Below are 288,358 nucleotides of genomic sequence, written 5' to 3'. Positions count from 1 at the left end.
AAAGAGATAATAAAACATACTCTTATGGAATAATAGTCTGGTCTTTGGAGTACCCTGGAAAAGCCAGCTGATGAATTTTTAAATGTTAATCTTTGAAGAAGCAGCAGGAGTGCACTCGTCAGTAAAATGAGGGCCTGCCAGGAATCTGCGGCAGGATAATTAATTGTTGAGTCTTTACTGCGGGGATGCATCTACCGAGACCCATCGCACATATTATACAGCTGTTAGCTTTTCAGCCAATTCAATGTGTTTTTTTCTATCCCTCTACCCCCTTGTGTGTGTGTGTGTGTGTGTGTGTGTGTGTGTGTGTGTGATGATGTGTACATATGTGCATACTTTCATGCATGTGTTTAAGCACCCCCTGAAGCCCTTGTGTATGTGAGCCAGATGTTACAGCTTGAATATACAACCTTGTTGACAAAGAGCAATGTGGAGCCCTATTGACTTGTGAGAAAGTTTGTTGTTATTATTCATGAGCTGCACTCCATTTGATTAAGTCCTTAGCCCAAAGACGCGTATAACACTTTGTGAACTTGTGACCCATTCGATATAATCCTCAGTACTATTAACACATTACGATAAACACCTCTGTAGCATGCATTTTGCTTGTGCTAAACATCTTTTGTATGCTTTATCTATGAATTAGTGGTTTAGCTTTTTAGCCGGCTCTGGATTTAATCTTTGCGTTGCAATTAGGGCAATGTTGACAGATACTGTGAAATGGCTTTGAAATTATAATGTCTTTAATTTAGTGGGAAGTAATTCATTTGTGTAACTTCTTGATTTTAGCATGCATACTATTTCTATATCTATAAGTCAAATGTGACCTTTCATATTTGTGCTGAATATTTCCTGTGACACTATCACATGCAGTTTTTGGTTGCACTGAACAAAATCTTTCCATTTTTATTTTAGTAATTAACCCCAGTTGAGGCCTAGAGCTGCCCAAGTTAATGAAGTTTAGATTTCTGTGCAGGATTAATTAGAGCTCAAACAGGAATAAGGGGGGATGGGGATGGCTAAATAAACAATGTAATAAATGACGCATTGCATGGTCTTTAATGCACAATTAAATTGGGATTGTCTTGGGATCAGGCAAAGCACACTCAAGTATCTCTCTTAAGCTTGCTTCATACATCATGCTTTCACTCCTAATGGTTAGAGCCCAGCCAAGCAAGCCCCATGGTGGTTTTTAAAATACACAGACATACACACAGACATGTTCAATGATGTCTCATTACCAGTTACCTAAATAAACCAGAAACATTATTCAAATTCTCCCAGGGAATTCAAAATACCTGGCACTAAATGAACGTGGAAATCCAATGTTAAAAGATCATGCAAGGCACCAGGTGCTGCAAAATATATTTTCCTGAAGAGGAATAGAGTTAGAAAAATAGATAGCTATATAGCACTACAAGCATTCCTGTTTTTTGGATTTCTGTTTGTGATCAGTATCACAGGCAGATAGTGGTTTCAGTTTTTGTATCTGAGATCACATGGTTCACTTATATAACCACCATTATGGGACCACTTAAATTCTAGTGTCCTGCAGATAAAGTCTGCTCTAGCCCACTTAACCTCCAGGCAATCGATCAAATATTTTAGTTAGGACACGACCATTAGCTGTGACACAGCCTTTGCCTTTAAAGTCATCAGTTTTGGTCAATAATCATTTCTGCATGCTTTAATGAAGTAAAACAAACATACAGCATATGAGGCATTCGAACGCAGTCTTGATTAAGCCACATATTGCCTTTTTGTAATCTTTAGTTCAATGTCTCAACTATATATTCGTTTTTGCCACACATCAAACCACACTATTGAATGTTTTCTTTTAAGCTTAATTCCCTAAATATTTTGCCCAAATCATTGCCATGTTTGTCGTGTTTCCAACCAGAAGTACAAGTATAATGGCAACTTCTTTGTCAAAAAAGTACCATAGCAAAAATTATCTTAGTGGACTGTATCATCTAACAATATTAACATTCACTGATAGTCAAGTCTTATCCGAGATAGTTTATTGATTGGCCGGTGCTTGAGATGGGAGGACTTGCAGTACATGATGTTAAAGAGGTGCTATATTAAGGGTTACATAATGATACTACATGATCTCAGGATAGTACAGCTGGCAACTACACTAAGTCTGTCAGTTATTACAACTGACAGACTCATTCATTCCCATCCTTTCTATGATGACAAGTGGCTCAAAAATGCAAAAAGACTGGCCAAGTGTCAGTATGTCTGATGGGAGTTGCCTACTTGGCAGCAAATATTTTTGGCTCGCCAACTGTTGTCCATCCGAGGCACCAAGAAGGAGAATGTAGCTCCTGGTCGGCAGAATTTACAAAAAGATAAAATATTTGCAAATGCTCTGAGAGCCATCCAGTGGATTACACCAACAACGTCTGTGGTAGGTGAGCAGTGATAATTGGCAGCCCTTTTTCTATTCATCATTTTACTATTTTGTTAAAATATGTGTCAGGCTTAATAGAGTGAAGGAGGACTCATTTGCGTTTTACCAAATCTAAAATATTCATTTTATAATGTGAGATTGACATGATGCTGTACTTTATTTTGTGTCATTTAAACTCTTGAGGAAAGTGATAGGCTTTACGTTGTGGTAAAACTCAGTGAAACACTTTTGTTTGTGTGAGTTGAAGCACAGCAGACGGCCAAGACCATGCTGTGTAACATGTTCATTTTTTCCATATTTCTTATGGAGCTCCCACGGGACCCTAACTCCTTCTGTTGCCTCATTCTTTTATGTGTGAGGGGGTCGTTTTGGAAAGAATTCTCTATCAGAGAAAAATCAGTTTGCAACAGTTCACTTGGCAGCACTTCGCTCAAGAATAGAGACAGAAAACCTCTGCAAGGGAAGGTTCCCGAAAGCTGTGTATATTGCCAAATTTTCTGCACAAAAAGTTACTGCAGCATCAGATAATGGCTGATGAGTTTATTTGGTACAAATTAGAACAGCTTCAGAATATTAACACTAATATGTCAAAGAATGTCGACAAAATTGTACAAAAAATGTGTTTTTCTTGTACTTTCTGTTATTCCCCAGCCGCTAGTAATGAACACAAATCACCTGTCACAAGAACAAAGGCTGGGTTTTGACACTTTCATCTTTTTATTTCATTTACATTGTTACATTTTTTGTTCAGTTGCAATACAAATGAATATACATACATTTGTGACAATCTTGAAATCATGATATCAAGTGCCAAAATGATGATGTGGGAGTACCCACACACACACACACACACACACACACACACACACACACACACACACACACACACACACACACACACACACACACACCTACACACACACACACACACACTAAAAGGCAGTGTGTTCACTGAAACATCAGTAATAGAAATGGGACACAACTTGTTAACGACAGTACACTGACTGTTGGCTCTCAGTACACCAACACTGAGATTAGATGCCAGGTGAATAATGTTGCCTGGCTGTATCAGTTACTGTATTACAACATCTGAATTTGTTTTTTGCCCCTGACATGTATTATGGCAAACCTTATTTACAAAATGAATTTGTATTCATTGTATATTGTCAGCCATTTTTTGCCAAATTAGCTAAACCGGTGATAAGTCGCCACACCATTTTTAACTATAGATAAGACGTGCTTTGATCAAAACTGCCCTGAAGCTTTTCCGCTGTTTCTTTTGGGTTGCATTGTGCAGAAAGTCAATGTTGTGCTTCCTGTTGGATCACACTGTGGTGGACTTCCTCCAGTTATAGGATATGTGTTATTCATTAGATATCCTGTCCTCTGGCTAGTGAATGCAGAATATTTGAGCTTAGGCCATGAACCGATCAATGTACCCTGCTGGCAAACACACAAAGAAACTCCTTCTTTGGATATTCGCTTGTCTTTATACTGTATGTTGTTCTTAGCCAAATAATAATATCATGAAATTATCCTTTACAAAGATTGGCATACATCATAATGACAATATAGTGATTTACAGAGAATGGGAATATTTTCCATTTCTTGGATTTACTGCTTCGTCCAACCTTTTTTCAAACTCCAACATTAAATCAGGAAACATTCCAACAATCAACACCAATCAAAACAACCAGAACTATTAGTATCAAAATGTTATTCAAGCATATCAACACTTGAAATGCCAGACTCTTGTTTTCTGTCATTTACCTTCTTTTATTTATTTTTGTTACAACCTATATGTTGACTTTTTAAAAAGGAACTGCCTGTATGAATGTATAATCATTATTAAAGTATTATAATTATTAGTTAGAAGGATTTTAATCCTGCTGGAAGACAGATTGAACTAGTGTGTGAACACCTGACTGAGCTTACATTTACAGAGCGCCAGTTGTCCATAATCTTATGGAAGAAAAGCAGATCAAAGAGCAAAGATGGCACTTATCCACTTTATCCTAGCCTAATGCCAGTTCTCATGTATGCTCTCTCAAGTCCCTCATTAAGCCAATGCAAGGTGGCAAAGAAATTGACTCAGCTTACTCTTCTTTCCATTAAGTCCTTTTCATTCAACCATAAAAAAAACTTTTCTCTCTCTATTGGCCCATTTACCCATGCAAGTTTAAAGCAAAACGTGTGTATGTGCCTGTGATCCCAAAGCACCCAAAATTGTCTATCCTTAAAACTGCCTTTCACACACATATGGTAATCCTAGTTTCCTTACTCTTCTGGAAAATGTCACAAAAACAGTAGTGAATACTCTTCATTTAACGATCTTGTAGGAACAAACACATGAACACCTTAAGTCTAACGTATTCATATCATGCAATACAATAACCCCACATACTTCCCTTGTGGCACTTACAGTGTGATGTTTAACAATTGTTATTTTCTCAAATAGATGGTAATAATACATTGATAAAATAAATCCATGGGTATCCATGTCAAATACAGCAGGGACAAGGGTTTTCAAACGGGCATACATTGACAAAAATAAAGACAATGCAAAGCCTTTTGTTTTTAAAACTGAGTTGTTAATGTGCCTACTCCACATGAACAAAGGCTCACACGGATCAAAAAGATCAATATCAAAGACACTGGGATAATAAATGCAGCTATAATGGCAACATTTAGACCTCAGTGCTCTTCTTCAGGCGTCAAACACCCAAAAAGTGACAGCCAGGTTGGAAAAGATAAAGAAGAAAAGTGTTGGGGGATGAATATAAGTGGGCTCTCATACACAAAACAAAAAACAATTGTTTTGCTCTGCTATGTTACACCCTAAGGTCCCTTTCAAAACGCTGTCATGTTTTGCAGAAAACCCCATTGTGGCTGTTAAACAGGACACCAATTTAATATGACAACACTGTGGGACCTCCCTCTTGTGGACACCAACCTTGTGGACAATGCTCTATCTGCCCTTTGTCCCTAACTCGAGCAGTTCTCAAATCCCCACAGTGGAACGATGGTACATGGTAAATCAATATGACTCAAAATGTTGTAATACATCTATACTGCATTGAGGTTAAACCAAGTGAACATACAGTAAGAGCTGCATCAGTACCATCTTTCTCCCATTGCAAATAGCAGCACACCGGGTCACTGATATCAAATTCAGGGCCATGCATTTGTTAAAACTCCAACTAAAGGTGGAAACCAGATTCAGCTTCAGGCAGAATTCAAATGGATGTTTGGGCTAGATGCCTTATCTCCAGAGGGAATTGCTATATCTATTTTGTTGTGGAATTTTGTAATTCTGCTTGGGGTTTGCCTTGTGTGGATTTAGTGATTTTTTAGTGTTGTCGGCTTGCCCTCTTCAGTTAGTCCTCATATTATCATTGTTATTGTTTCAATGACCCTTTGGCTGCCAGGGGAGGAGCACTGAGTTCTAAACGTGTTGCTGTAACTTGCAACAAAGATGAGGGAGCATTTATGGCAGCATAGGTGAAGTTGTTTCACCTCATTGTTAATGGTATGCAGTGAAAAGGTTGTCAAGTATCTGTGAATGTGAATAAATCAATCCCTCAACTGATGACTTTAGATGGCATTGACACTGTCAACTGCGAAATGCAAACTAACAAACCCCAATCAACATGTCATTGGCAGAGTATGGAGTGCATCCTCTTCAACTTCAGTACATTTAAATTTCTTTAATGTTTTTCCACAGAAACTCTAAAGCAGCTGATGAAGGCTTTGGAAAAAGAAAGGAGAGGAGAAAAACAATTAAAATCACATGTTCATTATCATTCAAGCAGATTTGTTTATTAAACACTTGACATGATTAACAAGTGGAAGCGGTCTTCCAAATTTCTCCCTTTTTCACAGCGTGCATAATGATTTGTGATCACTCAAATCATAGTTAGAACATCAGTTACATGTGAATTGATGTTCTAGCTACATATATAAACTGTGTGTATATAGAGTATACATATTTAAATACTGTATATCAATGTGCAAGAACTTAAGGAAATGAATTGATACTTATTTGGGGGTGTATTATCCTGATCAAAGTAATGTTTTTTTTCCCTCTGATTAGGCCCTATATATCTAATCATGTAACATCCAACCGCAGTCTATTTTATGTTTGCATTAAGAAAGCATGCAACCTATATAACAAATGGTAAAATGGTCTCCCCAAACACTTTTTTACCAACAGGCAGCTTTACCAGGAGGACATGGTGGGGAAAGATAGCAGCAAAGTAACGCTACTACATCCTACAAGGAGACAGTGAGACTGACCAGTTGGAGCCTCCGGTGCTACAAGAAGAACAATTTCCCCCGTCTGCATTTAACCGACAAGCAACTGTGGAACACGCAACCATGTAATAGATATCACTCTACCATCAACCACGCGTATGCATGTGAGTCTCATTTTGAAATGCAAAGTGCTATCACACTAGGGAGAGAGTTTAAAACTGACTTCTTCCAGATGTATACACACGTGTGGCATCTTTAGACTTGAAGGCTGGAGCATTATATTTCAAATGTAGTGCAGCAAAAATGCATTGCCAACACTTACAACAGAGAAGACGACCTTCCTGAAAGCGCAAGCACCAGCCTTGTTGTGGTCACAGCAGTCTGCTGTGTTTTTCCTCCTCCTGGGTTTGCCACTCCCCCTGTCGGTCTCACTTCACACCTGGCCGTCATCTGCAATCATGCTCACCTGGTCGTCATCTCCAATCAACTCCCCTTCATAAACCCTTGGATTCCCTGCTGTCGGTGCCAGATCGTACTTCGCTCTACAGTGGTAATGATACGTACCCGGCTCCAGTTTACCTTGTTACCTTGTTACCTTGTTACCTCGCTACCGAACTCTCGTCTCTTGTTGCCTTTGACCACAACCTAACTCTGTTTCCCTCTGCCTGCAGTTATCCGGATCACGCACTCCAGCTCGCCTGCCTCACCCTCCCCCCGGTTTCCGCGTCCTCTACCTGCTCCTCCACCTCACTCAATAAACCCCCTTGCATCAATTCAACACCGTCTCTTGTCTGCTCTTGGGTTCAGAATCGTTATCATAACAGAACGATCTGGCCAAGATGGACCCAGCGGACATGGACAGCATCCGCGGAGCTCTCGCCGCCCAAGGCACTCAGGTTGCTGAGCACAGCCAAGCCCTCCGGGAAGCTATGGAAGCCGTTAAGAATCTCGCTACCCGAGTCACTCAGATGGGTGCGCAATTGGACTTACTAGCCCCCCTTACCACAGCGCCTCCACCGTCAGCTTCACCTCCGCCGGCCCCCACTCTCCCAACACACCTGCCACGAGCTCGTGAGCCTCTCATTCCTGCGCCTGAGCGCTACGCTGGGGACATGGGTATGTGCAGAGCCTTTTTGATCCAGTGTTCACTAGTTTTCAGTCAGCAGCCCCTCACCTATCCCACTGAAAAGGCTAAGATCGCCTACATTATGGGGTCACTTAAGGGTAACGCATTAGAGTGGGCTTCAGCATTATGGGACAGTGATTCCCCAGTCAACGATAATTTTGAGCTTTTTGTAGCCGAAATGAGGAAGGTTTTTGATCATCCAGTAGAGGGAGGGGACGCCGCCAAGCGGCTTATTTCCCTTCGTCAGAGCTCCCGCAGTGTAGCTGAGTTCTCCGTCGAGTTCCGGACCCATGCAGCCAGGTCGGGCTGGAACGACAGGTCACTATGTGGGCTTTTTCTTTCCGCTCTCAGCGAGTCAATTAAGGATGAGCTGGCTACTAGGGAGGAGTCTAACACTCTCGATGAACTGATCTCCCTTTCCATCCGGCTGGATAATCGTCTACGCGAGCGGCGTAGGGAGAGGACAGGCAGTTCCGTACCCCCGGCACTCGCTGCTTCCTATTCTCCTCACTTCCCGAGAGCTGCTCTCTCTGCCCCCGTGACACATGCAGTCACTGAAGAGGAGCCCATGCAGCTGGGGCGCACTCGTCTTACCCAAGCGGAGCGGCTTCATCGGATCAAGACCGGAGTGTGTCTGTACTGTGCGCTGCCCGGGCATCTCATCTCCACCTGTCCGTCACGACCAAAAGACAGGGCTCGGCAGTGAGACTCGGGGCCCTGCTGAGCCACGCCCCCTCCGTCCCCGTTCCTCACTATGCACGCTCACCGCTGGATGCCACTCTGCTGTCCCTCGGTCATCCCTTTCCGGTATCGGCCCTTGTGGATTCGGGAGCGGATGAGAACTTCATCGACGCCGGCTTCGCGTCTCAGGTTGGCATTCAGTTGGAACAATTACCCTCTCCATTAAACGCTAATGCCTTAGATGGCCGCCACCTGGCCCTTGTTACTCACTGTACTAAGCCCCTGGAGTTAATTGTTTCTGGTAATCACCACGAGATGCTTCAGTTTCACGTCATCCGGTCTCCCCTTATTCCCCTGGTTCTGGGCCACCCCTGGCTCAAGCGGCACAATCCCCAATTTGACTGGTCTTCTGGCAAGGTGGTGAGTTGGAGCACCTTTTGTCACTCCACCTGCTTACAGTCTGCCCTGTTTCCAACAGAGGGAGGTGTCCCCTTGCCCCAGGAAACCCCCGACCTCTCCTTGGTCCCCCCCATCTACCATGACCTGGGAGAGGTGTTTAGTAAGTGTCGTGCACTCACCCTGCCTCCCCATCGCCCCTATGACTGTGCCATTGATCTCCTCCCCGGCGCCCCTTTGCCCAGTAGTCGCCTGTATAACTTGTCCCGTCCTGAGAGGGAGGCCATGGAGAAGTATATTAAGGATTCTCTTTCGGCTGGCCTCATGAGACCCTCCTCTTCTCCTGTTGGTGCAGGATTGTTTTTTGTTGCCAAGAAGGACAAGTCTCTTCGTCCATGTATTGATTTCAGGGGACTCAATAACATTACAGTCAAAAACAAGTATGCCTTGCCCCTCATCAGTTCCGCATTTGAGCCGCTGCAGGGTGCTACAGTCTTCTCCAAGTTGGATCTACGCAATGCCTACCACCTGGTGCGTATCCGGGAGGGCGATGAGTGGAAGACTGCTTTTAACACCCCCCTCGGCCACTTTGAGTACCTGGTCATGCCCTTCGGCCTCACTAACGCCCCTGCCGTGTTCCAGAACCTGGTAAACGATGTCCTCCGGGATTTTCTCAACCGCTCAGTTTTTGTCTATTTAGACGACATCCTTATTTTCTCTCGCAACAAGGAGGAACACTTCCAGCATGTCAGGCAAGTTCTTCAGCGGCTGTTGGAGAACAAATTATATGTGAAGGCCGAGAAGTGTGAGTTCAGTGTCACCTCTGTATCCTTCCTTGGGTTCATCATTGAGAGCGGGCAAGTGAGGACCTGTCCCGAGAAGGTCAGTGCAGTGACAGACTGGCCCATTCCCGATTCCCGCAAGAAACTGCAGCAGTTCCTGGGATTTGCCAATTTCTACCGGAGGTTCATCCGTGATTACAGTAGGGTTGCAGCACCTCTCACCCGTCTCACCTCTCCTGCCCGCCCATTTGCCTGGACGCCTGAGGCGGAGACTGCCTTCTCTGGTCTTAAAAGACTTTTCTCGTCTGCCCCCATTCTTATCCAACCTGACCCCTCCAGGCAGTTCATCGTGGAGGTCGATGCGTCTGACACGGGGGTGGGGGCGGTCCTGTCCCAGCGCTCAGCTTCTGATGAGAAGATTCACCCCTGCGCCTTTTTCTCTCGCCGGCTGGTACCTGCTGAACGTAACTATGATGTTGGTAACCGCGAGCTGCTGGCTGTGAAACTGGCATTGGAGGAATGGCGGCACTGGCTTGAGGGGGCAGAACAGCCGTTCGTGGTTTGGACCGACCACAAGAATTTGTCATACATCCAGACAGCTAAGCGCTTGAATTCCCGCCAAGCCCGGTGGTCCCTGTTTTTTGGGCGGTTTAATTTCTCCCTCACCTACCGTCCCGGATCCCGTAACGTCAAACCTGACGCCCTCTCCCGTCAGTTTAACACTATGAACACACCGGCCTCCCCTGACACTATCCTCTCTCCTTCCTGCCTCAAGGTTGCTGCTGTCACCTGGGAGATAGAGTCCCTCATCCGGAAGGCCCAAGTCACCGAACCAGATCCGGGCAACGGCCCTCCTAACCGTTTCTTTGTCCCCAGTTCGGTTCGCTCTCAAGTTCTGGTGTGGGGCCACACATCGCGCTTTGCCTGTCACCCTGGCGTGGGCCGCACCCTGTCCCTCCTGAAGAGGCACTTTTGGTGGCCAGCGATGGACGCTGACACCCGGGCATTCGTGCTTGCCTGCACGGTGTGTGCTCGGGCCAAGTCCTCCCATCAACCTCCTGCTGGTCTGTTACGCCCTCTCCCTGTTCCTGGTCGGCCCTGGTCCCACATTGGCCTGGATTTTGTGACTGGTCTTCCCCCCTCTAAGGGCCACACTGTAATACTCACCGTTGTGGACAGATTTTCGAAGGCGGTTCACTTCATTGCGCTTCCTAAGCTCCCCACTGCCACAGAGACTGCCCAGCTGCTTGTGCAGCATGTCGTTCGCCTCCACGGGATTCCCGCTGACCTCGTCTCCGACCGTGGTCCCCAGTTCGTTTCCCAAGTGTGGAAGGCCTTCTGCCGAGCGCTGGGGGCCTCTGTCAGCCTGTCATCAGGGTACCAGCCGCAGACTAATGGGCAGGCTGAGAGAGCCAATCAGGACCTCGGAACCGCGCTGCGTTGTGTGGCTGCGCGCAACCCCTCGGCTTGGAGTGACCATCTCTCTTGGATCGAGTATGCCCACAATTCCATGTCCTGTGCTGCCACCGGCATGTCCCCGTTCGAATGCTCCCTGGGATACCAGCCACCCTTGTTTCCTGCTCAGGAGGATTACATCTCCGTCCCCTCGGTCCAGCACCATCTCCGCCGTTGTCGCAGGACGTGGAGGGACGCACGCACCGCTCTGCTGCGCTCCGCAGAGCAGAACCGGCGCATTGCTGATCGCCACCGGGCTCCCGCTCCTGCCTATCGGGTGGGTCAACAGGTGTGGTTGTCCTCTAGGGATCTCCCCTTACGAACTGGCTCCAAGAAGTTAACCCCTCGTTTTGTTGGCCCTTTCCCTATTATTTCCGTCATCAATCCCTCAGCGGTCACACTCAAGCTGCCTCCAGCCATGCACGTCCACCCCACCTTCCATGTCTCTCGTTTAAAGCCAGTCTCCACCAGTCCCCTCTCCCCCCCGGACGTTCCCCCCCCACCTCCCCGTTTGACTGACAACCACCCAGATTACACCGTCCGGCAGTTGCTGGACATTCGTCGTCGGGGCAGGGGGTATCAGTACCTCGTGGATTGGGAGGGTTATGGGCCAGAGGAAAGGAGCTGGGTTTCGCGGGGCCTCATCCTCGACCCCTCCCTCATCCGGGATTTTCATCGGGCTCACCCAGAGAGGCCTAGGCCGCCTGGAGGCGTCCATTGAGGGGAGGGTACTGTTGTGGTCACAGCAGTCTGCTGTGTTTTTCCTCCTCCTGGGTTTGCCACTCCCCCTGTCGGTCTCACTTCACACCTGGCCGTCATCTGCAATCATGCTCACCTGGTCGTCATCTCCAATCAACTCCCCTTCATAAACCCTTGGATTCCCTGCTGTCGGTGCCAGATCGTACTTCGCTCTACAGTGGTAATGATACGTACCCGGCTCCAGTTTACCTTGTTACCTTGTTACCTTGTTACCTCGCTACCGAACTCTCGTCTCTTGTTGCCTTTGACCACAACCTAACTCTGTTTCCCTCTGCCTGCAGTTATCCGGATCACGCACTCCAGCTCGCCTGCCTCACCCTCCCCCCGGTTTCCGCGTCCTCTACCTGCTCCTCCACCTCACTCAATAAACCCCCTTGCATCAATTCAACACCGTCTCTTGTCTGCTCTTGGGTTCAGAATCGTTATCATAACAAGCCTAAGATTATCTCAGCTAGATAAAACACTTGGTAAGTATATGCATTTTAATGTAACGATCGACAATAATCCTGATCCTCCAGTGATGCACTAATGTATACCCTGAGGCAACACTATTAACAATGGGAGCAAACATGTTTTTGACCCACACATAGTAAACATTATTGGAAAAATGATTTCCAAATGAACAGTTAAATAATCATATTTAACCAATTTAAATGCAAATTCCTCTCATGTGATGATGATATAAACATGCATACATACATAAAGTACATTAAAACAACAATAACCACACTGGTTCATGATAATGACAGCAATACTGAAGTACACAACTTGCATTTGACCCTGTAATGCTACCTTAGCTGTTCATGTTTATTATTGCTTTTTTGCCTGTGTATTTGCTTCTCCAATCACAAGCCTCATTAGATGGCTCATGTAGCATGACCAATATCCTCACTTCCTTCACCGTGTAAACACAGAATAAAGGTCCCGTCGATGTAACTCAGCAGTCGAAATAAATGGAGAATAATGTTTTACGTTTTTTGTTTGACTATAAAATGAATCCTTGCACTTGAAAAAACAGACACTTTCTCGTAAAAATAAATGTATTTTTAGACCAATAATGACAAAATGTTTCCTATGTGTGTATTGTGAAACGACTTAAAGCATTATTCAGGGAAAACTTGCATTGCCACATATAATTGAGTCATGAATGTTAGAATAATCTTACATTTTGAAAACATTTGAACATGCATTCATTCTATATTGTGCGTTCTATACATTACATTGTATGTGTTAATATCTGCTTATAGATTATAATCAAAACTAAAATACTTCAATCTTGTTGATATAACTACAAAATTAATACATATAAGACATACAATTCACTGTCACTCTTGTATCTAATCATGTACTCTATGTCAGGAGATTTAAAAAAAAAACCACTGTCATAAAATAGTATTCTCCTCAAAGTTGCTGTAAATGATTTCAGTCTGTTCATGGCAATGTAAGCCTGTAGCACTGCGTCTGTGTACAGCAAGTGTAAAGCCAGCCTTTACATCTGCTTGGACTTATTGCTGATGTACTGTATAACACCCTGAGGAATAACCAGTGGTGCAGTGCTGATTGAGCTGCCTGGCTGCAGACGCTTCCTGACAGGGAAAGCAGCGCTGGATGAAGCTCTTTGATGAGGCAAGAAAAACCCATAGTGCAGGCAAAGCGGCATTCACAACACCCCCCCCCCCCCCCCCCCCCACCATCTCCCTGGGAGTTTGCCCACACTCTTTAGGGGGATAGTATACAGAGTTACCTGAGGCCTGGGGGTTTATGGGGATGTTGAAAGTATCCCTTCCCCCACGCCCCCTAACTGTTTCTCAGTTGCTTGTACAGTAATCTTGGTGACAACATGAAACCTTGTGACCCACTTGTTCGGATAATGATAACAGTATCAGGCTCTGGGCATTATCCATACAGTAAGTGATACTGAAAAAGTGAAGGAACAGGCTAAAGGCACATACACACAAACACACACACACACACACACACACACACACACACACACACACACACACACACACACACACACACACACACACACACTAGCACACACACACAAGCACTCGCACAAACGCTCTTATACAGTTGAGGTTGGTTTTCCTCAGATCCACTCAGCTGCAGTAACTAAAGCAGTGTGAGCTGAATATGGACCAACATATCAAATATATTTGTAAAGAAGTAGAAATAAAGTGAGATAAAGCTCTTGGGTGTTAATTCAAAGTTAACTCACAGAAAAAGACATGTTAGAATAGCAGTAGCTACATGTTTTTAAGTGCTTTTCATCAGAATAATAGGCATGCACTAAATCACACATTAGATAAGTAATTGTTCTCCAGGTATTATTGTCTTTAGTTTTTAATTGGCTTCAACACTCTAAATATCTGACGTGTATATTTTTCAAATAAGATTACTGCCCACCTTGAATACAATAGTTTGAATTCTTAGTCACGCTTCACAAAAACATAATATTTCTACTGAACAAGTTGCCTTAATTTCTGCAGAAATATTCCCCAGCAGATCCACTGGAACTGTGTGTGTGTGAGTGGGTGTGTGTGTGTGTGTGTGTGTGTGTGTGTGTGTGTGTGTGTGTGTGTGTGTGTGTGTGTGTGTGTGTGTGTGTGTGTGTGTGTGTGTGTGTGTGTGTGTGTGTGTGTGTGTGTGTGTGTGTGTGTGTGTGTGTGCGCTGGTGTGCGTGTGTGTGTATGTGTGTGTGTGTGGCAGTGGTGCAGTATTACAGTATCAAGAGCCTTGATTTCTGAGTGTGCATTGGTCAGCACTGAGCTTTAAGTCAAAGATCACATGACAATTTCAGCATAAAATCAAGACAGTGCGTGCTTCTCTTAGACAATGGGCTGTGTTCATCTGAGATGAAATGCCGCACAGACTTCATTAGTAATAATGTCTGTTCAAGTGATATTGGGAAGTGTTTGTTGGATTACTATCTTGGCTTATTTTATTAGAAATGGACATTATATTGTGTTATCATACCAATAGTGTTTGTTGACTTGTGGATAAAGCAAACTAAACACACAACACAGATTTTCCCTCTACCGTTCTGTGATACCAGCTGCAAACATGTTTTTAGTTTCAGTTGCTATGTGTGACAGTACACGGTTACACCTTTCAACCCAGGAGCTTATCTGAAGTTACAGGCAAAAAAAGGCTGCTTCTGCACTTTGTGCTACCAGCCTGATGGAGAAATTACAATAATTGACTTAATCTTTCATTTAAACAATGTCGTGCAATGGGTCCTTTTTTTTGCCTTCCTGTAGAGGTGTAGTGCACAAGGAAAATGGATATATCTTACTGACTGACTGACACCTTTGATGAAATGCACATATAACAATATCAACATAACCTTTTGTTGACTCAGAATTTAACAATTGCTGGAGCAGATTATATTCACTTTCCCTTTAAGAGCTTTCTCCCACTGCCTGACAGTTTGTTACAGTCTAATAAAGTTATCCCACACAGCTTTCAAATAATCTTACAAGCATAAAGAAATGTACAAATTAAAGTTCAGTCCAGGACAGATGTGTGTTTCTGTAACATGTGTTAATATCATGTTGTAGACAACATTTCCGAGCAGAAGTAACTAGCCCAGATGTTTTTTCTGTAGTTATGTCATAGTAAGCACTCACACTCCATCAGATCTGTGTCTGTGTAAAGCATGAATAAGCTGTCAGGGAGTTCAACTTAAAACCAGGTTATTTGAACCCAATCAGCTAAAAGCCAACTGCTGATCTGACTGCTCACATTAATACCTGTCGTAGCTGCCAACCTTTCTCCCGACATACTGCATGTGCAAGCATTCTCATGCATACACAACAGGCAAACTAGACACAGAGACATTGGTTTCAACAAGCTGGGGATGTTTGCTGTTGTTGTTCTCTGGTATTATCTTGAATCTCCAGTTAAACCATTACATCCAGAAACCTTTAACCTTTAAGACAATTAAAGGTTGTTTGCCCTTGAGGCATGAATAAAGTAGATATTAATAAAGTATAGTGAGCCAATTAATTTGCGTTCAGTCAACCTTTTCACAACCAGAGCAATATTGGCTCCTTTACCTCCAGTCGAGAAGCTTAATTAAATGAAATGTTAAAAAAAGATGTATTTTTTGTTTGTTTTGGTTCATCATTACTGAGCCAGACTACATAAGACAGTTATTCATAGAGAACATTTCTTTCTCCTGATGCATTCAACAATAACCTATTTCAGACGTTAAACAGATCCACTTTTAAACATTTGCATATCAGATGATATACTTAAAAGCAACTTTCAACATTTTGTGCCTCAGATATAAAGGAAGCCAAAGCTGACTTGTTCACTGATTCTAATATTAACGGCATCCTGTTCATTTGAGTGTGTGATGCGTGAACCAATATGAATCAACGTCACTGAAATAGCTCTATATTTATGGCCATACAGAGTATGTTTATTTCAATCTGTTTGTAATACCAATATTATTATATTAGTGTCAGTGAAGTAATCAAAAAGGAAAATGCAGAACTGATTTTCCCATCCTGTTCTATGCTTGTGCAAACCTACATATACAGAAAACGTCTCTAAGTAATAATTTCAGAGGAAATACACAATTTTGTTTGCAGCAATATCCTACTTCACATTTATAGTATACAGTTATTCACAGAGTAGACCCACAAACTGCACTTTTCTGCTGTTGGCCACTGAGTTGCATCACTGCAGCAGGTGGGAGTGAAAGTGCCCTATGTTGACTTTATGCTCTACGATTTTCTCAGACTGCAAATGAATTAATGACTTCAGTTCAGGTCCTACTGCTCCTAGCACCCCCACATTGACTGTGTAAGACCGTTTGCACACATCTAATTATGTCCATCTTTCCAGCCATATTTATTTGTAATTTAAAAAGTCACATATTAAGCTTTTCCTACATGAATTTTACATTTGCCTTGCCACTTTATAGTAGCAGATACTAGCAGTCCACAACATGCTGTAAAAGCAGCGCTAATGGTGGCCCATGCTACATAAAGTATGCTGGCATTCCATAACAATCAGTTGGGTTGAAGTGGTTGATTAAATGAAGAATGACAATCAGCAGAGTTTTTTTCAAATGTGCATATAGATTTAATTGTTTTATATCAAATCTGTAATCACCCCGAACAGAAAGTAATGCGCACACATTGCTACACAGATTGTTCAATATGTGACAATGTCCTTCCTCAAGAGAGAACATGAGCTTATAACAGGCCCTGAATCAGTGAAGTGAGGATGTCGGGCTCTGTGAATTACACTGGCCTTGTTGTTTCTGGATCGGCTGAAGCCTGTAGGGACTGACTTAGAGTAATGCCTTGCCCCATATCTCCCTCAGCACTCAACCAAATGCAGCCACGCAACAGCAACCCCTCTTAATGTGATCTTCGTTGGCTTTCTGAGGTGGAAGTGGCAGAGAGACGAAGGGCAAAGAAAGAGTCAGTTGACTCATTCATGCACACAAACACACACACACTCAACAATGCGCAACCACACTACAAAAAAATAGTTGGTGGGTTTATGTGTGTGTGGGTGCATTTAAGTGTGCATGCAGCTCACATGTGAGTCTCTGCAGGCTCAAGCATCTTGTATCTCAACATTTCTCTCCCTCTCTTCAGTTCCTAAATAAAGCCTGCTCTGTGAAGTGGAAGAACAACACAAGAGAATCAATCATACAATTATCCAGATTTTGTCTGTCACTTCAAACAGAGAAGAACTCAGAGTCTGACCGTTGTATTGGTGTGGGGGCGGGTGAGCGTGACTGTTTTTTATCAGCACAAAGTTTGTTTTAATAGAGAGTCAACGCTGTCAATCCTCTTGGCTGGCAGTCGTGTTCAATGGAAAAAGTGTAAGGCTGAAGCAAAGGGAAAAGGCAACGTGATGCAGAAGGGTGGAGGACAGAAAATTAAAAAAGTTGCTTTCAGACATAAAACTTGTGAAACTATTACGTAGCATCTTACACAGTGTTTTGGCTTATAAAACTAGAACTTTGTCAACATAACCATCCCCCAGTTTCTAAACCAACATGTACAGTAATCTGAAATCAACAGTTTGATGCTGAGTCTCATTAGACTGCACTGGAACAAACCTATGCTTTACTAACCAAATCAAACTGAGGGAATACTTTGATCTGGCCTGGCACCTGTTAACATAAAAGAGATAAAAAGCATCACTTAATACATCCAGCCTGATACATCCACACGCATATAGTTACTGTATGCGCTGTATGCAGTGAGAGTGAGAAAAGTTTCTTTGGTATGAAGCTTCTTAAAATGGTGCCCTTGGGTGAAAGACATGTTGTGCTACTGATCACATCTTTAATGAAAGGAGAGTCCAAAAACCTTCGTCCACCCATCCTCCTCTCTCAGACGACGCCCAGGTTGTACATCATTAACCAGCCAGCCTCCTGGTATTGATCACCTCATGATCCTGAAATATTCACAACATTCCCACAATAACAAACCGCATAGGGGACTTGTTTTTTCTCTATACCTGTGCCTCAGAAAAGGCTTTATAGAGTCTAGTGGACTTACAAGGTGTCCAGAGGCCGAGACCAAAAGTGATTCACATTCATCAGATGGTGGTGTGGTGTAGATTTTAGCAGAGCACTGCCTTGAACTTTAGCTGTGTTGGAGTTAACTCTGTGTTAACAGAGAGACCGCATCAAGCTTTAGCCTTGAAATTTGAGTGCTTAGACTATGATAGCTGCGTAAGGTATAGAGAAACACAACATATTTACATATATTATGTAATTTTAAATAACTTATAGAGATAATGAATTTACATAATATAAATAGTTAAATGGCAAAGATCATTATATAAAGCTTGAATAAGTATTACAGCTATGAGCTTTAGCTGGTGAATATTGAGCAGCTAAATAGACAATTATTTCCCTAAGGAGTTGGTGTAGACCAGATAAACAAAATTCAAAACACAACTGCAAACCAATACTGCTGATGTTGCTTCACAACTGCTTGATGTGTAAATAGAAACGTCTTTGCTAACAAGCTAATCATCATGACAATATGTCCAGGTTGTGTCCAACGCTTGTTTCTACTGTCCCCAAGTGGCCAAACAAAATCGGTCATTGTAGGTTTTTCACTATATTAAACGGTTTTTTTTTCATTTTTGCCTTTACAGTTTAGTGAATAATAATAAATGGGGAGATAGAAGTCTCCCTTCATGTGACAGAGCTGTGTTAAGTTACTGCTAATGTAAACCAAACACTTTCTGCTGGTGCAGTTTCACATTGAGCAGTAAACTGGTAAACTGCAGGGTGTCATCTCGTATGAAGCAGCCTGAGGAAATGCAAAGTATTTGTCGGTTTAGTGTTTTGGTGATGCATCTTCTTAACAAGGAATTGGCATTTTTGGCAATTATTGTCAGTGAATCATGTATTCATTTCAAGGGATTATCGTAATAAGAAGAAACTGTCAGCTGTTAAATGATGAGCTCTAGGCAAAAGGCTGCTTCTGCGCTTTTTGCTACCAGCCTGATGGAGAAATTACAATAATTGACTTAATCTTTCATTTAAACAATGTCGTGCAATGGGTCCTCCTAACTCATTGTTCATTTAGCTGTCTCTTAAACAGATACACAAGTTGATATTGTGTTGTATTTCTAACGCCAATGCACATGGACAGGATTTTGCAGCACCAAAACTCCTTGGCTGTTCCCACCAGTAAACGCAGGTGTCGCCAAGGTCTTCAATATAAAAGAGTAAAACTTTTTAGGTTGGTATGGATATGAGCGGATTGAGATGGCAGGGAAACTAACTGTGTATTATCTTTTGAATTTAGGTGTTGGATACAACATTCAGCATTTAGTGTTTCACCACCTTGTGCTCCCTCTCAATGTCAGAGTTGCCTTATTTCTGTAGAGATCTGAGCAGATTGATATCTTTTCAGGCAATGCAGAACATTAACTGTATGTTTTGTTAAAGGCCTGTTTTGTGTTTGTGCAGGGAATGATTGATCACATTCGGCGAGGGGACAGAGGAGTAGGGACAGCCTAGTGATATAAATCACATCTGATAGAGGGCACATAGATAATTGGTTGTCTGGCCCCATAGTCACGAGAAGCAGGCCACTATCTTCTAGAGGGAGATAAACTAGAGGGCAGCAAACAATGATAACAACATGCTTGACTGTCAACAGATGAGATGCAAAATTACTCCCTCCTATCCCCCCCTCCCATCGGTTGTTCCTCCGTCCCTGCCTCTGCCCTCTTATTGTTCGGATGAGGAGTGGCGAGGTTAAGTGGATTGAAAATCAGTTGGCAGAATGTTCTGTTTATTCTCTTGGTGCCCTATTTCCAAAAGCATTTGAGCCACAGCGGTCATCTGTGAATAGATTTACTGTGGGTGACCATGGTACAGCCTGATCAATACAAAGGCATCACCAAGGACTTTGAACAGACGCACTAGTGACGCTCTATTAGATTCTGACTCTCACTTTCTCCTCTCAAAAACAAATCTCGTCCCCTTCTCTGTCCCTTGCACTTTTCGGGAGGGGTGTCGACGCACAGTTTTAGAGATAAAAGGAATGTCCATGTTCATCTGACACACATTGAGCCAGTTTTGATTAAATAGCCTGACAATGCGCCAAATGTATTGCACTGTTGCCAGGGAGACCAAACTGACCTTGGGTGTATGCATTGTGCGTCAAGAGTTGCCAAGAGATACTCAGTACGTGTCCCAGGGAGAGAAAGGACAAAATATGTAACACTTCAAAGGAGAGGATGACTATGTGTTTGAAAGTGTGAAGTTAGAGACGAAAATGTATAACAACTCTGTGACAAGAACGAAAGGGTAAAAAGAAGAGAATTCATTTGAGTTATCATCGTGTTTATTGTTGCTGTGCTCTGTGTCTCTAACCACCAGCAACCAAAGGCTAAGCTGCATGTGGAAGAGCTTTTTTGTTCCTTGACTAAAATAATATCATAGTTCCATATCCAAATTCAAACAAGGTCTAATACCGTGGCTTACTACTGCACTGCCTTTACTTTTATTACTATCCTGTTGCTACCTGATGATATAGCCTCCACTTTCAGCATAAGGTGAACAATAGCACAAGGATTAACAGAGCAACACTACAGCATGAAATGCAATCTTTTCATACTTGCTGCATGAAAAAATATGTCACAAACCTACAGTATGTATCGGATTAAATATTTCCGAGGCCAATGTGCAATAATAGAGAGAAGATGCAAGCAACAAAAGATGTCTTGCACTTTTGCTGTGGGCTTTGCACTTTCTGCATTTTGTGTCTTTAAGCTATTTGTTTGCATTTGACTGAATTCAGATTTGCATGACATTAACAGAATACTTTTTAAAGCAGCTAAGCATGAGGCAAAACATTTGATACATGCAAAAAATAAGTATTTGGGTGCCACAAAGAACTTACTACTCATGTCAGATCCATTGCCTTAAAGTAATGCAACAGATTAGCATAAACATATTCATTTGCATGAGATCTTTGTTGAAACTCATCCGTCAGAGTGCACACTGCATAATGTGTTTGTCACAAAACACATTATACAGTTTATTTTTTTACCAGTGTTTGTGAAAAAGCTAAAAGACTAATGTGGCATTAGGGGAGCTCTGTATGTTTTCTATTTCCTTCCAATTTCTCGCACTGGAAAAAATACAGTTAGAGCCTCATGTTGTGTGGAATTAGAACAAACAGGGAAAACAGATGCAGCAGTCTTCTCTTTAAATGAGAGCTGCGTCTTCTCTCTCAGGGGTCCTTTGTGCAGCTGAGGTTTTGTTGTGCCAGGGGCTTTTGATAAGGCCTTCTGCTCTTTCTTAGCCAAATCTGGAACCTTACCGCAGGGTCCTCAGGTGGGAGTAGACTCACCTGCTGCTCTGTGCCTATTTTATCATTTTGATACACAAACACAGAGAGAGAGAGAGAAACACACACAGTGAAATTACATATTTCCATGCATCGATCCCCAGGCCCCCCGCTGAACTCAAGTGTTGTATTTCACTGATTGCTCCAGTATAAGCATCAAACAATGTTTTTGAATCTTTAATATCATTACAATCAAGCGTTGGACAAACAAGTTGCATTTATACTCACACATTAACAAACACACATGCACACACACACACACAACACACACACACACACACACACACACACACACACACACACACACACACACACACCACACACACACACACACACACACACACACACACACACACACACACTTCATCCACAAGGGAGAACTAAGAAAATATATATTTCCACAATTATTAGTAAGCATTTCCTTACTGTGTGAGGGGGAATGCATGCTCGGTGGGCACAGATTGCTTTACTTTCTGGATGCTTGACGTCGGCTGGAGTAGAAGACGAGGAAGACAAGGACGTGATTATTGTCATTCGCATCACTCCGTGCCTCTGTGTGTGCCTGCTAATTGATGAGGTTTTTCCTCTTGATTTCTTTTGGGGAAACAATCCAGCAGTTGTGCACTTATTTACGATGAGGAGATTGCTTCTATTGCTATCATTGTCCATCCATTACCATTCTACCGGCAGCAGAGAAACAAGCACAAAATCATCCAGTAGCTATTGTTTGTGCTTCTATTGTGTTGTTGTTTCATTAACATGTCAGGTTGTTATTTTTGTCAATGACGAATAGAATGGGAGCCTGGTTTGAGCTATTTGGCGTATTTCTGTCTACAGAAATGTGATGGTGCTCCTCAGTTTGTTAATTGCAAGCTTACTTGCAAGCTTCCTGCTGCTGTTTTGACATGTTTTCGGTCTACTGAGAACAAGATTGCATACTCTGGAGTTGCAAAACAAACTGATGCAATAAACTACTTAATTCATTAACAATACTTAATAAATTGCAAACCAAATTATTTTTATAAACTGACTATACTTTTTCATTTATATCTCACAAAATGTGTGATCAGAGAATCTAAACAGAAGACGATTAATTTACTCAATGAAAAATCTGGCAACTCATAAATCATTAAATACTAAAATATGATCAATTGCCATGGTCTGGTTCTTCTCTGTGCGCCCGCCTGTGTGTGCACGCTTCCATCGACACATACGAGCATGTGAACAGTTCCCATCCTCGGGGCCTTATCGATCGCGCACAGGTAAGTCCTCACATGAATAATCAAACCCAGCTACCACCGACCCTTCCTAATCAATAGCTAATTCGACAGCAGGGCTCCAGAGCAACAATTCATAATAAATGGAAAGCCACAATATATACATCTGACCTCTTTGTTATGACAATACCCATCTGAACATGATCATAACAATAGGGAGAATCGATCTTGGCCAAGTTCATGAGGAGGTGAGTTGGGTTATGTCAATTAACTGTATTAGGATAACAGCCCCTTTATTTTGTATTGCCAATGGAGCATGATCTATGTCAGTAGAAAGCATTGCACAACCTTGGCTGTACCTTAAGCTGTAGATCGCCAGCCCCCAGTGTTTAATGGTCACACTGAGGTTAATGTGTGTCTGTGTAGGTCTGTGTGTGTGTGTGTGTTTGTGTGTGTGTGTGTGTGTGTGTGTGTGTGTGTGTGTGTGTGTGTGTGTGTCTGTGTGTGTGTGTGTGTGTGTGTGTGTGTGTGTGTTGTGTGTGTGTGTGTGTGTGTGTGTGTGTGTGTGTGTGTGTGTGTGTGTGTGTGTGTGTGTGTGTGTGTGTACATCAAGCTGACATCTCCTTTTTTTGGGACTAGAGCTAATTTGCCTACTCTCCGCACCAGTACAGCCCTGTACTGCTACAGTTTTTAAGGTTTCCCAGAGTTTCATCATCATTGTTACCACCACTTAAACAATTGCAGGGAGTTTAACAACCTGGCTGTGTATGGATATTTAGTGGGGCAAGACCTTTAGTCAACAAACTGATAACCAGCATAGATGCGGCATTCTGTGAATACACAATCTACATTCATCTTTTTATGAAAGGAAATGTTTCTCACATTGCACATGGTTAGTGGCTGCAGTGGAGACTGAACAATTTGCCGCCTTACACTGCGTGATATGTACAGATATGTATGTGTATGCATTATGATGCATATAGTTAAGAACAAAATACCGTGCGTTTACACAAGACCAAGCCCCACATCTTAACCCCATGACAAAATTCAAAACACAAATCCTTAATAATGTGTGTCTGACAATCTGACAAAGTATTAAATGATACAAAATAGTTTGTTTAGCAGATCAGATATGAAATCAGAAATATACTAATTCACTACTGTCTGTATTGTACATCACCCTCTGGTAGTTGTGCCTGTGGCCCTCTCGCTACCGTGTTTCTGCGTAATGAACTGAATCAGTGTGGGAGGTAAAAACCATGTAAAACTTTAAAGAGGAGGCAAGCACATGCAAAATGTTCAACAACCATAATTAACTAACATGCATCACAAGCTTAGATGAGATCACCTTCTGAGTAGTGCAACAGAACAAAAGAATAACCTGACAAAGAATAATTTACAAGTAAGGCTATAAAGTGATTTTATCTGTTTAATATCAACATTAAAGCAAACATGCAGGTTCAGCCACAGAATACGTTAAGGTTTAATTACTTGTTTGCTCTTTATTAATCCATATGGAATGCAGAAGAGTAACAAGTACCATCATTTTTCTAAAGCTTCACTCAATGTGCATGCTGCTCACTGACTTAAGTTTATCTTTAAGGTAGGGTCAGGTGAAATGTATTAATAACAGTGAAACAATAGTGGAAAATATGCAGTTGGAATCCATTTGCAAAGAAAATATGATCCAATCTGTCTTTTTCACAGCAGGCATGTTGACATGTCATAACAAGAGAAAACATTCTGTAAAAATAAATATACAGTTTCATTCAGGCGTGCACGTTTCAGAGCATTGGCTTGTGCTGCTTGCTTACTGCCATGGTTTACACTTGAGGTGAACAGAGCCATCATTAATGATTTTAGAAAGGCCTGTTTTTTATACATTAAGTCTGTAGAAATAGATGAATGGGGCCCTTTGTATTAGAACATTACAAGGATTTCTTCATGGGATTCGTAAGATTTGATCATGAAATGTATTCAGGTCAATAAGAAAGCAGTACATGTAATTCTTCATCGAGGCCTACTGGTGACAGAGAATTAAGTCTCTATCTTCGGAGTACTTTCCTGTCGAAGTTATGTCCCCTGCGGGCTGCCATTACTTTTCCACTCTAATGCATCGACGATCTTTAATAGTTCTCTTCAATTAAATGGCCTGCAGAATGTGAATTTATTCCACAACACTTTATTGGAGCAGTCAGCTGGCATTTAAATGTATAAACGGGCATGTATAGTAACTGCATGATAATAAAGCATTTCAGATTCAGAGTGACTCTATATATACATTTGAACTTGAGCCAGCTTCCTGATGATAGCCTGTATGTTTGTAATTTCATCATTTTTCATTTATTTAACCTGAAACAAAGTATTTTATTGAGGATATTTTTTCCTTTAGATGTGAGTGCTGGAAACTGTTGACACTTGTCCTGTCCTGTCCTTAATGGTCCATTAGCCCCCCAAAAACCCAGGGAAGGTCACTCGATAGACTGGTATAATTTTCTCCAACATTACCACTTTGACACGTCTGACAACATAAAAAGTTTTAATATCTGAGAAGCTCTTCTTAAACTGTTGACAGCTCTGCACAGACTGACGGATCAAGGAGTTTCACTGCCCCAAATCAAAGGGTGACCACTATCAACTTTAAAGTGATTATCTCAAAACAATGTTAGGATGTTCTCACAAGTTTAACTGTATTTTAAAAGTTAGCTCACCTTTTAGAGCATGGCAAGACAGCATTATTCATTTATTTTTTAGACAAATTCAACCATGCCTTTTGCAGGTGGAAGATTTTGATTTACAAGAAGCAATGAAATGCTCCGCATCAACCGTATACGTAAGGAGTTTCCTGTTTTTGTAAAAATGTAATTAAAATGTACATATGTTGTTGTTAAAGGTCCGTTAGTATATATACTTTATAATCAGGCTTGGGGTATAAGATGCTATATAGATTTAAGGCACTAGATTTGTGATCCCTCAGCTCCTTGTAAAGGCATAATATTTTAACCTTATACACCCTACGCCTTTCCGAGAACCAGCACCTTATCGTGGTGGAGAGGTTTGTGTGCCCCGATGAACCTGGGGGCTGTGTTGTCTGGAACCTGTGTTCCTGGTAGGGTCTCTCATGGCAAATTGGTCTCAGGTAAGGGGCCAGACTAAGATTGGTTCAAAAAGACTCCATGAATAACACAATTGGAAGCGAGGATAACCGGCCCGGAGGAAGCCCGGGGTCCCCTTCTGGAGCCATGCCTAGAAGGAGGACTCGTCAGCGAGCGTCTGGTGGCCGGGCTTGCCACGGAGCCCAGCCGGGCACAGCCCGAAAAAGCAACATGGGCAACACCTCCGCTTCTCCTTCCCGCGGGCCCACTACCTACGGGAAACAACGATGGGGTCGGGTGCGCTGCCAGAAGGGTGGCAGTGAAAGCAGGGGGTCTTGACGGACCAGACTCAGGCAACAGAAGCTGGCTTTGGGGACGTGGAATGTCACCTCTCTGGGGGGGAAGGAGCCGGAGCTTGTGCGGGAGGTGGAGCGTTACCAGTTGGATCTGGTGGGGCTCACCTCTACGCACAGCGTCGGCTCTGGAACCTTACTTCTTGATAAGGGTTGGACTCTATTCTTCTCCGGAGTTGCCCAAGGTGTGAGGCGCCGAGCGGGCGTGGGGATACTCACAAGCCCCCGGTTGAGTGCTGCTTTGTTGGAGTTTACCCCAGTGGACGAGAGGGTCGCCTCCCTACGTCTGCGGGTCATGGGGGGGGAAAACTCTGACTGTTGTGTGTGCTTATGCACCAAACAGCAGTTCAGAGTATTCGGCCTTCTTGGAGACCCTGAAAGAAGTCCTGTATGGGGCTCCTGAAGGGGACTCCTTAGTCTTGCTGGGAGACTTCAACGCACACGTGGGCAATGATGGAGACACTTGGAGGGGCGTGATTGGGAGGAACGGCCCCCCTGATCTGAACCGGAGTGGTGGTTTGCTACTGGACTTCTCTGCTAGTCATGGATTGGCCATAACAAACACCATGTTCAAACATAAGGATGCTCATAAGTGTATGTGGTACCAGAGCACCCTAGGCAGAAGGTCCATGATCAATTTTGTTATCGTATCATCGGACCTGAGGCCGCATGTTTTGGATACTCGGGTGAAGAGAGCGGCGGAGTTGTCAACTGATCACCATCTGGTGGTGAGTTGGGTCGAGTGGCGGGGGGAAGCCTCTGGACAGACCTGCTAAGCCCAAACGTGTAGTGCGGGTGAACTGGGAACGTCTGGAGGAGTCCCATGTCTAGGAGGCCTTCAACTCACACCTCCGGCGGAGCTTTTCAGGCATCCCTGTGGAGGCTGGGGACATTGAACCAGAGTGGGCGGTGTTCAAAGCCTCTATTGCCGAAGCTGCGGCGGGGAGCTGTGGTCTCAAGGTCTTAGGTGCCTCAAGGGGCGGTAACCCTCGAACCTCGTGGTGGACACCGGTGGTCAGGGAAGCCGTCCGACTGGAGAAGGAGGCCTTCCGGGATATGTTATCCCTGGGTACTCCTGACGCAGTTGGAAGGTATCGACAGGCCCGAAGGGCAGCAGCCTCAGCCGTGGCCAGGGCAAAGCAGTGGGTGTGGGAGAAGTTCGGAGAAGCCATGGAGAAGGACTTTCGGTCGGCACCAAAGTTGTTCTGGAAAACAGTCCGACACCTCAGGAGGGGGAAGCAGGGTACCATCCAAGCTGTGTACAGTAAGGATAGGGCGCTGTTGACCTCAACTGATAGTGTGTTAGGGCGGTGAAAGGAACACTTTGAGGAACTCCTGAATCCGACAACTCCGCACTCTATGTTAGAGGCGTAGCTGGAGTATGAAGGGGGATCAATTCCAATCTCACGGGGGGAAGTCACTGAGGTAGATAAACAGCTCCACAGTGGCAAACCCCCTCGGGTGGATGAGATCCGCCCAGAAATGCTGAAGGCTCTGGGTGTTGAGGGACTGTCATGGTTGACACGTCTCATCAACATTGCGTGGAAGTCGGAAACAGTACCGAAGGAGTGGCAGACCGGGGGTGGTGGTTCCTCTCTTTAAAAAGCACGTCGGACCGATTTCCGGTGAGGGTTGGCCTCCGCCAGGGCTGCGCATTGTCACCAATCCTGTTTGTGATATTCATGGACAGGATTTTGAGGCGTAGTCGTGGGGGAGGGGGTTTGCAGTTCGGTGGGCTAAGGATTGCACCACTGCTTTTTGCAGATGATGTGGTCCTAATGGCTTCATTGGTCTGTGACCTTCAGCACTCACTGGATCGGTTCGCGGCCGAGTGTGAAGCGGCTGGGATGAGGATCAGCACCTCCAAATCTGAGGCCATGGTTCTCAGCAGGAAACCGATGGACTGTCCACTCCAGGTAGGGAATGAAGCCTTACCCCAAGTGAAGGAGTTCAAGTATCTCGGGGTCTTGTTCTCGAGTGAGGGAACAAGAGCGGTCGCATTACCGCACCGTTGTGACGAAAAGAGAGCTGAGCCAGAAGGCAAAGCTCTCTGTCTACCGGGCCATCTTCGTTCCTACCCTCACCTATGGTCATGAAGGATGGGTCATGACCGAAAGAACGAGATCGCGGATACAAGCGGCCGAAATGGGATTTCTCCGCAGGGTGGCTGGCATCTCCCTTATGGGTAAGGTGAGAAGTTCAGTCATCCGGGAGGGACTTGGAGTAGAACCGCTGCTCCTTCACGTTGAAAGGAGCCAGTTGAGGTGGTTCGGGCACCTAGTGAGGATGCCACCTGGGCGCCTCCCTAGGGAGGTGTTCCAGGCACGTCCAGCTGGGAAGAGACCGAGGGGTAGACCTAGGACCAGGTGGAGGGATTATATCTCTTCGCTGGCCTGGGAGCGCCTTGGAATCCCCCAGTCAGTGCTGGTTGATGTGGCCAGGGAAAGGAAAGTTTGGGGCTCTCTGCTGGAGCTGTTACCTCCGCGACCCTGACGGAAAAGCGGAGAAGATGGATGGATGGATGGACCTTACACTTATCATCAAATACCCTTTTACAGGTGTTTCAGACTTGCACATCATTAATGAATGGTTATGTTAATCCGAAGGAAGTGATACAAACATATTCAGTTTCAAATTGACTGCCTGTTTTTTTTTAATGACAAATCCAGCAGGTTGTAAAACACTGTTATATAAAAATGTGCTATCACTAATAAATCAGTATTCTTTGTGCTGAAGATTTTCCAAATTAAAACCCGCAATTGGAGGGGAAACTGTAATGTGTAATATTTGCGAGACACACACTATAATTCCCAAGTGTTGTGCTCTTTATGCAAACAGTATAATTTACCAAAATAACAAGACATTGTAATTCCACTCAAATAACTTCTCAGAAAATGATTTCCTGTTTTTGTTGTTTGCCTTCTCCAATTTCCCCCTTGGTTGCTCACCATCACATTTAAGACACATCCAAAAAGGCACTGCCACACACAAATAGTCTTGTGCCCAAGATAATTATTTTCTATATTTGACTAAGTAATATTTGTGAGCTCAATGATGCTTTGAGTGAACAAAAGTCAAACGTGTCAGAAAAAGTGGGTTTAACATAAAGTATACTTGCAGAAGGAATTATTAAATATTTGAGTTTATTCAAGGTCAAAAACCTGCAAAAGTCAAAACAGGACACGTAGATGAGATTATGCAAGGTGAGCAGTGTTTAAAAAAAGCGACAGAGTGAAAATGTCTGCTAGGCTGGAGCAGAAGAAAAATAGACAATCTTGCTGGAAATTAATGGAAAATGGGACGATATAAATGATCAGTGGGGTGGATCTGCATGGATTGGGGAAATCGAAGACAGACTGCAGCTGGTTGATAGCTTTGCAAATGTGAAAAGAAGTGGAAGAAAAGTGAAAGGAATGATCCAGATTCTTCAACCCCACTTTAGAGGTCCCACGTAGCCAGCCCAGACCCTATGGACATAGATATCGGCAGGAATGTGCCGCCATGTTGGAGTTTTTCTGGTAGCTCTCCTGGACGTAGAAGTGTGTAGACCAGACCTTCATATACTTTAGGTGCAGTGAGAGCGGGGGTCCTATGTGCAGAACACACATGTGCCGCCAATGTTATTGTACTGCAAACAGGGCATTCCCTTGATGGGTCATCAACACTGAATTGGAAAATGGTTATTAGAAACTGGAGTAATGACCTAGATGCTTTTCAAAATTGCCATGTTTGAATTGGAGGAGAGGGGAAACTGTTGTCCCCTTGTTTAAAATTCCTAATGACTGGCTTGCCTGTGAGCATTGGTAAGCTGGGACAGAAAGGTGATTAGCAGTCAAAGGGACAATGGGGAAGCAGAGAGGTGACTCAAGCTTTATTGTGTACACCTTTCATATCCAGGTATTAGGAGGAACTCCCAAGAGATGTAGACACTCTGAAGCTCATACCCACACACGCCAGTGTGACAGTGACAATGTCAGCCTAAAAATAACTCCCAAAGACCAGTCAATGTGTGGACCATGTCTGACAAGCCATGGAAACCCCGGAATGACAGGCAGTAGAGGTATGTTTCATGATGATTACCTGACATTCGACAGACAGGGATACTTCAGGGAGGCTCTGAGCAGAGGAAGTGTTCAATGAGAGAGCGACCCTCCATGGGCTCAGCTAGGGCCACCCAGCTATTGCTCATCTGAGAGGTGGGCATGCTGTCCTGAAAGAGTCAATGGGTCTGGTTCAGCTCACTAGTGTCATCCCAAATACTGGCAAATTGACATTTACTAAAAAAAATGTGCTATGTAATTTTTTGCCTCAGATGTTTTGCAACAGAGGATCATAATGATGAAAAAGTGTGTTGTGGTAGAAGAATGGAATATTGCTTTTCTATGCTATGCTTACTATTCTTTATTTTGAACTCAACAGAATGCAAAGCAACCAATTGTATTGAGTGAATTGTAAAAGGACTGTCACAAATCTGAAAGTAAAACGTTACAACTAATTCTCAGAATTTAGCTTTTTCGCTACAAATCCTCCACAATCCAGTTGATGTGCTGAATGCCTTCTGAAGTAAGTGGCATGAAAGAGAAATATCTCCTTCCACCACTGCTCACAAGCACCTCAAGTGAGAACCATAAAGTGTTTGTGAGTGAGGGATTTGAGTCTGCTCTTTTGACAGGTTTAAACCCAGCCATCCAATCTTAATCCTTTGGGCAAAATGCTCTCTTGCAAAGGATTCAGTCATCTGCTTTCAACCTCTGACACTGACAGAAAAAACACATTTCCTAACATCACATCCCTATTGTGTTATGTTTCTGCATCTGTATCCCTGTAACACACATTTTAGATATTCAAAATTGTAATACCTTAAATTCCATTTTCTCCAATGTAAATATTACTGTTTTTATGTAAATCTAACTAAATGTGTTCATTTTCTTTCAAGCAATTCTCTGAGAGAACAATATATCCAAATCCAAACCAATAAATGTGAAGCTGTTTGACAGAGTAATTTAATAAATAATGAAACTCTACAAGTTTGCATTATTCACAATGCTTATGTAATTGGTAGTAGGTAGAAAATGTAAGCACTGTCACACATTATCCAGATGTATTTTTGTAAATATTTACTACAGTTCTCCCTCTGCAAGCTCACTATCAATTTTTATGGAGTAAAAGTCCAACAACAATATGTATACATGACTTTATTGTAAATATTTTTAATTTATTCATTTATATTGTATAAAATAGGTATGTTTTTATATAAAGAATCTAGCCTGATCGTGCATCTGTGCATGACTTACTAATACAAATAATTGTATACAAATAAACAGTTTGTACACATCCTCATAGCCCTAGGAAGGACTAATCATGAACAATAAGTGTAAGCCCCCCTAATTTGAACTCTTTCTTATTCTGATGAAGGCCTCTCTGTGCCGAAACGTTAATGATTTTTCAACTATTCTATCAATACCTATATAATTTGAGCTAAAGAAGCATAAGTTCTTACTTCGTTCTGTTTTTGTGTTGCACTTTCTCTCTCACTGGCACATGAGCTGCCTTGGGCCTGTCTAATTTGCACTATTGCTGTAGACACCAGGGAGAGTAAATGCTAAATAGATCAATACATTAGAAAAAAAACTTCCACTAAAACTTTTGTAGTGCTTTGGACGCTTTCCAGAGAGTGTTCTTAACATTGTAAGACTTTCCCCTCCATGGATTCAGATGAAGTCTGGTGTTTTTCTTCCCCTGGTTCCTTAATAGGTCTCATGGGCCTTCCAACCAATATGTGGCAAAACGAAAAATAAAAACATTGATAATTTGTAAGTTATGCATAGAAGAGGGGATACACACCTCCTTAATGCTGTTCTTTTTTCCATCTATCCCCAAGACACTAGTGCTCATTTTCTTTTTCCAGTGCAGGAAGCTTCCTCTCTGCTAAAGCCATGTGCACTTCTTCTTTAGCTGTAAAAGGACAGTAATATAATTGATATGAAATCTGTTTCCTGCTTTTAGGAAAGCTATCCCCTCTAGGCATTTTTAAAGCCACTTGATGCTGGCTTTCACTTTCAGATAACTGTGCTATTGCTTAATATAATGCAAAAACAAATCTTATTTATTGCAGACATAAAAATTAAGGCAATTCTACTGTCAAAGACCAGACATCAAAACATTATCATAAAACCATCAAAATCACTGTAAGCACAGTTGGGCATACAATGTAAACAAGACGAGGCATGGCCGCCTTGTATTAGTCTTTGTTTTTTTCTTTACTAATGACAATCAATCAATCCTTTTTTATCCAATGTCAGTGTTTTTGGCCTGTTCTTGCTACTGGTCGGCCTTATTTATCTGAATGTGCTCCTGTACGGTTTATGTTTCTCATATTCAACCACACAATGTTGTTTGTTTTGTTGTTCTGTTAATATTGTATCTTCACCAACCCACATCTACATTTACAGTGAAAAATCTTCTTCTTTACTTTTTAAGGTGGAGGGTAAATTGTCACATCTACAGAAACTGCAACTTGCCCCATGAAATGAATTTTTAATGAGTGTTATATTGCCTGATAGTAACACTAGTCTCACAGTTTTCCAGAACTCATCCAAATAACTCCAGTTTCCCACTATGGATGTCTAACTAAAAACGAAAACACTCTCATACGGCAATTGTGCATTAGGTCCAGATATATAAATGCTCAACTTATCATGTTGAATTCACATAATCACTGCAGGGAACCAGTTGGCATATAAGAAGCAGGTACATCGTTTTTTACATGCGTGCCCTCCTGTGGGGAGGAAACAATGACTCCACAGATGTTTGTCATATTACTGTCAGACAAACAAAGCCACCTTTTCATCATAATTTCCCTGATGTTTTCTGATGCAACATAGTGGGACCATAACATTACATTCAATTACCAGACATAACCTTGGGTAAGTGTTACGTATGAAATCTATTCACCCATGTCCCCATAGTTTACAAGTGAGAAAAACCATCAACAGGACTTTCATTCAAATGTTTCCTTCTGATAGTGCATGTACTCGACCTCCCTTAAGTCTGGTTCTTTCATGCCTGAACCAATTTTATGAGGAATGAAATTACAGACAAAGGAGTTTTTGAAAATCTAATACATAGACATTAGGTGAAAATTGTGTCAGCTTAAAAGCTTGATAGACAACATAGTATGCCTTTTTTTAATAGCTTAATAATATGATTTCACTTTATCAAGGAGAGAAAATCAAAGTCACTTTTCTTCGAGGATGATTGTTTGGCATTCCTGGCTCTGGAGGTCTAAGGCCCGGGCTGTGTCGCTCATCTCTCAGTACCCATAAGGCCAGAGAAGCATTGTCCTGGTCTCACTACAATGTGATCTACCTTCAATAGACAAAGGATTCCAGCTGGGCTTATTCCATCTTTCTTTCAACCTCCTCCCAGTGACAGATGGGACCAAAAGTAGAAAAAAATCCTTGAAGACAAAGAAATTAGTGCCTTTTATATGGATCCAGAACAGCTAGACACCAGGGACGTTTGGCAGGGGTAGTAGAGGAGTTGCAGCCTTTCAGTATCATTTTACCCCTCATTGTTGCAGAAAACATTACACTACAGTGGAAGAGCCATACAAAGCTCCAATATAATAGAAACCTGTCTGACACATTGTTTGTATTGTTTTACTGAACACAAGAGCTGTACACCTCAATATAAATAGAATGATGCACACAGTGACACACATGCTCACGTATACTCATTCTCTTTCTATTATTACCAAACATACATACTTGCATGCACACACACACACTCTCGCACACCTCTGTGAGCTGGTGATAACTGCTTAGCAGTGTGTGCTCCAACAATTGTCAGACAGCCAGGGCAGAGCGAGCCAGGAAAGGAAGAAGGGGGGGGTGAAGGAGCAAGCTATGAGTGGCACCACAGAGTGGGTACAAGGAGAATTAGACAGGTGCCACGGGGAGAGGTTGGCAGAATGAGGAAAAGGTAGATGTTGGTAAAAAGGTGGTGGTATAGATAACAGCATTGGAAAAGGCAGCGATGGAAAAGTCTTCAAGATTTCAGCAAATGACAAGACCAACACAGAAGACTGGAGAGAGACAGGGAACTGGAAGGACAAAGGCATAGAAGGAGGGAGGGGAGGGAGGGGGCACACAGCCAAAGAAAGGATATGAAAAAAGGGGAGAGGGAAAAATAGAAGACAAAGTGTGAAAAGGGAAAAAGAACAAAACAAACCATAGTGGGTGAATGATAATGTGTTGTGCAGGCACCTCCACCTCCACTGGATGCAACACTCCCACTTCTTTCATGGTCTACAGCCTGTCATCAGCACACGCACTGCTCCGTCAGCTGTGCAATAAAAATCACCCACGACATAGGTGAGTAGAGCCGTTCTCTTGTCTTAATTTTACTTAATTTGCCATAACACTTCACCTCATCTCACATTATGTTAAGGAGCGGGAGTGAGTGAGAAATAGACGTGAAAAGTCAAAGCGGGAGGTAGTGAGAAAGAAGAGGAGTGTGCAAAAGACAAACAGTTAATGGCCTACAGTCAGAAGTCCACCAGCACCACCATGTGGCTGAAACATCAGGGCAATGATTCACAGAGTGGAGGTCGTTTCTTTATATACTGTACGTCTCACACACTTGAGAAACAATTGCCTACACCACAGTTTTTTGTCATCAGTCTGTCATTGTTGAGTTACATTGAAATAACATGCATATAAGAGGACGTTTGCAAGTGGTTGTACATCAGGACACATTTACAAACACTGTGTACACACACACACACACACACACACACACACACACACACACACACACACACACACACACACACACACACACACACATACAAAATAAACACTTTTATTTTTATTTTTATATCACTTAACTTGAACAACTAATGTAGATATAGGCATTTGTATAATATCATATTCCCATGCACATTAAAGCTTTGGCCCTTGTCCTATCTGGGTCACTACAGTGATATGCTGCTCTGCTTTATTCCCATTCGTCCATGTCAACAACTGACCTGCTTTTCCTCCCTCCTTGCTTTTCCCTTCTCTGCTGTGTAAAACCATTTAGCTTCGGATGAGACAACCATTCAGTTTGTGGAAAAAAGATTGCTGCCCAAGTTTAAAATCAATCACATCGACCTTTCGAAATGTCCATTTCTAATGTGCTACTGTGGTGCTTTGCTCATTTTGTCTGTAAAGCAAGATACTCTGATGCTCATCACAATGTCAGCTGGAAGCTTTTATATTTTTAAATGAAAACGAATGAATACTTGCATCAATGCATTCTGCAACAACTGTTCATTGTTAGGAAGGTGTGTCGGCTTTCTCAGCTTTAGCCACCAAAAATGTGAGCAACAGCTTTATTCCACACCTCACCCAAGGGTTTTTTAGGGAAAGGATAAATCTATGGGAACAACTCAATCACATTACCTTATGTAAATACTCAAGTCTGCCCCCCTCGACTCTCTTTACTACGATGTTAGCTCCCGGCCCTATGGCTCCTCTGGCACAGAGATGCACATGGGGCAAATTAACATTTGCTCTCATAGTCTGCAAATGGCAGCTCGTGCTTGCCATAGAAATGAAACACAGGTCCATGCAGGAGAGAGAATGAGAAAATATTTGAGCTGGGAGCGATTAATATTTCGTCAGGGAGAGCAGTAACATTTGCTCTTAGGGGCAGTGGATCGACAGAATGGGCTTCCTCAGGAACCTTTGGATCAAAGCTTGTTTTACTATTGGCATCTTCCTCTATATTCAGAAGCATCACTAGGCACTTTTCATTGATCTGCAATAGAATTAGAGGCATTTCTGTCAGTACAATATTTTTTACGAGAGCAGTCCAATCTTAAAATCGTTTTTTTGAGAAAAAAAACCCAAAAACCAAGATGTTAAACAGAAGAGGAAAAGCGCCCTATATCACTCACTATAACCAGCCCTTTACAATAGAAGGAATATTTGTCCTAATTAAAACAAGAGCAAAAAGACTTCTTGATGCTATGCTTCATTATGCAAACATTGCGGTTCATCCACAGTACTGAAATGTATATCATTATCTGCCAGTTCAACTGTGTACATTTAAAAGTAAAGAAATTGATTTTTTCATAGCAGATATGCAATAAATTGTTTGCAGGGGGAAGGGGTAAATGCAGGTCCAGAGTTTGTCTGAGATATTGCTCAAACACTACTCAGTCCATTAAGGCTGAGAACTGAAAAGGCTAAATGGGACAGAGTTATTATAGAAGAGTGTAAGGACCAGATCTCCCGCTGAAACTCCACAGGCACCACAGGAGGAGCACCTTCCCATTTGCTACTCAAGATGTTTGACTCAAGGCAAAGCTCGTGCATATGGCATTTTTCTACTCTGCTGTAGTTTGATCCTGCTGTGGAAATAAGCTGTCTTTTGGTAATGCTTGAAATAGAAATTTAAAAGGAAAAAAAGACACATCTGTAAGTTACAGTTAGAAAGCAGACAAAGTCCGTCTTTAAGTGCCTCTCTGAAAGCACATTTCAATCTGAGCAACTACTTTTCCAGAAAAGAGGCCCAGTAGATCGATATGTTGTGCAGTTGAGATTTGTTATTTCCTAAAGGTGAGATGTTTAAAGGTCTTGGCAAGAATTTAAACTAGAAACACTTTAGTTAAGTGACTTCATATGCTCCTTTTCCATTACACTTCAATAATTCTCCGTTGGATATATGTTTCATTAGCATCTGCTATATGGTACAATTACCTCTAAGCCTCAGGACTTGGAGTTACCCTGAGGCATCTTAAATCCAACACATGGCCAAACACCTTGGAGGGAAGATGATCATTTTGCAACAGTGTGAGGCGAGGAAAGAATCATCTGTCTTTTCTTTTAGTTCTGTTTTAGAGTTTACTTTCTTACTTTTCTTATATGTTATTCTCTGATGGCATATCAAGACTAATAATACACAACACTTTCATATGGTTAAATGTTTTGATCGTATAGTTCTTCACCTTAACTTAGTGGCTTTGGTTACCCCCCTAAATACTAAAGACAATGCTTTGATATCAAAGTTATGATTTATTGTTTGCATGTATAACATTTGTCAACTAAAGTGTTGAATGTATAAAAAGATAAATCTAAATGTGTCTGACCTAACCAATAAGCCTTTGTTAAAACTATTGTGGCAGTTTTAAATCATACTACGAGCTTGGGTTTCAAGAGTGAACTAATTTGTCAGTTATTAGGAGACATGCAAGCTAAACATAATTATTTACTGACACATTTTTTCCACCACTGCTTTAGTGAGTGAGTATGGTCAAAGTTTGCCTGTTGACTTGCTTTTCTATTACTGCATTAAATTAAATTAAATATGAACTACAGGGCTGGGATTAAGAATTGTTGTTTCTCCAAAATTCAATCCAATCCACTATTTGGTTTTACATTTGAATGATTAAAGTCAAATAAAGATGTGCGTGACGATATTACTTTATATAAATAATAATATATATTACTTTTTTATCAGGCTAGCACTTGCAAACTCAAGTTATTTTTTACCATACCAAGCACTGAGATTCCTTTCATAAATCATACTAATAAACCTGACAACTAAATATAATAGTTTTTAAAATGTGTTGAAGGATATCACTTAAAATAGTGCTGATTTTACATTTAAGCCAGAGAAAACGTAATCTTAGTTTGGGATTAATAAAGTACATCATATTTTATTTTATACATCTTAGTTGTATTCGTAGCACCATTTAGCCCTTTAGCGGCAGGAAAAGGAACGATGTTTGATTGAAAGTAGCAGGGTGAATTGATGGGTGAATGACTCTCTATGTATGTAACTATAAAAATTAGATTTGATAAAGTTAAAACTTTTCTACATAATAATCACTGCTCACAGGAATCATTTTGAAAGATACTAGTACCCTGCAGTGCTAAGAGAAGGATTTTCTCACTCACACATTCCAGTTTTATTAAACCAGGTTTATGAAACACACTGTCATGTTCTCCTGTAGACTGTGACAGAGCTTAATGAGCCATTTCAAAAGCAACTTAACAGTGGTCAATTTCCTGTTGTTGTTGTTGTCGTAGGATTACCTGGTTGTCATTCACCTCAGCAGCTAGTCAAGCATACTCAACTTCAAGGAGAAGGAGCTCCTTTGATGTGTCGGCCCAGTGTTGATACTGATTAAAAAGAGAAAAGTATACAAGAGCATATGTGCACACACCCACCACCAAACACAAGGTGCCATACAAATCATTCATAGCAAAGATGTATAACTTTGGTTTACCTGTGTGAAGAGTGTCTTGATCAGAGTATCTGTCAGAGAGGTCCTCCAACATAACATGCTCTATTTCTTTAAAAATATCACAGTCGTCTTCATTAGACTAAAGATGTTTCAGGAGTTCAGCCTTGAGCGGAGCAATAACAGACACAGTCGGCTGCTTCTCCTCACACATTACGGTGGTGGTGTCATGACGGGAGTCGAAAGTCACACTTAATCCTCTGTGTTACTCATGTCACAGTCTTTTCAAGTGTTCTTCCTTGAGGAAATCTTTGGCCAGCATTGTCACTTGTTTCTTTCAGGAACACATTTATTTAGAACAAACTGTTAGAAATCAGAAGGCAAGATAATGGCATAACCTGTCAGATATGAAGCATTTGAAAAGTAAATGATGGCCTAAAATTGCTCGTTTTCCTTTTACGCACTATTCACAGAGCCCTCTTCTGCCTACAACTGTAAAATGACAACATGAAAGAAGAATAACGTTGACGGTGCTGCGAGGTGAACAGTAACGTTGGTTTCTTACAACTCCTTCCTTTTCCCCTATACCGTATGCAGGTTGTATATGACTACAAGCTATGTTTGGTCAAGGACAAAAAACAGGCAGATTGCCCATTAATTAGTATGATGCCAAAGATAAGGCCTCAAGTAGAAGAACTTCCGTAGTAGTGAAGTTGAGGTCACCTAAGAGCAGTTTGTAAGCCATTCAGGGGTTATCAAAATAAGGATCAATTGACCATTAGCATTTCTGTAGCCAAAATGTAAATCCAACCACCAGAATTTCTGTAAAACATACAGTTATATACATTTCATATTCATGGCTTCTCGAATGTAAAACACTTCTGTTCATATGTTGTTAAAGGGGCTGTCGACCACTCATAATATTTTCTCTTACCTGAGCAAAGATATATTTTGGTGAATCCTGGAATTCAATGAATGAGCAATAACAACAAATCATGGCTATCACAATAATGAAATTAGTATATCACCTGCATGTAATCATGGCAAAACACAACCGTATTATGAAGTCCGGTCTACTGGTCATGGCATCAACCTCTGGTATATTAAAGACATAACAAAGGAGGAAAGCAACATTTTGTGATGTCTTTAAAAAACATACTTTGTTTCCCATTTATAGTAATTATATTAATATTTGTGAAATTATTAAACATCCCTTCCTTATAGCAAAAACACCCCAAATACTCCACATTTAATTCCAAGACACAAAACACACCCAAGGGCACAGCGCAGACACATCTTAAAGAAACCTAGTTTTGAAAATGATGCAGTGGTATTTCCTATCAATATATCACTTTAGATGAATCATTTCACTGTTGGACTTCTCGCTATTGAATCATTTCCATTGACCTGCTTAAAAGAAAGCATCATTGCAGGCTACATGCTCAAGGTCTTGTTTCATTTTATTCATTGTTTTGTTGTTCGGCACTCAAATGAAGCCTCCAATCTCCCTTGTTTCTTCTCTTCCTGTCTATCATCATCTGCTTTGTTTTTCGATTCAAATAATAATAAAAAATAACAGCAGATGAGTGCTTGAAATATCCTACAGAGACTAAAGCCTCATTTCCGATGGTGTCCTAGAAACATAAATCTCATTATAATTTCCAACATCAAGACAATCTACTTTGGAATAACACAAAATTATGAGTAAAGCTAAAAAAAGATTTAAAAATAAACATATTAAGAAAGCCAAACAACTTCAAACCATACATATGCATAGAGTGCCTTCAACATCAGGGGAAGAAACAAATAAATACATATTGAAATCTGCGGAAACTTTGCAACAATAATTAAGAATGTTGTTTTACTGTCACAATTTGGAACCCAACAGGAGGACATTCTTTTTGTGTTCAGACAGTGCTTCAAAATGTACACATGTATTGAAGCAAATACATAACAAACAAGTGATAGAACACTAATGTGTGGCTCATAAATCGGTCTGCTGAGTCCAAAGAAAACCAACACACAAGAAAAACCATTATTTATCTTTGCTCTACAATCACAATGACAAGGGTAGTATAATTTCCTTTATACACCTTCCTCTATAATTATGCTTTTTAAATAATGGGTACTCATTACAACTAAAAAATATTTGTTTATTGTCCAACCAATTTCTTATTATCAAGTTGTCAGGCCCTTAATTTCATTTCCTGCACTGATGAATGTGGAGTCATTGAGGGTGGGAGGAACGGAAGCTATTTTGATTTCTCATCCAATGATAATTCCTCTGGGAAGCTAAGACTGCAAAGTGATAATGCTAATAACATTATGTTCAGCTGATCACACAAAATGAAAATAGGAGCCTTTGTAATTTATTATGATGTAGTCATTGGCTGCTGTTGGCGGAGACAAATACAGTTTTAAGTACAATTGGATGTATCCATTTTGTGGCGCTTGCATTTGACTCTTTCACTATGTTGTGAAGTTAAGATAAGGTTTAATGATGTTGATAAATACATCCTCTTGTTCTTTATACATAATTCCACAGTGAGGCCCACGATACATCAATACAAATTAAATGAAAGGAGAGAAAGGGAGAGCAATATTTAATGTTGTGTCCAATATTGCTGTTGATGAATGGTAAATCTCCAACTGAGTTGCATGGTGTTGTAGAATATTGCATTTTTAAATTATGTTGTAGTCTATGTTAACACAATTGACTGGGTGTAAAATGTTTTCTGTTGACTGAAAGGCATTTACACTGCATACAATAATGGTGTAGCAGTAAACCTTTACTCAATACTTAGTTGACAAAGACATTTACAAATTAGGGTTGCAATCTGAAATCCTAACTTAATAAGGTTGCATATTGCAACTAACTCAATACCCTCTGCTGACTCGTCTTTTCCTTAGCATGTCCGAACATCTGTGTCCTTAAGAAAATGAAACTGCGTACGTTTCTTGAAGACCTTGAAGACTCCATGAAGAGTACTTGCTCCCAGATAGGAAAATAACAGAAAAATAAATGTTCTAAGTTTCAGTTGATTTAAAACTCAAAGATAGTTATGAATACTAAAGTAGATGTATGCTAATAGATCCCCCTAAATCCTTCACACTGGACCGTTAAAGTGAAAATACAGGGGCAGACTTAGGGAGCGTGCTCATGGGAGCGGGTGAGATTTCACCAAGTTCACCTGCAGGCCTCTGGCACCAGTGTGAGAAAGTTACCTCGGACAGCAGACGCAACTCCTGTGTTCAGTGAATTTAGAGAGCTTCTCCTGGAGGCGAGAGGATTAATCAGCATTGTGTGAACTTGGTAAGGGATTAAAATGAATGGACATTCATTAATAAATAAAAGGCACACACTCCAGGGTTTTCTTATCTTTTATAGATATACATTTTTGTTTATATATATATATATATATATATATATATATTAGTTCACATACAGTATAAAACACAATCCACAATTTGTTGATTTTTTTCCAACATCTATTTCCTGTTTGCATTACATTATGTTACTACAGTGTCCATCAACAGCATTTAGAGCAGTCCAGTATATGCATAATGCAGGCATTCATTACTTTGAGTGTAGTTAATGTATTTTTTTTCTCCATATAAAAAAACATTTTATCAAAACTGGGTTAGGACATGTAGTATGTATTTGGGACACAGCAATGGTGTTGCCTGGGAAACTGTGACTAACACATTTTTCCTTTTCTTGAATATATAATTTCCAAGTACAAACACAATCAGTGATTACAGCTGATCCAACAGAGCCTTTGGTTGGGATTTTCCCTTCAGTGTTTTTAGAGCACAAATCTGGAGCAAATCTGCCCAATAATACTTTAGTGTGTCTCCAACTGGAGAGTTGGCAACTACAAGCACAGCCAATCCAATAAGCAAATGTTGGCCACACAATGACAGTTGATGAAAACCTGTGAGGATTGGCAGACTGCGTATTTAATTGTAAGTCAAACTGGACAAATAGATTAATGATTTGCTATTTTGAGACAGCCTTTGGAATTGAAGCAATCCTTTTGTGTTTTTGTTTCCTGAGCCTCTTTTTTTTGTTAAAATCCATACAATTATTTATCAGTCCTTTTAGTACAAGCAGATGTCAGCCAGACATAATAGCAGTAGTGTACTTTTTGAAGTATCCTGTCTATTTCATCTTATTTCAGTCTCATGTCGACATCTGCTCGTGTCTGTTTAATTTAAGGTTTTATGTTATGCATTGCTTTTGAAATGTGCTACACTGAATGCAACATGAATTGGAAATGGCATTATTTAATATAGTAGCACGTTGCAGTGTGAACAGTACAACTGAGGACTGCAGCAACTTCATAACAGTCAAGTTTAATGTTTCCACGACCGCCATGTCATCTTGACATGCAGTACCACTTTTTCCCTTGACTGTAACATCTTTCTTTTCTTTTTTTGTAAAGATTAGATTTCCCACCAAAAATACTGGTGACTGGTGGTTTGAGTTTAATAATTGAACATAAACAAAATGTGGACAAAACAAAAATCTTAAACAGATAATGTTCAAGTTCAATACAAACATGCTTTGAATACAAGTAAAGAAAATGTAAGCTGCTTAAACAAAGTGTTTCTGAAAAATAAGGTTCTCCTGTGATAACTATGACAACTGAGATAATGTTTCTTGCAGCTGTTTTGCCTCAGGACAATGTCCTGTTTACTGCACCGTCTTTACTCTGTCCTTAAAAGTGTAATGTGTGTACAATAAGCCCTGAGGTTAAAATGAACCTTACTTCCATGGAGCCTGAACAATTATTTATTAATAAACAGTTAGACAATTATTTGTGTGCTTTAACGTGTTATGTTGGCAGTGGTTTCCAATGGTCAGCATGACACTAATGACAATATCCACCACATTATTTTGTTACCCTACATACAGTACTACAATATCATAATGAGAGGGATTAAATAAAATCTCTGTAACCTTTGAGTGTATTAAATTAGTTTTGAGCAACATAATGGTTTATTTATTTATTCAATCATAATATATTATCCATGGGAGTAATTGGGCTCCATCAGTTCGTGCCAGCCCCTAGGGCAACAGATGTTTCACAGCCCAGATGGTGTCTGAATTTCTTTCATGGTCTCTCTCTGTCTTTCTCTGTAATCTCAACCTTTGTTGCTTTCCTGCTTTTACATAGAATAATGGTATTTAATCCTCTGAACACATGTACGGTCAATGGATTTCATAGCCCAAAATGAGAACCACAAATGATCTCTGAGGTTAAGGGGGAGACCATGGTCAAGCAACTGACTCAAATTAAGATGGTTGATGCAGCTTTTACAAGAGAACGTAGGAAGGTACCTTCCTGCAAAAGAACATTTTTGTTTAAGCTCAATGAATGTTAAGCTCAGTGGGAAAAAAGGACAGATGTTGTTGCAGTTGTTCATTGGGTTGAAAGTTAGAATGGGCTCTTCAGCAAAACAAATGGCTCTGGTGTGGCAGTATGCAGGTTACAGGTTCTTACTAAGCTACACTACTGAACATCCTTCCCAAACCTGAAGCAAAAATTTCAGCAACAATTTGATGGACTGTTTTTGAAATCTTATTCAAACATTCACGATCCTCCGAAGAACAAATGGTCCTTCTGTCCTCAATCTTCATAATCTTATGAATCTTACAACATATCATTGCATTCAATCCCAGTAGCAGTTATTTGCAGCACTTGCTTGAAAACATACGTCTGACCTGGACATGTCATTCATCTCCTAGCTTAGCAATTTAGTGTTTGGTTGCTGTCAACACTGAACATCCTCTTCTATAGAATACCTCTGGATCTTGTCAAAACTGCCTTCTTACACTAGTAATGTCCCATTTCTGTCATCCTATAATATTAGCCACCATAGTTATGTTGATGACACTCAACCTAACCTTTTCTTTCCCTGGGCAGAACACAGTGTGAATCATGAATTTGTGGATGCAGCATTAACATCTTTATATAGATACCTGCCAACAACCTCAAACTCAGCATTGACAAGTGAGATTCTTTTGAAGCCATGTCTGCCCTCTGCAAGATCTTTCCATCATCACTAACAACATACAGTAACCCCTGCTGTCTGTCAACAGTTTCAATGGAATTCCTGACAACCTGCTGTTGCCACTATCACAACTACAACTCACACCTCTACATTCTTTCTCCACGTCAGCCAATTCAGAGCCTCACTAACTTATCTCCTAGCTCTTTGTCTAGACCTGTGCTCTAAAGAGCTGGGTTTCATATCTTGGCCAATATTTCAGTGGACCCAGTTCAAGAATAAATTAAAAGCCTACTGGAGGAATACATTTCATCCTGCGCACTATCTATTAAAAGTATGTTCTTATTTCTCTGAGGTTACTTTATTAATTGCAGACATCTAATTGCATGATTGCTTCCCCTTTGAGAACCGATTTCCTTAGTTAAGTGAGCAGCTCTTTATGAAGAAATGACTTACAGAGCTGCCAGGATTTGAATTAGCTGCGATAGGTGATGAACCTCTGCTGAGTTCATGTGTGCATTTGTGCATGCAAGCCCCCTGTCAGCTGATGTTTTTCAAAGAACCATGGTGATTGATGAAAGACTGACGCAGAATTATTCCCTGAAACAAATTTCGATGAAGTACGCCGTAGAGAAAACCTTCTTAAACAAGTCTGCGTTTTTCTTTTTACTTTTGTTTTGCATTTTTCTATGTGTTTTTAAGGATCATGTTCCATTTAGGCTTTGCTTCCAGCATGGCTTTAACCTCATTCCTTTTCTGTCATTGCCTGAGGGCAAAAGGTAAATGGAGGATTCTATCAGACCAAACCCCAATACTGCAAAAGGCTTTCAACTCCACCATTTGAACTCACAGGGAGCGAAGCTGTCAAGCTAAGCTGCTGAGCCATGTGAAGGACCAGTGAGGGGGAAGGAAAATGCAGACGCCATTACTGTCTGTTTATGCCAACAGAAGAGGGTAGAGGGGGAAAAAACAGGGTCATTGAACAGAAGAGAAAAGCAATTGTGCTATGATGCGAACCACGAAAGCTTAAGCCAAGACTGCTATCATCTAAACCTTATCTGGTGCAGTAATTTCAGTCTGATTTGTTGAAGTCTTTTTAAATATGTTATTAAAGACCTGCAAATTTATAAAGGTTTGCATAATGTGAGTGTGCCTACACGAACACTGTGTTCAACTTGAAGTATAGCTCCTTATTTTTTGTCAAAATGTATGTTATTGTCTTTTAGTGTTCAAGAATGGTTAATCGTCTCCTCTGGACCAAAAGGACCCTGGTGAAATCATGATGATTTATTTGAGTCCAGTAGAAATGGAAGATCTAACTGTTTGCAAGTAATGGCAATGCAGCATGGCAGTATTAGGCTCAGCATGCTTAGTTGCATCTGTAATTAGTTCTTAAAAGCCAGTGTACAAAAGACTACTGAGAACAAGAAACTGTACTTTTGAGTCAGATAAAATGTGATTTTTCTTCTTTCTCTTCAGCCAACCACACACTATTCTCCTCTGGAGAGGTCACATTGTTTAACCGTATTTTGTTGCATGATGAAAACATACGTTTTTAAAATATACCTTCAACCTTAAAAAATTCAATTTCACAATGATATGCCCGCCATTGTTTTTGTTGAATGTCTTTTTTTTTTAGACACACATACATTTTTTTGGGCAAAAGTCATTGTTCCAGTTACTCTCTACCTTTTAGTTTGGGCATTCAAATTTGTCACATTGCCTCAGGGCATCTAAGAAAACAAGGCCTGTTAAGAGACTGTGTCCAGACGGCCTTCTGACTGCAGGAAAGCAGATGGTTTTTAATAATGCCCCAGCCTACACTCAGCTTCAGGGCCCCCGGACACAAATGCACACACATACACACACACACACACGCACACACACACACACACACACACACACACACACACACACACACACACACCACACACACACACACACACACACACACACACACACACACACACACACACACACACACACACACACACACACACACACACACACACACACAAACCCATAGTTTTGCCAGATTTAGAGCGTTTCAGCCAGATATGGCTTTTGTAAAAATTCATTCACGGATAAAAGTCATAAAGTTGATGTCATGATACTTGGTTGCAAAAATGGTTTTACTGATATAGAGAAACAACATTAAAAAAAAAATCTTAAGATTTCACTCTGGAGTTAAAGATCTGGCAACCGAACACAGCCAACAGCAAATCCAGCGCATGAGTGAGAGCACAGTGCTGGTGCTGCCTGCAGCCACTACATGCCATTATATATATATATATATATATATATATATATATATATATATATATATATATATCCATCGTACGAAAGAGAAAACACGAGAGAGAGAAATAACTCTTTTAGACCAAACTAACTGGTATCAAACTGTCTGTTAAGTTTGGTCAAGTTCTCAGGACATCAGCAAAACACCTGCCTCCATCACATCTCTGAGCATTGGCTTTCCTGTACGTGCAAATAGCATTAAGCAGTGTAGAATGTCTTTCAGCTACCATGAATTCATCTTCACGTAGACCAAGGGTCAGCTTCACTCCTTGCAGTAATATCAAGTAGGGCTGAACGATTAATTGCATTTGCGATAATATCGCGATATGACAAAACGAGATTTTCCAACCGCAAAGGCTACGATTTGACTGGTCACGTGATCTGGTCACGTGACTTGCGAGCGAACCGAGCGGAGCCGAGCAAAGTCGAGCAGGCAGGGAAAGAAGTCAACGCTGCGCTTGAACCTGTTGGACAATGGCCTCAGGCTCGTCAGAAGAGTGCATGGCTGGAAGTTTGGTACCAAAGAGGGGCGGCACGTCAGTTGTGTGGAATTATTTTGGCTTTAAAAAGGAAGATGCTGCGCAACGTCAGGTATTGTGCAGAACGTGCCTCGCTACTGTTGCTACTGTAAGAAATGTTCGTTTATTTGAAGCCCAGGAGTCGGTTTAAAATAAAGAAAGCAAAACTCCCTTAAAAGTTATAAAAGGAGTGTTTAATAAAAGGATGCAGTAGTAGGTTTTACAAAAGTTTCACAGCTGTGGCACCTCACAAGGTTCACGATTCTAATCACGATTGATTTATTGCTTGTGTCTGTTGAAAAATAATATCAAGCATGTTGGCAAGAAAGCATTTAAAAACACCCTGCTCGGATGTGCTGTAGGTCATTAGGTGGAGCTGCTGATTCTTAATCACTGGCAGGTGCGTATGTAGTTCGGACAGTCCGCCTCACACTTGGGCGGATGTGAAAATAACATTATGAGGGCCAAGTGGAAACCATGCATTGGCCTTTGCATGTGTCATACTAAGAAAACACAGTTTTTTGGTGATGCATAGTTTTCAAGTGTGTGTCAAGTAAAAAGAGTGTGTTTACTGTATGCTCTGCACACCTTGAATAATCAGTCCAAAGAAATAAGTAGCCTAATGTTTGCAAGAGAAAGGAAATGCTTGCAGCATATCTACTCGTATAAAAATCTACACATTATTATGTTGTAATATTTTCTAAAACTTATTTTTTAAAGGTTACAAAGTGCTTAAGTATGAATCGTGCGTTAGTTGTATTCATTTTTCATGTATGCCTCTTTTGCTATTTTATTTTAAAAGGGAAGTACAGAGGTATTTCTTGCCAGTGTTTGTTCACCAAGGACAATATCGAGTATCCAAAGGCCAAACAAACAAAAAGAACGTAAGGTTAAATTGGAATATAGCTTTGAAAATGTCTCACACCCACATTTACTTACAGAACCTTGCTTGTGACTACCTAGTAAGGCTGCCAAAAACTGGAGAATGACATTTCAACATGTTCTTGAAGTGACTTCTTTCTCGTTTTAAAATGATTTGACTATTAATTATTATACTTCACTGGGAGGACATTTAGACTTAGAAGGACATGCTGCTCATTCATGTGAGAGAAAACCCTTTATTAAAGATTTAAATCAAGGCAACATATAAAAGAGAACCATTCTTTTACAAAATCTGCCTCAAGCTTTTTGTCCTGAGGGGAGGGGGATGAATATGTCATGAATAAAGTCCTGTCATACTGTGAAACCTTTTATCTTAAATGCCTCCAGCTGAAAAAACAAAATCAGAGTGAGTGATGGCTCTAACATTTTTGGCTTCACGAGTCTGGTCATGGATGCCAACCTATTGTAACAACTGGAATAATTCATAAATAAATGTTTTTCAGGCCAGACATTTTCAAAAGCACAGGTGTAATTAATAACAATTTGCATTTCTGCACTTAATTTAGATGGTCCAGTTCCCATGCCCTTATACTGTGCAAGCTGGCTCACTAGCACCGCTTACCGGGACACTTTTATTGAACAGAGCCATCTTTTCAGTTACACCTGGGCTTTTCCTGCAGAGTCAAAATGTCTGCTTTGAAATAGACCTATCGTACGGTGATAAATAAGGGACGGTACCTGCTAAAATAAAACAAACCAGGACAAAAAGTATTGAAATTATTTACTGAACCATCACAACCGATACAGTCTATGCTGATGGAAAATATTTATTATTATTTTTCTCATGAGGAGATTCTGTCCAACAGTCGCAGATACAAAACAGAGAGAGGCTATGGCCATTTACGAGTTTAAAAGTATATTTTAGTTTGTGACGACAACAGTGACCTTTCCACACTAACTGTGGTTCCATCTCTTCATGCAGCATTTAATTGCTCGACTAAAAAGAATGCACTATTCAAAAAGTGACCTTATCATCTGAACATTAGTAGAGTTAAAGGGAAAAGCACAGAAAAGCATTTTAACCACAGGTTTTAAATGTTTAATAAATGCAAGTGATGCTTCTTTACAGAACCATGCCAAGATATAAATCATTGATTACATATCTGTGTTACCGCTGAATTAATTAGAGTTAATTTAGTGTACTATACTTTCCGTACATCAAAATTGGTGTTACATTGTCAAAGCAGAAAACAGCATAATCACTAACTAAGAAATAAACAAAACAAAACAAAACATTACATATTCACACAAGACACTGCACATACAAGAGGGGTAAATATGAAATTGCACAAATGGGAAATTGCTGAAATTAGTCATAGAGCTTTGTGATTATTCATGCAGGAAGACATCTCCATGTTTACGAGTGAATGGCAGAACCCCCACACAAAGAGCTACTGTACAAAGCAAGCAATCAGCTCCTCTGTTGTGGGTATAGTGTCGTTCTGCACATAGCGATGCCAGTAACCAGAACATCATCTACATGGGAGAGCCATTAGAGGTATGAGCTGTGAAATAGTGAACATCATAACCTCAGGTGGTAAACCATTGAAATACATTTCTTAAGCAAGCAAAGAACAAATTACCACATCTGCCTTTCTGGGTTTGCCACTTCATTTTGACTTGTTAAGATACAAGATCTATAGAGCTGGCGGTATGAACTGTTATAACAAATTGATGCTTCTTAAGCAGGGTTTCTTTGATTCTTGGGCAAGAACATTTTTTCTTCTGCCACGGCAACTCTGCATCTAACTGGAATTTGGCAAAACCTGTATATTATTTCCTCCTTGCATCTCATGCAATGTTTGTTGTCAGACAGCCAATCACACAAAACAGGGCAGTCAAAAGATGAAAAGTCCCTGCCCCTGAAATTTCAAAATTCCAATTGACTACACTGTGGAAGCTGTATTGCTTGGGTGGCAACAATTGTTGCCTCTCTGAACATGTCTTTCTACATTTTTTCCAGCTGGAGTTGACTGACAATACTCACCACCCACTCTGCACTGTTTCAGCACATAATGATGTGACTGATGTGTGTGGATGAGCAGAGAACATGGTGTGGTGCAATGCTGTCAATCATGCACAAATGAGCTAAACCAAGAATGGTTTGGGCAGTTCTTGGTCTCTTCGGTTCAATCACATTAATAATCTTTTTAGTGTTTGACATGTACACATTGTGTTTTCCACATATTAAAATACCAAAATGAAGTTTGTGAAATCAAGACTAGATGATCAAATACATTGATGGAATTGTGTGGAGTATTGAAACAGCCGCACTTGTTATGCACGATGAAGCTGAATGTTACTGCTGATACATACTGTAATGACAAACCCTGCAAATTGGATCTTGAAGTCTGATGGGATTCAGTTTTACCAATAGTTATACCTGCAAAAAAGCTGATGAGCAGTGAAAAGGATGGTGTTTTAAAGTGCTCTGCTCCAGTTTGTAGCTAATACTGTACAAATTAAACATTTCCCAACAAATATCAGTGGAAATGTATAATAAAATTAGATTTTTCCTTTTTGCACGATGAATGTCCAGGTTTTCACTAAACTATCTGCTATAGTTGAATAAACTCCCCTCTGGAAGGGTTATCCGGACAAGTACGGCGGATACAACTCGAGTCACTTTACGAAGTTTTATTGCGCACACATACACAATAAATTCACCCACTGATTAGCCCAACTGTTTCAGCTACACTAGCCCGTTGGTAACGTTAGTTACTTAGTGACATTTAGTTAGGTTGTAAACCTGCAATGCAAACACAAAACAAAACCTGAATTAACCAATGAAATTATACACTTGTTCATATTAACATTAATTCCTGATTTAACCTTGCTTAGTTTATAGTCACTCACCGACAAGGCGTACCAGTCCTGACCATCAATTGAATGAAAACAACAAAAGGGGGAGGCACCTTGTGGCGAGTCGTGCATATACACACACACAGGTCGACAAGTATGATAACAAAATAAACCTTAATATAACATGAAAGATATTACAGCAATCAGTTACAGTAACCTGGTTTGATTACAATATAAATATAAACATAACTCTTCCTATCACTTATAAATATATATATATATATATACATATATATATTTATATATATATATCAATAATATATATATATATATATTATATATATATATATATTTATTGATATATATATATATATATATATATATATATATATCAATATATATATATTATATATTATATATATATTTATTGATATATATATATATATATATATATATCAATTGTATATATGTATAATTGTATATATATATATATATATATAATATATATATATATATATATAAAGCAATAGTTTCCTCTGCTGGAAAGTTCTACAATGAAGATTTATAAATGTTTATGACATAAAGTGACTGACTCACAATTAAGATTGATCAAGTCAGTAAGTGTTTAACAGGAGTGATGGCTGGAATAAGCCAAAGGAATATGTATTAGAGGAATGATTTATCGTTGTGCTTGAAGGTGTGGTGACAGAGGATTTGATGAAGGCTGCAGAAAGACAAGTACAGAGAAATTTAAAAAAGGAGGCGGAAACTGAAAAAGAGACGAAGGAGGAAGAACACTTTAAACCCATCTGCTGTCTGCTGGCTTGTCATTTCTGACCATTCAACCAATACCCAAGGTGGATTACAGAGGAGTGTTGCATTTTAGCATCCACCAGGAAGCCTAAACATAACCCACCATTTGTTTTAAAATCCATCAACTTAGCAGAACCCCCTGATGCAAAACTATTTAGAACAATCAGAAGGGAAAGTGGAAAGATTTGCATCATGTTTTAACACTAGCTTAACCTTAATCCCTCGCGAGAGAGCTGAAGTATAATATTTAAAATGAACTATTACATGAAATAGCCCCTCAACACCTTCAATATCAAGAGTTGTAAACAAAACATTACTGTAACTCCAAATGGCCTATGGTCCTTTTTAAATCTCCTTGATAAGAGATATGGTACTCATACACAGCAGTTGTGTTTCTTTTGTTATCAAGTGGATTGCTACTTATCTCACTTGTAGTGAATGCACTTGAATTACAGTGGCCAGTGGCCATGTGGAAACAGAGACAGTCTGTTAATCAGATCATCTTGGTTCAAGCCCCCTTGTGTTGGCAGGTAGACTCCTGGCGCATGGCTGGGCCAGATAGGCCACGTTTCACTGATGCCCACTTCCACAAGTGTCTTGTCTGTTGGTATAAGCTGTTACTGTGCAGTTCTACATCCAAATCTACATACTGGGGCTTGCCAGAGACTAGTGGAAGTTGTACTCTGTAGTATTTGTATGATTCTTACTGAAACAAAAGAGCCACATCTTGTCTGTGGGAGCCACAGAGATGTCAATGTAAGCATCTTTTTAATCAATGGTGGCAAACCATTTGTCCTGAGAGCGTTTTCCCCTGGGCGGGCTGTGGCTCAGGAGGTAGAGTGGATGTCCACCAACTGGAAGGTGGGTGATTTGATCTCTGGCCTTTCCGGTCAATACCGAACACAAAATTGCTTAGAAATGGAGGAGTGAGAGTTCCCTGCCATGTCCCTGTAGAGACAGGAATACAAACGTCAGTGAGTAATCATGTCCCATGTAAGAGTAAACCAGTAAAAATAAAGAAGGAAAAATGCTAAACAATTGAGTCCACACTCAAACCAGCCCAACACATTTAGCTGCGTCATCCTATGTGACTTCTTGGGACATCAACGATTCTAGGGACTTGTTAAGATTGAAAGTAGTGCAAGTCCAAACAAGCACAATAGTTTTTTTTATTTGTGGGTTAAATGGGTGGGTTTGAAAGTAGGGAATACCACAATTAACACTATGCTGCTACACAAACTATCAATGTAAGTGTTGCTTTTATGCGTTGTTTCGAAACAAGGCTAACAGTTTCTATGCCAACAATTAAGTCTGCAAATTATGCCCGATTGAATGAAACATACTGTAAAGGCAAAACAAGTGCAGGAAAAGAAGAAACATTGACGATGATATCACTTTTGGAATTACTCACGCGGAAGTTAATAAAGCTGAATTTTAAATTCATGAAGTCAGATAAAAAAGAAGTTCATTCAGTTTATTCAATATTCAATATTATTGGCACAGTATAAAGACCCCACAAAGGCCGTTTGATTCAGCAGTATTGTCAACATCAATGAAGCATGACATTTCAACAAGATCATCAGATTCCTGGATTCGGTGAGAGGAAGTTCAATATGAGGATAAGTACGGGCCATCTGTGAGGACAAGGAGGAGCATTGTGTCCTCTAAAGTGTTCGTAGCTGCAGCTGTAAGACAAAGGGAGGGGGTAACAGGGCTGTGGGGGAGCAGCACCTTGGTGCCCTGCCCAACTGGCCAACACAGCTTGAGTGCTGGCCACAGACCTTCACCATGTGACCTTTAACCAGGTTGCCTCCACTCTACCCACCATTACCATAACATGACATGTAGCAAAGCAAGAACAATGACATAAAGGAACAAGAATACAGCATAAGGCAATGGTATGATAATATTGTACACTGCAAAAAGATGTCAAAAAATCAAGCACTTTGCCTTCAGAAATGACCTATCTTCACATCACAGGCTATATATATTTTTAATACAATTTGAAAAGGTTGAAAAAGAGACCTGAAGAGAAAGTATGAGGGCACAGTCATAATAGTCCTGCATTAGCCACATCTTGTGGGAATAGGCCTGCAGAGAGGCTACTTGCTCAGTGAAGTGTAATCTTCAGTGGCCTGGCCCCTGTGACAGCCAGCATAGTAAGTGGTTTGGGTGGGGCCAATGGGGCCTTACACAAAGCAATGAGTTACACTATGGCAGGTAGGGGATACAAATAACACACATGCAGCATAAACACAGGGGGAGGCATCAGAGCGTGTAGAAGCCCAGCATGAAAGGTAGATCAGCGGTGATATAGAGAGAAAACTAGATGTTGGAAAGGGGACTGTGGGGAAATTGGCTGGAGGGCGTGAAGGGATGAGAGAAAGAAGATAGGAACTAGGCAGCGATAGTAAATAGAACAGAGCTGTATATGTGGAAATGCAATGAGAGGAGAAAGGTTGAATGGAATGATAAAGAGGATAACTATGGTATAAAGAAGGAAAGCTGAAAGGATAAAACAAAAACATACAAGGTCAAAGTGGAGATGGTAAAAGAACAGATAAGAATAGAAAGATACTAGAATATGATCACATGATCTCAAAGGGAATGCATAGCATTACCTGGTAGAGAGGAACCAAATCAAACGCCTGTAAATGGGCAAAACATATAACAGCTCTAAATGGTAAAAGCTTAGTCACAATTGAAATGTGTGTCAGTGACAAGATACAAGAATACATTTCCCCAGTTTACAATGTAATTCAATCCAGATATGACAAATAGCTAGGTTACAGTATGGTCTCTGCACCCTGGCGTTATATTTGTATTATTGTTCTATACTACTATTATCAAAGGGATGGGAGAAACTATCTAAATATGCTTTCAATTCAAACGTACGATGCTTTTTAAAGCTGATGTTTCTGGTATGACTGTCTCAGTTTTGCATTAATTTGCTGTTCACATGTACGTTTCAGCAACCACATAGTATGTGACGAATACAATGGAAACACTTTCTCAATAAAATACAGTTCAACACAATAGCACCTTAAATCAAGCATATCATTTAGTCAGCAGTGCACCAAGAACCGAAAGGAAAGGAATTGTGTGAAAAAAGACCCCAACATGTTGCATAAAGTGGTATTAACTGGAGGCTGTTACATTGCCTTGCTTGGCATTGTACAGATGTATCTATTTTCTGGCCACACATTGCGCTTTCTTCAGTGGCTTCAACAATAACGGCTCTCAGAATAATATCATTCACACTTGCACGCATGCACACAATGCAATGTTTAAGCAAAAGTGCACTCACTACACCACAAATCACATCACACTGGTTCCTTTTGGTAAAGCCACCTTGCATTTTTTGTTGGTTTGTGTTGTCAAGAGGATTCAGTCTCATTGACTTGACCATTATAACATCTATCTTTCTGGTTGTGATTGGGCTGTTTACGAGTTAAATGTACAACTTTATCCCCTCTTCCACGTCCTCTGCCCTATACATCCCTGTAGGTACCTGACCTTTAAGAAAGTGTCTGGTGAAACGAAACAGGGAGAGAAATAGAGGAAGGCTCAGGAGAAGCGCATACCCCCCAGGGAGATGGACAGACTCGCAGACATGGGAAGTGGTGGCACTTGAAAGCAAATGGGAATCGGAATGGAAATAGAGGCACATCAGCAACTGTTGCCTGCAGGGTGGAGAGAAGTTGTTTGGCGTGCACCACTGAGGTGGAAATGTGTGGATGGCCTGCCATGGTGGGTGGGCAATAGACTTTTTAAAAGGAAAAAATGAGAAGTATTTTATGGATATGGAGATGCACTGTAATTCTTTGACTCACTGTATTTTATGTCCTTCTATTAGAAACTACTGATCAAGAAAAAAACATTCATCAATTGGAAGAGAGGTGTTTTGGCCCCACATCCACCTTATGTTTATGTAAATGTCATGTGCTGTGGTATATGAGGGCCCAGTTTATTTCCTAATTTCTCTTTTTATCAATATATTGAGGACATGGATGTGCTTTATTCCAGTTTTAAATGAACTTTAATCAATTATGTCACTAGACATAATTGGATTTTTCAGTTAAATTACCCGTTTCTGTCAGTTGAAAATGCATCTGCAAAATAAATATTAGCTCAAAGTTAGATATTTCATTTAAAGGAATAATAATTACAATATTTCTTAATCAAATCACATTTAGGTTTTATGTTAAAGGGGTGCCAGAAAACTTGCTAGAAAGGCATGTATTGTACAGCTGCTTTTTATTCAAACCAGTGCATCGTTTAATTCGTCATTTAATTTAAAGATTTGAAAAATGATTTCTCACAAGCTTGTACAGCAATGCTCACTGTTAACTAGCAACACCATTTACTATGCAATGCTTCTTAACATCTGATTAGTACTGCTTGGCCCAAATGCAAACACTATTATATACATATTCACATACACAAACACATGTATAAGAAATAATCCTTCATATTGAAGGCTGTGAACAATGAACAGCTGCTGTACTAGATAATAGAATTGGGAAGGTGACAGCTGAAAAGGCACTCTAAGTATACACATTGCCAGATAAACAGAATAGAGGTGTATACATCCCCATCAGCAAATGACACACACATTAATACAAACATACATTCTCTGTTTTCACATTGTCATTTGCAGGACAGTATATACCTCAGTCTGTCAGGGAAACACACACTTTAACAGCCACGTAATGACAAACGTTGACAGCGGATTTTAAGTGAAGGTGATGTTCTTTCTGTTGCGGAAATCCGAAGTTGTCATTATTAAATTCTATTTTGAGAGTCGTCTGTTTCCATCATCAACATTTTTCCTTCATCTTAAAAGAAGTTATTGATTTGGGTCCTAATCTGCAAGTAAATATATTGTCTGACTTTATTATTTTCCATGCTCTCAGCAATGTTAAAAGGACACAGCTCATCTGGCTGATGGATGGGAGCAAATGTAGCCCAGGGCCTAAGGGTGGACTGCAAGAGAAATGTACCTTATAACAAACAAACAAACACACACACACACACACACACACACACACACACACACACACACACACACACACACACACACACACACATAAACATCCCTTCCAGATGGGTCCCCCCTTGTGAGCAGAGTGTAGGATCCAATTATGTGTGTGTGTCTGGGGGGGGGGGGTGTATGCAGGAACAATGTGAATCTTAACAATTGTTTTTGCTTTTTACTGCTTTATTTTTTTCAGTTCCAATCTCAAAAATTGGTTTAAAGTTATTTGTTTTTAAAGCTTTAAGTGCAACATGTGTGTTAATCATGCACCTAATTAAGGAATCTACCAATCAAAGTTCTTATTATTAAGAAACAGATCATGTATGACTGTATTTCACAACATATAGCAGCCAAGGCCAGTGAGGCATGATGCTGTAGGTCAAGGCTGTAGGTTGTTATTGCTGATCATAAAATAACCTAATGTACTGTACAGCCTTATGATACCAGGTTATGGTTATTTTATATTGTAAATGTATCTTGTATGGTGTTCGGGGTCTTGCATGTAAACACCAGCTTTATAGCGAGGTGGATAAAGACGGAGAATGAGATGCAGGCTGCTATAAATGAATGCCATAAAGCACAACCACTGAATATGTCACCCCCATTATTTGCAGGGGCTTTTAGTGTTGTTCCTGCCTCACAGAGGACACAACTGCATTTATGTGTACTAGTGCTGGCTAATAGTTTGCAGGCTTTTGATGTAAACCGTTTAAGCCTGTGATGTGAAAGCTGTAATGACAAGGCTGACTGAATGACCAAGGCCAGTAACGAGCCGTTAGACTCTCAGGTTTGTGTTTCAGTATGCAGATGATTAAGATCAAAGGAGGAAACACCAAACATTTTTGAAAGTAATATGAATGTTGATACCAGAATAATTAGGAACACAAGAATCCTTACTATTCCATAATTGTCTGATGGGACATCTTCATCAAATGATAAAGAGATGTTGCTTTGACCATGCTGAGCACTTTCACAGCCCCCTCTCCCTGCCACCAGACAGCCACAGAGCAGAGGGAGGTCAAAGCTGAGCAGGAGTCCCTGTGGGAGCGCTCATGCCCTTCAACCTTTAGGTGCTCATCCCTGATGCTCATTCCCTAGAGGTGTCAGATGAAGACGCACCAAGTGCTGCTGTATGCAAAGGCGAGAAAGAAAAGTGTGGGGAGGCAGGGACAAGGAACTTGAGAAGGTGAAAGAAAAAGAAAAGTGTTTGGAATGAGTGCAGTAAAGAGGGAGTCAAGGGGAAGAAAAGGGAGAGTGAGGAGGGCGAAGATGGAGAGTGAGGCTGGAATTAGGGTGTATGGGGTTAACAGACAGGAGAGAAGGAGGAAAGTAGGGCTTGAAGAAGGAATACAATGAAGATGGGGCTCTGTAAGCAGCACATCTTAGGCCAATTACTCTGCTGCTGCCCCTCTCTTCTATCTCTCCCCTGCTTTCCTTCCCTCTGTGTCCTCTCCTCTCACTTTCCTCCTCTCCCTCTCGCTCACTTTCTCTATCTCTGCTCTAACTATCCATGTGCTGTCAGCAGCAACAGATCCCTAAACGATACCGGTCTGCACTGGCAGGTTTTATCTTCCCGTGCTACAATAGCAAAGAGGGATCTGAGAACAGATAAGATAGGACCAACCAACAGTGACAACAGCAAACACATAATGGCGAGGCAACATGTTTGATACAGTGCTTCACTGCCATCTAGCGGTGGGTAGCTCAGCAGGGGCTCCATCAGAGGCTGCTGATCATTAGTTACAGGCAGTTGCGTTGCACCTAAGTGATCAAAAAGCACATCTGAGAAGATGAGTGCAAGGGAAGACTTATGGTCCTGAAATACGTAGTGCAGCTGTGCTCTCCGGGAGTTGCAGTACATCTGAGCGTCACCCGCTTCGAATGTTATCAGCCATTGGATATGTGGTGTGTGTGTGTGTGTGTGTGTGTGTGTGTAGTCAGGCTTTGTATTCTTACATATATCAATCCTTCTCTCCTGGCAAACTGAATGAAGCAAATGGAGATGCATTTTAAAGAATGCATTACTGAATACGTTTGAATAATAACAAAAGGAAACATACCTACTTTCTATATAGACCATTTGATGTTATGCTTTTCAATAGATGACATTTAAGAATAGGGCTACTCTTCTAAATGTATTACACAAATCTCCTGCTGACAAAAATTATGAAATTATTTTTATATTTCTTATATTGAAGTCAAATGGATCAATTTCTTTTGACATGAACGTTTACATCCACCCCTACAAAAGAATACCATACTTACATTTACAACACTTATGGGTAAGTTTTTTAGGTCTGCACAAAACTTAAGAGTTGTGACCTTTTACTGCAGGATGCTTCCACATACTTCAACCTTTTGACTGTCCTGTCAAATATTGACACAGTTGAACTGAATTGCATATTATAAACCTTAGGAAAATTACACCAAGAACATGGATTTGCTATATCAGTTGTGACTACAGTTTTTGTTATGTACCTGAAAAGACATCCCAACAATATCTGATGTAAAAAAAAAAGCTTCTCAATAAAAACAATTAAATTATTGCTTTAAATTCTAATGTAACTACTGTTTTACCTTGATCACAAATTGTAGGCTCTGCACCAGCGTTTGTCTTCCCACAATAAGAGCATGGCATGCCCTAGACAATGTGTCAATTTGTTTTAGTGTAGGTAGACTCATTTATATTCCCAAAGACCAACACAGAAGTTTATAAAATAACATATGTGGAATAAGGTTGGTGAATAACATTCACAGAGCTTTTACTTGTTAACTTTTAATTAGGAGCTGTTTTGAAAAATGTTTAACAAGGGGCTAATCTCCCAGAATGTTTGGGCAGTGACTCTATTTGCATACGTATGCTTGTGTCCAGCAGTCCATTGTTGTAAGTGTTTGTGAGTGTATGTGTTTGTGTGTGCATGGGAGCAGAGGTTAGTAAAGGTGCAAAGAGCTGGAAACAGATAAAAATAAAATCACAGGACCACTGCAGAAATAATGGGACATCTGGTCCAGACATCTGGAGCCAGAGGACTTTTAGGAGCTTCCAGCATCCTCTCACCTTGCGGGTAAATTAGCAAAGTGAGAAAATATGGCAGGGGTAAACGATGCTGACAATCACACAGAGGGAGGACAGTTACTGGGGAATTTGTTATTTTGGAGGGCTCTTTTGTTTCACATAAACAAACGGTGATAAAGGATGGACAATGTGATGATTGAAATTAGAATTTGTGTGTGAGTGTTTCTTTGGCAAGAATTTTGTTTGGTTTTCTACATTGATCTAATGAAAACAAATACAGTATGTTTCTCAATAAAAATGAAATGCAAGTAGATTTTCCTAATTCAAACAAATTACTGTATGCAATCAGTAAATCACATTAATAAATCCATTATGTCGACGTTATCTATGATGGCAACAGAGGTTAAACAGGTTTGAGAAATGTATAGGTCAGTGAGACTGATCTTCACCATCCCAGAAATGAAACAGACAGCCATTTTGCGAATGGCCGTTTGCGTGAGATGAACATTACTCTCCTATGTCCTACAATAGACAATTGCCAACTATCTTATCTCAGATGTCAATATAAATCTTCTCACTGAAAGTATTATACAGCTTTTACTGATTTAATGACAGCTATTTTCTGAATGTCAATTTTCACATATAAATAGAATGAATGTTATATTTGCTAAAAATAAAATAATGTTCACAGCAAATTTGTCTAATGCATATGCAGTTTTCCAATAAGTTCATGAGGTTTTGATTTATAGAATCCCATCCTCCAGAAAAAGAAAGATATATTGGTATATATATATACTATAACCAAGTCTAAAAGATGCAGCGTAGCTATGTGAGAGCACGGCATGGACTGATGGGTTGGCATGTGTCTGTTTGACAAAGACAGAGACAGAGAGATGGTGTCAGATGTGATATTGATGACAAGTCAGCATGATGTCTCTTGTTTCCCCTTGGCTTAATGTAAGGTCACAGTGGAAAGGTGGGACAACAAATGCCACCAAGACGCTCTGACAGCCTGACCCCTGGGAAAGAAAATAATCTTTTATCCAGACACCCCTCCTCCCCACATCTCCATTCCTTCTCAAACTCTCTTCCAAATCTTTTGTGCCTTCTTTCTTCTCCTCATTTCCGATTCATCTTTACTTAACCTTTGCTTTTTTCTCTACCGTCTTCAATGCCACCAAGTGTTTTGCCCTCTTTGTGGTTTTTCCCCTTTTTTGCTCTTCAAACACATACACATAAACACACAATTACAGACACACAAGCAGACACACAGCCTTCCCTTCACTGCCAGTTTCCTTGGGCTCTGGATGTAATGTCACAAATAGGTAATAAAGATGCCATCAAAAGGACACCAGAGGATCCGCATTCTGCCTCCGTTCCATCCCGCTCGTAACTCTCTAGAGGGCAGAAGGACATACATCACCTGCCGAGCCTGCTGGCATAGAATTATGTTGTTTAGTGCAGGCTGTTCCCATTCTCATCCAAATGCGTGGCACCCATGTGCACAGAGAAAGAACAGGAAGCATACTGTGCAAATACAGCTGCCTGCATACCAAGGCATAAATGTTTGCCAGTAAGTGCAGGCCATTAAGTAATCTAAAATATAGAGTAAAATGTATCTTAGGGCCCTGCACAGCATGCTAACCACAGAGGAGATGCGGGGAAAGGACAGGAAGCACATACTGTATTTATTCCCTTCTGTGCCTCCTCCAAACCCACCTCAGACATTCAGATGGGCTCTGACCGGAAAATCTAGTCAGGTATGACCTTGAGCGAGTCCATTGTCTCCCAGGATCTTCACTCACACTGTCACATCAGACCACTTCAGTGTTCTCAATAAAAACAACACAACAACAGCATCCTAATGATGAATCGCTGCACATCAGCTGCATTAGCAAACAGCTGGGGCAGGTTTGTCATTTCCAATTACTGAGCCGTACAGTACAGTGGCGTCAAATTTCTTCATAGTGAAATCTTTAGGATTCAGCCTGCATGTCTGTGTGTCTGGTTTTCCTGGGAATTACATTACATATCAACTGTCTTTATATTATCTAAACAAACCGGGAAGAATCCTTGAGTCAATCTAGGCAGATAACAATGGTTATAGACATATTATTGTGTGGAAGCTTTTTGTATCCATCTGTATTAACTAACAGGGACAAAGAATTACAAGTATTCATCGTCTAATAGATGTTTTTTGAATGCAGAACATGCATGAATTTAGATTTTGTATTCAGCAGGTGCAGGTTTCTCTATCTAGGTTATATTTCCGACAGCAACACAATGTGAGGAATTGAAGTGATGGATGTGCAGGTTAAGTATGTTGTTTTTAACCGTCACATTTAGTGCCCTGCCTTCAGGAATTATCTCACACAGTTAGTTCCCCTCTTTGCCCTTTTGGTATTTGGCTGACTCACACATGATGATTCACTTGACGGCACCTCTTAAGAGAGGCTCAATTGGGGTGTGAAACAGTTCAAACTCTCATAATCCAAACACTCGTTTTTTTTATGTGTGCAGCATTAGGTAAAGTTATTCAGAGTAAAGCTGTTTACAATGTAATGAGTGCTTGTGGCAAAATGTCCTTCTGTTCATGGGGCGTCACAACTTCAAACTCCGGCCTCCAAACTATGTCACAGCACTGCAACTGGACAATCAAAAACCCATGCGGCGGAGTGGTGGGGGATAATAGCACATAAATGTTGTTTATCCACCCTTTTGAAATCTAAAATGCCACTCATGCAGATCCCCTAGGGTCTAATGCATTTAGTCAACATGGGTTGTTAGTGCACTCATACTCACTTTTTTCACACACATCTCTTGGGATCTCACATTTTGTCCTTCCTTGGATATGTTCACATGAGTGCAGGGCTCCAATTAACTTACTGTCCTCTAATGCTTTAGTAGGAAGAGATCAAAAGCATTAAACCCATCTTTGCACTGAAGCCAGCCACAGTAGACCAGTGAAGGTTGTGGCTGTCTTTGTCGAAAAGGTTGGACAAAAAATATCTTAATTTAAATTTCAAAGTATAATACTTAAAGGGCTTTGCATACAAGCATTTGCACACTCTAATTGCTGCACTGTTACAAGCATAAAGGTGAACAGAAGGGAATAACTTTTATGGTAGTATAGTACAAGTAGTACTACATTCATTTTTGCAATATCGACCAAATCCTTTTTTTTTTGTGATTATTGTTTTTTTCCTTTGTTTATTTTTTGGTTATATTTACTAAAAAACGTTCAGTTTTTGTTTGCATATAACAATAGTGTATTTTTCTATTGAATCTGTTTTATTTACTTTAGTGTCAAACATCTACCTTTTCTGTATCGACTGCCTTCCTTCCTACTAGGATTGGATCTTTCAGTTAAATGTTGGTCCTCCTGTTTTCCATTAACGTGTACTTAACCAGCAGATGATGTTCAGCACTGATGAACTCTTAAGGACCAGAGACAGCAATATTATCAGACTCGAGGAGAAAGTTTCCTTTAATGAATCTGTAGAGACAAAAACTTTCCAAAGTAGTTTTATATTTCGCAGCCATTCATATGTTCATGACAACATCAAGTGGGAAACAGAGGCGAACTATGTAAAGTCACCTTTCGTGTCAATTTTCCTGAATTTGCCTCAAACTGATGCTCTCAGCTAAACTCCATGTCCAATAATTATCTGTGTGAGAGCTGACAAAGAGAAATATCCTTCTAAGGTTCACCTGATTACAAATCAGGGGCCCACTTTATCATGCATTCTTTTATGCATGAACAAAAGTAATTAGACCCCAAACTGAAAAGTTTAAGTATTTAAATAATGGGTACATTTCAACGTCTACTTTAATTACAAAGGTTCAATTTAATCTTAAGAGTCTCATTTAATGCAGTGTTTTGTTTTTCATCTTGAGACTCAATTAAATTACTCAAATTTGATCAAAAAATGCACATGTCTTTTTACCTTTACTGCATTTGGGATCTATTAAAATTACTTGCTTATTTGCTAGGGTTGTTTACATTGAGTTACTACCTACAATGTGGATGTAACAATTAATTACTAAACAGTTATTCAACCTTTGATTTCATATACTTCACTTCTATTGTACTGAACAAATATTAAACCTGCTGCCGTAAAAAATCTGACATTGGATAATTTAGTGGTTTTAAAGTCAAGTCAAGTCAGTTTAATTTTTTCAGCATAGCCCAAATACCACACGTAAAAAATGAGCCTCAAGAGGCTTGATGATGTGTACAGCATATAACACCCTCTATGCTTTTTGACCATCGTGTGGGATAAGGCAAAACTGAACTGAAGGTCAGAAGCGCTTCTGTTTATTTAAAGAATGAGAACATGTTTTTTTTTTTTTTAAGGATAGAACTTCTTTCAAACTAAGACTGAACCCTAATTGCATGGAACTCATTTTGTATCTCTAAAACTGCATTACTTACTCGTTAGGGATCTGGTCACATTCAATGACAATGAAGTTAAACAATTGAGGATTAACTTTTACAATATTTAGACAATAAATAAACTAAAACAGGCTGTGTTCTCAGTCTCACCATTATGGTTGTTGCTCTACAATGTAAAAGATACACTTGTGTGATGTTTCCTGTGCCTCCTCTTAGCAGGGCATTCATGGACGCTCCTCTGCATTGCACTGTTTTAATGCAGGTTATTATGGTTATTTCCTGCCTTCCTGTCAGCTTAGACCAGTCTGAACATTCTCCTCTGACCTCGCTCATTAACAAGGCCTTCGCCCACAGAACTGCCCTTGTTCTTCCCACCAAACTCTAGAGGTTTTGTGCAAGATCTCAGAAGCTCAACAATGTCTAAGATATATGAAATGCAGTTTCGAAAAAAGCATACATCAAGTGTATGTTTTGTATTAGGCACCAAAAGAGAAGAATGTTTTATGTTCCTGTTTGACTCTGGAGTGATGTGTGTTTTGAGTGTCATGTTTATGTACTTACTTATGCCACTTTCTCAGTACATGTCAGGTCAGAAATCATGTTCAGTGCAGTTTGTAAGCATATGAACAGTATTGCATTAGGAACACACCATTCTTGAAGGTAACACCCTAATTGAGTAGGGTCAACCTGGCTCAACACCGATCATAAATGTAGATATACATCAGAGATAATAAAATCAATCCATTGTGTTCTTGTCTATATAATCCTATCTTAGCCGTTGTAGAAATCCCACCAGACCAAGACTTCAGTCACTGGAGCAGAATGCATTGAATTTCAATTATTATTTTAACACAACAGATTTCAGCCTTCTTCCTATTTCCCTTTGCCATTCCCCATTTCCCTCTTATTGTATAGACCATGCTCAGTAATCCTACTGCATGATCATAGGGGAAATTAATATAATTACTACCACACTAATTAATATTAAATATGAAAATACTTAAATATATAGCATGTGTGTGTGTGTGTGTGTGTGTGTGTGTGTGTGTGTGTGTGTGTGTGTGTGTGTGTGTGTGTGTGTGTGTGTGTGTGTGTGTGTGTGTGTGTGTGTGTGTGTGTGTGTGTGTGTGATCACAACATGCACCACTGTTTCTATCGGAGAGGATACTGTATGGCCATTTTATTCCTATAGGAATGTAATTGAATATTGCAAGTGGTTTGCCCTCATGACAATAGTGCTATGGCAAACATTGCTGGAAGTAAGTCAAATAATTATTTCAGCAGTCAAATGTGCTGGTTTTTACATCTTGAACTAATTGTGTGTCTTCACAAGGTGTTGTCACATTCCTCCACACTGAGACATAAAAACAAGAGTGAGAGTGTTTTTGAGTTCCAAAGCAAAAATGGATAATTTTAACATTGATGAAGAAAAAAATAACTTCATTATTTTTGGGTTATGGAAGAATGAGAAGTGACTAAGTGATTTTTTGTTCCATCAGCAAATTGTTCCCTTCTTGAAACTCTATTTTATACCCTAATTGATGTACTCAAAAACCTCAAATTGAGGCTCTGAAATAGTTACACTGTTAGCAGGCAGAAACAAGAACCTGTGGTAGGCCAATCGATAGAAACTTCATTACTGTGAAGCTTGGCTAGTAATCTTCTTGGCTGCAGCTGTGAGGGGCATACATTGTAGCACAGCACCTGTTCTCAATGATATATCCAGCCCGCACCTGCAGAGGCACAAAGCCACACTCACACCACTCCGAGGTTTAACGGTCTCCTGCTATCTCACCATCTTTCTCTCGCTCTGTCTGCCTATCAAACACAAGCTCACAAGGTTTTCTTGTTATTTTTTTACTTTTTCTCTGTTTCTGTCTCACTCCTCCAGATGATCTTTCTCACATTCATGCCAGGATGCATCTATATCAGCGGGAAGCGAGAAAAGTAGTGGGAGAGAACAGTGGAGTAGAGATGCAGCCGCGAAGCTGCAAGGAGGGGGAAAAAAGGCAGAGCAGTTCCGTATATTTTCAGTTTACAGAAATAGACCTTTGGGGTTTAGTAATTGTGTGGTATAATATTACAGACAGCTCCATTTTGCACAAAAATCAGTTTCATGACGGCAAGCCACACAGACAGTTTAAACCATGTTTCCTTTGTACCTTTCCAAAGATAAAAAATAAAAAATATTTACTTTTGAGGAATAAGTACTTCTACAGTTTTCAGCCCTTGACTCAACTCTCACATTTACACTAATCTAATTCTGCCGTAGAACAACATAAACACCAACAAAGGTGTAGATTAGTCCCATTTTTTACTTTAGATCCAACTCGAAACACGAAATAAATCTTTATGGATCTGGACTTGCAATATTACACTCTGAGGTCCGTGTGACCTTTTATGTCAATTCAACCAGTAGATGGCAGTGATGGAGCAAGTACACATGTGGCTGACTTTACTTAAAGAAGTAATCCTGTGAACACATTTATACATAGACAATTTCATTGTATCTCTAGAGGTGTAAAACAAAGCTGTCGTGGTTGTGAACATGCAGGGGGAAAAGTGAAGTTCATTCCCTTGAAACAGGAGGATGCAGCTGCAGTGTGTAAATGTTGCTCTAAGTTTTGAAAAAGAAAGAGGGGGGTTTATTTATTGTCTTCTACTCTTTTGTATCCGTCTGTCTTGGTGCTAAAAGTTATTAGTGTTAGTACTTAGTAAGGAGAGATTATCTTTATGCTGATAGCACCCATTACGCATCCAGTTATAGCAAAGTAAAGCAGAACTGTGAAGACTACCTCCGCTGGCATACCTCAACTCTGACATAATCTGACATAATAAATGATCACTGAATGATTTTTTCTGCCCTGTGGAATAGGCCGTCTTTATAAACATTGTGTGGTACTCCATTAAACTGAAATCTGTGTTCAAGTTGCAGCAATTATTGTTTTGCGATAAACACGAGAAATGTGGGTTTGATTAATTAGATGTTATAGAGAAATTATGTCTGACTGCAGTGTATTGATTCTAGAGACATTTCATTATAAATAACACAAAGCTGTGATTCAGATTTCTTCAACTGTATAATACTGAAGAAACAGCGATTCCAGCTGCCTCAAAAACTCTAAATTTACTGGCTGTGGCATTTTTCAAAACTGACACTTTGGTTAATTTGTATTTTGTGAATGTCACATACATTATAAATTACACAAATGAGCCCGAAGCGAGACTGACCCAGGCAGGTCAAAAAATGTGACAGATTATCAATACAGTATTGTTTGGCTGTAAAGGAAATGTAATGAATCAGTATTGATTTCTACATTTTGATTTCGTTTTTCGCTCAGATAAACGCAAGATCTTTAGGAAGCTAAAAGTAAAACATATATTGCACAGTTTTGAAAATAACAAAATGAAAACGTGTAAGATATTTTGGTTGACTGTTATTGGACTGATAATGTTTAATGATCCTACACAGATTCAACAGTTTATCAACCTACTGTATCTCTTGCCATAAATACTTTTGTGTGGTCATATCCATCTTACTCAACAGCCATGAGGCTGTCTCTTAGCTATCAAGATAGCTTAGCAGAATTTTGATTAAAAGAAAAGACTAAGGTTAACGGGACATCTGTTGGTGAATCTGGCCAGAGATTACGCAACTCATCTCACACAGACTCAGAGCAGGAAATTACATAATTAAGACCAAAGTTACTGCCTCTTGGCCTTACTCAACCTTTGTAGTACTTTTTATGTCTGGACACCAAGATTGAGAGATGCTGTCACCATGACTGACATTTACAAATGCACTAAAGATCAAGAAAATAAACAAAGTTCAAATGATATAACACACATCAGAAGATTTAGAGCTGTTCAAATATGAGTTCAAAATTTAAAAAAAAAACGGAATATAACATTTTTAATAATATTAATGGAGGTTAACAGAAACAAAGAAAATACATTGGTTGGATTTGAAAAAAGATTGCAGTCATATGAAACTATTTGCACTTCAACTAAGATGAATTTGTAACGTTATGTATTCTATACCACTTTTACTAATTGTTCTCTGTCTGTCAGCGTGTTGACAAGTTCATAAAAAGTTGTTGTGAAAGGGGACTTACATTCACAGATGTCACAGTATCAGGTTGACAGACACAAAGCATCCCTGGCCTTTGTGTCACAGCTCCTGGTATTGCAACTGCTACAGTGTAAATAATGTAAAGCACAGCCTGTAACCTACAGCTTGTTTGAGATGGTATGATGTCTCAAACCTGCTGTTTTCTAATCCTCTAAATGTGCAATATGAAAGGTGTGATTTGCAACACAAGATAGTTTTGTCTCCGGAACATTCTGACACATTTAATGAACCACAATAAAGACTTTCGTTCAAGCCCTGAGGAAATCACACATTTTCTGCATTTGTACGCATTGGTATTATTGTATAATCGAACTGATGGGAAATACATTGTATCACTTTAGATAACATAGTCACAACTTGTATTGATCAAATATATTGTACACATTTTATCCTTTATATGCATTTATATATAGTAGAGAAATAAGACGATATGGGATGCCTTGAGGACACCATGGAGCAGAGACTATAAAACCCGCTTTATTGCTGTATATTTAACCAAAATGTGAGTACATTAAACAATTGAATTGATCTTACAAACATAAATAGTTATGATATTGTTTCTGTGTAACTTTGAGGTAACTGCTCTGTACTGACTCCTCAGTGATGTTCAACAGCTGAACACCTCAGATCCTGTGCACCTCGAGGCAGCTTTCAAATTACTCTCATTTTCCTGATCTGCTGTGTTCCACGCTCTAAAGCCTCCAAGCCCACCGTGCTTGCAGCCTGTATTTACAGAATGTTGATGAGCTCATCACATGGACCAATAAAAACTGTGGATGCTGGATGCAACATGGATTTGTAGATGATCCATGTTAGTCTACTATCTATCTACATCACTGAAATGTACTGTATGCAACCTGCCAAATGAAAGTATTGGGTCTCTGGTCTATTTCTAGAAGTCTGACCAAATAAATAAGAGAATGCATGAATGTTAGGCTGCAGTATTTTCCACCCACCAGACACTTATGATGAGTAATGATTGCAAAGACCTAACGCAGTATGAAAAAGTATGAGTGTGTGACTGTCTCAATCCGCCCTTTTCCACAGAACTTCAATCACTCAATTTCTCTGAGCAGTATGCTTCCAATCCCAGCAAACAGCTGGCCCAGCATTTAGAACACATGAGGATTAGGGGGGTTGATTTAGTTAAAGGCTCAATCCAGAATCAGACCATAGCTCCACTTATGATGCCAAGATCACCTCTCTGCTGGCTTTGTTTATTATGTTTTTTATATATTTTGATCTATGTATCTGTCTGTCTGTCTGTCTGTCTGTCTGTCTGTCTGTCTGTCTGTCTGTCTGTCTGTCTGTCTGTCTGTCTGTCTGTCTGTCTGTCTGTCTGTCTGTCTGTCTGTCTGTCTGTCTGTCTGTCTGTCTGTCTGTCGTTACATTTGGAAACTCAATTGTCAAAGATCTGTCATTGGTTGGTTGTGAAAAACATTATGCACGGTCATGATATCATTACATATTTGTCTTAATTCATTCTGTGCAATGATTTTCATCGGTGGTGTGTTTTAACTAAGGCTTAAAGTAATCTCTAGGCTGTGGATATTTTACATCTCTGCCCAGTCTTCCGTGTCATGATAAGCTCACTTGTAATCATATGCTTTCTATCTGCCACAGGAATGCAAGGTTTGCAGCTGCTTGTGACAACATGGGTGTGTAGAAAGTGCAGGTGCGTGTCGATGTGCTTTGAAAGCAGCATGAAAGTGGAATTTGTGAACTCAAGTAGATTTCCCAGTGGCCATTGGCTCTCATTGGTTAGTATGCCGAGCTGATTTGCATATGGTGGGAGTGTCCTGAACCAGCACTGGGATGAATGACATTTTCAAGTCAGATAGCAATAAGGCGTAGCACTCAGCTGAGGTCTGCACTGCTTAATGCTCAAAATGCCTAGGTCACTGACGCTGTCACACTTGCTGCCATAAGTGGAAGGTACTGGACTAGGACATAAACATGTTCAACAGAAGACACCCCAGACTTAGCAAAAGAGGAGTTATATGGGTAAGTTTCATAATAATTCATTTGACTCTTTGACACTGATTATTTAATTGACTTTAACACAACTATAAGTTGCTTTTATAATACTGTGAACACTATTTTTGCCTTATTATTAATGCTGATACATGACTAGCTCCTCTTACAATATACAGTTGTTATTCTCATGTTCTATTTTATGGCTAAATTATGGAAATAAACCTTATACTCTCAACAATGAAATGTTATGGATTTATTTGCTTAAATTATAGTCCTAATTAGTGCAGTGTAATAATTACAATTCAAATCATTGTTGCAGCTCTGCAACCGCTAGCTTTATAAACATGTTCCCACTGAATAAAGATACACTGGAATATCTTATTTTGGCTATTAATTTGTTACTTTCATTAAACTGTATTACCTTTAATAATCTTTTATTACAGGGATTGTGCATGATCATGCTTTACACCAGCCCTCCTTCCTGTTTTGCAAATTTCAGCCAAGCAAAACAGCTGATCTATAAGATAAAGGAGGGATTACCAGGAGGAACCTTCATAGGTGCCATTGGACAAGATTTACATTTGGATTTCGCTGTGGACCCCCCCTTTTTATTCAATCTTCCACAAAAGAAGGTCAATGGGCAGTATGTGAACCTAAATAATACGACCGGGGAGCTCTACACATCTGCTACAGAGATTGACAGGGAGACCCTCTGTCCTGATAACTCAGAGGGAAGGGGATGTGTCCTCTCACTGGATGTGTTTGTGTTGCCTCAGCAGCACTTCCAGCTTGTCAAAGTAAAGATCTTCATAGAGGATGTGAATGACAACAGGCCTAAGTTTCCTGTGGATGAGATCTCTCTGTCTGTCCCAGAAAACACTCACATAAATGCTCGCTATGCGGTGGAGCATTCTGCAGTTGACCCGGACCTAGGTCTTTATGGAGTGCAGACCTACTGGCTCGTTAATGACTTTGGAATGTTTACGCTTGATGTTGAGCAGAATGAGGGAGGTGAGCTGACTCCCTTTCTCATTGTGACAGAGGCTTTGGACAGAGAGACCCAGGCTGAATATATAACAGATATCATAGCAGAGGACGGTGGGACCCCTCCTCTTCTTGGAGCAGCTACATTGAAAATTGTCATTACAGATGTAAATGATAACTGCCCGAAATTCAAAGAGTCACAAATTAATGTCACTCTGCATGGGAATACCACCAAAGGGGGACATTTAGCACGTCTGCATGCTTTTGACCCTGACCTTGGTGCTAATGCTCAGATCAGCTATGCTTACAGTGAACGTGTGCCAAGGGACACCAGGAGCTTGTTCCATTTGGACAGGATCACAGGAGTGATCAAGCTAGCTGGGAAGATAGACACCGGTACAGCCACATTTTACAAACTTACCATTCTTGCCAATGGACCTGGTTGTATCCCTGCAGTTGCCACTGTCTCTGTCCATATCATCAAAGTTGTTACAGGACCACCTGCAGTCGTTCCCCGATATATTGCACCAGAAAATGACGGGGAGTTAACAATAAAGGAGTCTGAGCCAGCTTTTTCTCCAATTGCTTTTTTTACTGTCAAAAATATTGGTAGGAACCAAAGGGTGGACTGTCATTTAGAAGGGACTGGTCCCTTCAGGCTTGGACCCTATAAAAAATTGAAGAATGAGTACCTGTTGGAGACTACAGAGCCTTTGGATTATGAGAAGACACAGGAGTATGAACTAATTGTGCTTGCTAAGAGTGCTCAAGGGCTTGTCATCAAAACCTTCCTCAAGGTGCAGGTATTGGATGAGAATGACAATGCACCAGTCTTTCAGCAGGCTTTGGTGGAAGTATCTGTAGAAGAGAACAATCCGCCCAATACCTTTCTGACCCAGCTCCAAGCCACAGACCAGGACAGTGAAAGCCGTGGGGAAGTCATTTACCTTCTTGGAGGAGACGCCCCAGGGATCTTTGTGATAGATCATGTGACAGGTGTCCTGACTGTTACCACATCACTGGACCGTGAGGAGAAAGAGACATACCGGTTCATAGTGAGAGCTGTTGACCAGGGGACACCCAGGAGGGAGTCACTTGCAACTGTGGTGGTGACTGTGCAAGACCGCAATGACAACAGTCCACGCTTCATCGATAAGGACTTCACGTTCTTTGTGCCAGAGAACTTCCCAGGGTATGGTGAGATCGGTGTCCTCTCTGTGACGGATGCCGATGCTGAGGAAAACGGTTGGGTGGCCCTGTCCATCCTCAATGGCAGCGACATCTTCATGATAGACACAGGCAGAGGGGCACTGAGGGCCAAGACCTCCCTGGACCGTGAGCAACAAGGGACATATCAGTTGTGGATAGAAGCTGTTGATGGAGGAGAGCCTGCTCTGTCCTGCATTACTATGGTCACAGTACTGTTGTTGGATGTAAATGACAACCCACCTATCGTCCTCTTCCCCCAGTCCAATCAGTCTTACTTGCTGGTCCTACCAAATACACTACCAGGAACATCAATAACAGAAGTCTACGCTGTGGATAAGGATACCGGAATGAATGCTGTGATCGCCTATAGTATCATTAAAAGGAAAGGGGGAGAACCAGGGTCATTTGCCATTGACCCAGAAACAGGAAATATCACATTAAAGAGGGAGCTTAGCAATCGGGGCCTCTACAGCCTTCTGGTGAAGGTCACTGATCATGGTCAGCCTGAACCGCTTTACTCAACAGTCATGGTTAACTTCTTTGTCAATGAAACAGTGAGCAACGAGAGCTACATCCAGAGCCTGCTGACCAGGGAGGCTGAAATTGAGGTAGAGGAGAGGCCCTGGTTTAAAGGCCAGATGACACAGGGGCCTGAGAGGTATGAGTTGTTTCCCTGTCAGCCTGTCCTTATTGCTCTTTCTGTGACATGTCTTGGACTGTTCTTCTCAGTTGTTACTCTGACGTCTTACATATGCTGTAAAAGTTTTAAAAAGCAGCGAAAGAAAAGATCAGAAGTGGAGAGACCTTTAAAAAAGACGAATGACTCAATGCAGCTGTAAACAGGAAGCTCAGGCCGATATCTAATATCTGATTCCAAGTTTTCCACAAATCCAAAACCACCACTGTTTACATGAATGTTTACAAATCTCACAGTGAGAAGTGTAGTTCTAACATGAAGTTGCTCTTTTTGCTTTTGTTATAATATTGTTATTACTGCAGTGTAGTGAAATTCAATGTGTATGCTATGGGTTCCTCTCATGTTTTATAATATCTATAAAACATGACACTGAACAAGACGTGTAGTGTCAAAAAAGCAGAGCAAGGTATAATAACTATTAGCATCAAAGTAATAATAGTTTTATTACTAATTCAAAAGAGCAACTCATTGAAGATTACTGAATATAAGGTCCTATGTAAATATTGTAAAAACTGTTTAAGATTTTATATCAAACTTTTGCATTGCACGAGAAAGACAAAGAACAGTTTATGGCACAACGCTTTTTTTATTCTCTGCTGTTGTTGTTGATAAATCATATTTTTAATCTGGAATTGGTACTGAAAAGGCTAGTCATATGTATGACTTTATTCAATGCATTGTATTTTGTTATATTTAAAGAGTTCACCATGTCAGTATACAGTACATCCAGCTCTATAACTCTAAGAATGCACAAATGCTAAAACCATTCATTTTTTTAACTAAAAACTGTAGATTGGAAAAAGAAATTCTAACTTAATTCCCATTTAATAGTTTTGCAATAGATTGATATGAGTTCAAAGATGTAATGTATAGAATAATATATGACATATTTTCCATGATTTTGAAAGCTTCAGAGAAATTGGCCTTGAGTTATGATTTCTCTCATCTCTAAAGTTGTGTGAGATTCATGGTTAGTAACCAGATGCCCTACTTTCCGTGAAGGCGCACAGTAGTTACTGACCATGCATGTAAAACCTTCAATGTTTGGGCCTGCAAAAAATCTCATATTTTTACGAGGCTGAACCATTTATAATGTCCAAACTTCTCTGTCACAAATCTGTTTCAAGTTTGATACATTCTGTTCTTTATACAATCATGCAATTCTCAATGTGTCTGTGAATACATGCTTGTGTTTGTGAAGGAAAAGTAATTCTATGTAATTATTAAAGATACTCTATTTTTTTAGAACGCACTGGATCTTATATGGTATTGATATCACTTACTCTTACATATTTCCATATGTATGTGTATGGGATCTCTGTGTGATATTAAGGAAAGATTAAAAGCTTTGCATAAGGCTAAGTTTAATAATGTTGATTACATGTGACACCACAGCAAAGAACCAAATACAAAATGGGGATTTTCAAGCTTTGGTTCAAAGTCTATAATTATGTATGTGAATAAACATAGGATGTACAGTATATGGTCAAAGTAAGACTGATTGGTTAACATTATATAATGAAAAATATCAGTGATAACCTCTTTTAGGAGAATATGAATAATTAAATCATGTTTAGATTGCATCCTCTTCGGACAAGACTACATCTGGTGTATGAATTAACTTCTACATTGTAGCTTAGAGCAAGATGAAACATATAAAGATCAATAGCCTGAGAGCCTTTGTTGTTGCTCTCATCACCTGCATAGGTCAGAGCTGCTAGGTAACAACCAGAGTCACAGAGACACTGTGCTGCCTGTTGGCTACATATGCTTTTGTCTGGTACATTTCAGGATAAATTCAATTTAGCCAAAGCAACATTTTTCACCTGTCTTGAGTGGTATTGGCCATCACTGTACTATCAATACAACCACAGCATGTGTTGAATATTACACAAGACATTGTTTTAATAAAACAAATTAATTGATAGTGCCTTGAGCTCCACGAAGCTCATGCTACTCCGCCCCCAGCATGTGTGTTTGCGATGAAAGCTGTGTGGACAGAAAAGCTTAAGCACGTTTTGTATTCCTGTTAATCACGCACACTCCCAGGTAAGGAACTTGGTTGTATTATGTTTCCATAAAACCTGTTTGACTCAGGTTTGACTTACTTAGTAGGAAACATGCCAACAAACCTGTGCTGAGAATGTATTCACACAAGCAGTTTCTGAAGTTATAATCATCATTTCAGGACAGAAGCATGTCATGTAAGCACAGGGAGCACATCAGGAGCTAGAAGCAGCTCAGCCTAATCCTCAGTAATCACCTCTGGCGGAACTGTGCATTACACAAATAGGATGAAAGATAATCATACATATGCACACAGTTACGTCCCTTGTGGCAGGTAAAAACAAAATGTAGCACTGCAATAATAACAAAAATGATGTAAAATCCATGATGCATTTCATAGAATGGGTAACTTGTGTAACTGGCTTATGTTGTTTTTCATAATGACACACATTTCTTGGAAAATAAGTTTGTCACACAACATGATTAACATCTTTAACAGGTCCAACAGGGCCCTTATTTTTATGTCACAATGTTGGAGATTAATAGATCAAGCGTGTTTATACCAACAATATGTGTGTTTGTGTGTGTGACAAAGAGAAACAGAAAGAGAGAGAGAGAGAGAGAGAGAGAGAAGAGAGAGAGAGATGCATTTTTCTAGCAAACACTGTGAGCAGAAAGTTCAATTCATGAGTGCTGCTGCGTTGTGTTGGAATTGAGCATCTGTCGGTGTAAGATACTTTTGTTTTAGAAACAAATAATGTAGCAGCTCAATTCAGTGATAGTTTTGGATCAAAGATGCAGGTGAATAGTCTTGCTTTGCCTTCAAGGTTAATGAAAATATCTGAACATTTTGGTGAATATGTCACACAAGTATTTTGGTTTTTTTGGGTACTTTGGGGCCAGGTCCCCAAACCACCATTGTTTCGCGTGGTGCTATGTCACGATAAACTTTCCCTTTTATTGAGCGAAATCGATATTGAATACAGACCTTGGTGGTGCATTCCATTTCGGCCTACGAGAAAAAAGTCAGCTGCCCAGGCAATGTTTTTTTGCCGCCAAGTGACACAAAACCCAAGATGGTTTCTGTACAATTCTACACTTAATTTGTACACTGAGCAAACAATTACAGCATATGATTAATTGCAATGATAACAATGGAGGTTTAATTATACAGTATCACCTTTCTCTTTTACCCATTCTGACTCTTTCCACTAGTCATTTTCCAACAGTATGCTGAGACAGGAAACACATAACACTCACATGAAACCTTTAGGCCTATTATGGCTTCCCCACAGCTGTTATGATGATAGAGTATGCTCCTGTGTGAAATAACATACAATGTTTCTGGTTAAGAAATATAGAGATTTGATCATGACGTCACATTTCATGTGCACAGATGCACATATTTTACATTCACATAATAAGCCCTATTTCAACAATGAATTATATGTCATTTGTGCTGTTACTAGTAATTGGAGCTCTGAATTTTGGGATATATAATTATGGTTAAATGTTTAGTTGTTGACATTGCACTGCTAGCAGTGCTGTGACACTGTACTTGAGCTAAAGGTTAGCAACATCGAGCTAACATATAGACAATAATAATGTCAACATTCTGTTGTAGTTATGTTTACCATGTTTACCATCCTAGTTTAGCATGTTAGCAAGCATCATAGCATCCAGGCAATTTAGCACTAAACACACAGTACAGCCGAAAAAAATGTCCTTTGATTTGCAAGAACTATTTTTAAACAAGTTAGGGAAATTAATTGTTTTACCATATAATGACAAAAGAAAAAAGGCATTACCACATTTTAAGTCCATTTATCCAATAGTTCTGATATTTCAGTCTGGTCCAAATATTATTAAAATTTGTCAAATATATATTTTTTTATAATTGATAGTTCAACTATACCCACGTGGTTTATCTGTTTGGACTGCTGAAATACAAATCTGCTGAAATATAAATCTGCTGCTTTCGTCAGCAACTCTAGTGATTTGCGCTGCAGTCAGTAAGTCCAGAACCTACTGTACAGTATCAAAAAGCAATTTGATCTATATGTTCCACTTTCCAACATGATCCTCCGAATTAACCCAACAGTAATTGTTTTTAACCTTCAAGGGTGTCATTTAGATATCTGTCTCATTACATAAACCCTGCTCTGATTTTCACGTGGCTTGTAGCAGCTGCAAGGGGGGTCACCCAGACAGAGACCCTTCACAGCTTTTCTACATGGCTGATCACCTCCTTTTGCAGTAATCCTGCTGACAGCCAGACTTCAGACCACTGCAGAATGGACAGTGGAGGGGTTACTTGGCTTCAATCTGCTTATTGAACCCTTTGTAAGTGCAGGGATTAGCGTCCTTCACTTCCTACAACTTCTGGGTTTTTAAAAAGACATAATTAAGACTTAACGACATCATACATTGTGGGCTGCACAATGCATTGCTGGATTCCAAATATGTCTTGAATTTTGTCTTTTGTCAGATGTTCTTGTTAAACATGTACAGATAGAAATGGCCTGCAGTTAGCTCAACCGTTGCAGCCTCTCTCTTCCCCATCTCTCCCTCTACACCCCCAACCCCACCCCCCTCTCTAGGAAAGTCTATGTGAAATTACATTAAATTCTTAATGGTGTAGACAGCAAGTAATTACCATCAGTCACAGCCCGATCCCATTTCCAGATTGGCTTTATTGTAATGTCCCAGCCTTGAAATCAAACAAATAAAGACACAATAAGAGGCCCAGGTTGGGTTACACAGGTCTGCAGAATAGGAGAGGGTACATTTCCCAAGTTATGACATCAAATACAACACCCATCTGACCCCTTCCTCCTGGTCCCACGCACACACATTGTTCACCATCTTCAATAATGCATCTCCATATACTCCTGCTGAAAATCACTGCCTTTGATCTAAAACATCTTTCATTTTCTCTAATGAAACAAAATATAATCCAATCTCATTCTTTTGATCCTGCTGTGGATTACGTTACTAATTTCTTTTTTTCCTCTGTCCCTATGTTTCTCTGAGTTTCATCTCAGCTAAACACAGAGGGGCTTCCAGGGAATTAGCTGCAGCAATGTTTTTCTGAGCAATTTATTTTTCCCCACAATGACGAACGATTTAATACCATCAGGTCATACAGTACCACTGCACTTATTTTCATATCCTAACCCTGAGGCAGCTTTCAGGACAATGTTTGTTTCAACAATCTCTGTATCAATAATAATTATGCCTCAAAATAAGTGTTTCTGAAATTCTTAAATTATGCAAATCTAAAGATTTTAATGAATTCACAATTTTACAAAAACATTTTTTGGTTAATAATAATGGATGCAGCACAACAATACAGATACTTTCACTAAACAGAAAGAGAACAAGCAAAAACATATAACTTTTTATATGTTCAGGTCTTTTCTGGTAGTGACCTTGTTCCACTGATAAACAATACAGCGCTGTATTGTCTTCATTTTCATATATTCATTGAGTCAATCGAGTCTTGTATTTCGATCACATACACCTTTTCTGAAGTGTTGTATCACATCCAAATCCACTGGCTCCATTTTTGGATGTTATGTGATCCACAAATGATGATAATGCTTCCCTACTGAACTGAAGTGTCAATTCATCAGGGCAATTTTATTGAGGAAGGTTTGCAAGTGTTTAAGGTCACCACAGTTGCTATATATTTACATATCCCATAATGCTTTAAATCAAAGCTTTAATAAACGTCCTGAGTTATTAATTAATTTAGCATTTTTCCTTGTTTTGAACAGTGTTACAATATTTTGCACCGACTGGAAATGCTGCAAACATGTAGCGCTTTTCTTCCCTTGATGTCACTGTTGGTGTGTAGTTGACAGATCATTGGCTTAATTAATCTAGACAGAGTTAAGAATTACAGTTTTCTTGACGTTCGTGTAGTCATGAACAATAGAAGCTCTACTCCAGAGTAACAGGTTTAGACTGACGTGTTATGAATATGAAAATGCGGCACCTTTTTGAAATAGTTTTTATTATTGTGTTAAAGACTATTGTATCATCAGCATTCTGGATAATGTCCTTCCACACCCTCACATGTACAATATAAACACAACAAATACTGATGTGGCTGGACCGAATGCCTTGCCAGTTATACTGTACATGTCAGAACCTTTTTCACAACATGTCATTAAAACCCTCGTTCCTTCCTTCCTTGAAATATTCCTTAGAGGCTAAATCCAAAGTTTATCGCAGGAAGTTTTGCCATCTTTACAGCAAACACCATCTATGGTTAGACCTCAGAGGAAAAAGTTAAAACACCCAATGAAACCCTCACATTATTTTACAAAAGTCTTTGTGAATCCATAGATAGTGAACATGTGCCCAGCCGTATTAGGATGATTAATACGGATTCAAAATGTTCCCGCTGTGGGACTAATAAAGGATTTCTGATTCTGATAAAAATGTGAGTCAATCGGCCTTGGGGCACTAATGTTCCCTCATTCTTACTTTTAAACTGGTTTGCTTTCAGTATAATGTAAATTATGCTAATTATGAAGGCTTTTGTAAGATTGGAGAGCAAAATAGATTTCTAAAAGGAATCCAAATAACAAGTAGGAAATTGTTAATGAAGTGATATTCTCTGGTTAGTTAACTACAAGGCCAGCTGGAACATCAGTATTTCTGTTTTCAAAGATTTCTGGATCTGAGCCATCCTCTCACTCAACTGATTGTATTCCTATGTTGGCTCTCTCCAGGCTGATACTGAACAGAGCTACATGGACCCTCAAAGAAACACAAGTAGACCTCGTAAAGCCAAACTTTGTGATCAATTTTAGTCGCAGATTTGTGGAAAGGTTTCAAAACCATTTTTTTTTTAACTCCACACTGATACATTTATTTCAGAAACTGCACTTTTTAAGTGTTTATTTTCTTTTTTTTCACGAGGGATGGTTTGTTGAACATGTCTTGCTCCCTAAAGGTCATGATGACTACGCTCTATTTTTTTTAGTATTTATCAGTTATTTTTACGTCATGATACATTAAGGACTAGCCATATCTCCAAATTGTTAAATGTAAAAGCAGAGATTCTCAAATGCCCTTATCAGGAACGATTTCAATTCTTAAAATGTAATATGAGCTATTTTTCGAGTACACCTCCGATGTTCAGAACTACCAGAGTACATAAACCAACCCTCATGGGATCCTGGGTGTGACTGTTAACAAGCCTCCAATCCAATACACCTTCCATCTGGTTTGTTTACATACAATAATCAGTTATTTATGACTGCTTCTCTGACACTAAAGATGTGAACTCTGTGTATTTTGATGGAATCATGTGACGGGTGTGTAGTCTTTGTAGTTTTCACCATTCTAGTCTGTCATAGGCTTTAAGAGACTTCATAATGAAAACCTTGAAATATCCTGTTGAAATGTTTGTTCTGTAACACGTTATGTCTGGAAATGTATTTAAACAAACACATCGGAATTTACTTGCTATTCCTTTATTATATTCCAAAACATTTCAACTAAATATTAGTTTTCTTAATTTTGCTGTAAATGTTAGCAGGACTCGGGCTGAATGTGTATGTACATGTAGTAGTAAGTGTTCTTCTGTCTTCTCCTAGAAAAGACATGTGAGATCTTTAGAGGGAGGTTCCTTATATGGTCTGGCTGTCTGCCTGTCTGACCTCGCTGTATCATCAGAGTGGGTAAATGAAGTGCCAGATGAGTGCTGCTTGTTAATATAAGCCGCTCGAGCATTACAGGAACCCGTATCTTCTGTCAAGGGGAACTAAGTCTGCTAACCTAATTTGGTGAAGAAATTGTGCAGCAGTTTTTTAAGGAGGAAAAAACTGTGTATCATTATTTCTCTCATTTGCCCCCTGTGGTTGATGCTGATCACTGATCTGCTATAGCGTAATTGAAAAAGCATGCGATGTTGAGGTGTGGGTAGAGTGGAGGCAGAATAATGCTTCCATACTTTACACAAACACATGCTCTGCTATACACCATCACTGAGCTAAGTTGAAAAATCTTATATAGCATGGCAATTATCTAACATTTCAGTAGTAGGCAATAAGAGATGTTAGTAAGAATAAATTCACCTAAGAGAAGAGGGCAAACCCATGCTATAGAGTGAATGTGAAGAATAGGGCAATGAAAAAAGAGAGACCACATTAATCCCTGAGCTCTCTGCTTGTGGTGTCCAACCAGACAGCTGTAGGCAAAGGGACTAAGGAAAAGTCAGAGATAGAGACAGAAAGACAGCTAAAGGCAAGTGAATTTAGAGGGAAGGTTGATTAAAGGACATGGAGATACCAATATGAACAGGTGGGCAGAGAGATAAGTGCTCATGACGTGGCTCGTTTGGTCTCAGGTTTTCCTATTAGTGAGAGCCAACGTTCATCAGCCATATGGCTGCAGTTCAGCCCCTTCAAAGTTCACTCCTGGAACCTAAAGGGATGTACAACAACGTTCATATCTGAGCTAAATTTACTGTTTCAAGTCAAACAAAAACCTTGTTAAGTAAAAAAACGTTGTTCGATGGTATTTTATCAAATCCCTGAGCTTAAAGTCAGTTCTACTCTGCATCAATACAAGCTCTTAGATATATTTGTGGGTATGCATGAACTAAAATAAGAAATAACTTACTATTTCATTAAACCCAGAGCTGGCTATAGTCTATACAATCTAATGGATTTTTACATCAACAACTAGAAAACAAATTACTTAAGCAAGATTAGCTGTACTCAATTTGTATTGATGTTCGATATAATTTACTTCAATCCATCCACCCCAAACTCCTCCCTGTCCTTTTTTATGGTAGTGTTTAACAGGTTGGCAAAATTTAAGCCATGGCCACAAAAAAAAGAACAACCATAACTAACACCACTAAAATGGGTGCTTTGTCAGGAATACATCAAAATAATTTATTTTAGTTATTTATTAAAATTGCCAACTGTCTTTTCTTAAGTTAGGACTGTTTACTGATGCAAGTCTATCTTTAGAACAGTATCTTCCAAATACTCACGCACAGCCAACACTTGCATGATTTAAAAAAAAGTATTTCTATATCTGAATGCTTGTACAACATGGTTCCACGAGCCATATCTAAAGCTCATGTGGAAATGAGTTTTATTTTCTAAACCACTTTGCAAAGTATCATATCATGTTCTTTTTTTGTGGAAAGGCAATAATGAGTATGTGGCATTTCACTGATATTGCCTTGTCTCTGTTTCTGCAGTACGACACATGTCTGGTTAGGAAAGTGTGCCAATTAACTCTTGAGTATAAATACATTTAAAAGGTCTGAATGATTTTTTAAATTTGATTTATATAGATACTGCTTTGGATAATAAAGTACCATTAGTGTTTTTGATAAGAAGATTTTAGATCCGTCAGATACTTCTAAAGTGACACTTTAACATTCAATGACTTAAAAATGTGTTATATCTCTACACCATTAGTGGATCCTGCCAAAGAAAATGTACAGTTAGATCCTATTTTCATTATTGATATTATATTGTTTTTTCTACTATGTTTCTCTTAAAAAGAGAAACATTTGCCCTTGGCCAAATGCTTCTTAATTATAATTTAAAATTCATATAACCAGACAATAAATAACCTTCCATGATTCATAAGCCTCTTAGGAGAAGAGAAGCCATATGGCACTCATCATCTCTGTTGATCATGGGATTGTTGCGGCAAAGCAAATCTCTATTGTCCACAGGTTAATCCTAGGATTTAGGGTATTGTATCAAACTTTATCAAACAAATTTAGCTGCGATAATCATAGATCACACATTGGAACCTAATTTGGTGATTGTACAGAGCAGAGCATTTATGCTGGGGAGGTGGTATTTTCTTGAGCTTCACAGTTTTAACTTTTTGTTATATATGCAATTAGTAGGTGTTTAGGTGACCATCTTTTAATTACACCACACTGGGAAGAGGAGGCAGGGGCTGAATGGATTTATAAGCTGTCAACGACCTTGCAAGCACCATCCACCTGCTGACATTGAACAAAACAGCTGTGCTATTTAAGTGAGATTAATACCTCAGGTCTCTCACAAAAACCTTCATAACATTAATGTGACTTTAATGCATGTCTTGCTTGTCATTTTTAATTTGATATAAACTTACTGACCACAAAATACAAAACATATTTGCATTTACATTTCTTGAAAGTATTGAGTTTGAGTGTTATTTTTTGTTCTGGGGACTTTCTTTTTTGTGGGATAGCATGGGGTTTATAATCTTTTCATCTCCTCTACACCTTTGAAGAAGAAATATTTTCAGATTTAATTAAAAATGCAATAAATACCACAATATGAAGCCTATAGTTACAATGCTATTGAATCAACCCCTTAATGGCACAACATATGTACGGCAATTCATATTTATTATAAGACATTACAATTAGTGTACATATTCCTACAGTCCTTACTGCTCACAGGATCTGACTCCATATTCTGTTTATCAATTAAAAAATGATTTATAATCAAGCACAAGCTTAGTTTCAAGATCTCTAAACCTTACTGTACAGGCATGAATGATCTTAATTAATTGGCTCAGTTTCAAAAGGTAAGACCAACAATCCCAATTTTGAAGTGCACCATTTGGAAATGTCTTAAATCCTATCCTAAGGTACTACGTAAATAAAATTTACCACAACACAAATAAAACTTGATTGATTATTCCCCTGGGACTTATTAAAGAACTCTAAGAAAGACAAAACAACATTGTTTATTTAAAAGGGACATGTCATCACTACACTTGCAAACTGCCTGTAGAATCAAGACATATTGTTTGTTCGTTTTTAAAACTGTTGAGTGTGATTCCGTAAAAGTTCTCTCTGTTCTAAGTCTGGGCCGACAACCACGAACAGTCCACGTGCCCTTTGGGGTCAAGAGGAGAACTGTGCTTCACAATTCAGTAGCTCCACAACAGACAGTAATCGCCTAATTAGAGAAGTCTTGGAACTAGAGGCTCCAGACACAACCTGAGCCAAGTATCTGTTTTATTATCCAACCAGCCCGACATACTGGAAAGTCTTTTCCATCCTTTTCTGCTACACCGTAAGTATTGCAGTTTTTCACATCCTCTCATTTGTTTTAATAATAAATACCATGGTGTTTTGATTTCATCCTTGGTATTTGGCAAGACCTTCCTTCATTTCTTATTCATTTGCATTGTTGCGTATCAAATTATACATATAGCTGTATAATATTTATAGCAGAATATTGACTGATATGATTGTGCAGACTTTTGTTCTTGTTCTTTTATTAATCGCAATGTAAATGAAGAAAGAATAGGGTTGTAGAAGGGACTTTACTATGCTATTCACAGAAAAGATAAAGGCTCATAAATCTTTGCACCTCTTGAAGATTGATCTGGAGACCATGCTTTGATGGATTTTATTTTCTTACTCAAACTAGCATTTAGAAAATTAAATAAAGTTTCTGTGATTTATGTGTGTAGTTAAGGAGCTGTGTCCCATGGTGTATCAATTATATAACTCGCACAACAAGAAGAAGCAATGAAGATTAGTCTTTATGTTCAGTTTTGAAGTGATTCAAAACCGGTGCAAGTGGATTTGTTTGCATTTAGTTGTGTTGCAATAAGGCATTTCAATGTACACACGCAACAGAAGATATCATTTTGAAATGTTCTTCTGTTATCTACAGCATATACATGGACTTATACCTCATTTTGTGAACCCAAACATTTTGCCCAGCTGAACCTTCCACATCTAATGAGGAAAACATTCTCCGCGGACCTCTGACACCAGACTTCTCTCTAGGCTATAATGCGGATGTTGCTTTGGATACTCAGATGCCTTTGATCAGGGAATTCAGGGCTGGAGCGGTCAGTCATGTCTTATCTGTTGTTAGCAATCTTCTCACCAGGTCTCACCAGATGCTCAGACTGGCAGCTCTACTCTTTGAAGACTGTTTATGTCTTTTGGAGGATTGGAGTCAGAACCAAGGACAGCGTAACTAACTGTATTACCTACAGACGATGTGATCTTCGACCTGTGACCCCTGGTGTGATTCTAAAACTCATGAAAGAAAACAATGTGTGAGAATATGCACACAGGTAGCATCAGTTCAATTGTTTGCGCCTGAAGATACAATTTCATCCTGGCTTCATAGAAACAACACCAACAAAATATTCATGACCAAAGTACGAGTAGTTTTGTTCTGAAAATGTTTAGGTTTGGTGACATACAGATGAAACAATGACAATATGATACTGCAGGTCTTGTTTTTAAGTGGCAATTGAAAGAAAATGAAAACAAAACAAAGGCACCCGCTCTAGCTGGACTCAATAGTTCTTCTTCTTCATGTGGCATGTAGCCATTAGGTGCAACTGGACAGGGTCTATAAAAGTGACTGAGAGGTGCTTTACTCCATGTTTGCTCCACTGCGTAGATCCATATGTGGTAATAGTAAAGATCAATACATAGCTGCTGATTCATCATTCACCCTTAGTTCACACTGTCTTTGGGTCCAGCAAACTGGCCCCATTTGACCATTATATTGTCATATCTTATGAGTAACGCAAGGGGTGCTTGGCAACAAATGTTGGCAGGATGTTTGAAGAATGAACCGTGTAGGCCACGGTCTGCTGCACGCTGAAAACAGCCATTACCTCTGACAAGCAGCACCTATCTTGCTCATTAAGTGTTGAGCCTTTCAACTGCAGTTCAAGTAATGGCACTGAAGTTTGAGACATGGCTAATGTTCTTTTTTTGTGTTTGGTATTGTTGCATGAATGCGTCACTTAAGCTGATCAAATGAGCAGTGTGATGGGTCTAATGTTGTATGCTTGGTAACATTTGTGGAATAGGAAAAAGGAAGAAATAGAAATAAAAGCTAGACTTCCAGATGGTATCTCTCACTCACATTCATCACACACAACTGAATACATTGTATTCTATAACTGTTATTTCATGTGTCATTGCAAAGTAAAAAAAACAAATTCTGTTTTCTATGGCCAATAAAACACAAAGCCTATCATGCCCAACCAATTGTAAATCAAATACACTACCCTGTTCTGTATGCACCAACAGGGTGGCATACTGTATGCAAAGGCTGGACATGTTTTTCCCAACTCTAGGGCTGTTATAATTTCACCCATGTGAGTAAGTGTTACGATTTGCAAGACAAATAACATCTGCCTGCAGACTCCAGGCAAATGTAATGTTATGAAATGCATTCATGTGAATGCTATGTATCTCCAGGCCCTATCCAAGCAAAGCATGGTTTGCATGTTAGTGGTGTAGCCATCTACCATGTGGTGGTTGGACTTTAAAGGATTTGATTTACATGCAAACAACAACCTTAGAGCCTTCCAGTAATGACAAAAAGAGAATAGCACATAAATGAGCAGACAATTCAAGTCATGAAAGTCTTCAATATCCAGTGTTGATCATTTCATGCGATTGTAATCTTTTTTAGGGTACTTGAGCTGCCATTACCTCATTTGTTTCTTCTTTGTTCAAGGAACACAACTACTAGAACCAAGACTGTTTTTCTTTAAATCTGACTTTCAAGGCGAAATGCTTTTTATGTAACTATGATGCTGAAATGTACTCATGCAGACACTCAAGGTTTTCAAGGATGACATTGTCTTTGCTCAATGCTGTTTCCTTTTAAAAAACAATCACATTTGCTGTTCTTCCATCTATTAAATATGTTAAGTGCTAGAATACAGAGTATTAAACCTGTAATTGTACTTAAGTGACTGTATGATAAGTGGAGCAGATCAATCCAATACAAAAAGCCTTTAATATAAAGGTAGTGCACAAAGTCTCATTTCAGTTGCGCCCCACGTCTCTAGTCTCAACAGGTACTCAATATGCTAACAGGAAAATGTGCTCCCTGGGACGGTCATGTTAATGTAACTGCCTTTCAGGTCTCCCTTTTCCCATCAACAACGGAGAAGAAGGATTGTGTTGTTGAACCCAAAGTAAAAATGGAGAAATGTAGAAAGGACACATTTAACAGGATCACAGGGTTCAGATGTCATTGCCACAAAGGTACCATGGTGGAGAGATGGAGGGTGGGGGTCAGGTAAGAAAAAAGATAATGGCCAACAGCTGTGAACGGGGATATGAGGAAAGGCAAGCAGGTGGGAAACGAAGGGGCAGAGCAAAGTGGATGTTAATGTGGGAAAGAAGGTTGTTCCCTCCCTTGTGCTGAGAAAATAATTCCTCCTGTAGCTGAAGGTTATCAGATTGCAGGTTGAGAGAGGCCTGGAAAAGGCATGGCTTCAGGAACAATAGTTTTATACCATGCTAGCGTGCTCTAGGGATGTCTGCTGGTCTGGCACCCCTTTGGTCCAGCTATTGGATGCCATAAACTTTCATTCATGTTCCCCAGACGATTCATTCTAGTGACTTTGGTTTTCCCCTCATTTCTCCTTTAGCTCCAGCACATGTGGGAGTCCAAAACTTAGAAAACTATTGGATTGACTTTAAATTTGAACAATAAACTGATATATCAGTATGTATATATATGTTTGATAGGCACAGAGGGCAAATAAGGAGATGTGTACAAGCTGATTGGCATTGTAGAACTCACTCCTGGTACAGATTATCAAAATAAAGCTTTACTTGCCATATTTATGCATACAGCACAATTTAAACATCTGTATGTCAGTAACCCTTGACATACAGACATACCCTATTATTTAAGGTAAATATCATTCCGAATGGGGGCAAAATTGCACAGTCCCACCAAAAAGGCAATTTCACCAGGTCCCATTAGACTGTAGGAAGAACGGGCCTCGCTGAGTGTATAGCTCTCATGTGTGTCACCGTCTGTTTGTTTTTTTTGTGTTATGATTTGTTGTTTGTATATAGTATGTATAGTGTGGACAGTGCTGTGAAAATGAATTTCCCCCTGGGGACAATAACTATACATCTAAATCTAACATCCTAGCCAGATTTTAATCCATGAGCTTCTTGGTGTGATGGGACAATGCTTACCACTGACCAACCGTGCCACCGTCCAATAATCCAATTTAAATGGTAATTCAATCAAACTGAAGCTGTCTTTAAACCTATCAAGCCCAAACATTACAGTTTACTTACTGCCCCAACACATTTGATTCCCACTATGAATCCTTTCCTAGAAAAACATCTTATCATACTCTAAGATTGTTTATAACATATTGGATAATTGTGATCATCTAAGTATTTGACGCCTAAGATTTAATCTCATCACAGCATCAACAAGATTGCATAAACTATACTGTTACATAAACATAAAAAAAAATGCAAATCTGCCGGCTTTAAACCATTTTTTTTGGTCTTTCACTTCCTATATAGAGAACAAGGTACATTGGATCACTTTTTCAGCATTAATTGAAGCTTCATAACTATATCATGACCTGCAGTGTGTATCCATTGACACCTTTAACACAGTTTTGGAAATCCAGCAAGGAAACAGGTTAACAAAGCTGAAAAATTCCAGATTGTACAAAATGAGTTCCAAAGCCTGTATAAGTCTTACGGTAATTTATGTGTATCTTACTCGCAACAGCCAACTGAGGGTTCTCTTTTGGATAATAATCTGTTTACATTTGTTAAGTAACAATTGTAGGGGAACAACTGACCAGACAATCAACAGCATCAGGATTGGCACACATTATAACCTGGCATTTATTGAGAGTAATGACTCAAGGGATGACAGCGCTCCTGCCTAATTTTTGTCTTGTGTGACATTTAACAGGGCCAGAGAGAAATATTCAATATGAAATGTGCTTAACTGCTCTACCAAAAATATCACTGCTTATCTGATTGACAATCAATCCTGATGATGATTATCTGGCCAGTGTGTCATGATCAGTCCCCAGGAACTTTTTCAAGAGCTTCACTTTCAGCTCCTCTCCAACAGATAGGTTTCCATATTACCGGGCGTTAATTATTCATCCATGCTCGCTTGGTGCCTCATTGGAAAATAAAGCAAATCCTTTGGGCCAATGATACAGAATAGTGCCGCGACCTCTCCAATGAACCCACTTGCTTTGTCCATTTGTCTCCTACTGCTGGTCGAGTGAAATGGGAGCTGAGGTGGAGATTATTTCTTGATGTGTAAAACTTGACTCTTGCACAGCACACTATAAACAGCAGGCTCAGTGGTGTGTGTGCAATGCTGGATGAGCTAGGTACAGTCCCTTTGTATTGTGCAAAATGATATCTCTGCAGTGTAACGTCTCTATTACAGCAGGAAGAGATTGTCTTACCCTTTGGATTTGCTTCACAGAACACAACAAATGAGCTTGAGCTGCTTGGTATGGACTCCAAGTGTCTATGCCAATCGACAAGAGGACACATTAGGTAAGACATAAAACAACTAATTGAGTTATAATCTAAATCCAACTGATAATCATTGGACTGACACACTTTTGTAAATCCAACAAGGGACCCCAGAGAGGTTTCTGTAACTGCTCTGGAAAAGTTTATTCAGAATTTCAAATTGATAAGACAAATAAAACACAAATCTGCTACATACTATAATAATTGTTTATTTATATGCATCCATTTCACAAGTCTTCACAAAATATACAGAAGATATGTCTAACAAAATCAACAGGTGCCCATGTCAGTTTTCTTTTTGCATTTTGTCTAAGCCCTTTGAAAAATGCAGTATGCCCTGTGGAGGTGGACAATTAAAAAGTGAAGGAAGCTCTCTGGATTGTTTTGAAAGTGACTTGGTCTGTGTCGTGGAACAAGCACACAAACGAGTGAGGGAAAAGACTTTTATCAAAATGAATCATGTTTGCTTTTCGGGATAATTTTGGGTTCGCAACTGCTGCAGACATTGTGAAACAGTTTGTACAGAATGAGAAGTAACAACAGAAGCAGGGAACGTTGAAGTTATACAATTGTATAAATCAATTTCTACATAAGAGCAGGAGGGTGTGTTTAATTATTGTTGGCAATCATTTTATACATTATATACAGGTAATTATGCAACAGGCAAGGTTACAGTGATGCCTTCAAATTACTTTCCTACAGTCCAAACTTTCACATGTATTTTATAATTCAAGACTCCCACCAAAATGAAGGAAATATTATGAATAAAAAGTCTCCTTTCAAAAATAGGAACTCATTCACACATTGTACACACAATGTTTTATTATTAATGGAAAAGAACCACTATTTCCTTTTCATTTACCTGCCAGTGTAAACGCAGACACATCAATCTCGTGCCCTAGGTGGCTGGTAATACTGCTGAGTGGGTCTTGTGCGGCGAGGCTGTCCGTCTCCCCCTGGGCGATATTCGAGTGAACTGTCGTAGTAACCATCATCTTCCTCCTGCCATTGGACATTTGATATGGTTGTGATGTTACTGTGGGTAATCAGATTAAGATGTCATTCATATTTCATCTTTCCTCAACTCACTTGAGTACAGTTTCATTTGTTGCTTCCATTTAGTATTAAGCAACACATCTTAATGATAATTGATTCAATCTATAATTTGTTTTCCTTCTCCTTACCAATGCATCAGCAGGAAGAGGTTTGATGTTATGCAGCAGGATCTCTTCCCAGTTTCCATAATCACTAAACACAACCACAGCCGTGGAGCCTGATGGATGCACAGCATCTATTCTGGCATGATAGAACTTCAAGGCCATGCACAGAGAGAAACAGACAGAGATATTATTAGTGGAACACAGACAACTTGACAAAAAAACACAGTGAATGAGGGGAAACAATCAAACACATGTTTTTTATTGACACTTGTGAACTGTCAAACATCTCTCACTTGTCACGAACACATACAGTTACTTATCACTTATAGTATTACTGCTGACAGTTAACATGCAAGATCAGGGTTATCTGTGTATGTATTTAACTGGTTTTAATTCCAGTGTTGTCTAACATGACATACAGTAAGTTGAATTGTTTCCACAATAAGCTGCTATTATTTTGTTAACAAAATGACATACCTTGCCATCCTCCCAGTACAGAGCCAGGCACTGGTCTCCAGCTTTCCAAGCTTGATCCACAAAATGACTTTTCTCTGATCCGCGAGGACATTGACCTTTGCCCTGTCCTTGCCTTTTTTTGTTCGGTCCTGGGTTATTAGCAATGTTTTTCTTGGGAGGCGGCTCCCTGTCGGGGGGGCACAATGAATTTATTGGCTTTATTGGCCCAGTTCTTTTGTGTTCCATATCTCCATTTTGGAAAGGAGAAGGATCCCCGGTCGCGATTGGACAATCCTGCTTCAAGCCCACTTCTTGGGACGACCCTGAGCTTCCTCCCCTCAGATTAAGGTTTGGCGGCCCACTGTCCCTCTGTCGGTCAAGGTGGTCTGACTTTGGCCGCTCAGTCTTGCCCTTCCTCCTGTTGTTGTTTTGTTCTTCCGTTCTGTCTGTACGTTTATTATTTCCCCTTCCCTCTGGCTCGCTGGCTGCAGATTCAGGCAGTTTAGATGTGGGTGCGTTGTCTCTCACCCCTCTCCCTCTAGGCGGTCCAGACATGTTCCCACCGCCACTACCATCTCCATTCCTGGATCGTTGCTGGGAAGATCCACTAAAATCCATCTGCTGCTGAGGTTCTTTTGGAGGTGGGCAAGTAGTCGTGAAATAGGAAGGAAACGTTTTCTCATCTCTCATCTCCCTCCTGCCGTTTTGCGATCTGTCTGATGTGCCTCGTGACCATCTCTCCTGGCCCTTCCACTGCTGGGCTTGAGTCGATGTTTGCGAGGTTGTACTAGAGATAGGCTCCTGTCCGGGTTTTGGAAAATCAAAGTCCCTGTGGAAGCGAGGCGGTCTGTCATTCCTTTGTTGCCGGTGTTCATTATGCGAGGAGAACTTGTTCTGAGATGTGTCTTTGGAGTAATAGTCTGAGTTGGAGAAACTTGCTCTACCATCATACTGTCTCTGAGGTGCCTGGCTCTTTGATTCTGAGAAAAAAACACAAAATTAAGTCATTAAAAACAATGGCAAGACAATAATGGAATAAATCGGGTCATTGACACATTACCATGAGTCACACACAGTTAAAGCAGTAGCCAGATGCATGACTTCCAATAGTGACTTTGCCCACGGTGGGGGACTGTTGTTATGAGTACATTTCTACTGAAGAAATGGCTTGACAACTATGTTTTTAAATGTTAATGAAATGTGTGTGTGTTTTTTGTACAAGAGAAGTACCAAAGCAGTTAAATCCAGACTATTAAACTTACCATCAATGGAGAAAACTCCCATTTTGGATTCAAGAAAGTCAAAAAGAGTGCTTGGACCAGATGGCCTTCCCCCTGCTCCCTCCTCTTCATCTTCATTTCTAGACCTGCCTCTTCCCCTTCCTCTGGCTGAGAAGAACACAAAAAGAAGAACAGGCGAACCCAATAAAGAACAGTTGGAGCGATGAACCTGGACACTTAAATGTGAATACCTTCTGGTCTGAAGTGTTTACATTTAAAGTAGTTATAGCGAGCTCTGTCTGCATACATGTGTGTGTCTGAAGAAAACCTACAGGATCCCATGAACACTCCTACAAGTTTCTCTAGAGGGAATTCAGAACATATCCATATTTGAGGGATTTGCTCCAGCGGCTAGCAGCTAACAGTGCGAACAATGCAATGGCAACCAAGCTGACAGTTAAACAAGGAGCCAAATTAATAATGTTACATTTTTCTGCGACAATGCTGTGTATCAGTATTGGTGTTTTTAGGGGTAAACAGTGTATGCAGAAGGCAGAAACAGCGATAAGCCAGCCAGTGTTGCAAACCAATAGTGAATCAACTGAAACACAGAGGGAGAGCGCCTTTATTGTCTGCTTAGGATGACATTACTCCTTAATGTCTTTACAGAGCAAACCGTAGTTTCCTGCTTGATTCATTCTCTGAATGCTGTATATAAAATAAAGAGTTCATGAGTGTGGAAAAGCTAATGTTCTGTAGCTGACTCAAATAGTTGATGTATAAAACAACAATGAAAAACGTCCCTGTTCACAGTTCTTGTCCTAAATGAGGGTAGGGGGGGTGGGAGCAGTAGTTCAGTGTGACATAATATGTTCCAAATTAGCGCAAGTTGATTTTCAGAACTAAAACCAAAACAAACACTGCCAGTTTAGTAAAATATCCATCTTAAATCTTACAGTTTGGGAACTGGGGAAAGTGTTTTTTGCAATTTGCTCACGCTTCCTCTTTAGAAATGAGTGTTTTAGGCTATGAGGCATATTCTCAAAGCAAGATTTAAAAACACAGCAGGTGTGTATATGTGTGTGTGTGTGTGCCAGTTGTGAGTACCTCTGGGTTGGGGCCTGATAGGTTCATCTACCACTGGGCTAGATCTGGTCCCAGACGTTCCTGTCAGTAGGCTGTTTAGTGCCACTTCGAGGTTGTTGTTATTATCCATTAGTGCCAGCCGAGCATCCTCCCTGTTGAAGCCCATCTCCATGATGTCTCTCAGAGCACGTTCATCCACCTACACAAAAGGTGGATAACATTACATCAGGAAGATGAAAAACAAAAACATTAAATTGCACAGAGAGAGAAAAAGTCCTGTGGGTGGAACCTGGTTTGGTGAGTAATATTAGACACATTATGGAAGGTTTGTGTTTAGCCCAAAGTTGGAGTTCTACACACAAAGCTAGACGAATGGACGGCCTCATATTCATTTAGTTTTCTACTATTCTATAATCAATGCTTCACTTAGTCTATGAGCCATGAAATAAGACTTTAATCCAGACAAAAGAAACCAAAGAGAAATGCAGTACAAGTTCCCTGCTTTAAATGGCTGTTTTGCAATGAATAGAGGCTTCAGAAATATGAGGTGCAATCATCATTTGAACATTTCATAATGACTTTATATTAAACAGACTTTTGTAACAGTTTTAAAAAAGTTTGTCTTCTCACCAGCTCTCGATAGTTTCCATCTTGTTTGCTTTCAGGTCTTTCAAAGCGCTCCTCTCGTCTCCTCTGCTGGTATGAGTCTCGGCCTCGGAAAGAGGAAGCCGCAGTGGATAAATTATTGCCCGCGTTTCCTCCACCACCAAATGTTCGTGGACCCTAACAAGTGAAACAATGGAGATCAATACTGCTTCAGCGGTGCACACAACAATAAAGCCAACACAGGAAACCAAACTTTCCAGTCGACAGTGTCGGTAGGAAGTTACTGTCTAAAGCAGACCATTTTGAGACGTCAATAAGGGCATTCATTATCGAACGGGAGCCCGATCAAACAGTATGTGCAGAAATGGTAATCATTAAGAGAATGTTAACAGAATGTTATCATTTTTTGTCAAACAAATGATCATTTGATATATACGTAGATTCATGTCTAAAACCGCTGCTGAGGCACCAGTTAGCAAATTGTACGCAGAGCAAGGATGCAAGTCCAGACAAGAATCTCCGTTTTGTAGATTTTTTTTCCATGATCAATATACAATGAACACAAATTCCTATCGATTCCCTTTGGCTTTCCTTTCTTGCCCCAATAACCCTGGTAAAAAACCATGTGCCTACTGGTGCCCTCTTCCCACCACCACCTGTCTCTAATATATACAATTACACCAGGTGCCCTAATCACCCAGTGCCCAAACGTGCCTTCAAAATAAAAGCCTGGAAACTACTAAAATAAATGTTTGACGATAACATAATTCAAAATATAGCTCCAACAATGTCCATAAAAGCAAATATATTGAGACAAAGCTAACTCATGCGGGTAACGACATGTTGCTATAGCTCTCTAAAATAAAAAAGTAGCTTGTAGTCACCATTTCCAAGATTAAATATTGCCCACGATATGGGTCTACATACCTCTTTAGTCTTGGCCACTTCAGCAATCGCTGCTGTCCGTTGCTTTTCAAACTCATCATTCTCGTCAGGACTTTTAGCTACACTTTGAGACTGCAGGGTCTTCCTCTGATCCAGGTCTCTGGTGTCCGGGTCCTCCTTCCTCTCACACCTCTACGGAGAGCAAATAGAGAGAGTAAGAACAAGAGCTCAAAGATCCTCCTCCATCATTTATAGCTCATTACACAAAGGATCAGTGCTCTTGACATTGTCCACACTTTGTTGGATTAGAAGCAGAACAATGTCGCTTATGGTGTTTAAGGTATTGTTGTAGCAACCAAATGTTTCCCAAATCTCAAGGGGGCCACTCAGCTCATGGTTAATGTTTTGAATCTCAACTTTGAACTGTATTGTTTTATCAAGTGGAAGAATTTAGATGAAACTGAACCCTTCCTGCAGATGTGTTATGTTAGTTTCTCCATTTTTTTGTTGCATTAGCCATCCCAGCAGGACAAGTGATACGAGGCACGATTATAAAGCCAGGGTAGACGAAACGAGGAAAACGTTTTAATGACTTGCAATTCAGGACAGGCCAAATGTATTAGGTGTACAATTTACATTTTTGGAGTAGTTTAACCACCAGAAAAATCTGTACTTCGACCAGTGAGGGTTCTTTTTCCAAAAAGGCAGTGCAAAGCAAGCTATGCAGCAAGTTTATAATCTCCCAAGGTTCTGAGCTCTCCCCCACTAAGGCTATATTTGAGGTCCAAAAATCTTTAAAAGTCTTGAAGATGGAAAAAATTCCTCTATTACTTTGGGTATTCACAGACCTTGGACCTTTAACGTATTTTATGTTCGATAGAAAACACTTCCCAAAGATAAATGTCTGTGAGCTCCATGGGGATGCCCTGGGCGAATTGGTTCTTGTGGGGAAGACAGATAAAACCCAACCTATCTGCATGCAGCGATCATTAAGGTTAAGTGCTGATTGATAATTTAATGACTCAAACTTGCATGCTACTTTCTTTTGATTATCTCAAGCATGCCTATCAAAATGTAAGGGAATCAGAATGAGGTAAAATAGTATATTGTCTGATGAGGTATAAAATAAATTGAACTCATCTGAGGGAACAAAATGTCCAGCGAAAGATACAGCCGAGGAAATATATATATTTATATTTTAATCTGCTTTAGAGCACCAATTACCTTGGAATAGGATATTATTTATATATAACGACCCTAAGGAGACATCCAATCAACACAGAGTTCTTGAGTGGCTCAGCGCTAGAAATACATTTACACTGTGAATCCAGAGGGTGCTGGATGATAATACGCGAGTGCTCTTAATGTAAGTTTATAAAGCTTGAGCAAGTCTGTAGTTTAGACTGGGGGGAAATCCACAAACCCAAGTGTCAAGCTGATACAGTGATCCTTGGCAAGGGAGCATTGGCTCAGTTTTTCTTCAAATGAGAAGTTATGTTTTAATGGGCAAAACCCAGAGAAGAATTTAAGGTGGTTTAGTAGTTTTTGAGGGCGCTAGAAAAAGAGTAGACTTCATCACACATCTAAAACTATGCATGAATATTAATTGTTTGACAATGTGATGGAGGTGTATATTACTCAGAACGGTTAACTTTATTCTGTCATCTGCACTATCCTTACCTGACCAAACGGCACAAAGGGAGGGGGTCCACCTTCTGCTCCGATGTTACTCCTGCTGTGTTTGGCCAGACTCTGCAAAAATGTTCAAAACAGATTAAAGTGTGCCTTTAAAGCAGATTTTAAATGATGACTATCATATGAATTCAACATTTATTATCAAAAGTAGCTGAGTCATCATAACAAAACCGTCTCTCACCCTTTGTAGTTCCCATTTCTCCACCATGTGATCAACCTCTCCTCCAAGGACAGAGATTTTTGAGTCATCGAGCAGCAAAAGACCATTTTTAACCTGGACTGCACCAAGGAGCTTTACCTTTGTTCCAGGGGGGGTATTAAGACTGAAAATACAGACAAAAAATCTAAGAATATGTATGAACGTGAAAATGCTCTGTTGATAAATTGTTTAACTGACTGTTAAATGGCAAAACATTCAAGGGTTTAGGACATTAGGGCTGCTTATGCCAGGTCCCAGACCCTATTGCCTTGCCCATACCACTTTATAAATGACATGGGAGTCGTGCCAGGGGATGGGTGGTGAGGCTAGGAGAGACTATTAATAATCCCAGCTGCTCACCCATCCTCATGGTAAATTAAAAGCCCCCTCTATCTCATCAGGCCCGATAAGGCCTCTGCCTCTCTCATTAAGAAAGCGCAGAGACTTAGAGGGATTTCCAGCTACTGATGCCGGATGCCAAAGCAACAATTAGGGATTTCACTCCAAACCTCTGGGATGGATGCTGTTCTCGTGATAGCGGCCAATGCACAAGTGAGGCTCTCTCTATCCGCGATTCAATCACATTCAAGCAAGTATACACACACCATTTACACTTCAGTCAATGTAGCAATTCACTGCCTAATCGTCATGCCTCTATATCACACACTGAACAGTCCTGTAATCCATCTCATCCTTCTTTGCCCTGTACTTATGGCCTCACGCACACTAAAGCGGACACTTTCATAAGACACACCAGACACCGCTGTTGGCAGCCAGTGTGCGTGTGCCGCTCATAAAGAGGGGATTTGTTCTGTTCTCTCCTCGCTTCCCATCAGGAAGTCAAGGCCCACATTCTGGCCACTCCACCTGTACAGACTGGCTAGTCACCATGGCAGCAGTCACCAAGGCCACCGTTGCTGGGATGGAGATGTAATTAAGGCTGGAAATTGTTAGATAGCTGCCACCATGTGGAAAGTGCAGATAGATGGAAAAATGAGCATGTGGTGGGGTGAGTGTTAACAACGAGGCGAAAAGGAAGGGTGAAGGCAAAGTCTTAGCCATTTGCTTTGAAATATATGATGAAGTGGCTTAATGACAGCCTCCTTTGCATTATAAAACTGCTAGTAATGCATTTTTTTAATATGTTGAACTTCCTCAGGAATGGCAATATACCTAATGCCAGCTTTTGCACTAGACTTAACATATTCCTAAATACAACACGACTCTTATATGGGTACCTGATTTTAGACAGGTGTTTAAACTCCAATCCAACACAGGTGGTGTGCCCATCTGTCATTTGCAGACGCAGCATTCGCGGCGCGCCCTGGGACTCCTCGTGGTCTTTAGGAGCCGAGACATTCCTCACCTTCTGCACCTGAAGAACACATGGACCTTCCAACTGGCCATGTGCAAGAGACAGCAAATTAGTTAAGGCTTAAAAAGGCGAAACAGCAGCCTGTGAGGGAGGATGGCGCCAGCAAAAAAACTCTGAAGTTTTTAAGATCTTTGTCTAACAGGAGACATCAAATTATTTAGCATATTACTTAGCATACCTGTATCAGAAAAGGTTTATATATTCCTACTAAACTCATAGCTTAATTTTAGATTCAGTGACAATTTTTTGAAATCAGATTCTCTCAAAAACTGTGAACATATCTATAACACCAGTAAATGCAATCTACAGGCTTTACTAGAATCTGTATGTGTGATGTAATTATGATTCCTTCGATGGCATTCTGTTAAGCCATACAATGTACAAGTACATGTGTATGACCAGAGTGACATGCATCATGATGCCTGAATGGAGCAGGGGTTATGCTCACATATTATGATTTAATCTTCGGACAATATTCTGTAATATTTTTCTTCAGTTGCTCAACCCCCATTTTATAGTTGAAGAAGCAGTTTTTTTGGATCTTTCTTTGGAAGTGTGTCAGGGCCATCTAGAGGCTCTCATGAGAACTGCATATCAGCAGAAAATTCCAGCCTGCCTGACTAAGCTGAAAAGAAAACCAGGGACCAAAGTAACACTTAATTTCCCTTCAACTTATCATACATATCACATTGCACTGGCTGTATAATAGTTTGTGAAGCACTCACCTTCTCAATTCTTCCACTATTGATGTCTGGTGGTAGAAATTTCCTCCCAATAGGCCTGAGGTCACTCTGTGAATGAGACACGGCTTAATTGAAAAAAAAACAGATATTGTGCCAACAGTAAAACAATGGAATAATGGTATTGATATATGCATTCCAAAAATGTGATAACCTACACTGTAGTGTGCTTCAAATAAAAACACATTTTATTAATTTTAGGAAGGAAGCCTTTCACCTACACTCAGTCCCAGAAACAAGGCAAATATGCAGTTCCCAAACTAAGCAGTTTGTATTATATGGTGTAATATATGATGTCATTTTGATTTACATAGTATATTAAGCACAATCAAATTTAAATAATTTGAACATCAAAATGTTTGGTTAAGATTTCATACAGTTATACATTTTAAAACAATCTCATAACTCTTTGGATACGAACATAAAGGTCAGCTGTTTGCTAATGATCTCCTTACTGCAAACATCTGTTGAATTAGAGCTTCTGGCTGCATCGAGGCAGCAATCCCAAGTGGGTCTGTGACCTACTCCGGTTTTACTGCAGGAACAATATCTCTAAGCATAGGGCTTTTATATCCCCGGTACACCTAAAAAAGGAATTTATTCTTTATATTGAAGTATACATTTTATAATTATTTCAAGGCTCCCAACAGGATAGAGAAAATGGGGCTATCAGGGTTTTGTGTTAAAAGGGTAAACTGAGTAAAGCAGCTAATGCTCCCAATTAATTGTAAAACAACTAAAGATTGAAGAGTTCACTGCAGTACAAGATCCATACTTAAGTTGCTAAATGTTGTTTGGTTTAGGTGTGCTGTGATAAGTAAAAACTGTTTTTGCAGCATCTGGCCAAGACATAAAGGTCATCACTTTCGTAGTAAATTAAACCATTGTGTGTTCAGGAACTGTCTGCCGTTGCAAGTCACGTAAGAGGTTTCACTGGGTATCTTACAGAAAGGCTGTTTGTGGTTTTTCAGGAGCTATTACCGGTTTACATGTATTGTTTAGTGTATTTTATGTTTACTTTTTCAATTTAAAGCATATGTTTCAAATAAAAATATTGAAAAAGTTCTAAGGAATTAAAAAATATATAATTCTTATTTATGTTTATTATTTAGTATGTTCATTATCATCATTGTGAACATCAGCTTATCATAATGGCTGCAACATATCATCATTGAATACAGTATTGCCTACTTTTTAAATATATACTAGGCAATAATTGCAGTTACATTTAGTTGGGAAAATGCATGTAAAACTTGCAAAATGGAACTTACATTAAGTGCAATACGAATAATGTCATTGTGAGTTATTTTCTCAGCAGATCCTTTCAGTTCTGCTATGCCTTCATCACTGAGGTACCTGTAAGATAACAGACAAGGTGGAGAAAAAAAATATTAAAGTTGGCAGAGTTTCCACCATTAGATGAGTTTGCCTATCCACAATATGATTGTACAAAACAAAAATACCATGGCCATCATAATCACAAATGTTCTGCTTTGTAACGTTGGACATATTCAAGACTTTACAAAATGTGTTTCACCACGTGGTAAGGTTTAGTAATGTGGCTATAGTTGTTTTGTTTAAAGGCGGGAACCAAGTCCTCAACATCTCACATCGGAATATATAATTTGATAAACTGTACCCCCACTAACAAATATTTAAATATCCTTTCATTTCGAAGGCACATCTAATAAATATGGAATGTCTAACTGGGAAAACACTAACACATCAGTGGGGACCATACCATTTACTAAACCAAAGCATTGTAGGAGGGTTAATATTAATATGATGCTGTTTAAAGACTGAGAAACTCAAATAACCAGCTGTCAAGTTACAGCAACCAGACGTGTTCTGACTTTCGAAATCGATTTAAGTGTTTTAATTTAGCAGCATCTGGCGCTCTTTGACCACTGTAACTTATCACTGCTTATCGGTTAACACAAAGTGTAGAGTCACAGGTTTACTATAATGGCAAGCTAAGTGTGTATTAGCTGTAATGGTATCTAGCTAACGTCATTCATCTCGCTAGCTCGAAGTGAGTTAGCCTTAAAACTAATAGCGTTGCCACGATCCACACATACTGAATTTGTCGTGTTTACTTTGGAAACCTTTGTGCTGTCGATAAATTAGGAAGTAAATGTATAGCTAATGATTAGTGTTGCAAGCCAACACCAATCTGGCACCTCATTGACTAAGCTAGCTCACTGACGTTAGCTATAATGCTACCTACCAGCCCTCTTTGGTCAGGGACTCTGTGACATCAGTCATTTTCGTCCACACTGTAGATGTGTAAATACCGACACCAATAAGTTACAAGTGAGCACACTGGAATAACTATCTGATTCGGTAATACATGGTCTGCTGCTAACAATGATAACGCTTGCTAATGTGAACGACTACGTAACTTGCGTCACACAGTGTTCACGTATGGAGTGCCGTGGGGGTCAAAATACGTTTTCCATTTTTTTCCCCCTTCTCTTATGGATAGTTTGTTGTTGTTGTTTATATCCTTACATCAAACATTACATAACACTAATGACAAATTGAGTGAGTTAGGTAACTGTCCTTATAAGATGCCGTTTTATACAATGCAGAAGGGGTAGTATATTGACAGCCTGCCAAAATAAAAATACTTGTATTATTCAATAAATAAGTTTAAAAATAGCAACATAATATCTTAAATAAGTATAGACAGGCTTGAATTGGCTTCTATATTTCCCCTTGTTAATAAATCATGGGAATATTGAAAATTACCTGCTTCATTTTCATCCTGAACTTGGTTAAAAACGGCTCTAAATAGCTGCATACACATGGAACTAGCTCCAACATTTGACATTTGTCTTTATCTTAATCACATTTCAAATGCACTCAGTAATTGTGAAAAAGTGTAATATATTAAAAGACAGTCTTAAATCTTTATCACTACATGTATGGCAACCATTCCAGTGACTGTTGAATTACAACACAGAGACATGTTGTCAGTAGTTTTGTAGAATACAAATATTAAAAAGCATTTCACTCTTTGAAGATATACCTATAAATAGTAAAACCGGAGAAACAGATACTGTTGCAGTGGTCTCTTAATTTTTTTTGTGTAGCTGTATGTCTCAACTATCTCTCTGTCTCTCTATTTTGCACACAAGTCTCTCTTACAAAGAAATATAATCTCAATGAGACTACTAAAATTATGGATTAAATAAAATATCAAACATCACGTTTCTGCCTTAAGGAACATTTAACACATTAGCTAAAATATTTGAAAGCATAATCATGCATCCATTTCAGAATGGTTAGTCATTCTGAAAGCATTACTGTGTCACAGGTATTAGGGACAAATTGCAGTATTAATAGTTTTAAAGAAAGCAAAATGCCTGTCATAGTATTTACACAAGTCAAATAAAACCCAGAATTCTGATGAAGTGATACAATTCTAATTGCGACCACTGGACGGCAGTATGTGCACACTGAATTGTTGAAACAGACTATTTTCCATATATTACCTTATATGTATTCTGTCATAAGGATCAGCTGATTAATAATTGCTCTATACCAAACAGAGTATTCAATGTTCTTTCATTTCATCCATTGCATACAACTATAGCGACTTTCACTTAAGATTGAATAATGTTGTTGCTGGTAGAACTACTGAAGTAAAATGACATTTTAGTTGGAAAACAAACGGACTAATGACTGGTGCCACAAATACATAAACAAGGTCAGTTCTTTAAAAACCTGTGCACAAAAGAAACATACAAAATGTGATGTTGTCTTTTAGTTGAGTTACTTTATTTTAACAATACTTACTCAACAATTTATTCCTTTTGTGTTTGTATTTTTGTTTGTTATGAAAATATTTTCTTGAAATACTCACTCTGATAAAGCACACATTAATCAGTATGAGAAAATCATTCAAGCCCAAGGCGATGGATTTTCTGTCAGTTCAAATAGCTAAGATCAATTGTATTATCAATACACAAACATTTACATTTCTTTTATTTGGCCTTTGGATTTGTTTTATTTTTTTTTATCCCCATGGCATTTCTTTGAGCGATTTGGAAGGGTAAATCTCTTATTGTCTGGAAGGATTAGCAAGGCAAGATGCCACAAGGCTGGATCAAGAGCGTTAACACTGCTGGCAGCCATACAGGCAGCCTTTCAGGGACTCAAGGAATAAAAGTCTTTAAAGATAAAAAGATTTCAATAGGTTGAATTAAAAGAAAGTTAAATTTGATTTTATAGCTGAATGTTTATTTCAAAGTGACATTTGACTTCAAATAAAGAAATAACAAAGCATATGTTTTTTTCTATTCAAAATGTACATGCCAATCCTTTATTCAGCCATTCACACATCACTTTTCTCTGTTATGTTAGTTTAACCAATGGTGAAATGTGACCATTTGCATATTTACAGATTGACATGCTAATGAGGAAAAATTGAACTGAATCACAGCTCCACATATAAACAATGAATGCTCACTATATAACAGCACGGCGAATAACAGCTCAAAGGTATCTGCAACCTGTCTGTTAAGTAGCCTAGATACTGTGGACTTGTTTTTTGCTAGTGGCAAAGATATGTTCTTTTAAGAGAATTTCAATCAAACTGTAGGTACAAGTGTGAATGTCCGGGAGTACACGTGTCTAATTTGAATCCACTGCTGAGGTCTTAAGAAGGATTGGCCAGCTTCTCTCTGTCTTGAAGCACAAAGGCAGTGTGAAGGTTAATACTTCTTGGGTCATTTTATCCTATTAATATCATTAGGTTATTATTGTCTTTGACATTTCTGCATGATCAATGCAGAACTGCTTAATGATCACATCAATTGAAGATAAGCTTACAAAAAACCTCCACCAAGAGCAATCACTTATGTCATGTGGTTAACTGTCTATTTTCCACCCAATTAATATTTTTCTCTAATATTTTCTAGAATTTATGAGCTGTAATAGCAGATACACATATTGAAACGGATGTTCCTTATCTGCTTTACATTGAAAAACGCTCAGATACTGTATGTGTTGAGCGAGATTATCATTGTGTGAGTAGAGCACATGATAAGGATCCTACAAAAGTGTCTGATGGTTGCATCAGATCACATCATTGCTGTTTGCATCAGTCAATGTATTTGGGATATAGCTTGAGGCTAACTTTAAAATGGCCAAACAAAGCTAAAACAACAACAACATCAGCACAACGTTTTTTCAGCTCAACAGCCTGTTTAAAAAATAATTAAACAGTTCCAAGCCGAACTTCGCATAATTGCCTGCATTATAAGTTAGGGTTTTTGAGCACTGCACAAAACAGGTTAGGATGGTTAGAAGGGCAAAGCGTTTTCTAAAAGTAAGCAATGCTGTATGATCAACCAATTTCTTTCTCATGATTTGATGTGCAACCATGCATAATAGCGGCCCTTTTATGACTTCCACACAATTGAAGCTTTCAAGGAAATACATGTTTTGACATGATGGAACCACATGCAACACTGTATTGAGCTTTCCACTCCAAAGAAAATGATATTAATACTTTTAAGAATTGCTTTTAAAAATATGAACATTCTGGCGTCTCTTAGGGTGCCTTTGTGTTTTATTTTAAAACATTTACAGAAGACTCTTCAATTAATATATCTTTAAAATGTGTAGGCTACTTGGATATTGTTCTAGCGTAATGTCATTGGCAGCCTCCGTTAATGAAATTGAATCCTAAAATATTAACCAAAACTGATCAATTGTACTGCAAGTTTAATTTGTTAAAATTGTATTCGGCACAACAAGAATGACTGCTAATAAGGTAGACCCAGACTACATAAACCATCATATCTACGGGAGACCCAGGTGTATAAAGCGAACAACCCTTGTACATAGTGTGACTGATTGACAGCTCCTCATGGCCAATCAAACGTCGTTTCAACCGTACTCAGAGGGGGCTGTACCAATGACGATATCATTTGTGTGTTTTAGTGGATGCTATTGGTTAGATCAAACACGCTCAGCTGACTTTCCCATTGCGCGGGTCTGTCAAATATCTGCACCATAAACGTTCTCAGCCAAGGCTTCAGTTACTGTTTGTAATGTGTTTATAGCTTTGAATTAAAATCCGGATAATTATTTCCAGAGGAGACAAACGGTATGTTGGATGCAACAGTGTTACTGTTCACGGAAACTCACGCATTACGTGACAGTCCTTAAATTGGATTAGCGCTAAGTAAAGCAGCCAGTGAATGATAGTTTAGCAAAGGTGCTAGCTAGTTGGCTAATCGGAGAGATATTTTACACAGTCTATGGTTGAGAGTGAAAATATCCATATGGACGTCTCTGGCTTTGACAAACGAATGTGATTTGAACCCAGAGTTTCCAACGTCAGTGGTAATGTAAGCAATTTCGTGGGTAACGTCCTTTACAAGTTTAGGGTGTGTGCGAGCATTGGAAACACAACAAGGCTGGCCTCTTCATTTGCTGTATCTGGTGGACAGCTCACTAACGTAAAGTCGAAATCATGGATAGTTATAGTCAGCGGTTTGAATCCAGTACCGGACGAGAAAGTAAACCTCACAAGAAGAAAGGCTCTACCAACCAGAACACATTTCAAGATGATGGAGACCGCAAACCAAAGTTTGTAAGTATGGCAGACTAAACTGTAATGTATGTTTTGTTTTATTTTATTGTAACTGAACGCTGTAGTGAAGTGTAGTACAACTACAGTGGGATGGGGGTGGGTGGGGGATCAATTCATTTTTTCCAAATGATGTCATTACAGAACATGTCAACAATTCTACGTCATTTCTACGACCTGTGGAATGAACAGTCGCACACGCACGCGCAATATTATTGCTTACAGTTCAGTACAGCTCATACTCAACGCAATATAATTGTAAAAAAACAATTACTGTGTTGAATTTGCATTCAGGATATCAAAAGGTTAAATTTAGCACAGGGTTTAGCCTACTAATCCATGTCCTTCCTACTATCACCAACCAACATTTTGTCTGACTGGTAAATGTCTGCTTTATTCTTCTGGTCGAGACATGGTGGTTTTGGTGGCTATTTAGACGTAACAACCGTTATTCTATAGCAGTCTCTTTACCAACACATTCAGACTTCCTTTGCCAACACACATATCCACCTGTCAGACAGGAGACATGTGTATGACACAGATCTACTTAACGTACGCTCAACCTGCTTTTGACCCCATTCTTAGGAGAGAGCTCACACAAGTTAATACCCTGTTGACGGCAGTCAGAGATTTTATCTACAATCATAGTAAAAGGTCTGAGCAGCAATGGTTCTGCAACCCAGCCTGTTGTCATTCTCTCCGACTGATGAGCTGTTTGCTCAAAGCCTATCATTTGGTATCGCTAACAGAAACACCATGCCCTCTGCAATAAGAGTTAAGTGCTGCTTGAAAGTCTGGTTGGTTTTGGTTCATATCAGATCAATAATTGTCATTATTATATAGCTCCAAATCATAATAGAGGTTATTTCATTTTTTCCCCCTATAGAGCAGGTGTAGTGTGTGAAACCATTTAGATTGACTGGAAATGTGTATGTATCCTATGTCTGCGTTGTATTTAAAAGTACAAACGCTATTGTTTACCTGTTCAGAATGAATGCACAAAACCTTTTACTAGAAAAGTGTTTTTAAATAGTATAATTATAAATCAGTTTTTTATTTTATGCAAGACACTAAAAATAAGCTACAGATAGATACAAAAATGGACAATATAAATATTTGCTTTTGGATATAGTATTTAGCCAGTTGAACCTTGACACTTTGGAATTTAACTGATGTAGGCCTTATTAGTCCTTGAGGTCATAGTTTGAAAATGGGAGTAAGCACATGCAGAGTTCTACCTAACCACGTTCCTCTTTACCAGTCCTAGAGTGTGAATGTTATTTCATGACCTTAGAAATATTATTCAATATTAAAACAATCTCGATAACCACTTCATACATTTGGTTGAGCTTTCAATAGAAGCTCATATTTGTGTGCTGTTGTCATGGAGTTTGATTGTCATCATGTGACGAGGTGGCCATTCATCCTCATCTTTACACAGTTCAACATCCCAATTAACCACCTTTTATCTTTGAATATGATAATGAATGAAGCCATCTCCATGACAACTGTGCAAACTCAATCGGAGTTGAGATTATTTGGTCATAAATCGAACCTTTTGAAACGTAATTAATGTAGGATAAGACACTGCGGGCAGAACACACTAAAGACAGTGTGGTTACCTCAGAGGAAAAACAACACCAGCTGGAAAACACACAGAGATTTCTTTTCGTACTGACAGCTTACTCTAGCCAGATTGTTTTCACCATTGTCAACAAGAGAGAAAAGCTAAGCATCCTCACAAGAGCTGAAATACACATTTTAACGCTTTTAGTTATTGTTCTGGTTCTCCTTGTATATAGCAGACAAAAAGAAGTGCACTGAGCTGAGACCATGTTACCTCCCAGAGAGCCTTGGATGTCTAACTAGTGCTCTAACTGTCAGAAATACACAACCATAGGACATCTTGTTATTTATTCTCACTAAATAATACATATATCTGTTGAGGTACAGCATAGCCTTAGTCAGTCTCTGTCTTCAGATTGATCTGTCCTACAACATTTATGATTTATAACCATTATTGTTTTAGAATTTACTAAAAAACAAATAACACATTTATAGTTACGAGCATTCCTTATTTTAGCCATATCAATAGGGGGCACTGCAATACCACAACATTTACTGCCATTGGTGGAAAGTAGATGAGCTATTAAAGGCCACTTTTTATGTTCAGCTGCTATTTTTAAGCAGAGCATAATCAAAATAAAGAGAAATAGAACAGAGGACGTGTAAAGGCACAGTGTTAATGTTCTTCTGATATGCTGTTTTGACCTTTTTAATTACAGGTTAAACGGGGTCAGAAGGACTGTTCATTTGTCAACAGTTGTCTTCAGTGTAAGCTCTAACATTTTACTATAATGGCCGTTAAGTATCATGGTTCTATATAACTAACGTTTGGGGAGAATGTTAATGGGCAATCTTACTTAATTTACATGCTCAAATAATGAAAAAGTGATTAAGTATATGGGACACACTCTATTAACATGTTCTATTAACCTTGAACCTTTTTACCGGACAGTAAACATGAAAAAATATATAGTTTTTCATCTCCATTTAAGATTAAAAAAACAATGTTGGCCATTTTGCAATTTTGATGATATTTATATAACATTTTTAGCACTAGAAGATACCCAACCATGGGGGAAAAAGGAACCCCTTATGTTAAGTATATGGGGATTTCTACAGGAAACATTTGTTTAAATCTTTATTTTAAGTAAAAACATTTTTGCTGGTGTTTAGGATGAGGAAGCACTATTGTTTCATCCGTTGGGGAGCCCTTTGTAGTATTCAATTTTGCCTTGTCATGAGGGTTGTGAATTGCTCATATCTTCACGAGCAATTCCACAAGCATTTCAATAAATTAAAAACAGAATAATACTAATAATGCTATAAAAAAATAAACCATTGTCAGTGGTGTTAATGAAGTTTCCAAAGAAATACGTTTTAAAAATGAGCTGTCTCGTTTTGGGTTTGATCTGGAGTTCTTTAATGGTGTTTTACCTAACCTCCATGAAGAACCCCCCTCTCTGTGTTTGCATCTATTTCAGTTGTGGAAAGCATGCGCAATGTTTTATAAATCAGCATTTTCTCTTGAAGTACTTTTCCCAGTTAATTGAAAAAGATGTTATCAGAGTTTAATTAAATGAACACAGTGATAGCTGAAAGTAAATGAATTTACTGATATTGACAAATTACTGTGGTCAGGACATCCTATTTTGTCTGTTAAAGAAAAGGAGTTGCAATAGTGAGATCTTGATAATCTGAACAAACACTAAAGCATGCTGGGTGATTAACTGGCTCTAAAGCTCACTTTGGGGCACCCACAATGTTATTTGTTCTGTTTTTATCTGTTAACAGGTACAGATTTACCTGGGGTTAGACTGTTTAATACAATCAGCAAGATTTGTGAAAATAATGAGCATTAGCTGCCATGATGTCCTCATCATACATCATTGCATTAATCCTGGATCATACGGGAGGACTGAGATACTGCTGCGGTTTATCGGACTGTCCAGGCTACGGCATCACTTGTTTGTGTTAGCAGAGAGGGACAGAGACAACAAGTAATCAACAGTTGTTGAAGGATGCCGTTGGGAGAGGTTTCCTCCAGCTGTCAGCTTCTGTTTTTCCTTCCAGCATTACGTTCCCTCCTGCTCTTACGGCATATTTCCTCAGGATCCGGGGTTGGAGGGAGTTTCAGTGCTTCTATTCAAAATAGAAAAAGCTTTTCTTTCCATTTTCCCATGGAGTGCAGGAGAAGCAGTTGTGCATTGTATGGTTGTAGTGTTGCAGTGATCTGGATCTGTTTTTGCTGAAATGTAAACAATCTTAACCACCTTCAAATGAGTTTGACACTTTGACCAAGCTGTCAAACCAGGAGATGTAGTTCTCAAATGAAACGAGTATGAGCAGCGGGATAGCCTTTGACTCGCCTCCAAAGTTTTCAGAAGTTTACTCTTGAAAGAGATGTGCATTTAAATCTCTCTAGGTCGCTGTTGAGTTTCCCTTAAATCCAATGGCGATCGATGGCTGTTTCCATGAGGTTGAAAAGCTGAATTATGATGACGTTCGGCAAAGTGTTAAGAAAGCAGTGGTGTAAAGTAACTTTAGCATTGTTTATTTCTTCTTTTGATTTCTAATTATTTTCTATGCCTTGTATTGTATTATGCTGCTGCAACACAAACATTTCCCAGTTTGGGATTAATAAAGTCATTCTTATCTTCTCTTTCTGGACTTCAGTACAATTTTGAGGTGTTACTTGAGTATTTCAATTTTCTTCTATACTTTGTACTTCTACTCCACTACAGTTCAGAGGTAAATCATGTACTTTTATTCTACTACATTTATTTAATACTGTTAGTTACTTTAGAGATTTGGATTAATGATGTGAAATATGATCAACCCTTAAATCAGACTTTAGTTCCACCTGGAGTAAATTCACAATCTACCCTGCAGTATACAAAGTCATTAGAACTAGCTGCACCTTTACCAGCTTTGATAACACTTTAATGATCAATAATTATAATCAAAACATATGATATATATGATTCTGAAATGGACCAATCTGCATAATGAGTACTTTTACTTTAGGTACTTTAAGTATATTTTGAAGCTAATACTTTTGTACTTTTACTTGAGTAACCTTTGGATTGCAGGATCTTACTTGTAGCAGAGTATTCCAACACTCTGGTACTTATACTTTTACTCAAGTACAAGATCCATCTCTGTAAGAAAGTCAGCATGTCCTTTTAGGACTCACAAAGTGTAGGGGAAAGTATTATTAACTCGGGAAGTAAAGATATATGAAATCAAATGTCCTAATAGTGATTTTTTTTCCTCCTCTATATGCTTAATGTAAACCTTACGCTAGTTTTTTATTTTCATGTACTGGTTTTTAACTTCATTATGTCTTGGTTAATTTACTTTTGAGCATACACTCACTATATGATGCCAACTATATGACAGTATAACTTCAGAACAGTCAACGTTTAAATTGTTCCTTATACAGTGCTCTACACTGTGGTTTGTCAAGCTGTGGGCATTGGATGGTAGAAGTTTGACAGCTGTGTCCAATTAGTTTGAACAATTGTGAAGCTGATCTGTGGAGACAAATAATTCCTATGGTGGGTCATTTTATTAATATTCTCCCATGTCAACTTTCTGTCTGCTTTCAAGCACATTTTGAACAGAATTGTAGGACGTTAATCTGGAAACACTCATTACGGGGATGGCTTATTGACAGGCTGACACATTTTATTCCAGGCCATTTTATATTAATTAAACACGGGTGTGTATTGATTTATTTCTCTGAGGCTCTGTACCGTCTGCTGTTATGCTTGAAGGAAACTTAACCTTTCTATTTCAGTTTTTCATTCAGCATTTCATTATGTGACAACATTTTGAAATTCAATATTTTCTGTATTGATTTACCGTTCCTTATTACGGTTATTCCTTTGGCCTTTCGACTCTGTTACACCTGTTTGAAATACGGATGGAAACTTGAACGTTAACTCGGTCATGATGGTAAAGGCCCCTGGGGAACGTTCGGTACTTTAAGCTTTATTTAGCTGGAAAACATCAGGTCCATTAAAAGCCGCGTTTGAAAGCCTAGGTAGCCACTGCATACCTTAACATCATATCTAGTTTTTTTATTAGTCAACATGTAAACAAAGGCTTGACAAGGTATAGCAATACATAATCAAGTAGTTTTCCTTCATGGATACTATGAGGCAATTGTTGACATTACATCATATCTAGTTAAACCATAGATGGCAATTTAAAGGATATCTGTCTCTTTGACGTTCAAAATGAGTTTAAAGGAGTGGGATTGATTAGTCCTTATCCTTTCAGTCTTTATTGTGTCCTTCCATCCTAAAGCTACAGCACCACAACATTACCTTGTTAATTCCCTAATGCAGAATCTGAAGAACTGACACTTTTCTGTAAGTGAGCAATCAAAGATGTCTCTTTATAAATAATAACAGTCATTTGCTGTAGGCTGCTGTAGGGTGAACATTTCATGCAGGTTCTTTTTGTTTCCTGAATTTGTTTTTTTTCTGTTCCCCACCTTTAGCACTTACCCTTTAGAAACATCACAGACGATGTGGTAAGATTTGAGAAGTTGATGCTTTCTATTCTCTTTGTTGTCAGTCTCTGCAGCGTCTAACATCACTAAAAGGCATCTAATCTGCTTGAAATAATTGGTCTTTTTTTGCCTGACTTTGGATGTATTAATATCACAGAAGAACACTGACAGCCTTTCTCACTTACTAATGTTACTGTTTACTCTACATACTTTCTAGGTAGTGCTTAACATATGTTCTGTGTACTGTCATTTCTTTGTTTACACTAATATACAGCTCCGGATTAAGACTCCCCTCCAAATTTTTCTTAAATCTTTATCTCTATATGTATATAATTTTTATATTTATATTTTTGTTGTTTATGCATAGGGTGGACTAGCAGAGCAAGATTTTCATTGTTCAGTGTAACTGTCTGTTTTACTGTGCATATGGCAATAAATATCTTGAATCTGAATCTATGGCAGCCATTCCAGTGTCTGTTGAATTTCCAACACAGAGAAAAAAATGTAGGTATTGTAAAAATACATTTTTTTTTACTAATTTAAATTAAAAAATAATTTAACTCAACGACCCGTCTATAAAAATAAATAAGAGAAAATGATAATGCTGAAGTCTGTTATTTTTTTCCGCGGCTGTTTATATAAGGTTGTCTCTAACTCATTATCAGGGATGTCATAAGAAATGGTATTACCGGAACTAGGTGAAGGTGAAATAAAAAACTAGGGGTGGTTCTCCTTGTTTTTACTGTGCCATAGCTACATCAGGGCTTCAGATTAATTCTGACTATAGAGCTAGGGTTTGTGACACATAAAACTCACTATTAATGCCACCAGGGGACTCCCTACTTTTCATTTAAAATGCTAGATTTCCTCAACAAATCTTGGTTAAAATCAGCAGGAGCTGCCGGTGAATAGAGGTACCATTGGCAAACATTAGGTTGTGTTCAAGCTCTATTCATTGAACATTTATATAAGGCTAATTAAATTATTAGGTTATCTTGATGAATATTCAATAAAAAGTTATGTAAAGTACAGTGGTTAATAGAGAGGGAATTATGAGCTGTTTAACTTCTTTTTTACAAGCAGTAATAAAGAAGTGTATGTTAGTAAGTACATGGAATGTAATTACCGTGTTTTAAATGGGTATACTGCATTTTTACTTGTATTAATAAACTCATTTCCTAATCTGTTCTGAATATTTAACCATTTCTACACGCTTTGCATCTTCTGTGTATTTCAACTTACCACTGACATTTGTTTTGTGCTGCTCATGTTTTTGAAATGTGTTTTCATTGTCTGTTTGTTCAGCTGGACAGATTCGCCAGTATTCGGATTCCGGGGAGTAAAAAGGAGCGGCCTCCGTTATCCAACTCTAAACACAATGCCAATGATTGGACCACGGCTTCATCATCCAACTCCCATCACTTTGAGGATCTTTCATCAAAGATCACCTCAGAAAAGGAGATCCTGGCTCTGTTTGAAAAAATGATGGTGTGTTTTTTTGTTATTGTATAATATCTTCTCCACAAAGTCCTCTAAAGGCATTAAATACAATGATATGTAAATAAGGCCTTTATTGATATTACAATCTCTTGAATCAGTCCTATAAAGGCTAAAGCTTGGGAAGGCAAGGCAAGTTTATTCCTATAGCGCCTTTCAACACAAGGCAATTCAAGTGCTTTACAAGAATGAGTGACATTAAGAGCTTTAAGAAGCAGAAACACATTATAAAATTGCATTTAAAAACGGACATTAAAAAGCAAGATAATACAGCAAACATAACAGGTTTAATATACACCAATAACAGTTACAATGCAGTGTGACATATGAATCTCTACTAATCCCCCATTCCAAAATGTCCCCTTCATCTTCTCAGTTTACAGAGGTATTGTCAGAGCTGACTTCTGTCATCTCCGGATAAAACAGCCTTTTCTGTTTTACTGCTCCTCTTTTTACTTCAACCTGATCCCATGGTACTTTTAATTCCAGTTTCACATTAGTGAAGTTTACCCTGTCTTTCTATGACTTTTTAGGATTCCTCCACGAACGGTAGGAGGATGTTCAACTTTGGTCTGACAATGGAATGTCAAATCTTAAAATATTCAGGCTTTAATGTCATTGGCATTAAAGTGAAGTCTAAAAAAGTGTTCTATCTAATTTGCCTTAAGCCGTAGTAACCTTCTTAAAAAAAGAGTAGTTGTTTGATGGAAATCCAACATTTGAAGAAACAGGAAGCCACAGTGACTTTTTTTGGTTTGTTTCATTTGAATAGAAATAATAATAATAATAGGTAATCATATTTTTTTCACTTTTTAAAATGTTGTTATTTGATAAAATAGAAAAAAATCTTTCAGCAGCATGATGGTTCTAGTAATAGACACTCTTCAACCCTGTTTTTAGTCAAATGCTTTTTCTCTGATTGTTGGTATTTCAAATCATTTTTAGGCTATCTATTTTACAAAAGAGTGTTGCTGAAGGAACTGCTGTAGAGATGTAGGGAGATGTATTTCCTCATCGGTAATGCACTGTAAATGTGCTGCATGCAGCAAAAATCACTCGTCATTGGAAAGTAGATCACTTATGGATGTTAAATTATTTGAGACGTTTGGGCCTGACTTCCTCCAGACATGCTTTTTTGTAGATGAACAGGTGGAGACTCCCAAAACAACATTAAGGCTACTCCCATTAATGCAACACTTATACTTACTTTTTTCTGCTGTTGTGCACGCATGCAATAATGTCCAACCCTCTAATATGGTATCACAATCAATTGAACAAATACAATTTCAGGAATTAAAACACTGTCTAATGTTTTTTCCAATATTGCTATTCAATTAACTACATAAAAGTTAATGGCAAAAAATTAATTTGCTAGGTAAGGATCAGCTGTCACATTGGCCCTGAGCATTTGTTTCCAGAGTACTCCATAATGAATACCCTTTTGGATAAAACAAATCAAGTCCTGTTGCCAGAGGTTTGCTGATATAAAAAAAAAACAACCTGAAAGAACATTGCATTTTAAATTATGAGCTTAAAATGTCAACACGATTATACCATCGTCCTGTTTTCCTTTTTGTTTCAGGAGGACATGAACTTGAATGAGGAAAAAAAGACCCCTCTGAGAGACAAGGACCTCAGCACGAAGAGAGAAATGGTCATCCAGTATGTTTTTACAGCCTCCAAAACTGTAAGTTGTTTTTAAAACTATTCAAAAAATGTTTACTTCCTTATGTTTTGCTGCCTTACTTACTATGGATTTGCTGTTTAAATATCATGAATCTCGTAGACCAATATATCGTTTCGCCCGTACCAATGGCACCTATTATATCATTCTGTGTATTTTTCAATCAAAGATTACGTCTCACATGGGACTCTGCCCGAGAGAGACTGAGGGGGATAGAATTTGCTCATTCAATATCAAAACAAATTTGATTTCATTCAATCTCATTTTCTTGTGATGTCTATCTGGAGATGTAGTAACACCTAAAAACTGCGTTGAGGACAAGAATATTTCACAGATTAAATAATAAAAAGCGAAATAAATCTAACCATATTGTATAAATCGGTACTTAAAAGGATATTTCAAAATATAGCGCCTGTGCAACAAATAAGTGAGGATTTTCTCTTGTCGTGGAAAGATAGAGCCCACTTTCCAAAAGAGCTGCGGGCCTTAAAGTTCAAGGGTAAGGGCTGCTTCAGATGCAAAAGTAGATAGTGAATATGACTATGGAAAACCATTATTGCACGTATTCATAAACTTTGAGTAGAATATGGTTTTCTATATGTTTGTACACAGCCATAAGGAACCCTTTATTTTGCATTCATAAGGTAAACCTCTTTACCTTCCTCTCTGTGTTAGCTCCCCCCGTCCAAAAATAGATTTGAATCTTTAATCATTTCTGTTCCTTTTGGCTGTGCATCACAACATTAATTGTTGATACCTTTGAGTAAAAGTGCTTCACAACAGGAATGGATTAAGTTTGCTATTCCTTCTTAACAACACGTTTGAGTGCTGGAAGATAATTGATGATGTGTTGTGAGTTTGCCTTCATGGTTGAGCGGGCTTCCTTCAAAGTTTCTGCTTTGAGCCTAAAGCTTTTCCTTTACCCTCCCTTAAAACATACCGACGGTTCTTGATAGAGGGTGATAAAACTTTTAGAGCTCAGAGAAAAAGGATTCAATCTCCAAAGAGATGGAAACTATGGACCATTGTTTTCTCTCCCAGACCAACATAGGCCATTCTTTACATTGATTTCCTCCAACCAGTAACACTTCCTGGTGATATATGTGGTATCCATATCTACCCCCCGAGTGTGTATAGTTATATGGGTATGATACTTGGTTTGAATAATAATGGACATTTAGTCTGCATGAGTAGTTTATTGTATTGATTTTATATCAACAGAACCATTTTTAAGAAAGCTTCTCTTAATTTAAGTGAACTGTTGTAAACAAATGTCACAGAACTCAACCAATGCTGAATTAATCTCCCCTTGCATCGCAGACAACATAAATGATCTTATTATTGTTATCTTGCATGTTTAAAAACATATTAATGTTAGCAGGTTTGCACAATGACTTGAATTTATTATATTTGCTATAATCAGACATCCCTCCAAAGTTGCCTGAGGCTGTCCATCTCTAGTTTCCGTGGGGACCAGTCTGTTTACATGCCGGCATGTGTTTACCTGCTTGGTGAAATCATGTTGCCACTGGCCAAAAGGCAACACATTAACACCCTTCAGAACATTATTTTTTCATAATGCTGCACTTACAGGTCAAGATAAATTGCATGCTTAATAGGGAAGTTACGAATATAAACATGTTGACACACGGCATCTTTCTCATTGGGGTAATTACTGAGTAAACATATTGTGGCAGTAGGCGCTATTTACTCGTCCGGCCGGATGTAATTTGGCTTTCTATTCTTAAATCACTCCAGACCATGGTAGACTTATGAGCATTCTTTTATGAGGCTGGCCCTGCTCTCATGTTATAATCAGACTAATGCCAGGTCCTTAAGCAATAATACGCTCAAGGTTAAGCTATTGTAATGGGCACACAAAGCCTTTTGGAGCCAGGGGGCTTTCTCTGTATCTTTGCAAAGAATATTCAAGGCTTGGGGGTTTGAATCACAGCAAGCATAGCAACAACTGGCAGCTTTTATACTTACAGCAGCCCGCCAAGACATACCACGCTGATTCAAATTGTTTTAGCCTCCTCTGCAATAAAAGTCCAAGAAGATTGGTGCTATTATTACAGTTATTCAAGTTATTTTCTGTACAAATTGTAAAGTCCCCTTTAGACAAATGTAAAATGTGTGATATTGGGTTTTATATAGCTCCGGAAAAAACCACTGCAGCATTATCAGTTTCTCCGGTTTTACTATTTATAGGTTTATCTTTGAGTTCAATTAATTTTTTCATATAGTTTATTCTATAAACTACTGACAACATTTCTCTGTGTTGGAATTCAACAAACACTGGAATGGCTGCCATACAAAAAGAATTAAGAACAATTTGGAGTGGTCTCTTAATATTTCCCAGGGCTGTAAATACACTTTGATTGACTGAATGATTGATTGTGATGCATTATGCAGATCTTGTTTTAACAAATAAACCTAAACAGGAAATATTTTTCCTGAAACTACGTTCACTGTGTGTTCATGCATTTTTAACTTTGAGAATGATTAAGATTAAATGCTCATAATATTTAACACATAACTTTGTATCAGGTTATTATACTTATCATTATGTTTTTCTAATCTAAAAGCTAGAATCCTCAATTATTCTCCTCCTCTTTTCTTACCAAAAGTCCTTTCACAAAGGCTAGCTGCAAAACAAAAATAACTGTCAAACTGCATCAAGTGTCGTGTTCTCCATGTGATACAAGGTCTGGCTCATTGTTCTGAGACGGTGACCTTCACAGGAGGGAAGCAAGCTCCGGTACCATCAGTCCATCTCCACCAGACTGAGTTGCATTGTATTTTGCAATATCTGGCAGACCGTTTTCTTAGACTGCCTCGCCATGAGAAACACGTGTCCTATATTGGGTTGCACCACATGATTGTTGACCTTTGCCGCTGTTTTGGGTAGCAGTAGTTGTCTTTAAAGAACCTCAATGATTCTACTTCTTTTAGAGAGCCCACTGTGTAACGATGTCTACAGTTCTCCTGCTGTGTACATTTTTTAAAAATGTCTCTGCTCCTCTTTGTGATACACCATGTCACTACGACGATGTCACCACGACGACGGGGTGAGGTATAGATAATACGGTACCACTTTACAATTACACTACCCTTATAAAGGGTTTACCAATATTTTGTAATTCATTAATTAGGTTGTGAATACTTTAAATCATTAATACGTTTTTATAAGACAAGAGATAAACAAGGCAACTGTGACCGGTTGCTTGCCAAATAGTGAGCCCACATTTATCTGTACTGCTAAGCCTTATATTGGCTACTCGGCGTAAGAGATGCCAAGAAACATCAAGATAGATGGGAGTGGGTGGGGGGTCTCAACTCAACTCAGTGAACAACAGATACTCAGTATGTTGGCTGATGAAGACAAAGTAAGCTAAGTAGCCAATATAAGGCTTAGTCACCTTGCCAATTAGTGAGCCTGTGTTGACGTATGAACAATATGTCAGAAGTGATTTATAAGTGGTTCTAAATGATTAATAAAGTGTTTACAACCTAATTAATAACCTAATTATAAACCCTTTATGAATCCTTTATAAGGGTAGTCTTAAAGTGGTACTGATAATACAAAGAAATTCATTGTTCTGAACCACTGTTAAAAATTATACACAGATACACTTTTTCTAGTCTACTGTGCACAATATTTACCAGCCTATATGTACATCTAAAGAGCTTATGGTCGCTGTAAATTGTCTCCTGAACAGTTGTTTAATGATTTCGCCAAAGCCGTTATGAGGCTTCAGCCATTTTGTGTTGCCCAATCATGTGGGTATCTTACACATTTTCTATTTAGAACCCTCAGGAGATCAGTTGAGCCTGACTTTCTGATTGCTACCAAGCCTCAGAGACTTTTAATCAAATAGTATAATAGAATATGACGCAGGTGCTGGCTGTCTCTATTTAAACATTGATCAAGCATAAATTATTATCCAAGGCTTCCCAAATTCCAAGTGTGGCTTAGCCCTTAATTAAAGTAATTGATTGTTAAAGGAGCTGGTTATTGGAAGATAAACAATGCCCAAGTGCAAATACTGTGTAAGCATGTTATACAGCTTAAACAAAGCATGTTAAACCCTGAGTACTTGAACAAATGATATAGAAGATATTGTTATATGAAAACCCTTTTTTATTGAAGTTTTAGAACTTCAGATTTTTGAAGATGGATGTTTCTACGCATTATATTGATGAGGTGTCAGGGGAGAGACAGACTGGGTATGGTTCCATTGTTTTTGCTGCAGGGAAAGTGCTTATTATTTCCTGCTAGTTGTGATACAGGTTGTTTTCTGAGGTATATTTTTAAATCAAAAACCGTCCCGACGATTGTAAAGTTTTGGCATTAGTGCAGCCTAATTGTTATTCTGAATAATTATAGCTTTCTCTCAACACCATCTTCCAAAACAAACAAACAAGCTTCAGCTTTAATTGTCTTGCAAGTGTTTTCCCAGACCTATAAAAAAAACAAGCTTTGTGCAGTTATATCCCCCAGTGTGAGAGATGCCTGTAATTTGCTGTCAGTTATATGACATGCATACATTTTGATTGGAGAGCGGTGCATTTATAAACACCCTCTCTTAAGGGTTCTTAGGGACCTTGACTTCATTTAATTACAATAAAATAAAAATAGATAGCAAAATAATCTGTGTTTTCCACATATGATCCTTTGCAAGAATATAGAACCCTGCAGTGTGATAAATGATGGCTGTCACAGTTAATTGCTGTGAATTCCGTTCATGACAACAATTTGAAACACCATTAAAAAATGTTGAATTATGTGCTAATTTGGAAAATTTGCTCGTTGGAAAAGTGCCATTTTTGTTGTGAGATATTTCTACCTTTGGAAACTATTTAGGAGATTTGACTTACTGTCAAAAAAGAGACAGAACAGAGTCGAGCGTCTGGGTTCATCCATAACCCCGGGCTTTCTTAAGGAGGTAATGCTGCTGGCTTTGATCAAAAAGCCTTGAATAATTATCCGTTCGAAAACATGTTGCTAAAACATGAAACATAAAACATGATGCTAAACTAAATTAAATTCTCTGTTTTGGATGTTTGGACTGGTACATGATAATTATGGAAATACTTCACAGGTACAGATATGATCAAAATACTGAAAATAAACCTAAGGTTGTCATAAAACTATGTGGTTATAAACATATGAACATGAACTGAGAAACATGTAGTCAAACGTATTACCATTATTTATAGAATTGGCAGTTTTTGCTTGTTTCATATTGCGGTTATTGGTCTTAATTGAACACTGACAGTGAATTATGCCGTGCAGACACACCCAAGAAAACAACACCATATAGTAAGGGTACAATAGTTGTGAGTCTGTGTTTTAATCAGTGGTTAGCAGCTGCCTTCAAACTAACACCTACCTAAATGGCGGCGCGTGGGGACGCAGCGGCCCCTCGTTTTCCAGATTTTTATTTATTTATGCCTTTTAATGTGTGCATATGTTTATGTGTCTAGGTTGATTATGCATGTGTATATACATATTTTTATATATATTTGTATTTTTTTAAAGCTTTTTTATTCCTCGGGATTGTAGGGAACAGTATTTGAATCTCTCTCTGTCTGTACACACACACTGAAGATTGACTATAGAGTTGACTTTGACTAATGGCCAGATTCCACTAACTGTAAAAAAGCCAATAACCTCACTCTGATATGCCCATGGTAGACTTATCTTATTGTTTGTCTTGTTTAGATGCTGATTAGACTATAATTCCATATAAGTAAAGCTACTTTCTTTATTGCACAAAATGTAAACCTTGACAATCACTTGATTCGATCTATGTCTCATCCTTATCCAACAAATGTGTAAACCTGATGAGCTACCTCCAAGAAAGGACAATTGCTAAACAATTGGAATTCATTTGAGAATTATCGGATATTTTGTGATTTCCTACTCCTACTTACTACAACCTTTGTTCATATTATTACATTTATAGATTTCTTGTTCTGAAGTTATCTATCACAGCCCAAGGTGATGTCTGTTTTGTAATAATTGAACTAATGCTGCTCTTATCCTTTTATCCAGCTCATTCAAACTGGTTTCAATTATAAAAACATAACAAGATTAAAACTGGAAAAAAATACTTTACCCGAACCCTAATTTTTAGGATTCTAAAGGAAACAATGTTTTTTTTCTGCTCCTTTGTAAATATTTCACACTGAAGTGTTGGCAGAGGTATCTGCTCTTCTGAGGGCCATTTTGTTACAACATTAATGCTGAAGCTCCAATGAAAAAAAAAAAAAAAATACACATTCTTCTGACGAGGATTATTAGAATGAACATTTTTCAAGTAAACAACTAGACTTTAATAGATTCTGTGGGTTATAAAGACACAAATGCACAGTACTAGGAAAAAAGTCCTACATTTGTGCTTTTGTTATCCACTTATAAAAACTGTCAACATAGAGTCTTTCTGCATGTGTACTAACTATTCATTTTTCTAAATTTGGCTTCATCTTGTCTCTAAACATTTTTTCCACGACTACACCTAAGAGATTTCTTCTTCCTCTATCTTCCAGGGTAGCTTGAGAAGCAGCCATCAGATATCTCCCCAGGAGTTTCTGGGAGAGCTGAAGTCTGGGGTGATGGATGAACGCCTGTTTGCCTGTCTGGACTCATTGAGAGTTTCCCTCACCAGCAATCCTGTCAGGTACAGAATGTCCTCACTCTTATCTCTTCTGTCATTTCTTTTATTAATAAGTACATGCATAGTATAAAGACTTTTCAATGCAATCAACTCTGCATATTTTATTCCCTTAAAAAGAAAAATGCAATTTTGGTTGTAGAAAATAAATCCAATTTTCTACATTTCAACATTTGTATTATTTATAACATTTTAATATTTCTTTAGAACATTTTACGCATCACACAAAATAAAATCCCCCTCTTCCAACCTACTTCCCTATTTCCTCCCAACAATTGCAAGGCCCTATTAGTCTGTTACCAGGGCAACGCCAGACACAGACTCTCAGAAGAGATGTTTTGCATCTTCCATCACAGATGTCTGTGTCCAGGTGAACTTGGAGAGGGTTTTGCTGCTGCTTTGCTGCTGACAAGAGTCCCTTCACTTTTGCAAGCTTGTAAGGAGTTATGCAATCAATTTTGTCATCAGGAAACAAATACACACACACACACACACACACACACACACACACACACACACACACACACACACACACACACACACACACACACATACATACACACACACTCTTAACTTCATACTTACTGCACAACACACTCACAAAGAAAAAAGTACTTTTTTCCACCTGGGTGAAGAGAAGAGAAAGAGCAGCAAACGCTAGCATGGAAACTTTTGTGCTCTTGAGAAATCATGAATATGCTGAGAAAGATGACGCAACAAGCAAACTGACCTTCATCACCAAATCCAACAGTTTATGCAAAAGAAAAGAAAGCATCTCTGCTAGAGATTAATAAGCAGATGGATGAGAAGCTTCCTGAAATGAAGAACCGTGTGGATGGTTTTTAATATAAATAAATACAGAAAGCTCTCTGATCTGTTACTGTTCCATTAAGCCAAGTTCACACTTTCACAGCAGTCAGAAAGCTGTACCGTTAACACTAATAATAGTAATAATAACAACATTTTTCACATTTATAATAATAATAATAATAATAATGTTTTAGTCTTTTTGAGAACTGGTATTATCAATATATATCTATATCTATCTATCTATATACAGCCCATGAAAAAAATAAGAGACCACTGCAGCATTATCAGTTTCCCATGTTTTATTACTCATAGGTTTGTCTTTGAGTTCATTATTATTCTTTTTTACATTTTATTCTATAAACTACTGACAATTTTTTCCATGGAATGGCTGCCATACATGTAGAGATACAGATTCAAGACAAATGTAAGTGGTCTCTTAATCCGGAGCTGTATATAGATAGATATATATTGATTATAATACATTTTAGGCAATCAAAAGACACTTTTGCCTAGCTACAGGTTAAATTTAATACAAAAATAATATAAAACAACACACTTATATTATATTATACAGAACAGTAATTTACCCATTAAAAGCAGCTTTGAAGAGGTGAGATTTGATCTATGAAGATGAATTGGTGATTTTCGATTGTGTTTGGGAAGAGAGTTTATTGGGGGGGGGCAGCTATGGAGAAGGCCCTGGCCCCCCAGGTCTGGTGCTTGGTCCTTTGTGTTGGAGACAGGAAGTCGACAGGAATGGACACGCTGACGTGGTCACGAGGGGAGGTGTTGGTAAGCAGACGAGCAGCAGAGTTCTTAAAGTACTGGAGTTTATTTAGGGTTGGGAGATGTGCCTTGAAGGATGTTGTCACATTACTGTATTCTACATGTGATAAAGGCATGGATCAGAGTTTCGGCCGCCAAACAAAGAGAGTGATGGGTTGAAACGAGCTATGTCTTGTCATCGTGAGTCTTGAAGTCGTTGGGGTTATAATAATATATGAATGACCAGTGACATGAAATTACAGGATGCCCAGATGTCCCATCAACCCGTGCCTTGCACTCTCATTTGCTGTCGCTCCACAGTTTTCTAGATATCCACACTATCACTACATGCTTGTTGACAGTGTCATTTTCACACATGTTTACTAAAGAGCCTTGAGTTTACTAGATTCATTTATAGCCTGTTTCCTCAAGATCAATCACGTTGAAAATGCCACACACACAAATGACCCCTGTGCCTGGCTTCCCCTCAGCTCTCCCATGGTCTCCCCAACTAGCCTGTTTATTTAGTATGTTAGGAACAGTGATCGGCAAGTTATTTCCAAAATGTAATACAGTACATATGACATATTACTGTCTTTTTAAAGTAATAAGTTACATTACATTATTACTGTCTCTGAAATGTAATGCGTTACACTAGTTTTGCGTTACTTTGAGTTACTTTCACCGAAATAACTGCAAAAGTAGGGCTTTAAATGCTAAGATGTAGTTTATTGCAGCTCAATAATTAAAGCTATCTATCTATCTGGCAGTACATGCTGACAATTAGGAAAAGAGGTAGAAAATAAACTCATGCTCCGTCTAAGTGTGCTAAATAATATTTGATACCGGTAACATTACGTCGCTGTTTGTTAATAACATGTTAGTGGAGCCTCTGCACGGCCCTGTGACCTGCTGTATATGAACGAGTCTCTATGGCAACGTTAGCTCACCTTGGTCATTGGTGTGTTAACAGAGATTTGGCTGACAAGCTTTCTAAAAGCCGGCGATTCCACAGAGGACAGAGGCTGCATATCTTCAACACTCTGCCACGAGTCTCTTAACTTCTCGGGGTTCAAGAGGCATGCGGCCTGCGCGCACTCCTGTCTTTTTCTTGCCTTTTCTCCGAGCCTGCAGCTCTGCATTGCAAATCTGTTTCTTCAGCCGTCTTAACCAATAGTAAACAGACTTACTGAGTTACTATTCTACCTGCACAATTATTTCTTTGGTGTCGTAATGTCTCGCAATGTTTGTAAATTCTTAGAAACAAAACATTCGGGTTAAAATGTGTTGTAACTGCGTTACTGAGAATCGTAACGGGTATTATATTACCCAAATTTCAGAAGTAATGCGTTATATTACTGCGTTACAGCCACACGTAATACATTACTGTAACTGTGTTACTTTTGTAACGCGTTACACCCAACACTCGTTAGGAACATGACGTGTCTGCAATACCATGTATTTGCACAGTGCATGTACAGCGCTCAAGAGCAGATTTGCTAGCCAACTTGCTGATGGTTGGGGCTTTTTCGGTCTGTGAGCAGAAAATCAGAGTTGAATACAATGTTTACTTTTCTGTGGTGACTCTGCAGTCTTTAGGTTTAACATATTGTTCTGTTTTTATTTATACACAGAAGCCTCACAGAATTTATACTCCTAAAATTGCCTGAAAGTGATGGAAATGTATTGGTAAAATGTGCATGAACCCTGATGCATTCTTCACAATGCCTATCTCGTTAAATTGGCATGCTGTTCATAGCTGATGTAGGATGACCATGGCCTTGCATCATCTGGTGGAATCTCACATTGTGTTTTATCCCTCATTTTGGTTTGTTTGCGGTGTGGTGTTCTTTGAAACCAGAGGGTTTTATTTATAGCAGTAGTATACCACAATTGGCCATTTTTATACAAGGTTGAGATCAATTAAAGGGTTAACTTTAGGCAGATGACAGAGGTTTAAAATTCTCACAAAGTAACATTTGTGTCCACAGACACACACACACACAAACGCCCACACAGAATACAACAATAGAAAATAATAATATTGAGCACCATTGCAAAGCAAGTATGCATCGTTGGGCACCCAAGACTCAACTCTCTCTTTGAAAGTGTTTATTTATATCTAACTAAATAGTTTTATACTGCTCAAATATAGTCATAACCTTTGTATCTTTATTTGCAAAACAGCTCCTCAATCCAATCGTCAAACCCTCCATGGTTATGGCTTCTCCCTCTTCCTTTGCGTATAACCTCTCCAGCATCAGGGAGTAAGCCTTGGTTAATTTATATTTTGTAAACACAGCTTGAATCCCTCATTTCATTTATTTATCTTTTTACTAGGACTAAGCCTTCTCATGGCTATAAAAAGCCTTGCTACTTTCAGGCTCAGCTTTTTGAGTTCACATGTAAATAGCACTCGCGCCCACTGCTGCTCTCTCCTAACTACTAATATTGTGATGCATGGGTGATGAGACATGAGTGTAGGAGTTAAAGAACAGACAGGTCATTTTTTTCTTTCTAGAACCTCTGAAGCAGTGCAGCTTTTTCAAGATAGCCAAGATAAAATTAGAGCCAAGAGTCTATCTTTGTTTTGGATTAGAATCAATGACATGAGCCAAGCAGGGATGTGTTTCAAAACATAGTCAATCATTAATGGTGTTTGTCAAAAAGACAAATATAAAATAAAAAGAAAGCTGAACGTAGAAACATTGGAGGTGAAGCAAATGGCTCCAAACAGGCAGGTTTTGAGCCGGCACTGCCTAGTAATGTGCTAATAGTGGATATGAGAGCTGGTTTGATTGGTTTTTGATAACATTTTAACTTTAAGCAACCATCTATTCATATGCACTGCTGTTTGTGGGAACCTCACCCTTGTGATCCTTGAGTGAAACTTGGCCCATAGGCCCACACTCTTGATTAAGTCCCCTTTAATACAGTGGACAGTCCGGCTCATGTATAATGACCATAAATATGCCTTGGCAAGAAACAGCGTGCTGACAGCGGTAACCCCTGGCTATCTAATCGCACCATTACAATCCTTTTGTGTGGGATTTATTTGGCAGTGAAGGTATTTTGCCTGCCACTGTTTGTGGATTCTTATCACTGTCACGTTCTTGGCATTGTTGTAGCCAATGTCCTACTCACTGCCTCCATTCACTATCAGGTTTTTGCATTCTGCTAGTACATGCTGACAGACTGATGTGCACCCTCATCAGGTTTCTTCTAGCGGGGGAAAGCAGTCCCCATTGCTGGTAATTTTGTACAGTACTTCCTGCAGCTGCAGAGTGTTCTGTGAGCGCTCGCCTCTGACCCCTGTATACTTTAACACCTCAGCTATTCCAGCTCTCCCTCTATGTGAAAAGAGGCCACAGTGCTGCACACAGGATCAGCAAGGCTAGAAGATGTAATTGTATTAAATGGATTTGATAAATGGATCTGACAAACAAGTGGAAATTGTTTTTTGATTTTATATTAAACCTGACCTTCAGGTTTAAGGCCACAAATGTGTTTTATTTTTTATTTCCGTTTAGCTATAGAGTAAAGTCTAGCATCCTTCTTTCTTATACCTCTTATTATACATCTTATGTATTTTATGAAGCCTAGATGGTTTTTCTCATAGACTTGCCACCCAAGTAGTATTTTTATCAGTCTAACTTATAGAAATAAATTCCTTCATATAAATACGGGATGTTAACACTAATTGGCTACGTTATTAATACTATCCCATGCAACCCCAGCCACACATTCTACATTTTCCAAAGATAATGACAGGTATTGTTTTAAAAATATGTTCATTATTTGCAAATTGCTTAGACAGTACTTTGCAGTGGTTTAAAACAACACTGCATTATATTCAGAGGTGTTCTCAAGCCTTTCCACACCCCACTTACAAACTGAATTCAAACTATACTTTTTCTTTCATCAGTAAAATACAGATGAAGCAGCCTTTGATAAGACTGTCCGGCTAAACAATGTCTTTTTACCTCAATTAAAGGTGTATTAGCTGGTGGTAAATCTTTTGGATTGTCTGCTAAATGTGTTCATGGTATACACCCACTATATGTAGGTATAGTGTGGATATTGTTTTAAAATGATATTGAAACAAACAAAACGACTCCGAGTAATTTCTGCTATCCGGTCAAGATCCCCTGCCTTGGGTACTCAATAACCAGAATGCCCTGGGTAATGGCCCAGAGAGAAGGGTAGGCTAAATAGATTTTTTTCTCCAACACAAGAGCCACATTATTTGTCTTCATCAGAATCCGAGTGACAGTTTTTGTCAGCTTTTCTTATTTTCTTGACCCTGTCACAAATGAACACACATTTAAGTTTTTACTCATGCTGCTTTTTTTGATTGAAAATATTGAATGTAAATGTCTGAAGAAATCCAAATACGAACTTGTAAATAATTAATGCTCTATAAATCTGCAACATTTTAGAAAGTTCTTGGTTAGTTTTAACAAGATTGTCACTGTTGTTAGTGGCCGTCTGCTAGAGTAGCATCAATTGGGCCTCACTGAATGAAATTACCTGTATTTTTATTTAAAATGCTCCACATTGCTGTGACTTCTCTGCCATCCCTGGAGAGCCATCCTGTAGTTGGTAACCTTGCTATACTTGCGACAAGATTTTAATGTTATTTTTTTATTTCTGGTTCATAATCGCTTTAACGGAGTGCAACACTGTGCTGCGCTGACTGGAACCTTGGAGGCATTCTCCTGAGGCTCCGTTAGAAGTCAAGCTATACCTTAGCTGTGATAAGGTGCCCTGTTCTTCTCTTTGATTTATGACTGTTTTTGTTTTCCCAGGGAATGGGATGATGAATTTGTTTACCTTATTTTTTTATGCTCTTTCTCTTGCTCTGTTTCTTGGTGTCTCTCTGAGATGATACCCCTCAGTCGAATGTTTCTTTGCTTCTTTTTGCATCTGTTGACGGTGTGGTGTGAGTACCCTCTGATCCCAGAGTGAGCATTATAATGAATGTTTGTGTTGCATTGCACAAATATCAAATAGTTTACAGTATGTCATACACATGTTGGGAGACTGACCACAAACATGTATTACAAGGTATGTTGAAACTTGAGGATTTGCACTATACTGTAAGTAGCCAGATTTCTTTGCAAGTTACAGATGGATAGCTGAAAATCATATCTCTATACACTGAACATACAATCATTGCTTCAGAACTGCTATTTTTTTCAGTAATTTAGCCCAATCTAGGAGTCCTTGGTTGGAAAAACAACAGAGCTAATTCAACTTTTGAAGGAAGGGTGATATATGATGAATTAGTCTTTAAGTGTGGGTGCAGGTCGATGTAAGCCAAGTTAATGATTACAATAAAAATGTGATTTTCTGATCTGAGATCACACAGGGCAGTTCAATCAACAATGAGATTTAAAACAAAACAAATTATTCATACAATTGACTTAAAACATATGTCTCATGGTTAGCTTTGTAGCTCATTTGCACCAATAGGGTCATATGTTTCTGAAATGTGAACACTGCTGGAGGAGGAAATGGATCACTAAAACTTTAGTATCGACTTTGAAAGTAGCATATGTAGTTCAGTCACTAATGTTAAAATTGAAGCGACCCAGACCATGCTGCACAATGACACTGTACATGTCTGTTCTTAGTCATATCTGTATGACTAATGACTTACGATATAAGGTAGCAGTCGGATATAAATCAGTGCTGCAGTTTTTACTCGCCAGAACAACTAAGGACAGGGTTTTCAGATAATTTTTCCACGACACGGCTCCAAACACTGAGGACATTCAGGCAGAGAATGTGATTAAAGTTTCTCATTTGGGATGTGGGAGGGGTGCCAGATGTTAGGAACTAATGAAACCCAAGGGCTGCCAAAGCATGTTAGATTAGCAAACAGAATTTAAAATACTAATTACTTTAGAGTCGAGACAGACGGCATTGTCAAATACAAACCACTTAGCTGCACAACATAAAGAAACGGGTCAATAAATAAATATAAATATGCGTTCATCAAGTTATTAATTTCAACATTTGTATTGATATTATCTGAATACAACTTTTACTATTTTATGACTTACCACAAATGTACTACTGCTATTACTATGAAAACAGTAACCCTATTTCCTGTATAGCTTTTTTGAGAATACAACAGATCTTTCTTGCTCACAGGTCACATTTGTAAAACACACACGCCCAATGCCATGATGTGCTCCATTGGTGGCTTCAAGACAGACGAACACTGTAAAGATTTGACCCGGAGGTCACTTATTAGAGACCAGAATTAACTACCCTGTCAATATTTAATATCTTAAGACTATACTGTAGTCTTGAGACTGCTTTGATAAAACTACACTTTATGGCAGTCCAGACCAATGTCCACACATTCCTGACATCTGCGGCTTTCTGTCTTTTATTTGTTGTTTAATGTTGCGTTAAAAGAATTATCACATGAATGCCTTTTTCTTTCTCTTTCAACAACCTGTCTCTTGGGTGGCCATCTTCTTAGAACTAACGTTATGCCATTGTCATTGGCCAAACCAATAATGCAGTGTAAGCCCCAATGTCGTTGCCAGCCAAGTGATCTGCACAGTGCGAGAACAGAATCTGGCGAGCACAAAGGCCGATTCAAAAGTGTCTTCTGCGTTAGCACAAAGCACCAGATCGATAGAGATGTGCAGTGTCTGTCTATCTTTATCTGCCTTATCCGAGCTCTTCCTGACCTTCTGCTAAGACACAATGACATATTTTCTGTATGTATTATTGCATCAGCCTGGTTGTTCTTGCTCTAGAAGATGAGACTTATCTCCAGTTGTGGACAGCTATTATATTGTTGATTTCTGGGCACTCCCAGTCCCAGTGTGTCAGGCACTTTACAAGAAGCCTTGGGTAGGCAACTCATGTCACCTCCATCTCCACTTCCACTTTTCACTTCTGGATTTCAAGGCCGATATCTTTCACGAGTTGCAGGACACCCTGACAGTAGGGGCTTGTGTGTTTCCTGTGCAATCATTCCTTCTATAGATCAACTGATTATGTTCCCTTACTTTCTGCCTCAGCTATTGATGATGAAAAACTAGCATGTAGTTGCCACTGAGTTATGCATTTCAATGAAGCTCATGTCAAGACCCCTGCCTTGGGTACTCTATAACCAGAATGCCCTGGGTCATGGCCCAGAGAGAAGTGTAGGCTAAATAGATTTTTTTCTCCATCAACCACATTATTTATCTACCTTGGCAACAGCCTTCCCTGTCTTCATCAGAATCCGAGTGACAGTTTTTGTCAGCCTTTCTTATTTTCTTGACCCTGTCACAAATGAACACACATATTCATACACCATGTTGATGCGGAGGTCCTCTGCTCTCCTGCATCTTGTCTTCCTTTTTTCAGCATAGGACAGGTAATGAAAGCCTGGATAATTTAAAAGAAACCATTCACTACTGTTTTACTTGCTTAGATCCCACAGTTACATGTGTATACTCTTTACTGCTGTATACTTGAGACATTTTAGATCTAGTTTGTTTTGAAACATTACATGGACCTCTATGTAGAGCATGTCAACAGTCCTTGTGTTATGGTGCAAGTCTGGATTAGGGTTATCCTAAATAACATGCAAAAACAGCAGTCAAAACTAACATTCTTTAACCTTATTTTAATTTACCATCCAACCTCAAACTTGCACTGCTACCTTTCTTTGAACTACCTGTTACATATTTATTAAGTTGCAGCACTCAACACAAACACATTTAAGTTTTTACTCATGCTGCTTTTTTTGATTGAAAATATTGAATGTAAATGTGTGAAGAAATCCAAATATGAAGTCAAATCAGACATAGTTTTTTGGTCAGGGTTTGTACTTTGAGAGCAGATCTTATACAGTAGATCTATGAAGAACTTGTAAATAATATAACCCTTTGGAAGTATAGATACAAATGGTAATGACGAGGCAAAAAGGGAAGAGGGCACGTTGCGCATTTGGTCCATGTCCCTGGGTAAGTGGCAAAGTCTGGGCAAGACGTGCTGTGAAGCTCAAGGCCAACACCACAACCAACCTTCTCTCTGGGCCTTTCCATGCTGACCTAGAGCTGCTCGTTGTACTGCCATGCCACAACGACAGAAGGAAGGAGTAGTCATATTCTTAAATCGAGCAGCCAAACTCCATTTAAGTCAAACAATTGTGATTTGGGTTCAGCCCTAAGAATAAGCATCAACCATCCGACACAATAATGTGACAAAACATGAATAAGTTAATGGACAAGCATCAACCTGAAATCTTAAATTCCTATTCAAGAATTATATTTGGATAGCAGCTTCCCTTTTTATGTTGTCACCTTGAGAGTTTCTGTAGGTTTCATGCTGGGATGCATGCTGCTTGTTGATTAGAATAGTACAAACACTGAATGCTGATGTTCGGAAATGTAATTTAAGTTTCAATCAGGAGGGAGGTACAGTCACTCACAATCTTACTCGTGCTGTTTTTTGCGTACCCTAAAAGTTTTCACCTGAACTCACAATATGATATCAATTCCTATTTGTGCTGCTTATTTGAATTTTCTGACATTCCCTGCTGTGACTTTTGTGAGGGAAAACCTTGGATCTCCAAAATTTGATTTCTGTTAACAAGGAAAAAGTGAAACTGCTATTTCTTTTCTTGATTGCCATTCTGTTTGGATTGTAGTCTTAAAGGTGCTGTAGAATGGTAAACTGTATTTACCTCTGCAATACATTTTATTTAGGGGCGCGTTTCAAATCACCCAAGGACACCTTACATGGCATAGGGTAACATAAATTAAAACAGTGGACATCCGGGGTAAAACCAGACACAACAGGAAGTGGTAGTACAGTTTATAGTGAGAATGCCAGTTTGAATAGGTGGGTTTTGAGTTGAGTTTTGAATGTTGTTATGGAATCTGACTGTCGGATATGTAGTGGCAGGGAGTTCCAAAGTCTGGGTGCCGAGCAGCTGAAAGCTTGAGCACCCATGGTGCTGAGGCGAGAGCTGGGGATGGAGAGTAGTCCAACGGAGGAAGAGCGGAGGGTGCGGGAGGGGTTGTACTCCTGAAGGAGGTCAGTTATGTATATGGGGGCTTGGTTGTGGAGCGCTTTATAAGCGAATGTAACAAATTAGTGAACCAGGATTTCAGTGCTGGGTTGGGACAGAGATGAGCGGAGTCTAGAGATGTTCCGAAGATGGAAGAAGGCAATGCAGGTGATGTTTTTAATGTGTGGTGCGAATGAGAGGGAGCCATCCAGAATGACACCGAGGCTTTTCACTTGGGCAGAGAATGGTATGGGGAAGCCGTCGATGGTGATGTTTTGAGCTGGGGTGTTTTTTGATTTGGTTAGGGTGGATTTGGAGTCGATGAGCAGGGCCTCAGTTTTGCTACCACTGAGCTAAAGGACATTCCTGCTCATCCAACTCCTGATGTCCTCAAGGCAGGTGGTGAGGGAGGGGGGGGGACAGGGCAGTGGTGGGTTTGGAGGAAATGTAGACCTGTGTGTCGTCGGCATAGCAGTGAAAGTGAACCTCATGGTGAAGGAGGATTGTGCCCAGGGGGAGGAGATATATGATGAAAAGGAGGGGACCCAGTACTAACCCCTGGGGGACACCCAGTGAAACAGAACACCCTGACTTGCGTTTGCCGAGTTGTACAAACTGTTGTCTGTCAGTGAAGTATGATGTGAACCAGGGGAGTGCAACACCAGTGATCCCAATGCCAGCTAGGCGGTCCAGGAGTAGTGGGTGAGAAATGGTGTCGAATGCTGCGCTGAGGTCAAGGAGGATGAGGACGGTGAGAAGTCCGGAGTCAGCTGCACGGAGGAGGTCGTTGGTGATCGGTTTCCTCCTCCGATAAAGGCTCACACATGTATGGTTGGATGCCAATAGCCTCCATGGTTCATCTCTCACAGTTTCACAAACTTCACTTACTTCTGTGGGCTCTGAGGCAGCCATGGATTGCTTATTGTAAACCAGCCAATCAGAGCAGAGCTCGTCTTAATTATTTAAATGAGCCCCAAATAAGGCAATTCAGCTTGTTTCATACCACTAGGACCAAATCATAGGGTTGTAAATGGGCCTGTAAAACCGCATCTGGACATTTTTAGGATCAACTAAAGTTATATACCTTCTTTGTAGACATCAGAGAACAATTTAAAATACCAGATAGATTCTTTCTATGGCCACTTTAAAATTAGATTTTTCTTTTCATGAAGCAAAAGTGTATTGTTATGCATCACTATCACATACAATCTTGTTCTTTAATATGCTTTTAAGTTGAAGTTGATTATAGTTTATACAAACAAATGGTAATAAAACAATATATAAACTCACCAAGTGTTTAAAAAGGAAGAACTGCTTTACCTAAAGAAGTTACTTTAAATATGTTCCAAAATAATAATAAAAGAAGGTAATACAATTGTTATCAGTGTAACATATCTGAGGCGTTGTTGCTGTCAGTGCAAGTCTTGTGAGCCAATAGCATAACCAAACTGGTGTCACAAGGTGTTGACTCGTCAGCGATCATGAGCATCAGTCGTTTTTATTTGGTGTCGGAAAAATTGCTTTTTTTGGCGATATGCGCCTAGTTTCACACCAGTTCCTATCCGTAGTGCTCAGTGATAAAAAAAAAAAAGAGGAGAAAGACTGGGCTTAACATGGCCAATGTGGACATTCTCTTTTAACCAGTAAGTTAAAAAAGGTTCTACATGTCATGAAACATGCAGGTTGTGTATGGAACAGGCAACCATGTCATCCAGAATAACAACATCTAAAGGAATTATGTGGTTTATGTGAAGACATGCCCTGTACTTTTGGAATCATTCTAACAGTTCTCAAATAAAATGTACATCCAGAGAGATCTAAGTATAACAGACCAACGTTTTGGAAAGTACTCCCTTTAATCTTAGGCAACTGTCCCTTGGATCCTTCAAAGGCATCCGAGATGTCTTAAAGAACAACCCTCATATATCATATTTGATGTAGCAGTGTCCTCGCTAACCTATTCTGGATAAAGTAAACGTCATTCCCATCATACAAGTCTAACCCCCATACAAATCTAATTATGTAGCCCAAACACTGCCCTGTGTTTCTTGCTGTTGTTGCCATTTAGTTGTTTTCTCTCATGATATTAATCCAGTCCTTTAACAAGTATGTAGTTTGGATAGCTATAATTGTTTCTGTGCACTAATCACACTATTCTTGCTAACAAGTTGGTTTTGATTTACATTCATTGCCTTCTTTGTGGACAGATTGGTCTTATTTAATCATTTTTGAGAGTCAGGGTCGTGCAGGATAATGAAGTGTCTGGATGTGCTCTCCATTTGCTGCTTCCCTCTGGCTACAATATTTGAGTGTGCGTTTTCTTATCATGCATGCCATCTTTATATGCACTTCTACTGCCTTTCTTCCTGAGCACAAAGTACTGAGTTGTACATGTGTTGTTCTGTCTCAAAGCTTTTCACAGTGGCTGATGAGTCTGAAAGTGTTGCTGTCAGTTGTCAGTCTTGCACTGTTGTGATATCGATTTGATGTTTGTTATTTCAGTTGGGTGCAGAGCTTTGGACATGAGGGTCTTGGATTGCTGCTGGACATTTTGGAAAGGTTGCTGTCCAAGAAACAGTAAGTTAATGCATCCAGTCATGCATATTTATGTAAAGTTTCATACCTGTCTCAGTATAATTGTTTATTTAAAATGCTTTGTCCGCATATAACAATGTACAATAACCTTTAAAAACTTTGGAGTCTTTTTGTTGAACATTACGGACCATCAGTTCCTCCTCATTACTCTCTTGTTTCCCCAGGCAAGAGAAACTTGAAAAAAAGAATCAACATAAAGTTGTCCAGTGTCTCAAAGCCATCATGAACAATAAGGTAATGACAATAGTTTTTTTCCCCACAATATACTCTATAAATAATGTTTCTTAATTTTGGTTGCAAAATTAATAGTCCTATTTGTCTTTGTTCCCCTAAAAACTGGATTTGTAGCTTTTTTACAATCATTACTTTGAATGAAACAATTATTAAGGAGATTTTTTTAGTGAGTGAACATGTTTATGGTCTGTCTTTTACAGTCAGCAAAACAATCAAATTTAAACTTTTCAGTGTTTTTTTTTGTGATTTGATAAACCTTCATAGACTGATTTAAGAGACAGCTGATTTGGAAAAAGTTAAAATTTTCCTTATCCTACATAAATGTTATAAGAAATCTGTCCTCAAATTACTATGTCAGTTTTGTCCTTTTACCCTTCGGGATAATCCATCTTGAATAACTTCTCATATTTAGAGTACTCTGTGGTCTCTGAGGGTAATTTTAATCTCTTCCACTTCGACATCTGGTGTTTTCATGCAATTACCAAATTAGGCACCTGGGATTACAAAGGGTTTATAACCAGTGGAGGAGAAGAGCAGCATTACTACAATATGAACCCAACTGAAGGGAGGCGTACTAATGTCCTGATACAATCTGGATGACACAGTGAGGCACATTTGCACAGGTCCTGGGTAGGTGTCCTGCATAAAAAGTCCTTGATTTGGAGTTAGGCTTATACAGAGTGCGTGTATGAACAGGAGGGAAAGAGATGTGAGTAATGCAGTCAAAGCAGTCATTTTTTGACATCTTCTCGGGGTGTAATGTGTCTTATTTGAATAGTTCCTCGTATTCGTTGGAATGCAACATATTATTTTCCGAAATAGCCTTTAGTTATGGATTTAGTTCCTGAAGTTTAGTGTAGTTACAGTAGAAGCTACAGTAGTAGACAGATGGACGTAGACAGTCACTAAGTTGCAGTGAACATTACCTATAGAAGATACAAAACATCAAGAAAAGACATAAAAAGGCGGGCAATAAACAAAAAAGGAACTGATGCTGAAATTCGGCATCTGTAACAGACCTGATTTAGGTCGTGTAATTATGTGTCATTATGCTCCATAATGCACCTGAATTTGCAACCTATCACTGTCAGTCACTGAGGAAGCATTTCATTTTCCCAAACTTTTAAAACTGATTTTGTAATTATCAAGTTACAGCTTGGTGAGGCAACAGAATGACAGAAACTATACATGTTGCTCCAATTGTAAAAAATGTGCTTCATAAATAGAGTTGAGGAAGCTTTATTTTACAATGCTCCAGCTTGTCCTCCGTGTGAGTGTGTGTAAGTCCACAGAAGCTAAAAAGAAAAAAAAAACACTTTCCACATGGAGCTTAAACCCAACGGAGACAGATATACAGGCACTCTGGCGCAAAGTGTGCTGTAAGGTCTCATGTAATCCTGCGTCTCAACAGGCGCCAGACGCCAGCATTCACCCGCAGGCCTCTCTGTCAGCCTAGACCTTTCCCTGGCTAGAGCGGCATCTTGGGATGGGATGTACGCACAATGCCAAGAAGACAGGTGTTCTCTGCCAGCTGTCAGTGCAGACTTTTTTTCTTCTGCCTCCCTGCGTCAAGTCACACAGTTGCATATTTTCTATTGTCTGTCACCAATGACATAATAAATAAATACTAACACTTAAGTTAAAACACAGTGAAAATGCCTTTTTAACAATTTAACTTAATCAAGAAAAACATTTCCCCAGCTTAGATCAGATATGTTTGCTAAGCTGTAAAGTTACTCTAAATTACTCTATTTAGTAATCACAGATTTATCTTTTATTTAATTTTCATGACTTTCTTCATTTGGACTTCAATATCAGTGTTAACACTTCATTTACTTTGTGCTGTATATATAAACATATTGAAGATAGATCTGCTAGGTTTGAGTATAAAGTATAGAGATAACTGCTGATAAAAGATGCAGTGCAACATCAAACGTATGGTTGATTAGTTTAACCTGAAGTGTCAACTGCTCTTTGCGGCATTGACAGAAGACTAATCCAATTCATCTCTGTTGTTTTAGTGTGGGAAGCAATACTAAAGATTGGAAATATATGACGATTGACATGAAACGAGTGCAGGGTTTTGTCTATATTGTAACATGGTCACTGCACCCTCTTACTTTCGGCGTGCTCCCTCATACCAAAACACTGATTTTCCCCCTCAAATGTCAATGTGATGCCAGAAAACAGTATTTATGTTCATCGAAAACGGTATCATCAAAAGGAACAAATATCCCTTTTTGAAGCCTTACTTAGTACAATAAAGCCCCTTTTCTTTGCTATACATATAATGTTTTATTTGTTGCTTGAACAATTCAAAGATTGCTTTTCTCTTTTCTCACACTATAAATGACGCTGATCTTTCATTGTTCAGCGGTAATTATGGATCTGAATGACACTTACAATTGTTTTCATTGTACAATAATTTTATCTCATGCTTGTACTGTATTGTGGTAACACTAACAGTATTGGTAATTGTAATGATGGTGTCCTTGCAAGAGTGTTTTATTTTTTCTGTGTTGGCTTCAGTATACAACACACTGCAACATGTAACAGAATTATTCTAAATCAGCTTATAAATTACCCTGCCATTTGCACACTAAATTGTGCTGTGCAAATGTGGCATTGCATTACAGATGGAACAAAAATAAAAATGAGTCTTGGGGTAATCAGATTTTGTTTGACTATTACACAGGAAATTGTGTTGTTGTTGCAAAAGTGGAGAATCACAACCTTTTTCAGGGTAATCATGTTTTGTGTTTTTTGTTTACTGCAGTATGGCCTGGATCGAATCCTGGGGGAGGAGAAAAGTCTTGCGTTATTGGCGAGAGCCATTGATCCCACCCAGTCTGCCATGATGACTGACGTGGTGAAGCTGCTGTCAGCCATCTGCATTGTGGGCGAAGAGAACACGTATGGCCTGGCTTCATTCATTCTGTCAACATTTCCATGTCTCACAGCTTTTGTAATGCTCAAAGTCGATATTTTGAATTTTGCAAAAGCAAGACTCTATTGGTTTTGCTTTGATAACAGCTGTTTATGATTTTTTTATCACCAGGAATCAAAGTATTTTACAGGTCTTACAATGTTAAGGGTGAAGAACAATATGACAATAATTTGCAAAAGCCTGACCTGCCACATATTCACAGAGAATAATATTTGTATTTGAAATACTAGGGCTGTGACTGTGACTCTTGAAAGAACACGCCACAACACTGGTGCCACTATATATTGTATATTAACAATGTTTTGCAAGAGTAGTGTCTACGGAAAATATCGGTGCGGAATATAGGTTGAGATATTGAAAATGATAACAACATTATATAAGATATAGGAGATATTTTAAGAGTAGGTATTAAAGTATGCATTTTCAAGTATGAGATATTATAAAATGTCCCGTTACAATCAAAGTCAAGTCTCCAGTTGTGTTCCATGGCGGAGAGTGATGAAATCCCCTGGAAAGGACCATCCACTTCCGTCAAATTGGCAGTAAAGGGACATTGGATACAGTGGAATAGGAGAGAGCTCATCGGTCAGAATCCCCTTTAAATGGATGTATGACTTCATTTTTCCTCAATTGTTCGCTCATGCAATTCATGTTCTCATTTAGCTTGGAAAAGGTCCTTGAAGCCATCACCACAGCGGGAGAATGGCGAGCCATCGAGAGGTTCAGTCCTATTGTGCAGGGACTCCGAGATCGCTCGGTTCAATTACAAGTAAGTGCAAAGTACAAGCTCTGTACAGCCAGCGACACCGCTCTGCCCCCCCCTCAGATTTCTCTGAAATGAAATATGGAATGGCTCTGATGGGAAGTTAACTATTTTAACTTTTCACAACCACTCTTTGCTCAGGGGACTTGCACATGATTGGATGTGAAGTCTTTTCTTGCCAAAAAGAGTTACGTTTATACTTCTTTTAATTCTAGGCAGAGTGTTAAGTATTGCATGTACAGTGCATGACATTATTACACCTATACATTGCATAGTCGTCTTCCTTAATTCACTAGTGCTTGTGAGCTGTTCTGTTTTGTATCTTTTATGTGATTCATTTTGCTGATCAAACAAGCAACAGTTAAGTCAGTTTTTAACCTGTTAATCTTATTTTATCGCTGGCAATAATGATCATGATCATGTGCGATGTTGTTCCTAATTAAGATAAAGATCTTCCATTATTTTTAGCTGCGTTATGTAATTATCTTTACTGATGACACTGTTAGCATTTCAGTTACAGCAACGCCGTCTAGTTATGATGAGAACAAATGTAAAACAAGCTTTATTGTAAGAACTGTAGCACCAGGAATTATTTCATGGAGAATAAAAAAACAATAACTGCTAAAAGAAAACTAATAACAAGAAGAAAGAAGAGGCTATTCCTTACTCATGTTCCAAAGCTATAATCTTGTAACCTCAGATTCCTCCTAATCCACTTTAAGGTTTGACAAATGTCTTGCAGTCTTTGCTCTTAGTCCGTTTTATCATCTCATGCTTTCCCTTGGCATGCAATCCCTGTTTTTTTGGACCCAGTGTTTGAGATCTATCATCTCCCTACTGATACATACACTTGAGGTATTGCTTATGGGCTGCTTTAAATGAGGGTGGCATTAGTTTTTCTCGCAAAAATAATGTAATTTATAATTATAGTATGTTGTTTGGATTTTAATTAGTAGCTATGGGATGCAATCATTCATCCAATACCACACACAAACATGCAGACAAGATGAGTATACAACTCTAGAATCTATTCCCATTCTCTCGTTTGGTTGTTTGGTATTAGGATGCAATGATGTTAAACCTTATTGAAAGATGATATATTTCCTGCCCCCTGTTGCATTCGCTGTAGCTTTTGCATGCTGTAACTACCTCTGACAGATGCAACACTTTAGGGACACTGTACAAGGTTGGAAGCAACAGTAAAGGAAAATATTGAAGGAAGGAATTTATGATTTGTTATTACTTTCCCACTTCTAAAACACGGCACAGATTCTGTTTAACCCCATGCATTATTAAAGCACATTTAATGTTATCCTGACCACTGTGGCGCTGCGTGGCCAAAGGCTTTTCCTGGTACTTGACTTCATTTTAAGGTCCGTCTCCGCTGGGAGCCTTTGCCTCTGTGAAAGTGTCTATTTAGACAATGAGTGTAAACACCCAAAATCGAAGAGGCCCATATATTCTGTTAAGGTCTCCGTGTGTTCACATATTTGTGAAGCTTATATACAAGGTAATACAAGCTTAGACTATTGAAGATTATTAAATGTACATATTTTAATATTTTATATGTATGATGAGCTGGAAACAAATAGACTTCAAACACTATTATAGCATCTATATCATGATGTTGTTTGATGTCAAGCATTTCTGTAATCTTTCTTGCCCGCTATTGTCCTTTGAATTGATTTTCTGCCTTCAGCAAGTCTCAACTCAGCATATGGATTTTACTTAAAATGAGTTTGTGTACTACTCAAACCAAAGAGTATGTGGATTGTAGGAAATCATTCAATTGTATTGTATGGTGTTGTATTGTTGAGAGCCATTGCACCCCAGTCACATGTCAAGATAAAGGTTTTGTGACATTTTGTAGTGCTACCTCTCAATATAAACATATGACTTTGAAGACAGATGATTACTATAATTGAGTTTGAAATTAAGTGTGCTTTGAAATGGACAATGAATCTGAAAACATCTAAATTTCCTGCCTTGGCTCTAGCACTGCCAGACCCTCTTTTCACACATGAGTGGATTGCTTCACTGATCAATAATAGATTTTTCTGTCTGTGTTTGCCTGGCAAGTTGAAGAGTCACAGGATGCAGCGGTCCCTGTGCAGTAAACCACACTCATAGGGGAGTGAAACGCAGCTTCCAAAAGAGAGAGTTTGCCCTTAAATTGACTGTTAGTTAGTTTTGTCTGTATGGGTCTGCAGTTGTTGCATTAATATTAAAATCAGCCCCCCTGGTTGGTGACTGGAGAAAATAGACAATGCATTAGTTATGGTATTCTGCTTCCCAGGGAAACAACTAATTTAGAATGCATGCTGACAAAAAAACGTCATCTCTCTGGTTCTCCCTCTCACTTTTCTCTCTCCCTCTCTCCTCTCCCTTTCTCCCCCCCTATCTCCCTCTCTTTGTTGTGTGGTCGACTTATGTTGCAGGTGGCATGCATGCAGCTCATCAATGCTCTAGTAACATCCCCTGATGAGCTGGACTTCAGGCTGCACATCAGAAATGAATTTATGCGCTCTGGCCTGAAAGAGATATTGCCGGTAAGCATAGCACAACTACACAATCACACACACACACAAACACACGGTATAAACCCACACCTACCCTGTATTAATATTTAAATGAGTTGTCCACTTCAGTGAAATATTGTAGATTTACTCCAGCAAATAATTTATGAAACACAGAGGAGAGTTTGCACGTCCTTTGTCTGTGCCAGCACCCAGAAACTAATAAAGTTTTGATAGTTAGTGCCTGGGTTATAATATACCCCCTGGCTTTTATTCCCTCTACCTAACATGTGTATTGTCGTAAACATTGTTGCTGTAGATGCCAAGAAAACAAATAAATTAAAGTGATTGTCTGTCCCCACACCTTTTCAACGTCAAAAAGGGTCTCGCGCCTTTCTCCCTGATTTATATATTCTTTGTCTCTTTTAATACATTTTTTTTCTTTGTCTAATTTAATGCATCTAAAGCAACTGACAACCATCAGGAATGAGGCCCTTGACATTCAGCTGAAGGTATTTGAAGAGCACAAAGAAGAGGACATGATGGAGTTCTCCCATCGGCTGGAAGACATCAAGTGCGAGCTGGAATATCCTTCTCATTATAGCAAACAGACATGCGTAACACAACACAACACAACACTCTAATTGGGTGTCCTCTTCTTGTTAGGCTTTATATAATACAGTACATTTGAAAAGTTCAGGTCATCAAGCTAAGGTCAGTTTTTCCTTTTTGTTATAAAATACACAAGTTGTTCATTTCTTTTCAGGGGCTTTTTATGTGAAAATTCAATGTTTCGTTTTACATAAAAGTCCTTGACTGTGTTCACTGATGTGGGGGATGTGTTCAGTATTGTGCAGAGCATGCTGAAGGACAGCAGTGCAGAGCCCTATTTTCTCTCTATACTGCAGCACCTGATGCTTATTCGTAATGACTACTTGGTCAGGTAAAGATCAGCAACACACACACACACACACTCAAACAACATTGACTATCGGAGCAGATTTCTTTTATTTTGCTTGATCACAGCAGCATGTACCTGAGCGTGGGCCTGGACTTTGTGTGATTTTTTTTTTTATGTATTGTTTTCAGCTCTATTCATTAGCTCTATTATTATCTATTTAGACCAGAGATATTTGGGTGTAATAATTAATTGTATATAGCATTTTAATATAAAATGTTAGCCAAATTCACACACAAACAAAGGCCTAAGCCGCTTTTGAACACTGGTAATGACGCACGCTGGTGAAAAGCTTGTGTTTTTTGGAGGTCTCGCTCCTTCTGGCTTAAACCCTCTCAATGACATTGGCTAACAAAGAGAATGCTATCTCTTTCATCTCCAGTCCATCTCCAGTAACCATGGCTCCAGAGTATTTCTCATCTCCTATTAAAGTTACTTTTCAAAGGCTTATTTTATGTTGGTTCACTCACAGCTGGATGTGGGTTAAACCTAGGCTTGATCAAAAGACGAAGCTCTTATCTGAAGAATATGCAATGCATCACCTGCAGTTTTTATCCCACCCAAAAACAACACCCAAAATGCCTGGCACTCCGCTCTGGCTCTGCCTAAATAGTTTTCTTCATCTGATATTTCATCATGGGGGTTACGACTGCCAGCAATGCTCATTTCTATTTTGTAAGCATAATAAAAGCAGCACACAAACAAACACACTACCCTCCCCATGTTCTGTTCCTATTAACCATTGCATAACAAGACAGCACACTCAGCTCTCTTTAACTTTCGGCAGATAACCATCTGGATATTATAAAACCAGTTATACATAATATGAGATTTCCTTTTGTTTAGTAATGATGAAATATTATAATATATTTTCAAATAATAGCTTAACGACTAGGCATGGCAGGCCTGTTCATTTTACAATTTATCCACATTCAGCCATTCTAGTTTAGTTAGTATATCCAAAACCAACAATACATAAAAGCAACAGTGTTAATTAATGAATTAAACAGTGTTTGTATGCTTATCCTATTATACTATATTTGAACAATATATTGTAGGGCAATATCTATACAAAACATATGTGAAGTGTTTTGCTCAAAATAACAAACAGATCACCCATTGTAGCCATGCCTCATACCCCTCTATTTCAGCCCTGTTCCTGAAGTACTGATTCTTTGACTGTCACTTTAAATTTGAGCTGACCTGAAGCTGGCCACGCCCTTTTGGAGCGTCATGATCTCTCTGTCTGAAGAGAGAAGTTTCTAATGGAGATAGACAGCTAAACGCTGCCGTGATTAAACGCCATGTTATGTTCCAAACCACATCAAGCATTATTTCTGAAACACTTCTCAGTGTTTACCACTAGAACAGAGACATTATATGTATTATTTATACAACAACTCCAAGTCCCTCCAACACACACAGAGGTGCTGCAGAGGGGATTCAGCTCGCGACTGTATATTGCGGACGATAGGTTGGGACGTGTCACGTGGGCGGGACGTTGTGAGGAGTTCAAAGTAAAGCCAGCCCACATTTCGGTTATGACATATCAGCAGCAAATCTAGATCAGCTCGTTTGTACCCCCGTTTTTAGAGATGTGGGTAAGGAGGAAAAGAGAAAGGGTTGTATTTTCTGACAATTTTGTGAGTCTCCATACAGGGCCAGGGAGCATCTCGTACATAAGTGATTATTGGTTATGTGAAAAATAAAAGTTGTTTCTATGAGAAACGCACCCACTCATATTCACCATGTTTTCCACTTTCTGGAAGCAGCGGATTTTTTAAATCGACATCCAAGCAATTGTGCAAAACCTGTAAACCACGATAGCAAGCTGTACGTCCAACACATTTGTCAATCGTTTTATATTAAAAGCCCTCTTTCTCTTCAAAGCATAAATCTAAACTCTGTTGTTGTCCAATTAGGGAACCTTACATGGTTACATTAGAAGGAAATTAAAGTCTTATCAAAGCTGTGTAAATTTAATAACCACTTTCAGATTGTATGGCCTAAGGCAACTAAAACTACTCGTAACAAGATTGTCCACATATTGAAAACCCATAATTATTACAATTTTAATTTAATTATGTTGGTCTTTTGGAGCTGGACAGAAGCTTTGAGTACAGCGATGGTTGAATAGATCGGGGAAACGTGTATGCATTCGCAGTAACATCTTTTGAATTAGAGTAAAGTAGGGACCATGTTGCCTAACACTCAGAAATAAATGTGATTATTGTTACATGCATAATTGAATGGCTTAGATGACTTCACATTTTCCCTCTCAATCTCATACTTGGTGTTGTAGCTTTACATTAACACTTTTTTTTAGTTGGCTTCAAGTATTTTCCGAAAAAATGTGCACATTTTTGTCAGGCAGTTGCCTTTCCATGATATAATGAATTATTTCCGTTGTCACATAAGGCATAATTTCTGAATGTGATCCTTTTGAATGCACCCATCACTCCCAACTGACTGATGTAGTGATCTTTAGTTATTTTGTGCTTGGTGTTCTTGATGTCAAGAATATATAGTCCCCCTTTTTTTTCTCAGGGGTCCCAAAGCTGCAGCTTAATGAAAGGAACACCAGCAGCCTGACTGACAACATGCCTTATTCCATTTGATTGTCAATATTTTCATCTTCGTTCAGACAGGGATTACATGGTTCAGCTCAAAGTCATAGGAATGGAATTCGAACATTCAAATACACTCTTATTTTAAAACAATGTGGAAGGAATTGCCTCTGAACTTACTGCTTGTGTGTTTTCAAAGTATTAGTTAGTATAATGAGCAGATGAAACTCATGCTTTCCCTCTATCTTCCAAGAGCACTGTGGCTCCCAGCCTTGCATGTCATCTGTTGCATTATCATATATTCTCTCTAACTATCCAACAGAGCCAATTCCACCAATTCAACTGCAAACACTGGTCATACATTGGTGGTTTTTCCATTGCTCAGCACCATCAAAACAGTGTTTATATTAAGATATAAGTTTAGTAGTTGTTGTACGCCATATTATAATGGAGATAATCGAGAGAGTAAGATTTTTTTTTAATCATTTATCAATGTAAACATTCTGAAATAGAACAACAATGGAGTGCATACTGTGTAGCTGCTTACTGGGAATACAACCGGTTTTCTTATTCCATTCTTTTTTCACCCCTTTCATTTTTTATTTGTTAAATAATTTTCCATTTCCCTTCCTGTTTATCAAGTTGTCATATCTTTCCTAAAGGCTGGGAGTGTGGTGGGAGTTGGGGTTTGGTTGTGATGTGTAAGAACTCTGAATAGATCTGATTCCCATGTCAACAGAGATAAGGATCTTGTTTAGCATGTAAAATCCACTGTGATGCTCTGTGTCTGTGTAATTGCACCTGTTATATGAACAGCAGGCTGTGAATTGACTCACCAATGCACCATGATGCTAAGAGGTTCTGACTTGGAGCGTCCTGTTACGTTTTAATCTCTGATAGCTATTACGCAATACCTGATTAGTTTCACTGACATCACCCATATTTTTTTACTTACATTACTTAACTGCAATTCCCTTCCTCCCCTGCCGAAAACTGACCAAAAATCAGCTCTTGTGCAAATGAATACAGCAACTTAGAATAGTAAAATAAATCAAATAAAGTCATCTTTTTTTCATTGCCTCTCTTCCCTCTCATCTCTCTCATCCTGACATTCAGGCCCCAGTACTTTAAGATCATTGAGGAGTGTGTGTCTCAAATTGTGCTCCATCGCAGTGGCACTGACCCCGACTTCAGTTACCGCAAGCGCCTCGATGTGGACTTCAGTCACCTCTTAGGCAAGTCCCAAACTTGTGGCAGTCTGTTTACATTCAAGGTATTTTATTAAAACGTGTATGATTTTAATTTCACTTGTTTGTTTTCAGATGTGTGTGTAGATAAAGCTCGATCTGACGAGTTTGAACAAAGAGCTTCAGAACTGGCACAGAAGGCAAGTATTGACAAAGAAAAACACTTTTTTTCCTTTTCAACCGACTACATATTCACTACACCACCTGGCCAAAACAAAGCCCAATTAGGCCGGCACACATTTACTCTAATTTGTTTTTAAATAACAGCATCTGTTGACACTGTGAAGTAAACATGACCATGACAACCCCGGGGGGAGGGTGTTATAAGCTGCTGCATACTGTACACTTGCAGTCATAACTTAGCAGAACATGACTTTAAATTGCTATCTGATTCCTTTCGAAGATCTGAAAAGTTACAGAACAAGAAATATTACTAGAAAATAATTCAATGTTATTAAAATACTACAATTCAGGAAACCAAACATTTTTTAAATGCCATTTAAACAATGGCACTATATTTTTCAGTTATAGAACAGTCTTGTAGCAAAACCTGTTCTTCCCCTATCAATGTAGTTAAGAGTTCATTTAGTAAAAAAAAAAAAAGCTTTTACTTTTTTTCATTTTGGCAAGTCAAAAACATGGTTGTGAGGTCAAATGGATTGGCTGCTGTGAATAATTTAAGTATGGGAAGAAGCAGGTTGTAGATCCTGATTAGGAGGATGGGCTCACTGATTGTCGCTGTTTGTATGGTACTTCAAAAGGTTTCTGCAAATGAACAAGTATTAGACAAAAGGTTGAAGTTCAATCAGTAAATGAAGGTAATCAAGGGAAAATGAATGTCAATTGTATAAAACAAGTACACCAATTAACTTAAACACTTTTAATGAGTACCGCATTTCTAGTTTGATTAATACCAGTGCCTTCCTGTGAGTTATCTGGATCTCCGTTTCTCTTTTCAGTTGGACGAGGAGTTTTCAAACAGCCAGGAGTCACAAGCTCAGCTGGTTCAGTGTAATGATAAAATAGCTGAACTCCAGGTAGAGCTGCTGGCCTTCCGGTCTCAGGTAAACGACCTCTATATCTTTTCAATGTCATTCTTTGATTTCAAATCCCCTTAAAACTACTGTAGAATTGCAATTAAACTTTCTTTTCTTACTTTCCATTATAAGATGTTCTTGTTATTTTGGGGTTTGTGGTGGGGGCGGTTGTGTTATCCACTGGAGCCTGCAGTTTGAGTTGACATGAGGGCTCTATGGGCTACTCGAAACTAAGTCTAATGAGAATACTGACCAGTCCTCTATGTTGGCCATTTCTGATTCTCTGATCTTTATCCCATAAGGGGAAATTGTTCTAAAAGCAATTTATTCTGACAACTCCCTTCAACCTCACTACTGGGCCTCGCTCCTACCCTCCAACACCCCAGAGAGTTGCTCCTACGCCCTGGCACTGCAAGATAACTCCACACTTTGAGAGGAGAGAATAACTTCCTTTTTATTTTCCTGATAATTTTTCAATTTGAGTGAGCAAACACAGAGTGAATACTAAAATAGTACCATGGTACAATATACGATTGGTACATCTAGCCAATGCGAACACACACACACACACACACACACACACACACACACACACACACACACACACACACACACACACACACACACACACACACACACAGTTTGTCTTGCTGTCTTTGTCTGTCTGTGTCATTGTCAGTCTAACGCTCACCAGGACACACACATACACTTGTGAATTCAGAAATGGAGTTCTTCCCTCTAGAGGTGGTGGCAGAGTAAGGGCCCAGGATGACCTTTAGTGTGCGTCTTTAATCTAAAAATGGTGCATGGATCAATAAGCCATTTGCTCTCTATGATACAATTTACGAAACTTTGTAGCCCCGGTTATAACATTACATTTTTTAGCTTTGAGAAGAAAAAACAAATCTTGGTGGGTAGGTTCTGGACAGAGTCTGGATCGTTTATGAGTGTTTGGCGTGTGCTGGATGCTTGAGAGAACACGCCTCTGTTATCCGTAGCACAGCGGTGTTAGCGAGGACTGCGGTGCACATCTGGCAGTGTTGTAGTTTCTAGTTAGTCTGCCTCATTTTTTTCTCTCGAGTTTCAATCCCTGTTTTTACCTTGCACTATGGATTCACCTTTTGAAGGTATTGATCTGGGGAAGGGTTTCTTGAGCACTGCTCCACACTGCAAGAAAATCCATGGTAACTAGCAAAAATATTTTGTAATAAAATAATATTTGCAGGAATCAATAAAAAAGAAGGTCTTTTTTTGAGGCAAGCAAATATAAACTGACCTTCTAACTAATAAAAAAGGAGATTCAAGCCTATTTAGCTTGGTAAATGCTGTGAAAACTGTGTTCAGTAAAGTTTAAGACACTGGACGTGATACTGCACCAAACCATCGTGTTGTATCGACATGTTATTAATGTATGTGAGATGTATTTATTATTTACCTGATTAGATAATGTATGTATCAAAAGAGAAAGATAAAACATGGTTCTTCACATATTACCAGTGCAACTGTAGTTTTGGAGTTTGTCAGTGGAGTTTACTGACATTTTCACCTACAGTGTATTATGATGTAGCCACACTGTTATTATATGTCACTTCAATATTCTAGCTTTGTTTGACTGAGTGGATTTGTGAAATAGGAAAAAAAAAGTCAGCCATTTATTTAAGTGCCTAGCTCCTGGGCAACTCATTAGAAATTCTTTTTTATTCTGGGCCTTTAATTGCCAATTAGTTGGATACAAGTGTATTTCCTCAAATTCAGGCTACCATTTGCTTTTGATGAAGTAATTGTTCAGAATTCAAAATCTCAGTGTCACCCCTTGAGTAAAATGAGCATTTATTTTATTATTTATGTTCCCACTTACATTCTTTCCCTCCAGTTTGGGGCTGTACCGGTGGGTCTGTCCTCCCCGCATGTCGGGCAATCGTCATCCTGCTCAGCCCAGTCTGGGGCTCCGTCGCCTGCTCCATCATCTGGGGCACCTCCTCCTCCTCCTCCTCCTCCCCCTCCGCCTCCTTTACCTGGATGTCCTGCACCACCTCCCCCACCTGGAGTGCCTCCTCCATTTGGTGCCCCCCCTCCGCCCCCTCTAGGGTTTGGGGCTGGTCTAGGCTCCCCCACTCACCATGCTTTGCCTTATGGCCTCAGGCCTAAGAAGGATTTCAAGCCCGAGACCTCCATGAAGCGCCTCAACTGGTCTAAGGTAACACTGCAGGGTGTCTTTAATATTTAACCACCCCTGTTTTTATACAATGCAGTTTGCTATACCACTAACTAAAGCCTCAAAGTCAAATCTTATTTTTAAATGTAATAATTGAGCAGAAGATTCGTGATGCTGCTTTGAGAATAGAAATCAAAAATAAGTGAAACAGAAATGTATAGTCTTTAAGAAAAAGGTAAAAAGCCGACAAAGATAGGATTAATGGATACTATAAAAGGAGACCCAAAGGAAATCTAAAGATATTAACGCATCGCAGATTATTCTAAGCAAATATTTTGATGCAAATCAACACTAAAAAAAAGTAAAGAAAAATAACTCTCAGATGTTTTGTTGAGCCTTAGGCTATTTCATTATATTGTACATTTAGGGCATGTGCTTTCTGACTGATAACCGGCAGTGTTGCTGAGATCTATTATGTGTGATCTTGGGTATAATGAGAGATATTACAGACTGCTGAATTATGCTTAACAAAAAGTTTGCAACAGGAAACTGAGAATTCAGGCCAGGTATTTATAGGGGCCCTCTTCTCTGCTCTTTGTTCCTTTGTTACTGATTTTCTTTGGCAGCACCTGAACAGTACAGATGTTTTTCTAAGAACTAAATAACAAGTTTCTACCTCGCTGCCAAGAAAGTGATAATTGAAAATAACAGATGATCAGATGCTGTTTTCAGAGCAGCCTCAGTGCTCCCTCTACAGATGTTGTTCTATGCAGTGCAATATTAGCTCACATCACCAGTGATATAAGTTTGGGATTTGATTAATAATTTAATATCAGATGTACAGGTGTTTGGCAAACTTAACCATATGCTTGCATTTTCAAAGTGACATGAAAAGGACCTGTTTTATGGCACAGCTGTAGGAGACCCCCACATATGTTGAGGTTTGGGACAATGCTGTTCAGAAACGTCTTCAGTAATAAGACTTCAAACTTTCAACTCTATTAAGAGCTCGGCAAGTTTTGGAGAGGAGTAACTATCATTTTATGATGAAAGACCTGTGACAAAACTGTGACTCAAACTTTAATACTGTCTTATCTTGACTATTGCCGAGCAGTAGGTAAGAGGTTGGCGACACTTAGGTACTAGTTTTTATTTTAACCACATTTTTTGTATTATTGAATTGTCAGGAGCTGGTCTGTGTGTGTGTATGGACTATATCTTTAACACACAATATCTGATTCAAATGATGTTTTTTCATTATACCCTACTTTTACTGCTGTAACCTGTATACTCTGAAAATACTTAACCAGCAAGTTACTGAATGATCTGAACGGTGTGGATGTTTGTTTTCAGATTCGTCCCCAGGAAATGTCAGAGAGCTGTTTCTGGGTGCGGGCTGATGAAAACCAATATGCAAAACCAGAGTTACTCGGCAGAGTTGCTCTCACTTTTAGTTCACAAAGAACAGGTCAGAGTCTTCATTTATTAAATGTCCCTCTGTCTGACTGGTGCTCTTGTATTTGAAGTCAATTTGGTTTTGTGTTTTAACTTATAATTGCAAAACATTTCTAAAGCAAAGAGCATTGAACTTTACTTTCACATACACTTTTTGAGGACGTTTCTCTCTTATTCCAACATAGACTTTTGTGTACTCTGCCTCTACTCATCACCTCTTTTTCTCTCTTCACTTTCTCTTCTGTATAACTGTCCCAACTGTCTGGGTCATAACTGCTAAATCTGCTTTAATTTGAAATGTGTTGCTTTGAAAGAAAATGGCAGGGTTTTTCATTTGAGCTGGAAGGTTAAAACAAGGAAAAACGATGTGAGGAGGAATGTGGAGTTGCGTGACAGATACAAGCACGTCTGTGAGTACTTGTAGCGACCCTCTAGAAAATAGTATTTCTTTAATATCCCTTTGAATGAATGGATCGTGAGAAATGCATTGCAGAAGTCATCACAGAAGTGTTGTCAGTGGTGTTGGTCCAATTTCCTCTGCTCTTTACAGTGTGTTAAGTGGAGTTCTTATCAAGCTACATTAACAAAACGCTTCATTCATTTGAAAGATGCCTTGGCCAGTAACATCCCTCACATGTTATTTACATTTTCCGGTCGGAGAGTTGAACAATATTAATAAAATGATCACTGCATGATCCAAACATCCAATCAAAACCACAAAACACGTTTGTCTCGTGGGCTTTTCAGATTAAAAACAAACAACAACAACATTGTAAACAATAGAATTACAGCAAAATCAAAAGACAAGATAGTGTGTAAAATACAAGTAGAAATAAAACAAAATAAAATAAGATACAACAAAAGACAATAACAATACATAAAACATTCAGTTAAGTACCATAAAATAAATACCATAAAATGCCAGTTCTAACTAAAGGCTTTGTTAAAAATGTAGGTCTTCAACGCACACTTAAAAGTTTGGACACTCTGTCTCACAAATCAATGTTATATTTTACTAGTATTTAAAACGATATGCTGAACAGTACAATTCATGAAGTCATCAATTCATTGAGTAATATAGAGGCCGTTAATCACATGAAATATGAACGTTCTATCCTATCTATGAATTTAGTCAGAAATAGCAAAGATATTTTTCAGCACTGACTTATAACTCAAACACGTCATGTTTTGACTTTTTCGCTGCTTCATACAATAGGAAAACCTGCAGAGTTTAAATGTTTCCATGACATATCAGTGTTTCCCAGTAATAACCTACAGTCTAGCTAGGCCCCGCTGTTTAACACATCTCAGCGGGTGGTGTCGGCATCTGTCCGGGATACAACTCAGCGAGTTAGAGACGGACGCTTTGTGCGGGAGGATCCTCTCCCTGGCGAGCATTTTTCACCAGTAGCGGTGCGCTGACAGTGAGCTTCACAGCAGCCCTCCCCCGGACTACGCCGCTTCCCTGGGGCCGTAGACATGGTGCCCGCTGCCCTCTCTCACTGCGTGGGAGGGGCGGCAGAATCCACTGTGTAACTATCAATGAGGTTACAATGTGCAAAGGGTCTGGGGCGAAGTCTGAGAACCGCCCGCCTGCTTTATCATCACCATTCATATCTATACAACCAATGAGTACAGAATTGAATTGTTGGCTGGAGCATAACATTTATTTATCTATTTACAGCTCCGGAAAAAATAAGAGACCACTCCTCGACCACATTTTTTAATCTTTATCTCTACATGTAAGGCAGCCATTCCAGTGTCTGTTGAATTCCAACACAGAGACAAATGGTCAGTATCTTATAGAACAAAATAGAGAAAAAATCATTTGACTCAAAGACATACCTATAAATAATAATGATAATGCTGAAGTGGCCTCTTAATTTTTCCGGGGCTGTATATCGCAGGAAGTCAGTTTTTGACACGATATCAAGCAATCCTGGTGGTAATACGTTTATGTGGAAAAGTGTTGAACAACAGTATTGACATAACAGCCAACTCTATCTGAAATGTGTGTCTCACATCTCAGGCCTGACGTCCCCCTTCTTAGCACTTTAAGTTGGCTCTCTTACATTTTAGCAGGCTATTTCCCCGGTGGTATTGCTGCATGATAAGACACCATACAGTTACATTCTCACACATTAGTATGTCTGGCAAGATGTAGAATATTCATGTACAAGGTTGTTGGAATGATTAAAGCTCCAGCAGGAGGTAGCATGAGACGTTATCAGTCTTGTCCTCTCCTGTGCGTGGTCTATTAGTCCCTTCTTTGATGATTTATTCACATGTCTTGTGTTTTCTTCCATGTCTTGTCACTGACTCGGCTTACTTATGCCAATTTGAATTATTCATCCAGGTGTTATCTACCTGTCACAACTCTATGCTGATTCTCTCAAGGCGCACAAGTCCTTCCCCACCCTTGTTTTTGTGTTGAATAATGGAGGCAATCTAAATGGCAAACAGGTAGACAGTAAGACAGTCAAGCAGGTGTTCTCCGGAGAGGACAAAGGAAGGATGTCCGCCTGCAGACAACGGTATTTCTCTGTAGGGATAATGACCTAGATCCTCCATTATGTTTGCACACAGCATTTTTGTTTTACAGTAAACATGAAACACATTATCATATAGAAAGAGGCACAGCGAAGCCCGGCTGTACTGCACAACGCCGGCCGCCTAGTTTTTTATTGGTCATGGGTAATGCATTTTAGATTTTGCACAGAAAAACATGAAACATTTGTTTAAATCCGACTTTTTCTCAAGGTTTGAATCCATCCACATAGTTTTGTTCCTCCCTGATCCCTCCCGTCCCAATGGAGGTTGTACAGCAGCACGACTGCTCACTTCAGCCTTTGAACCCGGTTGCTACTGTTGCTGTGTGTGGGAGAGAGTGCATGTATGCATACGTGCATTTGGACTTGTCATCTTATTAACTCAGCCATGTAGCATCATGTTTCATCTCACTTAAGAGCAGGAGCATCTGGAACAGCATTAAACATTAAAAAGGACACGGTATGACACAGGATTCACTCAGTTTTTCCTCTTAAATATTCATTTCTATCCCTTGAAACGTCTGTATTCTTCGGTGATGATTGCGCCTCATGCTTCTGTTTCATAACAGGATCCCCTTCTTCCAGTACAAAAAGGCTGAGTTTGGACAGTTCTTTTTAAATCACTGGTGCATTTTGTCAGGCCGTGTGTTAATTAAGTGTGTATAAAAATACAGTGTTTTCTGTTTATTTTTGTTATTCAAATGTTGAGACAAACCTGGAACTCCACATTTAATTAGAATTTATATTACTGCACTTGACAACACATTTATTTGTTATTGTCCATTTTGGCTCCTGTTTACCTATTCAGAATGAGATGTTGGTCTGGGCACTTCCCCTCCGTGAGCAAATTGCAATAAATGGTTGTTTTTACTTCGGGCAGCAGGTCAGAGTGAAATAAATTTAATTAGACCACCAAGCTGAATAATATGAATACATTTTGTGTGCTTGTCTCTCAAGTCTCTGCTGTTTATCTGTTTATTTTGATGCAAATGTCCTGTCTTAATCAACTTCAAAGGAACATTTCAATAAAGGACAACACACTGAGAGGCGGTTACTCTTTAATGTTCCTTAGGTCAGCTGTTTTTAGTCAAATAGACCAATTGCAGAGTTGCTTTAAGCTCAGGAGAAGCAGTAGCCCATTTTGAAAGGAGGAATAAATATGCAACCTAGAATGGACTTCATAATGTCGGCTTGTTGACGTTGAATCATCATGTAAACATTTGAACGGTTGTATTTCATTTGGGTTTTAACTGGGTAGAGGTTTTCTCTCATTCTCTTAGATTTTAAAATATAACACATCTCTTCCAATACCAGGTGTCTTTTCTTTGGCAAACTATTGTGCACGGTTGTTCTTAACTTGTATATTAATGATGTTTTACCCAAATATTTGAGGAGAAAAACAACTGATGGGCGAGATCAGTTCCTTTTTATTGACTTGGCTGAAACAACACTTAATAAGTAGGCCTGAAAAAAGGAGCACAGATCGACCGATTGTGTCCCTAAATTGCTTTTCAAGTTCATCCGACACTGTCAGCAAAATAATAGTTTACCTAAATTTCAGGTCATTTTTATTCAAGCTCTTTTCTTTATTTCTTTTATGTTGTTGTCTGTTTTTGGTCCATTTTTATTAGCATCACCTTGCTTGGTTTCACCTTTAAAGTAATTGCGTACCAGTAAAGTCCTTACAACGTATTTATCACCCTGACACAGTGTTGTCCTCTTTCAACTTCTACTAAATGGTTTCAATCCATCCTACCTCACAATTTTGTAACGCCAGGCATTCAACACTTAAGAGTTGATGAGCCTTTGTAATTTTTTATCAGGCTGAGGAAGCATTTCTTTTCAGCAGTTAAGGTCAACTCAATGTAGTCTACTAAAGCTATTTCCTCTATGCAGGAAAGCTCCTAGTAGTGGTACTAGTAGTCGTAGTTTATCTCTCTTGCCTCGTTTGCGTCTCTTTTATGGCCAAATATGATAACCTCAGAGATCACTACAACTCAACTCACTCCGCTGAATTGAGTTTGGATTCAATATTGTTTTTTTTTTAATCAGTCAGTTCCTGCGTTTCTCTACCTATTTACAATGAGGGGGCATTTATATCCAACTCACATTAAAGTAAGTGTTCAATAAAAACAATGTATTTCAGTTGACCTTCACCCATTGTGTGTGTGTGTGTGTGTGTGTGTGTGTGTGTGTGTGTGTGTGTGTGTGTGTGTGTGTGTGTGTGTGTGTGTGTGTGTGTGTGTGTGTGTGTGTGTGTGTGTGTGTGTGTGTGTGTGTGTGTGTGTGTGTGTGTGTGTGTGTGTGTGTGTGTGTGTGTGTGTGTGTGTGTGTGTGTGTGTGTGTGTGTGTGTGTGTGTGTGTGTGTGTGTGTGTGTCCGTTTTTAGTTAACTCCCTACTTTAACTTTTCGACGACGAATCGTCGCATATAGGTCCGGTGGGGTTTGTGTGTGTGTGTGTGTGTGTTAATTTGCTTTACTGTGAGTCTGTTTCTCTTGCAACATATGTGAAAATTTGCCAGCGCAAAAATAGACGTCTGAAATTGGTTTCGGAACTTTCCGATAAAAATTCGTAGGCCAGCCACTTCTGTTTTTAACGTTAACCCCCTACTTTAACTTTCTCGGAACGACGAAAATCGCTACGCTATCCAGGTCCGGAGACGAACAAAAAGCCTCTTGTATGAAAACATACAGAATCGCCATTTGAATTGGCGTCGTAAAACGCATTTATCGCGACCCCTCGCCATGGAACACGATGATGTCATAACTCCAACTGACATGCATCAGAAAGTCACCAACGCACATGATGGTATACACTGCTCCCTGAAATGCTCCATAAAACACTTGTCATTAGTCAATGGAAAATCGTCCGAACGCCACCAGACCTCAGATAATGGTTAAAGGTCCGCCCTTGAACAGCTCTGTTAATTATGGGGTGTCATTACATGCCGTTGCCATGGAAACCGCAATGCTCGCCATAAAACACGTTGTCATTGTAAGTAAATGGAAAATCGTACGAACGCCATCAGACCTCAGATAATGGTTAAAGGTCCGCCCTTGAACAGCTCTATGTTAATTATGAGATGTCATTACATGCCGTTGCCATGGGAATGCAATGCTTGCCATCAAACACGATGTCATCTTAACTCAATGGAAAATCGTCTAAACGGCACCAGACTGCTGATAATGGTTACTGGTCCGGCCCTGAACAGCTCAATGTTAATTATGGGATGTTACCATATGCCGTTGCCATGGAAAGTCAATGCTCGCCATAAAACACGTTGTCATCATAAGTCAATGGAAAATCAACCAAATCGCATCAGACTGCAGATAATGGTTACTGGCCACACGCTGACCAGCTCTATGTTAATTATGGGATGTCATCGTATGCCCTTGCCATGGCAACACGTTTTTCTCTTAACTCCAGTTAACATGCTCCAAATGACCTAAAACGTAACATGTTTGATATTGATGCAGCCCTGAACACATCTAGGAGTATTATGGGATGTCATCATATGCCGTTGCCATGGCGACAGATCATGTTTGTGTTAATGCTGTAACTCCCATGAATGTCGTCCGATCGGCCTGAAACTTCCCGCCTTTTCTAACGAGTGACTCTGGAAAACACCTGCGCGATACATGTCGACGTTGTGACAACATCCTGCCAGCGTCTCAGACCCGCTCATCGCTGCTTGCAGCTTTAATTATAGTTTTTTTTTTATCATGTTGGTATTATTGTTTTTCTTATTATTGTTGTTAGTTTTTAGCTTTCTTTCTGTCTTGGTGATGCTGCAACACTTTAATTTCCCCTGGGGATCAAAATGGCTAAGTTTATATTTACACCAATAGGTAAAGTCACATACAGTTCTTAACCAGGTGTTTTTTGTTGCTATTTACATAAAGGTCAAGCAACCATATTCCCTCAATAACACATTCTCACAAAGGTGAGTGGTTTAGTACTTGCTGCAGGACAGATGGGATTATATATCAAGTCTAATTGTGAACTGCCGGGCTGAATCAATGCTGCTGGTCAGATAGGATTGTATGTTACAGCAGGAAAACAGTGTTGATTTCCTATTTCCTCACTCATTAAACAGAAAGGCACTCTTCCCGTGTTGTCAATTATGACATCCATCCTGTCTTCAACTAAATGGGCTGTCTGCGTGTGCGAGCTCGCTCAAGTGCTCTTTTCGATAATACCTACGTGCATGAACACACACTTACACATTTAGGCTTATGAAGACTTTATTTATTCATTTTTGCCAGGAAAAACCTCCCCAAAAAAGACATGATTGTTTGCTACTACTATTGGCCATATGTAGTTTCTCTTCTATGTTACTAATCTCAATATTTTTGAGCTCTTAAAGGTAATTTTGGCAGAAATCCATTCATTATAGAGATTATAATCTTTCTTTATATTTTTTGACAATACCTAATTTAATCAATACAAGGTATTAATAGTAATAATAATAATAATAATTAAAAAAGTGAATAAAATACATTTTATTTCTATAGCACACGTTTTAAAAACCACGTCATCTCAAAGTGCTTTACAATGCTATGAGAAAAAAATGAAATGAAGTTATCTAAGAAACATATTATTTATATATATATATATATATATATATATCAAAAACATAGGGAGCTGAGTTTCAAAAACAGTAAAGAAAAAAGTTAAGAGCATAAGAAGTTAAAATACAAAATAAAGGACAGTCAGTGAAATGCGGTGAGGAACAGGTGGGTCTGGAGGGTTTTCTTAAAAATGATTAGGATAAATTAGTATTAGGACACTACAGGGTGCAAGAGCCATCAACAGGGGGACAGTTGAAGTTGAGTCTGGACAGGATAGACTGCCAGAATATTTGGGGCAGAAATCCATGTCCCCACCGTAGGAATTCAAATTATTTAAGTGATCCCCTGACCTTCATTTTAATGAAAATATCCCAACAAAAAATGACCTTGATGCCCAAACAATAGATGTAAGTAAAATAATATTTTTCTCCTCTATACAATATGTAGTGATGAGTTGTTTTTACACTTGAAGCCAAGATAGGCACTCCCATCATGCCGTTCTTTTGTATCACTTTCTGCTTCCCCCTTTCTGTCTGCTCTCTCTTATAACACAGCTGCTGTTCTGCGAGAGTTGATGCATGCAAGTGGACAGCTTGCTTTGTGAAAGATGAAACATCTGGAGAATAGTGTCTTTCTCCGCTTGCATTCACAAAATAATAGAACTTTTTAAAGCTCGAGAAATAGGAGACTGGAGTGAGTCTGTGTGTAGAAAAGGGAATGTCAGAAACTCATCAAGTCCCTCACCACTTCTCATTCTTACCTTTTTTGAGGTGAGCCATTTCAGGCATGTTGAAGGTGCAGTTTGAAGATTTATTTTTCTCTCAGGAGGCAGCCAGACATTTTGAATTCCAGAGGGAAAGAAAGTATGTTTGAAAGAGCCACTAGTTCTGCCGTTGACGCTGCTGCCCCTTGTTGTGCTCCTCAAACTATGCTCTTGGAAAGCCACTCACTGATGCAGAAGGGGTGCACACCCTCATACTTGAATATATACAGCATCAAGTCTCCCTCAGCTCAGAAAAAAAACTGCATGTCTTTCTTTTTTGAGCTATTTTGTTGTACCACGGACTGTGCACACAGGACGGCTTTAAGTCTGTGTAAACATGTCCACAACAGTGTTTATGGGACATTGTCATCACAGTTTATATTCTAAATTCTGTATGAAGCTTTCACACGTATAGTCAATGAATAATCATCTCCATCACTGCTGATATGATTGTTTGCACTGGTGTGAAATAATTCCTATCGTGTTGGAGATTATATGTTCATATTTATGAGTGAGCAGGATTTTGTTGCAGCTGGAGAAAGTGGTTTGAACAAATATGGACATTGATTTGTGTGTGATCTGAATGTGTTTTAACAACATTTCAGCCACTGTTTGAATCAACTGCAGAAGGAAGTGCTCACACATCTGCGAGAAGGCTTAGTAAAAGTTCTACTTTGGCCTTTGAGCAGTGATCACATGGTGCAAAAAAAAAAGGAGGTGCTATGACAGAAGTCATTTAGCTTTCAGGTTGAGTATAAAGTCAAGGGTTAACTAAAGTTAATCATGAAATCCACGAGTGAGGGTTGTTTCATTATGATTAATAATCAGATTATAAATTAAGCATGGCTAATGATGCTTCAATGTCTGCCTTTGAACTCTTAAGCTTTAATGTGTTCCCTTGACATCCGAGGGCTTTAATTGCAGTCTTTGTGTGAACTGTCTCTGTGTATAGTGAGGCTGGAGAGGAGTCCTTCTTCTTAGCGCTTCATCAAGGAACTTCAGAAGAGAGAGACCTGAGCTGCAGCACTATTGTAACAAATTGTCTCCCGACCCGTGCAGAGAGGAACAGAACTTAACTTCAGAAATCTGCATTTTTATGATGTCTCAACTTTCATGAATGGACATGTACCAATAGGGAGTTGTGGTCTGTTTTATGGAAGTATTTTCTTTGAAAAATGCATGAGGTCTAGGGCAGCGATATTTATTTTGGTAGAAAATATTCAAGAAAAGAAAGTCACTTAGGAGTAAAATATTTTTGTGTATCACAAACACAACGCAACATATACAGTTACTGAACTCCAACCTTTATATCTTATCCCATACATCCCAAGTGAATGCATACAGAGATTTCCTTGCTGCAATCACTGCTTTGATTGGGATCAAATCCCTTTTATACATATATTCAAAAGTGACAGACAGGATCTGGGCATGTCAAGTTTGTTAATGCAATGTAGTGCAACAAATCTGCACAATATTATCTTATTTTTAAGAGAGAGAACAATGGCTTTGACCCATTATGTCTGATGTGGGACATTCATCTTTACTAAAATGCAATTGGTGACTCAAATCACTCACCAGTGTTAGGACATTAAGACTCACACGTCTGGAGATTGTGTAATTCTCTGTGTCTGTTAGAATCTCAGCTCTGGTTCCACTCCTGACACGTCCTTTATTGTGAATAATTCCATAACAATGCTATTCTTTTGTTTGTTAATGCATATAAAATGTTTCTTTACGAACCAAACATCACTTTGAATTCAGTGTGATGCTTTGTGTTGTCTCTGCTGACAATAAACTGTCTGAAATAATGCTTTCTTCAAAAAGTGCTAACCAGCTTTTTCTTCTTCCTTCTCTGTTTTTCCTCCCTTTCTGATCTTGCTTCTAAATTCTGTCCTTGCAACTTCTGCTTGGCTGCATGATCTGCCTTCATGTTTTCTACGGAACAGAAACCAAAGGTTAGTATTTCTTTTTTGCCTTGAGTTTCTTTTGTTTTCTCACAGTACCAGTTTTAGCTTTTTACACACTAAGTCCAGATTTAAATTCAAATGGCAGAAACAGGAAATACTCCACATTTTAGGAAAATTAATTAATTTAAATATGTGTGTTAAAACTACTCTGTGGCCTCAGTCTGACCGAGCTGGACTATCATGCTAAAGAACAGCTCAAATGTATTTAATGATACAGTTTTTGTTGTTGTGCTCCACTGCTTGCACTGTTTCCAACCAACAGCCCCATTCATTTAGCTCTGTGCCTGAAAATCCCAGTTTCGTTGTGTGGCAAATAGATTGCAGTAGGTCAAAGCTGGTCAAATTTCTTTCACATCTAACCTAACTGTGTGTTCTGTCCTCCAAAGTTGGACTACACAACTTTTAAAATGAACCTTCTTTTCATTCAAGCTCTTGACAAACTTGTTTACACGCGATTTTGTAAAATGTATATGATTCCTTAAACTGATGAGGTATGATTTCTCAATGATCCAAATATATTTTTGACTCAAAGACAATGGAACCGGAAGTCGTAAAATGCTAACTTACTTCCGGGTTTTAGGACTCGTTCCTGCGACACTCTATTTTGTATTAACAATAATAAATACATCTTCCATCTTCATGTGGTTGACCACAATCTTTAAACGAGACCATAAAGAAAAGGATCAGTACTCAAATGTAAAAGAAGACAAAGTTGTTGGGCATTGTTTAAAAATAGTCCTATCATTTTGAATCACATTTCATTGTTATGCACACACAGCTCACCAGCCTCATGTGTTCCCTCTCTTGCTATGGCTTTATTCCATTATTAAGAGTAATTTGCAAAATCATAAAAATGATTACATATTTAAAACCCATAGAGTATTAATCACTGACATTTTAAAAAGGCAATGTAGAGAAACCAAAGACATTACTTATCTTTACTCAGCCGTCCTTTAACTGGAAAAGAAAAAGGGGGAAGACGCAAATGCAGTGAGTGGACGCCCCGCAGGTAGTTGACAGCTCTCAGAACTTTCAGCAGTTGCTGTGATTTTATGTATGGCCTCCGGAGAAGCTCTTTGAGATCATCGGTGTCAATAGATGGAGATAAGACATGTGTAGCAGGGCTTTCCTGTGGGTGTTTGCAGGAAGAGAAGATCAAATCACAAATAGTTTTAGAGACACTGGCAGCTGGGAATTGAGGGATATGTGAAACCTGTCTCTCACGGTCTTTGTGTTTGTATTCTATTTTACCAGCAGTGAGGTTACTTTCTTAAACTTAAACATAAGTGGCTACCAGTGAATAAAAACCAACATAGTGGCACCTCTCAACCATTATGCCTCTCTTTGTTCAGTTTTTGTTCTGGAGTATAAAACTAAATACAAGTGCACCTCTCCTTGACAACTGAAATGGGATGGAGCCGATTAATGGGGCTGCATACGTTTTTCTAAATAAGCTATGGCAGGCTTTGGGTACATATACAGTTCATGTTAGGATAGATGTTAAGGCGGTTCTGTTGAATTGATGGGACTATGCTTTTGTTAGGTTGCAATTTCCTTTCAAACAAATATACAATTTAAGGCATACAGCCCTGGAAAAAAAATGACAGACTACTCCAAATGTTTTTAAATCCTTATCTCTACATGTATGGCAGCCATTCCAGTGTTTGTTGAATTACAACACAGAGAAAAATTGTCAGTAGTTTATAGAATACAATATAATACAGTACAATCCTATTTATTTCCCAGCACAGTAGTATTTTTTCTATATGTTGAGAGGAATGCAGTTGTCAAAGTTACGTTTTACTAAACATATGTATTTCCCCCATATTGGCATTCATGGTCAAGTAGGGGTTTCCTAATTGACATCTGGGAAAAAAAAGCTATTCCTTTGTATCTTTTTTTGTTTGTTAAGAGAGGGCAGAGACAGTCATTGCCATAGTGCTGTGAAAATGAGCAACAACATGAAGAGAGCTGCCCTTTTCCCAGGGCTTCTTTTCAGCTAATAAATAACATCCAATTAAACGAAACTCTCAAAGATCACAAAATCAGTTTGCCATTTCTCTCCAGGATACAGGCATCTGCTAATAACCTACCTCTACTCCAAAGTCACAGCACTGCAAGATGGGGGACAGGAAGATGTAAAAAAATGAAAGGTTGTTGGCAAATACAAGGCATGCAGGCAGGTAAAATACCTATAATAAAAAAAAAATGTCTTACAAAATCCAAAAGAAATAAGTGTATGACATACATTTGTTTGATGAGGACGCCCTTAGTTTACATTTTTCAGCTGTGTGGAACACAGCAGAGTAACATCGAACAATTGCTCAATTGTTTATGCAAATCCCTAATTTTGCATTCATTGGTTAGTAGTGTTTTCCCCGCAGCATTGGTATTTCTTTCTTGGTGTTCATTTATGTTTTTTTAAATATAGTATTTAGAGTTTGATGACTAATTAATAATTTAACAGTCATTTTGAAATACGATATAAGGGCGTGAGGATTCAAAGCTTGAACAAGATGCTTCACATGCGTGTCTCTTGTCGCAGCATTAGGGCTGTGTTCAGTGGTTGTCAGGCTCTCCATGTTGAAGTAAAAACCACGGTCTGATAGCTGATAGCTTGCCTTACAGGTCTCCTATTATGCTATATTTGAACAATATATTGTAGGCAATATCTATACAAAACTTGTCTGGGAAGTGTTTTGCTCAAAATAACAAACAGATTGTAGCTATGCCTCATACCCCTCTATGTCAGCCTTGTTCCTGAAGTGCTGATTCTGTGACTGTAGCTTTACATTTGAGCTGACCTGAAGCTGACCACGCCCCTTTGCAGCGTCATGCAGCTATCTCTCCTCTGAGAAATGTTTCTACCGGGAGAAGATACTCAGCTAAACGCTGCCGTGATTAAACCCCATATTATGTTCAAAACCACATCAAGCATTATTTCTGAAACATTTCTCAGTGTTTACCAATAGAACAGTGACATTATATTTATTATATATACAACAACTCTAAGTCCCTCCTGCAGACATCCTGCTGAATACACAGACACACAGAGGTGCTGCGGAGGGGATTCAGCTCACGACTGCTATATTCCGGACGATAGGTTGAGACATGTCACGTGGGCGGGACGTTGCCAGGAGTTCAATGGAAAGCCAGCTCATATTTCACTTATGACGTCATAACCTAAGCAAATCTGGATCAGCTTGTTTATACCCCCGTCTTTAGAGATGTAGGTGAGAAGGAAAAGAGAGAGGGTTGTATTTTCTGACACTTTGTGAGTCTCCTTACACACCGGGGACACACATTTATGTATGAAAGACATAAAAAAGTGTATTTTGCGTGATAGGGGACCTTTAACTTGTCAAACTCAAACTGATGTGACGTATGGTCCAGCGCTGTCTCAGTTCCAGGGTGTCAAAAATAAACGTTTTATCACATTCCTCCGCATATCAAAAGACAAGGCACCCTTTAGCATCTGTATTAGAGACTTCGGGAAGAATGGACCCCTCAAGCAAAAACTGGATTTTTACTCGTGAAACCAAGATGCAACATGTAGTTATCTCAAGTTACATAACTTATTTAAACATAAAGCACAATCTTTCCTCGAGTATTTTCATTTGAGTTTCAAACTTTTAAAATGAGTTCATGATTTTCACATTCAAACACGTGCTTTTACTCTCAGTCTTCACATCAATAACTCAGATTATCTCTACATTTTAGCCACTTAACATATCCATATAGTGACGGTAAATGGGTCTCTAAAAGGTGGGTGTATTTCTAAGAAAAGCAACTGCTTTTGTGGTCTGCTGTGTGGAGAACTTGGTGGGCTTTTTGAATACAATGAGACGAAAGCAGCTAAGGATGTCGGTGGGCGCCATCATGGAGGAATCACAAAGAGATCAAGGACTAGAGGAGGTGGGGATGACAGGATTTAAAAACAACAGGGTAGTAGGAAGTTTTAAAGCTGAATGAGGCTAAAAAAAGTCAGTATGTCATATTTACATAACTTACAGTCAAAGTTGTTCTACATTCTCAGTGTTGCTTTAAGTTGTCTTGAGCTCACAACTTAAATTTCCCAATTATCATAATCATCTCAGCAGCATACAAATGCAATGTAGAAGTGTGTCCAGTTTTTCACTGTTGTGTTCACTGAGGGTGGGATATTAACTGCTAAAATGACTCATAGTTATATCATCGAACCAACACTCTAAGTATCTGAGGATAGCAGCATGATGTCCATTTGGTGCGGTTGTGTAGTTAGTACTGGAATACGTCTGTTCACATCAAATGAACTCTCTACCCCGTGTGTCTCACTTACAATCCGTCTTTTCCTCTCTTCTCCTTTCTCCTAGTATCTTTATGCTTTTGCTTTGACATTTTGAATAACACCATTAGTTCTGTAATGACTTTTTATGTAGCTGCAGACATTTTGGGCCATTATGAAAGATCTCATCAAATGCATAATCATTAAAGGCTCTTTGCGGTGTTGTTGTTGAAAGGAAAGGTCTACTCACGTAGTACACACAGTGAACGGATGGGTGTTTTTTTTCTCCTCTTTTTTTTTTTTTACAATAACCTGCCTTGTATTCAGGTTTGGGGTTATGGTTACAGACAAACGCACAAACCCAGCCCACATACACAAACACACACTGATTGTCCTCACAGCCCTCTTTTTTTTTTTAAACCTGTTTTTCAGCTTTCCTTTTTCTCCTCCATTGTTTTCTCAGTTTTTCTACTGCCTCCGTTTCTCAAGCATCAGCACCTCAATTTATTACCAATTTGTGTTTTTATGTTCTCATATCACCAAAGTAATGGGCTGGCTCGTTAAAAACATATTTGCTTTCGCGACTTTATTTTTCCGCTGTGATTTTTCATCCACACATGTAGGTTTGTGTACGTAGGGGTGGGGGAAGTGTTGGAAGGGATGGGCGCAGATATGTTTGCCACGATACACGGAGAAACACTGAAAATGGCAAATGACTTCAGAGACGAATGATTTGGGCTGCCATCAATCCATTGAATGACTTGGGAAATGTTAGGGTGGGCTTAACAACTGTTCAGATGGAACTGCTGTTGTCACATCGTGAAATGAAATGGAGATAATAATGCCTCATACCTGATATGACAGAGTAGTCAGAAAATGCTCATTTTGGCACACACACTCATGCTCACACATTTTGAGGCCAGGGGTAGGTCTACACGAGGCCTTTAGAGGGCACTACTCCACTGAGAATTGCAGCGGTATAATGCACCCCCACAGGCCACTACATGCTGATTAACAGAATCTCCTAATCAATTATGAATCTTTTGATTCAGCGTCAACAATTTACGTCTCGATTTATGAATTTCTTTTTAAATGTGTGTACTTCCGTGTTTCCCTGTAGGGGATGTTGGTTTCTTTGTGAAGAGCAATCAAGTGCTATATTGTAGACGGTGATGTTCACGCAGGAGCAATTTAATGCTTTCAGATTTAGAAAGGATCTTGGTACAGCGGGGAAAGAGAAGGAGAGGAGAGGAGAGAAAAAGCTTAATGAAGTCTGTTAATTTGCTGCTATCAGAATGAAAGTCTCAGACTAATTATGGCCCTGGGTCATCTAGTCTGGATCACAGGGAGAGGTGGCCCTGCATGGTTCACTTTGATTAGCTCACTCACAACACAGCTCCGCACTTCATTACTCTGATCTCCCTCCGTCTCACTGGCTCCCGCACCTTCCGGACGGGTGGGGGCAAGGGTTTGTCCATGTACAAACACACAAGCTGTCATCTCAGTGCTAGTCAGGATGGTGGAGTGCGCATTGATAAGGCAGAGAAGGGAAAAGGTGAGGGCAGGTGTGCAGAGTCCGTGTATCTGCTGGATGTCTCCTGTGCTTCCTATGAGGCTGACTGAAGTCCAGGACAGAGCTGCATCAGAACCATACAGTGAGTCAACATCCAAGCTGAGCTGCTGCTCTGACTGTTCGTCTCCCCTCTGTTGACAGATGTGTCGGAATGGTGGATTTGTTCACTTGCTGCAGACAACCCCCCTCCTGCGCATCAGATGTCTCATAGTGGATTTTGCTAGAGGCAATGGTGTGTGTGTGTGTATAATATACATGTGTGTCTGGTGTTTGCACACAGAGTTGCGAGCCCCCCATATTATCCCTGCTACAGAAACTCCCCTAATAGCAGTGATTTAAACTTTACCTGCATGGCTGCCCTGATTGGCTATTGGAAACAACACAGTGATTTAATTACCCTTTGAGACTGCTGCCCTCTCAACTCTCCCGTCGCTGTGTGTGCGTGTGTCTGCCTTCTCAGGAGGAGACGATGGTATCACTACAACATGCCATAAATAATGAAGTCCCATCAAGAGGATAGCTAGTAAAGAGTGATATCTCCCTAGGAAGTACGCCAGTTGGACAAATATTGGATTCAACGACAGGCCTTATAAACAGACTCACTATACTGTCCTTTTCTTGCCTCTCACTGCTGTCAGTCCCTCACTTCACTTGATAACTTCTTAGATTTTAGTATTAGTTATCGAGTGATCGCTTTTTTTATTAGACTTAAGTGTTGGGATTCTGCGTGTGTGTGTGTGGAAAAAAAAGAAGGGAGTTCCAGTAATGCATTTTCACTGATTAGAAATCCATCCTGATAAGATGGAGTGCTGGTATGAGTGTACTGGGCCGGGGAGATGGAGGAGTAGATTTTGGCGTGTGTGTGAAGGGTGGGGGGGTGGATTTGAGGTGTTACTTGCTTGTCTCTTAGGCCTGCCTGTCATGTACAGCATCAGTCATGCTCTTTCACAGCTGTTTTATTTCATCCACCATTCCCTTTAGTGCTTTGACAGCACAATTCACTGATACTGCCTTTTGGGAAGTGCTGCTTTTTGGGAAGAATGTGTGTGTGGAATTTTTAAACGTCATATTTTTGTCAAGAGCCTTTATACTTTGGCAGAGATGGGATCAAAACCGTATAATTATTACAAGTGTGAGGCATAGATAACTCTTAAAATTCTAGCTTTGTGTCCCTGTCTGACCCCTGCAGCTAAACGTTTTTCTCAAGGACGGAATACAAATGTCCTTTCTATTATTCCCGAGATCATTCAAGAAAAGACATGAACGAGAATGTCTTTTTTTGTTTGTCTGAATAATTCAAAATACATTTTCCCCTAAAGGATACTACACGTTGGTAACAGAAAATTGAGATCCTCCTTCACTCTCTATTTATCTTTACTCCTACTTTTTACACAGTCTTGCCATCAAATTGACATTTATCACAGACCTCCATTAAGAGGCCTTAACTTAAAAGTGCTCAGATGGCAGCTAGCTAGCACCGTGTGTCCTGGCAGAACAGAGCGGGTCTTTCAACTCAGTCGGCTGCCTCAGTGTTGGTGTCTCTCTGTAATGCTCTCTCCTGTCTTGTGATGGAGTCCTGCCTCCCCTCGCGGCGGTATCTGATCCTTTCGTTTGTAACCTATCTTTTTATTCTGCGTCGCCTTGTCTTAACAGATACAACTTTGTAGTTTTTTTTCCAAACAAATCTGTTTGCCATTAGAGAATAAAATATCCATTGCAGTTTTACCATACCTCTGCCACGTCCCTTACCTCTCTTCGTCTTTAATCCGACCTGTGATGAGGCGCAGACACCCCACTGCTCGGCACGCATAAGTGTATCCTTATCTTTCACACTTCCTGGGTCTTCCGCAATCTGATAACTACAACCGTCGCCTCTCCCTCTGATTGATTAACCAGTGACCTCTGACCCCCTGCGGGACATTTTAATTGGCTGATGTATAATAAGCAGGCTTCTCTGTAGAAGAGCTGTTTTAAGGCAAGAGAGATGGGGGGGTGATGTTGGAAGGGGGCAATCTAATTAGCTGATTTAACTGATAATACCAGGGGCCGCTTGGTGTGTGTGTGTGTGTGTGTGTGTGTGTGTGTGTGTGTGTGTGTGTGTGTGTGTGTGTGTGTGTGTGTGTGTGTGTGTGTGTGTGTGTGTGTGTGTGTGTGTGTGTGTGTGTGTGTGTGTGTGTGTGTGTGTGTGTGTGTGTGTGTGTGTGTGTGTGTGTGTGTGTGTGTGTGTGTGTGTGTGTGTGTGTGTGTGTGTGTGTGTGTGTGTGTGTGTGTGTGTGTGTGTGTGTGTGTGTGTGTGTGTGTGTGAGAGAGATATTCTGTTATCACTATCGTACGATTGAGATGGATGCAGCCCTCACAGTATACGTGAGACTGATTCATAGATTATAAGTCCCGGTCAAGTATGTTTATATGCACTGAAACAGGGTAGTTAACCCTTGTATTATGTTGAAAAAAAATTACATTGATTATGTTGCGGGTCATTTTGACCCATACTGTGTAAATGAACTCAAAACAGTCAAGAAAACAGGTTAAACCAATAACAACTTTATTTTAGATTACATAAACATTTAGAAAAGTGACATACAATACATTTTTAATTCCAACACTATATTTAAGAACTATTTAGTCTAATCCTCTTGTCCTCCTCCCGGGTCAAAATGATAATTCTTCCCTCCTTCTTTCCTCCTGCCATGCTCTCTCCTTCCTTCTTCTCATCCTGTTTTCCTTCTCTCTGTTCATCCTCCTCTATTCCCTTCTTTTCTCCCTTCCTTCCTTCATTCTTTCCTCCTTCCTTCCTTCTTCTCTTCCTTCCTTCCTTTCTCCCTTCTTTCCTTCCTACCTTTTTTCCTTCCTCCCTTCCTCCTTCCTTGACCAAAGAAAGCACAAGGGCTACGTTTTCCCCTCTTCATGAACACCTTTCTTTTTAACTTTGACTTCAACTTTAACTTCATCCCAGCGAACTTCAACTTTTCAATGTTCTCCGGACAGAATGTTACTGTGTGCTTTCTGCAGATGTAATTCTTGCATTTCACACAAGAGGTACTTGTTTTACTGTCCTCTCGGGAGGGACAGACCTGGCATCTTTTCCTTTTCTTTCCACCTGTGTCCACTGGATGTTGGTTGGGTGAGGTTGGGTTGGGTGAGGCTGCAGGTTGGTCGGGTGACCTGAGCTTGACCTTTTCAATGACAGCTGCAGCTGCTGGGGATCGAGCTGGCCTGGCTCGTGTCTGGATCTTGGGAGTGATAAGTGCTTTGCCGAGTTCTTCCAGGAAAAGCCGACGTCTGTACAATTTGCCGGCATTCCATTTCTGGTTGATTGCAGTCCACAGGACATAGGCATTGTAAGCAGACACATCCACAATGTTGTAGAAAATCACCAAAGGCCAACGGGCTGTCTTGCGCTGGCAGCTGTATGTTGCTGTGACTTTGTCCAGATTGTCAACTCCTCCTTTAGTGGAGTTATAATCCAGGATCATTTGTGGCTTCATGTCTTCTCTTGTGCTCAGAGATGCATCTGTGTGCATTGTACTCATTACAAGAACATTCTTGTTTCTCTTTGGGCAGTATGAAACAACTGTTGCTTTCTCAGTGAAAGCAAATATTGAGGAATGCAGAGGTCTGCCCTGCATCTTCAGAATTTCAGTGGGAAGTTCTGGCTTATTTCTTCTGACTGTTCCCAACATGGTCAGCTTTCTCTTCTGAAGTTCATCTCCAAGGCGGTAGGATGTAAAGAAGTTGTCACATGTGATGTTATGACCTTGCAGCCCTTCACTCATTTCCAGCACCACACGCATCCCCTGATTCTTCTCAGATGTTCCTCCAGGTAGCTTTCCAGTGTATACTTGCATATTCCATGCATAGCTGGATTTTGCATCACAGGCTGCCCATATTTTGATGCCATACTTGGCGGGCTTGTTGGGCATGTACTGTCGGAAAGGACAGCGCCCCCTGAATGGAACAAGGTGCTCATCTACAGTAACATGGGGACCAGGATTGTACAACAAAGTAAAATTTCAACCCATTTATCCCACACATCTCTGATCGCAGCTAGTTTGTCTCTTTCACGTCGACCAGCTCTGGTGTCGCGGTTGTCAAAGCGGATCACACGAGATATCATGTGGAATGTCTCCAGAGACATTGTTGCACGAAAGATTGGCCTTCCATTCTCTTCATTCCATAGACTTGCAGTTGCTTCTCCCTTTGACCTGTACACTCCAGCTAATAACAGAACTCCAATGTAAGCATGCAAGTCAGTCTGATCCAGTGGCTTCCATTTCTCTTGAAACACACGTCTCCCCTCCAAGTTGGTCATTTCCAGTATAATCCTCTCTATTGGTGAGGATATGAAGAGCTGAAATGCTGATTGAATCTCATCAACTCGTGTGACAGCAAATCTTGTAGGACCGGGAGTCATTTTGATCACATTGGAAGATGACAGTCTGCCTCGGCTTGGGTGTGGTGATGTTGACCATTTTATATTACCGTCCTTAGATGCCCATGTCCCCTCTGTGGATGATGATTGCTGCATTCCTTGGTTTTCATCTGTTGGAGGAACAACGGCAGACTCGTCCTCTGAATCCTCCTCATCGTAGGAAAATTGACAATCTGGATCAGCAATAACATTGTCCTCTGTCTCTGAAAGATCCTCTGGTTCTGAAATATCTTCCTCTACATCACTATCCCAGTTCAAAATCTGTGATAAAGCCTCCTCAGCTGCCGTCCTTCTGGAGCTCATTTTTGGTGAGTTTGTCAAAGAGATGACATGAGAACAGTGACAAGGACAAGTGTGAGAAAGTTCCCTCTCTTCACACACCTGGCTCTGGGTCTCAGAGGCAATCAAAATACAAACAATTGTACATCAAAGTAAAAAGTACATCAAAGAGACATGTTTATTTTGGATCTGAACAGCTATTTACCCACATTAAAGGGTCTGGGTCAAAATGACCCGCAACATCATCTTTGTATACAAACTCTGCACAGACATTCCACTACACATCAAAGTGTCCAGATTTTACACACCAGTTCATGACCCTAGATGATGAAAAGTCACCAAATTTCATCAAGAAAAAGAAAGGATAACCAGTACTTTGGTCAACACAAAAACTGAAATGGGTCAAATTGACCCTTAACATAATACAAGGGTTAATGCTCTGCTACTGGGTGTTTCTTGTGTGTGTGAGAGCGATCCAGTGTGTGTTGGCGTAATAAATGAGATTCTGTGAAGCTATAAGTTACGATGAGTGGATCAATACAACGTCTTAATGCAGTAAGATTGAGGCTTTCGAAGGCCAGATCCTTTTTTATTGCATTCTAATACCCAATAACATCATATTGAAGATTACATTCCCGTTAGAATAAATACTCCACTTATTTATGCTGGTTTTTAAGGTAAATATTGGCATCTTTACATTTTTATTGATGTTCTTCATGCCATATAATTTACCATGACTTCCCTTTTTATTTAATGCTGGGCTCTTGATCGCTGCCATCAGGAGCAATCTAAAGTACAGTGCCTTGCATCATTATCTGATAAGCCTTTTTATTGAGCAGAAGGCTGTATAAAATAAAATGATTTCTTTAATACTGAACGATGAAGCAAACTGAAGGCTGTCCGTCATCTATACTCAAACCAATTTGTTATTTTTTCCTGTTGACGATTAAAACCGATTTGTATCTGCCGCTCAACCCTTTGAAACTAATTATTTTGTTAACAGATATTAAGAATCACATTTTGTTTCACCTTGGTTGATACAGTAAGCCATTTATTGTAGACTATAATGGTTTCACTGAATGAATCATTCAAATCCAAGATATTTCTTTATTGCTGCATTATATCCACTGGGAAACAAACAAAAGTGTGTAGAAGCATTTGGCCAAAACTAAGCCTAACATTGTTGGAAACAATAATATTGTGATGTATGTATCTCCCAGCAACAACAGCAATAACAGGTATTATGGATTAGTCTGACAATTACCTTCTAGATTAATGGTTGAAGTCTTTCCTTAAAGTTATACCAGCCCATCACCTTTTTTCCCTAGGTGACATATTTAAATTGCATGTTTTGTCCAACCAAACATCCAAAACCCATATTATTATTGATGGAATTCACGTTCTTAAGTAAACATGACAAATCACATTTTAAAATAGCTCCAATAGTCTAACTAATGAATTCCTTTAGCTCTAATATTAACAAAAATACACCATGCATGTCCATGTGTTATCTGTTTCCTATTATGGACAAAGATCACTTTTAGTAAAGCAAATAGTTGGATGTCGAGTCTCACGTTTTTTCTATTTGATCTAGTTGTTTTATACTAGTTTCATCCGTCAGCTCTTTTTTATTTAAAGTTTGTATAGCCTATTTGTTTTTGTTTTCTTAATTGTGTCTCTTCGTGTTTCACGCTGCAGTGGACAGTGTGCAGTCTTGTGAAAATGTATTTTTGTCTCTTCATTCTCTCCACTCCATGGACCACATTTTCTCATTGTCCTCCTTGTCTGTCCTCTGTGTTTTCCCCTCTCTCACACCTTCAAAGACTGTGAGGAGAGTGTTCCAACTGAGGAGCCAAGTAAGTCCAAGGATAGCTCGGTGTGTGGCTGTGCTTGTGTGTTTTTTTGTGACTCAGCTGTACCGTAAGTGTGCATGTTTGTAGACATGCTAACATTCTTTTCAGCCAGAGCTCCCAGCATACCTTTTCAATTTTTAATTAGATACAGGGTCCCTGAAACAAGACCTGGCCCATGTGGAACAGTAGAAATACCCTCTCTGCTTCATTCGTCTCCTCTCCTCTCCTCCCATTCTCTCTCCCTCTCTTCCTCCTTCTCCTCCTGTCCTCTCCTCTCCTTCTCGTCTCTCCTCGCACACCACACACCATAATTACAGCACCAGACAATTACCCAGCATACTCCTGGGATGCACATTTTGTTCTCTTAATCTGGTGTCTTAAATAATTAAAACCAACCATGAACTCCTCTTTGTGAGTGTGGCTCGAGAGGTTTATGTTTTTGATGTGTGTGTCAGTGTATATATTTTGTTTCCCTATTTTTGTTGTTGTTTATAATACAGACGTCATGAAACCTCTCCTATCTACCAATAGCACCATCACAGTCCCACCATTGTGGCTCCATGTGACCTCGAATAGATTTACCTTCACCTCTAACCTGAATATTGTATGCGCTGCATTGTGTTTATGGAGCTGTCATTGCTCACCCATACCTACCTATGTCACTGCTGTGATCACATTTCCATAATCCCTTTTTCCATGCCTCTTTGGCAGAAAACCATTCTGTCATGGTGGACTGTGTTCATTTAAAATATATAAAATCACAAACAAGGAAAAAAAATAAAGCATCAATTATTTCTGGACAATCTCCATTACAGTCACTTGCTCATGTTATACCTGGAGACTGTGATATATAAGTATTTGTATCCTACATCTGTCAGCAATAAAGTAAGTGTATGCATTTGTGGAATTGTTACCTTGTGTGTGTTTAATAGTAATTCGGTGTTTCTGTCTTCATCAGCCAAAAAAGAAGAGGAGGATCTGGAGGATAAGAAGTCCATAAAGAAGAGAATTAAAGCGCTCAAGGTGCTCGATCCCAAGATTGCACAAAATCTATGTAAGTATTTGTTTCCATTCAGCCCGAACCTCCTCCCTCCAATTGACAGGATTTATACACTTCCATGTGTCTAAATTTCAGTGTTCTGGGCATGGATTCTGCTTTAGTCTCTGCAGATCCTTGGAACAGACTTTGCTCTCACTTTTCCCCTTTATCTCTCTTAAGTCACCTCCTGTATCCCTTATTAGATGTTCCTTTCATGCCATAAAGTGACCCCAGTGGAGCATTTTGGAAAGGAACAAGTTCCACCTTTTGTTTGTTGCTAAAGCAATTAAAGTAAGACAACACCTGGCCACTAGTACCAGTGACTCTTGTCTTCAAAAACACTGTGAGCTAATTATAATTAATAACTTTATGTTAAGCACAAATCAAGGAAAACAGAAACCAGAGGAAAAATCTTGCTCTCTTGCTTTCTCTTTCTCTCTTCCAGACACACACACTTTCCTGCTGTCCGTGCACGTCCCATGTTTTGGTCTTAAAATGACTGTTTTAAAAGCACACAGCTTTAATGAGGATCCAGCTGATCTTTTAAGCACTCCCACATCTTAGCACCTCATTCGCTTATATCAAGGGGAGCTTTGACCTTTGTTTCATTTATTAAAAGAAAATGAGACTAATCAGCCCAGTAACAGTGATAAATCACACAGCGGAAAATTGTAGAGCGGGAACGAGGAAAGAAAAGAACAGGGAGAGTACGCGCTTTGTGTTACACCATAGCAGGTAAAGAGTCTAAAAGCTTTGATTTGAGGTTGAGAATTAATTTGCGGGGTTTTTATTGTGTTGCTTGATTGATGGTCACTAGAAAAAGAGTGCATTAGTTTTCCGTGCAACGAGTTAGAATTACATTTTAGCACAAAAGCTACACTCGTATCACATTTTGCCACATGTCAACAGGAGTCCAGTTAATGAATGTGTGCAGCCGGTTGTTTTTATCTTAAACACTATGATTACTGCGTACCCAAACTGAAGCCACCTCGGTCATTTTTAGAACCAATGCTTTTTATTGGTGTGGTCGGTCTACATTTTACAGTTTTATCACAAACCTTTTTGCGTAATACTGACAATGACTTGGTAAAATAAGCCTGTTTTCAAATTTGTTTTTGATTTAGATTCAAGGCTTTACTGTCATATGCACAGTAGCTACAGTGTTGATATGGCAATGCCAAACTTAAGTCCCAGGCTCCTCCAACAATGCAACATTATAGGACATTAAACCAATATAAATAGTGAAGGAAATAACAGAATAGATTTAGTTCTGGTTCTGCTGTATAACATGACAATGTGTTGTCTAAAACACTTTATATTTGATTCAGATATTAGTCACTTACAAACTCTGAACTGATATATCATATTACCACAGTTTTCTTATATTCCTATTCATCTTAAAAGGTCTGCATTATATCACACCTAGCCCTGTGACATAACTGTGAACTACAGTATTCCTCGTGGTACCACTGGCAGGACTAATGACTTATCCTGACAAGACATTTGCCATTCAGTCCCGAGTGGCACCCCTTGCTTGATGATCAGGATCATTTGACTTTTCTCCCCAAACTGTTTATGTCTGGCTGCGTTATTTATGATGTATTTTTAATAAAATGTTCTTTTTTGGCTACTATTTAATGTCCTTTATGTGACCTTTTAAAAAATATATGTATTTCTCACAATTTTTTGTCTGTTTTAGTTTCATATAATTTATGATCAATTTCCTGTAAGTGTAACAATGCTGTCCACATCTGGTGAATCAAGATTTCTTTAATCCCAGAATGTGCTTCATCTGTTGTTTGTTTCTTTGCAGCCATCTTCCTGGGTTCCTTCCGTATGCCTTATCAGGAAATTCGTCGGATGATAGTTGAAGTGGACGAGGAGCAACTCACTGAACCTATGATCCAGGTAGCGCAGTGCATACATTATAAAAAATGATCAGAGCTTCAGACTTAGTAGATGTCCTTCTTTTGACTGACCACCTAATTAGATGTGGCCCTACCTAGCTCAAGTAAGAATATTGAAACCTCTTTCATCTTACTTTGTGGGACTCTTTACCTCAAGGCTGGAAGTATACCTTCAGTGCAGCCCTTCTCCTGCTCAGTTGATAATGTGTCTCTCTTTCTTTTTGTTTTCTTCTCTCAGCAGTAAAGACATGATCCAGCCCTTATTCTCAATTTTTTTGAAAGACTAGTTAGCTATAGCAAGCAGGAGGTTGAAAAATAAGTGATGCGGTTTCTAAATAACTGCAAATGTGTCTCTGCATATGTGGATACACTAATATCTGGGATAATATTGACTGAACATTTCAGAGCGTCTTGCTTCGGCTCAGGTTTAGGTTATAGATACTTCTGCCTTATGGACTCTTATTTTGTGTATCTCTTTCCTGCACACTTACTGTCAGATTTGGTTTCATGTTGATATTTATTTATTTTAGTGTAATAAATGTTGCTACAACAGCAGGGATTTGCAGGATATTATAATGAGAAAATCTAAATATATGCTATATTGCATAAAAACATGAACTAATGACGAGTGGTTTAGAAGTGACTCCATGTTAAGGAAACAATACAAAATAAATCAAACTTATAAAGTAAGTATACCACTTATTTAAAGACAATTTGTGGAAATACTAAGAAACTGACATTACTTGCCTGATATTCGATGGGAGACAGACATTTTGAGCACAAACAGAGCATGCACTTTTACCCTCTTTCTGCAGTTTGACACTGGGAACAATCGACAACAACTGTTCAGCAAACCTTAGGCTACTAACAGTAGGGTAAGGACCGAGACGATCAACATTGTCGGGTGATTTGAGGAACTGTGCTCATGTTTTGTAGCCTGTGTGGCAACAGGAGTTTCTACAAGCTGGAGGCCTCCATTGACTTCTTGGGCAGTCAGGCCAATAGGGAATTATCGCAGTTTATTGTACTTCGCTTAAGAATACTTGATTCTGATTGGCTGGGAGGAGGGCATTAACCCGGGAGGTTGCCCGCTGACTTGTCGGTTGTACTTGCTGCTGACTGAGCACAGCGTCATCAAATAGTAGATCAATACGCCGCTTGTATTTTTTTCTATCACAGAAATTTCAAACATGAGGTCCATTGTAAAAATAAACCTTGTTTAAAAAAGTTTCTAAAATGTGTCGGAAATCTATCAGAGGGTCATTCGATACATAGTTTCGCAAGCGACATACAATGCAGCAACTACGGTATTAAACTAGTGATCAGTTGCAGCCTTGTGTGGTTGCTACAGAAACTAATTAGCTACAGATGTGCTAACGTTATTCACCGTAGTTCTAAACATTGCAGCGTTTTAAATATGGACAAATTCATTGTCAATTTTAATGTATTTGGACTAGGGAAGACATTTGAGGACTGGTTAAAGAGCGACGAGGACGACGGAATGGCCCAGGGTACCCGTTTCCGAGATCTGACAGATGTGGAGCTGTGTACAATTGAAGATGGGGCCCTTGAATCAAACACGAAAAAAGGCAACTGCCTTTGCTATCAAGGTTTTCACCAAGTGGAAGAGCCACCAGAAGGATAGACTGACAGTGACAACTGACCCGGACACTTGCAGCGCCGAAGAACTAAACAAATTGTTAAGACGTTTTTATGCTACAGTTCAAAGCGCAGTAGGCAAGCCATACAGTGTGGCAACGATGACCAGCATCAGAGCCTCACTGAACCGTCATTTCGCAAGGTTCAATTCATATGCGGACAGTCAGTTTACCACCAGCAACAGGGTGTTCAAATCCATCATGAAAACCCATCGAAAGAATAGCCAAGACAAGGCAAAACACCATCCCCACGTCACCGAGGCTAACCTGAAATTGCTGTGTGATTCTACAGCTTAATACACATAAATGAATCGCCTGAAGAATATTAATTCTGTTGTATAACCTACAGGCTATTTATTAATTTGAGTTTGAGTGGATCTAACTAAAATAGCCCAAATATAATGGCTAAATAATTTTGTTATACATTTATGGCAAATAAAAATGATTTGGAATAAGGAATGCATGTTTGATCGATCGTAATTAAAGGGGACTACTTTTTGAGGGAGATGAACTCAAACAGAGTATACATTTAATAATGCCGCGTTCCTCTTACTTCGGAGGTCGGAACTGGGAATGACGTCACATCCGCGTTGACTTGCGTTCCAGTAACACAAATCGGAAAAGATGGACGCTCGCAGGAAGGCTGTTGTTGTATTTGCTCTTGCCGAATACCAAAAACTACCGAACAAATATGCAGTCCACTTGAAAAAGTTTTAAGTTAAGTCCACATAAATAGAAAACTACAGACCTAACACACTGTTTTGAAACATGTATACCAATGTTTAAGGCCGAATCTAGTGAAAATATGTATGTATGTAATATTTTTTCTGGTACCATATAGCAAACTATTTGGAACATCCTTACAGTATTTTACACTAGGCTATTTTAAGTAGTCCAACAAAGAAAGCCATGAACGTGTTCGCCTTGTTTACAGATTCAGCAATTATCTCGGGTTAGCCATTGTTAGCAATACCGGTTGATAACAGTGCTCTGTGTCATATTTTGTGCATACAAATATCGTAGCAACATTTCTTCAGATGGAAGATGAGCGGTACTTTATGTACAGGTGATTTAATGTGACACAAGTAATACTGAAGAGCTAAAAATGTTATGTGATCAACGTGTTTACTTAGTGTTTACGTGCTGGGCCGCCATGTTGTGTGCAAATTGCAAGTTGAACTGGGGTATGGCGAGGTATCTCCGAGTTTCCGAGTAGGAAGTCTGACCTGAGGGGGCTTTGCAGTTGAAATTTCCGACTGGGAACTCGGATACTCCCACTTCCCAGCTGGAACGCAGCTTATGCATGCAATATAAATAAGAAAAAGCATAATTATTAAAGTATTTGAATTGTTTTATTATGTTGGCAAGCAAGAAGTAGAATAAACGGGATAATAACCTCAAGGCAGGTCAATAAACAGTTTGATATGCCCAGCTCGTGGACGGCTTACCGGCCAACACAAATATTGCCCTGCGTCTTGGTGATTATCCCTTACATAATTGCAATAGAATGAGAATTTATAATCCCACAAGGGGAAACTATACCATCTTATCCTATACTATAATCAAGCATACCGTGCAAATTCTTCAACCTACTTTTAAATCAGCTTTACCAATAGTTTAAAAGGTTAAATGAGAGGAAGTTAAGTAATGCCTTTAAAGCTTTTAGATTGATTAACTGAAAGGTCAGCTAAAAAAAAATAATTAAAATAAACTTTAACTATGGAAGTAAATTTATAGCATTCATTTGACCAATAATTGTTAATTACAACCGGCAGATAATTAAAATTGATTAAATAAAATTCCATTTAACTCGGGTATTCAAAGTGGCAATATTTGTGTTTACTTCAGGTGTTGGGAACTCATTTTCCGCCCAGTTTGAATTCATCAGAGCAACATGCTTACCTCATGGTAGCAGTATTTGTTGAGATGGCTGTTAAGAGAAGGCAATTTAATCAACATGGCTTAAATTATTTACCATGTATTCCTTTTGGATGTCTAAAAAAACCCAATCACGTTCATTATACGTACAAATAGCCCTAAGGATATAGTCTCCTGCTTGATAGTAAAAAAAAAACAACATTTAATTGGAGTTGGTTAGAAAACTTTCTTTTTATTGAAACTCATCAAAAAGCTGACACACATCCAAATACGTAGCCAATGAAACAGCAGTAGGTTAGATTTCTTAACAAGACTGCACTCCACAAGGTTGTAGTCCTAGGGCTCTTTTAATTAAATTTAGAGAAAGCACAACATAGCTCTGGAGGCATGGACTGCGGGCAACCACACTGCCATTGAGAGCCAGAAATACATTACAGACGATCCCCCTATGGCAAGCCAACGGTTTAATAGAAAACTTTGGATCATTACATTTTCTACTTGGTTAAGACATTAAAACACGGGAACAAAAAGAACATAATGCCACACCAACTACACTTATTATACCTCTGTGTGTCAGACATCATGAAACTACTTACTCAAGGCTTCATTTGATCCCAGTTGCTTTTATCTGCTGTGCTCCATATTGCTTTTCACTAATTTTCCCCTTCTCCTTTTGTTGTAGAACCTTGTGAAGCACCTCCCTGAGCAAGAGCAGCTGAACGCCTTGGCCAAGTATAAAAACGAGTACGCAAATTTGTCAGAGCCCGAGCAGTTTGGGGTTGTGGTGAGTGTACACACACAAACACATACACACACATGCACAATTTGCCATACACTGATAAAAAGGCTGCTCCTAAAACAAGTAAAGAAATAATGAAAGCAAGGTGTTGTGCTTGTAATAAGAAGAATGAATCTGCCAATTTTGCTTGGTAAGATTTCTTGCAATGATATGGGATATTGAGATAAATTAGATTTTGTAATTAGCTGGGTATTTTTGGACTATATTTGAACAGAATCCGGAAATGTAGTGTTACAAAATGAGCCAGAAATGCTCAAAAGTGTTCTGTTTGCTGATCTTAGTTGATGATTTTCCAATAAAAAATGAGTTTTCTTAAATTAAGTAAGATTTATTTCTTGAAACAAGATGATCCATCTTTCACAGATACCAAGCAACTTAAAACAACTTGATTCCTCTGAGACTGTTTTACTTAGAAAGTAAACAAGACCCTGTATCTCACTGCATTGTTTCTCCTTAAGTTATGTCTTATATCAAGTGTAAAGACATATTCTGACTAGAAATATACTTGGCAAGATTTCGAGTTTTTGCATACACACAACAGTGTAGCTTCCCCACCAGCTGCTTAGCTCTCACCGCATGTAAACATAGGCCATATATCTAAATACTAAACATATTTTCTGTGTTATGTTGTTGGGTTTTTGTTCATGCAGGATCTTTGGTATTAAACTGTGTGCAAAAGGAAGTAACATCATTTTATGCAGCTGCTTTATAACTATGCAAATGTTATATTCATGTAAATTGTCTTGCATTTGCCTCTTATCTCTTCCTTTCTCTTGATTTCCTGGAAACACACACACACAAACTGAGCACTTAAATATGAATATCCTAATCCCAAGCTTTTTAAAATCTCTAAGAGGAACGACAAGACACCTGTAGACTGCGGCGTTAATTTATGCACATTAAAGAGAAGCACTGCTGCCTAATTATGTCTGCATCGTTTTCTTAAAGTCTTTTCAAAGGAGGTTTATTTTAAATTATTCATGAGAAGCGTAGCACTTTTTGTGCATTTTGTGTTTCTGCCTAGCAACTAAGTTAATGACAAAACATGAAATAATCTTCATCTGCTTCTGCACCAGAGCACCCACCTGTTTAACATACACGCATGAAAGAGAATCTTATCACTGACTGAAAATGCAGTGACTGAGAGGTTGATTGGGAGGGGGGAGGTGAAAAATAGAGCATGCTCAGCTGTTGTTTAGTGTTCATCAGGGAGACATAGAACAAAGAGGAGCCTGTTTATATAATGTGGTATCGCTACTGTGCCCGCGTGGGCCCAAGGAGGCCTGTGTGCTTTCACCTATCAGAAAGGCCCCGTTCAAAGGGAATTTTTAATTTACCATTGTGCAAACACATGCATTTTATCTCTTCTGGTTCCGAGTCTGCCACTCTCATACTTGATTTGAATTTGACCTTGCGTTTAGTAACATTTAGTAGGAAAACATCTTATTGCATTTTTACAATTCTCTCATTGCCTTGGCCTGTAGGTTAATATAGATATAGTGTGCGGCTGCTGTAGTATATGAATAAGTTTAATGCTTTTTTTTCTCACAAGAAGGAAAAAAGTCAGGAAAAAGCAAACAAAGCCTTCGGTCTTACAACAGAGTAATTAATGACATGCATTTCCTTAAAGTAAGTTTAGAATATTTAAGCATAGTCATTGTCATACAGTATAGTAGCTGTCATTGCTGTGCATTACTTGTGGTTGATGACTAAAATCTAGAGTGTGTTCCAGCGTGAGCATCCCGCTGACTCTGCACTAATAGTCCCTATGACAGGCAAATCTTTGAATGAAGGTTTCTCATGTAGGATTTATTTCAAGCTGCCAAACATTATTTTCCTTTTACACTATATGGTTCATGGTTTTTAAAGTCTTGATCACTTGAGAGAAATGTATAGTTAATGAACCGTTAGGCTGCTCAGACCAGGATCCTTGGGGCATCACTTAAAACAGTATCGTCAAATCTGATAACAGTTCCAGAGTCTATTTAATGCTATTTTTGTCCACGCCGTTGTACAAACGACTCTGCGCTGTTTATACATTATGTTTGAGGGTGCTTATAACGACCCTTCAGGAGCTCAGTTTTTTTCGAATCGCCTCCCTAGCCTTTAACAAGCAGCTGCACACATTCACTCTGAAGGCCATTTTTTGCTTTCTTTCTTCTCCTTTTGATTACGTTCTTCCTACTTCAATATCCTTATCACATAATGTATCCCATCTCTGGGCTCCCTTTCAGCATTATGTTTGGTTCTTGTGCACCTTGGTAATTCTTAATTTTGTCGTATTATTCTATATGTCTTTCTTTTCTTTTTCTCACAGCCAAACATGCACGCACACACAAACACGCGCTCAAAGTCACATGCACGCACACACGCACGACGCTCGCTCGCTCACTCACTCATTCGCTCACTCACTCACCGACTGAAATAGTCATTTGATAACATTACAGTAGCTATAATTAAACCCTTGATGGAGGACATCAAACCGCACAGCCAGCTGTTGTGTGAAACAGACAATTGGAACCTGCGCCCCCACCCCCACCCCCCCACACACATACACACTCATGGTTGTGGCCAGGCCCTGGGCCCAACGCAATATTTTCCAATTTTCTCTAATTGTGTGAGAGTGGTAATCCAAGGCAGCCTATTGTATATTCCACCCCCTCTGCTGCCTGCCCTATATGGACACTAACTCCACAATTAACTTACCAGACCCGGGTCCCAAATCAAATCAGTGCCAGCATCTATTACTACTGCCTAGCAACACTTTTCAGTATGTCGGTTGCATAAATGTCTTTTAAATTAGATAGGCCTAATGTAAAGTGTGTGCCAAAAGTGTTATTGTAGTTATTTTAACTTTGTCTCTGACTTAGTTACCTCTTTTTAAACATTGTTACCTTTAGTTTTACTTTATTCTCTTTTCTATCATTTTCATATTATTCTGTTTTCCTTCATACTTCTTTGTATCTCACTTGTCCTCTCCCAGATGAGCGGTGTGAATCGGCTGCGTCCTCGTCTCAACAACATCCTCTTCCGGCTACAGTTTGAGGAACAGGTTAACAACATTCGTCCAGATATCCTGGCAGTGAACGCTGCTTGTGACGAGGTCAAGAAGAGCCGCTCCTTCGGCCGCTTGCTGGAGCTGGTTCTGCTGCTGGGAAATTACATGAATGCAGGCTCTCGCAACGCCCAGTCTTATGGCTTCGACCTCAGTTCCCTCTGCAAGGTGAGGGTTGAATTGCTGGCCTTAACAACAACAACAACAACAACAACAGATGACCTACACTATATAGTCCTTAATCCCTCCATTGGTAGTGGTTCAACAGGAGTGATGCATGTTCATGGAAATAAAAGCTCAATGCAGAGACTTTCTTTACACCAATGTTCAGTTCTACAATGACCACATTAAATCCAAAGTTGTTAAGCAGACCAAATAGATTCTTCTAATTCTCTTTATTGCAGCTTATCTTTACATGTAATGAAAAACCCCATGTTGAAATGTCACAATATTAATATTGAATCACAATTGTTTGTGTTACGCCTTACATTCTGGAGACCAACAAAATTTAAAAATATGCAATTAGTCAAGAGACAGTTTGTGTGTGTGTGTGTGTGTGTGTGTGTGTGTGTGTGTGTGTGTGTGTGTGTGACTGCATGTTTTAAGAGGGTTACCCTCACGTAGGCTATAAAAGTGTTAGCTTGGTTGACCCCATCAGCATGGCATACTTATCTACAATAGCTTTATTAGCGTTTAGCGTTATTACAGACTTTGTTTTAACCTCTTTTTGTTTGATTGAACTCTATCATCCCCCACTATCAAGCACACGTTTTGTTTTTTCATAATCTGCTCAAATCTATCAAAGCAGCCAAACCCAGGGAGCACTTGATTCTTATTCTGCTCTGAAAAGATAACTGAGGCTATGCCCTGTATCCCTTTGCAAGTTCTCACACCCTGCAGGATAAACGGTGCTTCGGGTGGAAGAGAAAATTGCAAATCAATGTACCTTTTATATTTTTGGTGGCAAGAGGACGGAACAGTACATGTTCCTGTATGACAGTTACGGGGGGGTACAGTGTAATCCTTAAACTGGAGACTTCTCCAGTGGTTGCATTAAAGTTGTTGGCACACTCATTGCCGTTTCCACAGTAACAACCACTGCAGCCATTCATCACTGCCACCTCTCTGCCCTGTTAGACTAGGGTGCTAATGCTCATAAACACCCGTGCATGTACGTACACAAACTTGCATTCATACACATGATGGATTAGTTTCATTAGCGTGACACTTATTTAGTCAATTAATAACAGTCTATGAAGGAATATGTTTTGTATTTCCACACTGTTAAGCTGCTGCTCCAGTGTGTCTATTTGCTTATCGTCATGCTGGTATGTTGTGGGACTATGATGTGCGTCAATGTCAGAGACAGGATATGCAGAGGAAGACATCACCTTTGTGCCTGCCCCTGAGTTTGACAACTTAATTCCACGGCACACTCCACAGCACAGGAAAATTGCACCCAGCCCATCTGGAAAAAGCAAAATGTTTACATTGTCAACTATGATTACCATCCATCTAAATTCAGAGGGACCTTTTGTGAGCCAGCACTTGAAGTTTTTTTTAAATGCGAGAACAGAAATGAAAAGAGAGATGAGAATGTTTGATTAAAAGAGATAATACAAACATGATTAAACCCAGCAGGGCTGAGTATGCTGCTGTCTGCCAATAGATCACCTAGAGTGATACACAGCAACACACTCCACAGGAGGGATGTTTGGCTGGGATATTGAGAGACATCTTAGAATTAGACTGCAAAACAGATGATGGAAAATTATCAGAGAAATTGAAAAATGGTTGCTTTTTGGTGGAACGACAGAGGCACAGAGCAGGCATCAAATAAATGGCGGTCAAGGTGGGGCTTGAACTGGTGTTTCTCAGTTCCCCTGATCTGTTGATCAATGCACTAGATGCTAACTTATAGCATAAATATGTTTTATTAAATTACTTACTTACGTCCGGAATTCTACTTTGAAAAAAACAAAACAGAAACCAAATGTAAAATAAATGTATTTTCATTATTTGTTGGGTTTAATGATGATAAATAATACTACTCCGGTATTGATATACATACATAGAGACATTATTTCCATATAGCCAATCAAATCTTGCATAAAGCGGTCATTTTTCTATAAGCAGAGCAGAAAGATACAGTGAGCCATACAGCAGCCTGCTATGCTACAGTGCCACAGACACTAAACAACAACCCACAGGTTTCCTGCTAAAGCCTCCTTATCTAGCCTGCAACATAAACGCGTCTGTTTTTGCACCATAGTATGTTGAACAAGTGACCAAACAAACATTCACGGGGGGTGAACTGCTAATGAAAGATTGCAGGCTAGATCTGCTCCGCTGCAGAACATTAGCAAAATATAAATGTACTTGCAAATGTCACTTCAGTCCAGTTAGATCCTTGTGGGGTCCTTACTCTTTAATACCAACAACAACATGCCGTCTTCAGGCTACAGCCTCTAGTTCCCTACAGTGTAACACTGCCACTCTGGCAGACTGCCAGCAGCTGTCGAGACGACGCACCCCCGCCGTTAGCCTGAGACATTTTAAATAACAAGGGAGGTCTAAGGTACAACTGCAAAAAAAAAAAGAGAATGCAATCAGCTTGTCCCCAGACTAAGCAGTTTTAGAGTATTGATACAGAAGAAAGTGAAATTAAATACATGTGGTACAGGTTTATGTGTTTCATTTTATATTTTTGTCCATTTTTTGTATTAATACAGCTAAAGGACACTAAGTCAGCGGACCAGACAACCACATTACTCCATTTCCTGGCGCAAGTATGTGAGGAGGACTTTCCAGATGTGATCTCGTTTGTTGAAGACCTGGACCATGTAGACCGATCAAGCAGAGGTATGCATTATTACACATATGTACAAACCTACACAATGAACACTTGGTATGAGGTGTTATTATGAATTATTTTATATCCCTAATATCCCTACTCTAATTATCAACTAACAACCACACTTCTTGATCATTTTAACATCGCCTCTCCCACCTGCTGTCACCACACACTGTGATTATTGCTGTTATTTTGGTTTCCTGGCCTGCTGGTGTCAAATTAAATTCACAGGGAGTTCTATCTCCTTCCTGTCAACATCCCCTGCATTTTACCAACTGGTCTTAGAAAATACAATTACAAATAGAATAGTTGGACTATTCTTTGAGCAAACAAAAGGCATATAAACAAGACCCTTCTCTCCGTCTGAAACTTAACAAATCCATTCCCTATAGCTTTGAGTTAAATGAGGAACGACTTGTTGTGTTATCTTCTGTTCAACGTGTTGTTAAGGCAACTAAACAAGCTATTAAAACTGAATATTTTAGATGTTTTGAAAGGATGCTTTGGCCTCTTGTTTTATGTTGACCATTAGGCGAATTGGCCTCACATAAACAATAGTGATGATACTGGAAATTGTAATGGTACATGATGGGAAAGGTGAGCCTAATGAAAAAATAATGAGCTGTGTGGGATGTCCAGCCTTATAAACTACTGCTATCATGAACCTTATCACGTGATATCGTTGCGTCATTTCAACTCGTTAAGTTTAACCCCTGAGATCCAAAGACAAAGTGAAGTATTTTTACCTGAGCCCATCCAGAGCAACCTTACAGCAAAGACTGGGTTCACTATCATAAACACAATGATTAAATCCATCACAAAAAGCAGATATTCAGTTAGTGTAAACAATCATTTCTATTAAGTTATAACACATAAACTATTTGTATTAGATGTTACTTGCTTTTGTGACTGTAATAGTAATAGATTGAGGCATTAGAGGATGTGGTTAAGAGAGCTTAATGAAAAGCAGGATGGCCTCTAGTCGATGTTCTTACCTAGACAGAAATGGAGCATTCTCCTTTTTGTATTACTTTGAGGTTTCCTCCTACTTTTCTACTTGTGTTACTCTCTTGAGATTATTCATGTTTTAGATGCTTGTTGATTCTGTAAACATGCAGTGTATCTTACCAGTTCAATGTTTGATCTATGCTACACTCTGCGCTTCTGCTCTGCCGTTTGATACCAGCATTAATCTTTTTCTGTTGCACCATGACAAGAGATATAACTTTATTTTTTTCAAGAGAATACTTCAGGTCTTGAATACTGCTAAGATGAATAACAATGGATTCAAGAGTTTTTTATGTAGTTTATGCTTTTGTGTTGCTTTCATTTGAATTAGACGAGAGGGCATGCACACAAACAGGCACACACAGACGCTCCTGCATGGCTCTGAGTGGGGTCAATGTTGGGAACATGGAGTATGGAAAAGGTCAAACACAGGCAGGGACAGACCGGGTGGTCAGAGCAGACTCTGTTATATTCTTTGTTCATATTGCCATGGGCAACTCTCAGGAGGAAGCAGTGAGCAGCAGTGTGTGCACTGTCACAGCATGCTTCCTGTTGCTGCAAAGATGATTTTACCCACTGCTCAATTCCCAGCAGGAGGGATTGAAGGACAGAGTGAGGAGAAGAAAAACAGACTGAGGATGAAATGTGTGACTATTGTTTGGACTCTTCCTCTTAAGGACCCCTCCGGGTTTTGTTGGTGCTCTTATAATCTGCAGATAATAATGCTCCTGTTGAGTTTCATTTTTCCCAACTGTGTCCACAAGCCCATTGCCAAGACTCATAAGTAAAAGAGCGAGATCAATGGAGAGCACAAACCCTGGATCTGCCATCAAGCTTTTTCCACATCCTTACATGATGGCCTCACACTTAGTATATTTTCATATCCGTATATGCTTTGCCCTCTCTCTATCCCTGTCTCTGTGTGCCTTTGCCATTATTAGATGCATACACTAGGTGTCTCATCTCTTCACATCTAGTATTCAGACGCACAAATCCCATTTCGTCTTTGCAAACCATGTGTGGCTTACTTTTCATCAGGTCTGACAGCCATTCGGGAGGCCTAGAGACAGACTAAAAGGATGTGTTACATCTGTAGATGCTAACCAAAGAGCTTACTTGAGCATGAAAACAAGGTTTGATAGAGGCAGCAGTAATGATTTGCGCTGCTGTTGCAAAAGCCGCTGTCTTTTGACTGTATGTGCACAGCTTTCGTTTCCCCCATCACCAACCCCTGCGTCTCTCATGGAAACAAAACTGGAGCTTAGTTCAGGGTTCCTTTTGTGTCTGTCTTCCAATTTCAGCCCGTCTCTCTTCTTTTCAGCATTACAATCATTATTTCTCTTGACGATGAGAAGCAATGCTTGTGTGTAGTGACTGTCTGTCTGTGTCTTTTTATGTCTGTTACTAACTCTCTGTGTCTTTCTCTGACTCTCTCTCTCTCTCTCTCTCTCTCTATCCCTGTCTGGTTTGTGTTAGACGAGTTATGCTCTCTTTCCCCTTCCACCTATTTAATTTGTCCTTCATCCCAAACACCCGCACAATACACAGCAGTCAGGTTTGGGCAATAAGTGTGGTTTGTTGCATTGTACTTGATTCTGAGCTTGATGTTCAAATAAGAAAAACACAGAGACATTAACGGAGCTTTAACAGGCTACTTCAGCTCTCACATGTTCAAACACAGCCTTCAAGTAGCAGACACACTGCTGTATTGGAAAGCTATGTGTTTTTCTAAATAGACTTGTCTGCATACATTTTATATTGCAAAGGAGGAAAATGTGTTTTGGTTGAGTTTCTGTTCAAGGCCTGTGGCCCCAAGGAGTCATTAACAAATAATGTGGGGGTTCAGCCGTATTGAAATGTTTCTCTTATACAGTGGGGCAAAAAAGTATTTAGTCAGCCACCAATTGTGCAAGTTCTCCCATTTAAAAAGATGAGAGAGGCCTGTCATTTTTATCATAGGTATACCTCAACTATGAGAGACAAAATGAGAAAAAAAAATCCAGGAAATCACATTGTCTGATTTTTAATGAATTAATTGTAAATTCCTCGGTAAAATAAGTATTTGGTCACCTACAAACAAGCAAGATTTCTGGCTCTCACAGACCTGTAACTTCTTCTTTAAGAGGCTCCTCTGTCCTCCACTCGTTACCTGTATTAATGGCACCTTTTTGAAGTCGTTATCAGTATGAAAGACACCTGTCCACAACCTCAAACAGTCATACTCCAAACTCCACTATGGCCAAGACCAAAGAGCTGTCAAAGGAGACCAGAGACAAAATTGTAGACCTGCACCAGGCTGGGAAAACTGAATCTGCAATAGGTAAGCAGCTTGGTGTGAAGAAATCAACTGTGGGAGCAATTATTAGAAAATGGAAGACATACAAGACCACTGCTAATCTCCCTCCATCTGGGGCTCCACGCAAGATCTCACCCCGTGGGGTCAAAATGATCACAAGAACGGTGAGCAAAAATCCCAGAACCACACGGGGGGACCTAGTGAATGACCTGCAGAGAGCTGGGACCAAAGTAACAGAGGCTACCATCAGTAACACACTACGCCGCCAGGGACTTAAATCCTGCAGTTCCAGACGTGTCCCCCTGCTTAAGCCAGTACATGTCCAGGCCCGTCTGAAGTTTGCTAGAGGGCATTTGGATGATCCAGAAGAGGATTGGGAGAATGTCATATGGTCAGATGAAACCAAAATAGAACTTTTTGGTAAAAACTCAACTCGTCGTGTTTGGAGGAGAAAGAATGCAGAGTTGCATCCAAAGAACACCATACCTACTGTGAAGCATGGGGGTGGAAACATCATGCTTTGGGGCTGTTTTTCTGCAAAGGGACCAGGACGACTGATCCGTGTAAAGGAAAGAATGAATGGGGCCATGTATCGTGACATTTTGAGTGAAAACCTCCTTCCATCAGCAAGGGCACTGAAGATGAAGCGTGGCTGGGTCTTTCAGCATGACGATGATCCCAAACACACCGCCAGGGCAACGAAGGAGTGGCTTCGTAAGAAGCATTTCAAGGTCCTGGAGTGGCCTAGCCAGTGTCCAGATCTCAACCCCATAGAAAATCTTTGGAGGGAGTTGAAAGTCCGTGTTGCCCAGCGACAGCCCCAAAACATCACTGCTTTAGAGGATATCTGCATGGAGGAATGGGCCAAAATACCAGCAACAGTGTGTGGAAACCTTGTGAAGACTTACAGAAAACGTTTGACCTCTGTCATTGCCAACAAAGGGTATATAACAAAGTATTGAGATGAACTTTTGTTATTGACCAAATACTTATTTTCCACAATAATTTGAAAATAAATTCTTTAAAAATCCTACAATGTGATTTTCTGGATTTTTTTTCTCATTTTGTCTCTCATAGTTGAGGTTTACCTATGATGAAAATTACAGGCCTCTCTCATCTTTTTAAATGGGAGAACTTGCACAATTGGTGGCTGACTAAATACTTTTTTGCCCCACTGTATGTGGTTAAAGTGTTGGTTTTCTTCTCGTAGTTTGAGTGTCCAGCCTCAGGTTAAAAGTATATAGCAAATGGACTTGTACTTATATAGCGATTTATCCAGTCTTTTCAACCCCTCAAAGCGCTTTACATACTACTTGTCATTCACTCCATTCATACAGAGCAGTACACTTTTGCTCTAGGGAACTACCTTTCACACACATTCATACACCGTTGGCCATGCCATCGGGAGCAAATCGGGGTTAAATATCTTGCCCAAGGATACATCGACATGTTGACTGCTCGGGCTGGGATTGAACCCACACACTTCTGGTTGAAAGACAACCACACTACCTCACAGCCACACCAGAAAAAGTCCACACTACAATTTGCAATTCACTGACACATGCTCTTACTATGTGTTAGGTGGTCAGCTCGCTGACAGTTAGAGCCAGGATTTCTTCAATTACAAGTCTCCAGTTCCCAGCCTCTGGCACCATCAGTCTAGTCACACTTGTCTGTCAGGCTCTGGCCTCAGGAGGCAGATCTTCGGGTTTTTTTCAGTCTCTTCATTTCCATACATCATAAGATGATCTATAGTGGAGCTTTGCTTGTAGCGGTGCTGTTTATGAGTGAGTTTGCATGGTCGTGTGCTCCCCTCAGTCCCATTTATAGCACAGCAGGTTGGCAGAGTAATAAAAGGATGTCAATGAGGGATTTGACCTCCACAAATAATCCAATTATGATTCTTCCAAAACATCCTATATCTGTCTGCAACCCCTCTGAACCACAGGGGCATTCCAGCTCCTTTGCTCATAAAAATCACTCATCCTCTAACACAGAAGGAGAAAGCAGAACTAAGGTGGCTACAGAGAACATAGACAACCAGGGAAACGCCATCCCTGCTTGTCACCATACCACAGAGCAATTATACCCCAATTCCTAAGTTGTATGTGACAGATGTGTGTTTGTAAAGAGCATCAGCGTCATCTGTTTTAAATTACATTTCTTTGTGTTTAACAAAATATTCCAGCTGCTATACTCACATTCCTGATGAGTCCCCGACAGTTTTTCTCGTGAAGCATATGCCTCAATTTATGTAACCTGCATGTCTTTTCTCAGTCATGTGCCCATCCACCTGGGGGAGCCTCAACGAAAGCTTTCAAAATGCAGAAAAGGGGAGATCCCTCTATGTTTTGCCTCTCTTCCCCTTCCCCGCCGACTCTTTTCTCAGTCAGTGCATCACTGGGCTTTAATCATTTCTATTAACATCGGCGGCAGGCTTGGCCTCCTTCCACTTCTGCACGCTGCTCGTGTCTCTTCAGCAGATTTCAACCGTTGGTTATGCTGAATACTTTCAAGATAAACAGTCAGAGATTTCAATGGAAATGATGGAAAAGGTGAAAGGTCAGTTTCTGATTGTTTGCTAGAATACTTGTTTTGACAATTTAATCTATCATACTAATCCTATTGGGCATTGGTCAGATATAAGGAACAGAATAATGATCTAATCTAAGATTTATAGTTTTAAAGATTGTTGACAGAATCCAAAAAAGTTCTCTCAAGAGGTAATAACCATAAAGCTCGGGCCAAAAGGGGATTGAGACCGCATTCCATTTGGTTCTCTTGTCCTTACAGTAAATGTCATGCAGTACATTATTATAAAAAGTATGAATCACAATTAAGTAGTTGCTGACATGGTTTTATGAAGACCGTATTTTTTTTTAATAACCTTTATTCAACCAGGATGTCTTTTGACATAAGTTAACTCTTGAACAAGAGACATACCTGGCCATAATGGCAGCTCAGTGTAGTTTCTCATATAGTCACATAAGAGCTCTATTAATAAATTCACCTATCGAGTGCTCGACTGTTGAGGAAAAAAACAATCCCTGTGAAGAAAAAAATTACATTATTATAAAGAATGTAACATCTGGTTGAACCTGATAAATTAAATACTCAAGGATGAGTTTGTTTTCCCGAGCAAAGTGCATCTGTTAATGAAATCAATCAATACATAAAAAGTATTAAAGAAATGAAATACAAATAAATAATAGCATGGTTATTTTATTTTCTGTATTTTATCAGTCAGCTAATTATTTTTTGTGAATTGAAAGCAATTTCCTTTTTTCGCCTAGATTTCAGTCAGTAAAAAATCCGCTGCTTTAACTTTGATCTAGTTTGTATTACAACTATAGACACTATTTATTTGTCCATTTTTAAGTGATAGCGCCACAGGTAAAAATATAATGGTTAAAAAAAGATGTAAGTTATAGATCGAGTTTTTTTATCTAGATTTAATTTTTGAATCAAATCAACATTATTCTACATCTGGCAGTATGCATAGTGTTCCTTGAAGACAAATCAATTCTCCATCTGACATGTTATTCCTATCGACCCCTACTTAAAGATACTGTTTTAATTTCACCTCCCAGATTGGTAGGGTAACTTCTTACCAAACTAAAACTCAATCCAACAGCCAGGCCTGGCAGTGCAGTTGCTTTCTGAATACTGCTCTGGTTGAGACATCATTGGTCGCCATGTCCTCTGGGAGAGGTCTTTTTTAAGGAGTGGTGTGCTATGGCATTTTACTGTGCCTTCACCTGACTGTTAACTATTAATGCCAGTGCTCAGAGACAGAGAAGGAGAGCAGAAAGAATAAAAATAGGACTTTGGGGACAAAGTCAAATGTGCAGTGAGTAGAGGGAGCTGAAGTGATAACCATTTGTCAGGAAGAGACGCAGTAGATGGACTGTAGTAAATGTTTTACTGTATGAAGAAGTTGGTATTGCTGTGTGTTAGGTCTTCTTTCTCAATGATGAGTGACAGCTTAATGAAAAGTGCCACCAGCCTCTTCCTCTCAGGCAGCTGGATGACTTGTGTGGGTTTGCACGTACGTTCACAAGCTCACCTTCAGCTTCGTTGAAAAGACGGTACTCTCACTATACACTAAACTTTTTTAATAGAAACTACAGCTACTGCAGATATTTTACTCCATTTTTGTTGTAGTAAAGATGTCATAACAACCAAGTGGGTGTGTGCTCAAGACAGTATGTTCCCATCAGTAAATGGGTTTCATGCTATAAATTCAGTCAGGAGCTTAGCTTCAGTGAAGTTTTTTTTCTTTCTTTTTTTTTCCGTAAAGCATGTATTAGGATCAAGGGACATTTGAAACTACTTAAAAATAAGCAGCTTATGCCTTTTTGTTAAACAGGGTCTAATCAGGGTAATTTAAGCCATATGCTATATTCAGTGACTAGCTTAAAGTGTCAGCCATGACCAACTTAACAGAAAGTTAGGCTCAGTGTTCCCTTGCTCTCCCACCTGCATGATCCAGGCACCTGTTAATAATTCAAAAGACAAAGGATGAAGGACAGAGAAATACTTCTAATTTAACAGCCGTCTTCCTACTTCAAAAATATGTAAGCAAACATGGCAGGTATTTGCATTGACTGCAGTATGTATGTCAGTAGGGGCGTAGTGTTATTGTATTTATTTAATTGCCTACAAATAAATATACATGAACATATTGGAGGAAAAAAAGAATAACAAACAGATACTGAACATACCGTCACTTGATGTTTATTTTTTCCTCAGATATTGTTTATTCCCATGGTGTTCCTGGCACTGTGTGAACCCACAATAACCATGCTTTGCAATTGAACTGGCGCCTCTCGCTCTTTCCCTGTTCTTTTTTCTCTGTTGTTTTTCTCCTATTCGTTCAGAGCCTCAAAATAATAATGCTCTTGATTGTACGTGTAATTGAGTTGTTGTCTCTCTGTTTCTTTGTCCACTTTTCCCTGACATGTGGGTGTGTTTGTGTGTGCTGTTATGAATGTGTTTGTGTGTCAGTGTCTGCAGAGAATCTGGAAAAGAGCCTCAGGCAGATGGAGAGGCAGCTGCTGCAGCTGGAAAGAGACCTGGAGACTTTCTCATCCCCTGATGACCCCAACGACATGTTCTTCACTAAAATGGCTATATCCTTTTCACACGCATGCTTTCACACACTAGTTCGGGGCATTATTCATAAGTTAACTGTTATAAATTAAACAAAAAAACGTACCACTTGACGTGCAGGTTAAGAACTCTAAAGTCTTCGGCTAATCATTCAGTTAAACACATAATCCTTTCCCTTCTACATAATGAAATGTGTTGTGTTCCCCTTATCTTGAACCTGGCCTCCCTACCTCAACTGCAACCTTTGTAAGCAATTTTGTAATGAAAAGTGGATAAGTGGATAAGCTGTGACTCCACCACTCTACCTAAAAATCCAACCTTTTAGCAACTGTGTTTTCAGAAGTACTACCCACAACACATTGTAAATATCTCAATAATATAAACAGTAAAGATATGTTTTTTAAATAAGCAGAGGTAATGTGGAAATATAGAATGTCATGAGCGGCATCCCATTCTATAGTCCAATTCCAGTACCCCTATTGGCTCTCTTGAAAGGTACTACACTGAGAGAACTGTCAATCTTACTCTTTCACTACATCTGTCATTGTTGTATTTTCCTAGAGATCAAACAAGAGACATTCAATACATTTTATTCAATCGTCAGTCAATGATTGTTAAATAAATTCCCTATTTAACAAACACATAAATACACCATTTTCTCTTAGGTTTCTTTGTTGACTGCTGTCCATATTTGTTTGGCAGCAGTGTTAATTATTTACTGTCCTTTGAGATGTATCAGGTTGACAGGCCTGTCTTATACCTGGTGTGTAAGTGTGTGTTCAATAATACACCCTGTATCTCCTTCATGTAGTTTTGATCGATAGCCTTGGGGCTGGGGCACTGATGGCTTGTGCTGCAGTAGTTAGCAGAGAACTTGAGTGCAACACAGAAATGTTCACTGAGAATGGATTTGACAGCTCTCTTTCACTTATTTTCTTTTCTACTTCCAGGTGCCTTGCACAGAATGTCTTATTGTAGCACTACTGATTAAAAACTCCATCACATTTGTAAATTAATCAGAAATTTCCCTTGAAGCCAAATGAAAACACCAAGAGTCACCTTGACACATTCACACACACTCATCAGTGCTTAACTGTGTCACCATAAACTATTTGATCAGGATGTCGTTCTGCTTAGATGTTGTATTCGCCCCAAGGCCATCCATTTGCAAACGTCAAACTGCACTGTCCAGAAGTTTTTCAAAATCGAATCGCCTGATTAAACCAAATTCTATAATTGGCTTTTGTTTGCAGAAGCAACACAGCCATTGCAGTTAGGAAGCTTGATTAATGGTCACAAACTGTATGTGCTACCTTGAAAATTAAGATCTCAGCATTGTAAAAAGTTTGTACTGATAAGACATAACACAGTTATATGACTATTGTGCACTGTTAAATAGTTGCAATCAAACTTTTCCCTCGTTTTCCATATATTGGTATTACCTTCCAAAAATGATGTTTTAAAATCCATATTGGCAAGCCAAGTTTCTATGAACGTGCTATTAAGTGAAGTTTGACAAACTGTCCATAATCTAACATTAACATATTCTGACCATAACGGAACATAACTCCGTCAAATTGAAGATTCTTATTCGTTTCGCTGTAAGTACCATATCAGAGGGACAGACATTTCCTGTTATGTTCTTTCAGTTCCACACTGCTTATCCTAAAAAGTCTCTTTTTACACACAGTGGCTTCACCTGCAGCTGATTAATTATGTTGGCAACACTCATTACTCCAACCAGCAACCAGTCCACAGCAACTCATGATAAGCTGGCACTGTCAAATTGGTGACATTGAGAATTCCATTATCACTTCAAGCTCCACTCGAGTATACAGCTACTTTGTCTTGTGTAACATTTGGGAATGTGAGCAAAGATCTTAAAGGTGGCATATTGGAGCATAAGAGAAACTGAAGGAGAATGATCAAATGAAGAAGAAAGGGAGGTGGAAATATGATGGCTGCGTGGGCGGGGTGACACTGAAGGTTCAGTAACAAAGCAAGATTGAACAGAAATTCTTGAGAATGAGCTGAAGTTGACCACTGATTTCTCTGGAATAGGGAAAACGTCGAGAGCGGGAACAGGAGGGAGGAGAGACATTTTGCACCCCATGATACTTATCAACTGTGGCTCTTGGCTATTTCTTCTTTTCTTCCTCTCTTGCTTTCCATCACCTGCTCAGGCTTTCCTCATGCTTCTTTCCCCAAGCCCCTGGCTTGGAACGATATTACTGACAAGTCAATCTGGGAGCACTGCCTATTGAACTGCATTTACCCAGCTGTGAATAGGTAGTTCCCTCCCCAGCCAGATTCAACCGAGGCCAGACGTCAAATAGGTCTATCAATTGAGCTGTAATAAAGGTGCTCAATAGGAGCCAAAGAGACTGCCCACGTAATTGCAAAACCACACACACCGAGACACTTTTGCTTCTTATCTGCCACAACACAAGGTTGTTGCGGTTATTAGCAGGACTGCTGGTTATGGACACTCTTTTTTTCATCGAATGCAAAGAGAGTTACCCAGACATTTTAAAATATGCAAAATGAATCAAAAATCAGAATCAGAATACATTTAATCGTCCCACAAAAATGATTCCAAACCAGATTTGTATATATGTAATGCAGTCAAATTGGGGAGTAATATATTTTCTCGAACAGTGATTTAACAATTATTGTGATAGATGTGACCTTGACCGCAACATTCACAACTTCAGCAAGGTGGCCAGGGAGCAGTATGACAAGCTGGTGATAATGCACAGCAATATGGAGACGCTGTATCACAACATGCTGGACTACTTTGCTGTTGATCCCAAGAAGACGTCTGTGGAGGAGCTGTTCACTGATCTCAGCAACTTCCGTGCCATGTTCACTGTGAGTATACTGCGCCACAGATTGACCCATAGTAAAAGCTTAAAACAAAGTTTCCTTAACATGATGTGTGGCAGGGAATATTAACATATTACTGTTCATATTCCCATTTGATTTCATTCAGCTGTGTTATCGTTGTTGAGTTGATTCCAGTGGGATTGGCAGTACATGAATACAGAAAGAATGTGTTTGCTGCAGCATCAATCATGTGTTGCTGTTGATGTTTACGGTAATGTGTTAATGTGTTGGCTTTTAAAGCAATCTACTTAAAGAAAAAATCTGGCAAATAAAAGCAACTACACTTTTTAAAAGAAAAGATCTTGGAGTGGCAATTCATGTGGACTGGTGGTGCAAAACACCATTTAACAACGTGATTAATAAATACTTTGAATCATACTGGTTTAGTTCCTATGTATCAGCAGAGATTAATCAAACCTTTAACCATAATACATTTTACTATTTTTATTTATTGGCTGCATCAAGAACAGACCTCCACTTTTTTCTGTGATTCTCACATCAGACCCCTGTGGTATAAAACGAAGCAGAACAGTGCCAGTCCTCTGTAGTCCAGTCTCACTCAGACATTTATGTCATCCCTGAGCTCTGTGGCCTTATCAGTCTGGCTACTCTGAGCCGCGGAGCTGTGGAGACCCACTGTGTTTAATCAGCCGGATTAGTGGCACAGGCCACTGGTTGCTACAGATAATAGTAGCTAATTAGCCTACTAAAGTTCCTGCCCTGCCCCCCACTTAACATTTACCTCACACACACAAATGGATTTCATGCCTCTTTGCCTTTTTTCACTAGTTATGCTTTAACATTTGCAAAACTATAGACTCAACTGTACATTAGATTTGTTCAGCTAGAGTGGTTGTTGTGTGCCTAATGCAGACATTTTATGCATACTGTACAACATTTTTTCTCTACAGTGGGTCTGACAAGAGCCACCTTTCAGAGCAGATGCCTAACCATTAAAATAATTATCAGTCTTTCTTTTTTTTAGGCTTTCAAGACGTGTGCCACTGGAATAGAATAATGTCCCATGATAAAGCCAATTGCTAACAAAGGGAAAACCACATTAACCGTGTCTAGCTTTTACATGAGTGACTTTACTCAAAAATACAGCTGTGACGCTTGACAATAAACGTACAGAGTAAAAACTCGTATCTTGAGTTTGACAAATGAGAATTATGTGTTTTGTTTCCGAAGATATTAGGATATCATTTAAGTTGTCTATTTCTATGGACACAAAAGGCTGGACATGTTTCATCATTTCGTCCCTCTCCCATTCTCTTATGATCAAATTCACATACTACCTCTTAGTTGCCACATATACTGATATACTTTATGTGGAATCTAACCTTAGGCTAACGTAACTATAGTATCAACACTATATTCACAGGCTCCAAGAAACACAGGCAATCACACAACAAAGGTTTCCCGATGCTTTCCCTTCAGCCAAGCTGTTCCTTTGTTTCATACTTTTTCCCCCTATTCTATTCATCCCATGACTTCTCTGTAGTGTGATTATTTTCCTGACTTTAATAGCCTCAGCCCAGTTAATCACTGGCTGTGTTCTGAGATTAATCAGACCCAGAGTGAATGATACCATACTCAATATGTTTCATGCATTTGTTCAATGCCATTTGATACTAATAAGAATAATTTAGTTGATATGCGATTGGCACAATGTCTACTCATTCTGCTGCTCTAATCTTTTTTTATTTCAGCTCTACAGTTTAGGCTTGAGTTCTGCTGTAGTGTTTATGTTCCGCCCAAACATAACATGTAATGAATGTGCCAGTGAAGGGCGAACAATCCAAGTGTTATAAAGACTAGCATTATATGGTCAAAACTCCAAAGGTAGCTATTTATTTCACTGCGTTTGGTCAGCAATTCGTTCAATTGGTCACTTCACATAGACATATCTTGGGAGAAGCCAAGGCTAGGTCAATGAGCATAGGCATACAATAAATCTCCGCTCCGTGACCTCTCGGTCAAATCTGTGTCAGCATTTACCCTGCTGTGCCAAGGCCCATGCTAATAGGTGTGTGCTGTCTATAGACCGCTGAACACTGAAGTGTGTGTGTGTCTGTGTGTGTGTGTGTGTGTGTGTGTAATTTTTATAGGGTGAGCTGCTTAGCTTTTTCACTCACAAATACGGACACACATCCATGTACACACACACACACGTACAGCATGCTCAGTCACCCGTAGGAAGGAGACCCAGGGCGAGGCCGCACATCTGACAGGAATCCAATTGAGCGTGTCTAATGGCGGACATCCAGGAGAGGAGGAGGGGGGAAGCAGACCTGTAGTGATGAAGGAGAGTGGAGGGCAATTTCCTCAGAGAGCTGGTTCTCTCTCTCTTTCGTTTCCTCAGCTCTACATTACAGTGAAAACGAATGCTTTGTCATAAGGCAAAGATCACATGACTCTTCTTCTTTTTGTAGTTTTAGACTTTTCACTGTCAGTATCATTATTTATCAGTTCTTTATTTTCCCTAGAAAGTTATTGCTTTCAATGTTGTAAATGATGGATATATTTTAGATTAATGATTCAGATTTTAAACAAACAACGCCTGTGCTTATATTAACTGTTTAATATTAACGTACTCTGTTCTGTCCACACTGACTACTTCTGTCTGTGATCAGTCTAATATTGCTAGTTGGTTGAGTGAATTAAGGAGACAGAATGGTCCTTTTGTGTTGTCTGCAATCATTTCTGGTTTAACAGGGGTGTTTGGATGCAATTTACTGTTTTATTCTCTTTGTGTAGTTTAAGAGTGATCCTCTCTTAAACAGGCCCACTTGTTGTATTGACCCGTTATTGACTCATCATTGTTTTCCGCTGCTGGCAGCAGTAAAGGCTCAGGTTTTAAATGAGATGTACTCTTTGCCTCTACAAAGCTCCTCTGTGTATCTGCATAGCTATATCAACGAAACCACCTGCCATTCCTTTTAGCTTTGCTAGTATTGCACTTGGCATGGAAATGTCCATGGGTTTGTCGATCAGACAGTCTCCCACTGCAGACCACACTGAAATAACTCAAACACTCACATGGATTGTCATGACATTTTCTGTAGACATTCATGGTCTCAATGTGTTGAACTTGAATGACTCTGTTGCCCTGACTTTTCCTCAGGGCAAGCTGCCAATGACATTGGGTGTTCATATTGAAAAAAAATATGACTTTTGGTGTCCTTTGACATTTTCTCATGCTCCACCATGGAAAAGTTTTACCTTTCCAGTCCAATATTTCAACTTCTTCTTGATAGATTAGACCAACAAATATAATCTTCAAATGATGATTTTTCTGAAGTAATGACTGCTCATGGTCCCCTCTGGATACGTTTTGATTCATAACTACCGTAATTCATTTGGTTAATGACTTCACACACCTGCAATACTATTGACTTTCCATCATCCTCAATTGTACTTTTTGTTAATGGCTAATAAGCTTTGTTTACATGCCAACAGGCCAAACTATGATTGGGAACAGTGTGAACTTAAGCATGTTGTTAACATCAGTGTCATTATGAGTGCGTTAAGATGCTGGCGTTATTATTAAGTTTAAAGCAAAACAATTGTGCCAGTATAGCTTCACAGAACAGCTTACATGGCTGTAGACTCTACTGCCTTAAGAAAATGGTCTTTTAATTATTTGCCAACATTTAAGTAAGTAGTTGCGTTAAATTCATATCTAAAAAAACTCTTTTAAAAGGCTGTTTATAATCAGTTATTTGAAAAGAGTTTGGGTCCTGGGTAGCGACGACTCGGTTTTTAGAGTGTAAGTATGTTTACATTCTACTATGCTAGTAAAATGTGTCTTTTTAATAGGAGTGCTGCTTGATAGTAAAAAGGGGAAGGCGTGTCAGACTTCTGACCATATTCACATTAGGCGTCCATGTCCGCTGAACACTAACCTGGGAACCTTACTTGTTCTTTATTGAACATGTATTATGTGTCAGTGCTTTTGTACTTCCCTTTTTTTCCTCATTCTCCCTGCCCATAATTTGTCAAAGTGGATGCCCATTAAGAATATACTCATTTGTGAATCAGTGGTTGCCAGGAGCAACTGACAGTTTCATTACATCAAATCAAAGTTAATTTTGTGGAGGAGTTGGTTTTCTAAAAAAAAAAAAAAGAGCTGTGAACAGCCATTTGGTATTCATCTTCCTCTTCAACACTCTCCTCTTCTTTTGATTTTCTATAAGCCTGTTGAGTGGCACACACTAGTGTTGTTAGCTTCTATTGTCTTTTTACGTGAGAACGTTCAGATAAATGTTGTCTTTAATATATGTCTGGTAAGCTGCCAACAACATGAAATTTCATTGCGGTCTGGAGGAATAAGAACAGAATATTCTCTCCAGTAAAAGATCAAGGTCATAGTGGGCGGGCGGGGGAAATACATATTTGATAGCAAACATGGAGCATAAGACAGATTTGGACTGCTTATTATGCAACTTTACTTGACCATTGAGGATACGGGATACTGAGAATATGGTTGACTGTTAAATACCTATTTGTATTGGAGTTTTCGTTTTTCCATATTTCAATTTGCTTGTTAATAGTTTGATTAAGGAGACCAGCTTATTCCTTGGTTAAAGAAAACAGTATGTATCTGTTTTACTTTTTAATAACAGCCTAAACATAATTATGACGCTACGCTGTCTTGTAATTGGGGGAGTGGTGCCTGTGTCAATGCTAAGGGTTATACACTATAAGCCATTTGGTTTATTTTGGTGAATTGGTATCATATTTTAGAGAAAATGCCTTCTGGTTTTGACAGTGATTGTGTATCCTAAGGGACAGAAAGCTAAAGTAACCCTAACCAATACCTGCTTCTATGTAACTTTAGCTGCTGCCACTACTTAGCTAAGGCAGGCAATGGAGCCGGTTAGAAGCATAGCAGGCTTACTTTGTCTTGTGTTGTTGCACTTGATTTTTGGCTGTATTCATAGTTTTCCACTTGTTTTTAGATCATGAGTAATATTATAACAAATGCATGTGTACATCTATACATATTTATGAGGGCAGTGCATAAGGGAATGCACTCTGAAACTGTAGGGATGCTAAATTGCACAATTACCAAATCGTACATTATTTACACAAGTTTCCTACAGTGGCAGGTAAAAGAGAGTCCTATGGTCACTTGTACCCTGACTTAATAACAGTCTTTCAGTATGGCTCAGTAAGTGACTGCCTGTCTTTATTGTGCCACTGTCTTTTTTCCAAGTGCTACACAGTTACTTTGTGTAGTGAGTGTGTATTTATTTGGATCCATTAATGTCGGTGGCATTACTATTCTCCTACTGGCTGCCTGTCAAGCTGGGCTGTGTGAATAAAGCAAGAGGAGGGGACACGAGGTGGAGGAGTTGGGTGTTTGATAAAAGCCCGGACTCCTTTTATTTAAGTGACTGGCTATTGATCAGGATGGCAATCATGCTAGCACTCTATTAAACCATATGCAGTTTGTCTCCTGGCTGTGGCATTATTGAGCTATCGACACTATGGTATGAGTTTAACAACCCTGCAGCAAAGGGAGTATAGAGACTGTACCCACAGTGTTGTGATGTATGATAGTATACCTACAAAAAAAACAGGCATAATAGAATGAATGATCGCTCTGAAATATATACATGTTGGCTTCACTAGGTCACTATTATGAAAAGCCATTTCTTGTCACGACTTAACATATCAACTACCAATGCCTTATGGTAGCAACACATACTACAAGGTCTTTCACTTTCAATAATTGAATTCAAACAATAAATAACATGCAATGCTACAAGCTCTACCCCAATCATTGTTGGGCCATCAAAATGCAATACATGAGGAAACGATCATGGACAACACAGATACTGTACATTTGAAGTGGGGATAAAGAGGTAGAAGGGACAACCGAAAATACACAGCGCCCAGGTGGCTCACCTTTTTTTCTGCTGTCTGAATTCATCGGTGTCAAGTTGTTTTGTGTCTGGCAGGATCAGGGTGATGTCCACCTTGGTAGCTTTGTCTGACTTTAACGGTGCCTAATAATGATGTCTTTAGTGTTTGACAGCTGCCTCTGCCTTTGACAGACTCTATACTACTGTAATTAATCCCACTTAGCAATTGGTCTTGTTTTTCTTTATTTCTGTCTTTGCCCACCTTATTTCCTCCCTCCCCCCCACAGCAAGCTCTAAAGGATAACCTGAAGCGGAGAGAATCGGAGGAGAAGCAAAGGAGAGCACGTGCGGCGAAGGAGAAAGCTGAGCGTGAGAAGCAAGAGAGACAGCAGAAGAAGAGGAGGTTGCTGGAAGTCAATGCAGGTAGAGATCATTCATTCTTCTTTGCCTGTTAACCCTTGCATCGTCAAGCCCTTTACAGAGAGCCATCTGCCCAATCAATACGGAGTCAAATGGTGCAAGCGATCAATCAACGACAATGACTGCCATTTCTCAAGCAGACATAAGTACCCTTTTAATGAATTGTAGGAGACAACTATTTTCTCACAATTCAGTTTTTCAACCCAAAGGCATTTGTGCTTATATGTGGTTGATTGACAAGCAGTTAAGTAATGCTTGAAATAATTGAATACAACATTACCGGTTGCCTGATTTGAAAGAAAACGTCAAAAAGCATTTTAAACATGTCCCTCAGTCAATGTCATCATCCCCATTAAAATGATTGCTTTCAACCTATTATTTCTGACCCATTAATATTTTTTTCAATGTAGTTTACTAGGTGTAAAAAGCACACATTATCTTGCACTACATTGCAACACACTGTGTTGTGTTATTCTGCCTTATGAAGCTAATATTCACATTGTGTGACCTTTCCTTTATATGATGATACTTTGCATTGTATTTGGCAGATTTCAGCTGTGGAGATTATAGATAATATTATGATTAATTGGTTGATTGATTGGTTGGTTATTGATCCAAGTACAGAAGTCCACCTCTTGCTTGACCTTACTTGGCAAGTCAGATCACAAGTTACATGGCACATGACATTGATAGATGATTGCTGAAATGATGTTTTACCCAGGTCAGTTGGTTGAAGGACAGCCTCAAAAACCACAACGCATCCAGTGAGTTACTCTTTAAGAGAAAGAAGAGTGTCATGCCAGTCTCTGAAGGGTGATGGTTGATTCTGTATTCATTTGATACACTTGAGAATGATCTGCCTAAAGAAAAATCAACTGGCCTAATCAATTGTGTTGAAAATCAGTTACAAAATATGTAGAAAAGCAATCACTCTCAAGTTGGGACATTTTCAGAAGGTACCATTAACTAAAATGTATTAGAAACTAAAATGTCAGACTCAAACACTGTCAAAAAACTCCTACACAAATTTCATCTAATGAATGAAGCGCTATTTTGGAAGGATGTGCCTGGCATACCATTGTAGAGGTAACCAGCAGAACAGTTCATCCTGCTTCCTTATCTGTACTGCAATAGGATATCATCCCCCACGACGCAGTGTAGCCGAATGAAGAGCAGTTTCCGTGTAGATTCCTGTAATGACGTGTTTCTACAGTTAACTTTTCAATAGTAACTACAAAAGATACAATTGTTGACACGGTTTGTTGGCAAAGCATGCTTGCATATTGTCAGTATTTGTATTAAAAAACGTTTTTCTCTAAACTATCCATGGTTTTGGTGCTCAGATACAATGTAGCTGGAATGATAACTATTTTTTTTTACCAAACAGCTTCAGCATTATAAGGAAATAACCCATCTTTCTTATGCCAGAGGATCTGGTTCTGGCTGCCAGTAGTTTTATTATATTTTTTCCTGTCCTTTGGAGCACTACCAAGGCCATAAACTTGCTTAACATTGCAGCCTCCAGAACCATTTGCCAAAGCCAAGGCTGGCAGTGCAGTGGAGCTTGGCAATCCTAGCCCTGCACCAGCATCTATAGCTAACAGGACTATGCAAGCCAGTGCACAACTCCTGTACATGTTAGAGTTCAAGTAGAGAACCACCATGCTCCATCCAGGACAAAGCACCGCTGTGGGCACACTACCTAGCCAAACCAAGGTCTCTTTTAGCTACATCATAATCCAAACCTGTCCCTGTTCCCTTTCCTCTCATCTGGACATCTCTCAATTATCATCATTTGCCAATGAGCAGAGTTTTACAGTGCTGGACTCATCCATATGAAGAGCTGTGTCAAGTTGAAAATAATTTATGGGATCTGGTGGATAGGTTACGTAATGTGTGTCAGTACATTAGCATGAGCTGTCTGTCACCCTCTGTCATGCTGTGGTTATTACAACTTAATGAGAATAAAGGGTGTGCAGATTAAGGGTCAAAGCACGACTCAGTATGCATTGACAGACACAGCATTGGATAAGGGGCCCTTACTGTACTCGTAACATAAACTTTCATACTAGAATAATGAAATAAATATATCCAAGTTTAAGTTTCCCTTTATTCATACTGTTAAAAAAACAGTTTGTGTGCGCGAGTCAGAGCAAGGATGCACAGTGCTTGTTAAATACATGTTTACCTTATTATTCATGCTGTATTTGCTGTAGCACCACACATGAGCACAAACCCCCAGCATGAAGCATGTTGGTGGCAGCATCATGCTGTGGGGACACTTCCCGGCAGAAGGCCCTGGCACGTGGAGAGCAAAATGATTGCAGTAGACACAAGAGAAATCTTTTACCTTAACCTTACCGCATTAAAAAATAAAGAAATGTGACTGAGGAAATAATTTGTTTCCCCTCCAAATCTCCAATAGGTTGATGCCCTGTGGGTTAATCACTATCCAAAGCAAAATAAATCAAAAATGTGTATAACATGGAACAAAACTAGTCCGAGCATTTTCGTTCTGATTTGTCTTGTAAACCAAGAAAAAGGACTAACCGTACAGTATATTTCAGCAAACCTTAATGATTTGTGTGTGAAGTTGTTTTAATCCCCCTCAACATACTACAGCATAGATTACTTTCCTGTGTGTGTGTGTTGAGTTGAGTTTAACTGCAAACTACTTTTATTTTTTGAAAAACTAGTTCAGAAGTATGAAATCACGAGAATAAACTTCAGCCAAATTTGTCAGAAAGGCTTATACAAATATGCCTAGAGCTTGAAATGTCTTTAGATACGCTCAAATTAAGATAAAGCTAAAGGCAAACTTGATGACATCCCCGGGAAGTGATGTTTCTGGCTATGTATGACACACACTCGCACATACACACAGATTTTCGGGATGAATATGTGATAGAGATTTGGCATTGTGCTGCAGACGCAGGACAGGATTTACTCTCTCTCTCTCTCTCTCTCTCTCTCTCTCTCTCTCTCTCTGTCACACACACACACACACACACACACACACACACACACACACACACACACACACACACACACACACACACACTTTCACTCTCTGTCAGCCTATTTATTAACTAAAGAGCTTTCTCTTTGTTTGTCAGGGAGGATTGTCCTCAATGGAGATTTTCTGTGTAATCATCTGATTATCCATCAATTCCCTAAAAAGCCCCAGAGAGGCTGCATATCCACATTATGCTGAAGGGCACACCAATAAGACACAGGGGAAGGTAGGGGGGAGGGCTTCCTGGAGCAACTGATCAAAATGGATATTAGCATCTTTTCTTTCTGCAGGTGACTGCATTTTGGTTGGTTTTTAGTTTTGCCTGCTTATTTGCCTGAAATATGAGCTTCTTCCAGTGTCCTACTCTTTCCATTGGTCTCTTCTATCTTTCACATACCAGGCTTCTGCCTACACAATTATATGCAGCCTGGCTTCGTCATCTGTTCTATGTGTTCTGGCAGTCTGAGAGAGGGGAGGCATCAGCTTGCATGCATTTGCATAGAGCCCTATGGAGATTGGAATGCAGATTGAATAGGTGTTTTTCCTCCTCCTCTAGCTGTGCCTGGCTTGTGTATGACAAATCTGTTGCATTAACTCCCAGGGTAGGCCAGGAGCGGTAATGTTTGTGGAGCGACAAATTACACATCAGAGCTTTATTTAACATTCCCTACATGACTACAAGCGATGAACTATTAAGATTTCAAATAAACAAGCAGCTAGAGATGCAACCCTGCATGCAAAGATGCTAAAAGGATAGGAGGGGCGTGAGAAGGAGAGACAGGGGAAGAAAGATATGAGAAGCTTTTATAAGCTACTGTATGTTATCATGAGCTATAGATAGTCGAGGCAAAAATATTGCCCCCTTATATCATTACATTTAATTTTGGTAACCATTGATGTAGGATGGGGTTGTGTCCTTCACGGCTCGGTAGGCCAGCACTAGTGTCGTTTATGTAGTGTAACTTTTTTTCACATTTTCCTTCCCTAGTTATCAACTGAAAAGAAGTCCTGGCTCCCCGCGGGGGTAACTGTTCCGGTTAGTTAAGGATCATTTCATAGGCCGACTCTGTGATTGTCAGGTTATCACAGGTGATTACGTGTGCTCCTTGGCAAGTTGCAACTGCTAAAACGTGAAAACTCAGCCAAGCCTTGTAAAAAATGATTCATAGTAACCTACTACATTATTAATATACTAGTTATGGTGCGTGTCTGTCATTTGTACATCATTATTCTTCATCCAGTGAATGGCTTGGCTACTTTCTCAAAGTTGGTATCAGTAAAGTGGAACAGAAGCTATTCAATAGAGAGAGGGGGCTGATTGGCCTTTTTGCACCATTTGTCTTCTTAAGTGTCCAAGGGAACACAGTGGTGGGCCTGCATTCATTGTACTCAGGCATGTCATTTTCTCTTCTTAGCCTTTCCATTCGAGCCCAATTGACCCTATTTCTTGCCTTGCTCTGGCCCACCTCTGCTGCACACTGCTACAACCGGGTCATTGTCCTGATGATAAGTGCCACATCCTGTTGAGTGAAGTGGCGGAAAGCATCAGTCCGGGTCTGAATAGAGGGTAGACATCGACACACACACAGACTGCGTGTCCTGACAATGTCCTGACAATGGAAAACGCCACTGTGAACAGGCTCTGATTAAATAGATGGTGATTGAAGTTTCACTACAGACAGGAGGATAACTATAGCCTTTCCCCAGAGCTGGAGTTTAAGCTTCGGGTTGATTCTTCCGCCAAAGTTTATCCGTGTTTTGTAGTGGAGTAAACACTTTTTATCTTTTTGTTGGTCTGACTTGTGCACTTGTACATATACACTTGTACACCATACTGCTTATTTCCAAACTTGTGTTTTCTTTTGTCCCTAGACAAAGAGGACAGTCAAGCCAAACACACTGCGGTAGAGCTCATTTGGCACAATTCCGTGTTTCTTTTACAACTAACACGTAGGACTTGTAGGGTTGCAATGAAAAAGACTTGAACACAAGGTACACACTATTACTTTCCCTTAAATAGACATCCATCCAAATCTGGACTGGTTTGTGAGTGTGTCTTCATCCTTTGTTAAAGTAAAAGCAAAAAGCCTCTGCACATTGCACACCTGTCATGGGAGCTCTGATTCCAGATGCAGCAGAATAGAAATAGGCAGCCGAATTGTGCACATCAAAGCACCAATCAGTAGCTCTACTGCCAAAGCTAGGATACCACTCTTCAATGTCCCGTTCCTCTTACAAGTCTTTGTTCTCTCGCCATATCCTCCTCAGTACCACCCTTCACAAGCTGAATGACTGTTTCAAACCCATTTCACAGCTACTAGCTTGACTAATATTCCTCTGCCATGTGTTTCTTCTCCATTACCATCCATGTGACAAGTCTATGATCTCTAAGTTGGTGAGCATGTGGGTGTGAATTTATAAATATGTGTTATGATTTTCAGTGTCGGGCTGTCTGAAGGCACCTCTTGTCTCCATTCTATAAAGCAGTTTTCTGTCTCGGCCTGAATCAGTTGCTCTTGATTGATGTGTAAAATTGGACTGTTTCTGCTTCTGTATATTCCTCAGGCAGGAGATCTGAGTAGGTTTCTTTTTCCTCGCCTCCTGAGGCACACAAAGTTTTTCATGTTATTGTGGGTTGGAGTCAAACGGAGTACAACACATGAAGCCACGCACTGCAGGTTGCAGCAGATTGATCTGCTCCTTTTTCACATTTTCTCTGTGCTGTCTGTATTTTTGTGTATGTGTCTATGTGTGTTGTTGGGAGAGTAAAGCTTGCCGCCTGTGATGAATTGCCACGACAGTGGAAACAAATTTGGACACTGTGTGAGTGTTGGTTTTGCTCAGAAATTTGTGTTGCCTTTCTGCTCTGTGTAATGATGAAGAACTGGGCACATATCAGCCAGAGGAAGAATGCAACTGTTGCAGATGGAAAACAAAAAATGCACAGACGTAGGCAGTCAGGGAAGTGGGCCATGATATATCCACCGCATGTGTGTGTTTATAGTCGGAGCTTTGTGGGGGGTTTGGGCACGAGTTGTACAACTGAAGCTCAACGCCATGTGGACCCTCTGTCTGTAGTATATGAGCTTTGCTGTAAAGGGACCATGAACTGTTGAACTGATTGAAATGTGTTTAGCTTTGCACAAAACTCACTATGGTACTGAAAGAATAAACGAAATGCCAGTTTGCACGGCACAGTGTGACTATAGTGGTTGTACTTAACATCCCACAAAAGAGTTTCAGGTTGAAAGTAGAGCTTATAAGCATCTGAAAGGGTTGACAGGCTTCAAACATTGATTATGGTCTCAATCCCAGTCGTCATTGAAAGATTTGAAATTGACAAACACAATCAGCATTGTACATATTTAAAACAAATGACTCACTCGACATATCCACCAATGAAAATGTATAATGACAATACTTTCAAGTTACCTTGTTTATCATATGAGGTGCCTTTCACATCTGAATCATTTATGGCAAGATTAATCGTGTCATTTGTAGTAGTAAGTTTCTGTAGTTACAATATGTGATACTAAAAATAGGCTTGTCTTGGAGCAGCCAACTAAATTGGGGATTGGGTGCTCGGCAAAAACACTTGCTATAGGATTTTTTATTGAAATCCACAGTGCAATCATACGACAACAACCCTGAGCTCCATTGTGTCCGACTCTATCTGATAGGTTACATTTGGTGCTGCTAATGAACAATGGAAAGTTCAAAGGAAAATATAAGTAGGTAAAGAGCCCTCGGCCAAATGTACAAGTCATTATGTTTGAATACTGCATATTCATATTTGGGAGGCTCTTCCCTCAAAGGACGCCAGATTTCCCAGGTCACTATCTGCATTATTGAAGCCTGCCCCAGCTCAACCTTCTGGCAATATGAGCTAAAAGTGTCCTCATTTTACCCCTGCTTCCAGTTTGTATGTTTTTCAAATGTTCTTCTTTCCTTTACTAACATCTGCAAATGTAATGTTGCGCTTTAATTAAAGCCTGCGCCAAATATAATTTAAAAAAAATAATAAAGCCCAGTAAATTGGTATAGAATGTGCAGGACCTTAGTCCCGTAAAGGGTCTCCTATCACAGTATTGGTTTGGGGTATACAACTGGATTATTTCTTCTCTCCGTTTAGATAGTTTTGATCCGCAGGTAACCATCAGACAAAATGGAGAGAGTGAGAAAAACACACACAACCTCAATCAGAACATCCAAACCTCATGTTCTTCACTTAATCCGTTGAGGGACCCAGCAGTCACACTGCGGCTGATACAGCGTCGCCTCTATGGACCTAACAATGTTTTCTAGCTCATCATACATTCATTTATTAGACATGCTTAATCTCGGCACACAGTGTTTACATGCGTGTGAGCAAATCTATGTTCATATGTCAGTCATACTTAATCCGAAGGCAAGGCGTGTGATGATGAAAACTGTCATTAGTTGTGCAGCCCCAGGATTGCTGTACATGTATGTTCAGAGTCTTGATTGCATGTAACAGTGACTGGACGGCATGCTTTTGTGCTGTGAACCCGTCTTAGACATAAAGCTGATTGGTGACACTAAACTAGAAATCCAGAGCAGAAATATAGTTTGTATTGGTCTTGTAAAGTCAGTGCAGAATATTTACAAATGTGCACAATGTGTCAGCATGTTTCAACATATAGCTGAATGTTACTCACAATTTGAATCTGTTTTTTTCACTAATTGCAGTTCTTACATATGAGACACTCATCAAACTGTTAGGCATATTGCATTTTAAATATGGGTAATTTTAGTGTACAATTTCAAAATGAATGACATAAAATCGGAATGTATTTGTTATATAATTGTTGATCAGTAGTTAAACATACATTAGAACCAAAATAACTGAAAACAGTAAGAAGTAATAACCATAGAAATGTGTTCAGACAAACTGTAGTGCATATGAGGCTATGTTGCACATATCTGACTTAAGCGTGTTGGATGACTGCATGGCCAAACACTAATGGATGGAAAGTATATCCTCTTAAATGTGTGTTGTCTTTACATACAAAAAATAGAAATATAATGTTTGCCTCAATATTGTGTTGCTCTTTCCCTCACTTTAAAAAAAGAATGATCTTTTTTTTTCAAACTTCATACTAGAGCAATCTTTTTTCAAACTTTCAAAGAGGACACTTCCCTAAACAACACATTGAGACTGATGAACAGCTTGTGAACAGCTTCCGGCTGTCGATTTGGCACTAAAGGAAGTGTACAGTTCAATGGCAGGCAGTCATTCACATCTGCATGGTGGCAGATAAACACTTAAACTGTTAAGGGCCCCAAAGAAGCATTGTTGAAAAGGAAACACTCACATTTCCATTAGCATGACAACCACAGCACAACATTTTCATTGACAGTGTGTTCGCCCTCAGCAATCCCATATTTCTGCTAGCTATTTTCCATCCGATCTACTGGAGGCTGTTTTCACTGCAAATCACTAACCAGGTCCATCATATTTCCTCAGGTGTCTGGCAGGTTTTCAGCTTCCCCAACACAAGGCATGATTTACATGTCACATCTTCAAAGCTTTTCTCTTTCTAAGATACATCTGAATTACGGCGGTTCCTCTGCTGAAACAAACCAAGGACTTTATGTCTTACGTCAAGAGTATTCTACATTGAATACACCATAGTGTCAGCTCGACAGGGCCCTGTACTAAATGTCCTTCTTTTTATGACATTGTAAATATCCTTCATGAGTTTTTAGTTTACTACAATGCAATGTACAACTACATTGCACAAGGTTAGAAACACCGGGGTGCACATCTGCACAGCAGGTTCTCCGCAATACCATGCCAACTTTGATTTGCTTGGAACTAATCCCATCATATATTAGGCATTTTACTTTGTTTTTGGACTCGTGTGACATATATAGTATTTGCTTGTTCACAGCTTTCTATATACAGTAACATGTAATGTGTTTATATAGTGTCCTGCCATTGAATGTTTTTTTGCAGTCAGTATGGCAAAGCTCAGCAATAGAAGAAAGTGCACTTTATCTAATTCTGTTTTCTTACCTCTACTCTGTCTTCTAACACCCCCCTTCTTTTCTTCCTGCGTTTTTCAGAGAATGATGAGACAGGTGTGATGGATAGTTTGCTGGAAGCCCTACAGTCAGGAGCTGCATTCAGAGACCGCAGGAAGAGAGCACCAAGACCCAGAGGTGAGTCTCATATCCTCTCTTAAAATGTATGCACAAATAAAGATGCACACATACATATTTTCTCGAAAACAATTTGGACAGTGTTTTGGGTCCATTCAGATGTTCAAAAATCACAATAATTGCAGGTCCTAACCTTCCAACTGGATGCATATGTTTGTTTTAGAAAGCTGATTGAACAGAAGGCCTCCTTGCGTTCACACGCCTTGGCACAATACACTCTCATTCTGAGTCACTTCCAAAATACATTAGTTGGTTGTTTGTACACATGCTTGCTAGGAGCACAATGCCCAAAGCTTTACACCATTACCTCGACTGTTTCATGATTGGATCCCAGAAAAAGCACTAAACACCCAGTTCTGTTTCTGGCAGTCTTTGATCCTATATAAGCAATTGAAACACATGTTGTAAATTCAACAAGGGATGTTTACCGTTTTGAATGGACTGCTCATTTAGTTGCAATTGCCAGCTGTGCCCTTTGTTGTTGATGAACTTCTCTTCACAGCCATTCTTCAGCCTGTGCATCCTCCTGATCTTTCTGATCCTCTTAGTCCTGTAAAATATGTTTGCATTATGTGTCCACTGCCCTCCACAGATAACCAGCAGAAGACAATCAGCCCCAGCTCCTTCCGACAGGTTCTCAGGCCTGTAAACCATGGTAAAGCAAACCGTTGAAACCCACAAAGCTAAAGCTCAAGCATGCTCAGCTGTGTCTTTTCATCTGCTCTTGGGTGGCCAATCCTTAACATATCTGCCATGTATTGCAAATTCCTCTCAACAGTTCATATGTCTTGTTTTTTTGTGTGTGTCCAGCGACCATTTGGGTTGTCCTTTTCGATTTTGTGATCTTGTGTGTGCCTTCTGAAAGTGTGAAAGGCCATTACTAACACCGTTTGAGGCAGTGCGATGTGCAGACTCCGAGAAGCAGGGTTGATATTCTTTGAAAGCAGTGTGTGGGCTGCTTTGGCAGCTGAGTTTGATAAGTTTCCTAAATTGTTCAGTAACTGCAGACTTTTTGAGTTTGCCTTTGTGGTTTTCAATGCTGCATGTGAATTTTCCACATTTTATATAAATACAGCGACATGTATCTATAGACAACAGTATATGTCAAGAGTCCTGGAATTGTATGGAGAATAATAAGATGTTTTCAACTTTAATTTTTTACTTTTCACCTATGCATTGCAGATTCTTGAACAGCAGTGAGACATGTGCACTAACACAAACACATTAACTGAATGCTGGCAAATCTATTTGAGATGTAATCATTTAAAAAGTCAATTTCAATATTTAAATGTAAAAATGTCAAGGTGTGTGTATACCACTTACTTATATTACCTATATTATTCATAGCTGTGAACGGATATTGTGTTCTCGCTGCAGCTTAAATAAACACCAGCTTTCTTCTCTTGTCAAAGGTTTTCTACAACCATTACCGAGGCACTTAAAAATTACGCTGTAACCCTATTACCTCTTATTACTTGTAATTGGTATCCCTGTGGGCTGGGTACAGGCACACATGAATAAAATTATTCATGCTCAATCCACCCACATCATTGATGGCAATGATAAAGGGCCTTGCTCTGTTGTTCGGCTACGACTTATCTGAAATTAGATTGGAAAGGGGCGAGGGGGAGGGAGATATACAGGGTGGGAGGAAAGAGACAGATCGAGGTGGCTGTAGCATAAGAAATGGAGAGAAATGGTGTGAGTAAGAACAAATATAGCCACTTTGTAAGGGTGAAACTGAAGAATATTGTGGCAGATAAACAAAAAATGGTCTTGCTGTTTGAGAGGGAGAGTCCGGTAGTATAGAAAGAACAAACAAAGACAGCTGTGTTGAATTAACAGGTTATTAGAGTAAAAATAAATTGCAGTGAGTGAAGGAGCTGCTGCTCATTGTTCACTTTGTGAAAAATAACTCATGGTGTGTTGTACAGGTAAGAAGGTCCTTTGAGGTTGCTGTCCCAGCTGCCCCCTGCTGGCGGCATCAAACGTGGCCTTGTTGACTAATAAAGCTGAGGCTTGAGCCTGTCACTGCAGGTATCATCCTCACTGCCAGCCTCCCAGAGCAAACACAGCTAATTACTTTTCTCTGCCCTGCCCAAGCACCAGCTCAGCCCTCTCAGTGCCCATTCATCTTAATTTCCCCCTATCTGCCATCTGCCTCCTAAATAACACTCCTCCTCATTTCCCTACTATGCCATATCCCCGCTGTCTTCTTTTATACTCTCATGGCCTGACAATAGCCCTCCCCGAACATAATTGCCTGTTATTGGTAAGAAGTCTCTCCACTTCTCCTGCCGCACCCCTTCTCTAGGCGCTCCTTCTCTCCTACCGAGATCCAGACTTTAATTGCCCTGGGTTTAGTCGCTAGAGTGAGTGAAACTCACAGGATGCTCCGTGTTTAGTCGGGAGGTGATGAAGTTTAGTTTGCGGCACAAACACTTAAACAGATGCTTTCAGTTTCACACCACCCTACTTCCTCCTTTCCCACAGTTTTAAATACCCTTTAATAATTGATCTCAGGGGTGTTGCTGCACTCCAATGGAGCAGCAAAGAGAATTTAAACAGCAACATCTGTGCCCGAAGATACTCTAATAAGTAGTGATGGGGAGAGATTGGAATGGTCAATCTGAACATGTTTGGTGCCATTAAGCTTTCGTACCAAGGGAGAGTCAAGTGCACTAGGGTTTTCTTCCTTTTGTTGTCTGCAACAAATCAGATGACCAATAGATTGTGCTCCCCATCACAATCACAGTGTACTGGATTGTGCTGTTGTGCTTCGTAGTCATGATAAGTGGAATTATTGGCATTCAATAGAAAATATGATTACAATGATTCCGTATTCTTTGCTTAAGATTGTAGATTTTTCTTCTTCTTTTGGTTCTCCTCTTCCTCCCTCCTCTCGTCCTGCTGTAGTCTTTGGTTTAAGTAAGGGATCATGCCTGGGCTTCCGGCATTTCCCCCCCGTTTCCTCTCTCGCTTCTCTTCCCTTACTCCTAAATTGGTTCAGCACACTTTAACATGAGCCAGCAGCTAAGGCGTTAGCTTGGTCGGCAGTCTCCCTGAGCACACATTCTCACCTAGTCTTAAAAGTACACAGACACACCCGCAGACTTCAGGGGATGAAGGTAAGCGGGCTTTGTGGTGGCTGTGGCCCGGGTTAGGATAAGGCTGCAGGGCTCTGGGACTCCTCGGCACTCTAAATTGGATTGCACTCCACAGAATGATGGATCGATGGTGGTTAGCCACACAGGTGTAACAGACTTGAATCTGCAAATTGAATCTATGAAGCAGCCATAGCTTTTTACTGTGTCCTTCTGAAAACATCTCTCCAGGCACTGTCTGGCCAGTTCAGCCTTCGAAGCAAACCCTCATCTCAGCCACGCTGACTCCCAAGTTACCGTGTGCAAGTACTTGTTGAGGGGAATCATATATATATTTTTTTTTTACTATTGCGTTTGAGCATGAGCCTTCAAGGGGGTCAGACAGCCCAAGCAAGACATGCATTTTGAAGGTATGTGCATGCTATAATGCCTTTCTTGTGGAGTGAGTGTTAGAAGAAACCAAACCTATGAAGGGGTATATTTCTCTGTCTTTAGGAGCAGTTACTTCACATGTCTTTAGTGAAACCTAGCCGTACAATTATGTGTGATAACGCTCTGAACTAGAGCTGGAAATTGATGCAAGGTCACTTCAGAGTCGGTGAACCCCTTTACTAAATGGAAACAGGAGTTATTTTTCCTTACTTGAACTTGAAAGCATTACGGTGTTCACACTAAAAGCAAGCCTCTGGTTACAGAGATTTTGTGTGCTATGTATTTGCCAACTTTATGACCCTTTTTTGCTGAATTTATGTTTCTGTATATAATGTTGGATCCTTGGTTCATGCAGGCAGCTATTCAGTGCATACTTTATATAACTTGGCTTCAGGTGTGAATAGCAGTTGGAGATGCGTAATAGGCTTACTTTGAGACTGAACCCACAATGTCTTTCAGAGGTTGTGCCGCACAAAATCATTAAGAGGAAACTGGGGAGAGTGTGAAGTTGAAATGACAGTCAAAAAAGTAAATAATGGAAGTTTGTTTCTTCCTACTTTAGTGTGTTCACATTTGAGACATGTGTGAAAAACTAGTGCGGAGAATCAGTCTCTGTAGCTTCCTGGGGCTGGGGTACTCCAGTGGAATGTGCTGTTAGATGCTTGCCTTTTTGATGTGGCCTCTTATAGACTGTGATATGTGGATTCCACTGCAGGCTACTGTATCCTGTGGATTGCATGCGTACTTTCTCAATCCTCTTCCACATTTTTGTCTCCTCATATCAATGTCAATTATGGGAGAAAGCTTCCCCTCCTACAAGGTTCCTCAGTCTCCTCTGTACTTTTTGACTTTGTTTTTTCTCAGCTTTATCTCCTCCCTAGCCTTGCTGCTTTTCCCCAGAGATGACATAGGCAGAAAAAGAAGGTGTCATTAAATCATGTCAGTGAGCCCAAGACAAAAAGAAGAGCACAGACGCTCTCCTCCCAAGATCTGTTTGAATTGATGCGACACGTCATTGTTTCAAAAACGTGACTTTAGCAGTGGCTGATTTATCTGCTTTTGGTCATAATATATCATCCTTGCAACACATACGGCCCATGCATTTTTCATTAAAGTGACAGATTATTGCCAAAGAGCTCCTGTTCCTTAACACTGGAGTGCTCACTCTACCCTTCCATAGGTAAACCCTCATGCATACATGCATAGAAATGGTCAGCTTAAACCCTGTGTTTTAACGATGTGCAGGCGAGAGGTTAAAGGCTACTGCTGGGTCGGGGCATTAGCTGTGTCTGCAGCTTGTACAGGTGTACTGCTCTCTGTATTCATGTCCACAATCATCTGGCCACTCGGAGTCACTTTCTTACTGCCACACTTGATCGGTGGCTAAGGTGTTTAACTGTTCTTAGAAGACGGCATATCCAGATGGGAAAGTGTACCTTGACCTGCCTTTGTCTGTCTGTCTGAAGTGCTGCACTTGGTGCGTGTGTGCGCCCTGCATGTTTCGGACTGTGCACACTTGCCTGGAACAGATGGAGCAAGAGGGCACCTTAACAGAGGGCTAGTGTAATTAGGTACAGCCTCTGCAATGAGACTAATGGAATGGTAATTGAGGGAAAAAATATTTACCTACCTTTTATTAATGTTTTTCTGAGAACAATGTTCTCTTTTCCTGGAATTCCCTGCTGCACTCCCACCCAGTCATACACACTCCACAAAGGAGCTGCCCTGTACAACACAGTCTGACCTGTTGGCCACTTAGCAACTTTTCTCGAGTAGTTAGTAATTTAATGTCCTAGTTTTTTTCTTATGGTTTCTTGGTGATTAAACCAGTGACATCCAATTCCACCTTTAACATTTAGCCTGGAATCAGCACTATCCTGGAATAACAAAACGGCATTTGTTAGATATGACACGATAGTGCCCTGTTTCTGCAATAGACCAAAATTAGCATTGAACATATTTCTCTCTGAAAATGTTTGGCTATAGGTTATGGTTTTCCATGTAGCAAGTCACTCAATGTGATTGGTATGCTGTTTGCCTTGGAGGCACGGACATAGAAAATGAACATTCTCTTTTAATGGCTCCCACTTGTGCTGTTATAGAAGTGCTGCTTCCTGAGTCAAATACCTTATTCAATGAAATGCGTTTTGATGCTCACACGTGTTAAAATTAATAATGACTGTATCAGCCTTTGCTACTAGGCCAAGCTTAACGCACCTCTAGCAAATATAGCCTCATTCTTAAAGCTGTAATCTCTGTAATCCATGCCCAGTCCGACGATGAGAAAGTGAAATCGTGAAAGAAAAAGTGTATTCACTTGACTGGTTGGAGAGGTCAGTGTGATGGATGAGAGTAAAGTAGACACACATGCATGCACAAACACACACCGAGCTCAACAGTGCCCACTCAGTCCTAATAGAAAACAGATGATAACGAACACCTCTGCACTATCCTCAAAGTCTCTCTGCAGTACATCCCACGTTTTTAGCCAAGTCCTAAGCCGATCAGGCACCTCAGATATCCCCTTTTGCTGGATTATGAGAAAGCTGGGCTGTAATAAAGGCTGTGGATCGTGAAATGGAAACTGGTGTTCAGCATGTCGAGCCAAGGACCCTAATCAGCCCATTCGCACCAGCTCAGGCCCCAAACAGTAGGTGATGCTGCTAATGTAGGATTGCTATTCAGACAGCTCATGTTATCTTCCTTGTCTTTCTTTGCACACTATACAGTCTCTTATTCTGCCTGGCTCTATACACAGGCAGGAGCCTATGGGTAAATAGTTGGAAGGTTTATCAGGGATTTAGATTAGATATATCTCAGTTTGTATACAACTAATGCGTCATGGGCTTTTTTTTGTTTCGCCCTCTGTCTTTCTTTGTCGCTCCCTTTGTCCAACCCTTTTTCTCATGAACCGGTTATGAACATTGATTGCAACTAGGTTCTAGCATAGTATTCTAGTGAATAATGCAGTGAGAAATGAAGTCATGCTCACCATGGCTTTGTGCTAATTAAATTTTACAGCAGCCTTATCGCCCAGCCACACACATTCCTGCTCCTCCCACATTTACCAACACCGGAAGCCATATCGTGGAGCCGTCAGTGGAGAGAAGTGCTTTGGGAGATGATTATATGAACTTCTGTTGTTACGGGAAGGAAATGAGTACTATCTCCCCTTTATATCTATGCCCTCTACACAGGGTGGTGCTTCAGATTGCTCTCTGTGGTAATACCTTTGGTAAAGAAATGCCATAGCAACATTTTCGCTGTCATTTCCCCCTGCTTTCATCTTGTCACACTTTTGTATTATTCCATTATTTGTTTATCTTTTCAGAATGCTGTCTGTTTGGTTTCTGCTTCAGGCTAACATTTGCGACACATTTGGTCACACTATGGGCCTCTGCTGCAAGAGCTACATCTGTTTGCATGTATTGCTATGGTACCCATTAAGCATTTACTCAGAGGTAAGGTGGAGCCTTTAGGTAGGAGTGATGAGAAGGGATAATGTGTGTTTTAAAATTCTACTCACTGTGCAATGACCGATCTGTAAGCAGCCCCATATCCAGATATCATTCTCCAGCTCTACACTCACAGAAATAGAAACACCAAGGCTCCTTGTTGTTGATGATTCTCTGGGCCACTTTAGTCTCTGGTGATAAAATGATCACATTCTTTCAAACTGCCTCATCTCTCCGTCTCTCTCTGAGGCTGTCATTTCTGCTGCCACTCCACCTGCTATGTGTCTCCACACTGAGCCTGAAGCTCTAAGTGCAGCGACAGGAGTTTCCACGCTGACAAAGAAGGAAGGCCTGCCCTCAGGCAGCAGGATCTGTTTGATGCTGGATTCCCCTCAGTGAGTGGGATTTGGGCTTTGCTGATCTGTTATACCATCCCCTTATGCCCATACACTTCCATGTCGGACTGTATACAGCTATATGCATTCATTTCAGCACACACACACACAGACACACACACACGCCTCTCATAGACACTTAGCTTTGAGTCAGAGAGCCATGTATGTGTCTTGGGCCTCTGGGCTTAAGAGCTGCATTAGTCTGGCAGTAGCTTTGATTAGCATCCTCGGGTGTACAAATTAGCAAACACACTTATGTGATCCTATGTACAAATACTCACTCCAATACTTCCTGTAGATATATGAACACTTCACAATCATGTGATTATCCCTGGCGTTCAGGAGAGGGAAGTTTTACCTTAACCAAGTTTTGTAAAAGTATTTTTAACGAGGTTGACGGAGAAATATATATGTTGTTGGACTCAGGGTGTTAATGTGAAGAGATGTATGTAACTTTTGTGTATGCATTCTCCAAGCCTTTTTTTTCATTCAAGTGAAAATTCCGTGAGCTGCTGCCCGCTCTGTAATAACCATACTTGACATTTCCTTCTCCTTCAGCCTGTGGAGACTAGCAGATGCTTTCCATTCCAGGTGAACCCATTAAGGTTTTCTCTTCTCTACTGCTTCCACCAGCCTGTCCTTTGGCAGGGCCCTTCTGAATGTCAAAACTCACTGTTTAGCATCACAATAAAGCAGATACTGGGCAGAGGAGTAAAGGCAAGGAAATGGCTGGTGCCTGGCAAAGGTCACAGACAAAAATGTTATTTTGAAAAGCTTGCCATCGCTCATTCAGTGCTGTACCATCAAGCATTTTTCAGGTTCTGTGTTTCTGTTGCTAAAGACATCCAACTATTGATCTTTGAAGCGTCATTACTGGTGAGTGTGTTCTACAACCGATAGAACCAATAGAATAAAGTCACATGATTTGCAAAAGCACCTGATGTACACTGCCTGTCAACAAGTGAATATATGCCAAAATGGCTGTGTTTTTTTCTGGAGGTTTTATCTTATTATTTGATCAGAGACTGTTAAGAAAGTGAAATAAGGACATATTTTGTAAGGCTTGATGGAGAAAGATATTTATTTCAGCCCCTCCACAGGGTGTTTAGCATTTGATTTTTGAAAAGGATTGCAGGATTTCATTTTCTAGTTGAATCAAAGTGGAGTGGCACAAGCTGGCTGAGTAAGAGATCTTGCTGTTGCTTTCAACTTGCTGATTTTAACATGCATATCGACAAATACGCAAAAGCAACTTGATAGACTTTTGCTGTGCCTGTTGTTGGGAGAGACAAACATTAACCTTCTTCTGGTTCCTCTTTAAATTATTGTTTTATTCCTTATCTTCCATGATAAAATGTCTGAGCCTCACAGAACCCTTTTCAAAAAATGTTTTCCATCTAGTTTTCATAATGAAATGAAAATGTGTGGGAGACAGTAAAACATATTTTGTAAACAAGCCATATTAATTACCCTTAATTAATGAGTCACATTAGAGCCCAGTGGGAGTAGGGGTTAGAATTTGTAACAAATTCAACAGAAAATTGATTGACAGAATATAATTAATGATTTAGGGGTTTATACCATAATCTTTGGGAAACTAAATGATACAATAATAGATCACGTTTAATCTTAATTCAAGTTTTGATTAAATGGAAAACATAATAACCATGCCCATAAAACTCGCTTGTTTTTTTCGTTGTCAGGCCGTGGCGTCCCTGGCTAGTCTTGATTTGTGTACAAACCTGATTATTTTTCTAAACGTGGAAGGTAATTAGCCCGGATACTTTAAATGGTAATTACAATGTCAGACAAAGAGGAAAGAGGATGTCTAAATGTATTTCACAGATAGTTCTGCATTTGTCCACACAGGCAGCCACACACAGATATGCACACTCATATACACACACATTCTATTCAGCATGCAGGCACATCTTCAGCCAAACACAATTATTTCTAACATTTGTTTTGATATAGCGTAACTCACATTTGCAAGCTAAAATAATAGAAAATTGCGTAGTTGCTTCTTCAGTATGAAATGTTCTGATACTTGCAAATAAACAGAGCAGGTCTAGCAGGGATTTTGGGATGTAGCTGACTGTATTGGCTTTATTGTTTTATGTACCTCATTACTCTCACTTCGAGTTCTATTCATAATGAAATCTGCAGTGTTGTTATACACATAGTGTAGAGGGAGCTACTAAATCCTTCCAGAACAAAATCATTGAATTTTCTTTAAAAGAACAAAGAAAGACATCATTCCTATATGACAGTTCCCACTTAAATGTTGCCTTATGACCTTGCAAATGTTTTAATATGTCCTTTGGCATGGATCAGAAGCAGATCAATGTAATTAAATATGCTGTTCTTCTAACTCAGCACCAATAATTGATACAGCTTGGCTTTGGGTCTTCATAGACAAAAGTTTCTTAAATTAGGAGCCAATTTTGCAAAGATCATTTTGCATGTTTAGATATTTTGCATGTTTAGAGGCTGCTCCGTTGGTGGTGCCAAGGACACGTGTAACATTTGGCAGGTCCAGTGATTTTGTTAAAAAATAGAAGCATTGACAAACACATTGAACCCACACAATGAGTTCATTGTTGGTTGTGAATGTCTTTAAGATTTAGCTCAGAGAGTACACTTTGCAGCCTTTTTTTGCCTATTGATTGCCTGCCATTAAATCAATGCCCATGTTCTTTTTCTCACCCTAAAATGTAGCTTTGAGCTAAGATATCTTTACCAAAAATACCTCAATAGTTTGATTTTCATATGTTAACTGTGTTTAAAAATGTACCAGATAATTATGGAAGTTGTCCAAGATTCCAAGCTATGGGGAACATCCATTTTAATAGTAAAAAGTTTATTTGCAAACTATTAAAATAATTATCCAAAAGTCCCCATTTTTTTCTGTGGTATTTAACATTTACTGTAGTTGTCATTGCCAACAGCGGGAATGGATCTTTGCAATATTTATTTTGCAATTCTATGAACACTATTCCCATTGCAGCACGAAGAGCAGTGCACTCACACATTGCTCCTATATGGACAAGGGGAGGCACATGCATATTTACAACGTTCAAGTACTTTATGATCTGAGGAACAGAAGTCGCACCCCGAGTTAATTGGACATGAAATGATTGTTAGAATACCTGCAATAACTGCGAGGGTTTGCTAATCAGTGCAATTGAACACTTGACACCACTTGAGCCTGATTTACATGGTGTCACATTGTACAGTGCTTCTGGCATGGAAGAATTGAGTTAGTGTAGTGCAGTGTTGGAATTTAAAGGTTGATGGCACTATCGCAACATGAGACGGATGTCGTACATGTTTAGTTGGTCTCGTTTATATTAAGACATACAGATATATATAACTTTACAGTATATGAGCCTAATGCTTTGCAATTATTAATAGCCAGGTTTATTATTCAAGATTCGAATAGTTTAACGTCATAAGAAATTTAAAATGATGAAAAACGGATGTTCCCCATTGCTTTTTGATGTTTGAATACTTACAGAAAGTTAACATATGAACAAGTCCAGAGTAATTTTTTGTTTTTATTTTTTATCACAAAAGACAATCCAGTGTTACTGTACTTGAGTTTTTATCATCAACAACCTCCACTCCATTGAAAATATATATGAGATACCGGCAACCCATGCTACGCGGTACTGCATTGTGTTCCTGTGGAGTGTCTGTGGAAAGCATGGACTCGATGTGTTGAGCAGTTTTAATGAGCAAAGTGCACGCCATAGCTGCATCAGACATAATGTTCTATTCTTCCACACCAAAATAATTTTTATTCTGATATAGTTTTCTCAGTTGTGAAACAGAAAAATGTTCCCACATACACAAAACATCCCCCTGGATGCTTTCAGTATCCTCTTCAACACTTTTTTTTTTTCAATTTGTTGTCTGGACTTGTTATACCTTATGCATCACACGTTTTTTTTTAAGCATTTGAGTTTGTGGATTTGAAAGTGATATGTTCATGTTCACTATACGTTTTTAGACTGTCTTATACCAAAGGAATAACGAATGAATTATGACAATAAACATTGTCCCTTCGCAATATTTAATTTAAGGATTACAATTGTAATCTTTTAAAGAGACCCTTCCTCTTTGTATAAAAGATTAGAACTTTATTGATCCCACACTGGGAAAAATTATATTTTACTGCTGCTCAAGAGTCTAAGGAGGACAGGAACAAAAGGGGAAACGACATGGCAGAAGACTCTTACATGAGATCAACTGGAGTAGGCCTTGGCGACTTAAACTAGACTACAGTGGAAAGCTTTAAAAAGATATCCCCAAAATCCTTATTTGCTCTCTCTCTCCCTCTCTCCTAGCTCCCTCCAAGCACGCACACACGCACAGTGTAAAGTGGCCCTTGGATAACATCTTCCCTTATTGTTCTTTTCTCACTACAAAGACAAAGTGTGTCCAGCCTGCATCGGCTCAGAGTGTGAGAGGGTTAATGAACAAGGCTTATCCACCAACGAAAGTTTTAGAGAGAAGAGTGTAGCTGCCTGTTAATCATCCATCAGCCTCTCCAGTAAGCCCAGCCTGGGCTCTGACAATGTAAGGTGTTTGGGCTACAGCAGAGGGGACATGATTTATCAGGGAGGTGAGTGATTACATGGAGCCTCTGTACGTGAGTGAGACGGTCAGTACTAAAAGATGATCCAATATCATTCATTCAAGAAACAGTCAATGGGTTTCTGTAAAAAAAATAGCCATGTGAAAGAACTGTGGATAAGTGAATGGTGGGTGTGTTTAAGCTTGAGCAGAGAACATTGTAAAGGGTTCAAAAGGGACATTTTCTTCTAAAATAAATATATAATAGCCTGTAAGAGCTAAAAGTGTTCTTGATGGCTTTGATGACATTTTCTAGTTAATTACTATAATCACTGGCCTTCCAGCTTGTCATTCTGCTGTGGCACTTTTAAAAACATCTTGCTTTGAACAAAATGACTAAATGTAACATATTTTCCTTTTTAATGGATAATTATCTGTCTTAGGTGTTAGCGAAAGGGAAATGATGGGCACCAAAATAGATCAGGGAAAGAGAAAAGTCTCTGATCTTCTCCTGGAAATGTAGTGGAATCAAATAATGAAACACTTAACGTTAAACCACTGCGCTTTTCATGTGCAAATTCAACTTCAGACATTGACAGTTCTCACTGGCTCTGTAGATGACTGGTTTGGATCCCACTTATGTCATCTTTTTTTCTTAGATGTAAGTCATTATCTTTTGTTTCGTCCTAGTTCCCAGGACTGTGAAGGATTCGTACTTTGATAAAAGAGGGTAAAGGAGTTGACATCCACTTTCGTAGGCTTAAATGAGCCACTTTGAAGATCCAAACAGATAAATAAATACCAACAAACAAAGACTACAGACCATCTCACCTGTGATACAGCTTTATCAAGATTTCAGAGGTGGTTGATAGACACCTCACAGACGGAGAGCAAGAGGGTGTGGAGATGAAAAAACGTGTGGATCTGTCTGGAGAGTTTATTTCTTTGAGAAACACTTTGAACACCGCCCTAGCTGTTTTTCCTAGTTGGCCAAATGGAGGGGGGAAACTGTGTTCTAGTTTTATGCTTTTACCTCCTGGCAGAACATACGAGTGTCCAATCCTAAAATTGCGATATTACTCTCACGACATAAAGTGATCACACTATATGCAATGCAGATTAAATGTGGGTCCCAAGCTATAGTGTTCACAACATTGATGCTGTTCAAAACAAATCTAGATACATGTTCACAGAAGTGGCAAAAAAAAGTGATGCAAATGAAGCTTGATATGAAGCAGGGTTTTAACTGGCTTAGTTTGTAGTAATCAGGTTGTTTGTTGAAATTGGGAGTTTCAGAAAGCCACTGCTCTGTGTATATCGATTGATAGATAAACTTTAGCTCTGTCATCATTTCACACCTTCAGAAGCTCCTACTTTTGTTATCTTAGCTGCAACGTCTTGCTCAAACCACGCCCATTTGATAAGTTCACTTTCTTTTTCATGTCAATTACACATTTGTTTCGTGGGTGCAGACAGACAAAAATACAAATACCGTGGCAAAGTACTCCAAATTGTTCAGCACATGCAGCTATAGTGTGTGTCTGCAATAGCCCATTTTACCATCATGACCCAAGGTGAAAACAATACCAGCATTGCTATCTTGCTAATAAATATTAGGATCAAGGCCCTTATCACTTGTATCTGAGCTGCACACTTTTACTAGAAATTGGCTGAATGTGGTTGCTGGGAAAGTAATCTCACCAATATGTCATAAATCTTGGCTTTTTTCATATCATGAACATCCAGACTTGCAGGTATCAGCTATAGCATACATTGGTACAGCCAGGTAGCTACAGCACATTTTAAACATTATTTGACATCAACACCATAAACATTTGTGTGATATACTTGGGGCCATTGCCATACTACTTTAACACTTAAATATACTTCTTCTTTCCAATTATGGCTCACAAAAGTCACAGGTTAGTTGGTCCACATTAAATGTACTTTTCATTCATTGTTTTGTTATAGCAACAGGAATGTCAGAGATGGATATCTGAAACCCCAGCAGATAATACTGAACCTGTCTGCATGGCTAGATATCACTAGGTGTAATAAAATGTTTGTTTTTTTTGTAATTTGAGTGAACTGACCCTTCAAGGTGAGTTACAGCGCAATGTTTTGAGTAAAGCTGTCCTGACCTTATGCTTTGTGATAAGGTTCTGTAGTGAATAGCTAATAGGTGTCTCTGGATAAGATCATAGGAAGTCCAAGGCGGAAATTGAAAAGGAGAAGGGAAGGGACAGGGATGCTGGGCTCAAAGTAAAAACAAATGGGATAAACAATGTCAAGAGACAGGTGTCTATTCCTCTTTTTTGTCACTCACTTCCCCCACTCTCTCGCTGCGGCTTTCTCTGTCTCTCACTCGCAACTGATGAAATTGCCAATGATTTATAACAAATGTCAGTGGCAGGCGCAGCAGACTGCTGTTTTGTCCCTGTCAGAGCCAAGTAGAGCCTGAGGTAGGCAGCTTTGCTTATCAATCAAAGCCTCTCTCCTCTCCTCCAGCACACTGTCAGTACAAAGCTTACTGGATCACCAGCTCTCAAGACCCAGGGCCAACATGGTTGTCATGGAGATAGCACCATATGGTGGCGAAGCTGAAGCAAACAGGAAATGACGAAAGACCTTCAAGGTGTCACCCTGCTGAATGAGGCCCTCAGTATCATGTATAGATAATGTGAGAGCAGTGCCTTTGTGGCGCCTGTCTAGATGTGCTAAACAACATCCAAACACCCTGCCCCCCCCACTCTCACACACACACACATCCACGCAGGTGTGATTGTGCATGGATAATTGTAGTAAATACAACACATTACATCGATTGGGTATGGCTAAGTTTTAAATTGACAAATTGGCAGATTTCACTGGTGATCTATGTTTACACCCGTGCTAAAAACAGTCTCTCTTCTTTCATGAACATACAATGATTACTTGAGGATTTGTAAGGAAGAGTTGCCCTTATTTATATATCATTTACAAACCTTTGACATTTCATTGACGATTCACTTGTTAGCTTATGATGAGGTCGCTCTGCTTAGTTACAGAAGTATTGGGTATTTTCTGTTTGGTGACGCTGATTTGTCAGAAAGAAGACAGTCAGCGAGTAACCTGAACCATTAAAGCTGTGAACTGTTGAAGCTGGCAACTGTTTTCGGAGAAAGCACTAGAAACCTTTCATTCTGTGGTGGAGAGATAACTGTCTTCAGGTAAATGGTGAAAATGACATGGTGATTAATTGTAAATCTATTGTTTAAAAAATGATGCTGAGCCATTGGTTTGTAAACACGTTTTAACATCTAGCAGTCTTATTGTAGTTATTGTGCAGAAATTATATCTAATTATTTTAGTTAGTTCCAATTAAGGTTTCCAAAACCGCCAAGATGTGATGTGATATAAGTGAAGTTCGCGAAAATGTGAGGGATGAACCATGGAGGCTATTGGCATCCAACCTTACATGTTTGAGCCTTTATCGGAGGAGGAAACCGATGAATTTGAAGAACAGCCAGTTGGTCGGAGATTGGAGAGCAACGTAACGGAGTGGTAAGTGTTAGCGTTAGTGTTTCCAGCAGCTGGTGTATGCAAATGTTGGGGCTGGACTACCGTGTGTTACGTAACACACAGGGATTGTTGTAATTCACCCGTTTTACCGCTGTGATATGCATATTCATGATTGGTGTTTGAGCTTGACGGTATGTCAGTTCAATGTACCGAACTCTCCTTATTCAACTATGTCGAGGTAAATACAGTTTTCCATTCTATGGCATCTTTAAAGCTATTATTTTGCTGTAGTTTCTTCTTTTTCTTTTTTTTCACCCATTTTGCTGTAGTTCTGGTTCTCTGGTTGATGCATTTAGACATCACTAGATGTACTCAATCTGCTGTGTTGCATTGTCTGTTCATTTGGTCAGTGTTTGATTTTTAGATAAACACTGCATTTTACAAACAAACAATCATATTCGCCATTTACTGATTGATTTTTACGTTGAATAAACGTGTTATCGTGTACAGTGTTCAGCAAAAACGTCCTATCATTTCTAAAATAATGTTCATATTCATATAACCCTATGTCTATATGGAACATAGTACATGGTGTGTTAAGGCTATTTTTTATATATCATTAACAGGATGTAATTTATTTCCAACAAGTGGACATAAGTATCGCTGTGCATACATATATGTATACATGGTTTAAGTAACATCGTCTGAGCGTGTGAGAGTGAGAAAGAATGTCACAACCTATAGCATCCATCATACATGAAAAGGATCTTTGTAGTATGCCACAAATAAAAACTGCAGCTCGAATATCAGGATTTTTATTCTGCTCATGTCCTTCAGTTCAAGACAAGTGGGTTAGTTTAATCTTGTTAATTGGGAAGCACATTTTTGCAAGGTAAGCATGTAGTTCCAGTGCTTTAGACTTGTAAATAGAAACCACCATATGTAAACGCTTCAACACACCACTGATCAGTTCACAGCAATTCTGTAACGCTTATCTCTAGAGAGCAAAGTTATTTTTATGGCTGGTATCTGAGAATCCCTGTCCCATATGTTCTGTGACTGAAAAGATGGCAGTCATAGCATGAGGTGTGAAGAGATCAGTCCCAATCACTTTCTTTTATATACCTTACACTCTCAGACCGTATCTTTCCAATTAAATATGCGTCGTTTTGCATTAAGAATCAGATTTTTATAATGTGTGTTTTGTGCATTTATTTATGTGTTGTTCTGTAGCATCGCTCTAGCAATTGTTGTTGCAGTGTAATGTATTTCACTTTCAAAAATCATTGAAACCTAAAACTAAAACAGGGGATTTTAAATTTCAAACTAAGATTAGAAACAAGTAGAAACCAAAATAAAACCAACATAATTATATATAAACGTTTCTCTCTGTATACTTTGTTGTATTTGTTTCACCTTTAAGGAGTAAGAATGATGTCAGGAAGATGTTTTTCTGTGTCATTCAGTGGCCAGTGGTGTGTCTCAGGACTGCTTGATCTCTAAAGCTGAGCCCAGATATTTCTCTCACTTGTATAGAGGGATTGTTTTTAAGCACAGAAGCTCAGCTGAATTTTTCAGATAATAGGTTTTCGCTTGTGTGCGCGCATGTGTGTGTATGTACTGTGAGCTGGTTGAGAATAGCTCTGTTTTGGAGCCAGGCCACGCGGCCATTCGATGAACTGCAGTTTTTGGCACTTCCGTGTGTGTTTCACTGCTCAGCCCCGGAGGTTCCCCCCTGTTCATACAGTGATGAGACTTATAGAGCTCCTGCAGATGATGTCATATATGCTGGTCACGTGACGAGATACGACAGGGGCAGCCATTTTGGCAGTCATCGCGGCAGTAAATTGACAGGCACTGGCAGACTGTCAAGGATGGTGGATAACTGCTGTGCACCAGGTTGCACAAATAGGCGTGGGAAAAAGAAAGGTGTATCGTATTATCGCATTCCTAAAGACGCGGAGAGGAGGGAGAAGTGGATTGGAGCGATTAAAAGAGCCAGGAGCCTTCAGAAAAAGACTGAAAGATGGGACCCCCCGGCCGTTGGCTTTCGCTTATGCAGTGATCACTTCATATCAGGTGGGTGAAGGAATACAGTACAATGCTACAAAAAGTTTCTGGTCAGTTTAATTAAATTTAATTAGTTTAATTTAAGAAGTAGCACCCAGTTATTATAGCTAACGGACACTGTGATGTCCCTGTCCCCGGATGACACTTCCGTAGCTAGCCAAGCTAATAAACAAACAATGCTAACGTGACACTGCCTATCAAACTGGAATAATTTAATACTTACCCTTGCAGTGATGATGCCGAAGTTTTTGGATGTAAGACTCCACAGTTGAATGTTGTTTACGAAGCCGGACTGACACCATTTGTAAGCCTCCAAGCTTTTGTACGCTCTGAGGGAGTCTCCTGAGTACACTGATGGAAAGCTTACAAGATAGCTGTGGATGTCTGCGTAGCGCAAGTCGGGTACATCGTCTTCAGAGCAGGAGGTTATGCTCTTGAAAAGCACACCGGGTGAATTATATGGGTCGCTTATATTTAATCTCTCTAATTTTGTACTATAAAGCCGAATTTCACTTGAATTAAAATGAGAAGTATACTCGCTCGGTAAGAAAACACTGGCACCGGTGGTCATGTTGACTGCCAAAATGGTGGCTCCCAACCAAAAGTCACGTGACCGCAGGAGCTCTATACCAATGGAATCCGTGGAATCTCAGGCTTCATATGATATGTGGTTTGTGCAGATAGCATGAAGTTAAAGAATCGCCGTAGCTCATTCGGTGCTATGTAGTGTTAGCTCGTTTTCGTTCAGCGCTGATTTAGACGCTTGGTGTTGGAATTATGTTTCGTTTTGGTATAAATGGTTAATAGGGTCTGGTAGCTGAGTTTCTTCCCGTTAAGTTGGTATGCCACATTAACAGGTTGTTAAATGTTAACGTGCCCTGAGACGCTGTTTCTTACAAGTTGCTGCGTCTGGGCTTAAGAGGCTAACTTGTTGTGAAGGGAAAACCATCGCCGTATTTCTGCACAGTTCAGGTAAAGTTAGGGGGCATACAGCCTAAAAGCTTAGCGTTTATAGCGTTAGCTTGCTGCTTTGCCGAGGCAAGCAGTCTGCTTGCGGCTCAACTCCCACAACAGCTCTACAATTCATCTGCATCTGAAAAGTGGGTCTGCTAGTCACCGGATTTCGTTCGTCCTGGTTCTGTCAAAAATTATATGGGTGGTTACAAACTAAGTGGGCGGAGCCATGAATAATAATTAAGCTTTGCCACGTGACACTGACGGAGACTTCAGATTGGCCCATATCTTCCGCCTATTTTCTTTCATTGGCTATTGCATACAGCAGACAAGTTCCCGTAGTTTTCGAACCTACCATAGTTCACAAACTCATATTGACCTATCTTGTGTCAAAAACAACAGGGAAAAACTTTTTTTAGTGGAAGGTGCACTTTAAGTCTTTAGTGCTGTTTGAAATGTGATAAATGTAATGTAATGCTGTTCTTTTGCTAATGAAAACAATGGTTAATATAAATCTATTACCGTTATAGCTCTGCTTTAGCTGAATAACTCAGAGCACCCTGCTGCTTCGGTTTACTTACCTCACACAGGAAGAGTCTCTAACCACATAATTGCTCTTCATTCCTGACACATTTTTGTAGTGAAATATCTGTTCTAGCCGGCTGGCAGCCTCCCCCAGTCTTTGTTTCTGCATTTGTTAACCATGGTTCTTCCCAAGATTGTACTCAAATACAAGGGAGGCTTTGCACAGTTTTAAATACATAAGCTGCAGTCGAGCACAAGTTCAAATCAGGAAAAAAACACTAAGCGTGCATTCAATATATTTTGCAGTGTATTTCATCATTTACCTATCTGCATATGTAACACAGCAGTCAAGCTATTTGGCATACCTTTTTATTTTATTTTATTTTATCTTTAAACTAGACAGGAGTATTTCACACAGCGCACTGTCAGAATTTGTGTCATGTTTATATCAAAGTGTCTCCAATGGACAAAACTGATGCATAATGAATAAATTAAAACCGTAGCTATGGGAATATCTTCCACACTTGACAGGTTATCATATCATCTGAATTGTTCACCCTCATCTTGCTTTATTTTGAATCCTTTGCAAACTGATGCAACATCAAGCCATGTATTCTACTGCATGTCTCAATAAATAGTGAGAGAATAGACTTTCCAGTATGGTCTCGGAAAGTTGGAATGAGAACTGGTTGCTACGATACTATTCTCACTGTAAATATTGTTTGGATAGCCAGTTAAACTATTTTTGTTGTCCTAGTATGAGATTGTTTTGATATTGGCACTGGCTTTAATCTATTAATTTACAGGCAGTATAATGTTTTACCTATTGGGCCTCAGCTCGGTATTACCAGCAGAAGGAGAGATACCTTCTTTTCCTAAAATACCGTTTGTTGCTCCTTGTAAGACAAACTTCTAACACTGTAGTGCATATTCACTAAACTACACCACTTGGATGGTTATATTTATATTTGTGTTATGTTGAAAATGTGTTATAGCATATAGGCGATTAATTTCAATAACATTTCAGTACATATATGTATTCCCACTCAGCATTAATTGTAAAAAAATGTATTCTCTTGCCAATTATCTGCTCGTATAATTCCTTCGTACTTTTTGTTAATGACAAAATACTTGCAATACTAAGGATATCCTCATCATTCACTGCTATATTCTGTGACTAAAGCTAATAAACAATTGTGCTTTCACAAACAAACAAGATGGTAACATTATATATGCTTAAAGGCCACTCCGCTCTGAAATCAAAAACGACTTTTCACTGTGTCGAACAAAGCACTTCTGCGGTATTCGCACCATGACAAATACACAAGAATACAAGAACACTAATATGGCTTTCTCAAACTAATTGAGAGACACAATTGACTGCATGATTATCTGAGGTACTGTATTGGTTTCTGTAGTGTGTGTTTAACACATCATTTATAAACACGAGAACTTAACGCTAATGACTTTTGTGCACTGAAGCTGACTTGATTATAAGTTAGTTTTGGGTGATATGTTTAAAATGTCAAACCTTCCACCATCAGCCCAACAATCGTCAATTTGCTGTTTAGTCCGATATATCAGGTCTTTGTCCCCATTTGTATCTAAGTGTCACCTTCCCGTTATAATTGCTTACTGTAAAATACATTATTCTTTCTTTAGCTGTCACAGTTGACTAGTTGCTGTCTGTCTCAAGGAAAATAATGACAATGCAGGGAGATGGAAGACATGGTTTTTACAGGTACAAAGAGAGCAAATGTCGGAAAGAAAACAAATGTTTGGACGATTGTCCTCGTTTGAGTTCTAGGAATTCACAGATTGTGAGCTCTGCATTAACTGAATGCACTGTCTTGTTTCTGTACAGCCATTGATTCAAATCGGTGTTTGTGAGTGTATGTCCCCCTGGGTTGTGGCTAATCATCAAACAGTGGTGTGGGCCAGACTTTGCTCATGATAGTCTGCCAGCTGATGTTCATTAAACATTTGGCACACAATGGGATGTCTGGACACAAGTGTGTGTGTGTGTGTGTGTGTGTGTGTGTGTGTGTGTGTGTGTGTGTGTGTGTGTGTGTGTGTGTGTGTGTGTGTGTGTGTGTGTGTGTGTGTGTGTGTGTGTGTGTGTGTGTGTGTGTGTGTGTGTGTGTGTGTGTGTGTGTGTGTGTGTGTGTGTGTGTGAAAAATGTAATTGGATTCCAGGGAAATGACAGACATCAAAGTAATTTTATAATTCATCCTTTTTTTTCCTGTGTCGTGTCATTGTCTTGACCACATACTTTATACTAAGCAGTCCATCTATCAAATAGTAGAGACAAGCATGAATATCATTTAGGTGTCATCAAGCGGATTACCAAGCCATGGTGATTTTTCATTGTTATCGTTTGTCATATTTTAATCTAATCATAGTGCATCATGATAGAATTGTAAAATCGGAGAACACCAATGGACAAACACTGATTGTTTTTCTCACTGGGGGGCAGCAGAAACAAGTGTTTTACACCACATCGACATAGAATCACATTTTAAGTTCATGTGGGGAACCTGTGAGCAAACACAGCAACATTGATGTTTCGTGATTTCTTTTTTTCAGGATTTCATTAGCAATTTCCTCTCTTTCTTACAAACACTTACTCATACATGTAAACACACACACACACACACACACACACACACACACACACACACACACACACACACACACACACACACACACACACACACACACCTTTCCCCTCCATCCTGCTCCTATTCCCATGTTGACAGGGATGACAGTTGAAACCACTCCCTAACTGGTTGGCCGTCAAGAATCATTTTGCCCCTGTCATTCAAATGTCTTCACCTGTCTCTGTCTATGTCAACCCAATCTGGAGGCATTACCACAGGGTCACACATGTTCCATATACATTTCAGGACGTCACTTTTCAGACCATACAATATAGATTGACTGAAGAGCATGTAGAAAAATGTAACATTTACCCAATAGGTTTACTTTCTAACCGAAAACTAGATCAAATGAAGTGGCCTAACATACCGAAAGATACTCTTTATTATCGGAGCCAATTTTGCATAACAACATGATTCAAATGAATATTTAAGTCATACTATTCTGAGACATAAATTGTACAAGACAGTATTAATTTTGTAAAATAAAAAAGTAATCTCAATAAGGTGGTTATATTTATAAGAAGAGTGTTAATGCTGATAATCTCACGTAAAAGCGCATCTCTACATTAGGAATCAGACGGTGGCGTGCAGAGACAGGGGACGCAGTGGGCTTTAACCCTTTTTCTGACATCATTAGCTTGTATTTGGTTGGGTCTGCACTTGTTGGCACAGCTTAATGGTGGACACTCAGTCAGCTCTATCCTCTGGGCTTTAAAGCATACCAGTCAAGCATCTGGTGTTTGGTTTATATCTATTAAGTCTAAATGTAAGACATATGTTCTCATACCACTTCAAATACCTAGATGCTCAACATTATTGGATTTGATTTATAATTATGAAATCAAGCTCTCATTACAGACATGCTAATGTATTTCCTTTTTCCCCAAAATATCACTTATTTTTTCAAATATTGTATTTGAACAACTGTGTCTTTTTCTCGAAACCAATCCTCAAACCATGGCTCACAGTTGTTTTTTAAACCGATTTATTGATTTTAGTTTTTTATTTTACCAACAAACAAGTCATAAAATTAGGGGCTCTTCCTATTCAAACTTTTTTTCTGTCATGCAGGCACAGATTGTCAAAAATGCTATGGAGACTCCTGCACATTGAGTAATAAAAACACTTGCACTGAAAAAGGGGTAAAACATGTTTTCATATGTAGCTAAATAAATGCAAGTGTTGGTCAAACTGCTTTCAGACAAGGCAAAGAGGAAAAGGGTAGGGAAGGAGAGTTAGATTGATAAATAAGAGATGACAGGAAGGAAGAGGCGAGAGGGAGAATAATGTAACAGGGCCAATCACGCCCCAGTGGCTCTACTAATCATGCAAACAAGGTCACTGTCCGCTAGAGCCAAACTGGCAGGCTATATACATGCATCTGAGGCAGGGCTCTCTCTCTCCCTTTTGCAGCATTTTTCCTTCTGTTGAGGTTACTCTGATAATCAGCCAGACATGAAGCCAGCTGCCAACGCACGCTCTCAAGAATATCTAAATTAACAGTACATACAGTACATCATTTTCATTGCATTATTTAACCCACATTTTATCAGCAGTGTGACCAACATATCAACATTTTTGCGTTACGATGTTAGGCTAAATCTCTACCAAGTCGTTTGTTGTTCCAGCAAGTTGTTAGTGGTTCAAGCTTTTGAAAAATGAATCTTTTGTGCTTCTTCTTCATTTCATTGTAAATTGAACGTGAAAGAGTTGGGCTGTTGCTCAGCAATTTAAATCTTATTGGACGTTTTTCACAGTTTTAACTGACTATTTACCTACACAAAGATAAGTAAATCAATCAAGAAACTAAGCTGCAAACAAATCTGTAATTAAAATAATCATAGTTTGCACTGCCATGAACATCCCCTTGTGTATTGGCTGTTATTCACTCATTTTCACAGCTTTGGGTCTATTTTTGACTCTTAAGTTAGTTATGTGGGTAAAAGGAGTAATTGTTTGAGGCGGATTTGAGTCTTTGGAGTCTTCATTTATTACTGCTTAACAGCAGCTCGTATTCCTATCAGAGAGAGTAATTTCACACTGACTCAAGAATTGCATATCGTTCAATACACACAGCACAAATACAAACAGTGGATGACAAATGACAGAAAACACCTGCAGTTTTAGTTTCATTTCCTCAAGCCTGTTTGTAATTGTCAAGTTCTCTCTCTCTCTCTCTCTCTCTCTCTCTCTCTCTCTCTCTCTCTCTCTCTCTCTCTCCCTCTCTCACTCTTTCTCTCAGGCACAAACACACACACACACACACACACACACACACAGAGTAACAGCTCTCTTGACATATAATCTCACGTTTCCCTGCAACCTTAATTGGCCACATTGTGAATGGAGCACAACGTTGCAGTTTTCAAATGTTACTGGCCATTTGTGCGTAGAGTTCAGTAAAAGTACATAAGCATATTTGGAGACCCAGGAGGCTCACACACCGCGTTACGTCGTCACCTTATTTTCCTGTCCCATTCCTATCCACACAGACACGATATTTGCCTGTTGGTGTTTAATAAGCACAGTTCAAACACAAAGCTTTCGTTCTTTGATCCACAGTTGAAGAAAGGATGATTTTTACCTATTAGGTCTATATTTTACCTCGGTCTAAAACATAGCAAAAATAGAATAACAGTTATATTATGTTAGAACATTGCTTTATGACAATATCAAGAAGCAACACACACAAAGCATTTAGTGTAGAGGTGGTGCTTTACAACTGTATATTCCCCAAGATAAAAAGATGTGGATAGGTTGTTCATATAGCGGTTGTCTATTGGAAATCATGGCTGAGATACTGGATTGAAAAGTAATGTTGAGTGTAGTATTTCGTAGTGATCCTCTGTTTGTGGAAGGGTGCACCGATGTACACCGATGTTACAGCGACGAGCCGTATTCTGGTGGCCACAAGTTTGTGATTTCTCAAGGAGGATTAGATTCAGCTTGGGTCCGGACATGGTCAACACCCTGATGACAAACTACATAAATGTGAAGAATCATCCATCACACACGAACACTAACGGACCAATATTGTCCCAATACCCTGAAGGCAGAAGCTCTGTATGTGTTTATGACCCTAAGTGCTTTTGACAGGTGAAAATAAATCCCACTCTCATTTTCTCCTTGCCTGAACCGTTTCTGGCTGTGCACTTTTTTTGCATCCCTTTTCCGATTCCAGTCATTTCTTTCCATCATTAATATGACCCTGCTTTCCCTTTTTGCTCGTTCATTCTATCCCACTGAGTCTTCTTGTTTTCTCTTTCGATACCCTTTAATGTCCTTTGAGGTAGAGCAATCGGCTTTCATGGGCTAAAACATTTACATTATTGCCATATTCATAATCCCAACTCTTTAAGATATAAAGCAAACCTTTTTTGGTTCCTCATGTACTGTACAGCTGCAGTCAAGGTAAACATGTAATGAGGATTCAATGCTCTGCTTCTGGTTCTGTATATACAAATGCCAAATAGACAATGCTAAAGCCCTTGTAGCAAAGGTGCTTTGTCCTTTTGCCACTGAAACGCCTTCTGCAGGACAGAAAGTGGGTGAAGAGAGGATAAAGGCGGAGTAGTAACACGGGAGATGTTGTCAGGATATGTCAAAGCCCTGTTTGAAATGCCACCAGTATTTTGAAGCAGCAGCCCCAGAGGAGGAGACATTAGGATGGTGTGCAAAACTGTGCATATGCCTGTCTGTGTCTTGGGGCGATTATACTAATGTCATGTACAGCTGTTTTCAAACAGGCCTTCTAATCAGGTTACAATGAGATCCAAGTAGTTGGGTAGAGAGGATTCATATACTACAGCAGTGTACTAGACACTAGGTGCCTTGTTCCTGTTGCTATGGTGGGATGAAAAAATATATAAAATCAATAGTATTTAGTATGTGTGCATTACGTTTCACATCATAATCGAGTGGCATAAGGCTTTATTTCCTTCTTTCCCTGTGTCTTCTTGTTTTTTTTTTCACAGCAGTGACTGTGCACATGCTAAATGGAAAACATAAGCGCTAAGCAGATCATCCTTCTCCTTTCCTCCACCCACATATGGCATGAACCATTAGTAGTCTCCATTCAGCGTCACCCCGCAGCCTGTTCCTGTAGGTATCTGTTTTGATTGCACTCGTTCTGTTCCAGGTATGCCTGCCTGTAAATCTGTGTATATAAACCTCAGAGTTTTTCTGGTTGAACCTTGGTGATTACAACCCTGCTCCATTCAGAAATAGATATTTGAAGCTAATCCTTTAATTAGAGACAGACAGGTAGACAATGACAAATGGATGTCATTTGTAAAGCCTCCAACATCATATTCATTGACGACATGGGGGACACAGGGAAGGTGTCGAAATTAGCAGTAAGCCTGTATCCTTTTTGGCGAGTTGTGTGTCCCACACACTATATCATGTTGGTACACAACCTCACAGGTCCAAATTAAGAAGCACAATACTACTGGGTCTGATGCACAGGTGTTAAGACGATAGCTAACTTACTTTGCCTCTGTAATAATTACTGAACAGTGAACAAAAAAAGAGTCTTTACTGATAGTAGCAGACTGCAATGAATCCTTCTTGTGTTATTGTCTTGATTGAAAGACCCCTTGTGGCAGATCATTTACATTTTCTTATCTTACTTTTCTTCTTAACACTTGCCATTCTGCTGATTTTTGCATTAGTACCTAAGTTTTACCCAGACTTAAAACTGTGCCTGTGTTTTTAATAGTTTATAATTGTCTATCTGTCTAAAGCTGAAAAGGATTAATGTTGCAGAACAGTACTTGTGTATGCTGTACACCAGGATAACACCGTAGGTTCTTACCGGATTTGTACGCTGGTTCTTCCCCTGTTATTTTCCTTCTGGGTTTTGAGATGTCTGATTATATCCAGACTCAAGCAATTCCAATAACAATTTAAGCTCGGCTTCCTCGCCAAGTGGTTTGGCAGATATGAAATCAGTGCAAACTAAATCTTATTTGTGCATGCCCAGAGCTACAGCATAGCTTTGTTGACGTAACTACTGCAATTGTCATTGGTGTGTTACCGGTGTTTTAAGCAATTTCATGCGTAGTCTGATGTTACCGTGGCCATGATCTTGTGTACTCGTTTGTTTCCCATTCCATCTCTTCATAACTCTTGTATGCCATATTTTCTGTTTACTGCATTTGCATTTATGGAAGACAAAGTTGACGAACATCAGTTTTCTGTAACAATTTCATGGTCTCAATGGTGTTTACATTAAAATAACGCCTTAAAAATAATTGTAATGCTATATTAAGTTGTGTAAGGGAGAATAGTGTCTCTGTCCAAAAAGAGCTTTGTCACCTCTATAACCCCTGATGAGTTTGCTCAATTGTCTGAACAGTGAACTCTTTTGTTGATTTGATGGTAGATGCAGAGGGGTGCTGGACTAGGTTAGCTAGCTCGTGCACAATAGCTAACTGTAAGCTATTATGCACTTATTATTACAGTTATGCAAACTAAATAAAACTAAATAACTACCAATACTGTACTCATTTTGCTGCAGCAATTATGATTTTTTTACCTGAACATGTATTGATAAGATCTGACGTTTCATAAAGGTATACTTTAAATAAGAAAGATTTAGAAAACCTGCTAGTTTTTGATCATTAATGCATTTTGTAACAACAACAAAGGTTAGTGAGCTGTCCATATGTTCAACAACAGTTTGTGAATTGGGCTCTCAAGTCTCGCAAAATCATTATAATAATACTGCTTATTACATAAAGTTTATTTAGAAGATACATTGCATGTTCACATGTCTGTAATCAATGGTGTAGCCTCACTGACTCATCTAGTTTGGAGATCAGAGAATGGCCTGAATAACTTGAATAATGATGATGAAGGGACATGTTATCTGACCTACAATAAAAGAGTTGATGCATCGCCACAGCAACGTGAAAGGCTGTGCAATAAAGCCAAGCCTGACTAACGTGTGATAAACTGCATTTGGGCAATAATAAGTATTTTTTATTACTAGCGTGATTCATTATGTAAAACATTTAGGATGTGTGCCCTAATTAGATGTTTTCCTCTTTGAACACCTGTTGCTTGTTAGAACTTATGGAATGTGCGCTCTGTCTCTCTCTCTCTGAAAGCAGGGGTGCAACCAGTTGAATTCCTCTGCATTTTTGCATAATTTCTTCTGCCGGAGCATGTTGTTACATTTATTAATGTGACATGTTGATTTACCAAGGCAAAACTCCCAGGCTGGGCTGTTGTCTTGGTTATAAATACTTTGCTTCACGGCAGTGTCCTGTACCATTATACAGCGGTTCCACTAGTCATTATCTGTTTGTGCCTTCACTTATGCAAAACACATTCCTCACAGATCAAAAAAAGTTTCATTTTTTATGTTTTTTTAGTATTTATTTTCAGTGGGTGTTTAGAGGGTTTTGTTTTCCTAAGATTGTTGTTGGGGTGATGTTAGGTTGTCATTTGTATTTTGGGTGAATATTTAAGTGCATTTCCTGGCTAGATTTTCTTTTTGCTAAATCATAATGAGGCCGCTATAGCTAAAAGAAACTGTCATTTAACAAACTTTCCAAAGTGACAGCAGACACACACACACACACACACACACACACACACACACACACACACACACACACACACACACACACACACACACACACACACACACACACACATTCCTACATTGCCCAGCTGTTTCATATCTCCTGTCTGATCAATGCTAGCGACAGACAAAAGCTCCAAAGCATCCCTGATTGTTCACAGACAGAGGGTGTTACATGCTGTCTTGGTGAATTGTCTTTTTCTGATGTTATTTACTTGTTTGTTTCCTCCTCAATTTCTTCTTTGTTCCTGTGTTTGTCTGGTGTGTGTTTGCTGATTGGTGTTGTGATAATTACAAGTAGGATTGTGCCGCAGGCGCTCCTGTTTGCTCTGATGTCTCACACTGAGCCATTGTTCTTTTCATTGGCTGATTAAAGAAAACAAACAGTGTTTTGTACATCTGATTGTTGAACAAATGGCACAACTGTGCAAGTTCATAATACAGTTGTGTATCTCTTGCTCTGACGATATATTCAATACACATCTCGATGAAGAGTAATATATTTCATAAAAGAAATAATTCAACACAACTTTAATCTTACCTCTGTTGATACAATCCCATGTGATGCTGCAATTTCACAAAGATTCAGATAGTTTGCTGCAAGTTGGAAGAACTTTTTGGGCTGGCTCTAGTTGAAAGTAGGATGTGCAGCCAAATGTTGAATTTGAATTGTTAATGGCAATGATATTATTATTTTCGAAATCCCACAGATTTATTGTAAATAGTATATTTTTGTAATGTTAAAGCTACATGTAATATTACGTGGACGGTTCATGTCACAGTTTAATCATAAATGTTGTTATAAACGTTCATATTCAGTTTGGACTAAATAAATTGTGTTTTTAAATCCTCCGCATTTGATCAAGGGGTGGTCAACACATGTTCTGAACTTTAACTGAGCTGACAAGACCGGCAGAAACAAGAGAGGAAACACACAAAGGGAAAGATATTATTAGCTGCTTTTTTGAAAATAGAGGGGTAAAAAAGAAAATATATGCCTGTCATATCAGGCTTTTCTGATATAGAAATGCCCGCATTGATTCAGCTGCGATTCCCTCCCGGCTTTGCCCTGATTCAAGCAGTTTGAATCAATGCAGCTGTATCTTAGACATTAAGCCCAGCACATCGATTCCAGTTGGTGAATCGTGACTGTGTGTGTGTGTGTGTGTGTGTGTGTGTGTGCGCGCGCGCGCGCACGCACGCACGCACATCTGCTTGCGTGTACAGTATCAACACACGTGTGTCGGCTTTGATTTCTCTCAAGGTTTTCATCAACGAGAAAGCTATGAATGTGAATTCAAAGTGTGACCATGTACAAAGAAGCAAATTACCCAAACACTTTCTGTTCCATATCTGTTTCGGTAGGTCAAGGTCAACATTACCACTGAACTAGCAAAACAATGTATTTTATGTAAAAGGAAACCACTTGTCAGCAGGACTTTTTGTGTAGTCTGATTGTGGATGGATGGATAGGTGCACATTTTATTTCAAGCCACTCTACTGTATCTTATAGTCAAAGCTTTTCCGTGCTGCAGCCCCTCTGCCAACCATTTACAATATTAACCCATTCTATTGTCCAAACAGCCGTTGAGTCTATGGCCGAGACTTAGAGCATGTCTGAGCGTAGATTGCTATGGGCCCCATGGGAGCTCTCAGAAGGAATGAGATGGATGACACACTTACAGTAAAGCCCTGCACCCTCCCTTAGGTCAGATCTGTTAACACTGCTTTTGTGCTAAACCATCAACACATGCACACAAATTACATAAATGTACTATAACAGTGATGGGATTTTTCTACACACTGGGAACTTCACTAAAATAATCATTTATTGCCTCTAATAACACATGTCTCTCGCGCTCACACACTAACGCACCCACACACATTCACACACACTGAGGTCAGTGCTACAGGTCCCACTCAGCTTGAAAGCGATCCCTAGGGTGTTTGCTAACAGCTGGCCACAAATTGGAGCTTCACTATTTAAATGTGTTTTTTCATCTGGTGAGGGTACACACCTCTGTGCAGCCCTGTATTGATTAAAATCAATATGGTCCAATCTCATCAACACCACTGTCCTTGGCCTGCTGATATGTCCTGCAGAGGACTCGGGGGTGGGGGGTGTGATGAACTACAGCTTTCTTTGAGCAAATCCATACCTCTCCAGGTGATTAAGCTAATATGTTTCCATAAGCCATGATGTGTACAATCTCATATTTCACCGCATCATTTTTCTGCGGCATCGATTAAAGGTTCATTGATTTGAACAAGGCTGGTCGGCCGTTAGTCCTAAGTGCATATGGAATAGGAAATTGACATGCGTTTGGCTACACACACTGTGCTGAATGTCAATATACGTGTGTTTGGGTTGTGTGTATCATTGTATGATCGTCAGTGGCATAGACCATTGAAGCATGTATTTTTAATTGCCAGGGCTGTGTAAGCGTTAGAGGAAGAGGCCCTTGGACAGAGGCTGACCCAAACTCAGCCATGCTGCCCTGTCACTTAATTTGTTTCCTCTCTGGCTGCTTCCCTCGCTCTCTTACCGTCTTTCTGTTACTCTCTGCGTTAGTCTGAGGGGTGCTAGCTGACCTTCACTGGGACATAGCCATGATTGTAATTGCATTGATATGTCAGTGGGATAACATGGTTGCAGGAGAGCATTGCCATATTAGCCTCAAAGCACTGTCGTGGTGCCTTGTGAATTTCTGCTGTCTTTTCACTGATGACTCACATAGTTGAACTGCAGGGAAGGAAGAGACAGGCCAACACGCACAGAACATTTTGCCAATTCAGGATTTCCTCTGGGGCTACTTGATGCTTAGGCAGTCCCTTACTTTGTTACTGTGTGAGCACTTAAAAAGCCATACAGTAGTTTGTGGAAATACATGTAGAGCCTGTGATGTGACCCCTCAGTTTGTTATGGGTTGTTCTGAAGTCTGGATGTGGACCCAACTCTTGTTGCTGTCTTTTTTATTTAGTGAAGCCAGAAAATCCATATTTGTCTCCACCTAACTATTTGACTTGTTTTGCACAGCAATTGCACAATCAGTTTTGTGGAAGCCTTTACTTTGAAGCAGCTATATGAATGGCTGTTAAAAAACAACACTTAAACGTGTCACTTAGTTTAAAATGATCTGATAATGTACTGAAGACTGCTTCCCTTCCCTGACAGCCCTTAATGTCAAGATGTACAAATGTTAAATTAAATTTATTTAGTTATTTATTTATTTGATGTCACCATCACTCTGTCTTACACCATCTTGGCCTGTTTTATTTCTAGTATGGGTTGATTTGATCTAATTTTTTTCCTGCCAACTGGTGGGTGGCTTCTGCCCACAGGCTCTTGATGTGTGTGTCATGTTTATTCATCAAAGATTATATCTGAAATCAAGTGGAAGCATTAGCATATCGTAAATTTCAGTGTGTAGATAAAATATAATGCCCTTGTTGTGTATCGGTAAGTCTGCCTAGTCCTCATGAATATTGTCATCTTAACCTACATTTTTGATTAACCTGATAATTCCTCCTATCACTCTGCAATAAAAAACATTCAAAAATTGCAATTTGGCCTAACTAGGGGTGAAACATGAACCAGTAATTGAATTAAAAAATAATAATCTTAAACTATGTTTTCTACACTAAAGTGGAATCATCTTTTGGAAGCAGGAAATCTAGAAAGGCTTTTCATGATGAACTGCATATCAGTCAATATAGACTGATATATAGAGTCATTCTGCCCCCTACATTTGGTTTAGTTTAACCAAATGTGATATATCACTAGCAACATTATGTGCTATGCACTCCGATATAAACCCACTGCTTTCCATTTGTTAGCAGCATTTTCATTGAATGCACTTTTAGGCAAATTAGCATGTTAGATATGCTTGAAATACCCTTATGAAATAAAAAATATCTAAATAAATATGTTCCCATACAAAGCCTATCCAGGGCTGCTATAAGCATTGCTATAAGCATGTTGAGGCTGAACCTCATACTATTCACACAGTGGGGATCATTTTTGTGACTTGTTCTGTCAGAATTAGGCCGCTTGGCCGTCTTTCTGCATCCTGTCAAATCCCATGCTGTTTCACTCACTTTTCATATGAAGAAACTGGGTCCATTGTGCTGAAGGAACGATATACAGATCCATCCCTTCTCTGGTGGTCTGTGTGTTTCCCTAAGAAAAAATGAGGTTGAAGGATAGCTTAAAGTTGAGAGTTAACGTAGCAATAAAGGAGAAAGAGTTGCAGACAGCAAGTGACAATAAGGAAGCCAATGAGATAAAGAAAGAAGTGTGCATTGGTTTGAAAGAGAGAGAGAGCAAAACCTGTGTTGATGGAGACAAGCTGGTTACCAGATGGGTTTTGTCAGAGATAGAAGGGAACAGAGAAAGGGAAATGGTTAAGAGATGGAGGCTGATGTGGCTGTCTGTAATGCGATATGGCAGATGCGATTTTATTTTTAGGACACAAGGCCCCAGAACGATAGGTTTTATAGGGTTTTGAGTGGGTTGATCTTTTTAAATATTCAACTTCAATGAAATATGGAGCATGACTCCGGGCTGTTTGGAATTCATAAGTCTGTTTGGCAGGACTGGCCCTGCATATTGAGAGCTGTCAGAGTTGGCCTGAGTGTTAAACACAAGCCCTGCGCTGGCAGTGGAAACAAAGAAACACCTCAGACGGGCTACAAAAGAGACAAAGAATGGAAATCTTCGCTTGGAGTTTAAAATATTAAATTACCTTTTGATGTCATGACAGTGTGTGAAACTGCATTTTATCGTGAAGTGTTGAACATTGCTTCAATGCTCTGGTGTTGCCAAACAAACATTCAAGGGTATTACTCAAGAATTAACAACAACCTTGGCTGAATAAAACTGACTTAAATTCATACAATTTAGTATCTAAATAGTAACCATTCTAAGAAACAATATTAAGAATCCAGTTAGATATTCAATGCCAGGCTTTGGCCCTTGACAGTTTTATTGATGCTAAGGACACAGTCATTACTAACAAAGTATTGATGTTTAATAGTCATTCGCACCTGTAAAAGCTTGAATACATGACATGAATTATAATGAATGGACTGGTTATAACCTTCCTCAATGTTTTGCAAAGGATAGAAAAATGGATGTAAAAACACAGATTTCCCATAACATTTGATTTGTATTCATATTGACCTTAAACATGTCTAGCAGTGGCTCAGTCAGTAGGGGCTTGGACTGGGAATCGTAGGGTCGCCGGTTCAAGTCCCCGAACAGACTTGAAATATGGAAAGTGGACTGCTACTTGGAGAGGTCCCAGTTCACCTCCTAGGCCCTGCTGTGGTGCCCTTGAGCAAGGCACCGGACACCTCCAATCCCCCCTCCCCATTGCTCCCCGGGCGCTGCACAATAGCTGCCCACTGCTCCTAGCACTAGGATGGGTTAAATGCAGAGGACCAATTTCACTGTGTGTGCTCTGCTGTGTGCATGTATGTGACTAATAAAGAGGGTTTCATCCTCCGATTCTATCTATCTATCTACATAGTTTTGAGTTTTTAAGAAATCCAGCACAATTTATTAATGATTGTGGAGGAAGCTGAACATGTTTTTATGATATAGAATTATGCAGTTTTTGCATAATACACTGCAGTCTGTGTTTACAACTCAACTTCTCAGTCCACCAGTTCATTAATCCATGGTACAGATTTATTGAAAGCTAACAGACAAATATGTGTTTCTGTCTGTTTGTCTGTCTGCGGATGCTTTCGTGAGTGCGTTACAGCTTCGTGTCTGGAGGCATGTGAAGAATCAATATTTTACCCTCCCAGTGTGACAGGTGTACACGCTGGAGAAAGCAGCTAATAGAATCCCTTACTTAGTGTGAAGCCACTGAGGAAAAAATACATATGCATTAGACTGCTGCTGCTGTGGATCTTTACCAGCAGTAACCAGACAAACAACAACAGGTAGCAGTGCCTGAGACCAAGACATGTTTAATTCATGCTAGAGGCAACAGAGTTCACTGGCTGTGCACCTGTATCAGTGAAATAGCCTATGCTTATTAGAAAAGGACTGTGCATACGTGTTTACTTCTACAAATTGATGTTTGTCTGTCAGGCTGTCTCGTTGGGTTTTTGTGTGATGTCTGCTTTTATGGGTTTATGAGTGGTAGACCGAGAGAAATAGTACAGACACAGAAACCCCAGGAAGTGATGCTGTCCCTGTACGAGGAAACATTCTCAGTCCATTACCCTGCATGTAGGTATAATTAGAGTAAAGCAGGACTAAGAGCCCGGGCTGCTAAGACCATCTGCCAGGTGTATTTCCTCTTTGTAATACAGGCAGACAGATGTGTTTATAGGATCATACCTCTTTTTAGATTTTTTACCCCATTAAATTCATGCTGCACATTTGTATAATCACTGACCATGGCACAGTACAGCGGGTTATTAGGATTATGACTGCATTTTAATAACTTGCAGAGATGTAAAACTTGAGATCGGTAATTTACAATACTGAAAATCATGTTGCTTTTTTTCTTCAGAGTTATGTTGGCAGTGAAGTTAAAAGCGAGACAAGTCATTATTTTTTGGAATATCCTTCTCTTTTTTTTTTATATAACTTAAAGTTGTATTTATTTTCCCCAAAAAGCACAGTGCAATAGTGTCATTATATCTGGTTTGTGTATGGTAAACACAGCAGGCAGACTATAATGAGAATACAAGTTTGCTGTGACATTAATTGGGTTACCAGCATTTATGTAACCTTTAATTAGGCAGAGTTATGTATACACTATATTGGGTTCATTGAAGATCAGCTGTCAATCAAAGAAAGAGCCTGTAAAGGCCACTAGAATGAACTTGTAATGACAACTGTTTTAGATGTCCGATGCCTGGTTAATGTCACTTTGCAAGTCTTGACAGTGGTGTGGTCCAAAAATTAGACAATTTGTATTGTTTATTCTAATTGTATTTTTAAAAGAACATCCTGTGCAGCGTGAGCGAGTAGAGAGTATAGCATAGCAGCACTAGTGGCAGTTGAACCAGGCTCACTTTTGAGGCATTGTTGGAAGCACCAAGGCGTGCTAACGCAATGTCATGCTTGGCTGCCGCTCACAGTGGCTGGGGTTCACACTGAGGGGCAGAAGACTTGAGGGACATCCAGCTCAGCCCTTTCCTTTCCTCCTTGTTGCCCTTTTTGGTTTTAAGCGGTAAACCACCCCAACACCCCTGCCCACTCCCCGCTCACTTGTCATCTACACTTGATTTTAATATGATTCAATCATGTCTGCTTAGGAATAGGAAGGGAAATTTGTTGACATGTGTTTATGAGTTTCTCCCTTAAGTACACATTTGTGCTTGTGCACAGACCGTATCCAGTTAAATAATATTTATGATCACTATGGATTTGTTTGTAGGTGAGTCATAAAGGGTGCCCTATAAATGTCAAGAAACTGTCCCCACTCTCCTTTGAACCAGTCTGGTTGTTATCCAGGCTCCACTCATAGATTACCTATTAGGATGTGCTTGTCACCTTTATATGTTTTGTTGGTTTGTAGCTCAGGGATTTTGCACTTGAAACAACAGGATAATTTGTCTCCAAAATGTTTTAAGACAAATAAAAGTCTCTCTGCTTTTGTAAGCATTATTCAAAAGACACTTGAGCAGAACATTTTGCTAAAAATGAGCTTTAAGCGTCACAAATGACCTATTGTAGTGGTGATTGAGAAGGGCCAACACGGCTGATCATCACTGTCACTAAATCAAAAAACATTTCCAGCACGCTTGTTAAGATGTATTGCTTGCCCTTAGGGTTTTTAATAAGGACTATTTTTAATCAAAAAATAATACTTTATTTTCAATTAATCTGTCTGTTATTATCAATGTAATAATCACTCCCAGAGCTAAATGTGACATCATGACATTTTTCAAAAAACTATTGTATTAAAATGATAATCATAAAAAATATGGCTGAGCATTAATCGAAATGTTATCTAATTAGCAATATGGTAGTCTTTATATATGGTAAATGTAATATGAGGCTCAAAATACCATTTTAATTTAATATATATTGTTATGCTGTAGAGATCTTCACAAGTACACATTATTTTTAAAGACTTAGAATCAAAATCTTTGTTCGGTGCAGATCTTGCAAATATGCCACAATTATTTTAATATGTTTTTCAATGAAATTGAGCATAATTGTGTAACAAATAGTAATTCCCTCAGACATGATCATACAATCACAATTATATATTTTCTACCTTCATAAAAAATCAGAAAAAAATCTTCATGTTCTGCATTTTCGCCAAATAAAATACATGATCAATTACCAAAAAGGACATTCACCCTAATTGCTCCCTTTATATCACATCAAGCCTCACGGAAGCTCCTCAAAGTAAATGCCATTATGAAGCATACATTGTTGTGGTGACATAAAAACATATAAAAGGACAGAAAAGCCAGACATGAATACATCCTTCTAAAGGCTTTCAAATAATATTTCTTTTTCACTAATACTATGATCTATTTTTCTGTGTTTGGAAAGATATTTTGGGTTGTTAAAATAAGGGAGAGTAAGGACAGAGGAGAGGGTGAGTCAAATCACGGCTCAACAAAGACAAATCACTTTGATATGCATTAGAGCAGGACAGGCTTCAGTTACCTATAACACTGCTGGTTTTTGCATTACCTACAGGGAGTATTATAGTGCTCGTTCAACTATCCATCCCCACACCTCTTATTTTTTCTTTCTTTGTCTCCCTATTACTCCGTCTTTTTTTGTACTCCATTTATTCTGCTCCTAATCACAATCATTGCCTTCAAATCATTCCACTGTCTTGAGGTTCCCTATCTTGTCATCCTTTTTCCCTCATCCTCCTTCCAATCTACTTTCATTGCTTCTTGTCTCTCCTTGTTTTTATCCTGTCGGCTGTTCTCCTGTGTGAACGAGAAGCTAGGCAGAGCGCTCAGCACACACACAGTTAACTAGGACGAACAAGCAAGGGACAAACCTTCAATGACTGGTGTGTTGCCAGGTAATGATCTTTAATTACAGCCATCCTAATGCACACAGGCAGGCTAACAAGCTGTCTGCTAGCTTTTATCTTTTACAAGGCTCACTGGGGGACATTGGAGCATCACACACGTTTATGACACCAGACATTTTCAACTCTTAAATATAGCTCTCCTCCGCACGTCTCCTTTCTCTATACACAATCACCATAAAACATAGTCCCTACTGCAAAGAACACACACAGTGTTTGCAAGCGTTTGCATCCTCAGTGGTGATGTGCAGCCGTCCATTAGATGAGAGGCAGTTGTGACTTGCATCCCTACTCACTGAATCAACAATTAAAGTAATCACTGCATAATCCTAGTTTAAATGAATTCCATATTTTTGACCTGATAATTATACTGTTCACTGGCCTCAGATATTCCACTTGTAGATTTAAAAAAAAAAACGGGACCTAAAGTAATCATTAGACAGAACATGCAGCAAACTGCCAAGCCAAACTAGATGTGTTGTGATTTATGGCGGGTGTAGAAGGGTTTGTTTGATCTATCTAATTTCAACTTGTTGTGTCAGTCACTCTGCAGAGAAAAAAAGCCTGTATTTTTGCGAGTCTGCACGACTGCTCTCTTCTTAAAGTGATCAAATACTGCAAACTTCATAAGAGTGGAGAGAGGGGGAGGGAGTGAGAGATGAGAGGCAAGGCTCATCTGCATCGGTATTAGAAGTGGCAAATGCAAATGGACTAAATGATCTGACAAGAGGAAAATGTGAATTCCTCTCTGCAGTTATTTGCAGATAGAGAAAAATAGAAACCATTTGCATTGGACAGTGCCTTTCACATTCTTACGAAATGCCATCCTATCAGACATTTAATAAGCCACCATGGGCCCATTTTGAAATTCCTGATGATATTCTCACACCATCAGAGCAGTGATTTGTCTGCTTTGTTTGAGATGTTCCTTGCCCAAGATGCAACGGAACCAGCACCAGAAGCTGATTAAAAGGCTGTGTGCTCTAAGACTCCGTTTAGAGGCACTTTTTAAAGAAAAGCTGAGAGCGAGCAGAGACACAAGAAGCTCAGTCTGTGGGCTTTTTTTGCATAATTGTTTTCAATGTTGTTTTTTTTATTTTCTGTCCTCCAGCTAAGTTAAGGAAAGCAACAGACTGAGGACTGTGATAGAGTGGTAGTTTAAAACAATCGTCTTGTGTTTGTTTTTTTCCAGACAGAAAACACCAATCTCCTGACTTTCTCATGTGTTGACTGCTTTTCTCCAATCTCTTAAAAGCTCTTCATGTAGATCAGTTCATTGTCACCACAATGGTGGCAGGTGGTGAAGCTTTAACAGTCAGTGAAAGAAAAAGACAGACAAGCACTGCTGCAGTCCAGACCTCCCTTTCTGTTTCTCTGCTGAGGCTCCCTCCCTAAGCCTGTCTGCTTACTAACTTCTGCTAAACTTCAAGAGAGAAGTGGAGGAGGGAGGAGGAGAGAGATGAGTAAAAGCTCATCTGCATCAGTTGAAGCAGCAAATATAAGTGGAGCAAATGATCTTAAATGGGGAAATGTGAACTTCTTTTTGCTGCTCTTCGCAGATGGTATGAAGAAATACTTTTTACACACATAGAAAGTTTTCTAAAGAAATGCTATGGAAGCTAGCTACCAACAAAGTTAACACCAAACCTTTCCTTCCTAACTTCTATCAAAGGTCAAAGGTGATAACTGAAGCAATACGCAATTTTATTTACAATGTAATGCACCCATTTGGTGCTGGATTTAGATGGATGATATTGACCCTGAAAGTTTGGTAAACAATATCCCAGTTGCCAACATTTAAATGAAAAATGCATCCCTTTGGGGACTGTCCAAAATGTTGTCCTATTTTGTCGATGTTTATTGTTAACTCCACCCATGTTTTTTCATCAAGGTCTCCTTACAAGTGTTTGCATGAAATCTAATTCATTATTTCAAATAATGCCACTTGGGTCAGACTGGTGTAGTGTGCTGAACACTATTAGTTTGAAAATATTAAAAGAAATCTTGAAATAAGCTACACAAACCCACGCAGCTCAGTCCTGCATCACAGCTCAAGGCTATATTAACCTCTATCAGGACAACACAAGTTTGTCTGTGAACGAACTGTCTGCGATCCGGTGGAATTGTGGGTAATGTATGTGCCTTGTTTTGACATTAAAAGAGAATGCTTGGAATAAGAAATCTATTGTTCTGCTGCATCAGTTTTTATACTTTTTAAACCGTCAATTGTGTGTCCGACAGTGGAGTACTCTTTTAACAGTTGATAGTGTGGAAGTAGATAGAATTTTGTAGGGGACTTTTTGTACCTGCTCCCTGAAATAAGACGTTTCTAGTTAGGTTGATGCCAGTTCAAAATCAAACACAAATTCTACGTGAAGTTGATATGGATCAGATTGCCCGTCACGTGTCTAAGTCTGTGTCTGCCGGAGAGGGATAAATGCACAGCATGTGTTTAATAAAGATTTTGTCTCCACAAGCCAATTGAATGGTTCTATAAAACCAGTGTCAGTTGCTTGTTAAAGGAGTACAACCTGGGAGATGAGGCATGTTATATATCCCAGACGTGTTTAACAGCAGAGATAAAGGCATATTTTGAGAAGCTAGTGAAGCTTCAAAGGAAGGGGCAACAGGTGTCGCAGGAGGTGTCAGAAGACACTGAAATTGTTGGACTTTGATCACGCTCACCACTGAAGGACAGAGCCCTTTATGTAAAAATAAATGCACTTTCAGATAAAAGTTTTACAGAAATGTGGGTTTTAGAATTTCCTTTTGAAGTCTATACGTCTGGATACAGTATTTTCTATTCCCAACCAGTAAATCATTACAGGTTCACGCAGAGCAGGAAAATTGTTAAATTATAATTAATGCTAATAAATGCTAAAATAAACATCAATTCAAAGATGTCTGAAATTTGACAAAAACTGATTATACTCGCTTGTATTTTCTATTTTTTTTTTTTTTTTTTTTTAAGTGTAAACAAGATATTAAAATGCAAATTGCTGTCACCACAATTGATAGTTTTCACAACACCAGACATTGTGTTATTTGTAACAAATGTGTGTTTGTGGGGCATCGCCTGATGGAGCACAAAGCAACAGGCCTGTGGGGGGAGATGACAGGTTTTAGGAGGGAGGGAGAGGAACAGGACATAATCGGGGAGCGTTGAGCAAGAGGAGTGACAGTGGGGAATAATTGTCCTCTTTTAAAAATGTATACTGCAACAACTGGAAAAGAGAGCAAAAAAGAGTGAGATAATGAGAGGGGACTTGGATGTTTAACTGTGGTAAATGTTCAGTCACAGCAACAAGGCAACACACTCTGCTCATTTCATCCTTTTAAAATCCACCGCTGCCTCTTGTTTGCCTAACAAGCTTTTGTGTGAATGTGCCAGAGTCTGTGTGTGCGTGTGATCGCTGGATTTCTTTGCTTAATTTTGCAGTCGGTTCATTCCTGTCTGCTCACTTTACTCCCTTTATCCTTATTTATTTGTCAGAGGTTGTGTTCAGGGACGTTCCTTGTCATTCGTCAGCGTGGCCCATAAAACACACTGTCATGACTGACTGGCCACGCTCCAAACTCATTACCGATTGGCTGACAGAGCGGGTCGCTCTGTTCTGCTCTGCTGTGTTTGACTCCTGTTTGCCAGACATTTCAGGCTCAGGAAACTTTAAATGCGGTGGTGTCTTTCCTCGCGCCACTCCTCTCAGCCTCCCGCTCAAGGTCACATGAATATGGATTTACCCTCTCCTTCTAGCACACACATACTGATGATGAAGTCTAAGATCTACTCAGAGTGATTATAATTCAGGACGTAGGTCTGATCCGGGCTGTCACTCTGTTACACTGTCTGTCTGGGGGTGTGTTTTAAGTCGGAAACTGGGGGGGAGGGTGGGAGAGGAGAGCGAGGGGAGGGGGAGGTAAGAGCAAAAAGAAAGATGAAGAGGGCTACTGTAGGAGCAGAGCACTGAGATGAAGAACGGAGGAAGGAGAATGGATGATGATGGTGGAATCAGGGGAGATGGAGCCGGGTGGGAGGGTGTCATGTAAGAGAAAAGGAAAGAGACTAGGAGATTGGAAAAGGGCGACGCACACGGTTATTGAGTTTCTATTACGGTTGATCAGCAGTATCCATTTCATCATATTGAGCTTGCTGCATGCCACAGTCTGCTGCTGAAAATCTGTCCTCATCAGTGTTTGTATACACACAGTAGCCTCTGTGGTGTGTGATTGTTATGTGTATTCATCCAGACTAACAGTGTGCACATTGAGCTCGTGTGTACACGTGAACCTGTGTTTTGTTATGCATTCGCCTGCTAAAGTGCTTTTTCAAACTTTTCTAATGGTTTTTGTTTTCATTTTATTATTGTTTTACCTTGCTTGCTTGCTTGCTTTAAAAAAATATGTTTTGTGTCTTTGTTTGTAATTTAATCTCTGATCTGATTATCCCTTGTTTCAGTTCACTTAAAAGAAGTCTCTTCTCCTCGCCCTCCTCCTTCATGCTCACTGCTTTGTCTCTTTGTGTTTTTATTCACAGAGAACAACAGGGCACCTTTACAAAGGTCTCGCTCTCGGCAGAATATGAATTTGGGTTCAGCGGTGATCAAAGCGCCCCCTCCCAAGGAGGACCACAATGAATCTGATGGTCATCCATCTTCGGCTCGAGCAAAGGAGTCTGGCCGCAGGTACAGGAACAACCCGGCTCAGAGCCACTGGTTGGACAGAGAGAGGGTGGTGGACAGAGAGACGGTGAAGAAAACTGAGAAAGAGATGGAGGTGGTAAAAGAGCCTCCATCCCGTAAGCTGTCCTCCACTGATGCTGCGGTCAACAGCTGTAGCACCAACGGAGAGTCCGATGTGGAGGCTCTCCTGGCCAAACTCAGGGCCTTGTGAGGTTTGTTTTTACATTAGCTCTGAATTAGCAAATATTTACAGCTGACTGTTTTTACCTGCAGATATTAACAACTGAATGTGACCAAAAAGATTACTTCATCAATTCATTAATTCACCGAAAATTATTATGAAGGGTTTATGAAGTATAAAGTAGTAGCGTAATTAAAATTAAGATTTAGATTCAGCTAACCAAACAAAGATACTTTTTAAGAGCTTTATAGAAATATGTTTGTATCAAAATTCAATTTGACGCTAAAAGGAACTTAAGGCATGTAGAGTTCAGATAGATGGTCAAACAGAAGGATACGTCAAGCAGATAATATATTACAAAAGTTGTTATTTAATAAAAACACTTCAGCATGTCATACATTAAATCAGAGAACATCCGGCCAAAATACGAGAAGAAGACTCTCGAACATGACCTTGTAAAGTGCACCGCCCCAAAGCTTTTGGCTATCATTTATATCTTCCAGAAAAATGGAATAAAACAATCATACTAAAACATGCGATATAGCTAAGCACTTTTTTGTAATCCAGAAGTATGCAATTTCACATATAAATGACTGCTGTTTCCTAAAATGCTTACACATCTGTATCTTATTATCTTACCGGTAGTTTAGTTTGCGATGGATGTTACCATTTAAAGACGTAAAGCTAATTTCTGCTTTTTATTACTTTCCTTATTTAATTATCCTCCTTTGTCTTTTTGTGTTCTTGTGTGAGTCCTTTCCATCCTGTGAGGGGGTGTCTTTTATATTCAAAGCATTGATCCAATTGTTTGTATTATCTAAAAATAAAAAATCCCCCAAATATGTATTCTATAAAACTATAAATATACACAAACGATGCAAGTAATGACATATGATTGTATGATGTGTTAGAGTTATAAGATATATTAGTTGATTTTTATTGTACTCCATATCTGTCACCTGTGTCATTGATCGCGAGAAAATCTCTACACAGAGAGAAAAGTCTGCAGAAAGGGAACGGTGTCGGAGAGTCTTTTTTTCACAATGTGGCATGAAGAAAAACAAGATATTCCATCCAAAATGTAACCAGAATTGATACTGCTTGTTTCTCCAACATTCCCACCAAAATTACTCACATTTGTACCTTTTATTTGCTCACTTTTATAGTCCCATTTGCAATAAACTGAAGAAAGAAAAACATTTCTGTTGTCATTTTCATAAATTACAAAAGCTTCCAACTGAAATTAATATCATGTTTGTTTAGCCGTTAGGAATTATTCATGTTTGTTGTGTTCTCAGTGTAGAAACACAGATCACGCCCTTGTTTTTGGCTGCCTTTAAAAATATGCATTGATCAAGTATACGACTTCATGGAAAAGAAAAATGACTTTTTTATTCAGCTTTCAGTTTATGCTTTTAATTGTGATGAAGATGTATCTGGAATGAGTTAGCAGCTGTTGAAAAGGGATGAAGAATACACTTCTTCATTGGAGATGTCATAAGAAAATCAACACAGGTCCAAAGGGCTCAGAGCATCTGTGTCCAAACTTTCTTGAAATTGTGTTCAAGTCATCACAATATCTTCTTCACCTGTACGGTTTCTTAATGCATCAGCTTTGTTGAGTGTGATATACATTTCATAATTTCATCATCACTGCTTAAGTAGGGCGATCAGCTGCTGGTAGACAACGGTAAGTGTCCATGCTTCTCTGTTGTTGCTTCAGTGGTCACTATCACGGACTTCCTTGAACCTGTGAAGACCTTTGTATGACCCTCTGATTCACTTTTCATATGTTATAATCGGGCTCTACTAAAACGTATTGCCTTGTTTGGACAGCGTAAAGATACCATACATCCGTGTCCTTGTAGAAGTTTCTGTTGTTGTAACTCAGTTCACAAATTGCTATATAATGAGTGGATTTGCTCATAAAATTCTCCATAATCATATGAACACATAATAAAAAAGCCAGATTTATTATGATCGGTGCATCTGCATTGTTAAATGTTCTAAATAAAAGTAACACCTGACTCAAAGCTTGTGAAAAGCATGTGTGAGCCTTTATCGCTGGCATTTATTCAGTAAACAAGACATTAAAAAGGCATTGCGCTAAGCATATGCCTCTTTTGAAGCATAAATGAATTTTACATAAATGTACGATAGAGAAAAATCAAATAGTCCCATATAATGTAGACCGAAATGACACACTTTCTGACCAGGTGTGCTCGTACAACCCAGCAGCTGGTCAAAACCTTCTATACCACTGAGAGCAACACCACTGTCCCTCTGGAGCCGAGCCAGATACAAACAATCCACGGTGATGCACCCAGAGGTTTGGGAGAGTGTGAGATTGTTGTTGCTCCGTCTGTGGCCTTGGTTCAGCTGGTGCTGGCAGTGTACGTGTTTTACAATCAAATCACTTTCTATAGAAACCTCTGTTTGGTCACCTTCAGTGCGTCAGCTTTTTGTAAGACCGATGCCTCGGCTTCAGAAGAGAGTTCATTTGTTGAGTTGTGTATATATATATATATATATATATATATAGATCTATATACTGTATATATAAAGTTTCTCTCCAGTTTCCTGAATATTTATCTCTGAGATTGTGTGTAGGTGTTCTCCTTTGGTTAACATGACATTTATGATGGCTTTTTTACAAGTTAATTACTGCCTCTGATTTACACCTGATTTATAATGAATGTAGTATGCATTCCATCTGTTTTGTTTGCAGAAATGTGCACTGTATAGTAATTTAAAAAAAACATTGTTCTATTGGATGTCATATATGACATGTGGTTGTCAAGTAAGAAAACTGTCTAATTGGTAACATTAAATGATAAGCAGGAGTACATGTTCTCCACAGTATTAGCCTGGAGCTTCATTCATTTTGACAATACATCTTTAATTGCCTGCTTGCGTTCAAGCTCTAAAAAAAGAATTACCTTTTCTTACTGCATCTGTGCAGCCCTTTGTGTTTGAGAGGAAAGCAAGGACATGACCAGCTATATGCACAGACACTGGAAATGTAGAGGAGAAATTAGTGCATAAGGAGGGTAGGTCCTTGTTATGCTGAGGGAGCCTTCATTACTCACAGGCCTGTGTTCCAGACATGAGGTTTATCTATCGGCCTAATAAAGTGGAGCTCAACATATTGTGTAGCAGATTGCAATCTGGTCTTCTTTGATTGGAGATGAAGTTAAAATGCATGGAGGAGGAAGGAAAGTACAGAGCAGATCAACAGATTTTTCGCTATTTCTTTTCCCCATGAGTCAAAGCTCTCTGCTGTATACATCATTTTGTCGAGTTTTATGGTGCAAAAATCACTTTCTATGTTCAGGTTGTTAGACAGAATCATTTTGTAATCTACTGCTGCGGTGTCAGCCACAGTTATAGAGAGTTGTTAGGAAGAAAGTAGCCATCCAGCCCTGTCTCCTACAAAATATGTTGAAATGCTTCTAATTTGTGGTGCCAAACATCTTTTGGTGGAAATGTTACAGCTGCCTGAATCACACTCATGGACAACAGCTTTTACAAACCACAAAGCATGGTGTTTCCACATTGTTGGTACAGTCTACATAGTGAAAGCAGCTTCAATTTTGTGTCAGTGTTTACTCTAGAGGCATTCAGTCACACTACTGTGCGAACACTGCACTCATTCACTGTAGTTAGCCATGTAAGACTGTAGCAAATTCACTCGTAGCCTAACAGGATTCTTTAGATCGCAGCTCAGCGAGTGAATTGTGGGTTGTCACATTGCCTTTGTGGACTGATTATTGTTTGAAATTAAATCCAAATTCATCATACATCTGTTAGATGATCTGTTGAACTGAAAAACTAAAATTTGGAGAGGTTGTATGCCTTGCCATTTGTTCCTGGAATCTATGATGTCTGTCTGGCAACTGCTCCCAGCTAAGAAATAGTCTAGCACATCACCCTCATTTCTCCATGTCTTTTGACGCCCCACTGTCTTAACGTTTATGATCTAAAAGAAATATTGTAGCAATTGCCCTGTTTATCAAACCAAAAATCCTTGAGCTCTCCCAAAACTTTTTCCCTCCACTTATAATAAATTGAAGTGCTCAGAGAACAGAGTTTTTGCCTTTAACATGTGCTTCATTGTGGCAATGCAGTACAGAGCATCACTGTGGCAGGACCTGACTAATCGCTGAAGAGCGACAGAGTCACCTTGTAGCTGGGCTCAGATCCAGGAAAAGACAGCTCTGGTGGTAACCAACACCCTAATAGTGTCATTCAGGGACAAATCTGGCTCTCATTGTTCTCCTCCGTTAATAGATCAGACCAGACGAAATGTTCATGTCTGTGCAAAGTGCTTATGCAGTGTTTGTGGTTGAACACTTAAATCAACAATGGATTTTCCCACCTTCTTAATTATTCTTCCCCCATACCTGTCTGCAGCCTTCTGTTGCAGCAGTGTAACCCTCTATCCTTCTCACTGGGGCTCCATCTGTCCCTGCAGGTGTTTCTGATGTGTGTCTTGTCTGTATTTCTTTGATCACTGTTGTATTACACCAGTGTACAGTTTGGCCCTTTCTCACTTCTTTGTCTTTGTTGTTCTGTCTCACAGAGATGTTTTGTTGATGTTTTTCTTGTTAAAAAAGCATGAAAGACAGAATACTTATCCCTCGCCGCTTTTCAAACAAATAGCACGTATTTGGCAATCATGTAAAATGTCTCAACAGATCGAATATCTTGCTATCCATCCCAATGCACTAATTTACTCCCTCTTGAAACAGCTGAATGGTATCCATCTGTCTTAACATTCTGCGCGTAGTCACTACAAATTAGTATTTATTGGTTGTTTCTTGATAGTTAAATAAGTTTGGCTTGCAGGAGTGGAGACAGACTTCCATCCTGCATGAACAAAAAAAGGAATATAGAAGAGGAGACGGATCAATAAAGTCAATAATACTGCAGATGAGATTAAAAACGTTGGCTAAATCCATGATCATCACTTCTGCATGTTTCTGAAAACACCTCATGTTCTGATAAACTACGATTATTATGTGTTGCAATAATAACCAAAGTGCTTGAAAACAAAAAAATGTTCATCTGAAACAGGTTCTGAATTTTTCATATTAAATACTCTTGATTAAAAAAATAAAAGCTCACCATCTTTGGAGTTGTAGTCGTACAAAAACAACATCATTTTAGACAAAAAAATGTTTTCGATCAAAGACTGAGTGACAGTCCAGGAGAGGATCTGCGGTGTGTTTTTGTTTCTATAGCGGTACATAGTAGATCCCCTGAGGGCTGCGGCACTGAGCAGAGTGACAACTATAAGCAGTGCAGTTGTACTTTGTTGGCGACAACAGAAGTGAGCACATCTGGCTTTGATCACCATGGTGATAACGGTGCAGGGAGTGACAGGGCAAGCGGAGCGATGAAGACAAATTCTCCGGGGAATCATTATCCTGTTTAGTAAGTCTAATGAGAGAAAAGGTGTTGCACTTCGGCTAACTGCTGTCCCTGTTAAACACACACAAGCACATACTCACAAGCTTTAGGCAAGATCCAAGTAAAAACAGGCACATAAACCCTTCGTGCTATAATTACCAACATAGACACGCATTGTAGAGGGCTCTGAAAGCATAGTATTAACACCCTGACAACAATCAACACTAGTCAGAAGGGCATGTTAAAATGTGTGTAGTCTGCTGTTAAATATCATTGTTTTATTCATTTAAAATGTATCACAACACTGCGAGAAGTATATAATTGCTTGAATTGTTTCTACAAAATGAAATTGGTGAACGCAAACCAAAAGAATGGTGTTTCATTAAAGTGTCATACATCCCGCCAGAGTCAAATACTAAATCTACCTCCCTTGAGTTGTATTTAAACGGTAACATGTAAAAGGTTATCTAATTGGTAAAAAGATCATTTTTTAAAAGGACAAGTTGCTGTTTTTGTATACACTGTATTGTATTGGCTCTACTAACAGGACAGAGCAGTACTCCGTCCCCCTGTCAGTTCAAAATATGAATACAGATCACAGACGATGCCACTGACAAAGATTTCCAACAATAACAATAATAAAGACATGAACCAGAAAAATACCAGTACAACTAGAAGTCAATACGGATTCTACTTCTACAAGTGTTACAGGTTAAATGTTTATCCTGGTTTTAATGATCAATCCTTCTATAACCTGTTTTTGCCTATTTTTATTAAGCAATTTGTTTCAGACTTTAGGATTAAATCATAACTTGTTTTATCTCCTTCAAGATTTTTGTTCTTATGTTCATTTATAATGGTGACATTTTTATACTTGTTGTTAAGCCTAAGGGTCTTCAGCGTTTTTCAGGCCCTTCACCTGGAAAAAAGAGACAGCAGGGACCCCCATATCTACATATTAAAAAAATATATATAAAAGAGACGTAACATGAATCTATTACAGACATCATCTTCCAGATTGTAGCCATCGTGTGCATATGAAAGGGAAATGCAGGCTGGAAGAAGAGATGACCTATGTTTCCTGTTCTTCCTGTGCCAGGTTGGCGTCGGAAACGTGAACATCCAACAGCCCAGTGTGTTATCACCAGTGTGCCAAGGAACAGTGACGGCTTCAGGGAGCAATGTCAACGTTGCTGTCACAAACACATTCATCAGGATGGTACAGGTATCTGACAGCACAGTCATGTCACATCAGAACAACCTAATGATCAATTAGCAATTTGCAGAAATGCTGTCTTAAACCATCCAGAACTGTGAGAGTAATACAGCATACATTGAACCATAACTTAGATTAGGTGTTATCTGGTCTACACAAACAATACATATAAATCTTGTTCTGATTAAGTAGTTTCAGGATAAGATGTTTATTGTTTCAATTTCTAACCAGCAGCTTCAAGTAGTGAGGTTGTAATGATGTGAGCACCCTGATATATAATATGTGCTCAGTTAAAACTATCAAACTTGATAAATATGGGTCCCAAAATAAAAATAAATTGTAGGTGCTGCTGTGTGAAATATATTTGTTAATGCTATTAAATCTTTCTTTACTGAACAAAGTCCTTGTTACTTGACATCCTTGTCTTGTCATGTACAGAAATGTATTTTTTCACAGCCTTGAAACTGCATTTCAACATCTCAGTCGGCGCCTCATCTCGGAGTCCATCGATCACGGACAATATTTACTCTTACTGCGAGCTTCCTCATGTGAGACATTTGTGAAAAAATGTGCCTGTTGCTGAGGATTAATTCTCTGCTCGCACACATTTGTGTTAGCATAACTCCACAGCTTAACAAAACAAGCAGTTCTCCATGTGTGGGTACAACAGGGGGGTCGGACGGCATGTGCTGTCTGCTGCCAGAGCCAATGCTGTGGGAAACTGCCAACAACTATGGCCTGGTTCTTGAACAATCACTCAACCCCGGTTTACTCCCCCTAGCCACAGCAGCAGGCTTCCAAATATGATAAGACAACTGAGTATCTTCAAATTAGAGCGTGGGCATTAAATTCTATGCTCACTCATGCGCTTGCTGTGTGTCCAGTTTCTTTTTAACAGGAATAGCAAGATTAGTCTCCAGCAGCGGGTACAGTAACAGTTGTCTGGTAAAGCTCTGGTGGACAGGTAAATGGTGTGGGGAGTTTGGCTTATTGAACTTTGTCACAGGGTTGATGAGCATGAAGCTAGGCGAGCCAGAGGCTGTACAAATCACCTGGAGCACCCTCACACAGGATGTTGGCAAAGAAATGTGCTTTTCTGGAGCAGCCTCTCAGGCCAAACAGCCGCTACATTCACCTCCATGACTTCAGACCCTGTCTACTCAATCACGTACATCTGTTTTCTGGGTCACAGCATTTGCAGACAGCAACCAAAAAAAGAAGAAAACAAAAAATAACAGTCCTCACCTACTGGCCTCAGAGTGCAACCCTTTCCCCGGTGGTATTTTCTACCAACCAATTCACAGCTCAGTTTATGAAAACCTTCCAGCACAGTTCAATACACTGCAAGTTCTGGTTATGTTCAGCACCACACAATTAAAATGAAATGCCCTGTGACACGGTTGAACCACTCCACACGCCTGCCAAACGAACTTGCAAACCATTTGAAATGCTTTTTCAAAAGAAGCTTCTTGACTGACTTGTCTCATCTAAGGATCATGGATATAGTTGTGATGGATGCCATGATCTAAAAATAGAAATAACCTGTATTATTATTGAACCTAATAATACAGAATGAAACAATTTACGATGGAGCCCCCCCCCCAGAGAATGATCCAATGAATGTTAAGTGTGTGCAGCAGAGCACGCATAATGTTTTCTAGTTATGTGGAAGTGAAATAATCATCCAGCAGCCCTGACATCCGGTGGTATATTGATGCCTTAATCTGCGTTGGAGGATTTGGAGGAGCCAGAGGTGCCATAGGAGTCTATGATTTTCAGAATTTAAGAACAGAACAAATATTAACAAAAACCCCACTGAGAGATCTTTTGAATTACACTCATAATGATCAATTCTTTGGTTACCTCGTGTTGCAGTCTTGATGTCAATAAAAGCTCTTTTTTATGTATAGGACTACCCCCCTTACAAGACTGTGATCAATAAAGATCGCAAGTATTTTCCTCCAACTGATGGAGCTTCTGCTTCCTACCGGCTGAGAATCCCTGAGCGTCAGACAGACCAGACACACGCCTCCTAAAGACGCCTCTCGTTGCATACAAATCCTGAGTCTGTCCTACCGACGCTGCCCCGCCAGGCTCTGCCACATGCTCATTCCTCCCTCGAGACCAGAGACAACCAGACAAGTAGATAACGTTTTAGTGAGTCCCAGCCAAGAAAAAGATTAATATGGGGAGCTACATAACGTCTGTGTGCTTACATGCTTATAAATGTGTTGCTGTGTTTTGAGGCTATGCTTAATGCATGTGCTCACAAGCAAACATACAATGTTTAATGTTTTATAGACGTGTTCAACCGATTGCATTAGTGTCGAAGGAGCCGCTGTCTTATTTGCCTAATGAAGGCATTAAGATTAAAATGAAGTTTAGGGCCAAAAGCTACAACATGCTAGAGAAATAAACAGCATGTCTCATCGAATTTGCAAATCTTGTTAAGTGTTTTGAAATCCCTTTGATTTAGGACCTCTCTGTTCTGCAATGTAAATCAGCAAGTGAATAAATGACTTCATGACTTCATTAATATGTATGCGCATGTCAAGCCTGCCTGCAGTCAACAAGATTTGGAACAAACTGGACTCTCATTTTGGATGGATGGACCGCGATAGACTGAGATGGGGGTGTTGTTGGAACGCGTTTAAATTCCCACAACAACATTATTACCAGGGATTACACGCAATATGAGAATATCATCAAGCTGAGCAAATTACACACACACACACACACACACACACACACACACACACACACACACACACACACACAAAGCTCCATTCAGGAATGAGACACACGTTGGTTCTGGACCCGGGCCCAGGCATGGGAATACATCCCACCCGAGGTCACACATGGCTACACCACTAATAGGAGCAGGAAGGTGGTGGTGTAAACGAGGAGTTGAAATAGATAACAAAAGGAGGGAGGAGTGGTTCTGACATCAGGTGGGCAGAAAGCCCACTGATCCTCCCTGAGGTCCGACAGTCAGGTCAGGCACACCAACACGTGGTTAGCCCGCAGATGCTCAAAGCAGCATGGATGCATAAAAGTCAGAGTTGCGTCTGGTTCAAAGCCAGTGATAGAGAGGCCTAATTACTCTTCCGTTATGAGTCATGCTACAGAGTATTCAAGTGCAATTAGTGAATCGTTGAATGTGGTTGTGTGTGTGTGTGTGTGTGTACTAGGCCCATATTGTAGGCATGCGTTTGAGCAAATCAGCTCCAGAGAGTCAACTTTGATGTGTTTCCTTGATTGTATCCTCTGGCAGATAACACTGCTCTGTGATTTGGGGCGCAGGGGTTAGAGAGCCTGAGTCAGCGTTAGCTCTGCTCGGGGAGCAGCCAGGCTCCCACTCGTTTGAAATCACAGTAACGTACAGTTCATCTCAGAATCAAACGACCACAGGCTTCTCCTCGCACAGTGATGAGACCTTATCTGCAGCACTGAGATGAAGAGTCGGCTTCTGCACTTCCTTTCATTGAAGACCTCGTCAATATGCTCCACTTTCACTTCGTAGCAATTTGTTCTGTCAAGCATCAAAACTGTAATTTATCTATCAACACTTCATAAGGAACATTTCTTTGTTTTTCATTTGTTTCCCTGGTTTATTGTGTCATTAAAGACGCCTCAGTGTGTTGGTGCTATGCATACTTGTTATATTGCACATATTTTGCAAATAAAAGCATTGAAGGCAGGTGGGAAGCTTAGTTGATCCTGCTGACAAACATGTTACTGAATTCTAATAGAAACAATAAGAAATGTTTATGAAATCCCCTTTACAAATATGTATTATTCTGAGCTAATTTTAGGAAGTTCTAAGAGCTGGTTTTAACAATGCCACAGAACTCTCTAACATGGCATTAAGTCAAACAACAGTTTTCTCTTTCTGAGTTTTGGGTGAATATTATTTCTCCAGGTTGTCTGGATTTGCTTTGTTTTTTAAATATATTTTCACAGTGTTGCTAGACAATGTGAATCACCTTATACTGCTGATGTGAGGTGAATTTGTTTGTTTACATTTGCCTTTTTACAGTCGTCATTTTCAACCAATCCAAGATGTTGGATTTGCCCAAAGTTGTTTGATTTATTTTATTAACGGTGATTTTAAAGACAGAGACAGCTTACATCGTCCTGCTAATGAGGGTGTCGAATCAGAAAACGCTTCCATGTTTTAGAAGAAATGCATTTTGTGATTACATTTGCAGGACTGTGCTCCTTACAGGCAAACTTATTCATTGTTAATATAAAATATATGTTACAGCTATGGATTTCAACTTAACCTTCCTTAATCCAAGAAATAGACACAATATTGAACTTAATTTTCACAAATATTATTCTGTTATTTTTGTAACAAATCAGACTTTACCATATTGTTTTTCAGCCTTTATCAAACTTCCTTTCTGCCTTTCTTTGCTGCCAATGTTATTGTGTCAAATGACATACTAAGCCGGCCATTCTGTGATCTAACTTTACTGCAAAGGTGTCACTATTTAAATTTCATTTTAAACTGAAAGCCAGAGCAGAGAAAATTAAGTGCTTTGTGAAATAAAATTCATATATTTAGCCTGAAATGAATAAAGGCGTAGGGACTGCCAGTTCCTTTTTACTCATAAATGGAACTCCAATTAAAGCCAGCAAGTTTTGTATTGCTACAGAGAAGAAACCAGGCTCATTTACAGAAACACTTCCAGTATCTTGGAAAGTCATGACAGATAAGGGACAACAGTATTATTGCAGAACACCCGGCCAGTGATTGGTGAGAGACTCAACATCGAATTGATGAATATTTTCAATGCACAAAAGCTGTTTACAGAAGAATAAAATAACATAATGCTCTTAGCTGACAGTGCATTTCTGTGCTAAGTCCCCAAAGGCTATATTTCCTTAGTCCTATGGGGATTTAAATGTACTGTGTTCACATTGATGAAGGAAAGTGTTTGTGGGTTTTAGATGCTTTGGAGGACTGGATTATTTCTTTTCGCCAATTGAGCAATTCATAAGAGCAATACTACTGTGACTGATATTAAAATCACTCAAAAGGAATCTGTCTCTGTGTGGTTTTAATTGACACTGCAAGTGAACGAGGAACTGTACAGGAGTTCAACTCTAATCCAATCCCATGAGAAGAAAAACATTGCAGTAGAGGAAATGAGGGTTGGTATTACACCATGCTGTCTCATTAGTGTGGTGCTTAATGTGTGTACTGTACTCTTTGTCTTCAGGTGTTGTCAGACCAGAAGAGGTGAGACAGGCCAAGTGAGCAGAGTTGAATGGCCTTTCTCCTGCCGTAAACACTGCCAGTCTGCCAACATTACCGTGCATATGGTCAGTGTATTTCCCAGGCGGCCGCGCTGCACACAAACATGTAACACTTAGAGCTGCCATCTTCGCCTACACAAAGAAGCTGGAGAAGCACCCCCACAAATATGCAGAGTTTTTCTTCTTTGTCCGTCTGCCCTACATCCCATGATTCCAGTTGACAGCAGCAGACGTGTCACAGCTGGCTTTGAGACCAAACTTGAACAAAGGCAGGTTACGCCAAGTAGGTCACATGTCTTCTTGAAGGCTTCAATCCCCTTTCCCCCCCACAGGGATCTTCAAAATTCAAAATCAGTCAGTCTATATGCTCATAAACCAAATTAGCCTTTGCATTCTGATAAAATGTGCAGTGATGCTTTGTTACAAAAAAAAAACAACTTCTTAAATATGACATTAAAATGCAAATAAAGAATTGTGTATATAAAAAAAGATATACCGGCCTAAAACAAGACTTTTATAATTGACCAACCAGAATAATAAAGAAAATACATAATACTCAAAAGTTTCTTATTTTATCAAATCAAAAAACAAAGGTAATGACACAAAATGTCTATAGCTTATAGCTGCGTCACTCAATATAAATGTGCATCAACTGTGAGTTTTTTTTATTGTTTTTTCATTCATTGCTGCTTTAAATTAGCCTGTTATGTATACTTCTTATAATAAGACAATATTGTTTGAAAAGAATAATTGATTGATAAATATAAATGCAACAATGTAAGAGAAAAACATTTTTACTGAGACACTGACGGCCTTTCAGAGGCTCTTTCTAATGCTTGCCATCAAATGTACATATGCATAATAAAGCTTGTGACGGACTCAGTGGAGGAACATCAGGAGGCATTTCACAGTTTTGTTCAAATGTGTCTTTGCATGAATGACCAGCCCTGCCATTAAACCTGCGATGTTTTCTGTCTCGGCTGCCATGCGAGGTGCGAGTGCTGGGAGTTAAAGTTGTTGCACTGCAAGGCAGTGTCAGATAACAAGAGTCAAGAGAAAATGACAAGAGGCCCTTCAGATACAGACAGGTAGCCTTATCCTAACTGGAATCTATGCTGAAACAAGCATCCCTCACCTCAGTGCTGAAATGGACACAGTTTTATACAGGATGGGGCAGGAGAGAGAGAAGGCTGTCGTATCAGCCGGTCAGAGACAGAACAGGACTTTCATCAAATCTAGTAACCTTGTTTTAAACACTGCAACCACATAGCTTGTGGAATTCGCCATGGACAAGAAAGATATGTAGGTGCACTTTTATACAAACACTCTTTTATCTTTCTTTACAGGTCACCTTCAAAAGCTGTCAGTGAAGCCTTGGATGTCTGTGAAGCCTTACAAAGTCTAAAGATACTCCTATAACCTTGTGTACTTGTGCAGTATTTGAATCAGGACCTTCCTTCTGTCAATAATGAGCTTCTCCTACATCAATGGCATAAAATCTCAAAATGATGTATTCCTCTCTTCCCTTTGTACATTCCTGTACAAGATAACAACAGCCCCCAGCCGCCACACAGACGTTAATCAGAGATGCACATACTGTACAGATACATCGAGCTAATGGCAAAATGTTGCTCATATTTCTACATCGCCCTTACACACCTACCCATACACACTCACTGACTTCAGGAGCTGTTAAATCTTTAATAGCACAAACATCTGTGCCTCCTTCCACAGTGAATCCACCTCTCACTGGTGGCTGCATCCTGTCTGGGAGTGCCCAGAATCCAAAGTGTGGTTTAAAGGGAAGGCCAGAGACTCACCGTGTATGTTTAGAGGGGCTAAGAGCATCTTCCAGAGGCGTCAGATTAAATATTCCCCTCAGATATTTAGAGGTGAATCAATTAGATTATATAAAATAAGTGGATTGACAGAAAAAATAACCCTAATGCATCTATTTCAATTATTGAGTCCATTTTCAAGCAAAAATACCAAACTCACAAAAGAGTGATTCTAGAAACGTGAGCATTTTCTTCTTTGTCCTATTTGGTCGTCAATAATCAATAGATTAATTAAATATTGTTTTTGAATATATTAACGCCATATAGTTTTCTTTATTTTTTACAGATATTTAGCTCGTTTGAGTCGATTTCTATCATAACATTTATTTCCTAATTTTCCTTATCTGTCCCTGCTGTCCTCCCAATCTGCTGTTTCTCCAAAATGTTCTTCTCACAAACTGCTTAGAGAAACAAGCACCCCATTTCCCTCACCATCGTGGGGAAGAAAACATTGCTGCCCTGCTGCCCTCACCCTACTAAAAACCCTGAACCCATTGTGATGCATGATAGTCTTCACTGGGCTCTAGCCAAGCCTCCAGGAACAGCTCGAGGCTGTGTGGTGATTTTGGCACACTAGGTAGATGTCAAAGCTGCAGGTTGCATGACATTGTGGCCCAAAAAAGGCTTTACCATTTCATTTGTATTACAAAACAAAGTGTTATAATACTCAATCCATTTCCTGACCCTCACACACTTTTAAAAAGTTTTCTGTTTTTGAATGCGCTGTGTTTCATTGTCTGGGAAAAAGTTTGTAAGGACCCCCTCTCTCCCCCCCCCCATGCCCTCACAGTGGTCACACTGCCTGAAAGACAAAGGCGTGCAAAAGTTTTGCAAAAATATATTCCACCAGGTAGCCAGGTTTATCCTTAGTCACATATTTTGAAGCCAGAAAAACTGTTTCAGACATCTCTTCAAACATCATAAAATGTCTTTGTGTGTGCATTACATACACAGCATAAACAACATTTCATGGCAGCTGAGGTAGACAAAGGTAGGTCTTCACAAGCCACATTGCTGTGTAAAAAAAGTACACCTGCCCACCTGTTCTCTTCCTGGTCATTTCACAGACTGGCAGCGAGGTGGCATGTACCTCTGAGAACGCCATAAAGTAGAAACACTGATTGACTTTATCTGTGTTTGCTCAGGCCTTATACATGACAGGTGCATGGACAAATGCCTATATAGTAGCTGTGGCACACACACACACACACACACACACACACACACACACACACACACACACACACACACACACACACACACACACACACACACACACACACACACACACACACACACATACACACACATCTTATTGTTACAGTTGAGTCTTTGTGCGACTTGCTGAAATACTATACAGAAAATGTCAGTATTATAGACAAGGAATAAGTAGCTGGAAACAAATTCTCATGAATTAAATGACTTTAAATCTGCAGCACATACTGCAAGTCTACAGAGCTTTTAAACTTGCTTGAACATGTAAATGCTTCAAAAACCCTCAAAATTCTGTGTGACTGTGGAAAACGAGGGCGCAAAATGAAAAGAAAAGATGAACAAACAGTTATAAAGAGGAGAAGGTGAAATAATTCCCAGGCTAAGGGTAGTTTGACTGTGTATATACAGCATCTAATCATTACACAAAACACTTTAGAGGTCATCTGCACCTTATTTCTACATCTAGTGTGTGTGGGATAGGAATGTTGTTGAGAGGCCTTAGAGATAATGTCATGTGATGTGTGGAAGGTTTTGTGTTAAAGCTCACCAGATGCTCACCAGGTCTTTGTTGTATACTGCTCATATACATCAGTCATTTATTCAGTAATTTAGAGAGACCATAATTCAACCGGAGATCAGTTGTAAAATATGACATTGAAGATGAGTCACACAGAAAACTAAAAGTCTCTTTGTTTTTACATGATCTTTAATGCATTGAAATAAATGTATCAACTCTTTGACGCAAACTCTTCAGATTGCTGCATTTTATACTAAAGATTGATGTTGGTATATGGGTCTTGTAATAATGATGCCAAGTGAGCTTATCGGTAACAGAGACACCAGACATCATCTCAGAAACATAAAACGAAGGGTACAACATTTTGTTATGCACAAAACATACAAACGTTTGCCAATTTTTTCAATACATTTCTAAAACTCTCATGGCGTGGCGTTCACATATTGTTTTGTTGTTCTCCATAAAAATGCATGTAGACAATCCTAGTACCACAAGCACTGTTAGGATCCTGATCACACTATATAGAGTATTATTTTACACTGAATAAGTACTGAAGTACATTAACTCAAGTACTGAACTTAAGTACAATGTTAAGGTATTTGTACTTTACTAAAGTATTACCATTGTTTTGCTACATTGTACTTCTACTATTCCACTACAGTTCTTAGTTAAATCGTATATTTTCATTCCATTACATTTATTTAATACCGCAGGTTACTTTGAAATATAACCAACACTTAAATCAAATCTTTAGTTACACCTGGATTAATTCGCAATCTACCCTGCAGAATACAAAGTCATTAACACTAGCTTCACCTTAATTATGTTTTGATGCTTATGCTGCTGTACTTTTACTTAAGTACCGTTTTGATTGCAGGACTTTTACATGTGTATAACTGAGTATTCCTACACTCTGGCACTCAGAGTACCTCTCCCACCTATGGTTACTGATTATAACTCGGTGTACCTTTTTAACATATAATAGGGGTTATTATGACGTTAACAGCTTTTTTATGCCATTGACAGGTTTTCAGGTCAAGTGGATCTATTCTCCACCGGGAGCAGTCCAAGCCAAGGTGGAATTTAAGCCCTATATAATCGGCCATGTTATTGAATTAAAGGCTTATGTGAGTATCTCAATTATTGTCATTTCAATGGTGCACTCAGTCATTTATTTTTCAATTAAAAGGTAGATCCAGTTCTTAAACAGAAAGGAATGCATTTGTTGGATGAAGTGTGGGAGGGAGAAAACATCCAAGGGAAGCTATACATTTTAGCTTCCTTCCCACGACCTCCTATACTGTACGGACAGAATGATTCAGCATGTTTGTGCCATAGCAGCAGCTGCCTCAAGTGTGGTGGTGACAAAACCTTTTCAACAACATTTAGTCTGTTATGTTGTTTCTTATTGATACATTTAGTTTATATTTAGTTAAACTTAGTTATTTTAGTTTATATTTAGTAATATTTGATGTATATTTAGTGTATATTTAGTAGTTTAGTTAGATTGAGTGTACATTTCTCCTTCCTTCTTTGTATTGAACTGTTGCACCTCAATTTCCCTCGGGATAAATAAAGCTTCTTGAATCTTGAATCTTGAATCTTATAATAGACTTTTCTATTAAAACCATGAAATATGGTCACATTTTAGAAAGAGACAGGAAAGATTGGTCTCTTTGAAAAGGACCAATAAAGGAATCATTTCATTCAGTTTTTTGAAGATGCATTGCAAGGTGTGTCTATTGTGTTCCATATTTGATAAAAGTGACTATTTATATATTGAAATATGAAGTCAAATTGACTGAATCAACAGAGTGATGTTGTCAGAGGGTGTGTGAGGGAGAGGAAGAGAGACTTTCTACTAAGAATAATGCCCATTATACTCCATGCACAATTGTGTGTTGTTAAAGTAACAGACACAAATGGTCTTGTAATACTTTACACAGATTGGGAAAATTTGTCTGCTTTTCTTCATAGTTGCCTAATAGATCAAGTCAATGGCAAAAATAGAATTGAGGGGGAACAACAAGATTTATATTTAATAGTGTGTTGCATGTATTTATTATCCACCAGGCTTAGTGCTTTCTGTAAAAAACTTCTTTTTACACTCGTACACTTTGACACATGCATTTTAATATTTCAGTGCAAGCCTTTTTTGTACTAGCATTTCACATCAATGCCTGGCAGCTAACTGAAACCATCATTGCCTTGCTGGGTGAAAACCGATTGCCGACTTAGAGTTAACCATTGTGTGGTATCAAATGGCTTTTGATACCTTGTATGTGTGCAATACGATACGAGGCTCTTATTAGAGCAGGCCACCTCAGATAGAAAACCAACCAGCAGTCAGATCACAGGCAGATCAGAAAGGGAAGGAAAGCGCATGGAGACACAATTTGCTATACTCCTGTCTAAACTCAAGGCCAGAAAAGCTTTAACAAGAGGTTAATGAGTTTTCTGGAGGGAGAGGGCCTCTAAATGGCTCAAAGTAATTAAAAAAGTTGGACAAAAATGTACTATGGGACTCCGTCTTTTATTATAAAAACACAATCATTTCAAAATAATAGGTTCATCGTTAGCAGGGAATGTAGTTCCACTTCCATAATCCACAGAAACCAAAATCACAACAATGCAATTATGGGTCATCAGAATCAATATTGTGTGTATTTAAATAGCTATTTTGATGATTAATTTACATGGACCCCAGCAACCAGTTTGTGAAGAAATATGAAAATATTATGTTGCCTTGGTATATTGTATGAACATCTGTACAGTTATCTGTTGCATTTAAATGAGCAGCATAAATAATACGGCAGAGCTTCATGGTTGACTATAACGCTTGAGGCTCCTTTCTTGACAGCTATCAAGACTCTAACCTTCCTTTGACCTGATCCACGTATCCATCTTATCTCATTGTGATGAGGAATTGTGACAGTAAAGGAACTGTGCATTTGCAAGGTGCATTTGAAACTGAAATAATAACGTAAATCAATTTGTAATGCAGATGATCAGTGAGCAGAATTAACATATATATATATTCATAGCAGCTGATATTTGGTCTAAACATAAACAAAAACAATAGAATAATTTCATTGCAGACTGGGGGGGGGTAAGTATAAATTATGGAATTGCATTAATATCCCATGTAAAAAATACTGTGTTTTTTAAGCTACATTAACCGTTTTTTATACGAACATTGAACTAAAAAGGTGTGTATAATGGGAATCACTGGTAGTGCAGAACTCTCTCAAGAGCTGCTTTAGCACTCAGCTCTGCGGCTCTTAGCTCCTTTTAATGTATTGTTGTGGCTCTCATTATATTTATACTGTTTGAGTGTTTGAGTCCCACAAACAAAAAGTCCCCTCGAGCCTAAGGCAGCCATCTTCAGAAAACAGCTAGAGGCCAACTAAAGTGTGCCTTTACTGCCCAGCATGACAGAGAGCTGAATAAATACCTAATAAGTCACGCAACTAGCAAGTAAACAGATCCAGTGTTTCGTGGGCTAAACTAGGGCTACAAAGGTGAGACAATATTTGACAAACATGTTTGAGGTGACATGACAGCACAGGGCTGCTAATGTAGCTGAAAGTATCATGTATATGAATAGAGAGAAGTTTCTTCCAACTGTAGCTGAGATAATATTATTGGGATTATGTTGCTATGAATTTGTTTCTTTCACCATACAGTAAGGGTTAACAGTCATATTTAATCAATGAAAATGTTCTCCTTAGGACAACTAACCCTTTTTCGATATTGTAATGCTAACATGTGTGGGAGGTAACAAAATAAAACAAACAAACTTCATTCCAGTTGGAGAAAAACTTTACCTGTTTTATCATTTCATAGCAAACTGCCTCATAGCTGCTAAATTAAGCAGGGAGGGTGTAAACAGTACTCAATAAACAGAAAGAGCCATTACTTAGTTTTTCATCTACTGTTGAACAGTAGATGAAAAACAATGGCTTTGATCCTGCAAACAAATAAATAAAACACAAACTAACAATTACTGTAGAGATCAGGACATTTGTACAGTTTCTATCTGGCTTGTGTTGTGTTAATTGCCAGCTCTGAAAATGCCTGATTTTACACTTAAAGATTGGACGGAAAATAATGTATTATCACAGACACAAACATGGTAATGTCAGGAGAACAGAGTGTCCCAGCGTCAGTATGTAAAAGTTCTCGGTGTCACCACAAGGCAAAGATGAATGTAGTTTTCAATATCTCCACTTCATTGGTAGACCCATCAATGATTTTCTGTCTTATATCGAACAATGCAGGTGCTTTATCTCCTTAACACTCTTCTGAGGTACAATGCTCTTAGACTATTAAACAACTGCATCAGACAAATCCACAGGTCTTTAGGAAACCTCTACAGCCAAGCCAACATTTCAGACCAGCACTGAGTCATGACAACGACATGAAGAAGAGAATTAAACTCTCCAACTTTCCCACTACTTTAAATGTGACCGCTTTGGTTCTTCTTAGCACCTCATCTTATTGTATACTGTGTAAAAGATATACCGGTCATTCAATATTGAGATACATTTATCACTAGTCGAAAGAGGAAGACACACACACACACACACACACACACACACACACACACACACACACACACACACACACACACACACACACACACACACACACACACACACACACACACACACAGACACAGTCTTTAAAGGCTTCCTTCCTGTACATCATAGCGCTATTGATCTTTCATGAAGTTCCCCTTTATCCGCTCTGCTACACACAAACACCGATATTAACATACTGTATATGTCTAACTGTTCCACTTATGCAATCCTGAATGGTTCTCTAACGAAACACTGTATTTGCTTTTGCCTTTTATATCATATTAGAATTACAGCTATATGGACATTATCCTCCCCAGGGTCTGGGGTGTGTAAACCTTTAGTGGGCGTAAATAAAATACCAGCGCAATAATGCTACGTGTACTGCATGAGAGGGCATAGGATCTCTGAGTGCTTGTGTTTCCATCAGCAGGGCAGCAGCCTTGATTGATGAGGCGATTGAGGCTGGGGATTTTGCTACAAATCAGCAGAGTTGTTATGAAGGCTGGCCGGACTGCAATGTCTCTCCTGCTCTGGCCAGAGACAGAGTTTCCACAGCGATGTCCGACCTCTGCGGTCAAAGGACAGATGCATTTTTTTATATTCTGACCACTCAGGCAGCTGAATAGTGAGAAAGACTTACACACACACACACACACACACACACACACACACACACACACACACACACACACACACACACACACACACACACACACACACACACACACACACACACACACACACACACACACACACACACACACATATACAGTATATATATAACCCTTACAGACAGTGCTTCACCCTTTCTCAGCCCAACCTCTTTCAAGTCACACAACTCTAGCACACAGGCACACACCCAGTTTCACTCCAAACCCCTGATCTACTACTGCCAATAAAAATATGAAAAAATGAAGACAGTGAGATGGAGCTTCCCGCCCTGGCTCAGGGGGAGTTGGGGTAATATTCAGACAGCTTTGCCTCAAGCAATGAAATCAAACAGAAGCTCCCTAGAGAGTTAGATGTCTGTTATTAAAGGCTTCTTTTGCTGTCAGGGTCAACACAGACCCTCTTAAACTCATGCCCAGAAAAATAACAACAACAACACAACGGTAGATACATAAAACAACTAGAAATACAAGTTGAGTGTGTACTCAGTATCGAACAATTTTCAAAGGTATCCTGTGAAGCAAGTGGCTGTCCTTGAACAATGTGAAAGGAAGTCTATGTCTTTATGTTCATTGACCATTTTAAAAACCTCAGCGCTGTTAACAGTTTGATGAATCAATAACAGACAAAAGATTTACAGTCAGTAGAAAATATCAAACATACAAAACCCAGCATACCTTACCTCAATTTCTAAGAATTGGATTGTTAAAGCACTAAACGACAACCTGAGAATAACTGTAACAACACAGCAGATATTTGTAACAAGTTTTCTCTAAACCATCACAGAGATACTTGAACATGGTATCAACTAAATGTTTTCTGTAAGACAGACAAAATGACTTGTTCTTTTGCACCATGACAGTATTACAAGTATCAAAGACATCATGAGGTGCCATCAATGACAAGCATGCAGCTTTATGGGTATTGAAGATCTAAAATGCCTCAAAAAACCCAAATAAAACAAGACAATACCATGATATTCATACGTGTAGCCATTGTCAATTGAAAAGATTACAATGTTTTTGTTTTAAAACCAAAACACTGGAAACTTAGGTAATCGGTGTTCATTAAGTCACAGCTGATAAAATCAGCAGTTGTTTGGATGAAGTAAAAAGCTTGCTCGTTTGTATGAAAACAAACACCAACGGTTTGAAAAATCACAAAAAATCCCTTGTTGTAAATTGTCCATCATTATCATCATGAAATGGACACATGCCATGCTGGTTTGGAACGTTTGATGGTTTGCATGGTAACAGTAACTTAGTGGGGTGGGGCTTAGTGAAGGACAACTGCTGGTCTAAGTAAAAAAACAAACAAAGCATTGGCCCTTTGTCTTCAATTGAACCCCTGCTAACCACAACAAATCAAAGAAAAAGCACTTTCTCTGCTCAAGATCCATTAGATTATGTATCACTCTTTATCTTTTCTTTGTAGAGGACATGTGTGTAGGTAGGGATAAACATCTCCCCTTCAGTATTTCCCACTCTTTTCCCTCTCTCAACGCTGTTTGACTGCCAACCCAATCACCTTTTTTTTTAGGTAAAAGAAATTGCAAACAGGGAATGGTTCTGCAGGTTTTTTCATTACCATAAAATCATCATTTTAAGATGATTTTTTTGAGCGACAATGCATAATATCTTACGTGCTCATCCTTGAAATAGCAACACAGCCTAGTGTTCCTTACACTAAAACATGCACTTGCATTACATGTTTACCTCTTGAATTTGCTTCTATTATAAACTGCATGTCGCTTAATCCCTTAAATGATCAATCAATGAACACTTGAAGAATATACCAATTCCCTTGTTCATGATCTTTTAAAGTTCACCCTGACAGCGTCATCTGCTGTATAATGTATCTATTTTTAAGCTGATTGTTGAGTGGGATGCATATTTTAGTACACTCTCATGAGCATTACAGTGTGGCAATATCACTGAAGGGACTGTATGTTATTGCGTACAGCAAACAAGAGAGAAAGATATTTTCTCATTTTGGTATTGTGGTGCAGCAATTATGTGATTTGCCTGAGACTGTTTCAGGAGAACAGTCTGTACTGATTAAAACTTAAAAAGTCACCTTCGTGTTAAATACCCTCTTCGTAACATGTACGTGTAACTCATCCAGCATTCATGTTAGAATAGCTGGAACAAATTGGTGTCAGATAAGAGGCAATCATTTGTTAATGTGCATTAGGTTTATAATTCTAATGTGCTTCCTCACTTAACAGCATCAATAAGACTGGATTGTGACCGCAAAATGAAGCACTAGCCTGTACACATAAACTCTCACCTACAGTATTTACCTTTTATGAAAGCTTATGAAAAACAGAGCAATTATAGAAAATATTGTCAGTTAGAAAACAGCAATAATGCAATAAGTATAATTGAGTAGTTTATTTTTTCAACGCAATATGCATCCCAAAGGTGCCCGGCTAAAATGGAAGCAATAACATAACAGGCGAAATAATACATTTAAAACACCTCCATGCATTTCAAACAATGTCAAAACAAATATGAGCACAATTAATCTACTTAAAAAATTAAAATTTCAAAATAACTTCTGAGTCACAGGCTTTGCATTCAACACATCAAACAAAAAGGTTCCTCCTACACTGTTGGTAGGCATTTGATCTGAGCTAAGTGAAGAACATTTTATGTAAACAGGTAGTAATGTCTACATTCATCCATATAAAAAAAAAAAAAACTGGAAATGATGTAGACACTTTAAAGGGAAGCCTGTATCTAACATTTTCATACAGTAGAATGAAAATGACGGCTCATTTTCCATCCCGCACAGGGGACACTTATTATTATTTCTCTGGAAATCAAACATCCGGTTTTCACTACAGATGCAAAATAAAGCCCCTCACCTGGGCTAAGATGGACTTTTTTGCTTTTGTTAGATTTGGTGACAATTCACTTCACCATTCTGTTTTGTTAAATATTACTGTTTGTGACTAACACTACAATACGTTTAATTTCTAAATATAAAGAAGACCTGTGCTCTGCCAAATATTTGTGAAAGATCCCTATTTGAACCCCTGTTGCAAGTTTCGGGGGCATTTTATGCTTAAGCAAGAGCGTCACATTATGTTTGCTTACAATAAACCCGTACCCCAGCACCATAACATAGAATAGGACAGACACAAAATGTATGCCATCCATCCATCCATCCATCCATCCATCCATCTTCTCCCGATTATCCGTCAGGGTTGCAGAGGTAACAGCTCCAGCAGAGAGCCCAAAATTTCTCTTTCCCTGGCCACATCAACCCGCTCTGACTGGGGGATTCCAAAACGCTCCCAGGCCAGCGAAGAGATATAACCCCTCCACCTGGTCCTAGGTCTACCCCACGGTTTCTTCCCAGCTGGACGTGCCTGGAACACCTCCTTAGGGAGGCGCCCAGGTGGCATCCTTACTAGGTGCCCGAACCACCTCAACTGGCTCCTTTCAACGCGAAGGAGCAGCAGTTCTACTCCGAGTCCCTCCCGGATGACTTAACTTCTTACCTTACCCATAAGGGAGATGCCAGCCACCCTGCGGAGAAATCCCATTTCGGCCGCTTGTATCCGCGATCTCGTTCTGTCGGTCACGACCCATCCTTCATGACCATAGGTGAGCGTAGGAACGAAGATGGCCTGGTAGCTGCAGTGGTGCAATCCTTAGCCCACCGAACTGCAGACCCCCTCCTCCACACCATCGCCTCAAAATCCTGTCCATGAATATCACAAACAGGATTGGTGACAAAGCGCAGCCCTGACGGAGGCCAACCCTCACCGGGAATTGGTCCGATGTGCTGCCGAGGACCCGGACACAGCTCTCACTTTGGGAGTACAGAGATGGGATGGCCCTGAGTAGAGACCCCCTCACCCGTACTCCCGCAGCACCTCCCACAGTATCTCCCTGGGAACCCGGTCATATGCCTTCTCCAAATCCACAAAGCACATGTAGACCGGATGAGCGTACTCCCAGGCCCCCTCCAGGATCCTTGTGAGAGTAAAAAGCTGGTCCGTCGTTCCACCACCAGGACAAAATCTGCATTGTTCCTCTTCAATCTGAGGTTCAACAATCGGCCGGACAAAATATATACAACTGAACAAAACATTATTCAACAAACTTTGATGACTTTTCAGTCTATGTAATGATGAGGACCATACCATACATACAATGCAGTTGAGTGCGAAATAATCTGATCGCCAAAACTGCCTGCATAGCAATCAGCACTGCAGAGAGAACGTCCCCCTGTTTTACACCAAAGAAGGTCGTAAACCCAACCTTTTCTATGATGACCTGTCATTATTACATTTAATATCGATACTTTATTTTAGATTCAGGTAAACTTTCCCCAGTAACTTGTATGCAGTTACACTTAGAAGGATCCCCAGGTGTGTCCATGCCAGATGGGAGATGTAATCCCTTTAGTGTGCCCTTGCTCTACCCCGAGGTCTCCTCCCATTCAGGCGTGACTACAACACTTCCAAAGGGAGTTTGCCAAGGACACAGCAGTGTAGAACTACCCAGATCGCACAAATGCATGGAAAAAGTGCTTCTACCGGCAGCATCCAGGATTTGTTTTGAACTGAATGTTGCATGAAATGAATGACAGCAGGCGGCTCTGGGCCGTCAGCATCAGTCATGTTGATAATACAAAGAAAAGTGGCATCTCATAAAGGTTAGATTGCAGCATGAGCAATGCAAGCTCCAAGAAGAGGTCATAGCTGTCAGGTGTGCAGCTCAGAAAAAAATGAAATAGCGTTTTCATACCAGTTCTCTTCTCAAATGAATTGAAAAGAGGTGTCTCAGCAACGGACAACATTTATTAAATTATTAACATGTCATTCTCCTGTCGAAATGATGTTGCTGTATGTTTTCTTTTTCTACTTTGATATATTATCCATTTTAGCTAGCCAATATTAGTGGCTTCTATAGGACCATGTTGGGTTTGGTGTAGTGTTTTTGCTTGATTCACAAGCTACTTAAATATAGATAGCTAAAGTATTGACATACAATACCATTGGCATCAGTATTAAAGGCAAACATAAAAAACAGATATAGAGTTTATTAAGAAGTGTGCATTTGTGTCATTGGAAAAATAATGTATTACCGTGAGTTTTGGACCTCTGGCTTAAGTTGCACAGCAGCTTTATTTATCAGTCTTGTATGCTCTCTGCTTATAAAAAAATGCATTAGGTGACCGTTTTATTGTGTGGAGGTAGTTTTTATGATTGAAGCTGCTAACTGAAATAAAAAATTGAAAAGGGAAAAGCACTTGTAATTTTCAACAAAGAAACCCACATTCATATGGTTTGATGGCTCACACAATAACAACTGAATAGAAAAATGCAGCACAGAAACAGTCAACCCTTCAGTTAGTGGGATTTCTGCTGCTCTGTTCCATGTATGCCGTTAGCGCTGGTGATTAAACCCAGGGCCGGATGTGACAAGACCACCACAGAGCAGCAACACTCACTTCTGACTCTGTGGAAACACTTCCATGGGGAGTGTATTCGTGTGAAACAACTGTTTCAATTTTTGTATGTAAAATTGATCTGGCACCCAGATAGCATGAGGGCTCATCTCAGTTCCTGTTTACTTTTTGGCACAGGTGGAAATAGACATAGAAAAATCACAGCGACTACACTGTTGCATCCCACAGAGGCCTAACACTGCACCTGTGATATGCCTTTTATAGTCTTGATTATTTTGTCCAGGAGCACAGTTGCCAATATCAGGCCAGATATGGCAGAGATGAAGGTTGAAGGTTGCCAAAGAGTTGTGTTTTCGATCAAGTCATATTGTGTGACTTTTTATCTGGTGATGTGGCCTTAAAATGTGTTAAATGTTTAATTAAAAAAAGAATAGTTTGTTGCCTAGAAAAAAAAGATCCTACAGTAAACACATAGTCAAGCTGATGATTATTATCAGCTTGACTATGTGTTATTGTCAAAACACCGTTTTAACATTGTGAAAAAACTCACACCTGATGTTGAACATAACAGATATGAAAAACAAACATTTCCTTATCGTGTGAGTGTACTGTTTGTGCATGGCTTGATAATAACCCCTGTGAGTACAGTACGCATCTCTTGTTATTTGATTTCCAACAGAAGGAGAGTTTTAGTGAGAAATCGTTCTGAGAAAGACTTCATCTGTAAAGTAATAATATGTAATGCTGAATGATTCACAGCTCTCAAATCACTTCTAACATCTTCTGATTCTGAGACTCAAAACAGGCTGTAATATATGAGCCAGGATATTGTTAGCATCATTTGCTTGCCCATGTTCTTTGACAATCAGTGCCTTTAAGGAGTTTGCATTGCAGCTGACTTTTACCAAACATCAAGTGACCTTGTTGAGCATGGCATTACCTCAGCAGGAAACACCATTAGAGTGTTTTTGGCATTTGAAAGTGTGTGTGTGTGTGTGTGTGTGTGTGTGTGTGTGTGTGTGTGTGTGTGTGTGTGTGTGTGTGTGTGTGTGTGTGTGTGTGTGTGTGTGTGTGTGTGTGTGTGTGTGTGTGTGTGGGGGTAAGCCAACATGATGTTTCTGTGCGTTAAACTTAACATTTCTCACTGAGCACCTAATGGTAAATATATTGTAAGTTATTGTTTGTCATCAGATTAAGTGACTTAAAGACAGAAACACAAAACAGCAAATGTAAAGCAGACAGAGTTTACACCTCCCTTATACCAGGGCAGCAATTTTGTTTTTGGACACCAGTCAAAGATAACAGCTGTACACTTTGCAGGTTCAGTGAACTCCACCAGCTCCTGGCAGCCAGCTATTCCTCTGGGAGGTGATCATAATTAGAAACGTTTTGGGTCATCTTAAAAAAAAGGGCCTGTGTTTAGAAGTGAAAAGAGAAAGAAAGAAAAGCAGTGGCAGAGGGGTGAACAGTAAGGGGAATAAAGTAAGAAATCAGAGTAAGGTTCTTGTTAAAAAGAAACAAATGTCCACTTGTGTAGCATTGCCTCGAGAGCTACACTTTTCCTTTTTTACCTCCACCACTGAGAGTTTCCTGATATCCATGACCACAGTGATGCTCTGGGTGACAGAAATAACCCTAGAGGTAAAAATATTGAGACAACCCTTCAGGGACGTATTCTTTACTGTAGATACTCAATCAGATAAATGTAAAGGCATGCATGCACTTCCCTCATCAGTTTATGTCGTTTCATTGTTCTCCTTTCAGAAACTGTGACTTGTAGCCTTAGGGCATGAGGACAGTTAGGCTATAGCAATAAGTGTCACACTAGCTCTCTCTCTCCGTGTCTTGTCATTGTCCCCTGTCATTCCCTTTGTATTTTAACATGGCCTCAGGTGATGCAGTAAAGTGACCCATTAGAAACTCACTTTATTCACCCAAGTAACAGCTTAACTTGCATCACTGACTCCTAACACCCGGGGCAGTTACCACTGGTCTGCATCTTCAACAGCCAGACATACTGCAGGACATTTTGACAGGTCCGTGCAGTATTCACCAATTATAACAATTACAATTGTATTCCACCCCATACTGTCAAGAATGGTTTGATAACTCTAAGGAATAGAGAGAAACAACAAACATTTAACAAAAACACCGACCTGGGTCTTTTGAAAAATGTGTTGGCATACAATTCAAAGCTTCTCCAATAAAATATTCTTCTTTCTATTAGCAGTTCATCAAATTAATGGTGTGTTCATGAAAGGTGTTGCTCGTAATGACAAACCCACAGAATATCATCACTTTCTGTCAGACATTAAAAACCTTTATATAGCTTTAACACGCTTTTTTTTTTTTTTAACTGGCTACAAATTTACTGTTTTGGTTCGCTCTCAACTCTCTAATTAGGGACATTTCAAGCCACAGCAGACAGGTTTTAGGTGTTTTCAGCAGAACATCAAAAGAGTACCCACTGTATATGCCCATTACATTGCAGACAGACAGAGTTAACAACAACCTGATGAACATAGAAGAATTAAACAGCTATAAAAATGAAGATTTTTCTCAGAAGTTGGTGGAGCCCAAATACAGTGACAGAAGAATAGTAGATATTGGCTTTATAGTCGAGCGGTGGCCTTAAACAGGAGTCCAAATGTTCCATAACTGAAGGATGTCTGATAGGCAAATCTTTTGTCAACTTTAAAAGGTGATTATGTTAATATTGTGTTTACAGCTTGATTCTGCTGCCTCTAAGTGGCCAAAATAGTTACCATTATACTATTTTAACACTTGTCTTTAAATATATGTCATAAGCTATACCTGTACCACGTATTGACAACTATTTATCAATTCAATGTTTGCATGTGTGTATTTTAATGTGTAACTTTTACATATATTATAGTCTTCCTGAGAAGGCTTATTTTAACATTTGGGCACTTGACAACCTTAAGTGCCCAAATGTAAAGATGCAATAAGCCTTTCTTTGCTCCATTACCCGGCACTTTGAACAGAAAAAGCTATCTGACTAGATGTCTTCGTTGTCCCTATGGTAACAAGAATCAGGCCAAAGGTCAGTGTGTGTAATAATTACACAGAACTCTATTGATCTCTTTATGGAAATTCTCTTTTTGCTTACCCTTTTCTGCAGGCAAGTCAGAATGCTGGGTCAGTTAGACAAGTGCACCCACGAGGCTGGTAGTAATTCAATGTTTTGCTTAAGGACTCTTCAGCAGGATGAACGCCTGTCATTGCTCACGCTTAAACCTGGGCTCTCCATTTGAAGGAAGATGTCTTCCACTCTTCACCACCTGCTGCCCTTCCCTGTGTGCATGTAGGTGTAATATTTAAATATTACGCCTATTGGTGTAGGGTTTGTGCCGATGCTCTAAGGCATTATGAGATCATTCGAAGTCAGTGGCGAGAAACTAGATAAAATTATTTCATAAGGTTTGATACTCTGATCTAATGCTACCATATCAGAAGGCAATCAAAGATGCACTTCAATGACGCAGTTTCAGTGTAATAGAATATACCTTCTCCTCCCACAGGCACAATATACTTCTGAAGTGATCCTTGAATGGCTTGAAGATAATATCAGGATTGGTATCTGCATTCAAAGTTCCTTCTACTGATTGATTACTATGATTCGGGGATGCTCTTTTTTGGGAAACACAATTATTTAGGTCTTCACAGATAGTAAAACTGTGAATGAGGTTATTCTCAATATTTCTCGCAGTATTTATTCTCTTTATTCCCGGCATTGGTGGGGACTTCACCTAGCACTTCAGTCAGTCCTCAATGTTAGTATCACCATCTGTACTCATTTTTTGAAGTAATCCAAAAATATTACATTTGGAGCCCCCCACATATTAAATCACAAGTAACGTCACCAAATGCCCTTCGCCTCTCCCTTCCTCAACAACACAGACACAGATAATACTATGGCTGCAGGGTGTGGCTTTTGAATCTGGCTTGGTAAAAGACATTGGTGGAGGCAGAGTGCGGCAGTCACAGCTGCAGGTAAATTGGTAATTAGTAATCTTCTCTATTTGTCTCCCCTGCAGCGTGGCTCGCTGTCCTTGTGATTACAGCAAACATGCCAGCAGCATGCTCCCTGAGCCTCAAGTCCTGTGCTACTGTCTAGCAGAGTGCCCAAAAACCTGTTTGTGTTGTTTATTTTCAAAAAAAGCCCCAGCGTACATAACTGTTCCATCGTTTGTACACATGCTCTTGAAGACATCGAACCCTGTTACTACTTACTGAAGGTGCATCTCATTTCATTCTCCCTCTCTGCCCTGTCCTCCAGTGACCCTCTGAAATTGATTAGGTCCACCATCATAAATGACATCTCACTTGCCTTAATTCTGCTCCAAAGAGCCAAGACAGTAGGCTTTAAATAGAGAAAAAGGATCACCCAAAGTGAAAACCTTTATCAGAGTGACATATCGGAAATGTATTCATGATTGCATTGAGTAAGTGATGTGATATAGCAGAATGTGCTGAACCTGTATCACTGCAACACTGCGGCTGTTGTTTATCTGCTAGCTGTAATGCCAAGTGTATTTGTTTTTTTTAAGAGAAACTTATTAAGTGGAGTAACAAATATAGAATAATGAAATGAGTCCATCCCCTGAGTTGTATCCCTCTAGGGAATAAAGATTCCACAAAATATAAGAAATTACATTATTTTATTTTGACATTGTTCTAACTGCCCTATTAAGAGTGCATGCTCTATTATTGAGTTCTTCCAACAAAAAGCTATTGTAGTCAAACTTAAATAAAACAAGCCTGGAGGACAAGTTCATTGATGAACAGCTGGCACCTGGTTCAAACACGCATAGTTTAGAGGCCTTGGCATACAAATACACTTAGCACTTAAAATGTGGTTTAAGTAATCCATACACACTACAGTAAAGGTGTGGTTTATTAAACATAAACATTTTAAAACATAATAATAGTTCAAACATTTTTTTAAGCGTTTTGCAGAACATTTAAACCCTAACAGGTGGTTAGCTGTTCACTCATCAGTTGTTTTTTCTGTTAACAGAAGAAGCTGGAAGTATGGATATAACATAACATTAACATGGATGAAATATTCCACTATGTTATCTATTTCTAATACAGTAAATCTCCCTGGCCAGCTGGTATGCATAAGGCCCATTTTTTCTAAACACATAGTATTTAAAATGTTGTTTTGCAAATTACATTCCTGTATTCTTTTACTCCTCCCGCTGAAAGAGAGCTGAGATACTTCTGAAGTTATGAAACCACACGAATCAATTTGGATTATATTATTAATAATAATATAATCCAAATTGATTCGTTACCCGTTTGTTTACGTTCTCAGGGGACAAAGAAGCTCGCTTCTTTTGAATAATGTGGCCTGAGAGTGAGAACAACCTCTCACAAGGCACTGTGGTTGCAGGGGTTGAGAGGTACTTGCGTGCAATGGGTGCCAGCCTGGCATGTGCTCCCTCTCTCTTTGACCACCATCGTAGTGGACACCCTTCTATGTCCATTTTTGGCTCTGCTTTGTAGCGATCCAGACAATGCTCTATGGACTCCTCCTCGTCATCTGTATCTGAATCAGAAGAACACAGCAAGATGGACATCCTCCTCCTCTTCTTTCCTCTGTTGTCTCAGCAGCTGGTTGTTGGGCTGGTGTCTCTCTCATCATCAGGTCACATACAGAAGCCCACACCTCACTCCTTTCATCTTTTGGAAGGCACTTAAGGTTTTTAAACCTAGGGTCAAGGGCAGTAGTGATCTTCAGCCATTTGAGGTTGGTGCTATCCTTCCGTTGAGCTAGGTCTGTGGTAAAGGCCTTCTTGAACCTCAGAACATAAACTGGATCATCGTCTGAGGGCTCCATAACTCTGAACAAGTGGCATAAGGCTGGCAATACCACTGAACAGGAGACATACTGCTCTCCCCCCAGCAGTTCAGTCACATATCTGCAATGGAAAGCACAAGGTGTTAAACATTTGAGTAAATCTTTATTAACAACACAGAGAACCAACACACACACAGGTGAAAGAGAGGGAGAGACAGAGAACAACAACATACACACACAGGAGATGGAGAGAGAGAGAACAGCACACACACAGGTGAAAGAGAGGGAGAGACAGAGAACAACAACATACACACACACAGGAGATGGAGAGAGAGAGAGAACAGCACACACACAGGTGAAAGCGAGAGGGAGAGAGAAAACAACACATATACTGTACACAGGAGATAGGGAGAAAGAAAGAGAGGGAGGAGAAACCAGAAATAAATAACATACCAGCAAGGTTCCAGTAGTTCCTCCAGCTTTTGCAGATTGGCAAGCTCCTGGTCAGTCAACATGGCAACCTTGCTCTTTTGCTGCGCCAGGGTAGTGGTCAGTGGAGATTTGTTTCTCTGCATCCTCTTTGCCATCTCCAGTGTAGAATTCCATCGTGTTGCAACGTCCTGAGCAAGTGATTCTTGCTTAAGTCCGTGTGCAACCTGTGTTGCTCAAGCATGTTCGTCCGCTGAGCCCTCTGATCCTCATACAACGTGTGTATTCTTGACACGATGGTTCCTCTCGAGGGTAAATTGTAAGAGGTAACTCCCGATGCAACACGAATTACTTCTCTCAGTCCATCATCCTCTACTGTGCTAACTGGGCGGCAGTTTTTAACTATCCAAGTAACCAAGGCATTGGTTAACTTTTCAGTAACAGGTTTCGTTATTCGCCCACGAGTGCCACACTCCTGTAGTGTAGACTGGCGCGGTCCTGTGGAGGTAATTTCAGTAGGGTGCTTTGCTTTGAAGTGATACGCTAAAGACGTGTTACTTCTGTCGGAAACTAAATTCGGCTTCGCAAACTGTGCAAATTGCTTTTGCTTTGTCCAACGAGCCGTCGGGCAACTTTTTTAAATGAAACGTTCCCCCTAATTGTCCTTCCTTAGCCATCTTTCCGCCAAAGACTCTCCTCTAGTTAGGATAAATGTTTGCCGGTTTGCCC

At 39.5% G+C, this 288,358-nt stretch overlaps 3 protein-coding genes and 1 pseudogene across 6 annotated transcripts; 2 read left to right on the top strand and 2 right to left on the bottom strand.

Moving 5' to 3' along the window:
* The first annotated feature begins 70,235 nt into the window (after positions 1-70,235).
* LOC134862683 (protocadherin-20) lies at positions 70,236-74,944 on the top strand. The gene is made up of 2 exons (XM_063880695.1): positions 70,236-70,600; positions 71,017-74,944. The coding sequence occupies exons 1-2, from the start codon at positions 70,553-70,555 to the stop codon at positions 73,603-73,605; spliced, it is 2,637 nt and encodes an 878-aa protein (XP_063736765.1). The 5' UTR covers positions 70,236-70,552; the 3' UTR covers positions 73,606-74,944.
* A 15,029-nt stretch (positions 74,945-89,973) lies between these two features.
* On the bottom strand, positions 89,974-101,617 carry tdrd3 (tudor domain containing 3). Of its 2 annotated transcripts, none has more exons than XM_063882668.1 (13): positions 101,434-101,617; positions 100,478-100,562; positions 99,192-99,257; positions 98,330-98,490; positions 97,074-97,215; positions 96,878-96,949; positions 95,240-95,389; positions 94,337-94,489; positions 93,728-93,905; positions 92,663-92,788; positions 91,422-92,380; positions 90,969-91,094; positions 89,974-90,820 (listed from the first exon to the last, which is right to left on the bottom strand). In XM_063882668.1, exons 1-13 carry the CDS (start codon positions 101,469-101,471, stop codon positions 90,818-90,820), a joined length of 2,259 nt encoding a protein of 752 aa, XP_063738738.1. In that variant the 5' UTR covers positions 101,472-101,617; the 3' UTR covers positions 89,974-90,817. The 2 variants fall into 2 exon arrangements, with proteins under 2 accessions (XP_063738738.1, XP_063738737.1); XM_063882667.1 differs by having other exon boundaries at positions 89,974-90,786.
* A 3,595-nt stretch (positions 101,618-105,212) lies between these two features.
* Positions 105,213-256,446, top strand: LOC134863359 (protein diaphanous homolog 3-like). Of its 3 annotated transcripts, XM_063881842.1 has the most exons (28): positions 105,213-105,813; positions 111,884-111,916; positions 113,201-113,383; positions 114,975-115,079; positions 121,632-121,762; positions 134,862-134,936; positions 135,119-135,188; positions 137,965-138,101; positions 138,799-138,904; positions 141,337-141,447; positions 141,882-142,000; positions 142,241-142,357; positions 146,056-146,174; positions 146,262-146,326; positions 147,146-147,250; positions 149,097-149,420; positions 150,732-150,846; positions 174,044-174,139; positions 175,938-176,032; positions 180,250-180,351; positions 183,350-183,589; positions 186,154-186,283; positions 194,587-194,712; positions 197,399-197,562; positions 203,738-203,873; positions 212,977-213,072; positions 213,665-213,727; positions 254,906-256,446. In XM_063881842.1, the coding sequence occupies exons 1-28, from the start codon at positions 105,694-105,696 to the stop codon at positions 255,259-255,261; spliced, it is 3,639 nt and encodes a 1,212-aa protein (XP_063737912.1). In that variant the 5' UTR covers positions 105,213-105,693; the 3' UTR covers positions 255,262-256,446. The 3 variants fall into 3 exon arrangements, with proteins under 3 accessions (XP_063737912.1, XP_063737913.1, XP_063737914.1); XM_063881843.1 differs by lacking the exon at positions 111,884-111,916; XM_063881844.1 differs by lacking the exon at positions 213,665-213,727.
* On the bottom strand, positions 166,275-171,663 carry LOC134862646 (piggyBac transposable element-derived protein 4-like; annotated as a pseudogene).
* Positions 256,447-288,358: the final 31,912 nt, after the last annotated feature.

Source organism: Eleginops maclovinus, chromosome 4 (assembly GCF_036324505.1).
Source record: "Eleginops maclovinus isolate JMC-PN-2008 ecotype Puerto Natales chromosome 4, JC_Emac_rtc_rv5, whole genome shotgun sequence".
In the NCBI taxonomy this organism is placed as follows: domain Eukaryota; kingdom Metazoa; phylum Chordata; class Actinopteri; order Perciformes; family Eleginopidae; genus Eleginops; species Eleginops maclovinus.
The sequence above is the reverse complement of the archived record's forward strand: the minus strand, read 5'-3'. Positions and strand labels throughout refer to the sequence as shown.

What these genes read in the sequence shown, in the direction of transcription:
- LOC134862683 (XM_063880695.1), top strand. Translation starts at nt 70,553, where the DNA reads ATGTTCAACAGAAGACACCCCAGACTTAGCAAAAGAGGAGTTATATGG. An exon ending in GCAAAAGAGGAGTTATATGG is followed by an intron (nt 70,601 to 71,016) that starts GTAAGTTTCATA and finishes CTTTTATTACAG; the next exon opens with GGATTGTGCATGATCATGCT.
- tdrd3 (XM_063882667.1), bottom strand. Translation starts at nt 101,471, where the DNA reads ATGACTGATGTCACAGAGTCCCTGACCAAAGAGGGCTG. An exon ending in CCTTTGTGCCGTTTGGTCAG is followed by an intron (nt 95,390 to 96,877) that starts GTAAGGATAGTG and finishes TGCTCTCCGTAG; the next exon opens with AGGTGTGAGAGGAAGGAGGA. An exon ending in GGGAGTTTTCTCCATTGATG is followed by an intron (nt 92,381 to 92,662) that starts GTAAGTTTAATA and finishes TTTTTTTCTCAG; the next exon opens with AATCAAAGAGCCAGGCACCT.
- LOC134863359 (XM_063881842.1), top strand. Translation starts at nt 105,694, where the DNA reads ATGGATAGTTATAGTCAGCGGTTTGAATCCAGTACCGGACGAGAAAGT. An exon ending in TTTTTACAGCCTCCAAAACT is followed by an intron (nt 115,080 to 121,631) that starts GTAAGTTGTTTT and finishes TCTATCTTCCAG; the next exon opens with GGTAGCTTGAGAAGCAGCCA. An exon ending in AAGCCATCATGAACAATAAG is followed by an intron (nt 135,189 to 137,964) that starts GTAATGACAATA and finishes TGTTTACTGCAG; the next exon opens with TATGGCCTGGATCGAATCCT.